We start from the raw sequence: 250,663 nt of genomic DNA, 5'->3' as shown, positions 1-250,663 counted from the left end.
AACAAAAAAACAAATAAATACATTAAAATTTTAAAAATAAAATCTTATGGGTGTTGAAGATACAGAAATTAGGCAGTACTCATAGTACAGAGGGTGTGATTTAACAGGAAGCGAGATGTATGGTACAGGCACACTACATCTGTGTAACAGGTTTTCCATAGTATAACAACAAATCACAGTCTGTGTGTGTGTGTGTATTTTGTGTTGTATATCATCTGAATTAGCATAATCATTCAAATCCACTAGTATCTAAATTTTTCAGTTTTTATTTTTTGCCCCATTTCTTGGCCCTCGGACTTGCTAGAGTCCCTAAAACACTAACTTACTTGATTTTTCCCTGCTAGAATACCTCATGAAGTTATTGACTTCAAATTGATTAAACAGCAGGAAAGAAAAGAAGGGAACTTTAAGTAGCTCACTGACCAGGTAGACAGTCCTCAGATGGTGAAAACTGGCTGCAGAGGGGACAGCGCTGGGCACGTCCTCTCACGTCTGTTCCGGGCACTGCATGACCTAGTGATAACCCCCCCCCCCCCGCCCCCGCCACATACAGGCTTTACTTAATAGCAGTAACCACACCACAAGGATAAATCACATTTTTTACCTTCATACCTATGCAGGGTACATCTTTTACATCAGTTGTCTTCCTGAAGTCATTTTGTAAGTTTTGACCTCTTTCCTGTGGTGCACAAGTAAAGTGAGTACTGGCCATAATCAAAATAGTTTCTCAGTGAAGTGAATTGGTGGCAAACAATCAATGTCACATCTAAGAACCTTAATTAACTTTGCTACCTTTTGTCATTTGGCAGTTCCTATGCATTTTGCTTCTACGCATGACCCACCCAGAAACATGGAGGGATGAGTTTTGTCAATTCATTGAACTTCTGTTGAGCACCTGGCGTGATGAGGCATGGAAAGGTGATGACGGCGTCCCTGCCCTTCAGGGGCGCGAGGACAGGGTTAGCGGAGGGTACACCTCTTACCAAGCTGTTTCATGAAAGTTAGTGGTCCTGGCATTCACACACATTAAGATGAATCCAGTACACATTTCTGGAGATTTCCATTGACGCTGGCATTTGGAAATCTTTGAAATACCTTTTTAGACTAGGCTGCAGTGTGAGCAATAGCTGATTTGCATACTAAGACATGGTGTGGATAAATACTACCCCTGTGTGATACGCGCCCGGACAGAAGAGCATCCTGATCATTAAGCTCCCTTGAGCTCAGTTAGCACTGGTATGACCACTGACTCTTGTTGGATTTGGGGGTTTGGTTTTTAGTGTTGGTTATTGTTAATGATGGATAATGGTTAACCAGTCCTTCATGTTACCTTAGGTATGATAGTCTGCAAATATTTTTGCAGGTTCAGATTTTGGAAGCTCTCAGTCATAACCCTGGAGACCAGAGTGAAAGACACTGGGGGCAGTGGTAAGTGCTGCCGCACGCGCTTCAGCAGCCAAAGCAGAGGGCGCGTCACGGGAGGAGGCTGGCCAGGAAATTGCCTAGAACTCGTGGTGTCTGAATCAAGCCTTGGTTGAGACTCTTGAGCTAAGAACAGCAGGACACTGCAGCCAAATGGCAGAGCCCTGCAGAGGTGCTGGTGGGTCTGGAAGGAGCAGGTGAAAGCCACGGGAGTTTGGGGCTGAGGTGGGAGATGTATGATGCCAGGGGCTGCAGGGAGGGCAGGAGCCAAGGGATGAAGGTGATGACTTCGCCTTGCAGCCTGCGGGAGGGCTTCAGAGCTGGTACGAGTTAGATTTCTGGTTACGAGTTGTAACCTGACAGAAGCACAGAGGCGGCTTGTGAGGACAAAGACCTGCAGAAGCTAAGGGGTGGAGGGCCTGAGCTGTGGCAGCCAGCCCGGAGGGCAAGGCTCGGACCCTCCCTTCTGGGGGGAGCTCGGACGCGGCATGGAAGATGGCCCAGCGTCCAGCTGCTTCTGGTTTGGATACCTGTGGCCTTTGGTGGGACACAGGTCAGTGTGAAATGTAGAGTCTGTGGCGTCCTTTCCCAGGGGACATGTCAGAGTACACTGCTAGCACAGGGTGAATCAAAGCCAAGGCTCATTATAAAGTAGTAGGAAAATGATTTCTTACAAGCATCGATTTTTTTTTTTTGAAAAATTGTGGTAAAATAAAGCAGTAAAGGAATATTATTTCAGCTTTGACAGAATAAGATACTTACTGAAAGTAGTTTCTTTATTATAGTAATATTAAGAATCAGTGAACAGTATAATAAATTCAGAATGCAGGGTGAAAAGACAACATTTAGCCTCCTTTGTTTATAGAGCTTTCAAAGTGGACCTGTTATGAGGTTACTGACTGGAAAACACCAATCTGAATTATTGGTGGCACATCTTTTGATATTTGCAATAAAACACTCTCGTAAGAGGTAAGAGAGTATATATAGCAAAGAACTATGTACCTACACTGAAGTTAGCTGTGTGTGGAAACCCAGTAAGTAACATTAACACTAGAAAACAGCTACTTGCTCCAAACAAATAATTTATGGCTGGTGAGGAGAGGAGAAAACAATGTTCAGGTTTTTTGTCTTTTCCATTTTACTCATAATTCTCTGGATCTTTCTAGCCTCAAATCCCACATGATGTTCCAACACAGTCCATTTCCTGGTCTTTTTGGACAGTATTCCTTCAGTTTGAAATACTTTTTCCTCTGTCTCAACTTTGAGAATCAGAACTTTTTCCTGTTCTTCAAAGCCCAGCTGAAGAGCCAACCAGGATGGCCTTTCCGGGCGGCTCTAAAGATGTATGTTAAGAATAAATGCGGCCATAAGTTTAGGCATTAAATTGTGGGATTTTATTTTTTAGAAAGCATTAAAAATATAAGTCTAAGCCACTTAAATTGATAAAGCTAGACAGAAATTTGGTTTAATCTTCTCTTTTCATTGAAACAAGGTTTAAGTGGTGCTGTTTGGGTAGGAAGAATATTCGAGCCATTGTATCCTTACGAAAAAACCCTGCTGGTGTTCCTATGTGCGTGCGGGTGTGGTGACTGCCCATATTTGCACGCTGCTCCAGGCAGGCAGTGTGCGGATCACGGGTCACCTGGCTCCACCCATCCTCTCCCTTTTTGCGCAAGTCTAGCCAGAGTGACAAACATCCTAGCAGAGGCCCTCGTTGCTGCGGTGGCCCCATGGCTGTCAGACCTGGCTGAACAGCCTCTCACACATCAGTGCAGGCCGCCCATCACCACTAGTTCTTCAGCAGTGACCACAGTGTTTACTGAGACAAGTGTTTTCTGAGTGGAAACCACAGCTCACAGTATTAACAGCTCACAGTGCTAGAAATTGGGCACATGGTTCTATGTGACCCTGGAGAGGTGCAATTTTGTTTTCTGGCTATTTCCAGCTTTTCAACTCAAAACAAAATATGCTTTTTAATACAGAGTTGTTTTTTTTTTTAATACCCATTCACTCAACTGTATTAAAAGTGAGTTTCTGTTAAGGCTTTCCCTTTGACAGGTACACTGAAGTGCCTGTTGAGAAGTGACAGTTTGGTGCCATCTTATGCTCTTAAAGAAAATATCGTAGTGCCTTGACCATTTGCTCTTTTCCATCAAGTCTGCAACTTACAAAAGCATAATGTGAACCAGCTTGTTACGTGAGTCCTACAGAATATTATCCTTGGAGCAGTATATAGCAGGCCCCCACCAAACAGGATGGCAGAAGGAACATGCTTGATAGGAGAGACACGCCAGGCTTTGCTGAAGCACAGTGAAGTCACTTTTAGGGAGTTACACACGATACGTCTTCACCTTTCTCATGTGCATCCATACGGTTGCCTAATAGGACTGCATGAGAATTTATAAGCATCTTTGTACATGGGGCAGGTCTAGGCTGCCCATGAATTGTTTAGAGGTGTTACAAGTTAGGGAAACAGTTTATTTTACTAGCTCCTTAACTTAGTCACACGGTGCTGTTGACTCAGCATCAGGGTTGACAAACCATGGCTGCAAGTTTCAGTGGACCCCAGCTACACATGCTCACTCAGACAGGGCTGACCACTCACTCAGGTGCAGCTGGAGACATGTGGCTGTGCGGAGACCACAAGGCCTATGAAACCCAAAATGCTTACCTTCTGACCCTTTAGGGGGGAGGGCTGCCTGCCCGTGTAGGTACTCAGAAAGGAGGACAGGCTCACGCACCGCTCGGTTTCCCTACCCTTCAGGCTCCCAGCAGGACACTGCCTCTGGGATGGATGCAGTTGGTACCTGACTGCCGTCAGGGACTGGGTCTCCACTGAGGCTCCTGTACAGGGGCCAGTCTCAGCCTGCGCCCAGAACACCGTCAGTAGGACAGACGTGCCGCTGTTATCTGTCCCAGCTCATCTCCCAAGACGCCTTGTTCTTGTCATGGGTGGACTGTCTGATCTATTGTCCCATCCAAGTTGTGGTCCTCAACACACACAGACATACACATCCCCCCCAAGCTTTTATTGTAGAGTCTGCCCCTCTCTGGTCCGCCTGCCTCCTCCCACCCACTGGACGTACAGGAGAAGTGGGGGCTGCCCTCTCTTCCCAACACAAACACAGAAACAGGCTTAACTTGAGCAGGCTGGAGTCTGTTCTCTTGCTTACAGAAGACGAAGTTTAGTAATAGTAGAAACCAAAGTAAACTACTATTCCAGCCTTAGAGAAAAATACACTTTAACTCATTTTCTCAGAACAGAATATTCTAAACCAAAACATTTGCATAGTATTTATATTTCTAAGGTAAAGTTATGACAGTATTTCGTAGTGAATTCCTCTTCACGTCCACCCTTGGCTGTCTGACTATCAAAATAGCTTTACAAAGTAAATTATGGTTATCATGATAGGGTCAGTTTCTTTAGTTTGTTAAAAAAAAAACCAACCAAACAAAACAAGTTGCATGACTCTGGGAGTCTGAAGGGCTCCAGGACTTCGGGCACTTGGGTCTGTGGACGTCACCACTCCCAGATTTCAACACCAAAGGCCCCTGCCCACCACCTTTACCTCTTGTTTTCCTTAGGTTTGGGGGCAAGACAAGGGAACAGCAGAAGCGTGCTCTCTCGAGGCCATGTTTCCTAGAGTCTTCAACTGTGACAAACATTTCTCTGATTATAATAGGACAGCATTCTCGTTGGAGATATTTGCAAACACAGGAATAGAAGAGGAACACATTTCGTAATTTCATCACCCAAAGACTTTAATCTCAGCTGCAGACATATATCCAGTGGCCTAGCAAGATTGTTAGCACCTGAAAGGTATGCCTAACTTACATCCACCACAGAACCACTGGTTCCCTCACTTCCCAGCCACACCCCATCCTGCACAAATGTATGGCAACTGAGTAGGGAATCTGAAAATGGGGTTTCCCTTCCAGTATTTTAATGAAAGCATAAAAATGCTGTGTTGTCACAGCAATTTTAGCAATAATCTATAGCAGTTCTCAGTATGTTTACAAACTCCATTTTTTTTCAGAGTAATTTTAGTATGTATGTACTCAGAAAAAGGTTTCCACATCAGAGTGAGTTTACCTGCTAATAGGCAGATTAACCCACATGGAACACCCTGCATCATGAAATAACAGTCATACTGTGTGTCCATGACAGCAAGCACTGAGGCCCCGTGCAGAGGGGACTGTGTCTTTCTTGTCAGCGTCCTTTGATTTGTTCCCTCCTCCCCTTGTGGAACACATGAACCAGAGGAAGACTGAGGGGAGGGGGGTGGCTGGATAGACAACACAGTTTTTCCACAAGAACCAGCCCTTCAGTTAGTCCTCCAGAAAGCACTAATTATATGTAAATTTTCTGGTTCTTGAGTGCTAGCTTAAGCGATGGTATAATTTTTTCACAAAGTCAAATGAGTCAGTCTTAGAAATTATCAAAAATCTAAAACTGATAGGTTCTGATCAATTGTTTTGTTTCAGTTTGTTTTTTTTGCAAAAAACATTCCTAGATACTCCCTGATCTTACTGACAGTGGGTTATATTGTACATAGAAATATCCAAGTGTCTTCTAAAGTGGTAATGGGAAAATTGTTTCTTAAAATATGTGTACACACACACACACACATACATACATACATACATACATACATCTAATAAATACTGAAAGATTTAGTTGTTTTAACCAAATACCTAAAATGTTGTCAATACAATTAGGGATAAAAGTGATTGCTTGTGCATTGCGGTGTGCTCATATGAAATTTGATTTCTCTCCCTGAAAACTGAATCCAGTGAAACTAGCTGGAACACTCCATGCATTACTTCATTCATCCATTTCTCCCATGTGAACAGACTGTACACTGCCTGGGGCCAGTCCCTGCTTTTGAAGTTTAAAACATTTTTCCTCAGCATGAGGTTCTTGTTTAGAATTTATATAACTGGATAGGCTTGAAGTTTGGCGTTACTCAGACCTGGAGAGGAATGCCAAAGCAACATGTCCTGTATGCTCAGAAAAGTTGTGCAGGTGGAGAGGCATCTTTTTAATATAGCTGTCCAAAATAAACAGTATTTCAGTTCAATTTGGTACAAAGGATGGAATCATTTCTAGCTGCCTTGACTGAAATTTATTACAGACAGACATGTTGAGATAAATACCGAGTGCCCCACGTGCCCCTCGTATTTGTTTGGTAAACCCCTCAGACACCCGTGGGGTGCCTGCGACCTCTGGCTTGACAGATACAGAAGATGTGTTCCAGGGAGGCGCCCTTCCTGAGTTCTCACGGAGAGGAGTTAGTGGACACGATTGGATTTTAACTCCTTTACTGCAAGACTGGGTAACTGCAAGTGAAAGGCCCTGACTGCAGTGGCTGCAGAAGGAACCTGGCTTCTCATGTCAACGGAAGGGAGCCCCTTGCTTGAAAACTTCCGTCTAATGAAGAAAAAAGTGAGCGATAGAATTTAGTGACTTTACATTCTGTAGTCCTACACGCCTTGGTCTGGTGCCTGTCAGACCAGTTATTTGCCAAAGTGGAAGCAGGAGTGAACAGGTTTTTCTTGGGAGGTTGATGGTTTTCAGAAGCAGTGCTGATGGTGAGCCAGGAAACAGGACACTCCTGTTGGTAGGATTTCCAGATTGGCCCGACTCCAGGAATTGGGGAGAGTTTTCATACTACAAAGATCTTACGTGCATACAGTCCCCATTAGATCCATTATTCGCTAGAAACACATGTATCTTCTCAAAAATTGATGCATGTGACTGCTCTTTTCTTGGTTCTGGGAATCTTTAGAAATAGAAACCACCCTCCTACAGCCCCATGCACTCTTAAACAAAAATTTCCTTTCAAGAACTCTTATTTGAAACAGAAACCAGGCTTTCGGCTTGAAAACTTTAGGAGCCTGTGAGATTGTGTTTCTGCATTTTGTTAAACGGCTCAAGCCAGACCCTTGGGAGGTGTGTGTGTGTGGCCCTGGCTTTTGCTGGCTGACCTGTTCTAAGAGTACTGTGCCTCGTGGGAAGTAGAGGGAACTCTTTCCCAGAGACTGAGAAATTATGATAGGCCTGCTCAAAAGAAAAAAAAAAAAAAAAACAGCTTAAAACCAGTTAGCTGCTGATGGAACATTCCAAGGAGAGCAGAGAAGAGGAACAGAATTGGTCTGAATACCCAGGAAGGGGAGGGCGGTCTGTACCTTCAGATTGACAGGTCTTACCCCACCTGTTCACTCCACCTGCTTTTTCATTCTCAAGTCCTTTATTTGGAACTGGCCAGGGCCCTTGCGATCCTGCTGGTGTGTGTACTCCAGCAGCCTCTCATGTGTTCCAGGCCAGTGCCTCTAAATGTCTCGACTGCAGGCCGGTACCTTAACCGTCCATATATGATGTGCATGTCCGATGTGGTCCATCTAAAATGCTGGTTACGACTCCGCCGGTTAGTTTCACATCCCGTAGTGGCTCAGCTGGCGGCGTAAGCAGCAGCCTGGCTTCCGACTCTGCTGCACACCTCTGACACCTCTGATATTTTACTGTCTTGGTCTCTGGATTTAGCGTCTCAGGATGCTGTTTCTTATTTTGTTGGGACCATTACAGTTTCAATTTCTGTTTTAAAACCTGGGCACATTTAAATCACTTATCAGCCTTGCCATGGTCTCCTTGACAAAGCATTTAAAGGTCTATCGTTTCTTGTCTGGCTCACATCTACCTTCCAATGCCTGGACCTTTTATAATAAAGGATGAAAAGGAAACAGATGTAAAAAAAAGTATTGTCTTAAATGGTAATAATCCAGCTTCAGCTTACAGGAAGTCACTGACGTAGGACTTCTTTTTGAAAACAGCTTGGCTGAGTTGCTGCAATTTGAAGGTTACAGACTATTATTAACTTAGTGAAGTGGAACATGAGACATACAAACATGTTTTCCAATGTGTTTAAGGAATACAGACGTTTACTTAAATCAGGTTGCATTTATTAAAAGTAGAATACAAAATACCTTGGAATTCACAGATTACCCACTACATGTTTATCCCCTAACAATTAATTCTGAAGAAAAGTCAGTCATTTCAAGGGCGGCAACGACAGTTTTCAGTAAGAATTCCACCTGTGGTGGCAGCCGGCATTCATGCCAGCTCAGAGGCCTCCATGCATCCCTCCAGGTTCTCGACCATTAACAGCCCAAACCGATTGCCTCCCTCGTACCAATTTCCCATGTCTGAGATGGCCCCCACTCTGTTCTTGGACCCGCTGCTGCCTTGTTTCTTTTGCCTTTTTTTTTTGGAGTTTGACTTGCTTTTTGGTAGGAAGAGTTCAGCAGGGGCACAGGACCTCGTGGCGTGGATCAGGCACTCGTAAAGCTGCTGCGCCTCGGGACACCCGCGCAGGAGCCCCTCCGCCGAGGCTGATGTCAGCAGGCGGCGGCACAGCCCGTGTGCCAGGCTCCCACTGTACACGCTGCTCAACGGGAGAGGAGAGGGCGTCGTTAATGCCAGGTCCGGTGCCGGGACGATGCTGCCCCGGCCCACCGGCCCGTCCCATACTGAGTGTGTCCCGCCTCTAACATCTCTCTGCTAAAATGACTTAAGAATAGTCTGTTTCTTGAAGGAAGGAACTGAATTGTTGTTACAAACATTATTTCTTGGCTGATATTTAGAACTTTTTGTCAACAAATTAAGTGATGGATGCTTGCTGGTTCTGCAACAAGCCCAGAGCCAAGCAGGCCTCTTAACACTTCAAAGAAAAGGAACTGAAAATGCCTTTGAAAATAGCAAACAGGCAGTCTGTTGAAATACGAGAAAACTTAATCACATCATTTGCAAGGTTACTCATTCACTTGGATTAATGAAAACCTACTTCACAAATGTAAGACGGGACTGACTGGAAGCCACAAATTTATTAGTTAACTTACTGCCAGGGTTGGGCAGTGGTGCCTTAGAAACTGGTGCAGAACCATCCTTTAATCAGCGTAAAAGCATTTAAAAAGCCTTGCTATTAACGCAACATTGTAAACCGACTATACTTCAATTTAAAAAAATTAAAACAATGGAACTGTTTAAATAAATAAAATATGAAGCCTTGGTTACGCTGAGATGCAAGGACAGTCCTGCTGACACCACTCTTAAGGGGACTGTTTGGCCTCGCTTTTGCTGTTCTGTTTTAGAGGCACCTGTGGTAACCGGAGAGGATCCAGTCAAGGATGACCCGAATTAGGAAAGGAAAGCCATAAAGAGTCCGGAGGTCAAAGGCCAGCCTGTCTTACTCGGTAGAAGGTTCTAGGGCGTGCTGACGACACTACTGCCAGGACGCTTTCACCATGAGACAGTCACAGTCACGCCTGCGTTTACTGTGCGCCTCCGGATGTCACTCATTTCTTTACTCAGCAAATATCTGAGTCCCTGCCATGTGCTGGGCCCTGGGGCTACAAGAGTAAACAGACAGCCAAGTCCCAGCCCCGCCCGACTCGTGGTCCAGGGCAGAGACGCGGCACCAGAATCTAACTCCCTCTCTAACCGTCTCCCTTTCATCTCCCTCCCCCAGCACCCCCGCCCCCAGGAGTACCCCCTGGACCAGGACACCGGCCCGCTGAGCCCGCCTGCTCCTGCCCACCCTCCTGCCGTCCTGCCTTCCCACTCAGCTCCTGGCATGCAGGCTGCCTCCCCTCATCCTCCACCCTGTGGAGCCCCCAGCAGAAACCCAGTGGCGTCTAACTGTCCTCTCACTGAGACGAGGGCTCTGTGACAGCCTTGCACATGGTGGGCATTGAGTAGATATGTGCGCGAATGTGCGGACAAGCGGCAGGAAATGTGATCACAGAAGCAGAGTAACGGGGCTGGGTGACTGGAGGCAGAGAGGACTGTGTCCGCAGGAGCATCAGAGAGAAAGAGCCTCTGTAACGGGGCGTCTCAGCGCAGGCCTGAGAGACAGGAGCCAGCGGGTCACATCCCATCACCACTGTGTCTCCTCTCACCTGTACTGAGTTTTAACAATCTGATCCAGTCATGGAAACATCCTTTGGGAATATGGAGCTCAGTATTTTTAAAATCAGTATTAAGCTCTTCAGCTTTAACAGTGATCCAGGACCAGTTATACTAAGATTCATTAAAAAAAAAAAATCTCCTTTGCTTTATGAGTAGGTGGGAGTGTTTCCCTGTTTGCATGGCACTGAGCCAGGTCCCGGGACTTACCAGGTGAGGTCGGGCTCCAGGAGAGGTGCGGCCAGCAGCTGGTTAAGGTACAGCCCCATCTGCAGACAGCACTGCCACTGGCAGAAGGTGTGGGCCGCGTCCAGGTCCAGCCCCGGGCCCGGCGGCGCCCTGGCCCCCTGCAGCTCCTCGCACAGCGCCAGGGCACCGACCCAGCGCTGGCCCGCCTCGTCTAGGGAGAAAGGGCCGAGGGCAGTGCTTCCAGAGACACCGATCACTCTGTGATTTCCCCGTATGTAAAACTTCAAATTCCACAAGAAGGACTGGTTTAAATAACCACAATGCTTTCCTCTTGGCTCTTTACTACATTAATGACACTGCAAAAGCTTTTCAACATATGAACAAATGTTTATACTGAGATGCCTTTCCAACAACAACCTAACTTTTTTCAACCCCAAATTACTGATTTTTTTCCTTAAAAAATTCTCTCTTCCACTCATCTACAACCTGACCTTAAACACATCTGTATCTGAACTCTCCAAACTGTCAATTTCTCTGTGAAAAATACTAGTTACTGTTAGAAATAACATTCTCTTTACTGTTCTCTTGTGCTAAATTTCCTTAAAGAAATAGCCACGTGTTCAGAACATTTTTTAACTTTGGTTTCATGGGAGGAAAACAAGAGTATGACCCACAAAGCATGAGGCCAGTCGCTGACCCCCATCATGGCCAAGGATGGGGACCAGGAAGATGAGCAACCCCCCAGAACATCCGCAGGGACCCCGCTCTGAGCCGGACATGCCACCTGGGGCAGCTGGGAAGGAGGGAAAAGGAGGCCCACCTGTCACCCTGAGCCTGCTGGGGTGTGGGGTCCACACCCTTAACCTGCCCCTCCTGCTGGGCTGTCCCCTCCTGACCGCCGCTCTCCCACACAGGGTGTCCTGGAGTCTCCTGTGCTGCTTCCTCCTCTTAGGAACTCATTTTAAAGAGCAAAGGCCAGAGCAGTGCTACCCAGGAGAACCCCCTGCAGTGACGGGACTGCCCCTTACCTGGGCGCCTGATATGGCGGCCTCGCACACTGGATGCGCAGCCCTTGTACCGGGAAGCTGGGTTTTAATTCACTTTAAACAGCCACGTGTGGCCAGCAGCTGTCACGTCAGCAGTGCGGTTCTGGAATGTGACCACTACTACACCCACAGGTGAGACGCAGCGCAGGGGCGCTCACAGTCCTGTAACGAGCGCTGAAGCGCCCCAGTGCACCGACACTCTGCTGAAGGCGGAACTGCCTAACATCCGTTTCCCTAATAGAGAAGTTACAATTTCTACCACCACTACTTACATACTAATTGAAACTTATAGTGGAGGAAAAAGGGAAAACAGCAAGAATGTTTACTGTGATTGTGGGTCGGGGGAAGTCTCCCCGAGGGGCAGCTGTGCAGACATTCCCATTGGTGCGGCTGCTGCTCTGGAGACGGGGACACAAAGCCACCACAGGTGGCACAGGCACACCCGGCAGACGGGAGCATGGGCACAGAGTGGGGGACGCGGCCTCACAGCCGAGCCCTCAGGGTCCAGCCCTCCGGCTCTGGCCGGCACCAGGAAGTGCTCAAGTTCCTCCTCGAGGAACGGGCGCTTACTCCGGTGCCTCCACTTGGAGGCTCTGACAGAACTGATGAAGTAGTCTGAGGCCACCTTTCTGTCTGTCTGTTTAAACTTCTGACTGTACACAAGTAGCATGAGGAAACTCACCCCTGGGATCCCCAGACACCTACCAGGGCCGTGGGCCACAGTGCGCAGGGGCCCCAGCAGCATCCCCAGCAGCAGGGCCTGGAGGTGATGCAGTCTCACCTTGGCCTCCGCCTGCTGCAACCAGTAGCAGCTGACAGCGATAGGCAACTTCAAGGAGGCGGGGACGGGGTCCAGGACAGCTGGCCTTACCTTCAGCGCTTCTAACAGGAGGGCCTGCCGGCTCGCCACTGAGAGCTGAAATTGCACACCAGACAACTGCACGTTACTTTGGGACATGAAGAGGCTTTCATGTAAATGAAACTGCTGGGTCAGTTTATCTCCCTGTGGAAGAGCATCAGCCGCACCTGGAACACTGAGAACCTAATAAGGTGCTTAATGAGCAAGGTGACAGGTCTCCTCCCTCTGCACAGCCCTGCTCGTCACAGCCCCATGAAGGCGGCTGCATCCCCAGCCTGCCGCTCCCTGGGCAGCTGGTTAAAACCAAGCCCCACCCCTGAAACTGACCCAGGAAACCTGAGGGGAGCCTGGAGTCCACACCACAACTATTAATCTGCTTTAAGAAACAAAAATCTGTACTCAGCCCCACCCTACTTGCCTGGGAGTACCTCGGCCCCACCTGCTCCACTGTCACTTCTGCTCACTGCGGAAGGCAGGCCTGGATGACAGCACCCTCTGCTGGGGTCACACGGCTTCTGTCTGTCCGGGTCCTGACTCACGCCCCCGATGAGTGTCTTACAGTCTGTTTTCTCCCACACAGGACTGTCCTGGGTGGGATGCCCACTTCTAGTGATGGGTGCATTCAAGGGAATGGGAGTGTTTAAGGACTGCCTGCACCATGCGTGTAACCCCCCTCCCCCGATCTTTACTCTGTGCTCTACAGGGTGCGCCTCGGATACAAGGAACTACACAGCGAGGAGGGCCTCAGGCTGCCTGCCAACAGAAATAATCTTACCTTAATGAATCTTAAGATTTAAGAACCATAAGGGACCTTACAGGTCTCACACTTACAGATAAGGGAACCTTACTGGGACTTCACAATCAAACTTCAAGAGGAAAAAACGTTGTATTACTAGTGTCTGCACATAGCCAGAAAAGATTTCTTCCTTGACTTTCTGGGAGGATCAGTCTGGCATCTAACACCCAGTGAGTAAAAAAGTGTGTTGACAGCTGAAAACAGAGATCTTAACATGAAATGAAACATGTCATAACTGACAAAAGAGTTTCCTCATCAATGTGTGACAGCTTTAATACAATATTTATAAGTGCTGGTTTTAAGAATTTAATATTGTGATAAAAATTTTAAAATTGGAAATATGTAGTTGCTTTCCAGTGACCCCATGGGAAGGAGCATTAAGTACTTACAGTTAAATATACTCCTTATCATCTCAACTGGTAGAAAGACATACCAAACAAAGCTAGAAAATACACGAACTCCTCTCTGACATGTAAGCTTGAATTACTGAACTCTCTAGCCAAGTTACAACCTTTATGAATCAAGCAGAGTGTGGCTTTGACCCCAGAGGCTCCCCCCCCCCCCACCACCAAGCATTTGAGCAAGTTGCTGAGCTTCTGGACAGTTGGTCTGATCGCCTGTAAAATGGGCACGGGAGTGAGTCACACCACGTGCTCAAGAGACCCGCTGGTCCTGACAAGTCTGCAGAAGAAGCTGCCAGAGGCAGAGGTGCCAGGGAGAGGCTGGTCTTGGCACTGACTTCCCCTCGGACTGACCCACACGCACCTCTCCTCACAGTTAACCTCTCCTTGTTAACTTGAGTGGTGCCCTGTCCACGGCAACCAGGAGGACCGAGTAGAGACGCTACCCTGTGCGGTCACTGCGGGAATTTACACAGGAGCTGGTGTGGCGTTTCCATGACAACAGCGGCACGCAGCAGATACAGTAGCAGTATTACCACATGGTGCTAAGAAAGCACAGTGAACAGACACTATCGCAGAGTTTCTACGCTGGTACCTGCATAGCTTTGGACTCGATTTGCACCTGATACCATTCAGAATTATCACGGGCTAATCAGAGCTAACAAGACTGAGCTAAATACAGGACCCACTGTGCTATCCCATGGACACCAGCCTCAGACCTCAGCACCTCTGAACTCAGGTGCGTGTCAGCCGCACGTGGCCAGGACAGTTGGTAGGCTACAGGTGGACTCAGCTAGACTTTCACATGAGGACAAAGTGTCCCAACCCCAGGTCACACTGTACACACAGAAAGTCACTTCTGGATAGACTGCACGTGGAAGGCAGAACATTTTCACGACCTTAGAGCAGGTAATAATTTAAGTAGGTCACAAAAATGATAACCATAAGTTCTAAAAACTTAGACCGTATTAAGAACTTCTGTTCATCAAAACACGCAGAGTGAAAGGTCACCCCACAAAATGGGAGTGGCTACTCACAACGCGAATTATTTGACAAAGATCCTGTGTAAAGAAATAAAAACAACAGAAAAGCGGGCAAAAGACATTGAACAGAAATTGAACAGACTATCCAGATGGCCAATAAACACAAGAAAAGGTGCTCAAATAAGTCATCAGAGAAATGCAAATTAATACCCACCAAATGGGCTAAAACTACACAACCATCAGGATAGCTAAAAAATTTTTTAAAGGATAGAAAATACCAAGTGTGGGCAAGGACGGAAAGTTAGAGGAACTCATCAGCTGCTGCTGGGAATAGTTATTGGTAAAACCACTTTGCAGGGCCACTGGGAACAGATCTTCCAAGCTGAACACTCGCGTACACTGTGCCCCAGCATCGCCACTGCGAGCGGTCTGTGCAGGAGGCGTGCCCACGTCCTCACGACAGCACGTGCACCGCAGTCTGCTGGCACAACTCATGACTGCCCACCTGCAAACCCACACACGCCCTGGAGAACCCGACTATGGCGAATCTCCACAAAGCAGAAACAATACTCAACCGCTCCTGGGGTGCAAATGGATCTCACCAATATCATGCTGAATCAATGAAACCAGACGAAGAACTCACGATGCATGTAAGGCGTGAAAGCAGCAGTCGGACTATTCAGCAGTCAGAGATCAGGACAGGGACCACAAGGGGCACGGGGCGGCAGGGCCTGGGACCAGACACTGAGCTACACTGGCTCTGGAGGGCTGTGACCTATGAGCAGGCTGTCACTTGTGGGGCCTCAGAAGCCATGTCTATGAAGCTGTTACAAGAAAGAAGGGCTCCTGTGTGGAAGGAGGCCAGTAAGACCTTTTCTTTCTTTGAGATCTCATTCCTGTGTCATAAGATTCACTTTTTAAGTGGCTTCAGTTTGTTTACAGCTTGTGCCCCACCACTAATCCCGAATGTTTCACCACCCCGGTTCCCACCAGTGGTCACACCCCGTGCCCAGGAGGCTTGAGGACCTGTCCCACGTGAACCATATTCCTCCTGCCTGACCATCACCAATGTGGAGGCTAGACAGGCTGGTTCCCAGTCGACTGTGCAGGCCAGGAGCTGGCTACCGACATTCTGGGCTGGGTAATTCCTTGCTATGGGGCTGTACTGCACCTGGTAAGATATTCAGGGCACACTTGCCCTCTCCCCACCAGACACCAGTAGCAACCACGCCCCTTCCCCAAATTGCCAAGTACTGCCAATCCAAAGTGTCCCTGGGGGGTAAAAACCACCCCCGTGGAGAACTGATGGTCACACTGCCGTAAGGACTCCCGTGGGGACGCTGTGCTGCGGCCCCACTTCCCTGAGCAGGCTGGCACCACCAGTAACCTGGGAGAGCCTCACGGGTCTCAATATCGAGTCAGATCCAAGAACGGGCATCCCAGCTGGTACCCTGAGTTTACCTACATTTAATTCCTAAATTTAATTGTGTTCGCAAAAGCAGCTTCATAGCTATTTGTAATTGTTAACATATTTATGTACTATTACAAAAAAAAAAAAAAAGTACACTGGGATCTGTGAGAATTTCTTTTACCCTGAAAAGGGGACTGGTCTGTTGCTCAGGTTTAAACAATACTGAGTCAGTTTAAGTCATGTTTTCAGTATCGAACTAAGCAAATCATCATGATGCCATAACCTCAAGCCTGGAAAAAAAAGGCCCTCGCCAATGAAAATAAAAAATTAGACCTAAGCATTGGTACTGATCTTGCTAATTGAAATTTGACGCAGCCTGGGATGTTAGTTATGCCTCTGATCTAAGCCTAAAAGCATGCTTTTTTCCCCCTCTGCAGCTCAGAAATTTTTCCTTTTCTTTTTTTTTAGCCACTAACCCCATTCCATTGATGGCTCGTTATCAGCAAAGGAGTAATAACTGCAGAGACAAAGCATCCTATGGAAGCACAGTGGGAAAGGCAGATTTGGAGCTACAAGCTCGAGGTCTGAGTCCAAGCACTGACAACTCCCTGGTGGAGGACTACAGTTGCCTACTTTGAGTCTTAGCTTTCTCAGCTATGAAATGGGGCAACAGAGCGACCAACCTCAGTTCGTTCTATTAGAAGAGATAGTATACAGAAAGTCGCTTTATAACCTGTGAAGTGCTCTACAAAAACTGTTGGTATTGCGAACACTTACCTCGGTCAATCTGCTTAAGTCACAATGATCCTTGGGCAGTTCTACTGCAGCAACAATTGATGTTTTGATGTTTTTATGAAACCTCTCCACCTCCCTGAAAGCCAGAGGCTGAGGAGGCGGGGCGTTCCCAGACGTGTCTTCCAGACGGGGGGAAGCATTCGCCAGAAGCCCATAGATGACCTGCCGGATGGGCAGAGAGACTCTGTGGGCGTTTGGTTGCTGCATGTTTTCCACCTGTGTGTGCAGAATGGTCCGTCTCAGCACCAAAGCATCGCTGATGAAGGGGGACAGCTGGCCTCTGGCCAAGGCCGCTAGCACCCACTGCGGGAGACCCAGACCGCAGGCGTCCGGGCAGGAGTAGGCACCATGCTGGAAGAAGTCCTGCAGCTTCACCTGGGACTGCAGGTACTCCTCCATGGAGCAGCACAGGAGCTCCCTGACATCTCCTCGACTCTTCTTGGGGAGCTGTTTCAGAACCTGGTTGAGTGCTTCGGCAGGGCCAGCAAAGTGAGACAACCAGTTCAGCAGTCCCAGCACCCGGTGGTGTCTCCTCCCCTTAGAACCGGCAGCTCCGGGGGGAAGGCGTACTTTACTGAGGAATGTCTCCACGACAGGCAGGTTAACGTGGTCATTTCCGCACAGCACTGCCAAGAGAGGTAGCAGAGCTTTATTCATGTTGCTGAAGTGACGGCAGAGTGCATCAAGTGAAAAGCACTTGGCAGGGATGTAGCGGTCTCCGGTGCCCTTAATTGTGCTCACGTTTCTCCACTGAAAGCTGTTCAATGGGCAAAACCCACCTTTCAGGTCAAAAATGCAAAAGTCACTATCCGACGACAACACGGGGCAGTTCCAGTGATTAGCCAGAGTCATAATGTCCCGGTCTGCTTCTGAAAAGCACTGGACGAAAGGCACCTGCAGCCTGTTCAGAACCTGGATGAATACTTCCCGGATGAGCAAGGGACACACATACCCACCGCTGCCCACAGAGAGTGAGTGGGCCATTTGGATCTTCTCTCTAGCACGATCCTTTAACGTTGTTAGCTTTTTATCTGAAATATCACATCCTCCATCTAACACAACATAGGGACAGATCTTACATGCAAATAGTGATTCAAAGAATTTTTGTACAACATCTGCAAAAGAATCATAGTCCCCTCCATACTGGAGATCCAAGTCTGAACTGAAACAAAGCCGGTGGAAGAGGGCATAGCCATCAATGATAATTTTTGTGTCTCGCAACTTCAAATCGGTGAAGAACTCATTACTGTGATCTTCCACAAAACTCATTAGTCCTCGGATACCCATGACTGTCTGAAAAATTGCCTGTTTTAAACAGAACACACTTTCAGTCTATGTCGGTTGCAGGGGACCACGTCAGTTTCCAGTAGCATCAAATCAACAGCCAATGTTATGAAGAGTTCTTTACACATAACATATTTGGAGTCAGAGTCTCAGTTCTTACCTAGATTCTCAGGCAACCCCAGCTGGCTGAGAGCTTTTTCATTCTCTCTTGCTTTTCCCATATGTTATAAGGCACAAACTCAGTGGTTTCGTGGAGTCCGATCTTTGGACAGGGAGGGAGGCTGCTGCTGATTCAAAAGGAAAATCAGTTAAAGCGCATTACTGACACACTAATAATAGAACATCTGCAGACTTTGATACTGAGACAGTCACCGCCCTACAACACAGCGTGTGGGGTCAAGGTAAAAGGTCCTAAGCTATAAAAGTGATATTCTCAATCTCACAAGTAATATATTGAAAAGTACTGGGCTTCAGTTAACTAAAGTGTTTAGGGTCAATAATATAGATCCAGTTTTCTATGTTGATAATCAGAGCCTAAGAGTTTCTTTCAGGCCTTGGCTTGTGGGCCCGTCTTAATTAGAATAGTTTTGAGGAAGGAAAACTACTCATGGAAACTACTGATGCAAGCCTCCAGGAACTTGACTCTCCAGTTTCACTCCAACTAGCGGCTCTTTTCATCTTCTTGCTTTGCATATTCAGCCCAGTTACGTAAATATCCTTCCCCATCTGGCTAACTTAAGTCTCAGGATCAGTATTACTAGTTTCTCCTTTGGCCTCAGGCTAACCCTGGCACTGTTATTGATCCTGTGTATAAACCTGTGAGACGGTTAAGCATGGGGGGTTTTGGCAGTAAAATTGATTTTGAGAGATATTGCATAAGTATTCATCTATCTTGATTACAGAGTGTGGGGATTCCCCGTGCACTGCCTGCCTCACTTCGCCCCAGTCTCGGCCGTATCTCAGCACCTTACCCTGGGTAGTACCCATTCCTCCGTGAGACTGTCTCGTAAAGCAAATGCGGGCAGGGACTGCGGCAACTCATCCTAAGACGACTGCAGGACCCTGCAGAGTAGATTCGGGCTAGACAGGAGAAGGGCGCACAAAAGCTTTGATCCGTGTCGTCGAGCACAGCTCTCAGACACCACCCCTCTCGGACGCGCAGCGGCAGCGCCCACCTGCTTCGTCCTTCCAGGGGACCAGCACCTCCATCACAAGACCGCAGGAGCCGGTAGAGCCCTGGAAACCCTGACACGTGAGTCCAACCCCCAAACCGGAAGCGGAAGTCTCCGCGTATGACATTATCACGGGGGAGCCCCGTTCCGGAAGCCGGCGGCGCCGCTGGCGCAGAGAGTTAGGTGCCCTCGGGCCTAGCACGACGTTGCTCAGGAAGGCTGGGAAGCACGCTCTGGAACGCCTGCTATCAGGTTGCGGCGTCTCAGCCCACCGGGCCAGCCCCCTTTCCCCGCCCACCTGGGGTCGGCGCACACTTCCGCCTTGATGAACCACTCGGGGCCACCGCCCTCGACTTCCCGGCACGCCCCGCGCCATCTCCCTGGCAACGGCGCCTGGCAGCGGCGCCCTACTTCCCTGCACACCCCGCGCCGTCTCCCTGGCAACGGCGCCCGGCAGCCGCGCGCGACTTCCCGGCACACCCCGCGCCGTCTCCCTGGCAACAGCGCACTGCAGCCGGGACGCGCGGTGGTCGCGAGTTCGGCCAGCGCTACTTCCCCGACGTGAGGCGGCTGCTCGTGCGTCCCGGGTAAGGGCGGGACCCTCCAGCCGCGAAGGTACGCGAAGGCTCTGCGGTTCCCGCCCCTCCTAGCTGCCCTGGGCTGCTCACCTGCCGGGTCTGCCTGGTCCCCGAGGGTGTGTGGCCGGTGCCTCCTCAAAGTGTTCAGCTTAAAAAAATTGAGGGAAGTTTTACCTGAGGCTCGTTTTACCTGAAGTTAAGGTTTACGTTGCTTCAGCCGAGTCGTGACAGACCCGCTGCCCTCGTCCGTGATTCCCGGGGAGACCGCGTCCGCGCGCACCTCTGGTGCCCCCGCCCCGTCTCAGGTCAGCCTACGCGTCCCTCGCCTCTCCGCTCCCACGGCGCCCGGGGTCCTCGCCGGCAGCCGCAGGCGTGCTCCCCGCGCTCCGGCCCCTCGTCAGGGGCGCTGGTCGCGCACACGGGACCCAGGGAGGGCTGGGGGGCGGCGGGGCCGCGACCGGGGTCTGGGCCCTGGAACCTGGTCCGACCTGCTCCGCCGCTCATCCGGACTCGTGTGTGGACCGGCGCCCCGGGAAACGGGGCTCCTCGGAACCGTCTGACCCTTACCTGGTCCCAGCAATAAGGGCCCTCTTCAGTGGAAAGGCTGTGAGCCCACACACTTTAATTAACAGCTAACTTTCATGCAAGCAGAGGACACCGACAGAAGATGCATGTTGGGCCCTGCTTTCCGTTTCGCTAGTATTTTCTGTGATCTTGATAATCCCACTAATTCAGGGTTTTGAGATAGGGGTCCCAGCTCCGAAGTTCCAGCCCGATGCTAGGGTTTTAGTGTTGTCACTAACACCCAGCCACTCGGGTGACATGGTTCCTCCCTCCCTCCCTCCCTCAGCTGATTACTCATTTTCTTCTCTCTGGAGGAGAGAAACTTAACTGATTAATACACTATTTCAAGAAGGGAGGGGCTGCCAATGGACATTTCCTTGTTTATGTTCTATTCTGAGGATGTTTGTAATTGCCACCACCGTGATGAAGCCCTTGGCCATGTACTCCAAACGACACAGATAACAGCTTGTTTCCCCATTTTACACAGTAGGTTTTGTCTTCTGGTTTTGGAGTTGTTGAATATGGAAACGTGAATCCAAGCCACTGGCAGTCTTCAGTTTAAAATGTTTCTTCTAGATTTGAAACAAAACCCACTTCGTGATTACTAAAAAAAAAAAATTACATTTTGATGAAATAAAAGTGACTTTACAATGAACATACTTATATGAAACAGCCTTGCTTTTCATAGTTCTGCTGTACATTTATAGCTTCTTAAGGAATTATAGACTTACCTTTAACACATGTATATTCAGCTAACATTAAAATGCAGTTTCAAATTTGAACTGTACTTGTGACACCTCTTCTTCCTAATCCAGGGAGATTACTCCAAACATAGTGTGTATAATAAAAAATTCAGAAACTGCATCAGAATTTGCTTAAGATAGGGGAGAAATTCAATTTGAATCCATATGCCTCTTCGTGCCTATTCTAATAAATGAAAATGTCATGGTTTAAAAGCCTACAGAAAAAAAAAAGAAACCAGCATTATACTAATTCCCGGTTTAATCCTAACTCAACATTTAATCAAAATAGACATAAGGTGGGAAGAAAGAATTACATAAAGGTTGATGCAAATGTATAGATTTTAGGAAATTATAAAGTTCTTATATTTGGATTTTTTTTTAAATAGGCAGGGAGTATAAATCTTCAATAGATTATTGATTGGAAAACATATATACATCTCAGAATTTAGGAGAAATTTGACTGTTAATTCAGTTCTGCTAAGTTTAGATGTATGAGGGAAGGCTCTCTTTCTGTAAGAAAGACCGCCTTCTATTGGTAGTATGTCTTATCTTTTAACATTTTTCTCAAGTTGTTAAAGTGAACCAGGACAGGGTCATTCAATCCACTAATCAAGGTACAGGTATCACTATCAAAAACTTAAACTTTTTGCTGGGAGTAGTTCAGCGTGGTTAGACCTGATCTCTGACCTTTTCATCTTTAAGGCATTGACTGTTGCTACTTGGATGAATTTGACCATCTCCCAGGAGACTTGAATGTTTAGTTTCTATAAACAAATAAACAGCTCTCTCTTGCTTGGAGCAATGCTGAAATTCCAGGAGGCTGCCAAATGTATGAGGGGATCAGTAGCTGTTTCCACGTGCCCGGAGCCCCTGATTGCGAGAAGATATGTGCTTCTACAGAAACTTGGCAGCGGAAGTTTTGGAACTGTCTTTCTGGTTTCAGACAAGAAAGCCAAACAAGGAGAGGAATTGTAAGTAAAAAACACTTCGTACGAATCTTGAGCTGGCTGCTGTGTGCGTGCAGCTCTTAGCTGATTAAAAACTTGGAGTGCCTTCACTTTGCTGTTTGCATTAAAGTAAGAATTGAGTAAGAAGTAGAGAAGCTCCTTAAATGGTGTATTCAGGTGAGGTTTCTAAAGGCATTTCGGCAGGTGAGTACCCAAATGGCCTGGAGCAGGGAAATGGGGTAGATATATATGAAAATAAGATTTTTATGCGTGCCAAAGTCTCAGTTACAGCATTGCTTCCACCTAACTTGATTGGGACTTCATGAGTGAGAACATAAGAATTGTCTGCAGTTTTAGAAGTGTCATAAAATGCAAATTAATGGTAATTTGCATTTGAGGTGAGTAAAGTGTCCTGAAGTGATTTGCTGGTGGCCCTCCCTGTACCTGAACTAGTCTGAGATACACGACTTGAGCTGAAGAAGGCAGACGAAGCCGAGGTATGTGGAATGAATCCAGTAGTGAGGATAATTGACAGATCACTTGATACCAAGGATCTAGTCTAGAATCTCTTGGACAGGAGTTGTTCATCATCAGAAGCTCTACAGCATATTACATACTGGCCTCATTCAGCTTTCAGATGTTTTCTTTCACCTGCATAGTTGTTTCTTTTTTAATCTAAATTAGTTGCCAGTATTCAAAAGTGGACAGCTCTCATAAAATTGAGCTTTTCATCTTCTCTTAAAAAAAAATCAAAAGATTGTTTACTTTGTTAACATTGCTGCCTACATAGCCAATCTGGGCTGGAGCTGGGAGGCGGTGGCTCTCTCCAGACAGACCCCGGACTCCTTTCCAGTTACCCACATTCCTGCCACTCCTGTCTCTTACAGCCAGCTGCATCATACCTTTCCACTGCCTGCCTGCCTCTGTAGATGTGTGACTTTAGAACTCTGCTAAAATCAGAAACAGTCGTGACTGTGACTGCTCACAAAGTCCTAGGATGCTACAGGAAAGGCAGTGCAAGTGTCACGGTTAAGACCACAGGCTTTGAAGGTGAACAGCTGAGTAAGTAAAGCTGGTCTTGTTCTTCACTGAGATTAAGGTTATGGAGGTTCCTAGTCTGAGCTTCAGTTTTCTTATCCGTAGACTATATTGTTTTATAACAGGGTTGAACAAGATATCTGTATATATATATATATATATATATATATATATATATATATATATATATATATATATATATATATAATCAAGAGAAATATAGTAGTAAAACATAACAAATAAATATGAGATAAATTTATTTGTAAATATGTGTATAAAATATAGATGTCACATTGTCTTACATACAATTACTACTTACTAACAGTCAAGATTCATCTTATTTATAAGTAATTCAAGTTAAAGAAATAATTAAAGGAAGCGTAATAAAACTTTTTTAGTCACCACTCAGTAACTGCAACTAGAACTGTCTACTAAATGGAAATGTTTCTTTTGCATTCCACTTTTAAGACAAAAATCTCTCAAACAAAGCAATTTGCTATTGGGTATGTGATTTTCAAAACATCTAGGATCTTTCTTGAGATTGTAACAGTTTTCATGTCATCCGTTCGTGTCTCTACGGCTGTCCAAGAGAAATTGGTCCTCAGAATGTGGACCTCTTAACTGAGTAAGACAGCAGCTTATGAGCGATCGTTATGTTTGATACACGCATGGAGGCAAGAAACCAAACTCCTGTTTTTAAGATCCTTTCCCAAGAGTGCTCTGGTCAAAGCACAGTAACTAGTACCACCCATTCTCGAAGCAATTTGGTTAGATAAGGTTTTACATTCTGCTTTACATACCAGGTCATAAACATAGGGAATTGGTTAATGTTAAGAGATACTTAGAAAGTTCATACTCTAAAAAGATTTCTGTAATGTTATGAACGCTGCTCCCTTAATAGATGAGAGTAGATCTGACTCCCTTCATTGTTTTGAAGACATACCCCTAACTTTATGAGATAATAAAGAAAGTATTGGAACTTTTGCAGTCTGCCCCTTGGTATTCCTTGTTAAAGGAGTGGCATGGATACACCGTGCGTCCTAGCTGGTTTGCAGGGCACTGATTACCAGCCCCTGTAAACTGTAGGTTCATGTGCACTTTAGATTTAATCAAATAACTTTTCCAGTAGATTGTTGCAGTTTATCACTTTGCCACTTGGGGGCACCACTCTACCATTGACGTTTGTCATATACTATCAATTTGTGGATTTTAATTACAATGAAAATACCACATTCCTTTACATTTTTATTGACTTTCTGCATTTGCTATGGGACTAAAAAATAAAAGCCACCGGCACTACACTTGATAAATGTATGCTTGGAGAGAGGGGTTGTTTTTTTTTTTGGCAAAAAAAATCTGACATTTTTTCAGTAAGCACAGTAGAATAAAATTAAGCTTAAGTAATGAATGAGGTAGAGGTTTTTACCTTATATTCTGTGTCATAAAATTCATAATACAATATTTGGAAATATTTTCTTTCATAATTATAGAAAACTCTGGTCTAATGGATAAGAAGATGTGGTAGTGTTAACTCACTTTCCTAAATATTGTTCTAATTCTAGTTCATAATTTTATACTTTTGTCAAGCTGTCAATTATTTTTAAACCACAAGATTCTGATAAGCTAAGAAGTTACTCTCGGCAAGGTAGCAGGATACACGATTAACGTACAGAAAACTGTTGCGTTTCTTTACACTAACAATGAAATAGCAGAAAGAGAAAGTAAAAATGCAATGATTTTTATTTTTTTAAACTTTTTTTATTGAGTTATAGTCATTTTACAATGTTGTGTCAAATTCCAGTGTAGAGCACAATTTTTCAGTTATACATGAACATACATATATTCATTGTCACATTTTTTTTCGCTGTGAGCTACCACATGATCTTGTGTATGTTTCCCTGTGCTATACAGTATAATCTTGTTTATCTATTCTACATATGCCTGTCAATATGTACAAATTTTGAACTCCCAGTCTATCCCTTCCCACCCCTTGCCGCCTTGGCAACCACAAGTTTGTATTCTATGTCTGTGAGTCTGTTTCTGTCTTGTATTTATGATTAATTGATTGATTGATTGATTTTAGAGTCCACATATGAGTGATCTCATACGGTATTTTTCTTTCTCTTTCTGGCTTACTTCACTTAGAATGACATTCTCCAGGAACATCCACGTTGCTGCAAGTGGCGTTATGTTGTCATTTTTATGGCTGAATAGTATTCCATTGTATAAATATACCACTTCTTCTTTATCCAGTTATCTGTTGATGGACATTTAAGCTGTTTCCATGTCTTGGCTATTGTAAATAGTGCTGCTATGAAAACTGGGGTTCAGGTGTCATTTTGGAGTAGGGTTCCTTCTGGATACATGCCCAGGAGTGGGATTCCTGGGTCATACGGTAAGTCTATTCCTAGTCTTTGGAGGAATCTCCATACTGTTTTCCACAGTGGCTGCACCAAACTGCATTCCCACCAGCAGTGTAGGAGGGTTCCCTTTTCTCCACAGCCTCTCCAGCATTTGTCATTTGTGGACTTTTGAATGATGGCCATTCTGGCTGGTGTGAGGTGAAAACTCATTGCAGTTTTGATTTGCATTTCTTTGATAATTAGTGTCACTAATATTGAGCGTTTTTTCATGTGCCTATTGATCATTTGTATGTCTTCATTTGAGAATTGCTTGTTTAGGTCTTTTGCCCATTTTTGGATTGGATTGTTTGTTTCTTATTATGTCGTATGAGCTGCTTGTATATTCTGGAGATCAAGCCTTTGTCGGTTACATTTGCATACATTTTCTCCCATTTCATAGGTTGTCATTTTGTTTTACTTATGGTTTCCTTTGCTGTGCAGAAGCTTTTAAGTTTCATTAGGTCCCATTTGTTTATTCTTGCTTTTATTTGTGTTGCTTGGGTAGACTGCCCTAGGAGAGCATTGCTGAGATGTATGTGAGATAATGTTTTGCCTATGTTTTCTTCTAGGAGGCTTATTGTGTCTTGTCTTATTTAAGTCTTTGATCCATTTTGAGTTTATTTTGCTTCCAATCCAGGAGCATGGGATATCTTTTCACTTTTTTTAAGTCTTCTTTAATTTCCTTAATCAGTGTTTTATAGTTTTCTGTGTATAAGTCTTTCACCTCCTTGGTTAGATTTATTCCTTGGTATTTTATTACTCTGGGTGCTATTTTAAAGGAGATTGGTTCTTTGCTTTCTTTTTCTGTTGATTTATCATTAATGTAAAGAAATGCAACTTATTTTTGAACGTTAATCTTGTAACCTGCTACCTTGCTGAATTCTTCAATCAGCTCTAGTAGTTTTTGTGTGGACCTTTTAGGATTTTCTATATATAGTATCATGTCATCTCCATGTAGTGACACTTTTCTCTCTTCTTTTTCAATTTGGATCCCTTTTATTTCTCTCTCTTGCCTGATCGCTGTGGCTAGGACTTCCAAGACTATGTTGAATAGGAGTGGTGATAGTGGGCAGCCTTGTCTTGTCCCAGATTTTAGTGGGAAGCTTTTGAGTTTTTCACTGTTAAGCACTATGCTGACTGTAGGTTTGTCATATATATCTTACGTGATATGCTTCCTCTATACCCACTTTGGTGAGTTTTTATCATAAATGGGTATTGGATTTTATCAAATGCTTTTTCTACATCTATTGAGATGATCATGTGGTTTTTGTCCTTTCTCTTGTTGATGTGATGTATTACATTGATTGATTTGTGTATGTTGAACCACCCTTGTGTCCCTGGGATGAAGCCCACTTGATCATGATGTATAATCTTTTTTATGTGCTGTTGGATTCTATTTGATAATATTTTGGTAAGGATTTTTGCATCTATGTTCATCAGTGATATTGGTCTGTAATTCTCTTTTTTGGTGATGTCTTTGCCTGGTTTTGGTATTATAATGCCTTTTAAAATTGCATCAAAAAATAAAATACTGATCAAGGAGGTGAAAGACTTATTTTCTGAGAACTATGAAATACTGATAAAGGAGATTGAAAATGGTTCAAAGAAATGGAAAGATACCCTGTGCTCTTGGATTGAAAGAATTAATAGTTAAAATGGCCATACTACCTAAAGCAATCTACCGATTTAATGCAATCCCTATCATATTACTCAGGACATTTTTCACAGAGCTAGACAGATAATCCCAAAATTTGTATGAAACTTTAAAACACCCAGAATTGTCAAAGCAATACTGAAGAAAAAGAACGAAGCTAGAGGAATAACCCTCCCAGACTTCAGACAATGCTACAGAGCTACAGTAATCAAGACAGCATGGTACTGGCAGAAAAACAGACACATGGATCAATGGAATAGAATAGAGAGCCCAGAAATAAACCCACACGCTTATGGTCAATTAATCTACAACAGAGGAGGCAAAAATATACATTGGAGAAAATACAGTCTCTTCAGCAAGTGATGTTGGGAAACCTGGACAGCTGCATGTAAATCAATGAAGTTAGAACACTCCCTCACATCATACACAAAAATAAACTCAAAATGGCTTAAAGACTTAAATATAATTATGACACCATAAAATTCCTAGAAGAGAACACAGGCAAAACATTTTCTGACATAAATTGTAGCAGTGTTCTCCTAGGGCAATAGAAATAAAGCAAAAATAAATAGATCTAATCAAACATAAGATTTTGCACAGCAAAGGAAACTATAAACAAAATGAAAAGACAACAGCTCATATAACTTAATAACAAAAACAACAACCACCCAATCTAAGAATGGGCAGAAGGGCTAAATAGACATTTCTCCAAAGAAGACATATAGATGGCCAACAGGCATGTGAAAAGATGCTCAACTCTCCTACATTATTGATGGAAATGTAAATTGGTGCAGCCATTATGGAAAACAGGTGGAGATTCCTTAGTAAACTAAAAATAGACTTACCATATGATCCAGCATTCCCATTCTTGGGTATATATCCGGAGGGAACTCTAATTGAAAAGACACATGCATCCCAATGTTCTTAGCACTATTTACAATAGCCAAGACATGAAAACAACCTGAATGTCCATCGACAGATGATTGGATAAATAAGTTGTGGTATATATACACAGTGGAATACTACTCAGCCATAAAAAGAATAAAATAATGCCATTTGCAGCAACATGGATGGACCTAGAGATTATCATACTAAGTGAAATAAGCCAGAAAGAGAAAGAAAAATACTGTATGATATCACATATGGAATCTTTTAAAAAATGACACACACAAATGAACTTATTTACAAAACAGAAACAGACTCACAGACATAGAAAAGAAACTTATGGCTACCAAAGGGGGAAAATGGGGGAGGGATAAATTAGGAGTTTGGGATTAACAGATACAAACTACTGTATGTAAAATAGATAAACAACACACAGGGAACTATATTCAATATCCTGTAATAAACCATAATGGAAAAGAATATGAAAAAGAATAAGTATATATATGTATATGTATAACTCAGTCACTGTTGAACACCAGAAGCTAACACAATATTATAAATCAATTCTACTTCAATTAAAGAAAAAGTAAGGGAGCAATAACAAAAATAAAAAACCCAACAGTCTGGGTCCATTATTGCAAAGCTAAATATCTTCTTACCTCGGTCACTCCTGAGAGCACCTCAGGCTTCCAGCCCAGTACCCTAGTACTGTGTTGAGATGTAATCACTAACAGGGGTGGGTCGAAGGGTCCAGGATTTGAAGGACAGAACCACAGTTAAGCCGCCACATTAGGATTCATTTCTCAGCTTTTCATCTAATACACCTGGAGTTGGTCAGTCTCGGTGAGGTCCTTAGGTTAACCAGACTAGACAAGATGAATCAACACATCATGATGCCACATCTTAATTCTGGGCCTGGGATGAATAGTATCTCCTTTCATGTGCCTTCCCACCATTTTCTGGTGTGAGTCTGGAGAAGTTGAATATCTAATCAGAAGTGAAAATATAACTAAAACAAAGTAGGTGAAATAGTTAGACGGTTCCTCAGTTAAGCCAGATAAAGGGTCTCTTCTTCTTAGCAGAGAACATCATCCCAAGGGACCGTTTTCCAGGGAGCCCTCAGAGCCAGTGTGTCTCCTGAACAGCTCCAGATGCACGTACTTAATGTTAACCCCTGGTTACCTCCTTTTCCAATATTGAAAGTAATATATTTGTTTGACAAAAAGCGCAGGCATGCATAAAGCAAGAAAATAATCTGTAACCCTGCTGTCCAACTTCTGGTCTTTTCTGTATGTGTTGACAAATATTTATTTACTCTTCTAAAGAAACATGGCATTGGTCACAGCGATTGTGTCAGAGATGGAGGACAAAGAGTGAAGGAGACTTACTTTTCACTGAACCCTTTTGGTACATTTGGAAATTGGAATTTTGTACTATGTGCAAGCTTAGAGAAATCCACAAAGTAAATTTTAAAAATGCTACATATTTATTCACCAAATCTGTTCACTGTTTTCTGGTCACCTGCTCTTCAAGGAACTTGAGTTGGGTGGTTCTGAACCATGGCTGAACAGTAAATAATATTAAAAATACACGTTTAGATGGTCGCTAGACTTTTCATGGTGATGATTTCATAATGCATGCAAATGTCAAATCTCTATGTAGTACACCTGAAACTAACATAATATTGTACATCAACTATATTTCAATTAACAAAAAGAAAGAAAAAATACACATGTTTAAGTCAGACCCCAATACATTGTGTTTTAGTTGGGCCACACCCCAGGCATCTGGATTTTTTGAGAGCTTCCAGGTGATTTGAATGTTCAGCTAGGCTTGAGAGTATCTGGTCCAATAGGAGAAACACTAATTGTATGATCATAAAAGTAAATAATTACAAACTGCTGTAACAACAATGAAAGAAAAGGCTTGGTTGCTCTAGGTACACAGACTTTGCTCAGCTGGCGGGGTCTGTCCAGCTGAGGCAAGGCTTCCCTAAGAACATGATGTTTCAGCTGAGACCTCAAGAAGATTAAGAAGTAGCCAGTGATTTGCACACTTTATTAGGCATCAAAACTGTCTGGAGGGCAGGTTGATACACAAGATTGCTGGGCTGTACTCCTAAACTTCTGTTTTAGCAAGACTGAGTGGGGCTGGAGAATTTCCGTTTCTAACGGCTATTGCTGCCAGCCTGAGTGCTACACTTTGAGGACCACTGAACTAGGTAAAAGGATGGGAGAGCAGTTCTGGTCAGTGTCTATCATTTTTCATCTTTTTTTTCTGAAGCACTGAAATATAAATATTTCCCCATCTTCTCGAATACTCTTGAAAACATTTTAAATGCCTGTATAGTAGTAGTCCACTGGGTGACTTCAGTAGCTTCTTCTTTCCGGGTGTGTAGATTCTGGTACCCTCTTTGAAGTACTAGTGAAAAACTCTCAGGCCTTTTTGCATCCTCAGAAATTTCATGTAATAACTGTCTCAGCATAGCCTTTCTGCCAGTGGTGTAAGTCTGGAAAACAAATGAAGAACCAAGCTTCAGTCCCTGAGCAGTGGTGGGCACCCGTGCTTTCCATGGAAGCATGTTGTAGAGGATGGCTGCGTTTGCTGAGCTGCTCAGTAGCAATTAGGAAAAAAGGATTTCATCCATTTTCGAGTTTATTTCTGACACATTAAGAAATGGAGAATCAGTTTTCATACTGTAAGGAATGAAAAGCCTCCCTTTCTGTGTATAAGTTCTCACTGTTTATAAAAATGAATGTTATTTTCTCTTAGAGAATTAATAAATTGATTAGAGTAGCCTTCCAGTGTCAAAAATAATTAAAAATGAGTAATAGTTCTTACTAGAATGCATAGACTTTGTAATATTTGAAACAACCTTTCAGTGACTCAGAGTGTGACAGTAATTTCTGCTATTTAATAGCAAAGAGCCTTCAGCAAAGCTACTGTGTTTATATATTGCACCTAATAACACCTATTTATGGATTTCTGTCTGATTTACTGAATTATTTTTGCGTATCCTTACTTTCAGTTTTGAGTCATTCTGAATAAAACATTGGTAGATTTAATGAGTCCACTTTTAGCCTATTCTCTGTACTCTTATTAAAGCTATTATTTCTATATTATGAGCAGGAGTTCTCTCCAGTGGGAATGTGTGACAGTAGAATCGGGTTCTTGAGTGGGCTGCATTAATGCAATAGGATTCAGTGGTTTATGCAGGGGAGAGTTATGAAAGCTATTTGGGGGAAACTAATGATTTCTTTCCATTTTGCCCTGTCAAAAGATACAGTTTTCTTCAGTTTTCCATTGTAGTGATCAGGTTTTTTTCCCCCTTAAAATCTTCAGTCTTTTAAGAGATTATAATATGAATGCATCTTGAAATCTCTTGTAAAATATTTCACGTTCTGGAGGACAGTGTGCACAGACACTCCCCACCCCCCAGGTAAATCTGGGCAGGCTACATTTGAACTTGGACTTCACTTTGGTGTTTCCAGTTCTTGGTCTGCAGTAACTCAAGCCTCTGAGCTTCTGGCTGTCTTACATTTATTTAAGGTCTGAGAGCTGGAATGGACAGAGACGGCAGGTGCACACTTTGACTTACCTCAGTCAGCATAATGAAGTCAACATTAAGGGTAAATGATTTACATTTTCCTGAGGCTGCTTTGCTGCACATATTAGCATAAAAGAAGCCATGAGCTTTTTATCTGGTTTCTAACATTTACAGATGAGAGATGACTAATAAATAAATATTTTAGGATGAGTAGGATGCAGGGAAACCCTCAGTTTCATTTTGGCTTGGGCAGGGGGCCAAAGAAGCTTACTTTGAAGACCGAATCACCAAAAGCATTTAGCAGGAAGACAACAGCACACAAGAAGCCCTTTTTTTCCAATGCTTTTTTCTTACGTTATTTGAAAGAAAATGAAAGTAATCTGTTTAAAATACCACAGATAGACTGTTGACAGGAGAAGAATGTAGAAAAATCACTGTAACGTGTTTATTAGATTTTGAGACTGGCTGTTTAAATTCTTTACTTCTGCCAACCACTCTGTTCTTCCAATGTATTGTTTTAGTGGATTTGTGAGGAGGGAAGCTAATGGTTCTGCAAACACTGAGTAATATCCCCAGGAAATAAGAAATACTAGTCTTCATTTGAATGTATGAGATGAGGGGAGGGATATCTAAGCGATTTTTGTAAATAGTAATTTTTAAATGTAATATGAAATGCTCGTCCTTTACATTATCATTGTTGACTCCCCCAGGTTTTAAAAACACAAGATTCATGGATGATGAATTTGTGCCTATGATTTCAAATGTGATTTTGCCTCATTTATTCAATAAATAAAACAAAATATTTTAAGGATGAATGCATAATATGCAAGAAACAAAACTTCATGAGTGTAGGACAGGTCAAGTTTTGTTTTCTCCCGGTAACAAAGGAAGGACTTTTTTTGTGGCAAGATGTGTTATCGCAAAGACTGAGCTGATTTTTAATAGATTCCAGAGGAACCCCAATGACCAAATCCAAGGTTTTTAATGGCTGATGTCACACTATCTTTCAGGCTAATTTTAATTTCCTGACCCCAAAGCATACCTCTAGTATGGTCTGTAGCTGGCCCTTCTTGTTCTTGTTCTGCTGGGGAGACCCTTCCCTCCAACAGTATCGGTGGGACACGCAGACTACTTCCTGGTCGGGGCGCAGCACGCAGCTCCCTGGGCTGTCACTGGCTCTGGCGTCCCAGTCCTTTCCCTTCGGAACTGATCTGGCTCCTTCTTTGACACATGCATTGACCTGGGAGTAGATGTGGGCAGCTTTGGCTAGTGCTCACTATTGGGAACTGAAAATTTGAATTGTGACACCGTTCACTTTTAAATAATTTGGAGTGAGATTTATCTATAACTTAATCAAAGGAAAAGGTGGAAAACTCAGGTTAAAATGAGTTTCTGGCTCACTTTATTACTCTTGAGCTGATTTTCCTGGGAAGTAAGTTCAGTTACCATGACACCCATGTCTAAGTAGTGAAGTCAGAGTCACGTGCCTGACATGGGAGTCAGCAAGGGAGGAAGCAGCAAGCCTTCCATTGCTCTTAGTTTCTTGGTCAATTATTCCTAAGCTTAGCTTTTAGAACTTCTGATTTGTAAATTTATGTTTATATGGGAAATAGCTATAGTTGACACCAAAGATTTCTAAAAGTATGTGTACTACACACTAATTGTGCATTGTACAATTTCTTACAGTATTGAAAATAAGCAGTCAATATGGTGACCTCGTCGCTTTGCAATACTGTGATACTCAATTTCTATTTCATAGTTTAACAAGAATGCTATCACTTCTTATTCCTCAGCTGCTTTCATAGCCCCTATTACCTGATACTCATGAGTGTGAATGAACAGTTATAAAACTTTTGACATGTTATGGGACATACTTATTAGTACAGGAGAGCTACTATTTAGTAATTATGTGAAAAAACCACCCAAGATTTTAGTTACTAAAAAAGCAAACCCTGAGCAATGAGGAAACTTTAGGAATGGTAGGCATGCTCATTACCACAATTGTGGAGATGGTTTCATGCGCCTATCCATAGTCAAACCTTATCAAATTATGTATTTTAAATATATGCAGTGTATATCACATGTCAATTATACCTAAATAAATGTGTTTAGAAAAGGCAAACCCTGGACCATGAAATATGAAACCTCTAAGGCTGTTAAACTGGTTGATTTAGCAGTTGCTAGTGATAATCATTGTGAAACTGACAGCTTAAGCTGAATGTTGCTTTTTAATCTTTGGGTTCAGACCAATCAGTCTTCTTGTTTTCAGAGAAAAATCATAGGCTTTGTTTTTCATGACCGTCATTGAGCAAGTGAGGAAGGAAGGTTAAATTCATATGTTCTAGGTTTCCAAATTTCTAAGACTAGAACCTGTGGAACATTGAAGCTTTGATTAGAATGTGGATGTCAGTTTCTTCAACTTTCCGCATGTAGTTAGCACCCAGCATTTTAATGGAAGTTTAATTGATGTTTCTACTTCCCTATTGGTTTGAGTTCGGAGAAACTCCTAAAAACCTGAACATGTAGCATACCTGCCTCCCCTCAGGGCAGATTGAGGGAGACCTTGGCCTGACAGCCCTTCATTCCCACTCTCTCCTCTCCCTGTGTCCTCCCGCTCGTGGGCCTCGCGCAGTACAGATACTGTGGGTTTGGGGCCAAGATCAGCCTATCCAGCTTCTACAATATTGGATTTACTATTTGTTGACCAGCTGATTTTAATTCATGTGCTCTCTCAAAGATATTTCAGGACAGTGATTATTGAGCTCTAATTAGTAATTTCTGTTATTTTTAGAATTGTTTGAGAAATGAAAATCCAGAGAAGGATCAATGACAAGTGCTTTTACGAGGCAGTTAAACATTACTTAGGAAGTGAAGCATTTTAGATACTTGATATGGGTGGAACTTGACACATATCTAAAGTGATTTTAAAGTAAGCCTTGCTATCTTTAAAGAAGTTGAGTTTTGGGGTAAGTGATATTCAAAAGGTTTTGAAAACATATCCATAGATAATTTCCTCCAGGAAAAGGTTATTTCAGCATTATTTTGCCAGCCCTTAATAATCATAAAAACTGTGTGTGTTTGTGTGTGTGTGTGCACCTGTGTATATATGTACATAAACATAAAATTGTGTGTATATGTGTATATACATAAGCATACAAGTGGATATTCGTATTTGTTTGTGTGTGTGTGTGTGTCTACCCACATACGTTCTTGACTTCACAGTTTTTCAGCTCAGCACTAGTTTCAGCAGCTAAGGTTGTACTCAGCTGCTAAAAGTTATCCTGGACTGATGGACAAAGTGGTCAGGGCTCAGTATTTCACACCCCTAGAGAGACACTGGAGCACCCTGTGGGGACTTCTACTTTATACTAATTCAGAAGGCATTAATATGGCCCCGCGTTGAAAAGCCCCTGCTGGGAGGCCCTAAGCACCCTGCCTCTGCCACGTGGGGTGATTGTGGGTGTCCCCTCCACAGCTGCCACTGGCTCATCTATGCCATTAGCCAGACTCACTCCAGGATTCCTCAGAAACTGTGTGCCTTCCTGAATAATTTATTACCTGGTAGTCAATTATTCATAACTCATTATTACAACTGAAATAAAACCTGAAGGTGGAATCATTCCACCCCTCATGAATATCCAGCAGATCATCAGGAAGCTGCAGTCGAGTTGAAGCCCTTGTGGTCCCCACTGCCTGTTTGTTCCTCTGAGGGATTCCAAAGAGAACAGCCTTCTGAAATGGAATCAGAGTCAATGAAAGCAGTAACAAATGACTCCCCACTGGTCATGCTGCATTGGTTCATCTCTTCACGCTGTGTGTCTTTTTAATTCTGGCCTTATTTACACCTAGAAATAATATTTCATCTTGAGAGAATTTAGGAGGCATTTATGGCACTGTTGGTTTATTAAACCACTGTTAGGAGGTAAATAAGGATACAAAACTTGTCTTAGAAAATCTTTTCTGGTCCATGAGTTTCAAATAAAAAAATCTTTCCTGCGACAAAATGTGTCAGATACCTATAGTACATTTAGTCACACTATGTTTGCTTGTTCCATCAGAGTTTTATCTGATTTCTATTTTATTTACTCATTAGATCAGATCTTTTCATATAAAGAAGTGCCATGTATTTTTCACATATATTATATGAAAAACATTTTAGTAAAAGTATTGTAAAAGCATAACCAAAAGAAGCCTAATTATTTTTTCTATTGTAGAAATACAATAGGAAATTGTTTTGGCTTAAGCTAAACTAGTTAATTCTTAAAAAGTAATCACCAAGCTTTGAAAATGTGTTGAAGATAGTTGGAGAGTTTGAAATTCCAGTTACTTTGGACTGTGAAGCAGAGGTTTGCCTTTGGGGTTTGGCTGCCCATGGACACCCTGCATTGAAGAGTGGGAAGGGTCTGTGATGCTCCACCTTCTGGGTGCCATCCCAGTGTGGTGGCACTTCCTGTTGTTCAGTTCCAAAAGTGAGTGAGTCCTGACTTTGAGCATAGGAGTTCTAAGACGCTGCGTTAACCTTGCCCCCGTTAAAACCCTGTCCTGTAGATAAACACCCCAGACTGCTGAGCAAGCATTTTTAAGTAGAGTTTCCAGATTTTTTTGTGTTGACATTGGTTCTCCAAATGGAATAAGGCTAAATGTTTAAGCAAGATTTAAATGGCCTGAACCTCAATAGAAATATAAGCAAAAATAAACAAATGGGACTGAATTGAACTTACACACTTTTGCACAGCAAAGGAAACCATAAACAAAACAAAAAGACAACCTAGGAGAAAATATTTGCAAATGATGCGACTGACAAAGGCTTAATTTCCAGAGTATGTAAATAGCTTATACAACTTAATAACAACAACAAAAAAAACAACCCAGTCCAAAAATGGTCAGAAGACCTAAACAATCAATTCTCAAATGAAGACATACAAATGGCCAATAGGCACATGAAAAAAATGCTCAATATCACTAATTATCAGAGAAATGAAAATCAAACCTACAATGAAGTATCACCTTATACCAGTCAAAATGGCTATCATTAAAAAGTCCACAAATAATAAATGCTGGAGAGGGTGTGGAGAAAAAGGAACCCTCCTACATTTTTGGTGAGAATGTAGTTTGGTGCAGCCACTATAGAAAACAGTATAGAGATTCCTTAAAAAACTAAAAATAGACTTACCATATGATCCAGCAATCCCACTCCTGGGCATATATCCAGAGGGAACTCTAATTTGAAAAGATACATGCACCCCAGTGTTCACAGCAGCACTATTTACAATAGCCAGGACATGGAAGCAACCTAAGTGTCCATCGACAGATGACTGGGTAAAGAAGCTGTGTTATATTTATACAATGGAATACTACTTAGCCATAAAAAAGAATGAAATAATGCCATTTGCAGCAACATGGATGGACCTGGAGATCTTCATTCTAAGTGATATAAACCAAAAAGAAAGAAAAATACCGTAAGATAACATTCATTTGTGGAATCAAAAAAAAAAAAAAAAAGAAGAAGAAGAAGACACAAATGAACTTGTTTACCAAACAGAAACAGACTCATAGACAGAAAACAAACTTACAGTTACCAGGTGGAGAAAGGAGTGGGGAGGGATAAATTGAGAGTTTGATATCATATTTTTTAGATTGAAGTATAGCTAGTGTACAATATTTTATGTTACAGTTATACAGTGTAGTGATTCACAATTTTTAAAGATTATATTCCATTTATAGTTATTATAAAATATTGGCTATATTCCTCATGTTTTACAGTACATCCTTGTAGCTTATTTTATACCTGATCGTTTGTACCTCTTGATCCTTCACCTCCATCTTGCCCCTCCCCTTTCCCTCTCCCCACTAGTAACCACTACATCTGTGAGTCTGTTTCTTTTCTGTTACAGTTACTAGTTTGTTTTATTTTTTAAGATTCCACATGTAAGTGATATCTTACAATATTTGTCTTTGTCTGACTTATTTCACTTAGCATAATGCCCTCCAAGTCCATTTATGCTGAACACCAGAAACTAATACAATATTTTAAATCAACTGTACTTCAATTAAAAAGGAAAAAAGCAAACAACCCATTTAAAATATGGGTGGAAGAACTGAACAAGCATTTTTCCAAAACAGGAAATGCAGATTGTCAACAGGAACATGAAAAGTTGCTCAACATCACTAACATCAGGGGAATGCAAATCAAAATCACAATGAGATACCATCTCACATCTGTCAGAATGGCCATTACCAAAACAACACAAATATCAAATATTGACAAGGATGTGGAGAAAGGGGAAACCCTTGTATACTGCTGGTCGGAATGTATACCAGCATAGCCACCATAGAAAACAATATGGAAGTTTCTCAAAAATCTAGATATATAACTACTATATGGTCCAGGAATTCCACTCCTGGGCATATACCTGAGAAAAACAAGAACATTAATTCAAAAAGATACATACATCTTACTGTTAACAGCAGCAGTAGTTATAATTGCCAAGACATGGAAGCATCCCAAGTGCATGTCAACAGATGAATGGATAAAGAAAATGTAGCCTGTATACACAAAATGGAATACAACTCACCCATGAAAAGGATATTTTGCCATTTGTGGCCCTTCACTTTTTTTTTTTTTTTTGAGCTTCAAAAACCAGAATCTTACAACTGCCGTAAACATTTCCATGGCATCAAAAACAACAAAATACCTAGAAATAAACTTAACCAAGCAGGTTACCTATACTCTGAAAACTGTATAACATTGATGAAGGAAATTGAAAATGATACAAATAAATGGAAAGATATCTTGTGCTCTTGGATTGGAAGAATCAACACTATCAAAATAGCCACACTACCCAAAGCAGTCTACAGATCCAGTGCAATCCCTGTGAAAACACCCACAACATTTTTCACAGAACTAAAAGAAACAATTTCAAAATTTATATGGAACCATAAAAGACCCTGAATTACCACAGCAATTTTTTGTAGGTTTTTTTTTTTTTCCTCTTTCTTTTTGTTCTTTTCTTGTGGTTTGATGACTGGAGAAGGTCCTTTAACATTTCTTGTAAAGCTGGTTTGGTGGTGCTGAAACCTTTTAGCTTTTGTTTATCTGTGAAGCTTTTGATTTCTCCATCAAATCTGAATGACAGCCTTGCTGGAAAGAGTATTCTTGGTTGTAAATTTTTCTCTTTCATCACTTTAAATATATCATGCCACTTACTTCTGGCTTGGAGAGTTTTTGCTGAAAAATCAGCTGATAACCTTATGGGAGTTCCCTTGCATGTTATCTGTTGCTTTTCTCTTGCTGATTTTAATATTCTATCCTTATCCTTAATTTTTGTCAATTTGGTTACTACGTGCCTTGGTGTGTTCCTCTTTGGGTTGATCCTGTGTGGAACTCTTTGCATTTCCTGGACTTGGGTGACTATTTCCTTTCCCAAGTTAGGGAGGTTTTCAATTATTATCTCTTCAAAAAATTTTCTCAAATCCTGTTTTTCTCTCCTCCTTCTGGGCCTCCTATAATGCAAATATTCATGCGCTTCATGTTGTCCCAGAGTTTTCTTGAACTATCCTCATTTCTTTTCATTCTTTTTTCTTTTTTCTGTTCTGCAGTAGTGATTTCAACTAATCTGTCTTCTAGCTCATTAATCCATTCTTCTGCCTCATTGAGTCTATTCTTGGTTCCTTCTAGTGTGTTACTCATTTCAGTGATTTTATTCTTCAACTCTGGGTATTCTTTATATTTTCCAACTCTTTGCTAAAAACTTCACTCTATGCATCTATACTCCTCTTGAGTTCTCTGAACATCTTCACCATCATTACTTTAAACTCTTTCTCAGATAAATTGCCTGTCTCCTCATCACTTATTTCTTCTTCCGGGATTTTATCTTGTGCCTTGGCCTGGAAGATATTCCTTTGCTGCCTCATATTGTCTGTCTTTCTATTTGTATTTTTAAGTAAGTCAGTTACATTTCTCAACCTTGGAGGAGTGGCCTCCTGTGGTAGACGTCCTGTGTGTCCCAGCAGTACACTCCTCTCTTGTCCCCCAAGGGCCAGGGTCCAGCTGGTCCCAGTGTAGAGTCTGGCCTGTGTTTGTGGATTGTTGTTTTCTTATTTCTGGTATCTGCTCCTGGTGGATGAGGCTGGACCAGAGGCTTATGCAGGTTTTCTGGCAGGAGGAGCCGGTGTCTACCCACTGCTGGATGAAGCTTAGTCCTGGACTTCTTGTGGGTGGGGCTGTGTCTAGAGGCCTTTGTGACTTAGGAAGTCTGCTGATGGGTGGGCCTGTGTTCCCACCCTGTATGTTGTCTGGCTTGAGGCTTCCCTACAGGCTGTTTGGTGGGGCTAGGTCTTGATGCTAATGATCCGATCAAGATGTCAGCCTCCATGAAAGCTCATGTAGATGAACAGTCCTGAAATGTCTGCCACCAGCTATTATGTTCCCTGGGTGAGCCGCAGCTGTCCCCTACGTCCTTGGGAGACCTTCCAAAACCAGCAGGCAGGTCTGGCCCAGGTTCCTATGAAATCATTGCCTCTGCCTTTGGACCTGGTGCATGTAAGTTTGTGTACACTTCCCAAGAGAATGGAGTCTCTGTTTCCCCCAGTCCTGTGGGGCTCCTGGAATTAAGCCCCACTGGCCTTTGAAACCAGGTGTCCTCAGGTCTCCTCCTCCTCCCAGTGCTGGAACCCTGGGCTGGGGAGCCTGATGTGGGGCTCAGAACTCTCACTCCCATGGGAGGGCCTCTGTGACTTAATGTTCTTTAGCTGACTGGTTCTTTTTCTTACCCAGGAGGTATGGGGCCCAATTATATCAAGAGCATACCCCTCCTACCGTCCTGCTGTGGTTCCCTCTTGATGTTTCCAGTTGAAGAAGATAGTTTTTGCTAGGTTCCAGTCTTTTTTTTTTTTTTTTTTTTTAATGCTTTTTTAGCAGTCAGTTGTGGTTTTGTTGTAGTCGCGAGGAGAGGCGAGCTCATTGTCCTACTACTCTGCCATCTTGACCGGAAAAGTCTATAGATTCTTATTTTGCCCCCTTCTGGTAAAAAATAGCCTATAACACATTTCTATTTCATGCTTTTTTCACATGCCAAAAATACCTGGATCTTTCCATGTAGTATATAGAGAATGTCCCCATTCTTTGTTTCAGTAGCTACGTAGTATATCCCATTGTATGGCTATAGTATGATTTATCTACTTTTCTACTGATGTACATTTTGGTTGTTTTTAATCTTTTGTTATTAAAACATTGATGTAGTACATAGCCCTTAACATTTTTCCTTTCACAAACCTGTCACTATTTCCTGCATGAATTTTTTTAATTAAAAATTTTTTAATTAAAAAATTAGCTTTTTAATTACAAATTTTTTAATTAAAAAATTAGCTTTTTAATTACTTTATTATTAAGATAAGGTTTCCTTTGGCTTTTAAAAAAGAGCCGTAAGGATATATAATATCAATACATACCATAAAATTTACATACTATAAAATCAAGCCATTTTAAGTGTACAATTCAGTGAGTTTTAGTAAATGTATTGTTGTGCGACCATCACCACAATCTAATTTTAGAACACATCTCTTGTCCTAAAAAAAAAAAAACTCTTTTCTATTTACAATCATTCTCCATTCCTACCCCCTGCTCTAAACAACCATTATCTACTTTTTGTCTCTATATATTTGCCATTTGGGGAGACTCAGAGATGTGTTCTGCACTTGTCAGTCCCATTCCAGGCTCTGAGTTTATCCATCTCTGCTCTTAGGGGTGTTTTTCTGAAAAGTTTGAGAAGCACTGCCACAAACTTGTTATTGAGGCCTGGTGGTGGGATGATTTTTCACTTTTTGAAATAACTTGGCTCTGAAGTGACAGTGACAACAATGTTGCCTTGCATCCTGTGTTTCTTGGAGGTGATATACAAAACTGTAAATCTGGTGGCGAGTTATTTATAAGCAAAGATCATGTTGTAAAATTGTCTAGTTTGCTGGTAGGCAGGCTTCAATACAATGAAACATTTACAGCTATGATTTTTTGGGGACAGGCTCAGTACCCTCTGATCTTAAGCCCTAGAGTACCTGAAAGTGTTAAGAGATGTTTTGTATAAAAAGGAGTTCTGTGATTAAACGAGTTTGGAAAACACTAGGTTCTGTAAAGTTTAACCAATTTGTTGGCTAAGGAACTCTTCAGAGCATGAAATCTGCTGGGACAAATAGTCACTCTTCAGGAGATTTTCCCAAATGTGTTCAACCACTGAACTCCCTTTTTTTCCCAGGCCACTCATATTAGTAGTACTGTCCTGAGGGGCCCAGCTTGGGAAGTACTACCCATGTTGGACCCTGTGGCACCACGTAGAAATGACTGCATATAATCACTTCTGCATAGAATCATAGCATATGTGACATTTAAATTTACAAGAGATTGAGTAAAAGGAATGAGTCACCATTGTAAAACTGACCGTTATGACCAGCAGGTGGTGGTAATGTAACATGCAGACCAACACAGAAGTCTCTCTACTGGCAGAATTAATTCAGGACCCATAATGTCGTCTTCATTTAGTTACAGTCTACGAATATTTTAATTTCACTGGTTAAATGAATAAAAGGCCAAAAATAGGTCATTAACATACTTCTAACGTCTTCCTAGGAAAAGCACAAGTCAGCTGAGAAATAAGATTGGGAAAATCTTTTTATCTTCACAGACCATTTGAACTGGCCTGAATAGGTTTGTTTTTTCTTGCCACCCGTGTATCAGATGGGCTTTCCCTAGTTTAGGCATACACAGAGCCGTATGCATGCTCTGTCTCGAAAGAAAAAAAACCATATGTTTAACCAGACTTCACCCTTCACATCTGTGAGAATGGCAAAGCGCTGCTTTCTTCAGCAGGCAGCTCACCGGTGGCTGCCGAGAAGATGAAGCCGCTGCGGCCGCTGCCCTCCGGGGACTGACACTGGGCTGAAAGTAGGGGTGCCAGCGCAGTCGCTCAGAGTCAACAGGGCCGTGGGGTGAGAGGATCAGGGTCTCAGAGAGGTGGGAAGAGAGCTGGGCCACTTCTACTTTTCCGAGGTCCGTTAGATATGACGCTGTAAAACAGGGCAACAAAAAATGGGATATGCTTTAAATTTAACCACAAAAAATATGTAACATGCAAAAATGCGATGCCATGTGACTATACTGCATTTTACAGCTGGGGCAGCCCAGAAATGGGAAGTATGTTTAAAATTGTGAGGGGACGTCTTTCAGAGCTGTCAGTGTGTCTCTCTAAGATGGGGTGTCATCAGGCTGGGAGCTCTGGTTGAGAGTCAGCACTTGAAGCCCTTCAGGAATCTGCAGCCCTGAGCTAAGGCCATTTTGGCCACTTTGGTGAGAGTCGCTGATGCAGAACATAAACCCAGAGAAGCTGCAGGGGAGAGACTTTTCCAGTGCTGCCCACCTGACCCACTTGGGGTGTGTTGTTGCTGAGGATGGCCAGGGGGGGTGGTGGTTTATAACTTCAGTTGATGGGTGTGTGCTGGAACCAGCTTGAAAAGACCCTTCGTAGGTGCAGTTGAGCAGCCTTTCCACCCTGTCCCTCCTTCTGGTTCCAAGGCTGAACTTTTTTGGCCTCTCTTTCCAGACATAGCTGGACAGGGCTGATGTCCTCATAAACTGGTCAGACAATATCTCCCCTAGTGATAGGAGGGCCCTGATGCCTCACGGTTCCAGGTGAGGAGGGGATCACTCTCTTGATTTGAGGGTCTCTCCACATCCTGAAGGAAAAAATAAAGAGACCCAGTTTATATCAGCCAAGTGCTTCATGCCACAGGGTCATTCAGTCGTTAGCAAGGGGGAGGTGGCATTTACAGTAAGTAACCCACAGTGCAAGTGTGTAGGTTGCTCACAGAGTCTGGCACTGTTCTAGGTCTGGGATTCAGCCAGGTCTGTTCTCAGGGAGGGGACATGCTGGTGGAACTGAGGAGAGAGAGACAATTAATAAATCAAGTTATATAATACACTGAGATGTGCTCCAGTGCTGTGGGCAGACTAAAATGAGGAAGAGGGTGGGGAGTGCTAGCTAGGTATGTACCTAGCTGGTAAGCGCTAGTCGATAGCTCATGTTGTGTTTGGTATTTATTTTTTAATGGAGGTACTGGGGATTGAACGCAGGACCTCGTGCATGCTACCCAGGCGCTCTACCCCTGAGCTCTACCATCCCACCTGTGTTTGGTATTAAAATGGTAATAGTGACTCAGACAGTGACGCCCAAGATAAAAGATAACAGAGGAGATACAACATTTTTGCATCTGTCTATGTTTCTAAGTCTGGTCAGTAGTGTGAGAGACCACATATACTGTGTATGACTCAGTTCCTTTTTCTGGAGAGTTGGATACATTTTATGGGGAGGCAGGCTGACTGTGGCGGAGGGGAAATGGCCCTAGAGTTTTCCTTTGAAGGGCTTTACCCTCGTTTCACCGCCTTGCGGTTCAGGAGAGACTACAGAATCTCTGGCTGGTTCGCACTGTCTCTGCCTTGTGTATCCTTCCCGCTCTGCTGAAGCAGTTTCACCCTGGATGAATGGGGGCTGCGGGTCTGGGTTGGGGGAGCTCTTGAAGGAGCTAGCAGTGCCATCCCTGCCCTTGGAGCCGGGCTCCCGGGTATGTTAGGAATTAGCGGTTTCCCAGGGACGTCCAGCTTCACGCAGCACCTGAAAGGACTTCGTTCCTCCGGCAGCCTGTTTCTTCCGATGGAGGCCCCCAGGAAAACCCTCCGCTGGGGCCCGAGAGCCTCCAGACACGGTTAATGGTTTCTCTTGGGGAGCACGTGGGTCTAGTGCTCAGTGACTGCTGTTTGTCATTCGTAAGTCACCGGGAGAGGTGGGTGCGTCCCTCCTTGAGGACAGGCTGCAGTGTTGGCAGCTCTGTGAGCGAAGTGGTGCTGGTCGGGAAGCGGGCCGGCGTGCGCTGTCCGTGGTGCTGACGGGAGCAAAGAGCAGCGGGTCGCCCTACGCCCAGACGTGCAGCTGCGCACTGAGGCCTGTCTCTGCCCTGCAGAAGGGGAGCCAAGGGGTCAAAGCGGACACCCTCCACAGGTGGGCACCTCCTTCTGCCCTTGGCCCCCAGCTTCAGGGATCAGGGCTATTTAGACATTGAAGAATCCCTTCCTCAGGCTGAGGGCTGAAAGCTGCTGGTGTACTATCTGGATGTTGCTTATACTGTGCTTTATATAAATGAGACACACTGACTCATCTCCGTCTCTAAATGTCTCAAGTCTCTGTCACAGTTCCCTTGAATAACTTACACCACAATATCGACAGGAAGGAGATGGAAACCACTCCTCCTCTAGATCCTAAGACAGGCCTACCTGTCAGCTCCTGGTCCTCAAAGAAGTGTCTGTCTGGGTGACAGAATTTGTCCCTGTTACTGTCATTGAGGAGAGGTGATTGGCCCAAATCTGGAGTGTGCCAGAGGATCAAGAATAAATGTAAGATTTCTTGTGTCTTACCTGAGGATTTGACCCATTACATTTTGAAAACAAAGTCTGTAGTTGGTTAAGGATTATGTGTATTTGATTTTCTTTTGTCTTAACTTTCTGTGAATATAAAATAGATAGGAGTTGATCCTAAAAATCCCAGAAATTTGTCTTTTTATTCTGTTTTCCATTAATAATAGTGTAACTTTTTCTTTTGGAAAAAAAAAATGAAGTGCTTCGGCAGTATCAGTTCACTTGATTTTTCAGTAGTTCTCTGAAGATGCTTCAAGTAAAAAGGTTTTTTAAAAAAAATTCCAGGTAAACAACAAGGTATTACTGATCTCTGCTTCAGGAGAACCCTTAACACTGAAAATGAGATTTCAGATTATTTTAAGGAGAAGCATTTTTCTTGGTTCTCATGAATACAGACTTTAGCTCATAGAAACTACTATGAACTGCTTCAGTTTTATTTTAGGGTACTTTTTCTGGGGCTGGAGATTGGAATACAACAGGAAATTTCATTATATACATTAATTTTGCTTTTTTACATACATTCTTAAAGAGTTAGGGTAAAACTATTCTATCTTAATTTCCCTGACATAAGTTAGAATTTTAGAAGTGTAACCCACAAGAAATAAAACCTGATATTGAAATGTAATAAAAACTCCATCAGAGAATCTCGACGTTCATTCTTGACATTCTGTCAGTGTGCATTTGATTCTTCATGTAGTCCCTTCAAGGATGAACCAAATTAATATATCTGTCCACAGGGTGTTAGGGATATGTGTTTAATAGCACTTGTATCAAAGTGTGCACATAACTGATTCCCGTTTGGCCTTTTTTACTGACTCTAGAGAGTTAATTTTTAAGTGACCCACTAGTGGTAGGTAGCATTGCTCTAAGTGCCTGATTTGCAGCAGCAGATAGAGGTGTTTCAGTTCCTGTAAATGTTCCTAAGGCCTCCTGACTTCCTCATCTGGCCTCACAGCCCTTCCACATTAAGAACATTCACAGCAGTGACAGACACATAGGGAATCAACAGATTTGAGCCCTGCCTTCCTTTGTCAAATGTGTAAAAGCAAAATTGATCCGGTGAGACCAAGAATGAGGTTGGTTAGTTTAGCAGGAGTCCATTATAAATAGCTTTTATGCTTGAATAATTCAGATGGGACTGGTTACAAACTTTGTGGAGCCCATACAAAATAAAAATGCAGATCCCCGTGTTAAAACATTATTAAGAATTTTAAGCCAGTGATAACAGAGCATTAAACCAAGTGTAGGGCCCTTCTAACCATTGGGCCTCGTGTGCCTGCACAGGCCATGTGCCCACAAAGCCTGCCCTGAGCCCAGGGTGGCAGAAGATTGCTGTGGGAGAGGGGCAAACAGACCTGTGGCATGGCTCAGTAGCATTCAAAATAGTTGGGCTACTTTGATTCCGAGAGTTTGGAAATAATTAGCAAGGGTGAAGTCATCTTGTTTGAACAGATGCTTATAACCTCACATGAAATCTTAGACATAAAGGCCTGGGAGGTTGTGTGTGATGAGAGGAAATGTGCTTTGTCTTGTCCTTGTTAACTGGCTTTCACTGCTGTCCGCACTGAGGCAGTGTATCCCGCCTTCTGATGATAAACTGCAGCAACATGTATCTGGTACAGTGTTCTCTGGGGTGAAGGATGGTAGACTGAATGGAGGTGGTGTTTCACATTCACTCCATCTGCTTTCCTGATTTCCCCCTTTAGGGTCACTGGCTCAGTGACCCTAAAGCCTCCCTTCTGGCTGTGATCCTTCCCCTGTTGTGCAGTCGCATGTTTCCAGGGTCTACAGGACATCTCCACTTGAATATCTAGGCAATGAAACTTAGCAAATCAAATAGAAAGTATCCTTTTTTCTGGTGGTTGTCACTTCTGATTCTGAAGACTGGTAAATAGTGTCATGTGTACTGCCTTCTCTGCCCGCCACGTCCAGACATCTGCCAATTCTTCCTCAAGAATCCTCCCAATCTACCTTGATTCTCTTATCCCCTTCCTTTGTAATTTTACATCTGTAGATGCTTCCTGGCTGTGGAAAGTGGTTACTCCACTCTTTCCTCAAGCTCAAGGCTAACCTTCCCCCCCCCCCCCAAATACTACTTTTTAAATGTCACTCTCTTGCTAAAGCTCTTATAGCTTTTGAGTCCCTCCTGTCATGAAACTTAAATTCACCTTCAAGGCACTCTGTCAACTGGACCCTCTCTCTCTCTCTCTCTGTCTCTCTGTCTCTCTCTCTCTGTCTCTCCCTGTCTCTCTCTCTGAACTGGATTAATCATTATTTCCCCACCTGACCAGTCTCCCTCCTTTCCCCACGCCCTAGGAGAGCGGGTGCAAAGGCATTTTAGCCTTTAGCCTGGGAGGTTCTCTGGTTCAGACTGCAAGGTGCTAGCATGTCTTTTTGGTGACCAGATTGCCCAGGGCTGATGGCGGGCTGCCAGGTATATTCCCTGTTACACAGTGACATACAGATTACCCCACAGCACCAGGGACAGTGCTGCACACGTGCTCCTTCACCTCCATCTGTGCCCCTCAGTCATGGGACCCTTGTCATTGTTGCCTAATGATTTTTGTGCATCACAGCTCTCCACCTGAAGTCTTAGCTCCTAGAAGATATGAATTTGGCCTTTGAGGGGTTTTTTTACATGCCCTGTGTCCCCAGTGCCCATCAAGTTCATTCATTCTGAACTCTGCAGCCTGATGCCCTGGACCTGGAACTGAATTCCAACGACATCAAGAGTCCAGGGCCCAGGAAGGCCACTGTGGTGGTTGGGGCAGTGGCAGCAAGATGGAGTGTCCGGGGCAGCAGTGTCCGAGGCCTGGGACAGTGATATGCGCAGGGAGGTTGTCCCCACTCGGGGCCTCCTGAAGTTCCTGTGACTCTGAGCCCCACCCATTGAATTTGTAATAAATTCCTTTATGGCTTCACTCAGCCAAGTCTTATTTCGTTGCTTGGAACCAAGAAGCCTGACAGACAACAGAAAGAAGAGTACACGTGTATTCTGGTCTTTAGAGGAAGAAAGCTTGAGCAGGTCTGGTGGAATCTTGTTTTCCCCTTTTCAGAGAAAAGCAAGAAGTAGAAACAACATCCAGGGGCGGAAAAACAAATTCTTCAGTAGAGACTTAAGCCATTTTAGGTGTAGCCAATACCAGGGTATGTTATCATAAGGCAGGATATTTAAAGATTCATGGAATCTACCAGGTACAGAAATAGCACACTGTCCTGCAAGGACCACATGCTGTTCTACATATCACCCAGTGCGGGACTCCCTTCTGCAACTTTCAAGGCCAGACTCAATCGATACCACGTAATGAGGTGACATCCTCCTGTGACTCTTGTCCACTGGTCCCACTTCTGCAGCTAGAACTGCGTAGGTCTCATATTTACCTCGAATATATCACAGCTCTTCAGATGTTTGCAGAATCTTCAGTTCAATTAACGTAGTAGTTCTCAAACTTCAGTTCATGGGAGAAACCTCCAGGAACTTGTTTACATGTAGATTCCTAGACCTGAAAATGGGAAGTTTCATCCAGTAGGTCTTGGCTGGGATCTAAGAGCCCTGGGTGAGTCTGCTACAGGTGGTTCATGACTTCTGTTTATTGAGTCCCTACTGTATGCCCAGTCTGGATCAGGGGCTAGAGAGTAAAAACAAATAGGAATATACATTTTTTCCAAAGAAGATACACAAGTGGCCAATAAGCACATGAGAAAAAGTTCATCATTAGCCATCAATGATCCGCAAATCAAAACCACAACAAGAGGGAGGGTATAACTGAGTGGAAGATCGTGTGCTTAGCGTGCATGAGGTCCTGGATTCAATCCCAGTATCGCCATTAAATAAATTAAATAAATAAACCTAATTACCTCCCCTAGCAAAAAAACCCCAAAACAAACAAAACCACAATGAGAGATCACTTCAGACCCACTAGGATGGACAGAATAAAAAAGATAAGGGTCAGTGAGGATGTAGAGAAACTGGAACCCTCACGCATTGCTGATGGAAATGTAAAATGGTTCGACCCCTTTGTAAAAAAAATCTACCTTTTCCTCAGAATGTTAAACATAGAATAACCATATGACCCAGCAACTCCATTCCTAAGTCTTTACCTAAAAGAAAACTTGTACACAAGTGTTTATAGAAACATTGTTCATAATAGCCAAGAAGTGGAAACAATCCAAATGTTCATCAGCTAACAAGTGGATAAACAAAATGTGGTACAGCCATACAATGGAAAATTGTTCTGTTGTAAAAAGGAATCAGATACTGATACAATATGAATCAACCTGGAAAACATTACACTAAGTGAAAGAAGCCAATCATAAAATACTGCATAGAGTATGATTCTATTTACATGAAATATCCAAAACAGGCAAACCCATAGACAGAAATCACAAGTTCATGGTGGCCAGGAGCCACAGGATTGTACACTTTATAAGAGCGACTCTTATGGCACATGAATTGTGTCTCAATAAAGCTGTTATAATATAAAAATAAAAACCGAATTGGACATGGATCTTGCCTTCAAAGAGCTTATGGAAAGTCAGGCCAACAGGGATGTAAACAGGCACTTTCAATCCCTTGCAGGGTAGGCGAGGTGGAGGTGCACTTCACCTGTCTTTACAAAGTGAAGAAGAAAGTGTAGGAGCTACCTCTTGCAAGATAATATGAGTCTGGCGGAGAAGGGTAAAGAGAGGGTGTCCCAGGCCAGTGAAAGAGCATGAAACCCTGGCCTGTATGGGGACTGTATGACAGTCACCACGTCCCTTCTCAGTCTCAGCTCTCAATATGACCACTGTTTTATCCACTGCATGAAGGTGACATCATAATGAAGTGGACAGAGCTTTGCCTTTAAGTAAGACTATCATGCATCCATATCTCAACCTCTCCACTTACTTTGGACGATTATCCAGACTCTCGGTCTCAGCTTTATCATCTGTAAAGTAGGGGAAATAAGGGATTTCCGGTGGAGTAGTAGGACCAGGAGCTCACGTCTCCTCCCGACTACAGTGAAACCACAATTGAATGCCAAACAACCATTGGAAAAAAGACTGGAACCTAGCAAAAAAGATCTTCTGCAACTGGAAACATAGAGAGGGAACCACAACAGGATGGTAGGAGAGATATGCTTGCGATGTAATTAGGCCCCATACCTCTCAGATGGGTAACCCACAAGCTGAAGAATAGTTAAGTCACAAAGGCCCTCCCACAGGAGTGAGAGCTCTAAGCCACACATCAGGCTCCCCAGCCTGGGTTCCAGCATCGGGAGGAGGAGGAGACCCCAGGACATATGGTTTTGAAGGCCAGTGGGGCTTGGCCCAGGAGCCCCATGGACTGGGGGAAACAGAGACTCCATTCTCTTGGGAAGTGTACACGGAAGCTCACGTGTGCTAGGTCCAAGGACATAGGCAGTGATTTCATGGAACCTGGGCCAAACCTGCCTGCTGGATTTGGAGTGTCTCCTGGGGACATGGGAGATGGCTGCAGCTCACCCAGGGGACATAAAAGCTGGTGGTGGACATTCCAAGAGTGTTCATCTACATGAGCTTTCCTGGAGGCTGACATCTTGATCGGATCATTAGCACCAAGACCTAGCCCCACCCAAAGCCTGTAGGGAAGCCTCAGGCCAAACAACATACAGGGTGGGAACACAGGCCCACCCATCAGCAGACTTCCTAAGCCACAAAGGCCTCTAGACACAGCCCTACCCACCAGAGATCCAGGACGAAGCTTCACCCAGGAGTGGGTAGGCACTGGCTCCTCCTGCCAGGAACCCTGCATAAGCCTCTGGTCCAGCCTCATCCACCAGGAGCAGATACCAGAAATAAGAAAACAACAATCCACAAACACAGGCCAGACTCTACACTGGGACCAGCTGGACCCTGGCCCTTGGGGGACAAGAGAGGAGTGTACTGCTGGGACACACAGGACGTCTACCACAGGAGGCCACTCCTCTAAGGCTGAGAAACGTAACTAACTTACCTAAAAATACAAATAGAAAGATAGACAATGTGAGGCAGCAAAGGAATATCTCCCAGGCCAAGGCACAAGATAAAATCCCGGAAGAAGAAATAAGTGATGAGGAGACAGGCAATTTATCTGAGAAAGAGTTTAAAGTAATGATGGTGAAGATGTTCAGAGAACTCAAGAGGAGTATAGATGCATAGAGTGAAGTTTTTAGCAAAGAGTTGGAAAATATAAAGAATACCCAGAGTTGAAAAATAAAATCACTGAAATGAGTAACACACTAGAAGGAACCAAGAATAGACTCAATGAGGCAGAAGAATGGATCAATGAGCTAGAAGACAGATTGGTAGAAATCACTACTGCGGAACTGAAAAAAAAGAATGAAAAGAAATGAGGATAGTTTAAGAGAACTCTGGGATGACATGAAGTGCATTAATATTCATATTATAGGGTCCCCAGAAAGAGAAGAGAGAGAGAAAGGACCTGAGAAAATTTTTGGAGAGATAATCACTGAAAACTTCCCCAACTCGGGAAAGGAAACAGTCACCCAAGTCCAGGAAGCACAGAGAATATCACACAGAGTTAACCCAAAGAAGAACACACCAAGGCACATAGTCATCAAATTGACAACAATTAAGGATAAAGAGAGAATATTAAAATCAGCAAGAGAAAAGCAACAAATAACATGCAAGGGAGCTCCCATAAGATTATCAGCTGATTTTTCAACAGAAACTCTCCAGGCCAGAAGGGAGTGGCAAGATACATTTAAAGTGGTGAAAGGAGAAAAGTTACAACTAAGAATACTCTATCCAATAAGGGTCTCGTTCAGACTTGATGGAGAAATCAAAAGCTTCACAGATAAACAAAAGCTAAAAGATTTCAGCACCACCAAATCAGCTTTACAAGAAATGTTAAAGGACCTTCTCTAGTCATCAAACCATAAGAAAAGAGAACAAAAAGAAGGAAGAGAAAAAAGGACCTACAAAAGATTGCTTTGGCTGTTCAAGGTCTTTGTGGTTCCTTATAAATTTTGCAATTGTTTGTTCTAGTTCTGTGAAGAATATCGTGAGTATTTGATGAGGGTTACGTTGGATCTGTGGATCGCTTTGGGTAGTCTGGCCATTTTGATAGTGTTAATTTTTCCAGTCCAAGAGGGCAAGAAAACTTTCCATTTCTTTGTGCCACTTTGGTTTTCGGAGTATAGATAACCTCCTTGGTTAAGTTTATTTCTAGGTATTTTGTTGTTTTTGATGTATTGGAAATGTTTATGCTGGTTATAAAATTCTGGCTTTTGAAGTGAAAAAAAAGTGAATGATGGGCCGCAAATGGCAAAATATCCTTCTTTCTTATGGGTGAGTTGTATTCTTGTGTGTATGTGTGTGTGTGCGCTGCATCTTCATTATCTATTCAACTATTGATATGCACTTAGGATGCTTCTGTATCTTGGCAATTATAAATAATGTTGTTAATAGCAGGGTGTATGTATCTTTTTGAATTAATTCTTATTTTGTGGTTGGCTTTATTCCTTTGATAACCATGAAGTTTAAAAAGCTAAGGCTCTAAGTGTTCTTAGAAATAATGAACAGTACATATAGGTAAATTTAAAAATACATGTGAAGTAAAAAAAAAAGATCTATCAAGCCATGAAAGGCATAAAAGACATATTACTGAATGAAAGAAACCAGTCTGAAAAGGCTACAAACTGTACGATTCCAACCAAATGACATTCTTGAAAAGACACAGCAACAGAAACAATAAAAAGATCGTGGTTTCCAGGGCTTTGGGGAGAGGGAGGAGGGAGGAATGAATAGATGGAGCACAAGGGATTTTTAGGGCAATGAAATTATTCTGTATGATACTATAGTGGTGGCTCCATGTCATTATGCATTTGTAAAAACCCATAGAATGTACAACATCAAGAGTGAACCCTAATGTAAACTATGGACTTTGGTTGATAATAATGTGCCCATGTTGGTTCATCGATTGTACCAAATATGCCACCCTGATGAGGGATGTTGAGGGCAGGGGAGTATATACGTGTGGGTGGGGAGGGTATGTGGGAACTCTCTGTATTTTCTGTTCAATTCTGCCGTGAACCTGAAACTGCTCTAAAAAAATAAAGTCTATTTAAAAAAGTGGGGGAAATAATAACTACTCTAATAAGTTATAAGTACTAAACAAATGACACAGGAAGTATTCCTAGCACATTTTAATAAGTTATTGGCCGAAGTATATTAGCTCCGTCCCTCTCCATTCTCTGTTCCTTGGATAACCTGATTTTAAGAACCCTGAACATCTTGGTTGTCATTTTTTGGTGACAATATTCTTCTTGAAATGAGGTTCCCAGGCCTGAACACAAGGACCATTTGGAGCCGAATATATTGATGCTAATACCTTTCACATGGTTCACCATCAGGGTGGAGTCTCGGGAGCTCTTGGGGTGATCACATCACCTTGTGGTCTCCTGGTGAATTTGAGGGGCAACTCCTCCCTTCCCCGCAAACCGTCAGTGTCTGTAGTTGAGCCATGCTACTCTTCAGCTGGGATTTGCTCGTCTTGGATCTGAGGATTGGGTTTTTCCACCTGTAACTGTAGAACTTCAGGTTAGCCTTGCGTAATTTGACCTGGGTGGTTCCTGGCTCACATTTCAGCTCCTTCAACCACTTTGAAAAATTGACTCTGCTCGTATCTGTTGATTATTCTGCCTGGTTTTGCATCTTCCTCAGACTTGGCAAATACATCCTTTGGGCTCTTCATTTGAGTCATTAGTAAAATGTTGGTGAAGGTGTCGTTAGGGTTGGAACCAAGGGCATTACAAGAGGGAACAGCTGCAAAGCAGATTGAGACCCAAGACTCTAGCACGTTTGGTCTGCTTGCTCAGCAGCCACGAGTCCACATGGAGATTGCATCTCTCCGTGTTGAAAGGATGTCACAGGCCTCCTCTTGCTGACATCTGTTAACATGACTTCATCAGATGGGCTGGAATCATTATCTACCACAACTACATTGCTTCTCTCCGTTCTACCAATCAAGAAACCCTCTCACAAAAAGAGATTAGGTTAATTTAGTGTGGCCATTTCTCCTTAAGTCCACGTGAGCCCCTGCTGCCCTCTGCTTCCTGCACTAAACGCTCACAAGCCATCTGTTTAATCACCAGTTCTTCAGCTTTGCCAGTGACTAATGTTGGGCTCATTGCTCTACAATTGCCAAAAGATACTTTTCATGAAAATTGGAACAGAACTTTTGTAACAGAGCAGGACCATGTGGAGCCTTCCAGGGCCACCCCCTGCCTCCCTTGCCCTCTGCCTGTCTCTTGTCTGTAGAAAAACTTTAGCCAAAGAGTAAATTTAAACAGAGAAATGAGAAAATTCAGAAACAAAGGAGAACAGTAATTCAAGACAAAATAATAGTTAAGCCATTAAAGTCAAGGACTTTTAGTTCCTCCTCAAGGACTTTAGATGATATTCCGAGCCATAGCCTTTGAGCTGTCTTGTGGGTACTGAAACCCCCACCAGGTGGAAGAAGTTAACTACATGATGACCATGACAGAAGCCATGACAGAAGCTGCTGCAGTTCTGAGAACTGACCTCAAAGAAATGAGAACAAACTGACCCTGGCACTGAAGGTTAGCTGTGCTTCAAACAGTCAAGATGTTCTCCTTGGGGACACCTCCACTGCTTTGTGACTAAAGTGACAACTGGCTTATGTCCCAAAGGATGAAGAGATTGAAACCCCCTCTGGCAACAGCCAAGAGTTACTGTGACATAGCCATCAATAACAGCGACAGCAGTAATAGTAACTATCATCATCATCCAGTCCGAGAAGTTGGGAATTAAATTTGAAGCTCAACCATAGCGGTAATTTTTGGCCAGCACATTTGTGTTCTTCTTTTCCCTGCTCTTATTTCCACCTACTCTTGCTGGTCTCAGTTTTCTGTTTTATTATATAAGTTATGTCAAATCCCCTGTGGAATGAGGCTGAGTATAAATACATTAAAGTAATAAATTATGTAGCAAGGCATGCTCAGTGTCGGTGAGCAGCTGTACTCGATCACTCCTGGGGACAGAACAAGAGGTGACCAAGGCAAATCACAGTTTTTAGGATGTGGGCCAAAGTTGTCAGGGAGATTTTCCTCATGATGTTTTAAAACTGCTGTTTTGGGGTCCCGTGGGTGTTGGCTGGGGGATGTTCTCAGGACAGCACGGAGGCAAGTCTCACAGCCTCTGCGGTCCAGCATCCTCAGCTGTGAAGTGAGGGAGCTGGACCAGCAGTGGTTCCCAGACCTTTGCTGTTCGAGAAGATCTCAGGCTTCCTGGGGTGGGAGGGGCACATGCCTCTCACTTGGGGTGCTCCTCAGAGCTGCTCCTCAGCCTCCAGGGGGCTCTGGGCTCTTTGACAGTTTCAGCCCCGGCAGCCCTCTGGACACCCCCCTGCCCAGAGCGTGCTCTCAAAGTGTGCTCCCTGGGCTGGCAGTGCAGGGCCTCCCCCAGGACCCTGTTAGAAATATGTGGTCTCAGGCCCACCCTCGGCCGTCCTGGGGCGGGTCCCCCATGCTTTGTGTGCACAGCGCAGTCTGAGAGCTGCTCCCCCATCCGGTGTCCTCCTTCGGGGCTCTCTCATATATCACACTTTGTGAGTTTAACATGAGTTCTCATGTTTTCATTGTGTGAACATGAAAACACTTCGATTTATCTTCAAATAAATTCCAGAGTCTCTAGAAACCATGCTCAAGACTCTTATGCTGTGTCCTTGGCTCAGTGTTGTGACCTGAGGAGGTGGCCTTCTGGGCCGAGTTCCTGTGGACTCCCTGAGCAGGAGGGACAAGCGTGCCCCACCCTCGTGAGATGCAGCGAGGACCTTGTTTAGCCAGGCTTCTCTCCGCCTCCTGAGCCTGAAAAATGACCCACGTGTCACCAGAGACAGGCCACGATGCTCCCCTGTCTCCTCCTCCCCCTCCACTGCCCACCGGGGCTTTTTCATGTGTTAAAATCAATGAGTAAACTCTGTCAATCAGGGAAACTGGATCCTTCCTGGTAGTAGATTCTAATTTGAGCTCTGTCAGTAGGTTAAGCCCTGGCTTTATGGTGCATAAAAACAGACATTTTTCAGTATAGGCACATCTGAGCCAAAATATAAAACCGTTACAGTCGCTCAAACGCCCTAAGGGAAGCCTCCTCATACAGAGCTTCATCTTCCTGCCTTTCCGTCTCAGATTAAATACAGTGACAGACTGCTTTATGCTGTAGTGAAAGAGAGAGTTTTAGCTCAAACCATATGTTACAATTACTGTGATGATGAAATAGAGACTGAAATTCAGAAATACAAACTTTTTGCTATTTTAGCTGTCTTCATGTTGAGGCCAGGCTGCGCCTGCTACAAATGAGATCAGGAGACTTTATTTCATTAAAATTCTAGATTATTTTTTCATTTTATTTTTAGAGCATGAACTTTTTTCTTGCCTGGATCATAATTTAATTTTACTTTAAACAGGGTTTATCCTTTGTTGGCTTTACCTAGTCAAGGAAATGGAGCTAATCAGTTTTTGTTGCTTTTTAAAACTTGGTTTCTCAATGGGCACATGAAAAAACGCTCAATATCACTAATTATCAGAGAAATGCAAATCAAAACTATGATGAGGTATCACCTCACACCAGTCAGAATGGCCATCATTCAAAAGCCCACAAATGACAAATGCTGGAGAGGCTGTGGAGAAAAGGGAACCCTCCTACACTGCTGGTGGGAATGCAGTTTGGTGCAGCCATTGTGGAAAACAGTATGGAGATTCCTCAAAAGACTTAAAATAGACTTACCATATGACCCAGCAATCCCACTCCTGGGCATATATCCAGAAGGAACCCTAATTCAAAAAGACACCTGCACCCCAATATTCACAGCAGCACAATTTACAATAGCCAAGACATGGAAACAACCTAAATGTCCATTGACAGATGACTGGATAAAGAAATGGTGGTATATTTATACAATGGAATACTACTCACCTATAAAAATGACAACATAATGCCATTTGCAGCAACATGGATGTTCCTGGAGATTGTCATTCTAAGTGAAGTAAGCCAGAAAGAGAAGGAAAAATACCATATGATATCACTCACATATGCGGAATCTAAAAAAAAAAAGAAGACAAATGAATTTAAATATGGAACAGAAACAGACTCACAGACATAGAATACAAACTTGTGGTTACCAGTGGGGAGGGGAGAGGGAAGGGATAGACTGGGAGTTCAAGATTTATAGATACTGACAGGCATATATAGAATAGATAAACAAGTTTATACTATATAGCACAGGGAAATATATTCAAGTTCTTATAGTAGCTCACAATGAAAAAGAACATGAAAATGAATATATGTATATTCATGTATGACTGAAGCATTGTGCTGTATACCAGAAATTGACACAACATTGTAAACTGACTATAACTCAATAAAAATAAATAAATAAATAAAACTCTCTTGCTGTGTCTTGATTTTGTGATAGGCTTTGCATCACATCTGATTAGCTCATTGAAATCCCCAATTCTAGTATTTTTCTGTTATGTTCAAAATAAAAACCTGACATGAATTATGCATTGGAACATTGCATTTTGAATATTAACCTAACAGTAATTGTAAATTTGGAGCATATAACTGTCATAATGAGAGGTAACCTGATTGTCAATGGTAAATTATTCTCTCTGACATTGTCATGCTCCTTAATTTCCTTGCTGACGTAAACAGCATCTTTGTTTGCTCTAAGCTCAGTATCTTTGGAAGTGATAGAGAGATTGAGTGAGTCATCGCATTGAATTTTATGCTATCAATATTTATTTTTGTTCTCAAGGCATATTACTGCATTATTCAACAATTTCCAATCAAGTTAAGTTTTGCACAATTGAGCTTTTTAAAAATTGGCCCTCACACACACATGATCACACCTGCAGTGATGTGAAACTTAGGACATCCTCAAAAATGCCATTTCACCACCTTGCTAGGAAACAGTAGTCCTGAGAAACATCGTCTTTCTCCTCTATGTGGTCTCATCCCAAATCTCCAAATCTGGGGCTCTACAATTGGCAAAAACTCAAGACTATTGGTAAGATTTTCCATAACACTCCAGTGATAATTAATAAAAACAGACATAGCCTCACTCATGCCTCATCAAGAGCTAGACCATGATTCCAGTCACTGCGGGGACATTTTTTGTTTTCATTATCCCTTCTCTAATGACAAGGAGGGGAAGAGTGGAGTAGGTGACAGGAGGTTTTGTTTTTTGAAAAATGGTTTGAACAATGAAAAAAGTTTTGGACTGTTGTAACTACTAGACATTGAAGATCTCTATTCACAAACAGGAGAAGGGAAACTTAGATTTGGAGACAAAAGTCTGTTCTTTGGAGTTGTGATCTGTTTCCTCCTTCAAGAGATCAATGTTGGCTCTGCTGTAACTTGCTTTAACATTCTATAAATACATAAAATCCAGTCCAAAGTTGGAAAAGAGGTTGAGTGAGGGGACAGGATCAGAAACTGGGCAGCATGGTACTTCTCTTGGGCCAGGTCAATGGCACAGGGTATTATCTCTGAGACACTGTGAAACATCTGAGTAAAACCATTTTCCAGGTTGAAATCTCTTTTTGCCATTTCTCTTTGTCTCTGGAGTATTACTGCCAGCTCCCATGGGTAAGTCAGCTTCCAGATAAGTCCATTCCAGCAAGTACGTTAGGAAGCAAATTGTTCTGAACTTCCATTTTTTGGTGGACACCGAGCGTGTAAGCTGAAATGTTTCATAAGGAGAAAAATCATGTGTAGGAGCTGTGTCTCCCACCACCTTGGGGCCCTGCTGATTTTGATCGTCTCACAGTCAGCAAACATTCATGGAGCATCTGCAATGTGCTAAGACTTGTGCTGAGACCCAGGGTACAGAAACGGACACAGTGAAGTTGTTGCCAGTCTCGGGGCGGGGGACCAACAATGAATATGAAAATACATGCTTGTCAGCATTACAGTTGCTGTGGTGAGGGTAATGACTGCACCACAGTTTGAAGGGTGAGGAGTGTGCAAATCTTGGCCCCGTTCAGATACATCAGACACTGCCAGGTGCTGGGAACCCCATGGTGAGTGGAGTGTGTGCTGGCCTTTGGGGGGCCTGCCATCCGGGAGGGGAGCTCCTATGTGAAGGGATGTCACAGGGTGCAGTGGGAGCGTGGAGGAGGGGCCCTGAGGGGTCAAGGGAGACTTGTGGTTGGAGGCCTCTCACAATGCTGCCTTATGAGTAAATGGCATCTCCCATTCTTGGAGCTTTGTTTTTCCTTCTTCTGAGAATTATGATGACCAGCTTTGTGCTTCTAACACCTCATGACTTCATTCTTAATTTCTTAACTTTGAGGCTTCAGACTGTGTAAAACAAAATAATTCCTAATATTAGCAATTGTTTCTATTTCCAGATAATTATAGAAACATATATTTATTATTATTTATTAAAGTATATTTTCTTAACTTTGGGGGGTAGCAGAAGAGGAGAGAGGCCAAATATCTTAGAAATTCTATTTTTCTTGGTCATTTGCATCTTAGTCCTTTTCATTTATGTATTTTATTTAATTTTTTTGATGGCTGAATTATCCATGCCCTTTTCTTCGCTCTTTTCCTCCTTGCCCCTCATTTTCGAGACCTGTTTGCTGTCATAACTCCAATATCTACACCCAAGGGAAGGAGGGAACAACAGTGGTGGAATTTTTATCATTTTGGATCCTGATACATTTTGATAACTGCTAAAATTTTTGATATATTAGAATTTTGAGTTGATGACTAAAATTGTTTTCAAATTATTTAAAGAAATAGTATGTTTATTTTAGTTTCCAGATTTACTAATAACAAATAATTCTAGTCGTTTATCCAAGTATTTTGTCTCACTAGAGATCCACTTTTGTGTAGTTCATTGTAGTTTACTTTCTCATGATTTTCTTAGATTCGTACCATCATTCAGGTAGAAAAGAGCTTTTCCAGTTTAAATTAGGAGACGCAGTGCTTTCTAAGGATGTGAACCGTGGCCCTGTCCTCAAGGAATTTGCCTTTGTTGGAGTCTTTATGATCAGCACAGCCAAACCTGACTTTCTCTCTTGGGTTTTCTCGCCCTTGACTGAGCAGGTACAGACGAGTGGAGTGTCTGCCACGTTCTCCACCTCTGCTTCCCATCCCTCTTCAAAAGTCCCCTTTCTCTCCTTGTCAGAGTATCCTTAGCTGCCAAATTGTCCTCAACAATAAAAAGGACTTCTCTCCCCAACAGAAGTCCAGCGGGAGAGCAGATCGGGGTTGACGGAGTCAGCGGCTCTGAGCATCATTAGGGGCCTCAGTGCCTTCCCGTCACCTGGCCGGTCATCTCAGGGCACTGCCTCCATGACCCCAACCGGCTGCCACAGCGTAAGGGGCCACGTGGGGGTGATATTGCAGGGGCAGAGTGAAGGAGACTTTCCTCCTGTGCTTCTTTTTCATCAGTGAGTAACATCTTTCCCAGAAAACCCTCCGGAGACATCTCCTCCCATCTCCCAGGCCAGGGTGCAACGCATGTCTAGACTGGTCACTGATGGGGGAGTAGGATTCCATGCTGGGCTTAGGTCACCTGTGATGCTCCCCAGGGTCTGGGAGGGTCCTTCCTCTTCTCCAGAGTGTGTGGTGGTGGAGGTGTGGGTAGATGGGAGACGGCCATCAGTGTCTCCTTTTTTTTTTTTCAGTTTTCCCAGTACCATTTATTGAAGAGCCTGTCTTCTCCATCGTATATTCTTGGCTTCTTTGCTGTAAATTAATTGACTACATATGATTGGGTTTATATCTGGACTCTCTCCACCCTGTTCCATTGATCTGTTGTCAGTGCTTATGTCAATGCCATTTTGTTTTGATTACTACTGCTGTGTAATATAGTTTGAAATCAGGAAGCATGATGCCTTCATCTTTTTTTTTTTTTCCCCTCAAGGCTGCTTTGGCTATTTTGGGTCTTCTGCAGTTAAATACAAATTTTGAAATTTTTTGTTCTATTTCTGTGAAAAAATGCCATTGGAATTTTGATAGGGATTGCACTGAATCTGTAGATTGACTTTGATAGTATGGATATTTTAACAATATTAATTCTCCTCATCCATGAGCATGGGATATCTTTCCATTTCTGTGTCTTCATCAATTTCTTTAATCAATGTCTTGGAGTTTTCAGTGTACAGGTCTTTCCTTTCCTTGGTTAAATCTATTCCTACAAATTTTATTCTTTTTGATGCAATTGCAATGGGGTTATTTTCTTAATTTCATTATCTGATAGTTACTGGTGTATAGAAACACAAATATTGAAATATTAAGCCATAACATTTAGTGACTTTGTTCATCCATATAAGTGAGAAAAGCAGAGCTGTCTGACCGTTTGTCTGGGGTGGAGGGGGCAGCGAGGGAGCCCTAACTGGCTTTGAGGGGAAACTAGAGTTGACTCATTCCACCCCTGGTGTAAAGAGAACTTTAAGTCTCTAGAAAGAAGATCCAGAAAGCTGCTCACCAAAAAGGGCAGCTACTCATTTTTGGCTAAAAGGAGAGGGAAGGGCAGTTTGTTCTCAGGGAACTTCTTCACGGGGCAGTCCCCGTAGCTCCTGTAGGGACTGCGATTTAGACATGGGAGGACACGGCCGCCGGGTGGTGAAGGCACAGACACAGAGGCCTCCCAGCGCTGCCAGAACAAATGCCGACCTTGCGGCCTGCCGCTTAGCTAACTACTGACTCACCCGTGGGTTTCTTGGCTTGGCTGTAGCCTCTTCTGTCAAGCCCTGGGAGCCTTTGACTGCACAACAGAGCAGTTAGACGCTTTACCTCTTTCCCACATGATCTCCAAGGAGCTCCCCGGCAGAGGGCTGGATGTGGTCCATCCTGAAGCCAGTTCCTGCATCCACACCAGATTCTCTGCAGAGAACCTCCCAGGAGCAGCAGCTCTGCGTCTAGCCTTTTCTGTGTTTTGAGTTGATACAGATGGGAAGAGCCACTGAATTCACAAGATTATTAGATATTTTTTATTCAGGCAATATTTGTCTTCAAAACTCCTACTCCTGAAATTTCTATGTACTCTTTTCTGTTCCTTAAAAATAAAAGGCAACGTGCATAATTTGTTACGGTACCAGCATTGAAACACCACATGGAAGTTGTCACCACAGATGAAAATATAACCTAGACAAGAGCCAGGAATAGCATATTTGCCAAAGGAAAGTGTTTGAGATAGTTCTACTCTTATTTGTTCTCTGTGTTTTATCTGTACTGTTATTTATTACTAATTATTTTTTGCTTACTATCTGTACATAATACTCCTATATGCCGCTAATGTGTTTATAAAGTAAATCTTGAATGGCCACAGGAAATGGAATTTATCTGTAGATTATCCTTGATCTGTAATTTTGTTATTCAGTAGGAATCACTATATCCTAGCCATCTTCAGGAGTGTAGATAAAATAGATCAGAACTGAAAATGGAGGAAATTTCCTTTATTTTCATCCCTGTGGAAGATGGTGCTGGGGCCCTACCTGTATACCCTGGGTGAGTAGTATTTCCTATACGTGGACCTTGCACGGCCAGTTCTGCCTGAGGCTTCTCTCTGGCTGTCAGGCCCTCTGTGCCCCAGGTGGGCAGAGCAGTGGGGGAGTTAATACTCTCGGGGAGCAGCCTGAGCCAGTGGGTGAAGGGAGTGGTCCTTGCCTCTCAGGCAGGGGGCCCAGAGATGTGTACTGTACCTGCCCTCAGAGCTCCTGCGCAGAGCTAAGCCCTGGTGCCCACAGTGGGGACTGGGTGGTGACATGCCCTTGAGTGGCTTCCCTCCCTTCACTGCACCCCCCTCCCCTGCCCTCCCACTGCCTGCGTTGATTACCTGCTTCAAATCCTTGTCTCAGGAGTTACTTCCTGGAGACCCCAAACTAAGCATGTCCTCTAGAGCAGAGCATGGCTCAGTGAGAGGTTTCTGCACATTTTTTTTAACTCTTGTTATATAAAGCTTAAATGCTTTTTTTGGATAAAAATTGAGATAGACAAACTGGAGGGGAGGAAGGAAGGAAGGAGTGATTTGTGAGCCACTAGTTCTATAGATCTTTTAAAAAGCACCTCTCCCTGTAGCATTTTCATCCCACATTCCATAATTGACACTGTAGTTGTGTGTGTCTCTGTGTTACTACAAAGAATGGTGTATAGATATTGAAAGTAGTTTTCGTTTCTAGAAAAGTCACATGCTTATTAACTTCCGTAGCCTATTCAAGTAATGCAAATACAGATATCTCTCTACTGGCTATTGGTTAATACAGGATAAATAGTAAAGAATGATAAATTCACTTCTTTTGCTACTTGGAGTCCCTGGTGGGGAGGCAGCTCAGTTTCCTACAGAGTGATTTCCGTGTGCACAAGTGGCTGTCCTGGGCTCTAGTCTGCACACCTTCTCTCCTCAGAGGAGGGTTAGGAACCTCCCCGCATCCCTGGCTCTGTCACTGCACTGGTCGTGAAGCTGTTCCACTGTCTGTATACTTGTTGACCTTCCCCTTGAGACCGGGCTTTCTTGGAGGGCAGGAGTTGTATCTTTTTCATCTTTGTATCCTCAGAACATGGTATGCATGTGGCATACCAAAGGCAGTCAGCAGATGGTGAAGTAAGACAAGTGTGGAATTTTCCGTGTTAAGGTATTTGACAGTGGCTGCTGGGAACCTTGTGTGGAGTCTGAAGTCAGGCTCAGCGGAAGGAATTCGCTCCTTAAGCGCTGGTGTCCGCCGTGGGAGCCTGAGACTTGCTGTCCCTGCACTCTACCGTGATGTCATTTGAGCCCCTGCTGTGTCCAGAAATGCTGCAGCATGCTTGTGGTCAGGGGTGGAGGGCAAGAGACCAGATGAGTCAGAGCTTTTGCCCCCAGGTGAGCTGGGATCAGAGATGTGATTGTTAAAAACAAGAGCAGCTCGTAGATGACGTGTATGGTGATGCTCCGTAAAATAATTTTGTCCTTTTCTCTGACCACAGACTTTAAAAATAGGTCTTTGAATTGCTGAGAGAAGGAAAAACAACTGAAATAAAATAAAATTCCATGTGTAGCATACTCTCCACCAACATCTACATTTTTTTCAGCTACTCCTTTAGATACCTTTCAGTCCTGGCTTTTCCATTTTTCATTTATGTGCCACTTTGGGGAATAAATACCACTCTCTGTCATTCTGCCATTTTTCCATGTCCCTTTACACATCAAAGTTATATGTCATCTTAAAGGGGATTAAGTAACTTTTAAAAGGATGTTTTTCTACTCTCATGATATTTCTACCCATTAATGGAGGGAAAAAAAGCTTTGGCCTTAAATCCCTTAGAAGATGCTAGGTTTTAGGATTTGAATACATAAATAAAAATTAACCCAAATGAGTCAAATTTTTGGAGGTTCTGTTTTCATCACCTCAACGTGTTTATAGTGAGCGCTTCCCGGGGACATCTGCCAGTGCTCATGTGTCATGTCACCGTGTGGGTCAGGACTCCCAGGGCACACATCAGTGGCCTGTTGCACAGGTGGCTCTCAGCAGCAGCTGGAGGGCCCAGGGCCAGCTGCAGGCTGGATGTCCAGGGGCTTCAGCCAGGACCACGCCAGGGAAGCGGCCACGCCTGCTGCCACTGTGCCAGGACCATGCTGTTTCCCATGACACCGCGCTAGTGAAAGGCCTGTGCCCACCCTGCCCCTCCGCACAGCCCGCACCAAGGCAGGGGCCGGGGTGCTGCAGTCAAATGGCAGAACCTAGGTCCCACCCTGCCCCCAGCTCAGGGAAGGTGGGGGGCTGGAGGAGTTGTTTGTTATCTGTTGCTTTTATCCATCAAGGGAAGCTCGGACCCAAACCAGGAGTCTCCTACAGCATAGGGTGGGGGGCTGCCTGAAGACACTGGGCAGCCTCGACGGCAGGGTCTGCTCTGATAATTAACATCCTGTGAAAACAGCAGCTGGCAAGACGGTGTAACTGGTGCTGGTATCAAAAAACTGAGTACAAAAGGATGGGAAAGAAATGCACAAAGTGATGGTCGGCTGATGATCTCTGTGGTGGTTTGTGGGTTATGTTTTGTTTCCAGGCTTTTTTATGACAAAGCTATATATTTCCTTGTAAATTAGAAAAAAAAATGAGAGTTTACTGCTTTAAGGACTCGTTAAAATAATTGCTCCCCTGCTAGATGGATGAAAACTCTGCCCTATAAGTCCTGAGCAGATTTAATAATCTGTTAAACAAGTGAATACTGAATTGTTTTTAAGTGAAAAAATTACTGTCTTGTGAAGCTGAGATTAAAGTCTGCCTCCTGTGGCTTTGCCCTCAGTGGGTGCAGTAGCTGCTGACCCAGTTAGAGTCGTCGCAGCTTAAATCAGGAGGGCCTCAGACATCATTTACCTAACTTCAGAGCATTTGTCTCAATTTGAAGTTTTAAAAAATACAAACATACACCTGTACACACAGTTGTGCACACTTACCTGTTTACTACTTGTCTTCCCCAGTAGACACAGGGCAGGGGTCACAAATCCTCAGAGCCTGCTACACTGGAGGCACACAGTAGGTACTTAGTATCTGCATGATTGTTAATGGTGACACCACAGGGTAAGTGACTGCACCTGGTTATCTCTTCCAGTCTCACCGGCTCACGGGCCCCCCGGAGATGGTCGGAGCCGCGTGGGACATCATTCTGCTGCTTCACTCCTCAATGGAGATTCCAGAACTGTTAGGCCCCTTGGTTTACTTGCCCTTTCGAGACCTTTTTTTCACTCCTACCCCTTGCTGGACACAAGAACATGTGCGGCTTCCGCTATTTTCCGTGGCCTGCTTTGGAAAGACAGCGGGTCTTCTGCTCCCGGGCTCCCACACCCAGCTTGGAGTTCTGCTCCTACCCCTCTGGCCCCGGCCTGGGGGGCCTGATTTTCTTGGCTCCCCTTCATCTGGTCCAGAGGGTCTCTCTCTCAGCGTGGGGCAGGAGGACACTCACCCCACTGCTCAGGATTTCCTCCAGATCTTTTCTCTCTGGCCTTGGTCCCTCCTTTGGAAAATCCAAAGCCAGGGATTCAACTCTCCTTTTCCGTAGTTTGTGATGTCATCTTTTTCCTGAGGTGGCCTATGCTACTGGTTCAATGGGGGAAATGTGAACAGATACAAGGAATTTGGGGAAAAACAACCCTTAACATCTCAAAGATATCATCTGCCCCATTTGTATGAAAGGTGGACCAGTTTTAAGGGAATGAAATCAGCTATAGTTATCCCAAATTTCCAGCCACTCTCCAGAGTTTGTCAGTTCACCACTCATTCTAGAAAGAAGCATGCCACTTGGGAAATAACAGAAAGTTTGCAAAATGAGTGAGTCTGCAGGGATACTTGTTTTTGCTGCTGACGAAAAGTTTCTCCCAAACAGCTGAAGTTCCAATGCCGGAAATTCCTGTCGTGTTATTTAGGAGTGGGTGACAGGCTGTGAGTCACTGAGCAGGGGACAAGCTGTCCTTGCCTTTGGCTGATGGGAGCTCGCGTTACGTGGCATGCAAGGAGAGTTTCCTCTGCCAGTTCCCGACACCACTTTAGGTACAGAAGGTGGAAGGTCTCCGCGTCAGCTGGAGATGGTTATGTTCGCCATCACCTGCCTTCACTGCCCGACCTCCGTCTGCGAGGCTGTGGGCAAATGAGGTTTTATGCTGTCTGTAAAATCCCACGCTCTGTTGCACAACAGTTGCTGTTTGCAAGGAAAAATAAGTATCGTGAAGCTTTTTATAGCATTTGTTCCTTCACAGCAAGAGAATATTGCAGGTTGGTGTAAGGCGTTGTGTTGCCACGCTTAATAACCACTGTGACTTTTACAGCCGCACGTCGGCTGGGGTGCAGTACGTGACCACAGAAGTGTGATGAAGGTGTCACGGAGCCCGGCCTGCTGCTTTGTCACCTTCAGAAGTTACAGAAATCGTAATTATGTTTGTCATTTCAGCCTCCTTTTACTATAGGAAACAGCCTGAGACACAACTCTCAGTAGCATGAGGTCATTTTTAACCAGTTTCTTGGTGGAACAGCCTCTCTAGAACATGTTACCAAGCAGACATTTCTCTGGAATCCACTTCATTGTCATGTAGGGGCCTGACAGGGCGTTCAAGACCTAACAAAGCCAATGTGGGAGCCTCGTTAAGGAAAGGGAGCCAAAGACTCCAACTTTCTAAATCGCAGGTGTGGTTGTCACCTGTGAGTGACAGCATGCTGGGAGGTGCGGGTGCAGGGCCCAGTGTGGCTGGCCCTGGGTGGGACCAGCAGTGCGGCTGTGGTTGTCTTCTGGCGGGGAGCGGGGCGAGTTCAGGATGGGAACCCATGAAAAACACCTAAAATGAATAAAATGTCAAAGGACTCGAGTCTTAGGAAAATTGATAACCCCAAAATGGTCATCTTAGAGTAGAAGGTTGCCCTGATGAGATTTGGGTGAATGGCAACTTAGCACAGCTGTTATGGGTCAGGAGAAGAAGCCAGATGTTACCCAAACCAAAGTAGAATAAGAGCACTTTCTGAGTTTTCCTACTTAGGATCTCAGCTTCCACGACAGATTGTCTAACCTAGAATTTTTGTGAGGTTGTGCCCCCAAGAAGTGGAGCAGGTGGAAACCACACAGCCCTGCGCTGCCCGCAGCCTCAGCGCTTCCGGCCCTGAGCTGAGAGAAGAAACAACTGTGAGTCAAGTTTTGCCCGAGGAAACGACTTTCCTTCCCCCGTGAGACAACCAGAGGGAGAGGCTCTGAATTAAGGGAAGGTGTAGCCTATGGTCACGTTTTTAAGGGTGGTGGAGCCCTTCTGTCCAGCGTGATTGGGGCTGGGCCTTGGTAAATAGAGGAAACAGGTTTAAAATGAAATGACACAACAAAAATGCTTCTGTCAACTTAAAACATATCATTGTACGTTTTCTCTGATGTTTTGATGTGCAGCCGACATCTAGTGTCCTCCAATTAGAGGCCCCTTCATTTTTCTTGCATTAACTACATCCATAGTAAGCTGATTATGTCTTCCAAATTTACCTTCTTTGAAGTGGAATGACAATTCAGCATCTCAGTTCAGAATACTAGATTTTTACATTTTTTTCAACCAATGTTTTTAGAACTGTCTTGTCAGTTATTTACTTAACAGCAATTTTTGTTTTTACAACTTGCCATTATTGAGTTTTTTGGTGAGCATTTGACTTAGTTTTCCTAGCAAAGACAACTGACACTCATTCTTCATCAGCTTGTTAGATTTAAGTCACACATTCACAGCGGTGGGTACAGCCAGTGTACACAGTTTGGGAGTAGTCGCAGTGACTTGGGTGAGCATCTCAACCGGAAGCCGGTCCAGGCGCCCAGAGGTCACGGGCACCCCCGGGGAGAGGGCGACCGGCAGCATCTGTTAGAAAGGACGGCAGGACTGACTAACCTGGCAGGTGGTTAAAGGGCCTTTAATGACAAGAGTTTCTACTATACGCACATTTTTATTAACATGCATAGGTGTGAGTATGAAACTCTTAAAGAATGTTATTACAAAATGTTTTCTAGTTTGGGTCCTGCAGAATGCATCTTAATGAACAGCTAGGCTCACTTACAATCAGCAGGATCTGTCTGCGCTAGTAATTGCTGCTCTAAAGTGCTTCTCCCTGGCAATCTGTTTACACCGTGGCACTGTAATTGGTTTGTTCATCAGACTATTGCTTTCCTTAGATGAGAGAAATAACGTTTTGGTCTACTCCTCATTGAGTTATCACAATTTTTAAATTAATAATTTAGAGATTTAATAAGCTCTTGTTCCATTTGTACATGCTTGAGATCCTAAATACCTCTGTCAACGTTTTTAGATTTTTTTTTCTTCTCCAGACTACTGGTAGCAGTAAAGTATGATATGCCAAGGACAGTTTTAAAAAGAAATAAGTAGATATTGATTCTGTAGATATTAAGTTGATAAATTTGGAAAATTTTAGAGCATGTGCATTTATACATACACAGAGGCAGAGAGAGTCAGAGAAAGACAGAGACAGAGAGACAGTGACAGATTTTATGTTTATATTACATTATATTCACACACACATGTATATATAGAGAAAGATAGACAGAGACAGAGACACCGAGATAGGAAGAGAGAGAGAGAGAGAAAAGCAGACAGAAACAGAGGAAAACAGACAAGGAGAGAGGAGACACACCGAGAGACAGCAACAAACAGACAAATCTAGAGAGACAGAGGGGTAGCCACCTCGGCTTTTTCGGCAAGATCAGCTCCACCCCTGCCCTGTTTGACCAGGACTGTGGAGCTGCAGATGTGGAGGTCACTGCCCAGGACAGAGAGGCAGGCCTGGGGGCCACCAGGAGTCACAGTGTCACGGCAGGCGATAGCAGACATATGGGTTGGGTCACAGCCTGGGCATTAATTAGGTGGCCCTGCACCACTGTTCTTATCTCTTGCATGTATTTTTTAGTTCTAAGTGTACTTTTTAATTTTTTTTTTTTTTTATGCAGAAAGGTACTGAAGGAAATCTGTGTGGGAGAACTCAATCCAAACGAGACTGTGCAGGCCAGTTTGGAGGCCCAGCTCCTCTCCAAGCTGGACCACCCAACTATTGTCAAGTTCCATGCAAGCTTTGTGGAACAGGATAACTTCTGCATTATCACAGAGTACTGTGAGGTGAGGCTCTGCTTCTCTTTCTGAAACCTTAATAGAGATCTGTTTGATAGTAAAAAGCTGTCTGTACAGAGATATCTCACAAGTTTCATGATCAAACCACAAACTCAACTGTAAGGACCTGGGATGCTGTGTCTAGCAGTGGAGCATGATCATCTCTTGGTGATTGCCAAAACTTGTTTCTGATGAAGGGCTTCTCTTTTTTGGAAAATTCAGAATGAATACATTTGAAGGAGACACTGCTGCAGAAGAATGCTCCAACAAGTGTGTGTGTCGGTGGGTGCATCCTCCAAGCTGCCTACCCTGGTCCAGTGATGAGATGGACATTTAAGTGCCATAGCAGAGGCCTAGATGGAGCAGAGCTGCACCTCCTGAGTCCTGGGTCCTAGCTCTGTGTTCTTTTCCCCTAGTGGAAACTGGCAGATGGAAATAAGGCTCATTTTCCCCAAGCAAATCCTTCACACTCAGTGAGTTGTGATTTATGGCTTCAGGTACTTGCAGTTTTCCATGGAGTATGAAGCTGCTTAGACAGGAGCTAGCGACAGCAGCTGACAGGCACGGCTGTCACATGGGTCTGTGCGTTCACACCTGAGAGGTTGGGTAGAGCACAGTCACAAGAGTTGGGCCAGAAAGAGAATACCTAAGCATGACCTTGCTCAGATAGTGTCTCCCAGAACGTTCTGAGAGCCGGCGTTGGCCGAATGCACCTCGGAGGTTCTAGTCATACCTTAGAATGTATTTAGTTCATCACCTGCGTGTTGCTGGGCCCAAAAGACATGATGCTGGAAGAGAAGATGCTCTTTAGAGTGGGAGGCGGGCCGGTTTGGGCCAGAACCTCTGGACAGCCAGAGGGTGCTTTGTGTCTGAGACGAAGGAGAGAAGAAGCAGGCGGAGGAGAAGCACCTCGGAAGGAGTGAAGAGAATGACAAAGGCCAGCCTGGCTTTGCTTTCCATGTTGGCTGGAGGGTCATCAACATGAAACCAGTGGCCAAGTTAGAATATCTGCACGTTTGGCACGGTCCAAGTCTAGGCTGTTCCCCTTTGGGACAGTCTCCCCAGCTCAGCCTTGCTGGGTGTTTCCCAGCCTGTCTTTTCCTCCTCTACTTAGAGGAAAGCGAGGGGAAAAAATAGAGCCAGGACATTTGGAGGTGTACTTCTCCATCCAGTGGACTGCTGGGAAAGTCAGTAAAGTGATGAGGTGTGCGGAGTGCTGACGGTGCGCAGCTACTCCGGCAGCTGTGTCACTGGGCCACGCAAAACGTGTACTGCCCTCTCCTCACAGCCCCGCTCAGTTGGTACACTGTCTTACCTGGGAAACCCCCAACTCCTATTGCTCCGGACTGTTAACGCTGCGTCTGCCACTGCTCTGGGCACACTGAATTTCCCAAGACTCCTGGTCTTGGAATATCTCTCACTGTGGTCAGTGCTGTCCAGGGGACTCTGTGATGATGGCAGTGTTCTGTACTTGTGCTGTCCAGTACGGCAGCTGCTGGTCACAGATGACTCTTTAGCACTTGCTGAAGTGTGGCTAGTGTGACTGAGGAGCTGGATGGTGAATTCTATTTAATTTTAATTAATTTAAATTTAAGTGACCAGTGTAGCTTGTGTCTACCAGATTGAACAGACCTAGATGCTAAGCGGTAACTTTCTTTCCTTATACTACTTTCTAATTTTTAATTTTAATGTAATTTTAATCTACCAGAAAAGTTAACACAACACAGTGAACTCCCATATACATTTTGTCCAGATTTACCAATTGTTATCATTTTTCCACATTTGCTTTACTATTCTATTTAGTCATCTTATCTATTTTTCCCTAAACCATTTGGGAGTAAGTTGCAGACATGATGCCCCTTTGTGCTAAATTTTGCTGTATTTTCTAAGGCCAAGAACATTTCCTTAACTTAACTCCAGCCCAGAGATCAAAGTCTGGGAACCAGCACTGATGGAACGCTCGTGCGTAACCCCGCGGTTCTCAGTGTGTGATCCCAGAGCGGCAGCGGCAGCAGCAGTGTTCAGGAGCTTTAGTTAGAGATGCAGAATCTCAGCCTCCACCCAGCCATGCTGAATCAGAAATCCGGGGGTGGGGTCTGGCAATCTGTGTTTTGAGACTGAAGCCCACTGAAGTTTGAGAACCACCCATCTCATCCATAGTCCACATCAAATTTAGCGCAATTGTTCCAATTATGTTTGGAGCACTTCTATAAGAACATTTTTTCTCGTGCAGGACCCCATCCAGCACCACTGCGTTATGGTTTAAGTGCCGGTGGTCTCCACAGCTGAGCTGCAACTCAGGGTGTTGCCATGGTGACCAGGGAGCAGCCGTGGGGTTTGCTGGCTCCACCTGCTGAGCGGTGGGCCCGCTTCCTTGATTCTGGAGCAGTGACATGTGCGGTTGCTCTGTTCTTGCTGCTAACAGAGATATTTCTCGTCTTCGGACCCAGATTTGCTCTTAACTCACAAAAGCCTGGCGTTACCCTCTCTTCATTGAGCTAAAATAATAACAGTGGAAATGGCAGATGGCCAGACTTGCACCTCATAGGAAAATGCTATCACCATTGATGTAGCTGGGTTTTTTAATCTTCAAGTTTCCTCTTCTGTAATTTGACCTGGAGCCTTGCAAAATTGAAATAGACACATAGGAATGCATTCATGAGGCTGCTATATCCACCACCCAACCCTGTGGACACATCACATCAGATTATGTAAAAAGCAAATAACCCAATTCCCACAACTTCTTGTCAAGATCTACCCAAATCTTGGATGGGGAGTAGTTCCCAAACTACCCAAGTGGCAGGAGATTTCAATATTGGCAACTTCAGTTTGCCTCCAGCCAGGGTAAATGGGACTGCCTGCTGTTCCCTGTCCCCCTGCCCCAGTTCCACCTCTCCGTCTGCGCCTGGGCCTTCCCTTTCAGAAGGTCCTCCCTCCTGGCCCCACATCTTCAGTCCCACCTGTCCTCCCAGGCCCAGCTGAAACACCTCCTCTTCTGCAAGACTCCATAATGCCCTAGCAGGAATCACTCCCCACCCACCCCCAATTCTCATAGCATTTTATCTCCATGACACTCCAGACATTACGCATAGTATAATCCATCTCAGACTCTCAGTGGGTGAAACTGATCTTTTTCTGATTCATTTTTATGTCACGTCATGAACCCATGTAGTGAGCCACAAAAAAGTTAGTACTCAGGAGATGTCTTTTCTTCTGACGAATTCTTTACCTCTTGCTTCCAGCTGCCTCCCACCTTATTTCTGTCAAACGCCGGTGGTAAAAGACAAAATATTGGATCCTTCTATCCATCATGTATGTCAAAGGCACTTTGTTCCCCCCCTATTTTGCTGGTGCACCTGACTATGTACTGCACTAGAGACCTGTGAGATTCTGCCTGCATGTGGATGATGCAGCCCCAGGAACCTGGGCTTTGAGCTAGGAGACACAGTAGAGAAAGGATGAGATCACAGACCTTCAGGAGAGAAGACAATCAGGGCAGAAGGCAGGAGAGGTTGGACTGGTCTGGTTCCTGTGCAGGAATGTCAACTCAGCTGAACAACGTTCCATCAGTGTAATGCTCGTGCTCGGCCCGGCTGCACCCTGGAGTCACCTGCAGGGCTCTCCCACTCCTGAGGTCTGACACCTCCTCCCGAAAGTGGGATGTAATTGATCTGGGATATGACTCAGGCATCAGGATTTCTGAAAGCTCTCCAAGTGATTCTAAGGGGCAGCCAGGGCTGAGAACCGCCCCAAAGAGAAAATGGTTAGTGTGGAAACAGAAAACAGTCTTAAAGGAATCTTACGTCAGTGTTTGCCGAGCACTGAGCCAAGATGGGGTCCAGACCCGAGAACAGGGGTCTGGCCCCGGAGGTGGGTGTGGGTTTCTACTTAGGCCACCCAGCCCCAGCTGGGTGCTGCTACGCCTGAAAGTTGCCCCACCTGTTCTTCTTGGTCCCTGAGTGACCTTCTATCCTGTTTCTCTTCAAGCGGCACACTCTGATTTTAGTGTTTTTCAGTGGCGATTGCCTGGAGCCCTTTTTACTGTGGGGTTCATCTAATGCTGATAATGTATTTCCCTCATTCTTTCTACATCTACTAATTGGGATTCTCCCGTAAGGAAGAGCTGTTCCACTGTTCCTTTTCCTCTATTTATGTATTTATTCCATTATTTATATCAGTACAGACTCATGGATATTTATTTTATTCAATGGGTTATAACCCAATGTTGTCATTATAAATTCTGTTTCTCAAAGTGGTCCAACTTTGACTATTGGGGCCCCTTCAGCTTGGCTCCTGTGTCCTCTAAACAAGCCCCCATCTTTTTTCAAGAAGTGGATTCTTACTTTTTAGTTATATTTTACTGTAGATGAGGAAACCAGACCCCAGAGAGGTGAAGTGATTTTCTGGCAATCACATGGCTGGAAAGGTGAATTTTATCCAGCACAGGACCAGGACCAGGACCAGGACCAGGGGTTTAGGGGAAGCTGCTCCTTTTGTTTCTTTCACTTGGATTGCTCCTGTGCCTCCCTTAATAGCTAATAGAGTCAGCCAAATAGTCCATGGTTCCTACCTTCCCAAACATATAATTGTCTGCTTCTACCTGGACATGAATTAGTAGATTGTTTTATTGTTCATATCAACAATGTGAACCAAATATGTTTCCAATGGTGACCCTAAACTAAACACAGATTTCAACACAGCCACACTGACAAACCTGTCTACATGAATTATGCAAATATAAAATACTTTCAGTTATAAGATGAACAAGTCTAGGGTTCTAAAATACAGCCTGGTGACCATGGATAACAGTACTGCACTGTACACCTGAAGTTTGCCAAGAGAGTAGCCTTCAGGTGCTCTTCACACACACACACACACACACACACACACACACACACACACACACACACACACACACACAGGGTAACCATGGAGATACTGGATGTGTCAATCAACTTGACTGTGGTAATCATCTCACAAACACGTGGACAGCAGATCACCACCTTGTACACGAAGGCTGCTCCTTCCCTTGGCTGACTCTCACTGTGTTCTGTCTCTGTATCTATCTCTGTCTCTATGATATGTGTACAGAAACAAATATGTAGCCATTTGGACACACAAATATGTTTTAATGTTATGATGATATAATTATTTTATTCTCTATCACCAGGAAACTAGATAGGGTTTGAAATAATGGAAAGTTTGTGGACTTTGGCATCACACTGACTTCTGTTCAAATCTTGATCCATTTCATTGAGCAAGTTATTTCATTTCTCTGACCTCTGTCCTGATTTTAAGATAGGGCCAACAACACCAGGTATATTATCAGGTTTTTATAAGGCTGTGAAATAAGTAATGTTGGAAGAAGGCCCATCAGAGCTTTGTACCTAGGAGGTGGTCAGCAGTGGAAGTTGTCCTTATACTAATTCTTTATTTCAGTGCTACCTTCCTCTCCCACCTCCAAATCGTCTTCTAGAAGGTGAGCTAGTTTTTTTCCTCTCTGAGTTTTTGGCTTGCAGCCTTTATTATGAGGGTTCATGCCAGAAGGAGGAAACATGCAAATTCTTAAACACTAATGGGTCTGATAGCAAGTTTCAGGCAAATACTTTCTAAGGATCTGTTTGTATTGTAAAAAAGAAAGTTAAAATTTTCTCCTTACATTTCTCATTTATGCAAAACTGTTTCAGTAAACTATATAAGTGGGTTGAGTTTTATAATCTTGAAACTCTAGTGAATATCCGCAGACTGTAGCCAGTGAATTCGGCAGTGGTGCACACCACTAGGCTTACTAGCTCCCAGAGGGTCCTTAGGACTTCATACAGGATGTGTTGGGTCTACCATTAGAGACAGCCCCTTTGCTGGCCTTCAGAGTCACTGCTTACAGTCCTGAAGCTCTGCCCGTGGTCACTTCCCCCCAGAATTGGTTCCTTATGGATGAGGAACCTTGATCCTTGTGATTGGTGTTGACTAAAGAGAATACTTCTTGCCTAGTCCGTTTGGGTGCTATAGAAAAATACCATAGACTTGGTGGCTGATATTTAGTGTAAATTTATTTCTCACAGTTCTGGAGGCTGGGAAGTCTAAAATCAAGGCTCTGGCAGAGTCAGTGTCTGGGGAAAGCCCACTTCCTGGTTCAGATAGCCGTCTTCTTGCTGTGTCCTCACACGGCAGAAGCTGGGAGGGAGCTCTCTGGGCTCTCTTTCATAAGGGCACTAATCCCGTTCATGGGGGCTCCACCCTCATGATCTGATTGCCTCCCAAAAGCCCCACCTCCTAATGCCATCATGCTGGGTAAGGATTTTACATTTCATTTTGCTGGGGGGATGCAGACATTGTCTATAGCATCATCTTTCCTGGTGTAAGCTGCAGGTGTCCACACAGCAGGGCTGCATTGCTGGGATTGCTGCGGATTAAGGGAACCAGAGTCACCTTCAGAGAGATGGGTCCCCTCAGGGCTCCCTGCTTTTCCCGGGCAGCTCCAGCCCAGGTGGGTGGCCCCCCTTAGCGGGTCTAGACTTCATTCAGCTAGGGTATCTTGTGTTTTTGTATGCCTAAACTCATCTGTTCATGGTTCTTGTAAGCACCAAAATTAACATCATTTGATTTGTTCCATTTACTCTCTTTGTTTAAACTATGAAGTGTTTTAACCTATTCACACAAAGAAAGTTTAAAAGCAAGGCCACTGATTTTCACTTAAAATTGTTAGTGTAAAGATTGAAAAGCAAAATTAATTTCATTTAAGAGAAATGTATGAATGCACTAATATAAAGTAATTCATAAACCTGGGAGAACTTATGGTATTTGGAGTATGGCTTTAGCTAACATATATGACTTCATATACACATGTGATAAAAAATTAGAATAATCCACTTCAAACACTTTATTTAAAAAAAAAATCCCAGTGATTTATAGATGGAAGTATTATTTCATTTTACTTGTTAAGATAAAAATCAGCTCTACCATTTTATCCTTATTCATGTACATTTACCCCAGCAGGAAGAACATTTACTCTAAAAGATTTTGAAAGAAAATTAGCAATTAAACCCAAGAGAGTTCATCTACATTATTAGACATGACGTCATGATCCTACGTGGCCCTCCTTAGTAACTATTTAGAAACCAGATCTTCTTATTTTGCTTTTAAGGCATAATGTGGCCTGACATTTCCCCCACTTTTAATGAGTTCCACTGCAGTGAACTTCCAAAATTCTAAGGAAACGTCTTCAGCTTCTACCATGTAATGACAGAGGGTCTCCTTCCCCTGCCCACTCCACCTCCATTTACTGGTGTTCTTCTAAGTAACGTCACAGGCTTTTTAAAATATGTCATTACAAAATAATTCTTATTCAACCCTGACTTTCAAATACATCTTTTGCCTTTGGAATTTTTCAGACTACTGGACAGAATGTCCCCATCACAGGTGAGACACTAAGTCTGTGGCCCACCTGTGTTGTTATCTAGCAGCATTTTCTGCAGGTGTGGTCCATGCCCTGTTGCAAAGTCACTTAGGATGCTTGCTGAAAATGCACATTCCTGGTTCCTCTGCTGATAGGGCCCAGAAAAATGCATTTTAAACAAGCAATTCAGATTATTCTGATGTGTGCAAAAATTTGAGTCCCCTGGAAGGAGCTATTAGGAACGTATTTGAAGGAGATGTGGTGTGTGAGGGAACAGCCTTTTAAGATGTCAACCCAGTGAAAAACAAGGGGCAGCCTTTTCATTTTAAAATGAAGAACTCGGGCAGAACAATTTTTCAGGCTCCTTCCAGCCCTAAAACCCTGAGATCATTTTGTCCTTGTCTATGCTCTGAACACTGCAGGCTCTTTGTGTTCAGGCTTCTGAGAAGGCGTTCCTTCCGTCTTTTAAACTGGATGTAAGCGCTTCTATTGACGACTGAAAAAAATGGATTAATTTTTTTAAACCAAACCCTTTTAGGGTTTAAAAGTTTTTAATAGCAATCAAAGATGGAGTTTTAGACACTGTATTTGAGTTGTTCTTCATTTCTTCAAGGTCTTGGGCCTTCAAGGGCACCCTGATATGGGCTAACTGGGTTGGGGGGAGAGAGGCGAGACCATCAATCCTCCAAATGGCACATTTTGGGTTAAGATTTTCTAAGTCTTAGAAATTAACATCAAAGCTTGTATTGCAACTTTCGAGGGGTGTTATTAGTGAAAGAAACCATCTTCTGTCAGAAATGCAGACGTTAGGCACCATTAATATTGGTTCAAAGTAAAGTCAATACTTTTTTCATTAGAGGTGCTTTAGCAATAAGAGTCATCATTAAATATTTCTCAAAGGCAAAGTCAAGGAGACAGAATGGGCCTGCAGATACTGTAATAAGAACTTCTTAAACCAAGGCGTGACATTTCATCCAAAACAGTTGATTTTTACTTGGAAGATGGCTTAGCAAAAAAGAAAGTAATAAATGCTTTTCATATTGCTGAGTAGAAATCAAACTACTTCACAAAAAATTATATTTCTTTTTTGGTTATATAAAAGCATAATTTATGTCAATCTGTGAGTGACTTAACTACCTTAATTAAATCCTAAGAAAGTAATCTACAGAGTGTTTATTAAAGAACAAAGGAAATATGAAACAAATCATTTTTCTTGGAGATAAAGATGCAAAATTAAAACTGTAGGGGGAGTGACTTGAGGAGAAGACCCAGCTCTCTGATGAACTTGATCTTTCGACTTTCTGTCTTGTTGACTGAACACGTCTCTTGCTTAATAGTAAGAACTAGTACATTTCTCCTTTTATGGATCCCCCTGGGGAACCGGGGAAGTTTGTGTTCCTCCTTTTGACGTTTCACTTGGAGGCGTACTATCAAAGGTCCTGTTCATTTTTTTCCCAGTAGTCTAAATATATATTCATTTAGTCACAGGAAATCATGCACATAGTTAATATCAATGCAGGAAACAGACAAGCAGCTTCTCACCACATGAGGGGAGAGCATGAGGAGGTGAGAGTCAGACTGACAACAGATGTGTCCGGGGAGTGGGCCCCTGCAGCAAGACGACCCCCAGGGAAGCAGCTCTGCTCACTCACAGAGAAAATAACACTGAGGCCGATGCAACTGTGTAGGAACTCACATTTCTTTAATGTAGTTTAAAAATGACCATAGGAAATGAAAAGCAGCATTACAGAGTGGGGACAATTCCTGAAAGGAATGTCATCGCAACACAGAGTTCTCCAGACGTCAGAATTACTGGGGCCGACAGTCACATTTACAAAGGCCATTGTCACAGGGGCGGCTGTGCTTACAGATGGCCTTCCTGAAGTAGGAAACGTTGGGTTGAAGCTGTCCCCCTCACTGAGCCTCCTCTAAGGCAAGCTTTTCCTTTTTTCTCTTCTCTTTTTCTTCCTTCCTTCCCCTCGTCTCCCTCCCTCCTTGCATGCTTGTTCTTTCTGTCACTCCTTTTCTGAGGCTATTCAGGAAGGGGATTGCGGCAGGTAGATAATTATCTTCCTGCCACAGGAGATGTTTTATCATATTCAGAGAATCTAAATGGGATGTTGAAAGGAGAGCTTGTTTTTTTTTTTCCTCTTTTTCACGTGGGAGAAAGGTTTGCCAGAGTCCTCTTGGATAGAAAGGGAAATCTAGGAGTGGAAAATATACATTTACAGCTCACCTTTCAACTGAAGGGCCGCTGTGTCCACATCACAGGATGTTGTGATGCTCTATTGTCAAAAAATGTTCTATGCAAATTCTAGAAACATTATAAAATGATAGTAGGATTCTAGGATCATTGACTGGGATTCATAGTCAACATTATGACTCTAGGATTGAAAAGAGAGGGGATATAAAGACAGGTTTGCAGAATGAGAAGGAAAGGCAGGTCTGTTTGACAAGGAGGTAAATATTCAACTCAGTTGAACAAGCTTTGATCTCTTTGGCCCAGAAAATCCAGCAGGATTTTGAGTCTGAGTGAGAGGGCAGGCTGTTTAATATGCTGCTTTCGACCTCTCATGCCCTGTGTAGGAGGAGAGAAATGTGAGGCAAGTATTTGCACATTGCCCTGAAAGGAAATAAAAATGCATTACAGGTGAGTTGGTTCGGTGACCTCACATTGTTTGATTAGAGATCATTTCTCTTTGATGTTCTCATTGCTGACCCATGCTTTTCCTTTCTGTCTCACTGTGACTGCAGGAAGGGTCTGTGGGCAGCTCAGTGTTTGACCTGAACGTGTTCGGGTTCTATAGTTACATAAAACTCTGAACATAAGGAGAGTCATTCCTAGTTTTATGTGGGTACATATAATATGTAATGTAATAAAATAAAAACAATTTCTAGGTAATATTTAGGTCATGTAATAAAAGTTAAGACCCTTTAGAAAGGTTTTGTTCTTGTGTGACACCTAAAATAAATATAGCCAGACAGTAGTTAAAGCAGTGAAAACAGAGTTTATTCAGTAACCACTGACTGGAGGGGAAGGAGCAGAGCTCCACCGCGCTGTGTGCACAAGTGACTGGTGGCTTAAAGGGACAATACTGTGGGGGGGGGAGGCAAGGGCAGGGTGCTGAGCAGAGTCAGGAGAGCAGAATAGTGCAGAGGGTGGGAAGGGGCTGGTCTGGCTTTGCTGACTGGCTCTCATGGAAGGGAGGCACCTACCTCTGTCTCCCCAGAGACTGGGGGACAGGGCCCCCTCTTGAGGTGGGGCTAGAACAAACAGTCGTTCTCTGGCAGCCCTGAGTTTTCTCAAGCAGGCACCTTAAGGGGTACTAGGGTCATCCTACGCACATGGCCTTGAGCTGTTAGAAATTTGTTAGCGTTTGTCCAGGTCTTTATAAGCCAAAGTTGAGGCCTAGTTGAGGAGAGGACTCAGGAGGCTGGCTCGAGGTGGTCAGGGAGAGTCTGCGGTGGCAGTTACCGGGTGGCAGGGTGTCCTGGCCTTCTTACGATACACGCTGACCACTGTGGGTTAGCTCTTGTTGAGGGAGGTTGATTTTAAATTCTTAACTGAAGAGAAATACGAAAAATTACGCTACTTTGTTTCAGGGCCGAGATCTGGACTGTAAAATTCAGGAATATAAAGAAGCTGGGAAAACCTTTCCAGAGACTCAGATAACAGAATGGTTTATCCAGCTGTTGCTGGGAGTTGACTACATGCACGAAAGGTACGTTCCTTTGTTACTGAGGGACCGCATTTTTTAACAGTCATGTCTGAACTCAAAAAATGAATTTTGAGGGGGGAGGTGTAGAATTGAGAGGAACTAAGTCCAAAAGGTAAATGACTGTAGTTAAATATCTACAATCTGCTTTTCCATGAGGAAACTGCTGGGTGATTATACCTAGAGGATTTACTTAATTACCTTTTGTGTTGTTGTCCTAGAAATCAAGTTGGCCTTAAAAATAAGACAGAAACTTGTATTAAACACATTCCTCTGTGTCTGCTCCTGTCCTGTGACCCACAGGCGATTCTCAGACACCTTTAGCATGCTATGATTTTGTTATATCTTGCATCAGGCTCAGGCTGTAAATGCCCTTGCAGACTGCAGGTAAATCGTGTGGTGCCTTTGGAATGGGTCAGTGCACATTTAGCTGTGTTCACTCGCAAGATGCACTGAGTGATTGAGGCAGAAGATAATCTTTGGCCTCAGAGAGATAATTATTCAGACCAAAAGTCAGTGTTGACATGAACTAGCTGATAAAGAAGGTCAAAGTATGCTCCATGAGTTCAACTGTCTATAAATTTGCATTTATAATCTCTGCCTCAAAAATGTATTTTAAAACTTTTTACTATTTTTTCTATAGGTCAAAAGTAAGAAGTTTTTCTCCCCCCCCCCCCAAAAAAAAGGAGCCAGGATGGGGGAGAGTATAGCTCAAGAGGCAGAGCATGTGCTTGGCATGCACAAGGTCCTGGGTTCAATCCCCAGTACCTCCTCTAAAAATAAATAATAAACCTAATTACCCTCCCCCCCAAAAAAAACAAACAAAAAAGTAAGACGTTTTAGATGTGAAATGTTTTATAGACCCATAAAATGACTGAATGCATTTGAAAAGATGAGCGTGCCTAGACAAGTAAAAGTAGATACCATGAGGGGTCCACGTCAGCTGTAAACTCAGGAGCAGGGGGAGCACGTGGGAACATTCTTCTTGAACAAAAGTGGAAATTTGTAGGGTACACCAAGGTCTGGCTATCCGTGGATATCAAGTAGCTTAAATGTGTCATCTGTGCTCTCTGATGGTGTAAAAGGTAATCTGATTATTCTGTGCTTTGCTGTGTATCTTCTGAAACACTTGCTTGATGAGACGGATGGTCACTGACTTCCTGACAGCTCATAACAATCTTTTGAATGGTGTCAAACTATCCTAGGAGACAATGATTAAAGAATGCCAGGTAATCTTTTAGTAAACTGCCCAGAGCTGCAGAATGTAAGACGTCTGTGTACTTACAGTTCTATTGGTATTTCTTGTATTTTCTCTACTATTTCTTGGCATATTTGTTAGCTTAGACTAAGGAAAACAACACAGATAAAGATGCCAACTTTGATGTTCAGTGTGCAGAATATAAAATTGAAATCTGGTTGATTAGGAACCCAAATACTTTTTGATACATTTGGGTCTGCTTAGTAATAGTTAAAATAAATGAGTTTAAAATAATCCTTCAAAGAGAGGATTTAAATTTGTTTTGACTCCTTCAACATTCTAAGAAAGTCATTAAATAGGGCTCAGTGGTGGGTATTTGTGGTTCTGTGGATCTGAAATACCATCCTTTGTGCTTCAGATAACAAGTGATGCTGCTTCTTATTCATTATGTGATTGTAACCGGTTGTTATAAAGTTCTTCTCTATAGACAGAGAAACTTCAACTTTAAGTTTATTCATTCCCTTATTAAATAGTGGTAAGTTTAAAATAAAGCCTAACCTGGAAGAGCTGTTAGTAAACTTGCAGAGATAAAACATGTCCCCAGATATCTGTACACCATGCAGCGTGGTTGATAACACAGGGTTCAGAGTCTCTGCTCGGCGTGCATCATGGCCTCGGACGGTCTGCTTAACCTCTCTCAGCCTTGCTCCCTCATCTCTAGAGCAGGGAAAATAATAGCACTGTCTGCTTGCTTCATGGGGCTGTAGGGAATATGGATTGAGATATTACACACTTTAAAATTTGCAAACTGTCAAGTCCTATTTAAGTGTTGTTGTTTGTGGTTATAATTCGATACAGAATGAGGAGGGCCTAGCCACCAGAAAAACTGAAAAAAATCTCTGACAGTAACAAGTCTTGGCAGGGAGGTGGCGGTACTGGAATTCTCTCACGCTGCTGTTAGCACGTGAATTGGTGTAACTACTTGGAAAACATGCTTGATAGTACCTCAAATCGCTTATGACCTGATTCTGCTCCTGAGATGAAACATGGGTACCTACGTTCAACAAAAGGCATGTTCACAAATGTCCACAGAGGCCTTATCTGTACTAGCTGAAACCCTGAAAAATGTCCATTTCCAGCAGAATGGTTAAATAAATTGCAGTATAGTCACACAGTCGGGCACTGCTCTGCAGTGAAGAATAGTGCACAACTGATAAGTGTGATCTGAGGCATCTCAGGGATCAGATTTGGGTAACAGGTGCCAGGCACAGAAGAGTGTGTGTTCTGTGACTCCATCTATATGACATTCAAAGACAGGCGAACCGGACGTGCGGTCGGTGAGTCAGAACAGAGGTTACATTTGAAAGGGAGTTTTGACTGAAGGGGAACAAAAAACCTGGGATGCTGGGGGTGTTCTGCCTCTTGATCTAGGCAGAGGGTTACAAGTGTGATGCGTTTTGTAAATGTTCACCAAGCTTCAGATTCATGCACTTTAATGTAAATTGTTCTCTAATGTAACGTGAGTGTTCAGAGTGCTCTAGGAGATCCTAAGAGGGGTGTTTTTATTTGGGAGAATCAATGACGAAGTCTTGGAAGAAGTGACATTTGACCCACGGTGGGCTTTGACCATGGTGAGAGATGGGTCAGAACTTGCCAGGCAGAGGGAACAGAGTGAGCAAAGGCGCAGGGCTGAGGAAACGTGGCTCTTTTAGGGGGAATGAAGAGTTCCATCGGAAATGCTGGTGGAGTAATGAGTGGGGCTGTGAGTAGACGTAGGTTAGATCAGGCTGCAGGGGCTTTATTTTGTAGCACAGACATTGATACCATGAAGTGGAGCTGTAATGTGACCGGAGCTGCAGGAAGATTAGCTGACAAATCACAGAGGAGAGAGAGGGCAACTTGGGCTATCCGTCTGGAACCTTTCATAATATCCACGCGTGAGTAAGACCTGAGCCAAGGTGGCCGCCATGGGCGGCACATGGATGGATGAGCGTGAACCTGACAAGTTGAAATGAACAGGCTTGAAATTGAGTGGTTATGTGTGAGGTGCGGGAGGGGCAGGTCAGAGGTGGACCTGTTTGTCACCGGAAGGTGAGCAGGGGGTTAATTGTAAATATGCTGCATCAGCGGGGATGGTGGGTGCCAGGTGGGGATGCGGGGAGAAAAGGAGGTTAGAAGTGAGGGCCTAGATCTTGGGGAGACAAAAGCTTGTCTTTGTTCAGATTCTTCCAGTGTCGGAACCTGAAACAAAGACAGGTACAAGGCATTTCTCTCAGGTGGTACCCAGAAATAGGAGTTGAGGGGGGTGGATGGGGGAAGGGGGGCATGTGGACATCTGGGTGGGGGGTGCACCGGCAGCCTTCCTTCTCCTGTGCATGTTGAGGTTTGGGTTCCTCTTTCAGGGCTTTTTCAAAAATTCTGGCCCACCCAGAACATTTGTTTTCTAACACTATCCTGAATCTCCGCTTGAAAAATTTCTCACATTCCTGGGAATCTGGGCTGGGGTCAGAGGCAGGTGTCTCCATCTTGATCCAATCTCCAGAATAGTTTTCAAGTAGAGAAATGCTCTATATTATTCCTGATCACAAATACATCACCTACTTTTCACTTCTGTTATTTTCAAGATTTAATTTCTATAGTTCTAAGATAGGTTTTTTCAGAGAATACAGTTATTTATCTTAATTATCTGTTTTTATAACAGTTTAAATCCAAAAGAATGAGTCTGTTAGCATATGGCATAGACACTTAGAAGTAATGATGTAACGAGCCAAGAGTCCTCACAGTTGACTGACAGCTACCTTGAGAATGTGACGCCAAACCTCATTCCTGCTGAGGGAAGTCGTGCTGTGTGGACAGAAGGCAGTCCCGCCTTGTGCACTGGCCGCTGCAGGTCGGCTCTCCCGTCTGCCCCGTTCCTCTGGCCACTCTGCTTTCTCACAGCCGAGGGAGGGACAAACAGAAACACCCATGGTTCTCAAAGGTTCTGCTCAGAGCTGACAGTCACCCGGTCTGTCCCCATGCCTTTGACCCGAGCAAGTCTCATGACCAAACCCAGGGTCACAGTGGGGGTGCCTGTTCCTCTCAAAGGGACTGCTCACTTCCAGGCACAAGAGGTGCGAATATCTGGGGACAAGGGCGTGTCCTTCCACAACGGTTCCTCCACTGTCAGCCTAGTCTTTCAGACTAGAGTCTGAAGTAGAAATAAAAATAGATCTAGCTGCAAAGCCCTGTCCCCGCCTTCTCCTCTTGTGGTCTATAGTACGTATGACAGTGTGTTTTTAAATGACATGGACTGTCTACAAATGAGTTAGGAAGATTACTTTGGAATGATTTACGTGAAGAGGTTAGATTTGACTCCTCTGTTGCAGATGCCTTGCAAATTCTTTTAATGCATGTGGTGGTCAGTTGTATGTGTCAGTCTGACTAGGCCATGAGGTTCCCAGTTTAAACACCGCTCCTGGGTGTGGCTGTGAGGCTGTTTCCAGGTGAGGGCAGCACTGGAGCCAGAGGCCTCTGTCAAGTGGGCGCCCTCTCCAGCCCCTGAGGGCCTGAACAGGACAAAAGGCAGAGGCCGGAGCAGGTGCCCCTCTCCTGCCTCCCTGCTGAGCTGGGACAGCTTGCCTGTCTTCTCCTACCCTTGGACTGAGAGACAGACCGCAGACCCACTGGTCTCAGGCCTTCAGACCAGGACCGAACTAGACCCCCAGCTGTCCTGGGCCTTCGGCTGCAGATGGCAGACCTGGGGACTCCTCAGCGTCCAGAACTGCGGGGGCCAGTTACTTATAATGCAGCTCATCTGCGTCTGCTTCTGCCTCTGCCTCTGCCTGTCTCTCCCTGGGTCCTGTTTCTCTGGAGAACCCTGACTCATGCAGCAGAGCAGATAAAGAAGACCCTGGAAAAGCTAAGAAAAACGAGGTCACAGAAGAAATGATTTTGTTTACACCCTTGAAGCTTTCCTGTGCTTATTTTAATTTGGTTTATTTATACATTTGTCATATTCTTAATCTATGGCATATGGCATAAACACTTATAAATTATGAGGCAAAAGCTGAGCATATTCACAGTTCACGAGCAGCTATCTTGAGAATGTGACACAGAGACCCCTCCCGCCCTGCGGGCCTGGACGTCTGGGCTGCGGGCAGATCAAGCTGTCCAAGGCACTGGTGCTGAGGCTGGTTCCCAGCCCCCGCCAGGCTGCGCACCGTGGCCGGCCGGCCCGGCCCGAGGGGCTTCTCTTTGGTCCAGGGAGAAGGCTCATCTCTGAAACATTGTCTTCTCTGGGTGCCACCGGAGAACTGGGCATAGGGAGCTGCCTGGGGACAGAGACAAGGTCTTATTCCTCCTTTCGTCCCAGTGCAGACACAGAAGCCCCAAAATAGAAAAAGTGCCCGCCCCCCATCTCATTTCTGCTGAAGGGGTTTTGCCCTGTTAGTCTAGGTTTTTAAGATAAAGCGCAGAGCAGCCTCCGCTCCTTTGTGGTCTTGAGGCCTCGCTGACTTTGGTGCTCTCACGGTGGAGGGCACTTTTTCACAGGCTGGGGCGCTTTCCCAAGGCAACTGCTTGGTCACGGAGTGGCCTGCACGTCTCCCCAGCCAGCTCGGGAGGCACTGTGTCAGATGGCTGGATGTTCCCCGAGGGATGGCGTGTGGAATTCACCTTCAGCATAATGAGGCTGCCGGGGAAAGGCCCTCGCTGGGAATCCAGGCCAGGAAACATGGTGGGTGAGCCGTTCGGCCCCAGGTCTGAAGATGGAAAAGCAGACAGAAGCTGCAGTGTCTGTGCTGTTAGGGGCCCTGCTTTCTCCTGGCTCCCACTTCTTGAGGATGTCTGCGGTCACTCTTCTCAAGGAGACCCCACTCCAGTGCCCAGTGTCTGCCATCCCTACACTGCAGCTACAACTCAGAAGGCTCAGCGTGGCCTGAGGGCCAGGACACCGAAGGGAAGCTAGGCCGGGGCCTCAGAATCCAGGATGGAGGCCACACAGTGGAGACCAGCAGCAGGCTGCTGAGGTTCAGAACGTTTTCCAATAAGGGCCTGAGGGGAAATGATGGTTAGACTGTCCTTACCGTCTCCACTGCCCTGCCTTGGGCTCAGGGCCGAGAAACACCTGCTGTGGCTGCCTCCATGGATCTTACTCTGCTCTGGTCCTGGGGGCAGAGAACAGAGCATGGCCCGATAGGATGATGAGGTCAAGGGCTGGCCCACCGCTGTCATCCGGTCTTAATCAGGCACCGGGTCCCCTGGGCTTCATGACACAAGTGAGAGGGGCGTGGAGGGAGAGCTGCATGAGCTTTTGAGAAGGAAGACTTTGTATCAGCTGTCTGTATTGCTAGTCACCTTGTTATTTCTTGGATCTGACTTTTCTTCACTTCAAAGGAGAGGATATTAACCAGGTATCAAACCAGGCTTTCTTTTGGGAGCCCTTTTAGCTTACTATAACCACAAAGTCAATCAATTATACCTTAGAAAATCTACCAAGTAGCTTGATAGCTGGTCTGTTGCATAGAATACCTTGTTCTGCTATCACAGTGCCAGCCAGTTACCCTCGTAACTGCTTTCTAACGTACTGTTTGCCTTACTCTTAAACTACCTAGTGGTGACTTACTTACATATGTACATACATGGGGCTGCTGATGTATTAGTACGCACAACTCACCTGCACTTGCCTAGGCTCAGTGTCATCAGGTAGGTTTGTCTTAAGTGTTTTGCCTGTTCCAGGTTCTGGTACCTGGCCTCTGGCAGGTTCCCTAGCTCATCACTCCAAATTCTAAACCCTTAGGCTCTCTGACTCCCAGGGTACAAGAAGCTGAAAGAGACCTGGTACCATCTCCTTGGATCTAGAATCAACAGCTCTAAGGCTCCAATGAGTCAGCCTAAGATGTTTGTAACTGCAAGTTGCAGAAGCAGCTTAAACAATAAAGAAAATTTCTTCTCTCACCTAAAAAGAGGTGTCCAAGGAAGTGGTTCTAGAGCTGGCTAACTCTAGTGGCACAGTGATACCCTCAGGGGTTCTTTCTGCCTCTTTGGCCCTCCATTCCCTGCATGTTTGGGTTTTGGAAGAGGGCTTGTCCTCTTGTGGTACAACATTACCACGATGGTGCGACATTACCATGAGTCACTCTCATACGACAGTCACCAACAGCCAGGAAAGGTCAAAGGGGCATATGTCACCCTCTTATCTTTTATACAAGTAGGGAAATAATTCCTACCCACTTGTAGCAGATTTCTCTTATGTCTTATTGGTGTTTGGGGTGGGGAGGGTATAGCTCAAGTGGTAAAGCACATGCTTAGCACGCACAAGGTACTAGGTTCAATCCCCAGTACCTCCTCTAAAATAAATAAATTAAATGTAAAGGTCTACTTTACAAAAGATAATTTAAAATGTCTCATTAGTGTTAGAAATAATTTCCAAACCTTAGAAAAGGCAAAAGAAATTACTAGGTACTCTTTCAAGTACAGCACTGGACTGAACTGTCTACTGTCTGGGCTATTTTATAACCCTGTAGAAGAAAAGGTTATCTTGAATATTTTTGTCCAGTAGAGATGCAAATAATTTCTGGTCAGTGGAACAGAGAACTCTGGTGATGTGATTTACAGCCTGTTGGACATTAACCAGTTTTGTATCAACCCAGCAGTCATATCCTTCTATAAATAATCCAGCTTCTCAAAGGCTCTTTGACTCTGTTGTAACATCTTTTTAGATCCCTCATCAATTAATGAGTTGGAAAAAATCTTCGACATGTTTATTTTGTATTTGCATGATATTCATGATTTTATTTTTTTGAAAATTATACTTTAACATTGGCTAGAATTTTGTAACACCACATTATCTAAACCACTCTCCCCAGAGGGAGAAGGAATCACCTCAATTAATTTCTAACACCCTCCTCCACATTCACTCCCTAGCCCCTGCCCACTGTGCTCACCTCCCAGGGCCGGGGAGGGCCCAGCCTCCCCAGGCTCATGCGGTTCTGGCGGCAGGGGAAGAACGGGACGATTGCTGGGCGGGTGCTCGACACTTCCTGCCACAACAGGGCCCAGCGTGGACGTGGAGGAGGCCACATTTCATTTAACCCTCTTTGTGGAATGTAACTGTTTCTTCTCAAACCACCAAGTAGTCAAAACATACTCACGCTTAGCCCAGCTCTAGATACTGTGGGAATACAAAAAGGCGGGAGAGAAAATGTATTAAGCGTGAAGTTTCTGTAGTTAGACGTGTGGGAATAGTGGTTTGTAGAGTCAGGCAGACCTCAGTCTGTGCTCATCATCTCGCCTTTCTGAGCCTGACTTCCTCCCCCAACAGCGGGCACAGTGGCGTACACAGTGGCGCTGGGGTGACCTGCCTGGTGAGGGGCCTAGACTGTGCTGTCCTCTCCTCTTCACACGTGACAGCACACCACCTCCCTTCACCCCCCACCCCCGAGGGCTTAAGGTGGAGAGGGAAGCCCCACCGCCCTCCCAGGCTTTCCCTGTGCTGCGGCTCTCACTCCACAGGCCCGGTGTGGGTGTGTGTCCGCCTGTCCCCTGTGGACGTTGTGAGGGCTTCTCCCTGGCCCTCCTCCTTAAAGGCTGCAGCTGCAGCTTTGCGCTGGATAACTTATTTTTAAAACTGGTATTTCTGGTGATACCTAATTTTGTGGATATGTGCCCGAGAGTCATCACTTGTCAGGAATGAAGTTTCCTTTTGACCTGGTGCGTGTCTGTATTGGTAACCATTTATAATCATGGATAATTCTTTAAACAGAGGTGCTGGCTGGGTTCCCTTCTGCCTATATTATAATTACCTGTGTGCTTTTCTCTTCTCCCTCCACCCCAATTGTAAGCATTTTTGGATACGTGGCCCTGTCTTAGGAATCTTTATATAGCTCACATTTTGTAGCACAGCACATAGTGTGTCATTGGCACTCCACTGTTTTTCTGGACTCATGAATGCATCTGACTAGACGGTGTTCATCTTTGTGCCAAGGATAGTGTTTTTCAAATCAACAGACATGTACTGAGTATCTACCATGATTAAAGAAGTGATGGATGAAGGGTGTTACAGACTTGGCCTGCGTTTTTGCTGAGGCTGCTGGGGGCGTTGATAGGGTAATATCTTGCAGCCTCCAGTAGACTGTATGTAGGATTTTAGAGCCTATTCCGGAAGCAGTGCAGGACCGTGGAAGTTGTAAGTTGAGAATTCAAGAGCAGATTTTCATTTTATAAAACCTCATCCCTGTTGCCAGCCTAAGTCTCCAGAGGGGGCTCTCCTGTTCAGGCCTGGCGATTAGATACACCATAGTAATCTCTGCCTGGTATGAGTTGTTAGCAATACCTTTTGTGAAGTCAGGGAGTTATATAGACCATTTTAGAAAGATGTCAATCAAAAATAGCTTGAAAAGCTCTGGCACATGAAAACCCAAGGATTCAATCAAGTTCAACCTGCCAGTTTTATTAAATGTTTATAGTGCTACAGGGACACTGCAGACAAGTAAGATGTGAACCGTGTAGAGCTTATAACTTAGCACTAATGTGGTGACTGGGCATCTGGGGAACATGGTGTCAAGAGAATGGAAGGGTGGGCGGCATATCTACCTTGCTGGAGGTGGTAGGGTGGGTAGGAATTAGGAGATGGTGATAGAGAGGGTCCTTTTCTAAGCGAGGGTCCTTTTCTAAGCGAGGGTCCTTTTCCTAGAAGCGTGAGCTCCTAGGAAACAGGCTGGGGCAAGGATTCCCTGGGGTGTAGACGCAGGGTGATGAAGCACCATGAAGTGTGTCATCATCACAGAGAGCCGGGGAGAGACACAGCATGTGGCTTGGCCCATAGGCACATGGCAGCAGGCCATGGAGGGAGAGGAGGGGACTTATCTGCCTCTTGTCTCTCACTGCTTCACCCCAAGGACCTAACTCCCCTGCAGCTTCAGGATGTGCAAGCGGTCACTTGGACTGCTAGATTCCACGTCTTCTAGTGTGGTGTCTCATCCTAGACCAGATGTGGCAAGACCCAGAGGGCCTGGCGTTCCCAGGCGGGTGACTGATTGCTCTCCAGGGTCAGAGCGGGACAGAGTTTTGGAAGGAGGGAGATAGTCAGGGACTCCATGGAGGTCCATGAGGTTTGTATCCAGTGAAGTCCTGAGGGACAGATAGGACTCTGAGAGGCAGGGACACTGAGGAAGGAATAGTCATGCTGCATTTAAGTTAACATGAGCGCCACATTGGCTACCACAGAGGTGTGACAATTTCTTGGCCCAGATTTTCTTGGCTTGTAATTATTCTCGAGATCTTTTCCTTTTAAAAGGTATTCCAAATATATAACTGTTTATGCCTTTGTTAGGTTTTTTCACATGAATACATTAACCAACTGGGAAAAAAATTCTTCCATCAGGTCATTTCTTACAGATGTGTGAATAGGTGGAAGAGGAGGCTGGCCAGAGAGGAGTCCAAGTGCTGGGCTGTCCGTGGTTCAGCCAGCAGTAGGGGCAAGAGGGGGTCTAGATCGGGGGGCGGGGGTGGAAGAGTGAGGGGCAGGACCGTGGGGGTTAAACCACTCCCAGTAGTTCGGGCCTGTTCCCTGGGAGGTCGTCTGTATAACTCAGAAGCTCTCGTGTTCATTTTTCCTCATTCCTCTTTGCTTGGTAGCCTGGCACAGCCTTTCCTTCCTGATGTATCGGTGGTGACAGTAGCAATAGCAGCGTGAGCAGTAACAGTCACCACTTGGTGTTGTTACAACCATGGCGCAGTCACACCCCTGCTCTAATGTCACTTTCCCCAAGGCTTTCGCTGACCCCCGTAGCATCTCCCACCCTGGGTGTCTCTCGCCTCTTGTCTGCTTTCTTGTTTTGATGGTGTTCACTGTGAGCTGACGTCATATCTCATATCTCATTTAGTTATTTTCTGCCCATTTACCTTATCAGAACCAAGTATCATGAGCACAGAGAGTTTACCTGTCTTGATCAGTCATTGCCGGGACCTGGTACTGCTCTAAGCACCTCATTGGACTCTCATTTCACTGAGGCCAGAGTATATGTGGGCTGCACTGTGCTGACCCTTTGAAATCTGCTGAAACTTGGCTGTTTGAATTTGTTCATGTTCAGTTTTTGAAAGCGTTCCACGTGTGCCTAAAAGAGCATGCATTTTTATGCAATATTTAAGTTTATGTGCATTAGCCCATGTTAATTATATTTTTCAAATTTATAATTGTGTTCCCAAAATCCATGTACTTATTATTTTTCTTTTACTGAATCTATCAATTACTGAGAGAGATGTTAAATTTCTCACTATGATTATGGATTTGTAAATTTCTCCTTTCATTTCTATTTACATTAATTTTTGCTATATATTGAAGCCTATATCATAAGTTGCACAAAACTACAGAATGTTTAAATCTTTCCAATAAATTACTGATTTATTCATTTATGTAGCAAAACTGTTTTGGCGGGGGCAGGTAATTAGGTTTACTTATTTATTTTTTAATGGCAGTACTGGGGATTGAACCTAGGACCTCACACATGCTAGGCACACCCCTTACCACTGAATTATACCCTCCCCTGCAGTAAAACTCTATTCTTAATGTACCTAATATTCTTTTTTGCCAGCTTTCTCTTCCCTGGAATATTTTTTCTATCCTCTTACTTTCAACTTTTCTATGTCCTATTATTTTACACATGTTCCTTGTAACATTTTTTAAAATAATAGTTCAGTCCTGTTTCTCTGTGTTTTAATTGATGATGTTAGTCCTTTGTAATTAACAACATACAGAATGTACTCCTACCATTTTATTTTCTTCCACTTCTACTTTCTTTGGACGGTCATGTTTTTGTTATGTCCCTTTTCTTCTGCTAGTTTGAAAATTGTACATCTTATTCGTATTATTTGAGTGTTTACACTTCAATTATTAAATGCATACTTGAATAAATGAAGTTCGAAGCAATCAACATATCCACCCTTTTCTTGAACATTACGAAGACTTTAACTCCAATTACATTCTTCTTTTCCTTTATATTATTGCTATTCAGGATTTCAGCTCTGTTTTCTCTTAATCCTCACTAACTAGTGATTCCATTATCATTAGTACTGGTCTCTGAGCCAACAGTGTTTAGATTTCCTCACATTCATCAATTCTCCATTCACGCGCCCTCTGCTGCCCCAGACCTTCCTTCTGTGGGCATTTCATTCTCCCCAAAATAAACCCTTAAGTCTTATGGACGGTAAACATCATCAGGTTTTTGTTTGTTTGCTTGAAAATGTCTTTATTTTTCACTTGTTCTTTCATACTTTTCAATCTAGCTATTATTTCAGCTAAATATTTTATATTTACCTAATTTAAGCTGTTGTTTATGAGACATAAAATCCCAGGTTAACACATAATTCTGACACTTTGAAAATATTATTCCTTGTTCTTCTGGATACTTTTACTGATGTTGAGAAGTCACTTTCCATCGATTGTCATTCTTATTAAGGTGATCTCTTTTCTTTTAGCTAGCTCTCAGTATATTCTTTGTCACTGGTGTTCTCCAGTATTTGAGGGTTTTATCTGGTTCTGGATTTCTCTCTTTCTTTTCTTTTTATTCTGCTTGAGATTTGTTTTGTATCCAAACTTGTGAATTCATGTCTTTCTAAATTCTGAAAATTTCCATCTCTCATATCTCTGTGGATTTTTCCTCTTCTTGCTTCTTCCTTTGAGTGTCCGTTAGATGTATGTTGGATTTTCATGTCTCATCTTCACTCTGTGAACTCTTTCTGTAACCTAGAAAGGGATCTGTTTACACATACGTTACAACTTTTAACCATATTTAAGATATCTCCTACACTCTTTGCTATGTTTTTCACCATTTTATCATGTGTATACCTCAACCTGAATATTTTTCACTAACCGTTATTCCAGTTTCTAAATCTTCCCTTCTACCGTGTCTTATCTGCTTTCAAACATACCTACTGAATTCTTAATTTTAGTCATTTGTTTCAATTCTAGAATTCCTATTAAATTATTTTTAAAATTGTTTATAGAATCTAGTTGTCTCATTGTGTAATTTATTTCCTTGAACATATTAATCACAGTTACTTTTAAATCCTTGTCTAGTAATTCCAGCTGGTGGCTCACATATGAATTTGTCTCTATATCTTTTTTTCCTTTGGTTTTTATTCATTTGGTCTTATCTCTTGGCAAGCCTGGTAGTTTCTGAGTGAATGTTGCACAATGTATGTAAAATGGTGTAGATGTTGGATGATACTATCTTCCTCTGGAGAGGATTTGATTTTTTTTTTTTTTTTTTTTTTCCCGACTGGTAGTTATAGTAGGTGCAGGTCAGCTTGATCCAGTCAGGAGCTGAAAGGGTTTAAGGCTAGTTCAGACTTTGGGAGGGTTTTCCAGTTTGCCTTTATTTTTCATTCATCCTTCAGGGTTTCCAGCTGAAGGCTTTAGTTATTTACCAAGACTCCTCTCCAGCTTTGTGAGTCTACTGAAAGCTCTGTTTAGTTTTTTAGCTTTGTAACAGCTGCTTTTTCCTTAATGTCTTGCCCCAGAGCAGTTTAGGACTCAGCAGATGCCTCAAAGATAAAATCTATTCAGAATGTCAGACCTCTCTTCTGTTCCCTTTTCTCTGGGAAATTTGCCCCTCAAGTCCTGGCTGCCTTTGTAGCCCAGAACTACAGTTTTTGTCCTCCAAGCTCAGTGAAAATTGTCTCATGTCTAGGCCACAGCTCATGCTTCTTCCAAGTGCCAGAGAGATAACACAGTGGGAGACATCAGGCTCACCTCAGTGCATCTCCTTCTTCCCAGGTCTGCCCCCCGAGTGCTCACTGCCTTCATTTGGCTTGACTGGCCTCTGACAGCATCAAAGAGCTATTTAAAAATTTTTTACCCAGATTTTATATTGTTTAAATTTTTCAGTGTTCTCTGTGCAGCTGTGGATGGTGGGAGATTTAGTGTGATAACAGCTTACTCCATCATAGTTGGAAGCTGAGGTCTTAATTTGGAGGGTTTTGTTTATTCCAATAATCACATTTTCCCCCTAGATATTCTGTTTGGTTGTTTCTCATACCAGCATCATCTCTCTCTCTTTTTTTTTTTTTTTTTTGAGAGTATTCTGTTTCTATCTTATGTTTTCTATTCTCCATTATTTTAATCATTTGAAATATACTTATTTTTTAGTTTTTATCCTATTAGATTATCTGAAATTCCCTCAGGCTTAATTTTATTATATATTATCTGCTGACTTTTATTTTGCATTTGCTTCTGCCAGATTCCCCAAGAGGATATTAAACAGCTGAGAGCCAATTTTTATGTTAATTTCCTTGTTTAGGCTTTCTTAAGCTGTGCAGCTATTGCATATTTGAATTTCAAATGTGAATGGGCAGAGAGATTTGGTTACAAAATATGAAGGGAGTTTTTTTTTTTCCCCACTCAGAGTTCAGATAAGCTTTATTTTCATTTTGTTTACTTGTGAGTGAATGTTTCTTAGGTCATATTTTCACTTAAGAAGTGGACCATATAAAGAATTCTGACCTTATGTAGTGATATTAGTTCCCACTTTCCATGTTTCAGGGACTCAAGGTCTTGGCTCTTATGGATTCTGAGCTCCTTAGAGCTGCTGAGAAATCAGCACCTACTGCTCCCTCTGATTTTCAGTTTGCTTTTTGTATAACCCCCAGGCATTTGTCTCATTTTCTTGTGGGCTCAGCTGTATATATGTGAAGATACTCATATACTTTATTCAATATTTTTAGTTTTTTTCTTTTTAGGCAGAGATTTTCAAGTTGTCTAGTTCTTCATAATTTCAGAAATGCAAGTCTTAACTGACATAATTTACATTGCTGGTTTATAGTAAGAATTAATGTTATAATTAATTAATAATAAATTTTGCCCATAAATAAATACCATCATCAACATAATTTCCACATGTATATAAAGCCTGAACAATTGGATTATAATATACATACTATGTCCTAGATTATATATAGTCTGTAATAGGTGATAAAGCTCTGTGATAATTGCTCTGTGAGCTGGGTGTATGGGCACTGCATACAGTACTACGTAGGTCACGCTACAGAAACACAGTAGAGTCTGTCCTACTGAAATAGTTGGAAGTACATCATGCTTCTCCCAACTACACGTTCCCCTCCTTTTAAAGCCTTTGGTTTGAAACGCCTGTTTTCTCAGGGAAATTAGAAAATGTGGTGGTGTCTTTGAAGATTTTAAACATTGAAAGATGTATCTCTAGGATTATATGTTTACATGTGAATCACTTCACCATCACTCATATGTATTATTTATATTTGGGTTTTAAATTTTTATATTTTGCATGAAATTTTGTATTCTTTTTTGCCTTTTGTAGGAGGATACTCCATCGAGACTTGAAATCAAAGAATATATTTCTGAAAAATAATCTACTTAAAATTGGTAAGATTTTTAAAATATGTATTCCTTGGGAGAATATACTCTAGATGTTATTAATGTATCAAATTAAAGTATCTAAAAGTGTTAGAATAATCATTGGTTGATTAAAACTTCTTAAATTTTTGTTCTTACTTGGTTGTTTCTGATTATCTGATGTAAATTGAGATATGAAACATTTGCTCTATACTTGGTAGATTCAGCAAATATTTTTTGAGTTTCTATTCCATGCCAGACACTAACTACTAACAAGTGGTTAGACATTGTTTTACTAGTTCAATTACTACAGGTGCCCACCCTACCCATTGATTTTATCATAAGCAATTAGCAGTTATCACAGATAATTAAAATGTTGATAGTTAGTTGTCCTTCAGAACTATACCTCCACCCGTGATAGTTACTGGATTGTTTGTCTTCATGTGATACGTTCTTAGAGGGAAAGGCATAAAAGCATGCAACTAATTAGGCAACTGTACGGAAGCTGATAGAGTCAAAATTTTATAGTCATGTTCTTGAAAAGTCTCAGGTTTCTTATTTAAAATTTCTTCTTTATTGTAAATGAAGAGCAACTCACCCCACCACCAGATAAAATTGCAAATCATTACATTCAGTGCTACCAGAATCATTCTGTTTGTTGTTATTCAGACTTGAAGTAGCTTTTTGTTTCAAGTTACTGGTTTTCCGTAATTCCAGAAATAAAAAGTTTTAGCTTACGTAATTCACTTTCCTGGCTTTAAAGTCTTCTTTCTCCTGTAAGGCTTTTATTTTTAAAGCTATTCACCAGTATTGTGTAATTTAAAATGTGTAACTTTTCTTCCCTTTAAAATGGTATGAATCATTGCATATTAGAATTGTCAAATTAGACACTCTTGTTAATTTCCAGTGCTGATTTATATTTCAAAGTATTCACAAAAATTAATTACTATTTCAAGGGGATTTTGGAGTTTCCCGACTCCTAGTGGGCTCCTGCGATCTCGCCACCACTTTAGCTGGAACTCCCCATTATATGAGTCCAGAGGCTCTGAAACACCAGGGCTACGACACAAAGTCTGACATCTGGTGAGTGGGCCTGGGCCGGTCTGGGTGATGTACGTATCTGCTGCCCTGAGAAAACAGTGCATTTTGTTTTGAGGCTCTTTTACTTACTACATCTACTCACTTTATTGCTTTCAGTATGAGTTATTCTGTGACCAGTATGAAAGAAGGTCTTTTGGATTTAGAACTTGATATATTCCATTAAACTGATTTCAAAAATTCTCTTTATTCATAGATTAACTGGTTGGTTTGGATTTTTTCTTCTTGAACCACAAGGGAAAGTACTTAATGTATCATAAACATTAAATTTTGATATGTTTCTGCTAGCCTATTACATAAAGCATTTATAATTCTAAACACTGTGCTTTATTTCATTTTAAGGTTAACTTCCACCTCTGAAGTTTTCCTTTATTTTTTTGTCTTCTTGTTGCTTTTAAGAATTTTTACCAAAGATATTAGCCTTAAGGATAAATGTTTAAAATTCTGGGTTTTCAGTGATAGAGGCATCTGAGATTTCTCAGCTTCTCTGAGCTCTGTCCCAAAGGAATTTCTTCTTCATCATCATGGAACCAGTTTAAATCTCAGTGCAAAAGCCTTGTGGAAAATTGTAGTCTGTTGTTAGCACTAGATCCTATTTGGGGACAATTTCCTTTCCTTTGAAGAGGAATCTTATGTAATTTTCAACTTGTTAAGGGTTGAAAGGACAATTTAGCTGAGAGCTTGTTAATTAAGTAAATAATTTTTGTATGCAAATCAACTTAAGTAGTTCTGAGCTTTCAAAGATGAGCGTGCGAAAGATTGTGCCCACTTGGCTCTTCAAAAGAGGATCAAGTGGAAAGCTACCTTGTCTCTGGTTAGGGGAAATAAGCAGAACAGGGCTGGTGCCTTGCTATTTCACAGAAGTCATCACTCCTGTTCTTGTGCTGGTCCCTCCCTGGGAGAGAGCACTGTCAGGACTGGGGCTGGCTGGGGCGTCTCTTGTCCATCCTGTCCCTTCAGTTCACTCTTCGTTCTCCAGAGGCTTTTTCACTGTTAACTAGTTTCCATCCTCGTGGTCTCGTGCACTTTGCCTCTCATCTGTCCTCTATCACAGCCGTCCTGATTCCCTCCAAAAACATAAACAAAACCAGACAAAAGCCACAAAGGTGTGTCCAGATGAATGTTGCTGTAAATTTTCTTCATTGACCACCTACTGTTTGCCCGTGACTGTGCAACAGCCCTTAGAGTGTAAAATCCAAAGTGACAGGATTCCTGCCCCTCAGGGGAAACCTTCTTGCTCTTTTTGGGGTAACTTTCTCCAGGTAGGGAAAATCAGTCTTGAGCTTTGGATTGAATTTGAGTTACATACCTGTATCTCTCTTCACACTTTTTGTTATTATTAGGGACATTTAAAAATAGATTTAAACATAAAATTTCATGATTAAGGTTATATGGTATCTCAGGAAGATGTTACATCATGTCACTTGAATTAAGAGTAAATTAATTTGTGAAGTTTATCATTTAAGTCTTTGGAGTTACATATAGCAAGAAAGCTGGCTTCTTTTGACAGGTAGCTACATCTGCTTACCAAATCAGTTGGCTGTCTCCCAGAACACGGAGGCAGCAGAACCCACAGAGTGGGGAGGAAGCATAGACTCCTTCACCTCAGCTGTGTCTGGCTTACCTCTTTTTGAAAAAACTGCTCCTAGTATTGCATAAAGAACCATAGGCATATCAGACAGTATCACTATAACATTTTAGGCTTACAAAAATCATATCTGATGCAGGCAAAACTTGAAAAAGTTAACACCTCCAAGATATAAAAATGTGGGAGAATTTTAGTGTATTTTTGCAAGCATTAGGTTAGTTCTCCTTGCAGAGGTTACAAACTATTCATGAAGCGAGTACAAGCTAAGGATTTATCATCATCCTGACCCCAAATAACTACTTTTTTTTAATGAATTTAGTAATTACCTTGGTTGTATCTGAATTAAAACAGGCTTATCTGGTAGTGAAATTTCTATTGCTGAACCTAAAGTGGAAAAAATAACAGAGAACTATAAATTATAGTGGCAGATATATAGGTGTGATGAGTAAGCTTTGGGAGACACTCTTAGAGAATTTAGGTTGAATGGAGTTGAGAACCTTTCCTCTGAATCTCAGTGTGTTGCATCTGTTTACTGTGGAATATTTTTGTAGGACTGTAAACACTTCTGAATAATTGACAGATGTTTTGCTTTAGCATTAATAACTGTACATATTTATTTATAATGCTCAAAGAAGAAGAACTGGCATGATACTAATTCTATTTTCATCTGTTACTGGTTGCCCATATGTAACCTTATCCTCCTGCAATCTGCTTAAACCTTTTGGGATTCATTTATTTATAGCAATCAAGTACAGGAAGTCCCTTTCTTAAAAGTGAGTTAGATTCTAAAGGTTTATAATTAGTTCTTTTTGGAAAGATAAGATAATTAGGTTCACTGAGGACAATACTTTGAACACTGCTGATTTGTATAAGGAATTACTGAAACTTTTTTCCCCCACAGGAAAAATATATGAATTGAGTTCCTAGGCCAGCTTTTAAATTGATTTATTGAAGTTCAATAGTTAGAATTTATTATTTTCGTAGGACAAAGAAAGGACAATACTATTGGAATAGTGGTGCTGTAATTAAACAGAAAGGAAACAGACTGTTCCACTGTTGGCTTTATTTGTCTTATTGTGAGAGGTCAACCAGATGGCCCTACATTCTTTGGCTGACTTAAGTGGAGGCAATGGTGTGGGAACAGTATGGGTGTCAGAGTGTACTGAGAAGCTCTCTGGGTTTTGCTCAGGGACCTGATATGGCAGTTGGCTGGACAGGGGAACTGGAGGAGTCTAGTTCACACCCAGCATTGGAGTCAGGCTGTAGTGAGCTTGGACGGAAATGTAAGATGAGGCTTAGCCACAGGGAGAAGACAGGGAGGAACCAGCACCTCACAGAGGAGCATTCCCAGGGTGGACAGGGGAAGAGGGTGGGGAGGGAAGCAAGCCTGTCTTCCGGTGAAGGATTTAGGAAGGGAAGAAATACAGGCCAGCCTGGCAGTGGTTCCTGTGCTGATGGGGGGCCTGCAAGTGGCTGGCAGCCAGCAGCCCCGTCAGCTGCTCTCGTGAAGGAAGCTCTGGGGCAAGGAAGCCCGTTCCACTCACCTGCGCAGGGTCTGGGCGGTTCCGAGCGGATTCAGAAGCAAGTGTTGGGCAGCTTCAGCTTCCTGGGGGTGAGCACAGGTGTCACTGTTTTCACTCAGCAGAAGCTGAGGGTGGAAAAGCTTTCAGCTGAAGGTGGAAAACCTGCAGTCAGTTGGAGTATTAATACATTTTTTCAGTGATGAGCATGAAGTGACTGCTACAAACCCTGTGGAGAACGTCGGTCTGGCGTGGCAGATTTTAGAAATGGCGCGATGCAGCAGCAGCAGCAGAACCAGGAGGAGCTACCTCTGCGGGGCGCTCACTCTGTGCTAGACAGCCAATGTGCTAAGTGCCTTATATACCCTTCTAGGTGTATTTGTTATGGCAAAGATAATAATACTATAAAGAAGTTTACAACCTGCTTTTTTTTTCACTTAGCAAAAGAGAGCATTGCTCTGTATCAACACAGTATATCTACATCTCATCTAAATGTTTGCACAATATTCTGTACCTGGACACAGTCATTTGTTCAACCAAGACCTTAATGTTTTCTCTCAAGACTTTCTCTTTGTCTTTGTCTCTCAGCATTTTTACCATGATGCATCTAGGTGTGGATTTGCATTTATCCTACTTGGATTTAGTTGGGATTTTTGGACATGTAAATTAACATCTTTCATCAAACTTGATCAGATTTGGAAAGTTTTCAGCCCTTCTTTTTTTGAGTGTTTTTTTATCCTCCTTCTCTCTATCTCATCTTTCTGGCCTCCCATTATGTGTATATTGGTGTGCTATCTGGTTTCCCACATGCTCTGAGGCAATAATCATTTGTTTTCATTTTTCTCTCTGTTCTTCAGATTGCATAATCTCTGACAGTCTGTCTTCAAGTTCACTGATTCTTTCCTCTGGTGGTTAAAATCTACTGTTGAGCCCCTCTGGGGAATTTTTTGTTTTAGTTACTGTTCTTTTCGGCTCCAGAATTTCTATTTGGTGTTTGTTTGTTTTTTTTAATATATATAATTTCTATCTGTTTACTGATACTCTCCAATTGATGTGACATTTTATCATACTTTACTTCTTTAAACATGGTTTCCTTTAGTTCATTGAATCTATTTTTAATGGCTGCTTAGATGTCTGTATCTGTTGAATCTGACTTCTGGGCTCTCTTGGACAGTTTCTGTTGCCTGTTTTCTTTTCCTGTATATGAATTGTTCTTTCCTGTTTCTTTGCATGTCACTAAATTGGTGAAAACTGGACATTTTAGTGATATATTGTAGTAACTCTGGACACTTACTCTCCTCACCTCTCTGGGGCTTGTTGTTTGCTTGTTTTTTCATTTAGAGAGTAAACCCCTTTAATTTGGGTAAGACTGTGATTACGGCAAAATTGATACCATGTAACTTCTGAGTCTAGGTCATAAAAGGTGACACAGCTTCTGTCTGAGTGCCTTGAGATCCACGCTCTTGGACTCCAGCTACTATGTGGTAAGGAAGCCTGAGAAGCACATTGGGAGGCCAGTGTGGAAGGAGCCTTTACCTCTGGTCTTTAGCCCTGACTGGGCTTCCAGACGATGCCAACACCTGTCAGCCAGCTTGGAAACGGATCTTCCAGTCTCCGCTGAGCTCGCCCAGCAGGTGCCGTGGGGAGCAGATTCACGCCTTCCCTGTCAGTTTCTGAAAGCATAGATTCATGAGCAAAATTCCTGATTATTGTTGTCTCCAGGCACTAAGTTTTGAGGTGATTTATTATGCAGCAGTGGTGACTAGAATGGGGCTTTATCAGGAGGACAGCAAGCCAGGAGTTGAGACACAGCTTCTAGTCTGGGTGTCCATTATGACCAGCTGGCACTGTTCATTTTTTCTATTTTAAAAAGTTCAAAGAATGGCTTAAGAGAAGTGGCTTGTGCCAGGAGAGCTGTCCGGTACTCTGCGTGTAGGTGCATTTGATGGATGGAGCCCACAAACCTGGGCCTCAGCCGAGAGCCCTGGACCAGCAGCCTTTCCGTGTGCCTCAGACTCGCTCTTCACTCCCCTTGACTCCCCTTTCTCCCTCTGGTCCCAGCCTTGGACCACCTTCTGACTCCAGCACCATCGCTCCATCTTTCCCATAGCTCAGTGGTGTGCTCAGACCAGCTCACAGGACTCCACCATCCACATCTCTTCTCAGCCCCACAGAAATCAGTAAACGCTACAGATCAGGGCTTCCCTTCCCACCCAGAAAGCCAGTTTCCAGGATGTCTGGCTCCCTTGGCCTTACTCCCTGTTGCCCGTGGGTGTTCACAGAAAGAAAGAAACATCAAGACGTGTTAAGTTCTGATCTTTGTCCTCAAAAGACTGACAGACACACAACTTGCCGTATGTTGTTATAGAGGAAAACAAGGAGGCCCTGATGTACGGGAGTGAGATTCACTCAGGGTGAGGGGGCAGAGCATCCGCTATAGTCTCAGAGAGTAGATGATGCCTGCTCAGGATGTGGAGGGATGGAGGAAAGTCTGACAAAATGCCTTAGAAGGACCCAGTGCCCATGACTGGAGGTGAGGGGGTGTCCACTGGGGAAGGGGCTATGAAGGGTGGGGAGAAGGCTGCCCAGAAGAGTCACTCAGTCTTGTCACTCACAGTGGGCCTCAAATGTGTGTATCTGAAGTTATCTTCAAATGAGTTCATATATGTTAAAGGTGTTAGTGTATTAAATGTAAAATTTTCAAGTATTTTAGAAAATATAATGAGAATTTTAAAATAGTTGCAAGTGACCTGGGCTTTCTCTGCCTCCAGAAAGACCCTGGAGCACTGCGAGGACACGGAAGCTTAGTGATTCTCGGCGCCTTCTGACCACTGAGGACAAAGTGTGTGTGTGTTGGAGAGGGTGGGGCAATAAATTCCTGAGACTGAAGAGGTGGAGTTCACATGGTGCATGGCCCGTGGAGTCGTGCTAAGGAGCCTGAACTTTATGTTCTGGGGCAGCGGAGCTGCTGAAGGCTGTTAAACAAGGCGATGGTATATTAGTCAGCTTTGCTGCAATAACAAAGAGCTCCAGGATCTCAGGTCCTTATGAAGTGTGCTCCTCCTCAAGTTACAGAGGACTGCACATAACAGTGCCCTGCTCCAGGTTTCCCAGGTCCAGGACTCAGGCTGTGCCCTGACCCGAATGAGCCTGTCTAGTGCTGAGGGAAGGAGCGAGGGCTGCGCCATACCAGGAGACCGCAGGCAGAGCTTCCACCTGGTGTCCCGTGCCAGTGACCAGGAAGGCCATGTGGCCAGTCCCCATGTCAGCAAGGAAGGAAGTGCACTCCCCTCCCCTGGAGAAGGATGGGAGGGGTGAGCAGTCTGCCAGGAGAGTTGGTGTTACGGTGACACCGGACTCAGGGATGGAGGACAGATGGCAGTGGGGAGAAGTGGTGTGGAGACAGAGGCAGAGGAGCAGGCCTTCGGGTGAGTCGGCGTATTCTGCTACTTCTGGCACTCTGTCCATGTTACAAGAGCCTCCAGAGGCAGTGAGAGATGATGGACACAGTTGGAGCAGTCATTCACAAGAGGGTGAAGTCTTATGCCACAGGGGCAGTGCGTGCTGTTCCCACGTCCAGCCCTTGTGGGGTGGGGGCCGAAAGAGGAGTGGCAGCAGTGGAAGGGCCCTCCTTGCCTCTAGCCCCCTGTCTACCTGCTCTGAGCACTGCCCACACTCACATCCCACACGTTATGGTTGGCGTGGAGTCTGTGACCATGACCCCAGGAACAGCTAAAGATGCAAAAAGTCTCTCTCCTCTGCCCCCTGTGATCGCCCTGCCCTCCCCTCTTCCCCCTGGTGTTGATCGTGTCCTCAGTTCTTCCGTTGGCCGGATTCTTCGGGTGTGGAGGGCTTGGGAACACCATGGTGGAGGGAGATGAGACAATCCTCCTTCACACATTGTGATGATCAGTTGTGGAAGAAGGTAATTAGAAAGAGCTGGTCTGAGCAGCATGTGAAATCCATCCAAACTTTGTCTCTAAAATTATATGAATTTTCCCCAAAACACGATTCTATACTGGGATGATATCGTAGCAGGAATGCATTCACTTTTCATTACTCTTTTTAAAAACTCAGATCCTCAGACACTCTAGCCGTGTTTTGAGTGCTCAGTAGCCACCCATGGCTTGTGGTTATGACGGACAGAAATGGAGACCATTTCCAACATCGCAGAAATTTCCCCTGGACAGTCCTGAGCGATCGTGCTCCAGCCCCTTCAGGCCTCACCCTGGGGCTCTCTTGCATTCGCCCTGCCTTTGGATTGGGTAGAACCCCTGAGGTTTTAGCCTCAGATTGGTCCCTGTGCTCTGCAGTGAGTACCTGTTGACTGTTCTGGGGGTCCTTCAGTCACTGCCTTGATTCTCTCTGCTTCTTCTTAGTACTGTGCAGGGCACATGGCAGTTGTGGTCTGTCTTCATGCTCTCAGACTTTGAGGTTCAGGGAGACATCTTGTCACCTGACTTTGTTGAAAATGTTGGCCCTGGTTTTTGGTTTGCTATTTAGCTGCTGTTTTATATGGGGATTCAAGGAAGATCCAGAAACTGTGGTCCCACTGTGGCCACCATTTTCCCCCAAATACTCAGAATCAGCATTCTCACAAAATCCTTGGGTGATTTGTATGCATCTTAAAGCTGATAGAGGTTCTGAGACATGATGAGTCCTTAATAAACAGGTGCTGTATAATATAGCTTCTTAAGTGTTTTTTCAAGCAGCCCAATGTCTTTCATTATATCCACACTGAGTATATGCTGATATTCAACTGCACCTAGGTGTAAAGACTTTTGTTTAGTAACACACTGAAGCAAAACCTACTACTCTCGTATTAAATTTCTATTACTCTATTTATTCACTGCTTAAATTGCGTATACTCTTTTCTAGATGCATGTGTTAGGGTGGTCCTTGATTACATCAGATAAAAAATATTATCTAGAAGGTCAGTAAAACTTCCCCAACCAGAGTCATGAACCGCTGTGGGGTAGGCTTCCCTTTGCAAAGTCAGGGCAGATTTCAAAGGGTAAATTTAGTTACCTCGTGAGAAGGGGAAGTCTAAGTTACATTTGCAATTCATTATCAATCTGTGCTTCAGAAATCCTCTGGGCAGTTCTGGTTGACTTGGACAGATGGCAGGTTTATGGAATTCAGGCATAATTTACTTCACGGGCACCTGATCCCAGCCTTTCCCGTTTTCTGCCACATTCACCCCCTCAGGGATTTATTTGCTAATTTCTTCACAATTGGCCATATTTCAGGAAAACAAAGGAACGCAGATCACAGACTGCGAAGTAATAGGTCCCTCTTGTTTTTCAGCTCATCTCCTGGTCGCACACCCTTCCTTGCTCTTGCATTGCCATATTTAAGATTCTCGTTCTCAAATAAGGGAAAAGTCTTTGAAAAGGATAGAAGTGATGCATTTGCAATGATGTAATTATCTCCAGATAATAATGCCTGGTTGGCACTGGAGAAAATAAAAACATAGACATATAGGTACTCAGACAAAGAGTTACTAGGATAACAAATATACATAGCGGATAGATTGTAAAACTGGTACAGGATAATTACAACATCCTTCACCCAAGTGTCGCGGTCGTTTCTACAGTCAGAATGTCTCCTATTTCAGTTACCGGCTCCCATCCCAGGCAGGCGGGCGGGGACCAGGGCAGGTCCCTCTCCACATGATACTGGTTGATAAATGAAGTCTCCCCACGTGCTCAAGCCCAAGCAGATGTCAGCAGATCAGAGTAAGGTGGGTAAATGGAAAGCAGCATGCCTCCAGTGTAGCTGAGAGGCTTTCCATAAAAGAGAATCGTTTTGTACCCAGGTTGATTACTGAGTTATCCTCTAGATCTAATTGTTCATAGTCTGTTTAGCCAGATCTTTTTATAACCTTAATGCATTCATCAAATGTGGCTAAGATGGAATTATGTCTCCATAGAACCAGGGTTTGACTTTTTGATCAACTCACTGTGCTTAATAAACCACTAACCCCCTTTCCCTGCCAAGCAACAGAAAAGCAAAGGCCAGACTTGCCTGCCTTCCTCTTCTTTTGCCCTGGAAGGCCTCACTGTCTGTGTGCCCTATATTTGCCACGGTCCAATGCCCTGTGAGGCTTGTCTCAAGCCCCAGGGACTTGTGAAGGTGGGTTATGGTTCCAGATAGGACCTGATGTAATCTTGGAAAGTCAGCCCCTGCCTGAAAGGCTTCTGTCAGGGCTAGACAGGATTGCCAACTCAAGAGAGTCCTTACAGTCGGAAGTGCTCTGTGAGTGCAGCACAGAGAGGTGGGCTCGCACAGAGTTTGTGTCTCTCGAGCCAGACAGCCTGTGTTGCATCTCTGGCTCCACCACCCACTGAATACGGGGCCTCGAACAATTTACCTAATTTTAGGGTTTCCTCATCTGAAAAATGGGAATGATAATAATAGTTTCTGCTTCAGTGGGACTGTTGTGAGGATGATTAAATAAGCTTCGATATGTGAGGAACATAGAACAGGGCCTGGCTTGTAGTGAACACCATCATTAAAGTGTCAGCTGTCATTTTCATCATTATTGCCATTGTGATTGCTGCCACTTGTGTTAAGTGAAGACAGTAGAACAGTCAGCTCCCAGGATGCTCAGAGGTTCCTGGCTCAGGGATTGCTGCTCTCGTCCAGCCCTTCAGACCTGTGGGAGCCACTAGAGGTTGTCTGGCTGTGCTCTGCTTCTCACCGGAGTCCTGGAGACTCTGAGCCCACAGGGCCTGAATGACATCCTCTTCCTCTCAGACCTGTGAGTTTGATTTGCTTTGTTCAGTGTTCAAATTATTCCATGTACATTAGGTTACACAGCAGGGTGTCGTCAGTGTAAATTGTTTAGACAACATTTCTAAGAATGATTGAATAAGAACCGATACCAGTAGCAAACAGGCTCATCTAGCACGTGCCTATCTGGGCAGATTCTTCCTCTCTCCCAGCTTAGGTTTTCTCATCTATACCAGTGGGAGTTTGGAGTGAGCGAATCTCCGAAGGCCCTTGTGGCCCCACTGCTGTGTCAGTGCGAGAAAACTTCTGGAGGTTTGAGTCAGGCTGTCCTCTATGGAGAGGCAGTGCATAGCACACGGGTATCTTACACATACCCACACGTGTGAAAGTGTTTGGTTCAGTCTGATGATTATAGTAGTGTATAGCCCTCCTCTCTCTTCTTTTAAGAAAACTTTTTTAAAAAATAGTATAACAAGTGCTGACTTGATAACTGCCTTTTTCATTTCAGCCATTCTGATGAGCGTGTCGTGTTACTGCGCTGTGGTTTTAATTTGCATTTCTCTGATGGCTGATAATATTAAACACCTTCTCATGATCTGGGGCCAGTTAGTGCTTCTCAAGTCTTTTGCCTGTTTTATTACTGGATTCTCCTTTTTCTTATTGATTTGTAGGAGTTTTAATTAATTTTTAACACCTTTTCGGATACCAGTCTTTGATAGATCCTTGAATTGCAAGTATCTTTTCTCATTCTGTATCTTCATTTTTACCTTCCAAATGGTGTCTTTTCATGAATAGAAGTTTATGATTTTATTGCAGTCCATTTTGTCAGTCCTTAACTTTATTGTTAGTACTTGTTGCCTTTTGTATAAGAAATCTTCACTTACTCCAAGAGCAGGAAGATATTTTCACCTGCTTTCTCTTAAAAGCTTTATCATTGTATCTGTAATTGATTTTTGTGCATGTGTGTGCTGTGAGACGGGCCCATATACCTGATTTTCCATATGGATGCTCCACTGGACTAGCATACTTTATTAAGAGGGTCTTCTTTTCCTCGACCACAGTGCAGTTCATCTTGCATCAGCCAAGCGATTGAATATGTGCAGACCTGTTTTTGAGCCCTGTGTTTTGTTCCACTTGTCTGCTTTTTTTCTTCTTTGCCAATATCACACTTTCATAAGAAATACAACCTCATAATAAATCTTGCTATTTGGTAATACAAGACTTCCAGATTCCATCTTCTTCAGTTTCCTTGGCTGCCCTTTGCATTTCCATTTAAATGTTAGAATCAGCTTCTCAGTTCCCACAAAACAGTCTGCTAGGATTCGGATCTATATTGCATTAGACCTCCAGGTCACTCTGGGGAAAATGGACATCTTCATATTATTGAATCTTCCAGTCCAGGAGTGTGGCTCTACCCCTCCCTGGTTTTTTAGGTCTTCTCTAATTCCTCTCAGCAATGTATTCAGGTTTACAGGGCAGGATCCTGCACATCTTACATTAGATTTATTCCTAGGTATTTAACATTTTGTGATGTTAACATAATTGACACTTTTAATTTCATTTTTAAGTGTGTCTGTACAGGCTTATAGAAATTACCTTTGTATCCAACAACTTTGATAAATTTAATTGTTAATTCTAATAGTTAGTAGTGTCTTTTGACCTTTATAAATGTGCTCAATCATGTTCAAATACTTAATGACGCTCTGTCTTTTTTAATCTTCATGGCTATGTTTTACTGTTTCTGGCCTATTGTTTGGGTGGCACCCTCACTTCAGTGTTGAATAGCAATGATGACAGTAGGATTTCTTATCTTTTTTCTTGATCTCAAAAGTAAAGCATAAACTTTCAGTATTTTACTAGTAAGTATAATAGTTACTATATATTTTATAACTTTAAAATCAGATTAAGGAAGTTCTCTTCCATTCCCAGTGTGCTCAGTTTTCCTCTTTTTTAAATCACAGATTTTTTTTTTAATTGAAGTACAGTTGATTTACAATGTCGTGTTAGTTTCAGGTGTACAGCAAAGTGATTCAATTATACATATATATGTTCTTTTTCATATTCTTTTCCTTTATAGATTATTACAAGATATTGAATATAGTCCCCTGTGCTATACAGTAGGACCTGTTGTTTATCTATTTTACATATAGTAGTGTGTATCTGTTAATCCCAAACTCCTAATTTATGCCTCCCCTCGACTCCTTATCCCTTTGTTAACCATAGTTTGTTTTGAGTGTCTGTGAGTCTGTTTCTGGTTTGTAAATAAGTTCATTTGTATCTTTTATTTTTAGATTCCACATATAAGTGATATATGATATTTGTCTTTGTCTGACTTACTTCATTTAATATGATAATCTCTAGGTCCAGCCATGTTGCTGCAAATCCACGTTGCTGGTATTATTTCATTCTTGTTTATGGCTGAGTAGTATTCCATTGTACATATATTGTATCTTCTTTATCCAGTCATCTTGATGGACATTTAGTTTGCTTCCATGTCTTGGTTATTGAAAAAAAAAAGTGCTGCTATGAACTTGGGGTGCATGTGTCTTTTTGAATTAGAGTTTCCTCTGGATATATGCCCAGAAGTGGGATTGCTGGATCCTATGGTAACTCTATTTTTAGTTTTTTAAGGAATCTCCATACTGTTTTCCATAGAGGCTGCACCAATTTACAGTCCCACCAACAGTGTGGAAGGGTTCCTTTTTCTCCACACCACAATGGGTTTTGACTTTCATCGAATGTTTTTTCTGCATCAAGATAATGATGTAATTTTAATTTTCTCTTTTCTTCTATAAAAAGGTATATATTCCATTGATTGATTTTTAAATGTTAAGTCAACTCTGTATTCCTGAAATAAAATCTATTTGGTCATGATATATTATCTTTTTACTGTATCATAGTATCCTATTTGAAATGCACACACTTGTGTGTGTGTTTGGATTTGTTGACTGTGTGTTGATGAAAAAATTCACCTATAATTTTCCTTTTTCTATATTTTTCCTTTCTTATCTTTTCCTCATTATATGTTTATAAAAGGAGACATTGAATAAGATTGGTGTTATTTATTCCTTAAATATTTGGAAGAATTTGCCAGTACAGTAAAGCCATCTGGCTATGGAAGTTTCCCTTGTTAAATTTTTTTTTCAGTTACTATATTAAACAGTTACTTTTCTCTGTTTAGTAGATTTTCTATCTCTTCTCATATGAGTTTGCTAAGTTACATTTTTAAAGACTATTGTTTCATCTGGTTTGTCAGATTTCTTGGAGAAAACTATGTTTATGACGTCACCCTGACACTTCTAACACCTGTGCAGCCTCAGTGATGCCTGCTTTCCCGCCCTGGCCTTCTTCACCTCTGTGATGTTTCCACTTTCCTTGATCAGCCTTGCTAGAGGTCTATTACATTTTTAGTGTTTATTGATTTTATTTTTATTGTATGTTTGTTTCTAGCTCATTAATTTTCACTGTTTTAAAATTTTTTTCCTTCTTTAAATTTTCTTTCTTGACTTGCTGCTCTTTTTCTAGCTTCTCAAGTTGACTTGAACCATAGATGTTAAGACTTTTTCTTTGTTAATATATGCATTTGATACTTTCAATTTTGTTAAAAGCTTTTACTTTAGCTGCATTTAATTAGTGTTGATATTTTGTGCCTTTATTAGCATTCATTTAAAAATATTTTCTAATTTCTGTTGTGATTTCTTGTTTGACCCAGGGACTATTAAGATGTGTATTCCTTAATTTTCAAGCAGTTGGAGATCTTGTAGCTTAATGTTGTTAATGTCTAGCTTAATTTCACTGTTGTCAGGAAATACTCCCTGAAGATTTCAATTGTCTGTAAGGCCAATTTTGGTAAATGTTTCATGTGCCCTTGAAAAGAACCTGAATTCTGTCATTGTTCAGTGCATTTATGTTAATTTGCCGATTTTGGTAATTGTGTTTAGATTTTCTCTATCCTTACTGACTTTTTTCTGTTTGCTTGTTCTATCAGTTATTGGAAATGTGTTAAAGTCTTTCACACTGATTGTGAATTTGTCTATTTTTCTTTTTCTTTCTGTTGATTTTTTTTAACATTTTTTATTGATTTATAATCATTTTACAATGTGTCAAATTCCAGTGTTCAGCTCAATTTTTCAGTCATTTGTGGACATATACACACTCATTGTCACATTTTTTTCTCTGTGAGTTATCATAACATTTTGTGTATATTTCCCTGTGCTATACAGTGTAATCTTGTTTATCTATTCTACAATTTTGAAATCCCAGTCTATCCCTTCCCACCCTCCACCCCCCTGGTAACCACAAGTCTGTATTCTCTGTCTGTGAGTCTATTTCTGTCCTGTATTTATGCTTTGTTTTTGTTTGTTTGTTTCTTTTTGGTTTTGTTTTTTAGATTCCACATATGAGCGATCTCATATGGTATTTTTCTTTCTCTTTCTGGCTTACTTCACTTAGAATGACATTCTCCAGGAGCATCCATGTTGCTGCAAATGGCATTATGTTGTCTGTTTTTATGGCTGAGTAGTATTCCATTGTATAAATATACCACATCTTCTTTATCCAATCACCTGTTGATGGACATTTAGGCTGTTTCCATGTTTTGGCTATTGTAAATATTCTGTTGATTTTTGCTTCACGTACACACGCATGTGCTCACACTTACACACACAGTGTTGCTGGGTGTATGTGGTTTTAGAACTCTTGTATGTTCTTAGAGGTTTGCTTTCTTTACCAGTCTACCATCTTAACCCTAGTAGTGGTTCTTGCCCTAAAGTCTGCTTTGTCTGGTGTTAGTATAGCTACACCAGCAATATTCTGATAAGTATTTGCATGGTATATCTCTTTCTGTCAACTGCTCTGTGTTCTTATATTTAAGATTTGTTTCATGAAGAGTTATAATTTTTTACCCAGTCTGGTAATCTTTTTATTGGAGTACTGTCTATTTATGTTAAATGTAATTACTCCATATTTATAATTTTCTTTGCTGTCTTGTTGTTTGCTTTCTATACATCTCACTTGTTTAATGTTCCTTTTTCTGTCCTTCTTGCTTGCTTCTTTTATTTCTTTTAATGGAGGTACTGGGAATTGAACCTTGGACCTCATGCATGCTAAGCATATGCTCTACCACTGAGCTATACCCTCCCGCTTTCTTGCTTTCTTCTAATTTGAATTTTTATTATTTGAGTTTTTCCCTCCAGTAACTTGTAGTATGCACGTGTCAGTTACACATTATTTCACTATTCTTTCAGTGGCAACTCTAGCAATTCTAACGTGCATCCTGACGTATTACAGTCTAGTAAAAATGATTACTTCACTTTCTCAGTAATATTAGGACCTTGTGATACTTTACCATCTTATGTCTTTTGCATTATTTTTGTCATGAAGTGTTATCCTACATATTTAAGTCCCACAAGAGAGTTGGTATTGTTTTATGGAGTTAGTATTGACTTACACATACCCACACACCACCTCCTCCAGGGCTCTACACTCCTTTCATCCCTTGTTCCTGCCTGGGATTCTCTTTCTTCTGTTGGAGGAACTCCCCTTCAGAATTTTAGTGCTTTCCTGCTGGCAATGAATTTTCTCAGTTTTTGTGGATCTAAAAATGTCTTTCTTTCACCTTTATTTGAATGAAATTATTTTTATGGATATAGAAATCAAGACGTATGCTACTACTCCAAATACCAGTTAGTAGTCTTGCAGATGGATGCAAATTTATTGAGCTTCAAATAATTTTCATAATTTATAAGGTTTACATGGATCTTGGAATTATAGTCAATATCATGTGATTTCTCCTAACATCCCTCTCTTTCTAGTATTCCATCTGGAAATAGTTTAGGGTTTGGAAGGAAAAAGACTTAATTCAGGAGTCAGTCAAGGTCACTTGTGTGACCTTGGCCAAGTCATTTAATTTCTCTGAGCTGGTTTCCTTATGTATAAAATGGGGAAAATACAATATTGGCTCTATTTCACTAGGAAGTTATGAGGCTCTGTTGAGATATATATGGAACTGCTTTGTAATATGTAAAGTGTCAATCAGTTTGAAAATTTTAGTATGATTATTGTTTACTGGAACAGAAACATTTTCAGTATGTCTATCCAGAATTTTCTTGCAAATGCACATTTTCTTGAACACCCACAAAATGGTTAAAATTATAGTATTCATGTATGTATATATTTATATATGCCTTGCCTTTTATGAGAAAGCAGAACAGTGTTTTACATAAAATACAGCTTACACAAGGTCAACTGCAAATTTATTTCTAATCTTTCAAGCAACTAATAAGAAGAGGGAGATCTGGACAGTTACAGAATTCAAAATACCATTAAGATAAAAATAATCCATTATCAAGAAGAACTACAGTTCTTTCTTAACACTAAGTTCAGGCAGGAATTTCCCCTTAGTTTTCTTAATGATGTAGATTATTTAAATTTTTTTTCTGCTGATTTAGAGATTGCTGATTTGCATGGTTAATCCAAATTAGTGTTGGACTCATCTAGGGGTTTAATACCCTGCTTCATGCTCCCAGAGGGAGAATCACACACTTTAATGTGAGCTGCAGGCAGTGCTCTTCCAGCCAGCTGGCAACTGGGGTCTGTTTAGAAAACTAATAAAGAATGCCGGTTTCCTTGCAAAACACTTGGACACACACTAGAGGGAAAGTTGGGCTAAAACATTTAAATTGTATTTCATGTACACGACATCGACTGAACTGCCTGAGGAAGACAGTATTCGCCTGCACTTTATCTTCCCTTCACAGAGGTCAATGCGCCAGTTCCTCACCACACTGATCACATGTTTATTGAGTCCCTGCTACATGTAGACATACTCCTCTCTCTCTTCGATGAAAAGTACTCATTCAGACTCACATTTTGTGCTTTCTCCTTTCACTTTTTCCTTTTTTTTTTTTTTTTTTTTTTTTAGTAAGCCTGCATAATGGAAAACAAAGTGTGGAACTGAAGCTTTTAAACAAACAGCTGAGGGGTTTGTTTGTGCTCACACCCAGTGCCCTGACACACCTGAGAATTTGCGTGACAATCAAGTTTAAAGTAGGACGTTTATTCCTCATTTAAATTCTTTGCCTGTGTCTTCAGGTCTCTAGCGTGCATTTTGTATGAGATGTGCTGCCTGAACCACGCATTCGCAGGCTCCAATTTCTTGTCCGTGGTTTTAAAGATCGTGGAAGGCAGCACACCGTCCCTCCCCGCAACGTACCCCAGAGAGCTGAACGCCATCATGGAAAGGTATGGAGAGGCTCGCATTGCCGCAGGAGGGATCAGTTGCACTTGTATTTTAGCGCATTTGGACAATCATTTTCTTTTTAAACATTACAGCATGTTGAATAAGAGTCCTTCGTTGAGACCATCCGCTATAGAAATTTTAAAACTTCCTTACATCGATGCACAACTACAGGTATTTAAATGAGCGGGAGTCCAGGAAGCACGCATTAGCATTTATGTACATTCTAGGACTTGAAGATATGCTGTGGGAATAAGGTGCCTTAAGAATCAGTCAGGAAGAAGCAATAAGATTTTCCTGAAAATCTGGGAGTAATTATCAGTAGGCAACCTTTTTGCAAAAGAAGGGGTGTAACCTCCAGTTCCCTGGGGTCCCAGGTGCAAGAAGTTAGGATTGTGACTTTCTGCCTAAACTCAACGTCCACCCTTAGAGCGCCTGGTTGACAAGTCTTCCCTCCACATTCTGTGAGCGCGTGCCTGCTGGTGCAAGGGTGCTGCTATGCTGCAGGCTCGGTCACGTGGGGCCTTGGTTTACCCCCCCCCCCCAGAAGAGATCTTAGGGATACTTTTTATTGACTCGGTGAGTTTATTTTGTTTTCCTGTAGGTTAGAAATTTCGATGTAGAGAATCTGCCTCCGGTGATAAGGAAAAAGCAAATGGTACCCTCTGGGGAGGTTTTTCTTTTTTTTTTTTCAAACTTCATAGGCTTTTACAATACAAATCCCCCAGGCAGATTCCCTTTAATTGTAGGAATAGTTTTAAGTGGGCTCACAGAGCAGCCATTCACCTTCACAAATGGGCACATGTCTTCTTCATCAGCGTCCCGTTCTCCATCCACGGGAAACAAGGATGCTGACTTGAGGGGTGTTCGTCAGTTGAGCGCCAGGCACTGTACTGACACTGGAGGTGACAGGTTGGAAGGAACAGATGTGTCTCCTGCTCTTTTGAAGCTTGACTGTTAGTAAGAGGACCCAATAACTAAGAAGGAGTCAGCAAATAAAGAAAATAATTGTAAATGTTAGAAGTGCTAGGAAGTGCTAAGAAAGCAAACAGGATGCTGTAAAATAAGGGAAGGGAAGGGCTTGGGTGCTCGGAGGAGGAGCTGGTGACATTGTGACACCATCAAGGTGTGGGAAGCAGCCAGCCCTGCAGGGAGCCTGAGGAAGGGGGTTGGAGTCACAGGGCACATCCCTGACTTAGGGAGGGGGATGTTCCCAGAGGGACCTGGGTGGGGGGCGCTCCAATGCCAGCATGTGCTGGGGTGGGTGGTGAGGACGAGGAGGAACAGCACAGGAGAAGGGAGGTGCAGCAAGTTCTCAGTGCAAAGCGGGCTCCACTTGCCCAAGGGCAGGCCTTCGGAAAACAGGCAAAAGTTGGTTGAGATCAAAACCACACTGGAGGGTCTGTGAGTAAACAAACAAAAAAAGAGTCGAAAGGCATCCAATAGATCCCCTGGGACTAGGGTGAGGCAGGTGAGGCATTTGTCCTGGGACAAAATTAAAGAGGACACCAAAAACTCAGTAATCAAGATGAGTAATATTGTAATGTGGTGTTTAAAAATCCAAAGTAATGTAAAAATTCAAGGTAACAAAATATCATAAGCTCAAGGACAGGATCCAAGAGGGCTAGGATTAAGGTGAAGCTGAAACTGGGCAGGACCCTGTGGGGCCTTCCGGGCATGAAAGCCTCGTGTGTCCCCCACTTCCCGTTTCTAGGGAAAAGGGCTTCAGTCTTCAAAGAGCGGACTTAAGCAGTTATTAACTAGGGAAGGGAGGGAAAGCAGGAACAAAAGCATTCAAGCAAGAAAAATAATGATAGCTTTAACAACAGTTCAGGGATAAAATGGAGTCCCAGTTCTTCCTCCATGGAGACTCAGAACGATCTGACACAGATCTTAGAGCTGTTCTGCAGAAACTAAGACCTCACCAAGTGGATACTGGGGACTACGTCCTGACCACAAGCACATGGACCCCAGACTGGTGAAGCAGCAGGTTGAGGTTTAAGATTCCCAAAACATCACCCTGTTACCTCACCACCAACCAATCAGAAGAAAGTGCACGAACTACAAACTTCACCCCAAATGTTACCTTTAAAAACCCTCCCTGGAGAGCCATGGGGAGTTGGAGTCTTTTGAACATTAGGCGCCCATTCTCCTTGCTTGGCATCTGAGGAACACGCTGGGCTTTCCTTCACTACGGCCTGCGGTCAGTAGACTGGCTTTGCTGCGCGGGGGCGAGCAGACCCAAGCTCAGATGGGAACAAAGCAAGTTCAGGACTGGATCCTGGCAATATTTAAACTTTTGATGTCGTATTCTCCACAGCTTTTATCATTAGTATTGATCTGTTTTAATATTGCATTAAAATATTATTTATCCAGGTTACTGAGTTTCTTGTGCCCCTTAAATTTTGCACCTGAGGTGAGTGCCTCCCTTGTCTCAGCCTGGTCCCGGCCCTGGGCGTGGAGGCTTGTCCACTGCAGGCCTGGATGGGGAGCCGAGGGCAGGCCTGCCTGTGGCTGGAACAAGAGAGCAGGCTGTCAAGATGAAGGTGGCCAGGTGGGCAGGAGCCTGACCCCACAGATTCTGTTTGCATAAGTTACTGTGTTATTTTTTTAACCCTTTATAGAAGGACAAATGGCTACCAGTGGGTTTGTTTCCAAGCCCCCAGATATGGGTAGTCGTTCTACAGATCAGAAGGGCACCCTGGGGTTTTATGCCTTCTCATCCTTGAAGAGGAGTCTTTAAGGTGCATCGGGGGTTTTCTTTTTTTCAGCATCTGATGTGTCGCTATTCGGAAATCACGCTGGAAGACAAGAATTTGAATTGTCAGAAGGAGGCTGCTTATATAATTAATGCCGTGTAAGTAATTGCTCTGTTTTTTTAAAAACCCATTGAGTGTAAGTGTTAAATGCGTTTGTCTTAAAAAGTCTATTAGCATTAAGCTGACTGCATGGAGTCTCCTAGGATTCACTTAAGTCTTGCCAAGAAATTAAGGAGCTTCAGTAACTTGGCGTTCCAAAGCCCTTCACCCTAGGTGGTAGCAAATTGAAATCATAAAAGTTTAAACCTCTGCACAGCTTACAGATCTGCAGGGTAGCTCTGCAGTTGTCTTCTAAGTATAGAAGGAAATTCATATCTCAAACATTTAGTGATATTTATGCTAATGAACATTGAGATTAAGCATAAATAGCTTCCGCACATTGTTTGCTTAACAGGAACTGGCAGAGTAGCTATTGAAAATATAACATTGAACTTCTAGGACAATTGAAAATAAGCCAAAATCCACTTTCTGGAGATAGACATGAGAACCAGAGAATGTGTGCTTCACAAAGAACCATAATTATTTCCTCATCTAACTTCTCTCTCCTACCTCACTCAAAATTTCTGTCATAACTTAAAAGAGCCCCAAATTCTAGGTTACTTCAGAACAGCCCTGGGCAGCTGTTCAAGCTGTGTACTGCAGAATTCCACAGGGGCACCCCTGATAAGATAAGACCAAACCTATAATTTTGCTGAAAGAACTCTCTACCTAATTTTGTAAGGACCCGATGAGGACAGTCCCTCCCAGAGCTGTACAAGGCAGCGGGTGAGAACAGGAGCCCTCACTGGCTGATCTTCAAGGCCAAATAACACAAATATGCTTTTCTAATCCTCAGTCCAGTGGTTTCTCAACGGCACTGTGTTGGTTTTCCGTCTTCACATTCAAACTGAGAAAACTGGACCATCAAAGCTGTCAGTGTTCATTTACTGCATGAGCTCCAGCGAACATGCCCTAACTTCAGGAGGCAAGTCCTCAGACATCCTCCCATACCCTCGTTTTCTTGGATTTCTATCTATTTTTTCAGGAATGCTGGAACTTCTCATTCTATTTTATTAACAAGATACGTGAGAGTGGAAGAAATCTCATTTTAAAACTATTGGACTAATTTTAGCTCTCATTTTGCCCTGCGGTGGTGACACAGTCTTCCTGACAGTGCTCACAGTTAAAGTGTGCTGGCAGCCACTTGTTTGGGTGGTCTTCCACATTATGAAGTACTGATTTCACATTGTCACTATTATTTTCTAGATCTATGACTATGTGTTAAGGAGCTCTGTTTGGTCTTACAAAATAAGGCATGTGTATTCCTGAAAACTGCGTGTCCCCTGGACTCTCTTATCTGAACTGTGTTCCAGAGGGATGAGAACTGCCTATAATGAGCGGTCATTATAATTTCCTCATAGTGTTTCTTAAGGATGGAGTTGAATGCAAAAGGTATTCTGCTGTTGGTCCTAACCAGGCCAGGCGCAGAAACAGTACCATTGAGAAGTGGTCGCACACCTTTCCGTACATGATTCATGGGGGCACGTGTCCTTAACTGTAGAAAGAGGTTCTTTCATAACACTGGCTAACACTTTGGGGATGACAACTGTACACTTGGCTCTGTTATAAGCACTTCGAATGAATTAACTCATTTTACTCACAACCACCGTGTGAAGTAAGTACCATTATCATTATCATCTAAATGATCAGAGACGTTCTGTAATTTGCCCAAGGGCATATGGCACGTAGCGCACTGCAGACCATGCACTCGATCACCAGCCATGCCGCCATGAAAGTACCTACGGTGTGAAGCCTGGAGTGTAAGACATTCAAGAGCACCCAGCTAGAATAATACCGCCGTTTGGGGGTACTTTTATGTGTCACACCCTCTACATACATTGTCTCACGTGATACTCACGACAGCCCATTCTTTATGGACGAGAAAACTGAGGTTCAGGGAGATCAGTAACATGCCCAGCGCCACAGAGCTAGTGAGCGGTAGGGATGGGATTCAAACCCTGCCTGCCTGATTCCAAAGCTGTGTCCTATCCGCGTGGCTGAGTTAGTCTGCTGGTCTGTTCCTCCCTCACGGCCCATTGGTCCTCATTGGTCTTCTATTATGAAAACTAGTCACAGGCAATGACATGAGCAGAAGTGTGGAAAGTACGTAACTTGCTTTTAAACGAAAATGTAATTTGAAAAATATTGCCAATTAACCACAGTCCTGCTTGGCTCATTACCTACCCAGTGTTTATTAGTTTTTGCCCGGTGTGCCTCGAGACACTTTTTCCCTCCTCGGTGGTATAATGGTACCTGCTGTAAAAGGCTTGTTCCGTTTTTCTGAGTGTGATCCGGTGGGCTGCATGGGGGCTCTCTGTTACCTGCAGGCAGAGAAAGCTCCACCTGCAGACTCTGCGGGCACTGTCGGAAGTGCAGAAGATGAGCCCGAGGGAGCGGATGCGGCTGAGGAAGGTCCAGGCGGCTGACGAGGAGGCCGGGAAGCTGAAGTAAGCGGCCTTCCCAAGGGGCCCCCAGGGCTCTGGGGGCGATTGTTGGAAGAGCGGAAACCACAGCAAGAAATCAAACTGCACACTCTCATTAGATATTTATCAGTTTATCCCTTCCCTCCTTCCCTCAGAAGATGGTAATTGAGCCATAGATGGTTCTGAGGTGCCAGGCACTGTTATTATGAGCCTTCATTCTTGTGTGGAAGGGAGGACTGAACATCAGGGAGGCTATCAGGGACGAAAATGTAGAGCCAGCCTCCAGACGGAGCCCCTTGCTGCTGACGCCTTGCATGCATGCCCTGGGGAGCGGGTGAAAGGGGGCTGCTGAACCCCTCTGCCCGGAGCCTCCTCGCCCCTGGAGGGAGGAGAGTGTTCCCGCAGGGCTCTCGTGATGGCTTTAGGAAGGTTGGAAGCAGCACTGTTGTGCCGCGGGTGCCTTTGCCAAGCCTGTGCTCAGGGCAGAGCTGCAGGCGTGGGACACCATGGTGATTCGAGTCCACATGGGAAAAGGGACTTGCTTCCAGAGAGCTCTGCACTCCCAGTTTCTGAGACACTGGTTTTTCAGTTGCTAAGTGACCCAGTTTCCTAATTTTTCTTTTTCTTTCTTCCTCTGCCATCTTTCTGGTGGCTTAGAAGCCTCAGCCGAGAACTAGAGAGACCAAAAAAGGCCTGAAACTCAAATTAGTCCATCGTGTGACCTTGTTAATGTGTCTGAAAAGTGATTCAAGGTGTCCTTGTACTTACTTACAGTGAATATCACGAGGAACTGACTAAGACCCCAAAGATGGTTTTCCCTTAATACGTGTTTTCTTTAATAAACATGAAGAGTTCCGTCAAAGTGCTTCATGGGCAGCAGGGTGCTGGTGGCTGTGTCACAGCCACGCCGGGGGTGCAGGGCCCGGGGAGTGGCTGCTGCTCTGTTTGCTGATTCCGTGGTGTAAATACTCCCACGATGGAGTTTCATGGTACCAGTGTGGTGTCACTGAATGTTCAGTTGGACAATGTATATAAACCAGTGAATCACCGAGTGTAGATTCTGCTGAGAAAATACATTCATGAAAGTTGTTTGAATCATTGCATCAACTCCCAGTCCCAAATCTATTTCACATACCCTGGGAATGGTTCCTAGGATTCATGTCACTGGTTGAGGGTAGAAGGAAAGTTAAATCTCCAACAGGAACAGATTTAAAAGGCAATGTAATAACTTACATGCACAGTACAAATTATTTTTCAGATTAAAACTTTTAATACACAAAAGTCATAGATCTTCCTCATGACATTTAATATTTTTGTTATTTAAGGGAAATTTTTAAAACAGTTTGTTCTTGATATTATGAATGAATTGTATTACAGCTGTTTTGATGATTGTTTCTAGGACTCGAGAGAGCTCACATGTTTTAGCTAGAAAACGACTCTGTTGTCATGAGGGTTATCACATACCTGCTTTATAGACAAGGAAATCTGACTACAGGGATGTTCAGTGAATTTGCCAAAAATCAAAGTATAAATTAGCACACAAGGAATCACAGGAACTCAAATGTTTCTTAATAGGTCTATTAAACTCAACTCTCCTGTTGTAGAGGAAACAGAAAACGTCTGGAAAAAATTCCCCTTCACAGCGACTCTCATACTCTTTTCCATTAATTCCATGGAATGCCATCTCTGTTGCCCCTGTCTGTGGGCTTGTTACCCGGTGCACGTAGTGGGCGTCAGGGACACACGCCCCTGCCGGCACAGGCTGGGAGCGCACGGGGTGGGGACCGCCCTCTGCTGCGTTTGGGGGACTCTGAGGTGACCGAGGGGCCAGGCATCCTGTGTGCACTCACCCAGTGGGGCTGCACCGCACTCACCCCGATGAGGGAGAGACCCGCGGGCCTGGCATCCCGACCGACAGCCCAGTTTGCCTATTGAAACAGGGATCACGCTCAGCTGTGTAACATAGATGTGGTTTTGTTAATGTATGTAAAGTACCCTTTACAGCTCCTTTTCTACGTTCACATTATGCAGAAAGCTTGCGGAAGAAAAGTATGAAGAAAACAACAAACGAATGCAGGAGCTGAGACGTGGGAACTTTCAGCAGCTAACTGCTGACGTGCTCCATGTAAGTGCCCTTCAGTCTTAAATCTCACCTAAGACCTCTCCTTGCCTCAGATGCTTGGGTAGGAAGAGAGACAAGGTGGGGGAAAGCACCCAGACCGACTGCGCAGGTCCCGGGAGGAAGTCCTGGGGGCGTTTGGTGACGTGGGCGGGCAGTGAGCACGCGGACTCAGAGCAGCTGTGCCGGGCGCTGGCGGGGAAGGACGACCAGAGCTCAGACCAGGACCCTGCCGGGCAGACGTGGGTCTGTGTGGTTCTGAGTCTCAGCCATGCTGTCGTTTTCTTTACCTAGCTAGTCCATTGTTCTTTTTCTGACTTATTTTTCATTCTTCCCCTTTTACTTTCTGTCTCTCAACCATGTGATTGTGCATTGTGTTAATAACCCCTTTCAAACTTTGAAGGATTATCACAGATGGCCGATAATACACGGGGTTGCAGACTCACATGAAATGTCCCCAAATGCGTGTCCTCTGCACCCCAAGCTCCTGAACAGCAAACACCATCCCCCTAAGGGTTAAAAACATCTTCATAGGCCTTGGTGTGGGTGTTGAAACTTGAGGTGGTCTTTCTTCAGGGTCGTATTTGGATAGTAGGCATGGACACCAGCCTCCTCGCTAGGTAGGTAACAGCAGCTTGGGAAGGAGTCATTTCTGTGGAGGACTTAACTCTCTCAAATTCTGGTTATTTGTTCGTTGGAGATCCCTCCATCTGAGGGAGATTCTTTCCTTTAGCAGGAGGAGCCGAGCCCCCCATGGCTGTGGGGGTGATCCCTGAGGTCAGGGGAGGCTGGTTTTGCTGCAGCCCAGTAATCAGAGGGCCCCACGCCCTGGGCTGTGCAAGCCCCAGCAGAGCTCACTCTCAGACAGGCCAGAGCCTCAAACATTGTCTTATGCCTCCCCTCAGTTACTGAGGGGTTGCGAGCCCTTTTGAGTTCTGAAAACACAAAGCTGGACCAGCCAGGGCCAGCCCTTTCTGACCTTATGAGTCTTCCTCCATTGGACCCTTTAGCAGATGGTGTGGGGACGCTGATGAGGCACCCCCCCCCCATCTCCACCCACCCTCCTCAGTGAAGCCAGCCCAGAGACATGGGAGGGGGATGGTTCCTGCTCTCAGACAGAACCTGGTGAGGGGAGGAATGGCTGGATCCAGGGGTGAGGGGTCAGCAGCTGTGTCTGTCAAACCCCGGCCACTTCCGGGAAGGGTCTAGATGCCACCAAGCCCCCTCCAAACACAGAGCGCCCTCCTTCAGCTCCCCAGCACTTTCTTGGCCCTGAAATGCTGACTTGTGGGGGCAGATCTTCTTCCCCTCAGGACTGAGAGCTGCAGGTCCACAGACCCTCACAGGGAGTCTGGAAGGTGTTAAGAAGTCTGCCTTTGTTAATGTATGTAAAGTACCCTATTTAATCAGCTGATAGAAACCAGGACTTTTTTTCAGGAATGCTCAGGGTCCCCTGTTTCCAAGGTACTTTGCCCCCAGAGGTTGGAAATTGAGAATTACAGGCCTGGTCACATTTTGTTTCATAAAACCTAAATAACTGTATTCTTGGAGTTACCACATGGCAAATAAAAATGTAGTTTCCAGATTGAGCTTACATTTTAGTGTCTGATAACTTACTTAACTTTTTTACTTTTCTTCTATGACTTTTCCAAATAATCATTTTGGGAAGAAAAGATAGTCTCTTCAATAAGTGTTGCTGGGGAAAGTGGACAGCTCCCTGTAAAAGACTGAAACCAGAACATTCCCTAACACTATATACAAAAATAAACTCAAGTGGATTAAACACCTAAATGTAAGACAAGACACTATAAAACTCATAGAAGAAAACATAGGCAAAACACTCTTTGACATGCATTGCCCCTGTATTTTTTGGATCCATCTCCTACTGTAATAGAAATAAAAACAAAAATAAACAAATGGGACCTAATTAAACTTAAAAGCTTTTGCACAGCAAAGGAAACCATACATAAAACAAAAAGACAACCTATGGAATGGGAGAAGATATTTGCAAATGCTGCAACTAACAAGGGATTAATTTCCAAAATATACAAGCAGTTCACACAGCTTGATATCAAAAAGAACAAACAACCCAATCAAAAAATGGGCAGAAGACCTAAATAGACACTTCTGTGAGGAAGACATGCAGATGGACCACAGGCACGAGAAAATAAGCTCAACATCACTACTTATCAGAGAAACACAAATCACGCCTGCAATGAGGTGTCACCTCACACCAGTCAGAATGGCCACCATCAAAAAGTCTACAAATAATAAATGCTGAAGGGGCTGTGGAGAAAAGGGAACCCTCCTACACTGCTGGTGGGAAGGTAGTTTGGTGCAGCCATTATGGAAAACAGTATGGAGATTCTTAAAAAACTAAAAATAGACTTACAATATGATCCAGCAATCCCACTCCTGGGCATGTTTCCAGAGAAAACCCCAATTCGAAAAGATACATGCACCCCAATGTTCACAGCAGCACTATATACAATAGCCAAGACATGGAAACAACCTAAAAGTCCATTGACAGATGGCTGGATAAAGAAGCTGTGGTATATTTATACAATGGGATACTACTCAGCCATAAAAAAAAATAAAATAATGCCACTTGCAGTGACATGGATGGACCTGGAGATTGTCATTCTAAGTGAAGTAAGCCAGAAAGAGAAAGAAAAATACCATATGATATCACATTTATGTGGAATCTAAAGAAAAAAAAAAGACAAATTTATTTACAAAACAGAAACAAAAATGGGCTTCTTAAAAATATTTTGTGACTGTATTTTCACAAATGACTCACCACAGTGTGGCACGGCTTTGTTTTACTCATTCATTTAAGATTAATTTGAACTTTCTGCTTTTGATAAGAAGACTGTCTTGGAGTAGTTCTCCATGAAAGCCGTTTATCAAGTAAAATTGGTCAGTTCAGCATTAGCTCTGGGTTGCAAACACACACACACACAATGATTACTTGAAATCCCTACTGATACATTTGAGAAGTTTACCTTTTGCTTTTTTGAAGTGTAAATCCTTTCATGTCACCTGTCAGAGCTCTTTCTTTTAGAAAATTGAAATTCATAGACTCATGGAACTTTTAAAGCCAGAAGAAACTTGGATGTCCTCCAGGCCAGCATGTCCAGTTTTGAGATGCTGAGAACAGGCCTGGACAAGGGTCGGGTCAGTGAGAGGCCCCAGGTGGGCGGCTGAAGGAGCTCCTGGCTCTCAGATGCCAATCAAGTGAATCTCTCCTTCGATTGTGCCCTGGGGCGTCCACCTGCCTCACCCTGAAACTAAGGTCATGGGGGGTTAAATGCTTTGCCCAAGGTCACACCTGTCCATTGATTCAAGACTGTTTCTCTTATTCCAAGCTGCCTTGCTGAGATTGGAAAATGTTTTCATGTTTGAGGAAGAGGATTAGGTAGGCTTTTGTTTCCAAATCGTCTTCTAAACAAGCATCTTGTTTCATTTGCGGCAATGCTGTTTCCTCCTGCCGGCTTCTCATGAATTGTTAATTATTTTCCACAAGGAATTTGATGCCCCAGCTGCAGAGGACCTGCCTGCATCTCAGCCCGTTCCTTCCCCGGACCTTGGCGCACGGGAGTCAAGTGTGGAGGACACCATAGCTGACCTTGGAGATCATGGTATGAGTTTGCACCAATTTTCAGAAGGCTGCCCTTGATGACACGTGGGTTGGTGTGGCTGACCCATCAGTAGGTCTGGATGTCTATGACCGTCTTCCATCAGTTTCCCGGATCTTGGCTGGGGTCAGAGTGAAAAGCAGAGAAGCCAGGGGTTTGTCTGTCCTCTCCTGTCTTCTTTGTCGCAGGGAAAATGAGTTGGAAACTCGCACCAGGCGAGGGACCTCCTCTTCTGCATGAGTTACGCAGCATCATTAACATGGCTCTGAGTCATCATTAACGTGGCTCTGGAGCAGTGTGGGACTGGGAACGTGCTCAAGTCCTGTTTCCCTCTGTACGTGGTTCCCTGGCCCTCATAAACCAGAAAGAAAAGTGCTCAGAGCTCTGACCCAAACTGGGGAGATACGTCATGGCCTGATGGTTAAAAACATAAGTTTTGGAGTAAGACAGCTGGCCCTATCAGGGAAGCCCCTGGCAACAGTCTCTCAAGGTCCCAGCTTCCTCATCCGTGAAACGAGAATGGAGTAAATGAGGTCAGACCCGTGGCACCTCTCAGCTCCGCACCCAGCACAGGGTAAGAGCCAGAGAGTGGAGCAGTTCATGGCCCTGAGGGGGACGGTTGTGAACGGAGGCCTCACAGTCTTTCCCCCCATCTCCCCAGGGCCTTAGACAAAGTGCCAGGAGCATCACAGGCCCTCAATCAATATTTCTTGAGTGAATGAATGAGTGGGTGAGTAAGTGAATGGATGACATATTGTCTGGACCTCTGAGAAGCAGATGCCAAGATGGGACTAAAAGTGCAAGGATGTTATTCGGGGAAGTGTCTGTGTGAAAGGAATTAGGAAAGGGGCTGGGAGAGGCTGAGAGGACCATCAGACCACCAATGGAGTCTCGTTCCGCGTCTTGTTCCGCGACGTGTACTAGCCTGCGAGGCAGAAAGGAGGCAGCAAAGACACCAGGAAGTCCCTCGGGAGAGCCTGCCCTCAGAGGCCTTAGTGTCCCTGACGCACTTGAGCAGTGGCCTGGGGGGACTTGGTGGCCTCCGGCAGGATGCAGGCTCAGGTCTTAGGACCCAGCCGCAGGGGCCCTCGGCTAGTTATGCTCCTTGTGGTTGGCGGTCTTGGAGGTGCCTCCTCGTGGCTGCACAGGAGTGTGACTGCTCTCCTTAGCAGTAGGTGAGCTCTCTTTTCAAAGAATGGAGTTAGTGAAACTTGGATTGGCTGGTCCTCTCAGCCCGAGTCTGCATTGGTGACCCCCCCACCCCCTCTAGAGCTGTGAGCGCTGGAGTCACCTCCTCCAGCCATAAGGGGCCAGCACCCGAAGCTCTTCAGATTGGCGTTTGCCAGTGTTGAAAATGATGCCATGGAGGCCACCTGGTAACATGGTTATGGGTGCCAGATGGATTTGCATCTAGATTCTTTTCAGGTAATTCTTTAGTACATTGCTATTTTCCAAGGATAAAATTTGGAAGCATAGAAATGTCCCATGGGCCTTTCTTTCCAAGACTGTAAAATTGAGAGGCCATTGAGTAGCCCCTGATGTGGACGGCGTGTGCCCTGCTGGCAGAGGAGGCCCCAGACGGGATGTGGAGTGGGTGGCCTTGGATCAGGCTGGGCCCAGCCTCCAGATTTCAAATAGGAAAGGTGCTTATTACTCCCTTCACAATCGAGAAACCAAAGACAGTAAGTAATTTGCTCAAGGGCTCCCAAGTTCCTGCTTTCTAGCACAAATTACTCTAAGCTGGCTCTGACCACAGGGCTGCCAGGACACTCGGGCTGGCGTCCTCCTCACCTCTCTGTCTGTCTTCCGTCGGGAGGTTAGTGTGGCAGCCCGTGTGGTGAGTCACCAGCCAGACGGGAAACGGCGGGTCCGCTCCTTCCACCGCCTCGTGCAGTAAGGAGACTCTACTTAGAGCCCATGGTGAGCTGTGAGATCCAAAAAACACGTGGTAGTTTGAGCTGGGCCAAATGCCCTGCAGGATACTTTAAGCATTTTCCTTACTTTTTCCTCTCTGTAGTTCATACTTTACAATTTCTTAAATATTAAGTTGAAAAGGGAGACTTAGAAGTGTGAAAATGTCACCTTTGGGTTGGTGATGGACTGGAATGGTGAGCAACTAAATGATTAGTGATCACAGAGCTTGAAATTCTGAGACATGAGACTAATTTGTTGGTGAGCCCTGAAGTGATTATTTACCCTATTCTCTTTGCTTTTGAAGAAGATTTGACTCCAGACTTTCAGCACCCAAAGGAAGTTTTTATTTATCTTTTTATCTGACTTGTATATGTAAAATAAAATTACACATTCTTTTTAAGCTCCTACACCAGATGTTTCATCAGCCTTTGATGTTGAATCGGGACTTTCTCTCTGGGGTTGAGGCATTAGCTGTGGAGAAGGAAGACAGGGGCGGCATTATTTACATCTGATATGCATTCAGTTGATTGCAGCTGATTTAATCTAGCCAAAGTTGTGGATAACTATTATAATCAAATGAGAATGCACAACTGGAACGTTGAATGAATTATCCTCTTTTAACTCCTTATGTGAAATGCTGCTGCTTTCTTGCACAGGAATTTTTGCCAGGAACTTAGTCACACTCTAGCCTTGTTTTCAGGAATTCACAGCTGAGCTTCAGAATTGCATTTCTTGCAAAGCTGGGAGAGCCTGAGACTCAGGGCCCCCAGACCCACCTAGAGCATAGGCCTCATGACACAGAGGCTGCAGTGGTGTAGGCCTTGGCTGCCCGCCCACTCCCTGGCCAGCTGTCCCCTCCTAACCTACCTCCTGTTGAGCCGCTCCTCGAGCACATCCTGAGCCTCTTCCCTGTGCTCAGAGAAAGCTTTGACCTCGAGGGAGTCGTACTTGGCTTGCCTCTGGGAAGTCCACGTGCCCTTTACGGCCGTGCGCCAGCGATGCCTTCTCTTCCCTTAAAATGTCGAAGTGGAAACGAGGTGATTTGAACTCTGTCAGACAATGATATATTTTTATTGTTTTAATTTTAAGAGAGAAAATGTTTACTCACTGCAGTCCCACTTTTAGACAGTTACTGGGGAAGTGAAAGCACGTCTACAGAACATCTGAACACAAATGTATTTATAGTATCAAAAATTAGAGACAAGTCAAGTGTCATTCCACAGGCCAGTGGGCAAATAAACCTGTAGCTTCTCCGTCCCAGGCAACACTACTCAGCAATGGAAAGGAGCAAACTTTGTGCCACACGCTGCAGGTGGCCATCAGAGCTCTGGGCGGAGCGGAAGGAGCCACACACAGAAGCACTGCTAGTGAGTGGTTCTGTGTCTATGAGTCCTCTGACCAGGAGCGCTTGTCTCTGGTGACAGGCGTGAGGCCAGTGGCTGCCTGGTGTCGTGGTGTGGGAACGGACCCCAGACATGCACAAGGAACCTACCTCCTGTGGTGATGGAGTTCGCTATCTTGACAGTGGTGACGGTTACCCAGATGTATATACTTGTCATAACTTACTAAACTCTATTTTTTTTTAATTTTTAATGGAGGCACTGGTGATTGAACCCAGGACCTCGTACATGCTAAGCATACGCTCTACCACTGAGCTACACCCTCCCCCTTTGAACTCTGTACTTTAAATGAGCGCATTTTATTGTCTATAAATTACACCTCAATAAAGTCAATAAATTTTAAAAATGATAAAATACCCAGAAAAGAAGAAAACAGGAGTAATACCTGTTAGTCTGCATTTTAGCTGCTGAGTGTCTGGGAGAGACTCGTGTGGCACTGTGGACACAAACAGCAGCTGGGACGATGTCTGGGCACCACTTTGGTTACAAAGTCCTTAGTCCAGAAGACAACCCTGGGTTTTCTTCTAATGTCACTGTTGTCCTCCGCAGGGAGTGCTGACAGAGTGTGGGGGTCTTCTCTCGGGAGGAGCGGAGGCTGGGGGCTGGGATCCCTTAGCTCCCCTCTCAGCCCTTGGTTGGAGGGCTGACGGCGGCGTGGTTGGGGACCCAGGCCGGCAGGTCTAAGGTGACCTTGGAGCCACTAAAGAAGCTGGAGCCTAACAGGACAAAACCTGACAGCCCAGCCTGCAGAACCCCCAGGACAGAGACACTGGTGGAGCCACCTGGCTTAGCAGCTCTCAGAAGGGAGGGCCCCGTGCTGGCGGCCATCCCCCTGGTCCCAGATGTCCCGTCACTCCAGGGCTGTAGCCGTCTTGGAGACGTGAGTGATACATATACACTGATGGCGGTTTTGTTCCATGATGTCACACGCTCCACTGAGTTGCACTTGTGTTTCCACCTGACTGTCTCATTGACTCCCAGGAATACAGGCCCCTGCAGGCACTCCCTCACGTGCTGAGCTCTGGAGGATAAGTAGGACGAAGCTAGGACTAACTGAAGACACACGGACCCCACCCTGAGGCACACTTAATGAATCAGAGAGCTCCTGCATGCTGAGCTGATGGGCGCCTCTAATGGAAATTTAAAAGATTGTATCCAAGTTGCAAAGCAGAAGTGGAGGCAGGGTCACCCCTGCCACGGCAGCCACTGCACCGCTGTGTCCTAAGCAGGCATCCTAGAAATGAGGAAAACCAGTCTCCAGAACCTCAGCTCTCGTCATAAAGAAAATCAGTGACGTGGGCCTCTCACTTGGGAAAGATGTCTGTGGTCCCATGGTCCCCCCACCGTGGCTAATATAAATCACACAGTGCTTATGAACCGAGGGCTCTACTGGGGGCGGAGAGCATCCTGAAGTGGCTGCGCCTGGCCTATCATGGCTAAACTTTGGAACGAATCAATTAAGCAGAAAATCAAATAAGCATCAGTCATGGCTTTAAGGTAGGACAGAACACAAAATGTAATAGATTGAGACCTCATATAATGTGTGCCTCAGATGGCGTTTGGGACACACCATGCATGGTTTTCCCTTAGTCGATGAAATTGTTTTCCACGCGTGCAGTTTCACAGTCACACTCAGGGCTCCTGCACCCCTCACCTGGAGATCATCCTTACGATGCCCAAAGCAGGCTGACCTGCTGGAGAAAATTAACACAGCCAGGTTGGCAGCGTCCAGTCCAGTCCATGAGCATCTTTGACTCATATGCTAGTATTTTGGTTGAAGTGACTGAAATATTTTGCTTTGGTCTTAGGCCAGACCTTAATCTAGGCATTTGTAATAGGCATTTAAATTTGTCCTCCCTGATCTTTGTAAAGGGCTTTCTGTTCTGTTTCGTGGCACTGAGAGCCTGCTCAGTGTCAGCCAGCTCCCATATCACTTGTCAGACTCATTTCTTCAAGTGAAATAACATGTCTCCAGAAAAAAAAAAATCAACAAAACCTTTCTGGCCAGGAAAGACGGCAGCAGTATGTAATTCCTTTTGTCACTCAGGACTAACAGCATTTTCTGCCAGCTCTTCTTCTCTTGCTTCTAAAAAAATTCAAAATAGAAAAATAGGAAACCTGCAAAAATGTCCAAGATGATTGTCATGTTTTGTAATAGTATGTCCATGTGTGAGCAGTGATATGAATTTGACTTATTCTAGAAAAGTCCATTTTTCCGTGCATGCCTGCCAAGAAGTGTTTGAGGCACGGCCAGCATTTACAGCTCCCCAGCTGGACCTGCCTCTGAGGTTGCAGGAGGGGGTCTTCCTGGATTCACCTTGCTGTTCTGTGCACTGGCATCCATGTGTCAGAACACACGTCACACAAATCACGAGTGTGTGGTGTGACTGCACACCCGGCTTCACAGCTCACCTTGACCATCCTTTCCTGTGAACCCCTGACTTGTTTGGTCTCTTTTTGTGGCCATGGCTCCTTTAAATTGTTAATGGGCGTCTCTTCTTACAGGTAAAGATTAGCAGGCAAGTACAGAGTTGAAGATGCGTTGAAGGTGCCACGATCTTCCACTGCGTTTTGCGCTGGACGTGTGCGGTTGTGGGGCTCAAAGGGGGTGTACTCTTTTGATGTCTCAGATTCATTTTCTCTTTTGAATCTAGGACAAATGAACAACCCCAACTCCTCTCCCCAGCTTGACTCTACGTGACCTGTTTTCCTGGCTTCAAAAAGCTTACAGTTAAATTAATCCCCTCCCCCCTCTGTCCTCCGCCCCCCACAACCCCATTTTAAGGCACCTGATAGTTTGCGTGAGCAGCTGATCAGGAATCCGCGGCCTCCTCTTATTTGTGAGGTTACACATTTGAACAGGACTAACCTTTGTGCGTTTATGGTCCCCTGGAGGAGAAATTTCAGTGGGACAGTCACTCGAGAGGGCCAGAAAGTGACCACTAGTCAAGAAAAAGCAGGCTTGGGAAAAATTCTAAATGTTCCGGCCCCGTTAGCTGTGTGTCGCTGGTGGGGAGGGCTCAGTGCCCTGCTCATGCGAGCGTGTTCACGGCCACGTTCCCACCTGCTCCTGGGGACGCCCTCGCTCTTGGGAGCCGTCCTGACGTCATTCCACACCTCACCTCTCACTTTTTACTCCATGAGTCATACTTCTGCATTCTTTGATCCCCAACCCAGTAGGCACCCCGGTAAGAGTGTATGTTTCCCATTACGTTGACAGAATTCATGGATTCACATTTGATGGCATCCTCGAGAGGTGCTCGCGGCCCCGCAGCTGAGAGCCAGGGAGCCGGCCCCTCACCACTCAAAGCATGGTCCGAGGGCCGGCGTCACTACACCTGAGGACTTGTTAGAAATGCAGGCTCTCGGACCCCAGCCCAGGCTCCTGGGTCAGAAGATGCAAAAGCCCAGTTATCTGTCTGCACGTGAAAGTGTGAGAAGTGCTGGGTGGGGTCTATCTCGCTGAGGACATGGTCCTGGGTTCTGTTTCATCTTTTCCTTCTCACCTGCTGACACAGTGACTGGCTCTGAGTTGATCACTGGTAAATATTTGCTGAGTGAGTGACTAAACCTAGGGGGAAGTCCTGTGAGAACACTAATGCTTTTTGTCACAAGCAGCATGCCTTTCTTGCCCAGATAAAATCAGTTGAGCAAACAGGAGAATAGCAAGTTGCCATAGGAGGCAATTTGTGTGCGCTGGTGTTCACCTGTAATTTTTGACTCTTGAGGGAGGTTGTAATCTAATGTTGCCAGGTGGACACCAGAAAGATGAAAATTAAAGGAGGAATTTCAGAGAGCTGGGGATAGAAATCCTCCAGGCATGCTGAGTGGCCTAGCCTTTGCCTCACTCTTTACAGATACTCCCACATTTAAACAGTCTCTTATGTAAGCCACCAGCACTGCAAAAATGTGGTTTCTTCTTCTGCAGTAACAATAGGTGAGTATTTCATTTAATAAATACTCATCTAAGTATCACCCTAAGCTAATCCTCAGGCTCTTTCCATGACCGCTGAGTGTGCCCCACAGTGGGAACGAGGGGCTTTGTGAAGGGGAGCCTGTGTTCCAGGTGCATGGTCTCCTTCGTGTCTCCCCCATGGAGCCCATGGCAGCACCTCACGTGTGACAGCATGAGCAAGTGCTGATTGGTGGGTTTTCTTGGTTCTTTTGGCTGGGTCCCCTGGAAGCGGACACTGACGCGGAGTTTGAAGTACAGAAGACATATCGAGGGCAAGGTCTGTTGAAAGGAAAGTGGGCATGGGGTCAGGAGCAGGCAGAGAGGGTCTCCGGACTGTGACGTGTGTCTGACACTGTGAAAGGTGTCAGGAAGGAGCAGGAAGGAAGCAGAGTGTAGGGAGAGCCTCAGGCTTCACTGAACTTCTCCGCCGGCTCCAGGTGGTTTCTAGATGAGAGGTTTCCCACAGAGGAATCTTCCGTCGGGCAGAATGGTTGCGCCCTACTGCCCCTGACAGCTCCAGTGCTCAGCAGGTCCAGGATGCCGCAGTCTCCTCGGCAGGTTTTGGGCAGGAGGTCTGAGAGGCGCCCTCCACAGGCGCCGCAGTAGGTCACCTGAGTCATCCATGTGCCCAAAATGAAAAAATAGTGTGCACAAACTGGCCTAGAATTGAATACTTTTCTCTAACTTTGAGTAACCTTATCTGCAGTATCAAAGTAAGAATGGCTGAAACTGCTGGAATAACTATAGACATGTCACAAAAATCTGCTAGACTAGAAACCACTGGTGTACATGAGAGAGGTTTGGAGCCAGACTATCTCTTCCCCACTTCTGCCACTGTGTGACAGCCGTGTGAACTTGGGCAGAAAAAAATTAACATTCCCAAGCCTCAGTTTTCTCATCTGCATAATGGGGATAATAATAATAATACCCACTCTTCAGGGGCTAAGTGAGGAGTAAATTAGATGGTACACAAAAAGTTCATGAAACATAGAAAGCACATATCAATCTCTTACTGAAAAAATATGTCAAAGCCAGTTGCAATATTTTCTCAAGTTCCACTTAAAACCTTTGAAATTGGGGGTGAGATAATATTTCAGTTTTTAACCACTCCAGAGACCTGATTATAGTTTACAAGCACCTTCACTGTATGAATTAAATATGATTTGGAATACAGTACTTTTATTTGCTGTAGTTTTTGTATTTGTGGGAAATACAAAATCACTCAGGCTGGTTAGTTCCCCCTGTCAAATCATGGTCTTAATTACGTCCATCTGGGCCAGTTAGTTTAGCACCAAGGAAAATCATCTTTGTCAAGACTCCCAGAACCAAAGCCAAGTCTCTGCAGACCTGTGTTCGTTCCTGTTCATGGGTCGGAGGTGCCATGGTTATTCCCAGAAGCAGAACCTGGGACTAAGTTCTTGCTTCAAAAGATGCTCTTTTGCCAGCCATCCTGAGCCTAAAATGTCCAGCTCTTTTCTCTAAATACATTATAAATGTAAATGTATTTTGTGCCAAGGAGATAATAAGGCAGAAATATACATTAGTGTTTCCACTCTAGTCTCACCTGGGATTTGGGCCAAACTCTGTAGATTAAACCAAAGAGCTTGGTAGGCATGACTATGAGTTTTGCAGTGGAAACATTCAGGTGGTGCATGTAGTTACTTTAATAGAACTCTGCTCTGGGTTTGTAATGAAATCAGGGAGTTTTTCTAAATCACAGGGATTGATTCTGTACTCTACCCTGCAGGCTGTATGTGCAGTGACTGCCTGGTTTTGGACAAGTTGCTCTGAATTCTTCCTGTTATTTTCTCCTTTAGTCCGAATATGAACGCATTTCAGCAGGCTGCTGTGCCACAGCAGAGATTCCCGGGATAGGGGAGAGTCTGCTCATCTCACATCAGTGAACGAGCCCGCCTCCCTCAGGCTGTGCCTGGAGTTAGAATATCCAGATACGACTCTCTGCATGGCCAAGTCATTTGATTCTTACTACAAATCTGCTGAGCCAAGCAGGCCATATTTATCTTCAAGGAGGGCGTGTGTGTCCTAGAAGTGACACAGTGGCTTATTCAAAACAGTGGTTTTGACTATTGTATGTTGTAAACAACTATAAGGTGTCTTCAGAAATTTTCCGAAATGTTCTTAAAATAAAAATTCTGGGTCGTCCTGATAACAGTATAACCCTCAGCCCTCTCCCTGAGTGGGTGAGCGCAGCAGGGGTTGTGGTTAGAGGGCCAGGGAGGCTTGCCGCTCGGGTCTGTGACGAGGTTCACCTGGTCAGAGGGTGGGCGGTTGGGAGGGGCCCCCGCAAGGGAAGGGGGGGCAGATATGACCCTGCATCTGAGGGCCCGAGGCCCAGGCCTGTCCACACTGGAGGCAGCGGTTCTCACAGTGTGAGTCGGGCTCCCTCGCACACAGGAGGCCGAGAGGCACCAGGCTCCTCGCAGACACCTTGCTTCTGTGTGTTTTGAGTCCAGGTTTTCCTGGTGGGCAGCTCAGCAAAACCCCTCATGGCAAGTTTAGAATGCAAGCACCGCGATCTCTGGTGTAGAAGGCCTCCCCCAGGGGTTCCCAGACCGTGCTGGACAGCTGAGCCCCCACGGAGCCGGCTCACACGCAGATTGCTGGCCTCCCCTGCCAATCTCGGGTTCAGTGACAGCTTGGACTCAGCCGTGGTGGGGGCTTACACCAGGGGAGCCGGCAGGTGCTGCTAGTCAGCACGTCCCTCTGGCCAGGAGCCAGGCGTTAGACCCTCAGCGGCCCGCGCAGATGGAGCCGCACCCCAAGCTTCCAAGTCAGGGGTCTGGGATGGGCCCCAGAGTCTGCATTTCTAGCGAGTTCCCTGCTGGCCCTGCGGCTGCTGGTTTGAGGAGCACATGCTGAGAAGAATATGCCCAGAACTGTGCTGTCCACTTTGACAACCACCAGCCCATGCAGTTATTTAAATTTTAATTTTAATTAATTAAAATTAAATTAAAATTTTCAGTCTTTTCCTCAGTCACATTAGTCACATTTTAAATGCTTAAACTCATATATTCTGTCTATTGTATCTCAATAAAACTAGAGGGGAGGGAATGGGGTGCTTGAAGAGTCACATGAGGTTAGCGGTTACCATGTTGGACAGTGCACTTCTAGAACATTCCATCATCGCAGAAAGTCCCATTGGGCAGCACTGCCATAGGGTAGAATCTGTGCACCTAATTTTTTTTTAAGTGCCACAGGTAATTCTGGTGAGAAGCCTGTTTCAGTAATCACTACAAATATTAAATGTTGATCTTATATTTCAAGTCTCTAAAAATCAAGCTCACAAAAAAATCCTATTTTCCACATTTTCTAGTTCTTACTTGGGAAGAGGGATGAGTATGCTGAATTTCTCAAACACTGACAACACATATGAACGAATTTTTTGTAGGTAAGGACCTTGAGGTGCAGAGAGGTAAAGATGGAAGGGGTCTCGTTGAACTGGGACCCAGCCCCAATTCCGTAACTCTTCACCCCAGAGTTTGTCCTCTGTGCTGTGACAGCTTTCCAGTAAATAGAAGTTACCACAGGTGTTTGGTGACAGTCCTCCCTCCAGATCGTATCAGGGCCCAGGGCTGAGGGCCCATTACACCGCCTCAGGCCAAACGCACGGCACATGAAGGCCCCAGAAAGAAGCCTTTCAGACTTTATCTAATAACAGTTCCCCCAGCCAGTGGAGGGCACAGACTGCGCTTACTGGAAACCAGTGGGTCATACTAATGAGTCAGGAGTGTTCTAAGCAGCAGGTTACCCGAGACTAAAGAAAAATAGAATGAATGAGAGCTGAAGGGTCGGGTGAAGTAGTTAAGTCAATAGTGACATCTGCGGAGCAAGGCACCCAAACCTGGGTTCACGAGGCCTTGATGGGCAGAGAGAGGCCGGACAGTGGGACCGGGAGACAGCCGGCCGGGGGTGCCAGTGCGCGTGGGAGCCGCTGCTTCTGGGCTAGTGGGTGGCGGTCTGCTTATCCCATAGTCTGGAGCCTCATGAGTCGCCGTGTCCAGGACGCTTGTGTGGCCTACGCAGTATCCATGTGACTGAAATTTATGTTTCTTACAGTGGTCACAAAATAGCCAGCAGAGCACTGTGCTGTACACCAGAAACTGACAAAACATTGTGAACTGACTACACTTCAATTTTTTAAAAAAAGGGAAAAAATAGCCAGCAGTGCTTCTTTTCCTCTGAAAGATTTATTATAAAAGACTTTGTCTTCTCAAGTGGCATTTTGCCTCTCTGAGCTTTAAAAGCTGGTGCCTTGTCTGGTTCTGTAGAAATCTCTTCAAAACGACTTTCCCCCATCTTTCTGGGCTTCCTCTCAGGAACCCTGGAATCCCTCCCGTTGCTGTTGGGACCCCCACGCCGGCACCTTTGTGCCTCATGGGTGCCGTTGATGCTGTTGCCTCTTGGGGGCCGGTATTCAACAGAGGGGATGGGCAGTAAATCAGATAAACGTGTAAAACCAACAGCATGTGGGAGCCTGATAAGTGCTCGAGAGAACAAACAGCGCACGAAGTGGGAGCTGACGCTTCAGGGAAGGGTGGAAATTTTAGATGGGACAAAATGTTGAGTTTTGAACAAAGACTAGAAGAAAGCAAATGAGTGAGCCATTTGGTGTCTTGGGCGTGAGTGTTCCAGGTGGGGGCATCGAGTGCCACGTCTTCAGATAGGAGTGTGCCCGGCAAGTTCAGGGAGCTGCGGGCGGGGGGCTGGAGGGAGGTGGGGGAGGAGGACAGAGGGGCTGAAGTCCGGCTGCAGGGGGCGTGATCGTGCAGGACCTTGGAGGAGGTGGAGGAAATCCTTGACTCTTACCTGAGTCACGGGGCCGGGCATTGAGGGGTTGTTCGCAGAGCAGTGGCAGGAACTCTCACATGTTTTAATGGGATTCTTTTTTAAAAAATGTTTAAATTCTTATTTTTTATTGAAGTGAAGTTGATTTACAGTGTTAGTTTCAAGTGTACAGCAAAGTGATTCAGTTATACATATACATACATATATGTATATATTTTTTCCAATTCTTTTCCATTACAGCTTATTTCAAGAAATTGAACATTTCCCTGTGGCTCTATAGTAGGTGTTTTTTTTATCTATTTTATATATAGTAATGTTAACAGATTTCTTCTAACTGCTGTGTTGAGAGTGCGCCGAGGTTGGGAGACCAGGAGAGAAACAGGGTAACTTGGGCCAGGGTTGGGGGGGTGCTGGTTAGAATTGGGTGAGTTCTGGACATCATTTTGCAGCTGTTGCAGACAGGATTTCCAACACAAGTGGAGGTGGAATGAGAGTAAGAGTGGGGTGGGGGGTGACACCAAGGTTTCCGGCCTGAGCTCTTGGAAGAATGGACTCGCTGCTCGTTGAGACAGAGGACGGTTGCAGAGGGTGGTGTCTCCCTTGGAGACATACCATTTTTTTTTCCTTTTGTAATTGACAAGTATCTTGGGGAAAACAGTTTGAGAGTATCACCCCCATTTGAGATGAGACCACTAAGGTTCAGAGAGGTTAAATGGCTCACATGAAGTCACACAGCCAGTAGTAGCAAAAGCAGAATTTGACCTTAGCTGTGACTGACTCAGCGCCCGTGTTCTTCCCACCCCATTTGGGAGTTTGTTCTCAATGATGACGTACACAAGGGCAGACACAGCCCGGAGCCAGCTACTGAATGAACCCCAGGCTAGCAGCTTTCAGACCTTTTGTCTTAAAACACCTTTACACTCTTAAAAAGTATTCAGGACACCAGAGAGCTTTTGTTTATGTGGTTATAATGACAGATACATAGTGTATCACAGGGTAAAACTGAGCATTTAAACAATAGCCATTTAAAAATAATAGTAATAAACCTGTTGCATGTTAACAGAAATAGCATATTTATTCTTAAAATTATTTTTTGGTTTCATAAGTGATTATTTCTTCACATATAATGGAAATATACACCAGTTTTGTACATCAAATTCCTGTTTGTGTATTTACATTATGACTGGGCTTGATTTCCTCACTAAAAAATTGTTATGATTCTCACAATGTGTTTATTTGGTAGGACACATACTCCCTCCTTGATTTTATTTATTGATTTGTTTGTTTATTAGTGTTTCTGCCATTTAATTTTTATTCTTTAAATTTTATCTTATTGTGGGAAGAACTCTTCCCAGGAGATCCACGCTCTTAGGACATCTTCAGTGTGCAGTGTGGTGTTGTTGATTACGGGTAATGTTACGCGGCAGGTCTCCAGAACTTACTGGTCCTGCTGAACTGAAACTTGGTGCCCACTAATGCTCCCCAGTTCCTCCTCCCCCAGCTCTTGGCGACCACCATTCCATTCTTGGATTCTGTGAACTTAAGTAGTTTATTTTATTTTTTTATTTTATTTAAATTTTTTTCATTGAAGTATGGTTAGTTTACAATGTTGTTTCAGTGTCTGGTGTACAGCATAATAGTTCAGCCATCCATGTACATACATATATTCCTTTTCATATTCTTTTTCATTATAGGCTACTACAAGATAGTGAATATAGTTCCCTTTGCTGTACAGTAGGACCTTGTTGTTTATCTATTTTATATATAGTAGGTAGTATCTTCTAATCTTGAACTTCCAGTTTATCCTTTCCCACCTCTTCCCCCCCGCCCCCAGTAACCATGAGTTTGTTTTCTATGTGAGTCTGTTTCTATTTTGTAAATAAGTTCATTTGTCTTTTTTTAGATTCCATATGTAAGTGATATCATATGGTATTTGTAACTTGAGTGTTTTAGAAACCTCAGATAAATGGAATCACACAAGGCTTGTCCTCCTGGGACTGGCTTGTCTCACTTAGCATAATGTCCTCAAGGTTTATCGATACTGTCACGTATTATGAAAATTAACTGTATTTCCCAAAATTAAAAAAAATTTATTGAGAAGGGAGAAATTGCTTTACATTATTTACAGTTTTTAAAAGGTAATTGGCTTGGTAGATGGCAGCTGGGTTCTCACCTCTGCTTTGCATTTAGACCACTGTGATGCTGCATGTTATCTTGTGTCTGGAAAGCGCCACACAGCTTCATGAGCATCCAGATGAGAGTGGAAAAGGGACATAACATCTTGGTATTGTTAAGACATTAGTTTACATCTTGGAGTCCCTTGAAAAGGTCTCAGGGACTCCCAGGGTCCCTGGACCACTCTGCGAGGACTGAACTCATCTAGGCATCAAGGGAGACACTGAAAAAGCCAGCATTAAATATTCCTAGATATCATGAATAATTTCTCCATTTGTACTGCCCTGTTAAATAAATTTTTAATAAACTAGAAAAAAAGATAATGAAGCAGCAGGAGCCCCTTTCCTGAACAGGGTGCTCTAAGGTAAAAGCCCTACTCTATTTGAATTGCATGGGTGTGAAGTCATTAATAAGCAGAAATAATGTTGCAGTGTTATTGTAATGGTCCTACTGAGGGGGTGCACTTTTATGCTTCAGTGGGCATCCCTCCGTGTGTGAGTGGATGCAGGATCTTGCCGCTGTCCTGAGGGCCCCCTTGGGGCCAGCTGTGTGCTGCAGGCGCTTGCTCTGTTGCCTCCTTCCTGCAGAGAGGCTGTGGGTCTCTAACCCAGGCACCCAGCCCCCTAGGCAAGCAGTTTTCCATCACTGAGGAATCCCAAATATGATGCAAATTGTCTGATTAATTATTTTGTGTTACTCTTCAACTTTTCAGAAAAATAGCCCTTTGAGAGCCATAGCATCAGCAAATGCAGTCAGTGCTTTAGAGCAGGTTGGGTCCAGCTTTCACAGTCCTGGAGATAAAACCTCCAACACTGGGAGGCGTGGTGACAGTGAAATGTGCCCTTTCCCTGGTGACATGGGATTTCAGAGCAGACCTTCTGATGGATTTTTCTATGTCAGCACTGATAAATTACTCATATAGCTGTCTCTGTTTTAGTTTATCTGGTTATATTCTTAAATGAATAAAATCCTATTTTGTTTTATTTTCTCTTGGGAAGATATAAAATTAATTTTACTTGAATGGCCTGTGAAAACTTAGGTGCATTTGACAAAGGTACTTAATGTACTGACAGGATGAACACAGTTCTAGTTTTCTAGTTGAATATACAGCAGAAGCACTGCTGGGCCCAGATTTGTATTTCTACATATTCACCTCATCCATTGTCAAGATTTATTAGGTCCTATAGGTTTTCTTGGGGCTTTTCAATAGGATCCTATTAATTCAGAATCTAAGTCAGAAATGCATAGTATTTTCTCAGTGTAACACTGATCATTTCCTCCTCCTCATGTTTAAAATAATCATTTTCATTTTATTGAGTGAAACAATACAATACTTAGGCTATTTACATTGTAAAACTTGTAATAAATTATCTTTTCTAGTTAAATATTTTGGTAATAATTGTCACACCATTTTAACTGTGAATTTTGCTTGTGTGTGTGTGTGTGTGTTTTTTAAAGGAAGGTACTGAGGATTGAACCCAGGAGCTCATGCATGCTAAGCACGCTCTGTTCCACTGAGCTTGCTGGTGTTTTAAGTTGAGCTGTATAATTGATTACATAGGAGAGGCCACAATGATTTATAAAATGCAGAATATATCTTCCTTTTTTATTTCTCTAAGAAATTTTCATCCTACCTAGGATCATGCAAATGGATGCATCCTCTCAACTTTGTTTTTACATGATAAACATAGATCAGGGAGGGTGCATAGTAGGGTGAGAAATTGGGAGATACAGAGTAAGAAGACCTGAGGTTGAGTCCAGCCTTCCCCCGCCAGCTGGGTGACAGGAGACGAGTCGCTAGCTTTACCAAGTCTCAGCACTGTCGTCTGTAACATGGGGCACGGGGCTCCATTACCGGCAGCCCTGCAGCTGCCAGGTGTTCGCAGCCGCACCTCACCGGAAGTGCCATGCTTCCTCCCGTGCGGCTTCCGCTACTGAAGCGCGTTCTGCGTGGCTGCCCAGATGCTCTTCTGAAAGTGTCTGTCAGTTTGTCATGGCTTGCTTAAACCCTCCTACGGCTTCCTATTGTGTTTCTGTACAAAATAGGAATCTTTCGCATGGCCTAGGGGCCCCTGCTTACTTCTTTCCCGCTTCCCCCAGCCTCACCAGGGTCACACCCCATCTCACTCCTGTTAGGGTGACCCACCATCCCAGGTGGCCTGGGCCTCTCTCGACCTTAGCCCTGAACGCGGGATGGTCAGCCACCCTGTTGCTAGTCCAGCTGCCCTGGCCATCTTCTTGGTTTCTGGGTGCGCCCACATCATTCTCACCTCAGAGCCTTTGCACTTGATGTTTCTCCTGGAAGCCACGAAGTGTTTTCTCATGGTGTACTTGGCTCTTGCCTATTCTTCCATCAGGCCTTTATTTAAATGTCATATTCTCAGAGAATCCTCCCCTGAGCCACAGGTGTAAATTAGCTCCTGTGAGAGAATAGAATATGTACGCTGACCTCTGCCCACGGTTCCTGGCACAGCACTCCTGACAGCCTTGGAACTTCCTGAGTGATACAAGCGCTAACAGCATCTTTCATTCTAATATTTGCTCTAATATTTGCCTGGTTCCGGACACTGAGCTCCCAAATCCCTGGGTATTCCCTGGGGGACAGAAATGTCTTTTGTTCTAATGAGGTGACTCTGGGTGGGCTCCTGGGTGGAGATGGTCACCAGGAAGAACAAGCCTTGGTTAGAAGCTCAGAGCTTTCAGCCCTGCCACCATTCTCCAGAGAGGGAAGTGGGGCTGGAAATAGAGCTAATGAGATCAGTTATGCTTATGTGTTGAAGCCTCCATAGAAATCCCAAAAGTATGGGGTTTGGAGATGTTCCAAGTTGGTGCTGGGAGATTTGGGCATCCAGAGAGGTATGGAAGTTCTACCCGCTTCCCACATTCCTTGCCCTACAATCTCTTCCATCTGGTTGTTCATCTGTGCCCTTTATCACATCCTTTTATAATAAACTGGTACATGTAAGTAAATGTTTCCCTAAGTTCTGAGAACCAATTTAGCGAATTATTGAACCTAAGGAGGGAGTCAAGGGAACTCAGATTTATAACTGCTTGGTCAGATGTACAGGTGATGACATGCACTTATGCTTGGCATCTGAAGTGAGTGGGGATGGGATCAAGCAATCCTGTGGGACTGAACCCTTAACCTGTGAGATCTGATGTTGTTTCCAGGTAAATAGTATCAGAATTGAGTTAAAGTGTAGGATGCCCAACTGGTGTCACAGAATTGCTTGGTGGGAAAAAACCTGCCATACATTTGGTGACCAGAAGTCTCAGAAGTGTTCTGTGTGAGTAGTAAAGGAGAAACACAAGGGAAGTGAGTTTTTCCTATGCAATCCCATGTGTTATTCTCACTTATATTAGCACCCAAAGACTGCTACATACAGCTGTGCCTCTGTGCAAGGCATAACATCAGGGATCCCCAAAGACTATGATGTGCATGGTGCTCTCTGGAGTTGTATAGTGAGCTGATCTGGAATCCTGTTCTTTTCATGTATAGCACCTTTAACAGTTGTAATATGTATAATATCTACAAGTGTAAATAAATATGAAGTTTATATGAAATATGAGTATATAGGAAATTTAGATGCATACACATATATACAGATATAAATATATATATTTTTATCCACTCTTTTGGCTTCTAAGCTTCATGAGAGTAGGGGCACTGTCAGTTTTGCTAATTTTTATACCCAGTAACTACCACAGTTAGTGACTTGTAAAATATGCTTAGTAAATACTAGCTTAATGAATGAATGGGAACACATTTCATATGAATGTGGTGGTTATTACATGAAGTAATATTTTGAAAGCTCTTTGTAAGTTGAAATGATTATTTCTTTATAATAAATAGTAAGTAGAATATTTCCATAAAAATATTTAGTTTTTACTGTGATGTAAAACTCTTCAGTGTTTTTGCAAAAACCTTATAGGCAGTCCTTTAGACTTCCCAGAGAGATGCAACAATAACAGGATGGATCAATAGAGCAAAAGAATCCAGAAACTTGCCTAAATATGTGAGTTTAGTACATGAAAATGGCATTGGTCTATTTAGTGAAGAAAGAAAATATATTTAAATAAGTGGTCATGAAACAATTGTATATGAGTTTGAAAAAAATTAGATTCCTACCTTATACAACCCACAAAAGTAAGTTATAGTGGATTAAAGTTTTAAATGTATAAAACATTAAACAAAGAAGAAAATATTAGAGAATAATTTCATAATCTTGGAGTAAGAAATTTCTGATAATTATGAAATAAACCAGAAAGCATAAAAGACATACAGATTTGCCTATATAAAAACACAAAAACTTCTATATAGTGAAAGATGTAATAAATAAAATTAAAAGACAAATGAGAAATAAATTAAGAAGATTTTTCTAGTTCTTATTATGTATATGATCTATAGTATATAAAAATACATGATATATGTCTATTTCTGTTTCAATTTATAAATCAATAAGAAAAGGAAAAATAACCCAGTAGAAAAATGAGCAAGGGAGGAGCACCTAAATAAATGAAACAAATACTAACAGACATAAAGGGAGAAATTGTCAGGAATACAATACTATTAGGAGACTTTAACATTGCACTGACAATAATGGACAGATCTTCCAGACTGAAAATCAATAAGGCAACAGAGATCCAAACTGACACAGTAGAACAGTTGGACTTAATTGATATCTGCAGGACACTACATCCAAAAAAACCAGAATACACATTCTTTTCAAGCACTCATGGAACATTCTCTAGGATAGACAACACAGTAGGGTACAAAACATCCTCACCAAATTTATTATTTCAAGCATCTTTTTTGACCTCAGTGTCATGAAACTAGAAATCAACCACAGGAAGAAAAATGGGGGAAAAAATCACAGAGACTAAACAACATGCTACTAAAAAACCACTGGTTCAACCATGAAATCAAAGAGGAAATCAGAAAATACCTTGAGACAAACAACAATGAAAACATAACCTTACAAAATCTGGAGGATGCAGCAAAAAGCAGTTCTAAGAGGGAATTTTATAGCAATACAGTCCTTCCTCAGAAAAAAGAAAAATCTCAAATAAGCAACCTAACCCACCACCTAAGAAAATGAGAAAAAGAACAAATAAAATCCAAAGTCAGCAGAAGGAAGGACATACTTAAGATCACAGAGGAAATAAATAAAATAGAGGTCAAAAAACATAGAAAAAAATCAGTTAAATCAGACCGAGTTTTTTGAAAGGATAAGCAAGATTGACAAACCTCTAGCCAGGCTCACCAAGAAGAAACGAGAGAGGACTCAAAAGAAAAAAAAAATGAAAGAGGAGAAATAACTAGCAATACTGCAGAAATTTAAAAAAATCATAAGAACATACTATGAACAGTTATATAACAACAAATTGGACAAACTAGAAGAAATGGACAAATTTCTAGAAACATACAGCCTGCCAAAACTGAGTTAAGAAGAAACAGATAATTTGAACAAGCTAATCACTAGAAGTGAAATAGAATCTATAGTAAAAACAAAACAAAACTCCCTGCAAATGAAGGTCCAGGATAACCTAGAGGAGATGGACAAGTTTCTGGAAATATACAGTCCACCAAGACTGAATCAAGAAGAAACTGACCACTTGAACAAACCAATCACTAGAAATGAAACCGAAATAGCAATAAAAAAATCTCCCTACAAATGAAAGTACAGGACCAGAAGGCTTCACCGGGGAATTCTGCGAAACATACAAAGAACTTATACCAGTCCTTCTCAAACTATTCCAAAAGATCGAACAGGAGGGAACACTCCCAAACTCATTCTGTGAAGCCACCATCACCCTGATAACCAAAATCAGAAAAAGACATTATAGAAAAAGAAAATTATAGACCAATATCTTTGATGAATATAGATGCAAAAATCCTCAACGAAGTATTAGCAAATTGACTCCAACAGTACATAGAAAGGATCATATCCTATGATCACATTGGATTTTTTTCCAGGACCTCAAGAATGGTTCAACATACGAAAATCAACCAATGCAATACATTACATCAACAAAAGAAAAGACAAAAACCGCATGATCACCTCAGTATACGCAGGAAAAGCATTTGATAAAATTCAACATCCATTCTTGATAAAAACTAGCACCTAAGTGGGTATGGAGGGAATATATCCCAACATAATAAAAGCCATTTATGACAAACCCACAGCCAGTATTATTCTTAACAGTGAAAAGCTGAAAGCCATCCTGCTAAATTCTGGGACAAGACAAGAATGCCCACTTTCACCACGTCTATTCAGTGTAGTCTTGGAAGTCCTGGCCACCTCAGTCAGACAAGGAGAAGAAATAAAAGATCCAAATCAGGAGGGAAGAAGTAAAATTGTCATTACATGCAAATGACCTGATATTCTATATAGAAAACCCTACAGACTCCACACAAAAACAACTAGAACTAATGAATTCAGCAAAGTAGCAGGATACAAGATTAATATGCAGAAATCTCTTGCATTTCTTCACACCAACAATGAAATATCAGAAAGAGAAAGTTAAAAAAAAATCCCTTTTAAAATCACATCCAAAAAAAATGCCTAGGAATAAACCTAATCAAGAAAATGAAGGACCTATATGGTTAAAACTATAAAACATTGATAAAAGAAATTAAACATGATGCAATGAAATGGAAAGATATCCCATGATCTTGGATTGAAAAAATTAATATTGTTAAAATGGCCATATTACCCCCAAGCAATCTACAGATTTAATGTGTTCCCTATCAAATTACCCAGGACATTTTTCACAGAACTAGAACAAATAATCCTAAAATTTCTATGGAATCACAAAAGACCCAGAATTGCCAAAGCAATACTGGAGAAAAAGAATGAAGCTGGAGGAATAACCCTCCCAGACTTCCAACAACACTGCAGAGCCACAGTAATCAAAACAGTGTGGTATTAGCACAAAAACAGACATATGGATCAACAGAACAGAATGGAGAGCCCAGAAATAAACCCATACACTTATGGGCAATTAATCTTTGACAAAGGAAGCAAGAATATACAATGGAGAAAAGATACTCTCTTCAGCAAGTAGTGTTGTGAAAGTTGGACAGCTGCATGTAAATCAGTGAAATTAGAACACTCCCTCACACCCTCCACAAAAATAAACTGAAATGGCTTAAAGACTTAAACATAAAACAGGATACCATAAATCTCCTAGAATAGAACATAGGCAAAACATTCTGTGATATAAATTGTATCAATGTTCTCCTAGGTCAGTCTCCCAAGGCAACAGAAATAAAGCAAAAATAAACAAATGGTACCTAATTAAACTTAAAAGATTTTGCACAGCAAAGAAAACCATAAACAAAATAAAAAGATGGGAGAGGGTGGGTATAGCTCAGTGTGCTTAGCATGTATGAGGTCCTGGATTCAATCCCCAGAACTTCCACTAAGAAGAAAGAAAGAGAGAAAGAGAGAAAGAGAGAAAGAGAGAAAGAGAGAGAGAAAGAGAGAAAAGAAAGAAAGAAAGAAAGAAAGAAAGAAAGAAAGAAAGAAAGAAAGAAAGAAAGAAAGAAAGAAAGAAAGAAAGAAAGAAAGAAAGAAAGAAAGAAAGAAAGAAAGGAAGAAAGAAAGAAAGAAAGAAAGAAAAGAAAGAAAAGAAAGAAAGCTTACTGAATAGGAGAACATATTTGCAAGCAATGCAATCAATAAGGAGTTAATTTCCAAAATATACAAACAGCTCGTACAACTCAATATTAAAAAACAAAAACAAAAACAAGACAACCCAATCCAAAACATGGGCAGAAGACCTAAATAGACATTTTTCCAAAGAAGACATATAGATGGCCAATAGGCACATGAAAAATGCTCAAAATTGCTAATTATTAGAGAAATGCAAATCAAAACCATAATGAGGTATCACCTCAGGCCAGTCAGAATGGCTATCATTAGAGTCTACAAATAATATTGGGGTGCAGGTGTCATTTTGGAGTAGGGTTCCTTCTGGATACATGCCCAGGAGTGGGATTCCTGGGTCATATGGTAAGTCTATTCCTAGTCTTTGGAGGAATCTCCATACTGTTTTCCACAGTGGCTGCACCAAACTACATTCCCACCAGCAGTGTAGGAGGGTTCCCCTTTTCTCCACAGCCTCTCCAGCATTTGTCATTTGTGGATTTTTGAATGATGTCCATTCTGACTGGTGTGAGGTGATACCTCATTGTAGTTTTGATTTGCATTTCTCTGATAATCAGTGATATGGAGCATTTTTTGATGTGCCTATTGATCATTTGTATGTCTTCCTTGGAGAATTGCTTGTTTAGTTCTTCTGCCCATTTTTGGATTGGGTTGTTTGTTTGTTTCTTATTAAGTCGTATGAGCTGCTTATATATTCTAGAGATCAAGCCTTTGTTGGTTTCATTTGCAAAAATTTTCTCCCATTCCTTAGGTTGTCATTTCGTTTTACTTATGGTTTCCTTTGCTGTGCAGAAGCTTGTAAGTTTCATTAGGTCCCATTTGTTTATTCTTGCTTTTATTTCTATTGCTTGAGTAGACTGTTCTAGATGTTCATAGCAGCATTATTTATAATAGCCAAGGCATGGAAACAGCCTAAATGTCCATCAACAGATGACTGAGAAAGAAGATGTGGTATGTTTGTACAATGGAATACTATTCAGCCATAAAACCCGACAACATAACGCCATTTGTAGCAACTTAGATGCTCCTGGAAAATGTCATTCTAAGTGAAGTAAGCCAGAAAGGGAAAGAAAAATACCATATGAGATCGCTCATATGTGGCATCTAAAATTAAAAACAAAAAAGCAAACAAACAAAACATAAATCCAAAACAGAAATAGACTCATAGACATAGAATACAAACTTGTGCTTGCCAAGGGGGCAGGGAGTGGGAAAGGATAGACTGGGATTTCAAAATGTAGAATACATAAACAAGATTATGCTGTATAGCATAGGGAAATATATACAAGATCTCATGGTAGCTCACAGAGAAAAAAATGTGACAACGAATATATATATGTTCATGTATAACCGAAAAATTGTGTTCTACACTGGAATTTGACATAACATTGTAAAATTATTATAAATCAATAAAAAATGTTTTTAAAAAGTCTACAAATAATAAATGCCAGAGAGGGTGTGGAGAAAAAGGAACCTTCCCACATTGTTGGTGAGAATGTAAATTGGTGCTACTGTGGAAAACAGTGCAGAGGTTCCTTTAAAAAGTAAAAATGGGGATACCATTTGATCCAGCAATCCTGCTATTAGGCATATATCCAGAAAAGACAAAAACTCTAATTTTAGAAGATACATGCGCCCCAGTGTTCATAGAAGCACTATTTACAATAGCTAAGACATGGAAATAACCTAAATTCCATTAACAGATGACTTCACAAAGAAGTTGTGCTATATTTATACAATGGATACTACTCACCCATGAAAAAGAATCAAATAATGCCATTTGCAGCAACATGGATGGAGTGGAGATTGTCATTCTAAGTGAAGTAAGCCAGAAAGAGAAAGAAAGATACCATATGATATCACTGATCTGTGGAATCCAAAAAAAGAAAACAAAAGACACTAATGAACTTATCTGCAAAAAAGAAACAGACTTGCAGACATAGTAAACAATCTCATGGTTACCAGGGGAAAGGAGGTGGGGAGGGATAAATTTAGAAGTTCAAGATTTGCAAATATTAACTACTGTATATAAAAATAGGTAAAAAACAGATTTCTTCTGTATAGCACAGGGAACTATATTCAATATATTGTAACAACCTTTAATGAAAAAAAAACATGAAAATGAATATATGTATGTATATGTATGACTGGGACATTATGCTGTACACCAGAAATTGACACATTAAACCTGACTATACTTCAATAAAAAAATTAAATTTAAAAAGGAAGATGTAGTGTATATATACAATGGAATACTACTCAGAAATAAAAAACAGTAAAATATTGCAGCAACATGGATGGACCTAGAGAATATTGTTCAAAGTGAAGTAAGTCAGACAGCAAAAGACAAATGTTATAAGATATCACTTATATGTGGAATCTAAAAAATAATACAAATGAATCTATATATAAAACAGAAAGAGACTCAGACATAGAAAACAAACTTATGATTACCAAAGGAGAAAATGGGGGTGAGGGATGAATTAGGAGTATGGATTAACAGACACAAACTACTCTACCTAAAATAGATAAGCAACAAGGATTTACTTTATAACACAGGGAACAATATTCAATATCTTGTAATAACCTGTAATGGAAAGTAATCTCAAAATTATATATATAATTGAATCATTTTGCTGTATGTTTAAAACTAACACAATATTGTAAATCAATTATAGTTCAATTTAAAAAAAGAAAATGAGCAAGCAAAATTACCAAACAATTTCATGAAGACCTGCCACAAATGGCTAATAAGAAGGATTCCACTTAAATAATTATTAAATAAATAAAAATTAAAACTATAATGTCACTTCATAAAACAGGCAAAGATTTACAAGATTGAGAATATGCAATGTTAACAAAGGTGTGGGGGGAGAAAAGGATTTTTTGATACATTGTTCATAACATGTCATGATAGTTTTGAAGAAATACTTTATAACATCTTCAAAAGAATTAATATTTTTATTCAACAATTTAGAAAATTGTGTGTGAAGTACTGTTCTAGATGTTGAGGATACATCTAGATGTTTAAAAAATGTACATCATAGAATGTAAATAGAACTCTAGAAGTTAGAAAATAAATTTTTTTAATAGAAATGAGATATAGTTATAAAACACAATGGAGTTCTACTTCTGATAATGCAGGCTGGGTAATACCAACAGGTGTTCACTAGACTAGACATACATGTACTCCCAGAGACTTGACATACTGGAGTTATCTGACATAGACTATAAAATAATGATTCTTCCTATGTTTAAATAAATAAGCAACAACTAAAAGCTTGAATATATTTACAGTAAATAAGAAATTATAATATATACTGTATTTCCATATAGCCTATTGGAAAAAAGAACCAAATAGAATTTATAGAAGTGAAAAATACTATACATTGAGATTAAGAACTCATTGAATGGATTTAATAGCAGGTCAGACACAGTTGAAGCAGAAATTACTGAATGGAAAGAAAGATCAGAGACATTACAGGATTAACTCAGGAAATGAAAATTAAATCCTCTGGGATACCACTACATACCACTCAGATGGACAAAAATTTTAAAGTTTGACAATACAAAGTGTTGTCAGGGATATGAAACTGCAAGGACAAGTTACATTTCTATGATTGGGAGTGTAGATTGGTGCTTCGTCTTTGAAAACTAGCTCTTGCATCATCTAATAAAAATGAGAATATGCACAGCCTGTGGCTCAGCAGTTTCATTCCTGGGTGTGTTCCTTCTAAACATACATGCGTGTGTACAACAGGAGACATACACAAGAATGCTGTAACAAACAGCCCCAAACTAGAAAGTGTGAATGTTTAATAATAGTATAACAAATTGTTGTATATTTATACGATGGGATGCTATAAGGCAATGAAAATAAACAGATTCAGCTGTTTGTAACAATACAGATAAATCTTGTAAATATAATATAACTAAAAGGAACAAAACCCCAAAGAATCCCTGAAGTATAATTATTTTTACATAACCATCAAAACCAGATAAATCAAACTGTATCATTTAGGAATTACATAAAGTTTAGAAACTGTAAAGAAAGCAAGGCAGTTATTACCATAAACATTCTTTTTTAAAAAAGAAGGTTATTTCTAGGGTGAAGAGCAGTGTTTTAACCAGGAAGGGATATGGAATATATGAATGTGGGTGGTATTTCTGGGGTACTGGTTAATTCTAAATTTCATGACCTAGATAGTAGTTCACAAGTCTTTGCTTTATATTTATTCGCTATATTGCATGTTTATGGTTTGGTTCAGGAAGTAACATCTTAGTAGGGACTTGAATGAAATGAGAGAGCAAACCAGGCACGGATCTGGGAGAAGTGGTCTCCCTGATTGGAATGCTCATATCCTTGACCCGGAATTTTACTTGTAGTTGTTTATCCTCCAGAAATACCCCTACGGGTTTGCAAAGTCATATGCTTGTTGTAACATTGTTTAGAGTGTGCAAGTAATTTTGGATTGAGAGCTTATCTTCAGCGGGGATTTTTCCCAGAGCAAACGCTGAATGTCAGGTTGTAGAAGTGTCCCTCCAGAGTCGTTTCTATTTTTTCTGGCCGGCATCTTGTATAATTGTGGCACACCAACGTCATGTTAATGGCTCAGGAAATCCTACAACACATGAGTATAAATTTCACTCTTAAACACGATTTATGCTTGAGGTTTTAATTTCTCCAGTCTGTTTGTCTTCCCCAAAGCCCTGGATGGGGCAGAGCTTTCTGGCAGCTCCCCGAGCCTATACCTGAGGAGAGCTGGAAGTGCCTAGGGATACACACCTGGAGGCAGCCTTTTTACGACTACTGTGTGCAAGAGTGTGCACACTCCAGTGTCTCTGCCAGTTGTCTCTAGCTCCGGGGGGTTGAGCCAAGGTTACCCCTTAAGGGACTCTGCTCACTGCTGCCCCCTCACAGGGCTCCTGCCCCTCCGTGACCCACCTCCCACCCTGCCAGGCTCTCCTGGGAGCCCTTCCTAACAAATAACCTTGTCAGAAATCCTCGTCTCAGAGTCTGTTTCTCAGGAAACCACCTGGTTTTTTAAAAAGTTGGAAGTAATTCCTGACTATTGTAAGAGATCTGCTGGAGTTTTTCTCATCAGTTTTTGCTGAATTAAGCTTTTCTAAAAATTCATTCCTGTGATTTTTATTGGTCTTCTGTGTTTGTCACACGATGACCATTCGACTCACTGCACCAGTAACTGATAAGGAAACTGGTTTTAAGGAATCCCTTAAAAGTGCCTTTTGTGTGGGCACCTACTTTCTGTGCGATCCTGGTACAGCAGAGAGGACCACACCCCCGGGAGGGCGCCTTGCACAGGCCTCACTCTGCAGGGAGGCCCGTTCCCCTGGGGCCGTTCATGGTGGGCATCGGTGTTCTAACCCAGTCAGTCAGGCTCACTAGAGAGCTTTGAAAACTCCAAACGAAGTGACGATGACAGGATTTTCTGCAAATGACAGCAGAGAGAAGTCCACCAGAGGGCTGTAGACTGCTCACCATGAACACTGAGAGACCAAGGTGGCAGGAGATTCTGGTTTCTCTCTAAGTAACTGGTCCGCAAGTCAACCTTTAAGTGCTGAGGTGTCCCTCAGTACTGGAAGTGGCCTGGAGTTCTACTGTTTGGGACTTCTGTAACCTGAGGGGAAGATCTGAGTTCTCTTTGTCAACTTCAGTCACCCTCTGTCAGAATCCAGGTTGGAAAAGAGCCCTCCTGTTAGATCCTGTGATGGTTAATTTTATGTGTCAACTTGGCAAGGCTGTGTGCCCAGGTGTTTGGTCCGACACCAGTCTAGATATTGGCTGAGGTGTTTTTTAGATGTGATTAACATCAAATCAGTGGGCTTTGAGGAAAGCAGATTACCCTCCACAATGCGGGTGAGTGTCATGCAGTCAGCTGAAGGCCTTAGGAGAGCAGACTGAAGTCTCCTGAGGAAGATGGAACCGTCTCTAGACAGCCTTACACTCAAGACTGCAGTATTAACTCTCTCCTACATCTCCAGCCTGAGAGCCTGTCCTGCAGGTTTTGGATTTGCCATGCCATAACTGTGAGAGCCAATTACTTAAAATGAATCTGCCTCTCTGTCTCTCTCTGTCTCTGTCTCTTTCTCTCTGTGTATGTGTCTGCGTGTGTGTGTGTAGTTACTGATACGCGTGTGTGTGCACACACACACACATCCTATTGGTTCTATTTCCCTGGAAAAGTCTGACTAAGACAGATTTCATTCAATGTCCCTGATCAGAGACCCTCATTCTGGACATTTCTTTGTTTAGTCGGTTCTTGCTCACTTTCGTGTAAGTTACAGCGCATGTTAGTTTTGTGGTATTTTTCTCCCCATAAGTTATGTGAATTCCTTAGAATTCTAGCAACATGCTGTGATGCTGAAAATAATTACATACTTTCTCCCCTAGATATGATTTCAACCATTTGGAGGACAGTTTGAAATTTCAGTAGGATCTGACTATTTAAGTCCATATTTGTCCTAATGATGAGCCAAATCTTGTTACATGTGTGTTTTTCTATTTAGTCTTTTAAAGGTACAGGTATCACCAACTTGGATATTAGGAGAATGTTGCGGTGTAAAGCCTGTCACTGATTAAGTCTGTAACCTCAATAGGACAACCCAGCTATTTATACATGAAGATAAGAATGAATATTTTCCTCAAAAAACGAAAGAAAGGCTAAACTTCTAGGTAATTTTTCATGGCCAGCCTCCAAGACAAGATTCTTGCTTCCTGGTTATCATGCCCCCGTATGGTCCCCTCCCTCATGGAATAGGACCAACCTGTGTTGCCTAGACAATGGTGTGCAAATTGGAGAGTGTGTCATCCACAGCCAGGTAGCAAAAGATAGAAGATAGTGCAGCTCTGCCTTGCTCTTTGGGCTGTGCCCTCTGGGGGAAGCCAGCTGCCATGTTGTGGGGACACCCAGGCTGCCCTGGGGAGAGGTCCGTGTGCAGGGATGGGGTCTCCTGCCAGGAGCCACGTGGGAGCTTAGGGTTAGATATTCCCGTCTCCATTAAGCCTGCCTATGACTATCGCCCCAGATGACTTTTTTTTTTTCAATTGAAATAGAGTTGATTGACAATGTTGTGTTAGTTTCTGGTGTACAGCATAGTGATTCAGTTATGTATATTCTTTTTCAGGTTCGTTTTCATTGCAGGTTATTATAAGATATTGAGGATAGTTCCCTGTGCTGTATAGAAGGACTTTGTTGTTTATTTTATATATAGTAGTGTGTATCCATTAATCCCAAACTCCTATTTATCCCTCCCTCATTTCCTCGTTGGTAACCATAAGTTTGTTTTTTATGTCTGTGAGTCTCTTTCTGTTTTGTAAATAAGTTTATATCTTTTTTAGATTCCATACTTAAATGATTGTATAATATTTGTCTTTCTCTGTCTGACTTATTTCACAGAGTATAATACCATCCAGGTCCATCTATCTTGCTGCAAATGGCATTATTTTATTTTTTTCTTTAGCTGAGTAGTATCCCATTGTATAAATATACCACAGCTTCTTTATCCAGTCATCTGTCGATGGACATTTAGGCTGCTTCCATGTCTTGGCTGTTGTAAATAGTACTGCTGTGAACATTGGGGTATATGTATCTTTTTGAATTAGAGTTTTCTCCAGATATAGCCCAGGATTGGCAGTTTCCTGACTGCCTCCAGCTGGACAGTTAACAGAGGGTGCTGCCAATGGGAAACAAATATTTTCCAAGAGAAAGGAGGTAGAAAAGAGAAATTACAACTCCAGGATTTCATTGGAGAGGAAATCATGTTTGACTCACATGGTGTCCTCTCTGTCAACAAGCAAATTGCTAGATGCGTTCAGAAGGGCCCCAGCCTCTGTTAAGGAGGAAATACAGCCAAGGGAAAATTGGAGAAAAGGCAGAGGCTTCGTTTTGACAGCATCTTAAAATCTTCAGCTTGGTAAAGTCTTAGCTATAATCTTCTGGACAAACACTTGGTGGCCCTCAGCACACAGACCCACCAATTAGAGTCCAGGCTTCATCAGGTTCCTGCGTGAGTCACTCCAGACCCACCAATCGGAGTCCACGCGTCATCAGGTGCCCTGCACAATTCCTGTACACACTGGTCTAGTCTGTTACTCCATGTCATACATTTGTAACCCTTAGAGCAGGAAAACAACCTGAAATCAGCTAGTTCAGGCTCCTGCTTTGAGTTATTAGTATCTGCATTTTACAGATGAGACACCTAAGACCCAGGGAACTTAAGCCCGTTGCCTAAGGTTACAGAACTCAATGCTTTCTGCCACAAACGGCATCCAGCCATAGGAACCAGCCTTTCCTGGGCCTCTGTTCAGTCTCCCTATCTTTCCCCTTGGAGACAGTGGATTTCCTGGCCTCTATTCATTTCTCTGAATCTGGTGGGAAAAAGACAAACTTTACCTAGTTATTTTGGCTTTTGCACTTCAAACCAGAAAATAAAGTTTCTGAGAAATGTTATAGTTTTGCCGAAGGGAGAAACAGCTTGACACCCAGAATAAAAACATAGACTTCGGAGCTTGAGGGAGACCTACTTCCAAGTGGATCATAGAGCTTATTTCTTTTGTGTGTGTGTGTGTGTGTGTGTGTGCGCGTGTGTGTGCGCGTGTGTGAAGCGGGGAGCCCTTTTGGTGCACTTGATCAAATTGAGTGATGTCACTCGAAAAAAAATGTACAGCAGAACCTGCTGTCCTATATACATACACAAATATAAAGGCACTGTGCTGTACTTAATTTAGTCCTCCATACAGAAAGGGTCATGAATATGCATTTTGCCTAAGAAAATTACTTCTTTTCACAGCCTCATGTGTGATGCTGGAGGCACAGCTAATCAACATGCTAATTTTAGTCTTAGTTTTGAGAATTTATTTTCGAAAAGGTCACAGTATTGGTACTAACCTATAGCTTATCGTGTGGGAGAAGAAAGAATTAAAAAGATATAGAATCAAGTAATTGCTGCACTCCTGCCCCAAGAATATAAACGTGCTGTTTGTGTTTGAGGTTTAGTTCCACTTACAGCAAGTGATACGGTTAATAAGGCAAATGTAATCCCTGCTCTGTGGGGAAAGAAATGCCTGTCATGGGGGTCTGGGGGTCCACGAGCTGCCCTTCTCTGGGCGAATGGTGGGGGCTATTTAAGCTCCACTTGGGGACACTGTGTATAATAAGGTGGAAAGAGGCATCTTCCAGATGAGACGGTTTGGTTTGATAGGTCCTTTAATGTGGCTCTGGGGGTCGTGCAGATGAGGTCAAGGTTACAGTGGGATGGAGTCACTGCCCCTCCCTGCCGAGTCCAGGACTGTGAGTGGAGGGCCTCTGGGGCAGGTGGTTCCTCCTTCCTTTTCACAGGGTGGGGGTGTGTGGCCAGGGGAGGGGCAGAGTGGTGAAGGGACCCACATCCCAGAGCTTCAAAGAGATCTGGCCAAATTCAAACTGGAGGCTGCAGCCCAGCATGGCTGGGTATACAGAGGGAGGGCCCTCTAGAACAGTGCTGCCTGGGGGGCTTTCTGCAAGGATGGAAATGTTCCATAATCCTGTCACAGGAGGCTTTCAAGCACTTGAGATATGGCCAATGTGACTGAGTGACAGAACTGGTCATTTTAATTAATTTTAATTTTAATAGCCGCACGTATGTAATGGCTACCATACCGGGCAAGGCAGTTTTAGGAGGAAGACTCTCTAAAGCACAGAAGTTGGACAGCAAGAGCAGGCTCAGGGGGAAGTGTAGAGCCAGGTTGCAGAAGCCCTGGTCCTGATGTAAAGGTGCACGTGGGAACCATCTGGGAAGCATCAGAAAAGTAACGCTGCCTGGACCCAGCCCAGGCACGCAGTCAGAGCCCCTGTCGGTGCACACCTGTGACTGAGAGCCATCAGCTCATCTGCAGGAGAGGGCAGGTCTGGGGAAGTGGGTTGTAGCCAGATGACCAAAGGCCTGGGGTGCCAAGCTGACGGTGCCATACTCAGTTTTATCGGCAGTGGGGGAGCCGTTAATGGGGGAGACTGACATGGGGAGGGTCTACCACTGAGCTCTACCCTCCCGACCCCGTTCCCCTAAAATTTATATGTTGAAGTGCCAACCCTCAGTGCCTCAAAATGGGACTATATTTGAAGATAGGGTCTTTAAGGAGATGATGAAGTTAAATTGGGGCTGTTAGGGTGGGGCCCTAACCCAGTACGACGGGTGTCCTTATAAGAAGAGGAGATCAGGACACAGAGAGACACCAGTGCACAGAGGGCCAACCACTTACAAGCCAAGGAGAGGCCAGACCTGCCAGCACCTTGATCTTGGACGTCTAGCCTCAAGGACTGTGAGAAAATAAATTTCTGTTGTTTAAGCACCCCGGGCTGTGGCATTCCGTTGTGGCAAACCTTGCAGACCAGCACCCCCAGCAGCTGGGAGATGAGTGTGCCAGTTATATTTTGGGCTGTGTTTGGTAAGGAGCTTTGGGTGGGATGTCAATAGCTTTCACTACACCCACTAACAAATTGGAAACCTGTGACCAGAGAGGTGAAGTGGCCTGCCCAAGGTCACACAGGCAAGAAGCAATAGAGGCCAGATTTGAACCTTTGGCAGACTCTGCAGCTGATCCTCTTAGTCACTATGGATCGCCCTGCTGGAGGGAGGCAGGCTCTCTCAGAAGCAGCGGACGTCACCAGTTAACTTGGGCTTCTGTCTTTTAACCTGTTTGTCTCTGCCTTACACAAGGTGGGGCTCCCTGGGGAAACTGAGGCAGCTCAGCCTGGACACTGCACTTCACGGCGTTGTCTTTTACCCTGTTGTTCGGAGAGTGCTGTAGCACATTAATCACAGGTTTGCCCTACATATGAGAAGATGTCTTTATTTTAAATGTTTCTTATTTTAAAAAAAATTAGGCAACATTTTTCACACGCACAAATGCCGTTTTTAGGAAAATAAGGAATTCTGACACCTGCCTTGGCAGTGTGGTGACAACTGTTGTTATTCTGAGTGCTGCCACCCCCAGCTTGCACTGGGGGACCGTGGACTCGGGAGAGGCCACATCAAAGCCTAACGATGAAGTGGCTTGTTTGTTATGGCCTTTGGTGCTTTATGGCTCAGCGTAAGAAAGCCATTGCCCCCTTCAGAAACCCAGGACAGAGGAAATAAAAGAGGCTTTTCTGGGCAGCTGCCTGCTGGAGGTCCCACCTTATCCCTGCCCGCCCCACCGCAGCCACAATGAAGCGTACCCTGTCTTCGTGAAGAGTCTTTCTCCCATAGGGTGGATGGAGCGAGAGCCATTTAAAAAAGTATCTTGTGGATATTGCTGACTCCTTGGAGAAGAGGCAGAAAAGTGTGAGTGAGTCCGTTGGATTTCTCAAGTCACAGGTCATATGGTCTCCAAACCTGGGTCCTTTCGGACACTTTATTAGATATGCAGAGGGCGGCAGGGTGGTCTTGCCACTGGAGCAGAGTCTGGGCACCTGGACAAGGCCACAGTCACACTGGGTAATCTGAACCGAGTCCTTGAACTTGGCAGGCCTGTGGGATGTAGCTGGAGACAGCAGTGTGAGGAAGGCAAATGTTTCTGTTCGAAGTTATGACTCTATCTGAGATTTAAGTTCAAAGCATATGTTGGGGGGAAAGGGGGTTCTCAGGGAAAAAGATCCTCATCTCCCCCTCTTCCCCCACCCCTCCCAGAAATAAAGACGAGGAGGTTCTTGGCATGATGTGCCTGTGGTAGTTTGCGAGTCCTGATCTCTTAGAGATGTGGGCATTCATTTATTCAACAGGGAGTTGAGTGCCTGCTCCAAACAGCTTGGGGATACCATGGTGAACAGGACAGGCATGGCTCCTGCCCTCCAGGAACTTCCTGTCCACACTGGGCTAAGGTAGTGGTTCTCAGACTTAACATACATCAGGACCCCACCCCCAGAGGGCTTGTTAAATGTGCATTGCTGGACCCTCACCCCAGTTTCTGATTCAGTAGGTCTGTGAGCCCTGAGAATTTGCATTTTTAATAAGATCCCAAGTGACACTGTGACTGCTTTTCTGGGAACTACCCTTTGAAAACTGTTCTGCTCAGCTCCTTCCATGCATTTGCTCAAGGCAGATGGATGGTTCGAACCATTTAGGGTGATAGTGGGTGCATTGGCTGAGAAATTCCTTCCACATAACTGAATTCCTTTAAGGGAAATTTGGTTTTGCCTTTAGGCAAAGTTCTTATTTTATTGGCTCTTTTAAAAAAATTCAGTGCACTTCCTGATTCTTTTAAAAGTTTAATCTAAAGTTGAATCTGCAATGGTGGGCTCGGGGGCCACGGGAGTCAGTTTTAACAAGGCCTCCAGGTAATGCTGGTGCTACCTCCAGCTTGAGCACATCAGAGACAGGCTAGAGACAGCTGGGCTGAGTGTGAGGGCCCCGGCATTCAGTATTCCCAGCTCCCCTCAGATACTTTACCAGGATGACTAAGCTTCAAGTTTTCTATCTTAATCAGTCAAAAGTATGTCCCTTTTGCCTATCTCTCAGAGTGATGGAGAAGATAATCACAATTTTTATCTATGACATGGTTTGACCAGCAAAGATGAAAATTGCTAGCTAACCTTAAAAGAGCACAAATTCAGTGGGAAAAAGATAGAATAATTTACATTCTAGGCTGGTGTCTGCCTGCCATGCATACAGCTGTGTGCCTGTGGCTGGTTGTTAGCCTGTCTGAGTCTCGCTTTCATCATCTAGAAAATAAGATTTAAAAAATTGTCCTGGTCTAACTTGAACAATTGTTGCAATGATCAAATGGAATAATGGATACGAATGTGCTTTTGCAAACTGTGAAGTGCGGTGACCTTGGCCTGCTGACTCAGGGTTTTGATCTTCCCCGTCAGTAAAATGGAAACAGTCCCCTGTAACTCCACAGAGATTGTCAGTAGTTGAAGCAATGCCTGGCACAACAGTTTGAGCTCTTCTAAAGTTTATGTCTTCATTTTTTTGTCTGTAACATAGAAATGTTGTCATATATGTTTTATTTCAGTGCTTCTGTGTGGTAAGTATATGATGGTACTTTTATTCGAACTAGTCACATCCTGAAGCAGTGATGTTCAAATTGTGGCCGCAGCCAAGCAGCACCAGCATCCCCTGGGAACGTGTTAGAAATGCACTCTCGGGCTTCACCCCAGACCTGCTGGGTGAGCAGCTCTGGGTGGGCCCAGCCATCTGTGTTTTAACAAGCCCTGCAGGTGACCCTGATGCTCACTGGAGTCTTAGAGGAAGGGCCTTATCAGGATCCCAGCTGACGGGTCTGACCGAGAGCATCCTTTTCCTGGGACAGTGTAATTGCTTCTCTTTTTCCCCAATGTGGATTTGCAACAGCTGTGTCCGAGCTCAGGCAGCCACTGCTGGGTTCCTGCATGATCACGCTCTGTCACTGCCGCCCAGCAAGGGGGGATCTGGCGTGCCGCTTCGGGGCGTCTGCTGCACGGCCGGCTTCAGGGTGTGAGGAAATTAAAGCTATTTGTCACAGACCATTTCTCTTCCATGACAGGAGAAAGGAGCCGTAGCCTAACAAGGCCTCAAATTGGGCCAGGCTCCAAAAACCGCAGGGTTTGACAAACACAGCTTGAGCAGACTTACATTTCTTTAGACTTTGCCCTCTGACTATGCGCCCATCTCTGAGCTGCACCAAGTCCGTGGTGCTGGCTTAGGAAACACTGGGAAGGGGTTCGCCCAGCCTGTCTCCTGACTTAGGCACGTGGGGCAGGATGGCGCTTTCCTGGCCACTTCGCTCCTTCCCAGGAGGGGTCCTTGGTAAAGAGACCAAGGCTGGGCACAGAGAGCATGTTACGGGAGGTGGGACTCAATATTTAGCAAGAGAAAAGCTTGTGGGGTAGAGCGTTGGTGTGATCTGGCCCCCTGCCTGCTTTTGTAAATGAAGTTTTATCGGAACACAGCCACACTTCTTTGTTTATATATCATCTGTGTCTGCTTTAAGACTACAGAGTTGGGTAGTTGTGATGGGGACTGTAGAACCTCCAGACCCACCGTTTTTCTCTCCAGCCCTTTGCACAACAAGTGTGTTAACCCCTAGTGTCAAGGGTCCCTCAGGGCTGCTGGAGAGGGCCTGGGTGGAGCCAGTGGACTGCAAGGTGGGTGGGCAGAGAAGAGGGTGGGAGGTGCCCATGGTCCCTCAGGAGCCTGGCAGCAGGGGAGCAGAGGGAGGAGCCATTCCTCATCACCCATTTGAGTTGGGTACTACGTGGATTTTGAGAAGCAATTCTATTTAAAATACCATTAGAAATGTTAACCTGGTGTCTATTTGTGATTGTCTAATATTTATTATCTTCCTGATGTTGAGCATTACAGACAGGCAAAACTACACTATGTTAAATGTCAGTAACTCACATTTGTTGGGTACATACCACGTGCACAGCACTCAGCATCCTTTGTACTCTGTAATGGTCACAGCAGTCCTGTGGGATTGGTACTGTCATCCCCATTTTATAGATGAGAAAACTGACATGCAGAAAGTTTAAATAACACCTCATGTTTTGAAGCTGATGTTAAGAGTCTTGATTTAAATGCAGGTCTTTTTGATGCCAAAGCCAGCATTCTAAACCAGTGTTTTTCTTATTGGGAGCTAAGAAATCAGTATAGCAAGTGGCAACTCGGTTTTAAAAAAAATAGAATGCAAAATACCAGAGCGTGTCATACATAGGATGGGCAAATCTCGATGCATGAAACTTTTGTTTCAACTACAAAGATACTTATATATGTACACAAATGCAAGCACATTTCTGTGGACTGGGCAACAGTGGAAATGATATTTCTTACTCTGTCATAGTCAAATTTGAAAGCAGATATTCTTGCCTGAAGGTGGGGTGTAGAGAGAAAGAGGGAGGAAATACGAGAGAGTCAATGAATGACTGACTGTCAAGAACCTGGAGAGACTCAGGGAGAGTCGCAGGGGAGGCAGGAGAGGCAGGAAGGCAGGTGGCTCCATCCACCCAGCACTCAGCAAGCACGCGCCCCTACTTGAGGGCAAAACTGAAGACCTGAGTGTCCTCTGGGCAGACTTCGGCTTTTACATGCTTCTCTTGCCGCGATCCTTTTGTCACACTGAGTGGGAGTCAAATAAAGATTTTCATAAAACATGGCCCCCGTATACAAGTAATATATTCTATCTGGTGCTCAACTGAAATTAGCTGATCTGAAGGGAAAGCAGGCTGGATTGGAGTCACCAGGAGAAACTGCGAGATCCCCAGTGAGCCCCTCTCAAGGGATTGGCAAGGGCAGGTGTGAGTATGTGTGATTGTGTCTTTTGAACTGACCAGTTTTGATGCCATGGCACTTCCTCTTGTGTTACAGATAGCAGGGGATTTCTACATCCACTAAATATCTTATTTTTCAAGGGATTCTGGATTCCTTGAATGAAAAGTCCATTTTTACAGATGTGGAAACTGAGTGAACATTTGTATAAAGTTTCCCTGCATACGGATGCTTTTGTAAGAATCACACGATTGAATCTCCTTGGCTACCCTGTTAGGCTCCCCTTAGGTCAGCTTCACTGGAGAAGTTAGAGCTCAGCAAGTTCAAAGCCCTCACCTGAGTTTCTCATCGAACAAGTGGCAGAGCTAGATTCAGACTTCCCTTCTCTGACCCCAAATTCCGTATTTTCCCCACTAGACATAAAGTAGCAACAATGGGATGAACAACAGTGCTCTGTGTTATAATTTAGAAGAATAATTTTGTTTATAAGTCAGAGTATGGTGCAAAGCCTAAAATGTCCACGGTTTTAAGGAGGTGGGCGTCATTATGTAATTTCCTCCCCTCCTCCAGAAGCTTTCTCTGCTTCGAGGCCCCCGTCTGCAAACTGGAAGTGATATCACTGCGCTTTTTTGTGATCCATCCTTGGCCTTTGTTGGTTGAAGACAATTACAAGCACCAGTTATATTTTTCGTTACTAATAATATTGCATCAGGTAACTTAGGTAGCCACTTCTTGGCATCAGCTTAACTTGGTGGCCTTTTCCTTTTGTTTGTTGGTTTCTTTAAATAAATGCTGTGTATTGATGTGAGTAAAGAGGGCCCCAGAGTGAACTACATCTCCAAAGCCTCCGTAGCCTGTTAGAGAATGACAGCGTTTTCCTCAGTTTGCCAAAATGCTGTTACTATGTATTTGCCTGTTCTCCCCAGTAATATTTTCTTTAAAAAAAAAAAAAAAAAAACCCGGGAATAGTGCTGACATAACTGTGTCTGCAAAAACTTCATGTGGGTATGAAAGAGGGTCCTGCAGCCAAGGCATCCTACCCTGCTTGTGCTCCCAAACCCCCTCATTTGTAATGAGGATTCATGCCTTTGAGTGTAAAGACTTTGAAAGAAGACATTTCTTCTTGTTTAATGGTTTAATTCTTCCACTTTCAAAATGTGGTTTCAAATAGAGTCATCCCCCCTTTCCTCCACTGGTTTACTGAGTTTGCTGAGTCTTTATTCCATTCAACTAGATGCGTTCAGAAACCCGAGATCCAGCTCCACACTCCATGAGACCTTTGTCAGTGCAAACAAGACACACATCTCTGGGAGAACATGGAGGACTTCTAGACTCATGATAGTTTTCATGACTGGTGGGACCTGGTTCTTGTTTATTCTTTATTTCAGAGATCCCAGAAGACCCACTTGTGGCCGAAGAGTATTACGCTGATGCCTTTGACTCCTGTTCTGAAGAAAGTGAGGAAGAGGAAGAAAATACAGTGTTCTCGGCAGGGGAGGAAGAGGTCAAGGATGAGGAACCCCAGCCTGTGTACAGGACAAACCAACAGGTACGTGCCACTCCCGGCAGAAGTGGTGGTGCTGTCTGAGGTGTGGATCAGCCTGTGCCTTCCCAGAGGGTCGGGAAGTCTTAGAACCCAGGTAGGGCATGGGGAAAAGGGTTGTTATCCAGGCTCCACATGATGAGTCTGGATTTCCAAGGCCCAGGGGCAGGCAGGGTCCTCTGGAATTCTGAGATTCTGGTCTGGACCATGTTGATTAACGAAGGGCTGGAGCACCCAGTACTTATTAGGTAAGAGGATGACACATATTACACTGTCTGCACACTGAGGAGCACCCCACGTACAGCTGCCAAATAATCATTGCAAATGTCTCTTTAGAAGAGAAGAGGAGATTTTTAAAATATTCTTTCTGCCTGGTAATCAGATATGTGAGTCATGTCCCAATGCACAAATTAACATGGGGGGTGAGGCCCAAAGATCCTGGGCTTAGGAGACAGTCTTTCTGGCTCCTCCAAGCCTCTGAGGCCCCCCCTTACATACAGTGCTGCAGCCGTGGATTCTGTAATCCTGGACCACAGGCTGAGAAGAAGCCCTGCACGTGATTTCACTGTTGGGCATCTGCAGAAGAGGGAACAGCAAGAGTTACGTGAGGATGAAGCAGATGGCTTTGGACAACTTATGTTCAGGTATCTGATTTCCTTCTTAGGCCATAACCTGATCATCTTCCCAGTCCTAAACTTCCGTAAGGCACAGTAGCATTTTACTAACTGGGAACCATTATGCTTGTAAGATAAAAGTCAATCAAGGGGTGCTTATGTCAATGGAGGCTTAATTCAGGAGGATTCACTGAAGGTTGTACACAATCCACTCAGTCATCTTTAATGAAGACTAAGTAGTGCATCATAATATTCAGTGAATAAAACAGATAAGAAATGTTCTCAAGTTCTCCATAAGAAAAGGAGAGAGAGGCAGGGAGAAAGGAATAGCTGGGTGTGGATATGGGGCTGAGCAGAAAGGGATGAAAGAAAGAGAAAGCATGAGAGAGAGAAACCAAGAGAGAAGCACATGAAGAGAGCAACAAACAAATATTGAGACAAATGCAGAGTCAAGGCAGGGGTGACTGAGCATGCCAAAATAAAGCCCTTTCCTTACACCATTTCCTCGTTTCTCCAGTGGGCTCTGGTGAACGGCAACACCTCCCACCACACACTGAAAATACCACTTCCATTTGCTTCTGTGCTGCTGTCCTAGCCAACTGAGACAAATATTACTGCAATATTACAGAGCCTTCATTCTCTGCCTACGGTTGCAAAACACACAATATACAAAATGCATACTCCACTTTTGTCCAAAACATGGACATTATTACTTTAAAATTTTTTAAATAAAATAAACCTGACTTCAGAAAACCAAATGAGTAAAATATATGGCAAACACCTCCCAGGTCTTAAAATAGAACTTTGCTGGCCACTCCAGAAGTTCTGTCTTTGTGGTACTTGTTAAAACATAGGTTTGGATGCAACTGACAGGGGCTTAATTTCTGGATATATCAATAGCTCATACAGCTCAGTAACAAAAAACCAAATAGCCCAAGAATGGGCAGAAGACCTAAACAAGCATTTCTCCAATAAAGATATACAGATGGCAAATTGGCACATGAAAAAATGCTTGCTATCACTAATTATCAGAGAAATGCAAATCAAAACTACAATGAGGTATCACCTCACACCCGTCAGAATGGCCATCATTCAGAAGTCCACAAATGACAAATGCTGGAGAGGGTGTGGAGAAAAGGGAACCCTCCTACACTGCTGGTGGGAATGTAGTTTGGTGCAGCCATTGTGGAAAACAGTACGGAGATTCCTTGAAAAACTAACAATAGGCTTACTATATGACCCAGCAATCCCACTACTGGGCATATATCTGGAGGGAACTCTAATTCAAAGAGATTCATGCACCCCAATGTTCATAGCAACACTACTAACAACAGCCAAGACATGGAAACAACCTAAATGTCCATCAGCAGATGACTAGATAAAGAAGTTGTGGTATATTTATACAGTGAAATACTACTCAGCCATAAAAAAGAATGAAATAATGCCATTTGCAGCAACATGGATAGACCTGGAGATCATCACTCTAAGTGAAGTAAGCCAGAAAGAGAAAGACAAATACCATATGATATCACCCATATGTGGAATCTTTAAAAAAAAAAAAAAGACACAAATGAACTTATGCACAAAACAGAAAAAGAACCACAGACATAGAACACAAACTTATGGTTACCAGGCCGGGAAGGGGGTAGGAAGGGATAAATTGGGAGTTGGGATTTGCAGATACTAACTACTATATATAAAATAGATAACAAGAGCCTACTGTATAGCACAGGGAACTATATCCAATATCTTATAGTAACCTATAATGAAAAAGAATATGAAAAGTTATATGCATATATATATATAAATGAATCATTGTGCTGTACACCAGAAGTTAACACAACATTGTAAGTCAACTATACTTCAATTTAAAAAAGAACTTTCACAAATATCAACAAAAAGACAACCTAGTTTTTCAAATGGAGAGGGACTTGAACAGCCCCCTCTCCAGACAAGACATACAAATGGTCAACAAGCACATAGGAAGATGTGTACCAAGAAGAAAGAAACCCACAAGATGGAATTTCGTCAGAGGAAAGCACAGCCACCCACGGAAAGAGCTGTCAATGGCCAAAGCAGGACTGAACTGAGCAACCAAAGCCTGTACTGATGGATTATAACCAAAGCTTAAAGTCACTGTCCAGGTGGGGTGTCCACACTGGTAAAAATCAGTGATTACATAATACAGAGGAATGAGTAAGTGACCTAGAAAACAGGACAACAGAAAGCACCCAATCAGAACAGCTGAGAGAAAAACAAATAAAAAACAATGAAAACAATATAAGGGACCTAAGGGATAATATAAAGCATGCCAATCTATGCATAATAGGGGTTCCAGAAGGGGAAGAAAGAGCAAAGATGATTGAAAAAGTATTGGAAGAAATCATGACTGAAAACTTCCCAAAACTAAAGGAATCAGATATCGAAGTACAGGAGGCTCAGAGGGTCCCAAAAAGGAAGAACCCAAACAGACCCACACTAAGACATATCACAATCAAGATGACCAGAGTCAAGGATAAAGAAATAATCCTAAAGGCAGCAAGAGAAAAACAAAGAGTGAGTTACAAGGGGACCCCCCATAAGGCTCTCAGCTGATTTCTCTACACAAACACTACAGGCCAGAAGGGAGTAGCAAGATATATTCAAAGTCCTGAATGAAAAAAAGATGCAGCCTAGGATACTCTATCCAGCAAGGCTATCCTTTAGAATAGGAGGAGAGATAAAGAACTTCACAGACAAGCAAAAACTAAAAGAGTTTAGCCACACTAAACCCATGCTAAAAGAAATATTGACAGGTCTACTCTAAATAGAAAAGAAGCAGGATGCTACAAAAATGAGAAACTCATAACTGGAAAGGAGATAACTGCCATGAATTACGAAAAGAATAAACACAAAATTGTAAAAGAAGACATCTAAATCATTAAGAGTGGGAGAGGGAAGCAAGGAAAACCACTGTGGAAAACAGTATGGAGATTCCTCAAAAGACTAGGAATAGACTTACCATATGACCCAGCAATCCCTTTCCTGGGCATATATCCAGAAGGAACCCTACTTCAGGATGACACCTGCACCCCAATGTTCATAGCAGCACTATTTACAATAGCCAAGACATGGAAGCAGCCTAGATGTCCATCAACAGATGACTGAATAAAGAAGAAGTGGTATATTTATACGATGGAATACTATTCAGCCACAAAAACTGACAACGTAACGCCATTTGCAGCAACATGTATGTTCCTGGAGAATGTCATTCCAAGTGAAGTAAGCCAGAAAGAGAAAGAAAAATACCATATGAGATTGTTTATATGAGAAATCTGAAAGCAAAACAAAACAAAACAAAACAAAACATAAATACAAAACAGAAACAGACTCACAGACATAGAATACAAACTTGTGGTTGCCAAGGGGGCGGGGGGTGGGAAGGGACAGACTGAGATTTTAAAATGCAGAATAGATAAACAAGATTATACTGTATAGCACAGGGAAATATATACAAGATCTTGTGGTAGCTCATAGAGGAAAAAAAATGTGACAATGAATATATGTATGTTCATGTATGACTGAAAAATTGTGCTCTACACTAGAATTTGACACAACATTGTAAAATAACTATTACTCAATAAAAAAAATGTAAAATAAAAAAATATTTGATAAAGGAAAAACTCTAACAGTATCAATTTCTCCCTAGTAGGCAGCCATTCTCTGGAATATATTGGCGTCACAACTCAGTTGATCCTTAATTTTAGATAATCTCATAAATTATTTTTTGTGATTTTGCTACTATATTACCCATCCCCAGCAGTGTATTTCAAAGGATCTTACTTTGATGAAAAGAAAAAAAAGATTTGTAAGGCATAAGTTAGTACTTCTGTCAAGTTTTTTGAGTTATATATCATCTTGAAGATCTTAAAAATCTGTACCCTCTAAATGTTCCATGACCATGTTTATCTTGCCTGGGCTCTGTCTGACTGAAGATACTTTGGCTGAATAGCCAAGCTATAAACCACATTTCATTAAATTTAAGATACTAAAAAAAAAAAATCAGTGATTACACAGTGTGAAAACAAAACAGCAACAAAGTTTAAAAGGTTCACCAGAGAGCAAGAGGAAATAGGGATGTGAGCCAAGTAGTGATTTTCCTCCGAGCTGGTAAATGTGACTGGGACCTATGGACGTTTCAGGTTCTCTCTCTAGGCCTACTCCATGTTTTTTGTGTGGTTTATTTTTCCTTCCTGGTTTACTTTTCCCCCCTTTGAATTGTGTTAAATTTAGAGTTTCTTTAGGATTAAAATAAGCCACATGAAAGTTCTCGGTGTGGGGAAGGAAAAAAAAAAAAGAACATAGGGTTGGAAATCAAGCCACCTGCATGAGTCTAGCCCTTGTCCCTGGCAGGCTGTGGGACCTTGTGCAAGCTACTAAATCCCACTGTGCCTCAGTTTTCTAAACTGTAAAATAGGAGGATAATGGTTCCTACCTCACAGAATACTTTTGGGGATTGAATGAAGTAATCAATATAAAGTCCTGAGAATAGTGCCCAGTATTTAATAAAGTAATTAGTAATGAGATATTAGCTGTTATTATGGTAAAGCTATATAGCCATCCTTTGGCCTTCTTATAATACTTTCAAAACCCTTCGGTGCTGAAGTGAGATTTTACCACTGCAGCATAAGGAACATCCCTTCTTACTCACTAGGGCAACTATGAACATTGGCAGCAGTTTTGCTCTCCGGACTGTGCCTTGCAGCCTGTGATGTGATGGATCGTGATTGATTTTGAGTCACTGTGAGGGCAAGGTGCTGAGGCCTCTCACATACGTGTTGGTGTTTTGTCTCACAAAACCCTGTTGAGCAGTTATCCCCATCACTGTTTTCCAGATGAGGAAGCCGAGTTTCCGAGAGAGAAGTAGCCTGCCCACAGCCGTGCACTGGGGAAGGGCCAGAACCCTGCCTCAGGCCCAGTCGCTCACATTTCCAAGCCCAGTTTCTTCGAGTGCGGAAGGTGCCTCCCCCCAGAAGGGACCTAGCGTAACAGAGTCAGGAGGGGAGTGTCGAGACAGGTAGTTCCAGCCCCCTTTGTCTTCCTAGTAAATCGATACAATCTCCCCCTCCCCAAAGGTGGAGGTGTGGGGTTGTGATGGGTGCTTCCCCTTCTCTTTGTAGACTATTTTGTTAGCACGGCACAGATTACAGTTACAGAGCCCGTGTGGAGGCCCAGCCCCTGCTGGCTTTGTGAACTGGGTGACAGCTGCACTCACCTCTGGGCTTCACCTCTTCTCCCCTGCCCCCAGTCCTGCCCTTGACCTGAGCGCCCAAGGCCTACTTAGCGACCGTCATACCCACGGCTGTTCCGTGGGTCATCGGGGCAGAGCTGATTCCCTCTTCCTTCAGGTGGTGCAAAAGTCACATGGTTTCTATTTCAATGGAAGGAGAGCTTACAAACAAACCCAGCCGTGGGCTTCCCTGGCATTGATTGCGGAGTCCCGCCTGTGACGGTCTTGCCAGCAGCAGCCTCTCCTCTCCACCGCCCTTCTGTGAATCACCTGCTTGTTTCTCCGCTTCGATAGGCAGAGTGTGCCTGCCCCTTTGTCTCCAGCCCTTGTCACACTGCTGATCGCTCCTCTATGAGGGCTGTGGTCACTGAATTGGAACCAGCCTCTCAGGTCTCAGGAGAATGGGCTTCATAGCTGTCATCACAACAGGGTTCTCAACAGTATCTGGGGCCCTGTCACTGAAAAGCGTTCGTGTACTCTGGTGGACACGTTTTAGGGTCGTGGACTGATGGGTGTTTTTGTAGACCCTTATATCTGTCCCTTGCTGCCTTGACCATCATTTCCCTCTCCCCGACTAATCAGTGTCTGTGGGCACCAGTGTCGCACATACCAGGCATGTACCATTAAGACAGGACACCTCAGGAGAGGCTCTGCCATGTGGTGAATGCGTCTTTCATTGACACTTGTTTAGAGAAGGCTCATAGGTCTGTGGGGTTTGTCCTTGTTAAGATGAAGAGCTGTAGAGAACTGTTTCCCCAGCAAATTCTGAAGTTTTCAATACATTTTCACCAAATCCTCCAATGATTATGAAATTTTCTCTGCACAGGAAAGTATTAGAAAAAAGCAATAATGATCTTGGAATGGTGCCACAGGGGCAGAGAAATAATTTCAGGGGAGGCCAGGCCTAAGACTCCCCTGAGGACTCTTGAATCAGATTCTCTTGGGAATAGGTGCCTCTGGGAGTGTCTTCTGTTAGTGGAGCCATTCATTTAATCAAATCATAATTATTATAACAACAGCAGATGACATTTCCACACCTTTGTTCTGTGCCCAGTATTTTCTAAGCTGTGTCAGTTTAGGTCCTCTGGGAAGCAGATGACAAGATGGAATCAGGAATGAAAGAGAAATGCCTATGACATAGGCAGGGAGAGCCTCCAACTGTTGCCAAAACTCAGTGTCCGTGCCCTGACTACCAAATTGAGACTCAAGGATAGAGTTTTGGATGAAGTAGAAAAGGCAGCTGTATTTCTTTGCCAGGCAAAGGAGGTCACAGTGGGGTACTGCCTCCAAGACTGTGAGCCTGCTGGGGAGAGAAGGCCGGGGGCTTTATAGTAAAAGGTCAGGGGTTCAGGGGTGGAGCTGGCTGACATAGAGATCGCATACAGGGTGACAGATTGTTGCAGTTGTTTCTGTAGGAGCAGCAGCCCCCTTCCTTCTGCTGGGTATGAAGTTCACCTCTCGCTTTGGAACTCATTCTAATATTCTTGTGCCTGGAATAAATGTGTTTAGGAAGGGGATCTGTGGAAAAGTGCTCTAGAAAAACTTGCACAGTTTAAAGTCAGGTTGGTAAATGCTTCTAACTGTTTAGGCACAATGAGGCCTAGGACCTCTTGCTGCAGTGGGACCTGCACCTCAAACAACAGAATACAAAGAAACAAGGGACTAAAAATAACTGCCTGCGTGTATATTTGGGGCGAGTTATGAACAACAAGATATAGAAAACAGAAGCCCAACTGCCATTTCTAAGGTGCTGGGGGCAAAGGCAGGGCACTGGGCATGATCCCCGCACACAGCACCATGTGGGGGTTGGGTGGACCCCCCGAACTCCCTCCCCTCCAGCCCAACCCTGATCACCAAGAGCAGGAGAAAAGCCATTTAAACTATTATACAGTTAAGCAGTTAGAAATACTGTATGGTCACGGATGACAGTAGGGTCTTCCGGGGTTACACAGTTGTGATGCTGGCCTGCATCTTTGAGGGGATGGGTGGGAGGGAAGAAAGGAGGGTTAGGTGAGGGAATCAGCCTGCAGGGCTTTGTGGGAAAGCCTTGGCTGCACCAGGGGGAGCCCCGGGCAAAGACTGCCCATTAGAGGAGCCCCAGTGGGGTGGAGATGGCCTGGTTCTGGTACACCCACCATGTTTGCAGCATGGGGAGCTGCCCAGGAGGGGCGTGGCCTTGGCGTGACGCTGCAGTGACTCAGAAGGGGCTGCGAGGGGGGCAACCAGCTCCCTGTACAACCTGCAGCAGCCCCGTGGGTGGGGGGACTGTCACATCAAGGTCAGGCCTCCCAGCCACTCACACCGGGCTTGTGGAAGGACTGATACATCACGCTGAGCACAGCTACACTTCACCGAGGTGGGCGGCTGTCCAGCCCAGGACGCGGGTGGCTGCCCAGCCTGGGACGCGGGCTGGGATGTGGTTGGGGGAATGATTCACCTGCAGGGCTGCTGCTGCTGAAAACTGATGGCTCAAGGCAGAAAGCGTTTCTGCCCACGCACAGAGTCAAATTAATTAGGTCTGATGATGCAACATAGGTAAATCAGTCCTGCTATTTGGACTCAGGAGTTCTGGCACCTTCTAAAAATTTTTTTAAAAACTGGGAGGAGGAGAGAAATGTGTACCCATAACAGATGTGGGAGGCAGGCTCTTTTTAATTTTAGTCTTCATAACGCAGCACTTTTCCTAGAACTGGTGCAGGCCTTGCCTTGTACACAGCTCAGGAATTCTGTTCAGTAGAACAGGTCTCACCAGAGGACCGGATAATGCGGTGGCCCCTCTGCTGTCCCCTTGGACAACTGAGTACAGTGCGTTTTTCCGGTCATCACAGAGAAGGGGGGTTATAACTGCTGTGCAGAAGACTGTAAGGCAGTGGCTACAAATGGACTCAGACTGTCCAGCCCGGCTGCGGACGAGCTGTGTGAACTTGGAGAAGTTGCTGCACCTCACTGAGCCCCAGGCTCCTCCTGTGCAGTTAGGATATAACAGTGTCATCTTTCAAGGGCCCTGAGTTTTAAAGTCCATGCTTCATACAGTAGTCACTTACAGACAAAACGAGCTGCTGCTTTTCTGAGCATCAAATGAAACGTTTCGCTTGCTTGGGAAGTGGGCTGTATGGGAAACACGTAATTTTGAACCTTATCAGTTTGGGGCAATCAGTCAAAGCACCAAGAGGCTCACAATCTAAGAGGCACACACAGGAGCTGAGGTGCAGCTCTCAGTCCGGGGCGTTCGCTTTTTGACTCAGCTGTGGGACAGAACTGCCTGGGACCCCTGACTCCACCCCCTTCCTTCCCCCACCCTCACCTTCTCCCTTGTTTGAATTCCAGCCAGTTAAAGTCTAGTTTGACTGACTTCAACCGGGATACACACCACCACATACACTTGCATCGAAGGGTCCTTGCAAGCATTAAGTGAAGCAGTGGGTCTGCGGCAGCCACGGGGCTGCAGGAAGGTTGTGCAGGGAGCTGGTTGCCCCCCTCTTGGCCCCTTCTGAGTCACTGCAGCATCAGGCCAAGGCCACGCCCCTCCTGAGTCAGCCCCTACTCCACATCCTTTCACTCCAGTCCTACATCCAGTCTGTAAGCAAAGCCTACTGGCTTGACCTTTGAAGCATGTTTGGAGTAAGATCACCACTTAGCACTTCTCCTACTGCCAGAGCCACTGTCACCTCCCCAGTGGATTACTGCAGTCATTTCTCACTGGCCTCCAGTGCCTTTCCCCAGCCCAGCTCACCCAGAATAAAAGGCCCCCTACCACCAATGGACACGCCCCTCCCTCCTCCACAATGAGACCTGCCCTTGCCCGCCCTACTCCATCCGGCCAGCCTTCTTCCTGCTCCTGGGACACACCAGGCGTGTTCCTGCCTGTGGGAGCCTGGAATCCCCATCTCCAGACACACCAGTGACTGGCTTCTTCTGAACCTTTGAGTCTCTGCTCCTGTCACTTTACTGGGGAGGAATCTGACTCATTCATAGAAGACAGCACCTGCTGGTCCAAGCATTCTCAGTCCCCTGCCCACTTTGTTTTTCTCCGCAGTCCCGTCACCATGTGACTTGCCACTGCTCATCTGCTCCTTCATCTACGGTCTGTCTCCCCTACTAGAATGCAGCTACTAGGGCAGAGAGTCTGATTGTATTTTTTTTTTTTTCACTGCTGCATTCCCAGCACCTTGACTAGTGTTTCCCATAGAGCAGACGCTGAGTAGGATTTGTGGAATAAATGAATGAATGAATGGATGGATGGATGGGTGGATGGATGGCTTCAACAATCCAGTACACAAACAGATGAGAGTGAGTAGAAAAGGAAGAAACTGAGGTGATTGAGGAGGTGGGGGCCTGGGGAGACCTAGGGGGAGGGGGTCAGGGAGGGTTTCTGGAAGAGGACATTTCAGCTGTGATCTGAAGGGTGGGGAAAGGGGGCTGGGAGAGGAACTCCGCTCCTGAAAGGTGTCATCCTTGACCTGAGCGCAAACGTGGTGCCGAGCCAGGAAACATCTTCAGAAAGGTGTGGAGTTCATTTCCGTTTCCTCCGCTTTTCTCACGGGGTGAGTGTGTATCTGTTGAGGGCATTTATGTTCATTACATGCCTATTTCTGGGACACTAGGAGTGAGCTGGGTGCTGGGTTAAGTTGTAATGCAGTAAAACAAGCTCTTTAGCTCCGTTCCCGAATTGTTACCTAATGCAGAACCTGATCTTTGTTATAAGTGGTCTCTTCGTCAAAACAGACAGAATTTCATTTAAATGTTAAAAGGTACAGTTGGCATCTTGTTGTATGCTATGGCTCATAACCCATTAGTATCACTTATTTTGATCCTCACAGTACCCTAGATTTGATCAGCAGAGGAAATGTGGACATAGAGACAGAGACGTTTGTGCATCAGCGGGTCCCAGCCAGGGGAGGCTTGGCCCCTCATGGACCTTTGACAGTGTCTGGTGACACGTCTGGCTTTCAGATTTCAGGGTCAAAGGAAGGGGTGATGGGTGGTCTGCTGGCATCCAGGGGGCTGAGGCCAGAGATGCTGCTCAGCGTCTTCCCACACCCGGCCCAGACGTCAGCAGTGCCGGGGCTGAGAGACTCAGGTGTATGTGGGGGTGGATGGGGGAGGTCATAAACTTGACATCAGGGCGAAAGGCATATGGGAACTTTCATACTATTTTTGCAACTCTACTGTAAGTCTGAAATTATTTCAGAATCTTACAAGGTTTTCAATGGGCCTAGTTGGCAGTTTTACTTTTGCTGCCCTGATCTGCAGCCTGGAGGTAGAAGGTGACTCGTCCCCTGTTGGGGGTGAAGGCTCAGCTCAGTCACTGCCTGTGACCTCTGGGGTCACGGTCTTCAGGGGCAGGCAGGGACGTTGGCAAAGGACCCAAGTGCCCACCAGGATGACGACTGGGGTTGCTTGCTTCTGTGAGAGAGTGCACCAACACCCCCTCCCACCCCGTGCCGAGGCCACATGTAGACAGGAGTCTCCGATCTGCTGGACCTGCTCTTCCAGCCGGGGCTGGGAGCTGATGATGAAGTGCCCGCCCCGCCCCCTCCGTAGCTGCATCTTGTTTCTGGATTGCTTATATTTTATACACATCTCCCAAGGAACTGCTCTTAGGTCTCCTCGAGGTTACACCCCAGTTCCTCCAACAGCATGGTGAGCTGCTCTGGGCCGGGCTCCCTGACTTCTCTCCGTCTCTGTGATGCAGAGGCTCTGGAGATGCGCTGCCTGCAGCTCCTCTTCCTAGCTGCGTGAACTTGGTTGTATTAGGGAACCTGTTTGTGCCTCAGTTTTGTCAGCTGTTAAATGGGGAGAAAAATCGCATCCCTGGCAGAGTTTAAGCGAATTAATACACGTGAGCTGGCACAACAGGGGCATGAATTAAGACCTTAATCAAAGTTAGTATTCATTCAGTCATTCTAGAGCATTAGAGTTATTCCTGCCCCAACCCCCCCACCCCCACCCCAACACACCCCTGGACAGAGCTCCTAACGTCTGTGTTAGGAAGATGTGATCGATGTGTCCCAGCCGTCCAGGGGCCTTCTGCAGCCCTGTCTCTGGCTCTTGCTGTTTCTGTTGCATTGTCTCAACTCAGATGGTTATGGAGACTCTCCCTGCCGTGGGGCGGTGCAGTGGGTAAACCTCTCAGTCTTTCATGTCTGTCATCTTCCCGCCCTAGCATGCCTGTTGGGGGACACATAGAGGGCCAGTACTGCAGGTGGTAAAAGAATCTACCAAAGGCAAAGGATGAAATAGGAAAGGAGTTTATTAGGTTCACCGCTACAGGCAACAGTGGGCCACACAGACGAGAGGGGCCTGCGTGAGCCGCGAGGGTGAGTGTGCAGGGCCTGTTACTGGGGAAGGGCTGTGAGCACAAAGGGGCAGGGGACAGATTTCTGACTGGCTGTAAACGGGCTGGGGGGCTTTGGTTCATGGGAGGAGAGCGGATTTACGACTTCAGTAAGATGGAGACGTGGGCTGACACAAGTAGGGTGGTGGAATTTATGATCCCAATTAGGAGCAGATGTGGGCACCATGAGACTAGCCATTTCCCAGGGCTGTTAATTCTGCTGAGGCAAACGCCCGTCAGGAGTTTATCTCCCAAAGAGGAGCAGGCGGACGCCTAAGGGCTGGAAGTTTGGGGCCTGCAGGGCCTCAGCAGGCACCAGTTGGCACCGCTGTTGCACCCTTTCACTAGGTACTTCCGCTGAGCCAGACCCTGTCGTCAAGGCTTTTTATTATTCCATTTGCTTCTCATAAGAGCCCCATGTGAGGTGGAGACCATTACCCTCATCACATTACAATGAGGAAAACTGCAGCTGGGAGATGTTAACCGCTCGACCGGGCTGCAGAGTTAAGAAGTCACCTGCTTTTTCCTCCAGTCTCCCAGGAGCGATGCACTTTGATTTGGGGAGAACCCAGAGTTCATGCCATCCTTCTGTTTTCCCTCCTTGCAAATCACAGAAGCTGGAGGAGACACGCACAGATAAGATTTAGTGTTTGTCGCCTGCCAGGGTCTGTGCTGGGTGCCAGGATGTAAAAGCAGATATGTGGTCAGTGACCTTGGTTTGTTTAGTGTCTCAGTTACCTTTTGCTGTGTAACAAAACACCCCCAAGTTAGTGGATTAAAACCATGATGTATTTATTGTTCCTCCTGATTCTGTGAGTTGCCGGGGCTGAGGGGACAGTTCTGCTCCATGTAATACTGCATGAAGTCACTCCTTTGGCTGTGTTTAGCCAAGAGCTTGGCTTGGCCTCGCTCCCGTGTCTGCCAGTGCTGCTGGCTAGGGGCCAGGGGCCCTGGTTTTCCTCCCGTGGCCTCTCCTGCTCCAGGGACAACCCCAACGGACCTCTCCAGCAGAACGGCCTGGGCTTCTTATGTAGTTGCTGGCTTCCAAGAGTGAAAATGGAAGCTACACGACCTCTCAGGCCCAGCTGGAGAAGGCACACAGTGCTGCTCCTGGGCACCCCGCGGCCACAGCAAGCTGCAGGTGCCTCGGGTCAGGGAAGACCTCTGCATCATGGTGGAGGGATGGCCCCGGAGCACGAGGGCAGGAGTGATTGTCATAGCCACTTTGAAAGCAGTTAACCACACTCCCTGTTCATCTGGCTCTTTGGCCAGGAGAATAGGGTTTTAGAGTTGGAAGTCTCCTTAACCATCATCTGATTCACAGACGCAGAAACTAAGACCTGGGAAGAAGCCAAGCCACATGGCCCGGACAAGCACAGTCAGCGGAGGGTCTGGGCTGGGATCCAGGCTGGCCTGGCTGGTGTCGCCCCTGCATCACGGTTGTGAGCCCTGCCTTCCTTCCTGCAGAGGGCATCTGTGCGCGTTCCTCTCTGACTCAAGGCTCCCCCTTTGCTAAGCGTGGAGACCACAAGGCTGTAGGAGAAGGCAGGGCCTGCCTTTCCTCTGCTGTTTCTGTGCTTGGTACCTGCCTCCCTACCCCTGGGCTGGGCGTGGGGGTCTTCCTCTGGTGCTTTGGCCTCACGAACCAGCACTGACCAGGGATCCCCTTCTGTGCACTGGAAAATGAAATGAAAATCAAATGGGTTTTACCACATGCACAAAACCTGGCTGCCCAAACCCCACCAGGTGTTATAAAGTGGAGACCAACAGTTACGTAACATTTTAGGGGCGTTTGTTACACTGCAGTGCATGTTTCCCAAATCCATGATTACTGCAACGTGAAACGCGCTGCTTGCTGTGAAATGGGGCAGGTGAGCCACAAGGTATTACTGCCTCTCAGAGAACCCCAAGCCTGAAGATGAAAAGAGCTTCTGTTTTCCCTCCATCATTATGATGCTTTTTTGGATATTTCTAGCCTCCTGGGTAGAGGACAGATATTTATTTTGTATTAAAGATAATATTTTGTTATCAAATACAGTTCTGGGATTCTCCCCCACCCCGACCTCCACCCCCATGGGGGTGCCGACTCTTACTGAGGGTTAAAGTAAAGAAACAGAGCATTTCCTAGGGTTACGGCCCCTTGAAGACCATACATATCCAAAGAACGGCAGAGATGCTCTCTTGGAAAAAATGTTGACTTGATTCTGACTGTACTGAATACAGATTGAATAGAGCCCTTTCTTCATTCTAAGAGTAGCTAGCATTTTAATAGATTAATTAAGGAATATTTGTGGAAAAGAATATACATGTATAACTGCTCCACTATAACACACCAGAAACTAACAAAGCATTGTAAATCAACTATACTTCAATTTAAAAAGTCATAATTAAAAAATAAAAAATAAAACGTAATCCGCCAAAAAAAAAAAGTACTTTTAAAAAATTCTGTGTGTCTAGTAGGATGTAGATCACTAATTAAAAGCTGTGAAAGAAATACCTTCTTAAGTCCGGTCCCAGGGGAGGGTTAGGCTGTCTGTTCATTGGTAGACACAGAAACCTGAAAGGAAAGTATAATCTTGAAAGTATCAATTACTATTTTAATGAAAATAATGATAACATTTTTATGAGGAAAAAGCACTATTTATTATAGAAATTCATAAGCAACTTAAGCACACAAAGGGGAAGATAAAGGCCCCCCCGTAATCCCACCTTGTAGTCACACTGCTGTTCACATTTTCACGTGTGCTCTTCCCAGCAGAGACAGAGCAACAGATACATACACATGCACATGCAGACGGACGTACAGATAGAGCTGTTTTTCGTTTAAAAATGGGATCCTACTGTACAATAATTTTGCAGCTGGATTCTTTCAGGTTTCGTTCTGCCTAAGCATGGCGAGAGCGTTTTTCCATGTCATTAAATATCCTTCTACTTTCCGAGGAAGTAAACCTCTCTCGTTCCGACAGGACAGTGACACTGAAGCCCTGGTCAGGTGTCTGGAACACATCCTGGGCCACTCCTCTCTCGGTGAGTAAGTCTCTTCAGATTCCGAAATCTACCTGCCGATTCTAACGGGACAGCCAAGGAGGAAAGAGCGTGGAAGGGTCTTAGAGATGTTTTAGTCCAAACTCCTCCTTTGACAGATGATGAGGCTGAGACCAACAGAGGCTGAACATCTGGCCCGCGGGCCCAGAAACACAGAGAAGGATTGGTGGTGGTTGTTGTCACGTGACCCTCCAAAGATGGATAATTAAATTCCGCAGTCCCCTGGGGTCACATGTGCCCAGCAGGGCGCAGTGACAGGGTTTCACGGGCTTCCTGGAAGAGGACTCTCGCTAGTCCTTTGGAAACATCGCACTCATTCAAGCTGAAGGTCAGTCAGTTCCTGGAGGAGATTTGGCCTAGAAAACAAAGCTGAAATTTCTTTCGTGTTGTCGGGCTCCATAAATGGGATCGCTGTGCTTCAAAGATAAAACCCTATTTCTAAGTTTCTTTCTTGTTTCAATCTGACAAGCCCCAGGTTAGAAAGCCAAACATCTAGTATGGACGGTAATTTGCCACCTGACACGGACGGGGTAGTGGAGGACCCAGCCTGCTCTCTGCGGGCTTCACTCTCTGCGGGTTGAGCCCGGATGGAGGCCCCTCTGTTCACCACTGCCCGCTGCCTCGGAGGGACTTCAGCTCCGCAGGGTTTGGTGTCCACGGGGGCTCCTGGAACCAACCCCCACGGGTACCGCGGGACGACTGCATTCTTCTAGGTCCTGGGTGAAAAGGGGTGAGGTTTTTTTTTGTTTGATATTTGATTGTGAATTTTTATTTTAAATTTTTTAATTGTGTGTCCCAAAGCAGTCCCTTCCAAGGGCCTGGCAGGAGTAAAGATTAAGTGTTGGGGCGTGCCAGTGTTCACCACTGTTGTGTTAGCTTTATGCACAGTACATAGCCTTTTTCTGGCTTAGTCCACATCTCTGTGTGAGAAGGCACACTCATGACACAGCTCTCTGATTTTTCCTCCCCACTATCACCCTGTGATCTGTTTAACTGCACATCAGTAACACTGAGGGGTATATTTATCCCAAGTTCAAACTGGCAGGCCAGGAGGGCTGTCCTTTGGGCAAGCACTTCTCTCTCTGGACCTTAGTTAGACTAGCTCAGTGATTTTCAAACAGGGTTCCATGGGGAGCTCCGGGAGCTGGCGAGGGAGCAGGGGTGCCCTGAGCAGCACAGGGACAGAAGCCCTGTCTACACCCTCATCTCTGCCTCTCCAGAGTGTCTAACATGGTGTCTGGCGCAGAAGAGGCCCTTCACATGTATTTTTAAATATTTTAAAGAGAAATCAGATGTAGACTCTGCTCCTTTCCCAGCTTCAGACAAAATAGTTTCACTCTTACCTGTTTTAGAAATTAGACTTCTACATAAGATTGTCTCTTAAAAACGATTCCACTGCAAAAAAAAAATTAATGCTGGATTAGATAGATGATATCTAGATTCGCTTCTAGACTGTATGATTTTATAAAAATGAGCATTAGGAACAGAGGACAAAAATACACATTCATCTCTGCCTGGAGCACCATCAAAGTGACAGGACGGGAATACAGCTGATACAAACATGCAGAAGACACAGGGAGCGGGGCGGGAGGCGGGGCGGTGAGAGCCGTGAGTGAGGCTGAGAAGCAGCAGGTGAGTGGTGAGGATTTAGGGATGAGCTGGGGAAAGTGCGGAGCCTAAGATGCTGTGGGAGGGCAGAGGGTTGGGCACCGGCGGACACTGACATCAGGGGCCTTGCTTCTGAAACACCTGTTCGGGGAGGTCCTCGCAGCAGGACCCTTACTGCAGAAGAGAATATTATTACTTTGAGGGCTCCCGGTGCTTCTCTGTCATTCCTAGAAGCCATGAAGAAATCCCCTCGGGTGGTCTGGGGGAAGAGATGGCTCAGGGAGACAGCGTCTGCTTTGCTCTAGCTACATTTTGGGGAGATTCACCAGCTGTCATAATGGTTACTGCTTATTAGTCATGGTGGTTGTTGATTTATGTCAGAACGTTAACAGGGTCCAAGGGACATTGTAAACCTAATTATGTCAGCGTCTAAGTCTTGTGCCTTAAACGTGAAGCCTCTGATGCAGCTGCGTACGCTCCGTTCACAGTCATCATCGGCACGTGCATCTCGGAAATCTGTTACCCTGTTGCCCACTAGATTGTCAGTTATCTTCCACAAATGTTTTCAAGAGCTTCTCCCAACCCTCAACAAGAGACGAAAGAACAGCAGATGCAAATGCCCTTTCTGGTTATTTGGACCAAGAAAGCAGTAACTCTGTAGGCCTGGGATGTGCTGGCAGTGGTTCGCCCTAGACTTCGTCTACTTTGTGACAAACGGGCAGTGATCCCCACTTCCTGTGTCCCAGGGGAGTGGAGAGGGTGGAGCGTGGAGAGACCCCAAGTTAGAAGGTGGCTTTCTGAAGTACAAGTTCAGTGCATGAGTGTCCTCTGTGCATCAAGGTCAGGTTAAAGCCTTGGCCAGTGGTTCTCACGCTCGAGGGCCCATGAGGACGCAGGTGCGCATTTCTGACAAGTCCCGAGTGACGCTGCTGCTGCTGCAGGTCAAGTCCCTCCGGGACAGCCGCTCACCGCGCTCACCCACCAGCTCAGAGCTCACGCTTTACTAAAGTATAAAATTACATTCTCTTTCTTACAGTGAGAGACAACTTGCCTGTGAGCTAAAATGCACATAGCCTCTTATAGCCACTTTTTTGTCTTTTTGTGGTGATGTCAGTGTGTGGAGGGCCACCTGGCCCTGTCCTGTGCTTCCCTGGAACCAGCATTGTATTTCTGCCTCACCCTCAGCCTCTGTACTGGACATTTAGGTGGGTTCAGGAACCTCGTGAAGACTCAGACGTGGAGATCTATCTGGAACATGGTCCCAGCCACCAGTGGGGTCCTGGACAAACCAGTGCAAAGCTTTGTAACAATAGCAGAGAGCACCCCCAGGTGCTTCCTTTGCACATGGGGGACACATCACTCCAAGTGGAGGCACTTCCTTTATGAAGCCCGAGATCCCCCCCAAATTTCCCAGTCTTGAATAGATGCTGAGGGATCCTAGGAAGAATTAATAGAGGAAAGGAGAACAAAATTTAAGGGAGCAGGAAAGGCCAGAAATGAGGGCTGGGGGCCAGCTCAGAGTGTCGGCAGTGGCCATTTCCCCAGGGCAGGTGCTTCAGAACCTGAAACATCCATGGTTGACACGTGCAGCCTTTCTCTCCACTCCATTCTTCCCGACACACATTCACAAGCACATCTGGTGAGCCAGTGTCACAGCGGTAAAGAAAACAGGGTCCACTCCCGCCCAGCTCCCGGGTTAGTGCGGGAGGCAGATGATGCGGGTACAGTGGGGAGGACCACGTGGCCTGGGAACATGGTCAGTGGAGGAGAAGGGCTGTGCTCTCCTGGGGCCCTGGGGCAGGACGAGACCTTCTTCTCAGTTAAGTTCTCAGACTCTTAACACGTAGCCAGGCACACAGTAATTTCCAGCAGTCGTTGGATGAATGAAAGGAAAGATATGCAGCGCTGCCCAGTGGTCGAGGAGAGGACGGGGCAGCATGGCAGCGCACAAGTGGGCACTGCCTGGGCGTCTCCATGGGCCTGTCGGGCGGTCAGTGCTGTGGGATGTGCGGGGTGCAGGAGAGTCGGCACGTCTGGACCCACGGGCCACGGCCGCGGAGGGCCTTGGCGCTGGGCTAAAGGGTTTGACTTTATCCTGTGGCCCAGGGATACCACTGGTTTTTAAGCATGATCAGAAAAGATCTCCTTTACCAAACAATGAGGAGGGCTCTTAGGGAGAAGTGACTTGAGATGGGGAACCGGTTACAGGCTCTTGTTACAGAGGCAACAGATGGTGTAACTGTTGAGGCCCCTCGCTACCGAGAAGATGACCTCTGTTTTCCCTTACATGGGACTTAGAAAGGAAAACTCTGTCTCTGTTTCTTAGGAAATGGATTGTGAACCAGGGCAACGTAAGAAGTTCAGCACTTTTTAATGTTTGGGAAATTAGCTGTACTTCTAGAGGGCCGTCATCTGCAGACCGATGCTGTATTTACAACAAGGCTTGCTCCATAGATCCAAGCTGGGGGTTATCATAGGAGTCATTAGAATACAAGAGATGCGGAAATATACACAAAATGTTATGATAACTCACAGAGAAAAAAATGTGACAATGAGTGTGTATATGTCCATGAATGACTGAAAAATTGTGCTGAACACTGGAATTTGACACAACATTGTAAAATGATTATAAGTCAATAAAAAATGTAAAAAAAAAAAAAAAAAGAATACAAGAGATGCTTCAGAACCTCTCTGTCCACTAGGGTCCCTTAGCGTGCTGGCACGTCTCACCTATTTGGCTTTTTGACAACTGTTTCCATTCAGTTCTCCCACTGAGCCTTGGTAATTACTGTTCAATCCCCACTAAACAATGGGACTGCTTTAGACCAGAGAGGACGTCGGGGCTTCTGAATCCCTTCGAAGCCTCCTTTGCTGAAGCGCTTCAAACCCTGAGCCGTTCAGCGCGGGGATGACTGGCAGCCACTTAATCTTGCACTGCTGTGCCTTCCACCTCGACAGAAAAGAAGTTCTCCTCATCATTGCAGCGACTTCCGCAGAGTGTTTTACCTTTGGTCACTGACACGTAGAAACCACTGTATTTGGAGGAGAGGAGGGACATTGTGGATCCAAAAGCACTGGGATCATTTTGATGTGAATGCACAAAAGCTCTTTGCCACTATCCCTTCTGTTCATGTCTTACAGAAATTTAATAAGTTCCTTAACACTTGAAAGGATGCCATAAATTCAGAATTGGTGGCAGTGCACAGAGAACCTGCTGTGTGTCTGCTACTGGCCATGAGTGTGGTGATGGGAAGGCAGTGGGGGAGAGGCTTGGTCACATACATAGATTCCTAAAACAGTATTACTGATTGTTCTTAGCAGTATACTCCTAGCAAAGAACGTTCAGTGTGTTCCTATTACCTAGAAGAACGTTCCAGGCATGAAGTTGAGCCTGCTAAGGGAGAAACTCCACAACCACACGTTCCTCTATCACACGTCGTGATCTCATCCAGCTTGATGGACTTTGTCGAGGAAGGTGCTGGAGCACGGCAACGTGTTAGGTCTGGGTCCTGCCATTGAAGGCCTGTAACTTCAGAGCAGGACCAGGACAAGGGCCTAAATAACTGAACAGAAGGAGAAAAGGGTTCAGAGAGTGTGGGGGTCACTTTTAGCTGGGGGATAGACGTCATCAAGGGCCAGGAGAAGGCAGCATGTGACACAGTCCTTAGTACCAGGGGAGCTCTGGCGTGAGAGGCGGGGGCCCTGCAGGGGCGGGATGGGCGGAGGCACAGAGGCAGGAGCCGGGGCCGGGGCAGGCTGGCTGGTGGGGTGGTGGGCGCTTCCACTGGCGTCGGTAGGACGTGACCTGTCTTGGTAGCTTCCTGTCATTATTTTTCCTAAACAAATGAAGTCTTTTCCCGATAAAGGGCGTTCACTGGGCTCTTTAATATCCTTTTTGTGTGGGGAAAAAGAAGCACACTCGATTTAATGTTCAATGGATTAAACTGAATTATTAGAAAGATATTACCACCTCCTTTTCCATCATATGTGTAGCAGATTTTTTCCAGTCTATTTTATGTCATTAATTTTGTTTATTGTTTCTTTGGGATTTTTGGAGGGGGAAATTTCTTACTTTTTTTATGCAGGCAAATGTGACAACTTTAATAGACTCTAGCTTTTCTGTTTGTTTGTTTTTTTAAGAGTGTTTTATATATAGCCTCCTTAGTTTTCTTCTAGACTTTTTGTCTTATTTTTCACACTTGAGGTGTTTACACCAGCAAAATTTATTCTTTTCCACTTAATTTAAATTCTTTTGCTCCATATTATGACTCCTGAATATTACTTGTTTATGACTCCTCCTTCAGCCTGCTGAGCTAGCTTCTGAATCCTCGGTCAGTGCCAGAGGGTTCTCATTCCACTGCCTTTATGCAATGCTTTAATGTCTGATCAGACAGATGTCTTCAAATTTTCTTATTTTTTCAGATATTCTCCTCTTCTGACATGCATTTCCCCACATGACTTTTAGGATTCTTCATCCATCCCCAAAGGACACGCCCTTCTTCCTATTACTCAGGTCTTTATGAGAACTTAGTAACACAGCATTTATACAGGCACCTTGCAGCAACACGACAACGATCTCACACCTGGTCAGTGCAGAAACATTGTTCCACGTTTGTTCCACGTTCTGACCCCTGCAGGAGCTTGGGGCCTAAACTGTGGCTGCACTGCCCAGAGCCTGCTCCGCGATGTGCAGGCTGAGAACAGTGTTCGTCCCTCTACCCCTCGTGGTTGCTGTGGGGCCCAAGGCCAGGGGCGGCTCGGCTTGGGTGCCAGCCCATGGTCTCTGGGAAGGTTGGAGTCAGATGTTGCTAAGACCGAGGTCATCGGAGATCTGGACGGGCGCTGGAGGATGCCTTTCCCGGCGACTCGCTCGCTCACACAGCAGCAGGTTGGCAGGGGCCTCGGTTCCCCTGCACACCAGCTCCTCACGGGCTGGCAGAGCATCCCCGAGGCCACTATTGATGGGTGTGGGGGCCCCGGTGGCCCTAACCCTAACCCCTAACCCTAATGCTGATATACTTGAGGGCCTTAGTCAGTTCTGAAGCCAGCCCAGTCTGTTGTTACAGAAAAGCAGGTTTTGTTTCTAAAGCTAAGCTTCTCCATGCTGGCAGCCCAGAGTAATTAAACTCCCAGTCTCTGGCTACTGTCTCTCTCAGGTAAGCACAACTGAAAATGTTAGGGCCCGGCCTCCACAGGCCGCTTACCCTCTGTGCACATTTGATGGCGGCAGTCAGCCCTAAAATAGACACACCCTCTTTTTTTTTTTTAATTGATAGGTGCTATTCTTAGAGGAGCTTCTGGTGTACACAAAAGGAAATGAACACTTGCAAACCCCTGAACTCCTGTTGTTTTTCATCTTCCATGAAATTTGGTTGCATATTTGCTGTGTGAAATAATAACCATGTAATAAAAATAGAAAGTTTATTTATTTCCTATCTTCTGGTATTTATCATCTCCCCTATGAGTAGCAGTTTTCCTTTTCCAAGCTGACCCACTTTTCTTTTTCCAACTATTTAATTTTGATAACGGCAGTGAGTGCGTCTTCTGTACTGAGAAGCTGCCCTGTGCAGAGCAGTGGGGTGGGTGCCCTGGGCACAGGGCAGGCCACGAGAACGCACCTGGGGCCTTTCCCAGCAACCACGCACCTTTATGTAGATCATTGCAGTGAAGCTTCACTATAGCCCCAAAAGGCAGGGTTTTGGTCCAGGTGAGGAAACTGAATCACGGAAGTTTTGTAACTGACGGAACATAGCAGAGTCAGAACCCACAGCCCATCCTCTGAGGCAGCTGGCGCCCTTGTCCTGCTGGACGTACGTGGAGGTGGTTCTCCTGGACCATCTTCTTCCCTATCCTCCTGCCTGCTTCCTCCCCCGCCTCCTCCTGGGCTGTGGCTGGGACACAGCCTCAGGGAGGGTGGGCAACTACTTCCTTAGGTGGAGGCTTCTGCCCTGTTCTTACGGAAACAGCTCTTCAAAAGAGCTGGGAGTGGAGTGGGGGGTGGAGCGGGGCAGGGGGGTGGGGCCGGGCAGGGCCAGGGGCAGGGGGGCAGATAGGAATTACACTGTCATTTTTACCATCACTCTTACCACATACTCAGCTTGTTAAAGGCTCTCAGACAACACCCCCCACCCCTCCCACCGGTACTCATGTGGTCAGGGCTTGGGTTCTTTGAGAAGCAGCCCTGGACAGGGAGCTGCGTGGGCAAGACACCTGTTCGGGAGAGCCCTTAGTTTTGGCCCCTGTGGCCAGGAGGGAAGGGGGCAGGATGGGGCAGAGGGCCTGACGAGCCTCGCCCGACCCCGTGGGGGGTCTGGACTCCTCGGGACTGTTTGCCATGGCCACAGTGACCAGGCTTTCTCCCTCGGCCGTGATTGCTCACCAAGTGGGGGCCACGCGGGAGGCAGCTATGCAGGGACCGCAGCTGGAGGCTGCCTGTGACCAGCACTCCCGGCAGCTGGGCAGCAAGTCCTGTCTGGCAGGGAGATCGGGTGGTGTGGCTCCGCCTCTGGGTGTTGGGGTAACACTGTGAAGACAGAGACCAGCCTGCTTTGTAGATTCTTAGCCAGTTTTATGGGCACCCTGAGGTCCAGAGTCATCACCGGAGAAGCTCAAGGAAGAATCCTCCCAAAGATGTGGGTCAGCTCAGCCTCAGTCAGTGGGACAGCTCTCACCCCCCTCCTGGGGTTCATGGCTGGCCTTGTAACTGGGGCCCCAAGGAGCATCCTCTGGAGGGGCGGAGACGCAACCAGCATGTGTCCTGTTCGCCCCAAACCTCTGCCTTCGGAGGAGGAGTTTTGTCTGCCTATCTCCTGCATTTTCACAGCCAGCCCGTGACGATCCTTGTGTGGACGTGGCACTTCCGTGGGGGGGGTCAGAAAGAGCACTCATCTGGGAGTCAGGACGCCACAGTCCTCGTGCTGTCTGTGCCCTTCCCTTTTGGCTCGGTGATGCGGGCCACACCAGGCAGCCCCTCGTGGCCTCGGTCTCCCCACCCCCAGGCCGAGGGACTCTGGCAGAAGGGGTCTGTGGGCCAGCTTACAATGCTGATGGTTCTGCACCACCGAGAGCAGGGGCGGTAAACCACGGCTCACAGGCCAAGTCTGGCCCACTGCCAGTTTTCGTAAATACAGTTTTTACTGGAACGTAGTCTTGCTCATTTATCTACCGACTGCCGGCGGCTGTTGTCAGTTGAATTGTTGCCAGCAGAGATTCTTTGGCTTGCAAAGTGTGAAATGTTTACTAGTCGACCCTCTACAGAAAAAGTTTGCCAACCCCTGGGCAAAATCTTTGATCGTGTGCCACCCTAACAGCTAGAGGGAGAGAGAAATGGGGCGCTGGAGATGTGCCTTTGCAGTGATTTGGGCAAAGAGGACGCCTGTCAGGGAGCTGATTCCCGAGTATTCTGCAGGAAATGGAGGGAAAGCGGAGGGTGCACAGCGGAGACCGCGCACCAGGGACAGTGTCCGCAGGGATTCCTGGCTCAGCAGTGTCCAGGAGCTGAGGGGACGTCTCTGCCAGAGTACCCGTCCCGCAGGGCCTGCGTCAGCACCTTCTTCCCCGCGCGGCGGGCGGTTTAGCAGGGAGGGCGTTTGCCCAGCAGCTGAAAAGAGTGAAGGGAAATTTTGGGAGACGTGAGAGAAGAATCTCGCTCTGCTGCTGAAATGTCAGGCTCATGGAGCTGCCACTCCGTCAGGGCAAAGGGCCTGCTGGCCGGGACCACAGAAGCAGACCGGATCCTGGCCGTATCGCTGTGAGGAGCGTAAGGATACATGTGTAACATCTCTTCACATCCTGTTGTTTCCATCTCGTTGTCAAAACACTCCCGTGGGGAGCTAGTGAGTGTTAGCGCCTCAGCAGCCTGTTCTTCACAGGTGGGAGGGACTTCGGGAAGATTGTGCCGGTGTCCAGTGATGCCCGGAACGTTTATTGTTGCTCTTTGTCTTCGTTAGCGTAAGTGCTACCTTCTCAAGTAGGCAGATATGTAACATACCAGACCCTAGAGTGTTTGAATTGGAGAAGACACTGAGGTATAAACTGAGGAACTCGGCCCAGGGAGGTGTCCTGAGGGCCCCGCAGCGGGTCAGAATAGAGCCAGTACGATAACGCAGGTCCCCGGCCTCGAAGGCTGGAGCTTTCCCACAGACCGCCATGACACCCCTCTGTGGTCCGCGTACCTGTGTGTGTGTGTCCTCAGCAGTCCTGGGGATCAGCCCCACAGACGTCCCACCTTCCCCGGCTGAGCGCAAGCCCTCCACAGGTGAAGGACCACAGCTACTATTCATACGACCTCGGAGTTTTAATTTTTTTTCTGATACCTAAAATATTTACTTAAATAATAACTCTATTTTTAAATGTTTTTAAAATTTTGTTTTTTATTGAAGTGCAGTTGATTTACAACGTTGGCTCCAGGTGTGCAGCAAAGTGATTCAGTTATACATACACATACTTCTTTTTTCAGATTCTTTTCCATTATATGTTATTACAAGAAATTGAATATAGCTCCCTGTGCTAGACAGTAGGACCCTGTTTATCTATTTTATATATAGTAGTGTGCATCTATTCATCCCAAACTCCTAATCTGTCCCTTACCTCCCTTTCCCCTCTTGGTAACCATAGTTTGTTTTCTATGTCTGTGAGTCTATTTTTGGTTTGTAAATAAGATTTGTATTTTTTTTTCAGATTCTACATGTGAGTGATATCATATGCTATTTATCTTTCTCTGAATTACTTCACTTAATGTAATAATTTTTTAGTCTATCCATGTTGCTGCAAATGGCATTATTTCATTCTTTTTTGTGGCTGGGTAGTATTCCATTGTGTATATATACCACATTTTCTTTATCCAGATATGACCTTTGATTTTAATATCCACCTATTGGACATCGAAAAATACATGCTTTACCTTAAGAAACTTGAAAACTTAAGCAACTTAAACCCAAAGCAAGCTTAAGGGAGAAAATAATAAAGACTGGAGTGGAAATAAATGAAATAAAGAATAGAAAAACAATACAGGACATCAGTGAGACCAAAAATTGTTCCTTTGAAAAGATTTTTATAAGTTGATTAGTTATACTGATCAAGAAAATAGGAAAGAAGATTAAGAAATCAGGGTTGAAAGGGGAGACATTGCTACCAACTTTAAAAGGATTATAAGGGTTTACCATGAACAGAGGTATGCCAACAAATTAGATAATTTAGATGAAAGAACAAATTTCTATAAAGATGAAGCTGACTCAAGAAGAAAAAGAAAATCTGAAGAGGCCTATATAACAAGTAGGGCAAATTAGTCATTTAAAAGCTTCCAACAAAGAAAAGACCAGGCCCATATTGCTTCACTGGTGAATTCCACTGAACAGTCAAAGAAGAATTAATACCAATTCTTCACATACTCTTCCAAAAACCAGAATACGAGAGAACATTTCCTAACTCATTCTGTGAAGTCATTCTTTGATAATAAAACCAAAGACATCACAAGAAAAAAAATAATAAATTATGGACCAATATTCATTATGGATACATGTGCAAAAATCATCAAGGAAATACTAGTATGCCAAACATAGCAATATTTAAAAAAGGATTATACACAATGACCAAGTGAGATTTATCCCAGAAATGCAAGGGTAGTTTTACTTCAGAAAAGCAGTTACGTAACACACCATATTCACAGACTAAAGGACAGAAACTATACGATCATCCCAATAGATGCAGAAAAGCAAATGGCAAAATCCAACACCATTTCTTGATTAAAAAAAAAAAAGAAAAAAACAAACACTAAAAACAACTGGGAATACAAAGGACCTTCCTAAACCTGACCAAGGGGCTCTGTGAGAATACCCCCAGCAGCGTCACTCAGAACAGTCGTTTTGTCCTTCCGTTCATCTGTCGTTGGGGAAGCAACCCAAATGTCCATCAGCAGACGAATGGGTAAACAAAAAGTGACACATATGCACAATGGAATAGCATTCATTCATAAAAGGAGGTCCTGACACGTGCCACAACATGGGTGAGCTTGGACGCTCAGTGAAGTAAGCCAGCCCCAAAATACTGTCTGATGCCACGTGTATGAATTACCTAAAACAGTAAAACCCACAGGCACAGGAAGTGTACTAGATGTCACCGGGGGTGGGGGGAGCAACGGGGAGTCACTGTGTAATACAGAGTTCCTGTTTGGAGTGGTGAGAAAGTTCTGGGCACAGATAACGGTAATAGCTGCCCATCATGCATGTACTAACGCCACTGAGTTGTACACTTAAAAATGGATTAAAAAGTTCAGGAAAAAAGGTAAACAGGACATAGCCTCTGTGGTCAGGAGTTGCTAACTAGTTGAAAAGGGTGGAGGCGCGGAGGGGGAGTATCAGAAGACCTGGCGGGTAGCACCTTGGCCGGGACCCCTCACGGAGGTCGACGTGGGGCAGGTGTTCGCTCTGGGACGTCTGAGCCGGGGCGGCCAGCACCGAGCCCAGGTTCAGTGCCAGCTGTGTTAGGTCCAGTCGTGCAGACTGCCTCGGACCTCTCCTTCCCCACTGGAATGGACCTGCTACCAGGACTCTGATGTGAGGTGATGCTGGTAAGAGGCTTAGCACAGGGCCTGGCTCTTATTTACCAAACACGGTTCAGCCGTTGCTGTGGCTGCTGTTGCTAGTGATGAACTGGGGTGAATGTGTGCAAAAGGAAGTTTCACAAAGGTGACAGACCCCAGACCTGAAATAAAAGTCACAGCCCTGGGCCAGGAAGGTGGGAGGGGCCAGGATGAAGGTGGGGGGACAGTTGACAGACGGGATGGAGGAAGGGGCAGAACAGAGGGAGCAGAATTTAGGGGGACAGACGTGGGGTGAGCGACACAGCAGAGAAGAGTGTGCTGCTGCTTTCAGAGGAAACAACAGAAACTCCAAGTCGTGACATCCGTTTCCAGTTGTCTCCAGGGCGCCTGTTCTGTGTGCAAATGGCATGATGGAGAGGGAGGGCAAATGCGCAGATTGTTGCTCAAGACTTTGTCAGTCACCGCCTCCTTTTCAAAACGTCTGGTCCTCAGTTCTGACACCGATGTGGGGGTGGAGCTGTGACAGGTGGCCCCTCCTCCGCTCAGGCCACTGGATGGCAGTCGCCCTGCCTGTGTTTTAAAGGGGCACAGTCCCTCCTCAGGACCACACAGCCCAGGCAGCGGGTGCGTGGGAGCAGGACGTGGCTGCGGGTGACCCTCTGCTCCCTCTGACATACCGCAGGGCTGTCCACAGAGGGGCCGCGTGTCTCAGGACTTCCCAGGAGCAGGACAGAGTGGTCAGACGTTTTCTAAAACCTGCCCCCGCCGTGCACATGTCCACCACCGTGGGTGCCAGCGGGAACCGAAGGGTGAGGAGTGTGTCGGAGCTGGGCTCCCAGTCAGGGTCTGCCATTCTTCAGAAAGGTTCTGGAGGGGGCAGACTGAGGGCCAAAGGTCCAAGGTCAGGAGGGACAGACCTGGTGGCTGGGAGAGCCTGGGAGGAGACGGTATGGAGCTCCCTGCTGGAAGCCCTCGGTGCGCCTGGCCTGCGGCGGGTGTCTCTCACGTGCCTACTATTCCAAATGCCTGCAAATGCTGTTGAAATTAATAAAGAGAAAGTTAACATTGAAAAATCGACATAGAGCTGGAGGATTCATTGATTTTCTAAGACATTTGAGATGGGAGAGCGTTGGCACCAGCGCCCCAGGGGCCAGGCCCGCCGTGCAGCCTCCCAGGGCCCCGGGCTCAGGGGAGCCAGCTCTTGGGGTTTAATAGAATTCCTTATAATTTGCATCTGTGTTTTGTGAGTGACATCTGAGGGGACAGTGGACCACGTGGCAGGGGCTAGAAGCCTGGCTCAGCTGCCTCCCTGCTGTCCTTGGACCACCACCCACTCCCCAACACCCCCCTCCCCCACTGCTGCTGCCTTTCCTCCCAGCGGGGGCCTGGCCATGACTCCTGCAGGCTGGGGCCCTGGGAGGGTCTCCAGTCTCCTCCAGAGTTTCTAGCCCAGTCTGAAGGGAGGATGACATGGAAAAACACCCAACAAGAAACACGGGGACAGGCCCCAAGAGATGCAGAAAAACACACCAGCTCTTCTCTTGCTTTTGAACGAGGGGCCCTGCGTTATCACTTAGCACTGGACCCACAAGTCACAGAGCTGGCCTGCACATTTCTGTGTCACCCGGAAGCGGAGGAGAAATGCAGACTCCAGGCCTAGCCCACACCCACTTGTCAGAGTCTGCATTTTGCCGGGATCCCTGGCTGGATGGTGTCACAGTCGAGTTTGAGAATCAGTGGGGACGCAGGGACCCTCTGGATGAAGGCTGTGACTCTAGCCCAGGTGGTATTAATCGTGGTGGCTGAGTGTGTTATCTTTTTCTTTGACACAAGCAACCTCTATTTGTGTTGGAAGGTGGGCGGCAGGGAGAAGGCCGGTCAGTAAGAAACACGGGAAGAGGAACCACTCTGAGCATCGCAATTTGCCAGCCCTGTTGCTGGAAACTCTGTGCCCCATCCTCTGCCCTGGGCTGAGGCTTAGCGTCTTGCCAGTGATGCTGAGAGCCTTGCTGAGGGGAGTCGTAGGCGGATTAAAATAAACTGCAGCTCAGGAGAAATTGTTCTGACCTTTATTTGCAGAAGCCCTCAGGGTGGCCAGCTCTCTCTGGGAGAGATGGGGAAACAGTGCCTTCCTTTCACTCTTAGCAGAGCTGATTTTCCAGCTTGCATGTTGCTTGGCATCATGTGGTTGTTACTTCAGTACTTTTCAGGTTCTAGGAAAGATGTTTATAAAAAGCAGCCGACACAAATCTGAAATGAACCTCAGAGGCGGGAGGATGCTGACATGGAGCCGCCAGCTGGTGACAGCGAGGCTGAGGGTGTGTGACCTCCCACCAGAGGGGTGACCTCCCGAGTGAGAGCAAGGGGGCTGTCGGGACCCAGCACCTACCGGGGTCTGCATGTGGGGCAGGACTGGGAGGAGTATGCCATTTACTTAGCTCAGTGTCACATGCCCTTTACAAAGTTCGTATCAGTGACTCTGCGTCTAGGGATGGAGCCTGGGGACAGACCAGAGAGCATGACAAAGAGGACAGTATTCGTCAAGATGGTGTCTGTAGGAACCAGAAGTCCAAAGGGGATGCGTGCCCCCGAGGGGTGTACACAGGAAGGGCTGGTCTAAGAAATAAGGGAATTTGCATTTCACCTTTTTAATTAAAAAATATAGGGAAAAGGCTGAACTGAGATGTAAAATGGGGTTGGCGATCACTTCCTCATTTGGTGCTGAAATCAGATGGTCACGTGTTACAGGAGATGCTGGGCAAAGCAGGAGTTCATGGCGTGGGCAACTCCCCTGACAGAGCAGCTCCGTGGGCATCATTTGTAAACAGATCTCAGGGCTCTGAGCCTTTTCCTGGCAGGATGATGCACCGTGTGGGGGTCTGAGGATGAAGGCACAGGGGGACGCTGCCCCTCCCACAGCCCACATGCAAACCCAGCTCCAACGACCCACCCCTCCCCCAGGGGCGTATTGCTTTCCCGTCAGCTCCAGTGTGTTCATGAGAGCCTCCAGGGTATCGTGGTAAAAATTATGATGCTCTCAGCAGATTTCATCACCCTGCAGCTTTCGTTAATGGCTCTTTACCTCCTGACCCCAGCCTTGGCCTTCAGCTCTGTTCTGCTAAAGTTCAAGGCTGCATATTACCCCCTGGTCAGCATCTAGCTTCCCACTGCAAAAAAGCTAGTGCTCAGGTGTGAGGTCAAGATAAAGGGGAAGCTAAGCTTATTAGAAAAAGAACCCTTGGTTATCTAAGCAATTGCCACCCCTGCTGAAAGACCCTAGCCGGAGCTCTCCGAGAGGGTTTGCTTTTCCCCTGAGTGGAAAAAGCCCATCTTGTCACTAGTGGTGTTTGTTTAAATCATCCTTTTTGAGAGAGGCTTTGTCCTGAAATTCCTCACGCAAATTAAAGCCATAAATAACCTTGTCATTTGGAATAAATCTCTTTAATAAGCATGTCATAATTGAATTTATCTCGAATTACTGTGGCATTACCTTGTAGCAAAGGTGGCTCGCTGCTGCTTTCCGACTGCCCTTGAATGTCGCCTTGACGTTGCTGCAGTGCTGATGGCCTCAGTTAAGGGCTGTGCATTGATTTTCAGACACAAGGACCTTCGCCAGCTCAGCTCCAGACCTACCCACAGGACCAACAATTTTCAACAGCGCGGTGGCCAGGACCAAGATGGAACGCATGCGGGAGTGAGTAGCCCAGGGCCTGACCGCGGGAGAATGCAGCGTGAGAGGGTGCGGGCAGAGGGTGATCAGTCATGTGATGCCATCCTTTGGTCCCCATGAAAATTGCATTTCTGCTTTCCTAGGAGCAGCAGGGAGTGGGGTGGACACAGCCCCAGTGGAGAGGCCTGAATCCCTGTGATCTGAAGGTGTTCCCCCAAATTCATGTGTTGAAACCCAAACCCCCAAAGGAGATGGTATTAGTAGGCAGGGCCTTGGGGAAGTGCTTAAACTGTGAGGGTGGGGCCCTCCAGAGTGGGATTAGTGTCTCAGAAAAGAGGCTTCTGACTGCTCCCGAGCCCCTTCTCTCGGGTGAGAGGGCCCCGGCTGTGACCCAGGAAGAGGGCCTCACTGGAGAGGGACCACACTGGCATCTTGATCTCAGAATTCCCAGGCTCCAAAACTGCGAGCCAAAAAGTCTGTTGTTTACAAGGCCCCCAGTCTGTGCCGCTTTGTTATAGCAGCACGGACGCACTGAGACGGCACCTGCTACAAACTGCTGGTCAAGGAAGAGACGCAGCCTCCGAGCCTAAGGCCTTCCCTATGACTCCCGTCTCCAGTTGGGGAAACTCCCTGTAAAGGGCTGCTGGTGACTGTTTCGGGTTCTGTGGGCCATACAGTGTCTGTCCCTGTTACTCAGCTCTGCTCTGGGAACATAAAAGCTGCCGTGGACAGTGTGAGTTAGTGAGCATGGCTAGGCTTTAATGTTATTTTCAAACTGCAGGTTGAATTTCATGTAATTTTCAGGTATCACAAAATATTATGCTTTTTTTTTTTTTTTTGGTCAACCATTTAAAAAGGTTCAAAGAATTCTTATCTCACAAGATATACAGAAATAAATAGCAGGTCAGATCGGGCCTATAGCCTGTATAGTGTGTGGACCCTCCTACAGATATTCCAACTCAGAAACTTCTCTCCAAAATCGACTTCCTCTGTTGGTGCTGGTGGAGTAGTTAGGAAGTCTAGGAAAAATGATTTTCACTTGATTGGCATTTATGTTCTTGCATCATCATCTAGGCTACTGTTTGGAAACAAGAGAAAAAAAAGTGCTGAAAATTATTTCCAGACCTCGAGCCGATAATGTGTTTAAATGCCTGTTGTTTTCAAGTCCTGCCTGTTTCTGAGTGGTCACCTAGTAACACAGTTCCCATGGCAACCAGAGCGTCCCCAGAACTGGAAGCGAAGGCGTTTGGACTTAACTCCCCCCCCCCCCAAACCTGTCCTGGCTGGGAGGACGTTGCTTTGCAACCTCCCTGCCAAGAATCTTCCAAGAGAAGAAAAGCAACTCACTTATTTCGCCCTTAAAACTTAACAATGTGCTGTTGTCAGATTTTTGATTGAAGGCTTCATTTCTTTTGCAAAGTACGCAACACCTCATTTCCTAGCACATGATGACATGCTTTAAATAATTCAAATGAAAGTAATTTTGCCAAAATAAGTGACCAAGATGCGTCCCAGCGATCTTATTCCTGGTGTGCGGTTTTCCTCCTTGCTGTCTGGCCGAATTTGACCAAGTGTTTTCTGACTCATCTTTTGATGTGGATCAAAACAGTTTGGCCCACTCCCCCGTGGGTGGTATTGCTCCTCTGGCAGAATAACCCGCCATCCCTGTGGTCCTTGTCGCGAAGCCCTGTGCACTCTGGAAAAGACAGAAAGGAAGCGGAGGCTACAGGGCTGCGTCTCTCTTGAGGATGTGTGTTTCCTCGGTGTCTAAGACTTAGCGCATAGCCGGAGAGAGGGAATCTGGCCGTTCCCTCACCGTGTGAGGGTGCACTGGCCACATCCTCAGCATGCGGACAGCAGAGAACTACGAATGACATTCGTCCCCAGGGAGGTTAGGGAAAGTTCTAACTGAGAAGCTAAACGGCAACACAGTGGCTATGTAATCTGAGGTGATGGCTAAGAAAAGTCCCCAGATAGGACTTGTGAGAGCTTCAGGGTCAGGAAAGGGAGTCGGGGATGTCTCCAGGGGGAGTGGGAACTAGGTCTTGGCTTCATGGAGAGGTGGGATTTGAAGGGGTAAAGAGAAGGGGGAAGCTGGAGGCCAGCAGATTTGCAGTCTGAGTCAGTTGCACCAGATTTCTGAGCTCAGGCAAGTGAGTTCATTCTAAGGTTCCGTTTTCTCATCTGCAAAATGATCATAATGTTATTGCCAGCACCAGTCTCTGGGGAGCAGACTCAGGGACGGGGATCACCATGCAGGAGGTCCGTGAGTGAGTGTTCTTAGGCCAACATCACAGAAAGGAGGGCAGAGGAAGCAGACTGGGCACAGGGACTGTCCAGCTGTGGCACGGCCTCAGTGGAGGCCTCAGTGGAGCTCTGCAGAGAGCTCTGAGGCTGGGGTGATCTGAAGAGCTCCCCCGGGTCGCGGTGAGAGGGCCAGGCCTGTACCACCCCAGGTCGACCAAGCCCCAGATGCGGGCCACCCCAGAAAGGGACTCTGACACAGTGTTATTCAGCCAAGGCAATCCCCGCAGGCGCTGGCGGCCGAGGGCAGACCCTTAGCGTCACCTCCGGCAGCTGGGGAGGCCTGCAGGGCCTAAACATCTTGGGTGTAAAACTGGTCCGTCTGAGAGGCATTCTCGCAGAAACATCAAGTGTTTGGTGCCCAGCTCTAAGGAGTAAAGAAGGTAACTTTTTATTCAAAGAGCTGTAGGGAAGGGAACGCAAGGGGTGTGCTATAGGGATTCTAATTACATCAGGTTAATCATGTTAAATTTTTTTTAATTTATTTTGAAAAATGTCAAGCCTGTAGAAAAGTTGCAGGGATCACACAATAAACACCTATGTCTCCTTCACCCCGATTCACCAGGTGTTGACATTTCGCCACATTTGCATAATCTCTCTACATCTATCTATATGTAAATTATTATAATTATTATTACCATGGTATAATTTGAGAATAAATTTCATTCACCATGACTGTTCACGTCTGAATATTTAAATGTGCAGCTCCGAAGAACAAGGACATTCCTTTATATAATCACAGTAAATGATTCAATTTAAGAAATTTCACACTGATGTACTATTTAATATAGCAATCCACATTCAGATTTTACCAGTTGCCCCAATAATGGCCTTCACAGGATGCAGACCCGGATCACACACTGTGTTCAGTTGTTGTACCTCTTTGGTGCCATTTATTCTGGAACATACCCTCAGTTCCGTGCCATCGTTCGTGATACTGACATTTTTGAAGGCCAGTTGTTGTGTAGAATGTCCCTCAGTTTGGATTTTTCTGGCTATTTCCTCATGAGTAGATCCAAGTTATGTATTTTTTATCCTATATAAGAGATGCTGTGTCCCTCTGAATTTTTAAAAACATAATTTTCAGAACTTGCAGACATACACAGAATTAGCCAGAAGAGCACTGTTAATGCCAGTGGACTCATCAGCCAGCTCAACAGGCAGCAGCTCGTGGCAAACCGTGTTTTGTCCCTAGTGCCGTCCATTCTCCCACACTGCTTTTAGGAGCAGACCCCTCCTCATATCTCTTCATCCATCAGTCTTTCAGTAACACGTGAACTGCAGCTTGCTCTTCAACACCTTCCCGTGGGTGTTCATGAGGCATTTCAAACTCAGGATGTTCAAAACTGAACTCCTGGTTTCCCCACCGAATTCGCTTCCTCCGTGGCTTTTACTCCACCTTTACATAAGGACCTGGCTCAGAACCAGCCTTCCAGCCTGGCTGTCGGTGCCTCTCAAGGCTTCGTGTGGAGGGTTACAGGTACCAGGCAACCCGCTTCATCTCCTCCCTCGAGAGCGAGGCTCTGCGAGGAAGTTGGGAGGATCATGCAATGGTTGTAGGGCAGGGTTTCTCCACGTGCCCTCAGCTAGGAGACCCTGGGGTTCCGTGAGCCTGCAGGGTCCGGAAAGGGTGGACCCAGTACAGCAGTCAGGAGGGAGGGCACCAGGCCAGGGACAGCGACTGCTGGGGTCTATGTCCTCGCCTCTCATTGCTAGCATGTGTCCTCGGACAAGTTACCCGACCTGCTTTGGCCTGAGACTTCTCCTCTGTAAAAGGTAATGGTTCCTACCTCATGGGGTTTTCTGAGGGTTAGCTGGGATTACGAATAGATGAAATGCACTTAGGGTATTTCACGGCACAGAGTAAATGCTCAATAAATGTTAATGACTTAAAATAGCCTCTCAGTATACAGGTGGTTGCTTCCTTTTGAGAGCCCTAAGCCAAATATCCGGAGGTGTTGGCACACTCTAGCCTGTTAAGTGATGTTTTATACCTGAGGGCATCTGTGGGCAAAGAAGCTGTGCGTGAGGACGTTTGTCGAGCATTGTTTTAGCATGCAAACAGAGGGACCAGTTCTCTGGGACAGGGTCATGAAGTTGTTGAATGTGAAAGCCAACCATGTACTGTCCTCCAGCACTTGGCTTGCTGTCAGGGCCACTGCTTACTCCTGCTGGAGACCAGCCACAAATGGAACTCCCTACAGGGGCCCAGGCAGCAGTCTCCTGAGCAGTTGTTAGGTGGCGCCACTCAGAGTCATTGGAATGTCTGCAGAATCACAAGAAATCGGTGTGGACCTCCTTACTGGCTGAGGAATTTCCACGTACATTTGATGAGATGTTGCTATTCGTATATAGATGGGTGGATGGATGGATGGATGAGTGGATGGGCCTTTGTGCCTCCATGGGCCTCCGGAAGCCTCTACCTTCAGGGCGGGGGTTTCTGGTTTTCTGTTAAGAAGAGCTTTCTTTACCGCCATCAACTGGTTTCAATTCCAGGCCTGGCTCCACGCTCGCTGGAGGCCCTATGGAATGACGGCAGGTCAGCCTGCAGCAGTGAGGATGTAGGTGGCACACTGTCCCCAAGGGACCACGCCTGTCACTCACCCAGGCCAAGGCCGTGAGTCAGGCCATGAAGGCCTGCTCTGTCTGAATGAATGGTTAGCAGTTGGCACTGGAGAACAACTGTGGTTATGAATGTAGACCTGTGAATAGTTACATGCTAGGCCCTGCCATTCTGAGTCCCTTTATTTCCCAGAGAATTGTCATGAGGAGAGCCAGGTTTGGGATTAAGTCTCAGGCACCTCAGAGCAGTTGTTCCTAAGGTTTTTGGACCCACGAAGTCTGTCATTAGAGAGATTTGCTACTGAGGAAATTCCGAGGCTGAACTTCTGGCTTCCCTGTGAGGGACTTGTCAGATTCTTGCCTTAGTGCCTGGGGACAGTGGGGATAGGAATGGCCTCCACTGTCTTGGTCAGTTGGACCAAGTTCTTGGGATGGGATCCACATCACTGAGACTCAGCCTGAGAGTGAGAAGCCATAGAGAAGGCCTGAGGGTCTGAGGGAGCACCCGAGCCCATTTCTCCAGTTGGAGTTTGATTCCCTGAAGTGCATCTGGGCCCTAGAGGGGTGGCATCTCTTTGTGGTGACCACAGCTCTGAATCACCTCTGCATTGCCAATTCATGCAGAGGGCACAGGAAAAACAAAATATTGTCTGCATGGATGTGTGTCCCTGCTTTTGGGACACATATATCAGGCTTCTTGATGTTGTCCCACAGCTCACTGCTGCTCTGGTCATTTTTTTAAGCCTTCCCCCCACCACCCCCGCCATCTGTTTCATTTTGCATAGTTTCCATTGCTATGGCTTCCATTTAGCAAATCCTTTCTTCTGCAGTGTCTAATCCCATCCAGCGTATTTTTCATCTCAGACATCGTATTGTTCATCTCTGCCCTCGTCTGCTAGCTTTGACATGGGTGTGGTTTCTGGGTTAGTCTGGATGGACTGACTTCTCTCCTTGTTGTGGGTCATATTTTCCTGCTTTTAGTGTGCCTGGTGATCTTTTACTGAATGTCAGGCATTGTGAATTTTGCCTTGTAGGGCACTGAGTATTTTTGTATTCCAGTAAACAGTCTTGAGCTTTGTTTTTAGATGCAGCTGAGCTACTCAGAAATAACTTTATACAGCTGTGCTACGTGGGACCAGAGCAGCAGTGAAACTATGCCTGCTTATTGCCCATGACCACAGCAAGACCCTCGTGTGTGTTCTGCTCTGTGGCCAGCGAAGTCTACAGTGTGGTACTGAACGCGGATCTGGCAGGTGGGGGGAGGCACTGTCCCGGCCCTGCGGGAGCTCCGAGCTCTGCTGCCTCTAACTCTCTCACGGGGTTCCCCTCAGGGATTTCCTCCCAACCACACACTGACCTGCACTGAGCTGTGTCGTGAGTCTCTGTGTGCGTACACAGATGCTTCTTTGTTTTAAATTTTTAGAAACTGCCTTTGTTTTATTACTTTTGTTTCTTGATTATTTGAAGTGTTTCCATGTGTCCAAAGTCAAATTCATAAAAGGGCATATTTTGGGTGGTGGGAAAAGTAACTAGGTTTTATTTATTTTAATGGAGGTACTGGGGATTGAACCCAGGACCTTGTCCATGCTAAGCACACGCTCCACCACTGAGTTATACCTCCCCCCCCCACAACAAAAGGGCATATTTAAGGAAGACTAGCATCTATCCATGACGCCTTACCCTAAGGTCTCCCCTTCCCAGAAGGGAATCATTTTTTAATTTTTTATGGCTTGTTCTTTCATTTTTAAAATATATTCAAATATTTTTTAAGAAATTGATATATTCTTAAGAAATTGATAGCACATTATGCAACTTTTACTGCCTTCACTTGGGAACATACCCTGGAGATCACGTCACAATAGCATGTAGCAGTACACTTCATTCTGCACATAGCTTTCAGCATTTCCTTCGTGTGGATGGACTGCCGTCTGTTCACCTGTCCCCTAGGTGGTCATATGGGGTTCCCAGTCCTTAGCTATTACAAATAGTTCTATACTGAATGACATTGTGCACTCAGCTTTTTTGTTTTGTTGCCAGTTTACCTTTTGAGAGAGATTTCTGTAAGTGGAATTTCTTGGTCAAAGGACAAATGCACAATATTATTTTGGTTATTATATATTATATTTGGTTATAAAAACACAATATTATTTCCAAACATCATTTTGCATTCCCAGCAGCAGTGTACGAGAATGCCTTCTCCTCCTTTTCCACACAGAGTACATTATCAACCTTTTGTATTATATTATCTTCCTAGTTCTATTTATCCTTTTTGTAAATGTAGTCTTTCACTGTGGTGTCTATTTTACTTGCTTTGGGTATATTTTTTGCAATTTAGGTTGCTGTATTTTCATCTCTCTCAGCAAACACACTTGAGAGTCGAGTTCTCAAAATGTCTCAAAGTCTAGATTTGGAGTGGAAGGGAAGAAGCCACTTTTGGCCTCAGGTTTCAGCTCAGGTTTCCAACACAGTTTACCAGAAACATTGCTTATTGGGAGTCAAATGGTGTTGCTCACACATGTGAATAAAAAGCAATACTTTTTTTTCAACTAGCCAGTTAGTAGGAGATTTTTGTGTGAGCTGTGTAATGTAGTGAAGAGGTTCATAGGTGCTGAGATACCTAACATGTAGGAGGACTGCCTCTCCGGGGCTCTGATTTGGTGTCAGAAGTGGGATGACTCACGTCAGGGTGGTGATGCGCAGGGTCACGTCCACATGGGCACTGCTTCTGCTCTGGGGAGGCACTTGGCGCACAGTCCTTACTGAGGAACAGGGAAGAAGGCTGGCCCTTAGGAGCTGCTCCGGCCCAGGGTGTTTAGTGGACCGCACTCACGACTTGTCTGTGCAAGCACGCCCAGCACAGCGCACACCCTTCCGGTGCTCAAAACTGGCTGATGTATTTATGTGCACATCGCAGACACAGCCTGCCCAGGTGGCACTCGACAGTGTTGTCAGCTGCTCTGCGGGCAGAGCCTTCCCTGAGCGCCGCAGGGCTGCCCAGAGTTTCCCGGCAGTTTCATCGTGGAACTCTCATGTCAGCTGTTTGGAAAGGTCTCACCAAGGTCAGAGCACAGCCCTGGTGGAGTGCTGTGACAAGGGCTGAAGTCAGCTCTTTAGGGGCTGTAGAAGGCACCAGGAGATTCTATACGTAACACTGAGGTCACACGTGGTCATTGGCTCACTCTTGAATGGATGGCTCCATCCAAGTTCTTGAAATGATACTTTCAACTACAGGAAGGCCTTGACTGAGGAAGGTCACACTGAAGATGAGAAGTCCACGGCCTTTACTGTCCTGTCCTTCTCGTTAACCTGATACGGAGCTCATGGCACAGCAGCAACCACTTGTAAAAATGGCGGTAGAGCAGGAAGCGTGTGAGAAATGTTCCCCAGACAGAGTAGCACGAGGCTGGCAATACTGTCAGCTCAGGTTCTGAACCAGACCAAAGCCGTGGCAGTGTTCCTGCGGAGGGAAGCTTGCTTCCTCCGTGCCGGGGAGCGTGCCCAGCCGGACACCCCACCCTGGGCAGCGCTCACCGCGTCCCCACGGGGTGGGCAGCGCTCTCTGCTCTAAAGGAGGAGGCGGAGAAACGGCCCCACTGTCGCACAGCTGGCAAGTGGCAGAGCTACATTTCAAATGGAAACCTGGTTACTTCTAAAACCACCGCTGGGAACCACCACTGAGGTGGGTGGTGACAGTGCCAGCAAGTGACACAAGGCTTGGGTCCCTCAGGAACTCTAAGGGGCCCTTCGAGTACCACAAGCCTGGCAGCAGGCAGCAGCACTCGTTCTCATCGGTGGTCACAGGACGTGCCAGCCCGTTGAGGATGAAGACTCTGTGACAGAAGAGCTAAGGAGACGCCGGGCCACAGCCAGTGCGCGGGCTCGGGCTGCTGCCGCCGGCCTCCGCCCCGCCACGTGCTATCGGGGTCAGTGGGGACTGCCTCTGTACTTCAACAGCTCGGGCTTCTCCTTGGTCAAATGTAGACATTTAATACAAAGAACTTGCTGCCTGAGGTTTCCAAGTGCTTTATGAGCAAAGCTCATTGGGTCTTGCTGATTGAAATAACCCTTCAGTGGAGAAACAGATGCAGCGGTGGTGGTTTTCTCCTCTGCTTTTCAGATCTCACTGAAGAGGTGTTCGTTGTGTCTCAAGTGTTCCCTCTCGTTAATAAAAGGTCGGGGTTGGGTAGCACTTCTGAAGGAGCCGCTGATTGAAAGCAGCATTTCAATTTCAAAACAACAAACAACAGCTTGTATGTAAGGAGGGCTTGGGGACCAGCAAACGAGGGCTCCTTCCCCACAGAGCAGCAGCCGTTCCAAATCTACACGTCAGCTTCAAGAGAGGGTCTACGATCAATTATCGTGCTTTCCTTGAGAGCCTGTCAGACGGGAGGGGCTGTGTTGTTCGTGCGTCAGGGAGAAGCCTTGCACCTGGCGAGGGAGGCTGGCCACCAGGAGTGTGGTTCACAAGGCTGGGGTGAGCACCAAGCACCACCCCGTGTGGTCACACCCAGGAAGTTCTGAGGCGGCCCCTTCCTGCTCAGGGATGGACAGGTCCTCGCACTGCTCAGCTGACGCCCCTCCCTCGGATGGGGCCATTCTGTCTGATTCCTGCCCTAGGAACGACTCCCCTCTTCCTGTGAAGGTAGGTTCAGCCTCGCAGCTGTCACCCACGTGCCGGCCGGCCTGTCCTGCCCCTCCACAGCTGGGGACCTTTGGGTCACATCCTAAGTGTGGTGCTTGGGTGGCTCACAGCCCTCCCTGGGACATCTGCAAACCCCCGGGTACCCTGAGCATCTCCTTCTCTGTCTCTGTTGCCTCTATCCCACGCCATATTGGCTGAGACTGAAAATGTAGCCTCCTTACTCATTTTGCTTAACATCCCTGCTCCCTCCATCACCTCTATGGGCACTGGACTTTTTTGTAGATTTGGAAGCTGGTGGTAAAGGCTTCATGTCCCTAGGACTTAAGCAGCTTCAAATGATCATTAGGCTTCCCTGTTCTTAAAAATGCTATTACCTGTCACAGGTAGACTCACTGGAAGGCAGGCTCTGAGATGATTTCCATGCAGGAAGTTTTCCGGCAGGGGCCGGCTGTCTGGGTCCACGATGTGGAGGAGGAAAGGAAGCTGGACGGGGCCAAGGGTGAGCTGGGCTGCAGTACCGTCTCAGGGGGCCTTGCCAACTGCATGGGTGCACTGAAGCTGGGGTGACCCTGCCTGCAAAGTTGTCCCATGTTGGCTAGAGGGGATGGGGCTTGAGAGCCCTGGACCCACCAGTCACCAGCTGCAGGAATGCAGGAGGCAGTGCTCCCGCCTGGGGAAGGAGGCTTTAGTCCTGATGAGGACTCCCGAGGTGCAGCCCATTGTCCGCTGCCACCCCCCAACCCACACAGTGCCCTCCATTCCCAAGTGCATTCCGTTCTCTGTCGTCTCAGGAGAAAATCAGTGTCCTCGGGCCAGCGCCTCAGGCCCTCCTTCTCTATGGCTTTTGCTCACATCTGTGTCCTCAGGACATCAACTTTCCCCGAAAAGGTCTTCTGTACATACTTTTTCTAAACACGTGTGTGTGTGCACACACCAGCTGAAGTGTAACACACTCGTACCCGAGTTCCATTTGTTCCATTTCAGTGACAGTGGGAGGTATCAGAGGTAAATCACTGAAATGAGCGGCACGCAGACTGTAGAATCTGAACAATCGGGGTTTGCAGCTGGGCTCCTCCTCTTTCTCCGTGGTCTCAGACGAGCCCGTTTGCCTCCACGTCTCTGTTTGTTCGCATGTGACATGGAAGCGTGTTAGCGCAGGCGTCCACGGACACCCGGCCGATGCCTCCCTGCTCACACCTCTTTCCTGACCCTCCAGTTGCCGCTTTACATCCCTGACTCTGGGAGCTGGTGTGTCACTGACTATGAAGATGCTTGTTCTGTTAGGTTTTTTCACAAAACTTTCCCACAGATTTGAAATGCTGCTTCCAAGAAAACAACCCTAAAGAGGCCCTTCGGTTGTCAATTGCAAACCGGTGTCCCGGGTTGGGGGGGAGGGGTCACAGGGTCCAGGACTTCTCAGTGACGTCCATGTTCTCGGACCAAGGCTTGCCCAAGGTTTGCTTCTTCAGTCTTCCTGGTGTCTCCTGGTTACACTCCCTAGTTCGAGTTTTTTTTTTTTTTTTTTTTTTTTTTTTCCCTAAAGCCATAAATCGAATATGTTCTATGTCTTTGATTCCGGTTAAGACCACGCCTGCGTTGTAGCAAACTTGTGCTTCTCCCAGCGGGAGGCAATAGGCATTGTTTTGAAACAATGAAGCATGTTTATGATAAAATTAGAATAAATTAGCACAGCTGTTCCTATATTACTTTGAAATATCTATCGTCCGTTCAGTGCTGAAAACCCTAACCACCACCAGGAGCCACAGGTTAAGCAGAAAGTCTCACGTTTATTGCTGAGTTTGTTGAGTTTTGACTCTACCCTTTTTTCCTCCTTTCAAAAGAACCGGTTTATTTTAATTGGCTAAATATCAATGTAAAACATTTAAATAGATAATATATTACTGGCTGCATTCTTGAATGCCTTCAAAATCTGCACAGTTATATATCAAATGCTTTTCAAAAATATTTTTTCTTCCAGTTTTATTGAGATGTAACTGACGTATAACACTGTATAGGTTTAGGGTGCACAGCATGACAACTGGACTTACATCACGAAGTGACTTACATGTCATAACACATCATGCAATGATTATCACAGTAAGTTTAGTGGACATCCTTCATCTCATAGATACAAAATAAAACAAAAAGAAAATTTTTTTCCTTGTGATGAGAACTCTTAGGATTTACTCCTAAGCTGTTAAAACTTTCGTCTATAATGTATGGCAGTGTTAATTATATTAATCATGTTGTACATTCCTAGTACTTAATTATCTTATAACTGGAACTTTGTGCCTTTTAAGTGCCTTCATCTAGTTCCCCCTCCCCACAGCCCCCACCTCAGATAACCACAAACTGGATCTTTTTCTATGTGTTTGTTGAGCTATAATTGACCTGTGACACTGTTAGTTTTAGGTGCACAACATAGTGATTCGATATTTCTGTATGTTACAAAATGTTCCCCATGATAAGTCTGGTTAAGATCTGTCACCATACAGAGATGTTACAGTGTTACTGACTGTGCTCCCAGTGCTGTGCATTTCATCTCCTGTGACTCATTTATTTTGTAACTAGAAGTTTGTGCCTCTTCATCTCCCTCACCTGTCTGTGCATCTGTTTCTGTTTTGTTATGCTTGTTTTTTCACTTATTTTGTTTTTTAGATTCCACACCTAAGTGAAATCATATGGTATTTGTCTTTCTCCTCTGATTTATTTCACTTAGTGTAATCACCATGTGGTCACAGACGACAAGATTTCATTCTTGTTACGGCTGAGTAATATTCCATTGTGTTTATACACCTTATCTTCTTTATCCAGTCATCCGGGGGTGAACACTTAGGTTGCTTCCATATGTTGGCTGTTGTAAATAATGCTGCAGTGAACATGGGGTGCATATGTCTTTTCAAATTAGTGTTTTGTTTTCTTCAGGTAAATACCCAAAAGTGAAACTGCTGGATCATGTGGTAGTTCTACTTTTAGTTTTTTGAGGAACCTCCGTGCTGTTTTCCATAGTGGCTGCAGCAATTTACATCCCGACTAACAGAGCACAAGGGTCCTCTTTTCTCCACATCTTCACCAACACTTGTTATTTCTTGCCTTTTTTGATAATAGCCATTCTGACAGGTGTGAGGCACTATCTCACTGTGGTTTTGATCTGCATTTCCCTGACGATGAGCAATGCTGAGCGTTTATTCATGTGTCTGTGTACTATCTGTGTGCCTTCTTTGGAAAAATGCCTATTCAGATTCTTTGCCCGTTTCTTAATTGGGTTGCTTGTTTTTCTGATGTTGAGTTGTATGAATTCTTTATATATTTTAGATATTAACCCCTGATCAGACATATCATTTGCAAGTATCTTCTCCCAGTCAGTAGATGTGGCCTCTTCATTTTGTTGATAGTTTCCTTCACTGTGCAAAAACTTTTTAGTTTGATGTAGTCCCATTTATTTATTTTTGCTTTTGATTCCCTTGCCTGAGAAGACAGATCCAAAAAAAAAAAAAAAAACTACTGCTAAAATCAACATCAAAGAAAAACTGCTTATATTCTCTTCTAGAAGTTTCATGATTTGGGGTCTTACATTTAAGTCTTTAATCCATTTTGAGTTTGTTTTTGTATATGGTGTGAGACAGTAGTCTAATTTGATTCTTTTTCATGTAGCTGCTCCATTTTCCCAAATACCATTTACTGAAGAGACTGTCTTTTCTCCAGTGTGTATTCTTGCCTCCTTTGCTGTAGATTAATTGACTGTATAAGTGTGAGTTCATTTCTGGGCTCTGTATTCTGTCTCATTGATCAGTGTGTCTGTATCTGCGCCAGTACCACACTGTTTAGATTACTGTAGCTCTGTAGTCAGAAATCAGAGTGTGAGAAACTCCCAGCTTTGCTCTTTTTTCTCAAGATGATTTTGAGTACTTGGGATCTTTTGGATTTCCATACAAATTTTTAAATTATTTGTTCTAGTTCTATGAAAAATGCCATTGCTATTATACAAGGGATTGCATCGAATCTGTAGACTGCCTTGGGTAAGATGATTATTTTAACAGTATTAATTCTTCTAATCCGTGAGCATGGGATATCTTTCCAACCCATCATCTAGGTCTCTCCACAGACTGATCATGCCCGAGGCAGGAATGGGTCCTCTTGGCCCCTGTGCTGCGCCGTGCGGGCCGTGCCAGGGCTGCAGAGCCCTGCTCTAGTGCTCGGTCACAGGCCCAGCCTTGACAGCAGCACCAGCAGGAAGCTGAGCACATGTGGTCCTGTCTCACCAGCATCCAGGTGGAAATGAGACGGGCAAAGGAACTCCCTCTGCTCCTGCATCCTCTCACAAGAGGACAGAAGAAAGGATTGTTTTCCAGTGTATTTCTTCTAACCCACGGTGTTCCTGTCCCAGGAAATGATAATGTTCATCATGGATAAAAGCCGAGAACTGGCTGAGCCTGGAGAGAAGCAGGGCAGGAGGGAGCACGCAGCTGACAGGCGCAGGCGGCTGCACCGGCCAAGGGCTCTGCCTCCTGTGTCTCTTGTTCAGGCCATTGTTCCTGGACGAGTGTCCACTAGGCTCTGGGCCCAGCGTTGTCCCTGCTGAGGCGACGCTGCCACACTCCCTGGAACCCCACCAGGCACTTGATGTGGGAGCCTCTGGACAGCTTGTGGTCAGGCACCCGGATTTCTACACATCTGCTCGACTCCCCAAGATGAGAAATCTGCTCACTGGAGACATAAGATCTTCTCCAATTACCTTCCAACACTGCTCCACCTACTTTGGAATCACGTTCCAGTCCCAGTTTACACCAAATGCCAAGAAATATGGCCCCAAGCCTCAATAAGCAGTGTTAGTCCTCATTGCCTTCAGTACCATTTCTTGAGCCCCTGCTGTTTGCAGAGGATGGTGGAGTGAAGAGAGAAACAGAAGACATAGTCTTTGCCTTCGGAAGACTGAAATTCTACTGTGCTGAAAAATGTATTTATTTTCTAACTCTTTGTCAAAAGGACATGAAAATCAAAAAACCAGTTGACATGTATGAAGAGCATGCTTTGTGGATCAGAGCTTGCCTCTAACACCTGAGAGAAGTGTATTTAATCCATTTTCACATCAAATGCAGTGCACAATAAGGCTAATAAAATAATATGTATAGAAAATGAAGATCACGGAAATCTCCTAGAAGAAAACATAGGCAAAACATTATCTCACATACATCTCAGCAATGCTCTCCTAGGGCAGTCTACCCAGGCAATAGAAATAAAAGCAAAAATAAACAAATAGGGCCTAATGAAACTTACAAGCTTTTGCACAGCAAAGGAAGCCATAAGAAAAACAAAATGACAACCTATGGAATGGGAGAATATATTTGCAAACGATGAGACTGACAAAGGCTTGATCTCCAGAATATATAAGCAGCTCATACGACTTATATAAGAACAAAGCAAACAACCCAATCCAAAAATGGGCAGAAGAACTGAACAAGCAATTCTTCAATGAATAGCCAATAGGCACATAGGCACATGAAAAAATGCTCAATATCACTAATTATCAGAGAAATGCAAATCGAAACTACAATGAGGTATCACCTCACACCAGTCAGAATGGCCATCATTCAAAAGTCCACAAATGACAAATGCTGGAGAGGCTGTGGAGAAAAGGGAACCCTCCTACACTGTTAGTGGGAAGGTAGTTTGGTGCAGCCATTGTGGAAAACAGCATGGAGATTCCTCAAAAAAGTAAAAACAGACTTACCATAGGACCCAACAATCCCACTTTTGGGCATATATCCAGAGGAAACCTTAATTCAAAAAGACACCTGCACCCCAGTGTTCATAGAAGCACTATTTACAATAGCCAAGACATTGAAACAACCATCAACAGATGACTGGATAAAGTAGAAGTGGTATATTTATACAATGGAATACTGCTCAGCCATAAAAAAGAATCAAATAATGCCATTAGCAGCAACATGGATGTCCCTGGAGATTGTCATTCTAAGTGAAATAAGCCAGAAAGAGAAAGAAAAATACCATATGATATCACTCATATGTGGAATCTAAAAAAAAGGAAAAAGAAGACACTAATGAACTTATCTGCAAAACAGAAACAGACTCACAGACATGGAAAACAAACTTATGGTTATCAGAGGGGAAGGGGGTGGGAAGGGATAAATTGAGAGTTTGAGATTTGCAGATACTGACTGGTATATATAAAATAGATAAACGAGTTTATACTGTATAGCACAGGGAACTATATTTGATATCTTAAAGTAGCTTACGGTGAAAAGAATATGAAAATGAATATATGTATATTCATGAATGACTGAAGCATTGTGCTGTGCACCAGAAGTTGACACAACATTGTAAACTGACTATACTTCAATTAATAAAAAAATGAAAATGAAGTTCAGGGAGAAAGTCAGGTCATCAAGCTGTGACCACAGCTGCTGTGTTGAGTGTACAGTATGGCTCTGAGCTTCCAGGAAGCCAAGTCAAAAAGAGAAACATGATGCAGTCCCTAGTTCTCATTATCGAGAATGTGACTGTGTTACTGGTTGCTCAGGGAAGACAGAGCTTCTGTCTTTTATATAGTTTATAGAGAACACATGGAGCGAAGTCACATCCTCAACAATACTTCTGCAGGAGATGCAGATGTGAAGCTCATCATGGTGGCTTCCTTGGTGATGAAAATCTGTCCTGTAATGGACTCCACCACGTGGTCTTCCAGGGTCTAACTGAACTCAGAAGGAAGACTGGGAGTACCTAGAGAATTTACAGTCTGTTGATTTTAATTAGAATTAAATGTTTGCCTCTCCCTTATTTTTATTAAAAATATGTGACCCTTGAAGAAGGGATAAGAGCGAAACTGAAGGCAGATTTTGATTTGAATTCTCTGAGGAATAAATGACAGGGTTGCCCTTGGCTGATTTGATGGGTATGTTTCCCTACTGCCAGGCATTAATTATGTTCTGACTTTCTGTTTTTCTGGCCAACTCCTAATCAAGGGGTGTTAAAGTACCAGCACTATAATAGATGTCCTAAGAAAAGCAGGATGCAGAAAACATCCACTAGCAACTGGACGTGGAGCCTCACCAGCCTCCAGTGAGGGTTCTGCTGGGGCGGCTGCCTGTGTTCAGGAGGTGGCCTCTGATCCAGTGTAGCCCGGAAAATCTTGATATTTTAAATCATGGAGGGGTTTCTTAACTCAGAACTGCCTAAAAACTTCTCACATATCTGCTGAATGTGATCAGCCTTACCCTTTTGCATGTGAACAATTTATGAATGTAGAATTCTGATGGCTAACTGATGGCTAAATGAAAGGGTGCAGCAGACAAGATGGACTGAGCACGGTCCATCTCCACCTCCTTCCCCAAGACTTGGTGTTACCTTTTTGCAGTGTGACTGCAGTATGTCCAGGTCAGTCTAGATTTTCTCCTCTTTATACAGAACATACCTGCTGGTGGTCTTCTGCATGCCCCACTCTATTCTGGACAGAGGTGATCTATTCTTTATTTCAGGGCCCTTTATAACTTATAAAACTTATTTATATTTGCACCTAAGGATTCTCGAGATTCAATTTAAGTGCAGTCACTATTGGTTGGTTTTTGTAACTCATGCAGCGTCCAATGCACTTATAAAATGCTAAGTGCTACTTAATTCCTCCGAATGCTTGCTGCTATTTGCTTGGCATTTAGTTCACTGTAATATCAGGACTCTTGGTCTCTGTGTGAATATTTTGCCTGTCATGGTAGTGGGGAAAACATTACAATTCACTGGTGTACATTCTTTCCTAATCAGTCTTTGGGAAAAACCAAAGCAACACAAGTTGTCTCTGAAGCTGTTACTTGGATTACTTTAGAAAGTCATAAAAAGAGTCATTTCCTGGTTGAGATCCAGGCTGAAATTGGTCTTCCACAATCAGAAGCGTGAACACCATGACATCGGCTGAGACACCATCAAACAACGTCCCCTCCCCCTGCTACAATAGCCCAGGAAAGTATTGTCATGAAACACAACTCCCAGACAGTGAGGTATTGTTAGCCCCCAATCATGCCAGGGGTCTTCACAGACTAGCTTATTTGCATATAAGACAAATGCTCTGTAATTTGCATGTGTGTGTGTGACAGTGTTATCTGCCTCAGTGGAGGGACGGGTGGTGAGTAAATTAACTGAGGGGGTGCATCTCTGCCAGACAGACTAAAGCACATCACAGAGAAAACTCCCCTCAGGTTCAGAAATGTGAGTGTGAAGGCAGCTATGATGGTATGATTTCCTTATTGCATTTTGTCCACAGGGAAAAGGTACTGAGATGATTTAGAAAGGATTCTTTGGCTGGCTCACTGCTGAGTTCTCCGTACAAAGATTAAGTTCTCAGTAAGTAACTAAAGGATGAGTGAATGGATGAATGAATGATTACTTGGGCATTAAACAAATGGGTTTCTTCCTTATGGCATCCTCCAGTTTCTAAAAGATTGCTCACTAATCTGAATAATCCCCTATATAAATTGTGATTAGACTTAAGGAAAATGGGCTTACGGGAAGTTTGGGAAGAACTGTAAGTTTGTCTTCTCTGGATAACATGTGGGGCTGCAGAAGGTTTTCATGGGAGGCTTGAGGCAAGATGTTTATAAGGGACAGCAGGGCCCAGAGGTGACTTCTCAGGACTCAGTGCGGGGGGCCTCACTTATGAGCAGTTTAGCTATTGCCTACTAAAGATTGTATTGTTTTTCTAAAAGTAGACTTACCATGTGATCCAGCAATCCCACTCCTGGGCATATATCCAGAGGGAACTCTAATTTGAAAAGATACATGCACCCCAATGTTCACAGCAGCACTATTTACAATACCTAAGACATGGAAACAACCTAAATGTCCATCGACAGATGACTGGATAAAGAAGTTGTGGTATATTTATACAATGGAATACTACTCGGCCATAAAAAAAAATCAAATAATGCCATTTGCAGCAACATGGATGGACCTGGAGATCGTCATTCCAAGTGAAGTAACCTAGAAAGAGAAAGAAAAATACCATATGATCTCCATACTGTTTTCCATAACAGCTGCACCAATTTACATTCCCACCAGCAGTGTAGGAGGGTTCCCTTTTCTCCACACCCTCTCCAGCATTTATCTTTTGTAGAGTTTTTAATGACAGCCATTCTGACTGGTGTGAGGTGATACCTCATTGTAGTTTCGGTTTGCATTTCTCTGATAATTAGCAAAGTTGAACATCTTTTCATGTGCCTATGTTGCCCATAAAATTTTAATCACCCAAGAGAAGGCACTGAAAGCCAAAATGGGGAGGGGCCCTGAGGGAGTTGGATGAGGATGTGTGATTGCCCTGAAAAGGACACCCAGGTACAAACTCTGACTTTTTGCCACTAAACAGCTCTAAGATCTTGAGCAATTGCTTTACCTCTTTAAATCTTATTTACTTATTTATTTATCTACAGATTTAATCTGATCATCTGTATAAAGTGGATAACAATGCTTGTTTCCCAGAGTGGCGATAGTTAGATAACATAGGTGAAGTGATGCACGTGGTGCCTGGGATGGGGGCGGGGGGGGCAATCACAGGCTTTTCTTACCCCAGCCTCCAGCCGCCGCCTCCCCAACCCCCCACCTTAGCCGCACTGCTTGCCACACTGAGGGCTGTCCAGCTGCTGTTCCTGTGCTAGACGTGACCGGAACTGGCTGACTGAGAACGCACAGCGTCCAAACTGTGAGAGATGGTGGAGCCGCTTCCTCGCCTGGGTCGGGCGGTGCAGCTGTGAGAGCTCCTTCCGTGCGCGCAGGGAGAATCCTCTAGGCCTCGGCCTGTGGGCAGAGCAGCCCCCGCGTCCAAGCGTCCTGAGCGCTGGTCCGGCGGCCTGCGGTGCCGCGGGGTCGGGCTGAGCGCAGCGGCAGGGACCCTTCCTCTGACGAATCTGCTCTTGGCTGCGGCTGTTTCTTAAGGAGACACTGGATGTTTGTAAAATGAACGTTCAGCCGCTCAGCTCCGTAACTGCAGCGTCTACGTCTTTCACAAGCACCGCGAGCTCCAGTTGGTCCCTTCGTCCCCAGAGTGGGGGCGGGTGATTCAGCCCACAGTCTCAGAAGCCCTAAGGGGCTCCCGAGTGTCCCTTTCACAGTGGCTTAAATAGGAAGACGAAAAATTAGAGGCAAGCGCAGTAGACAAGAGGCAAGACACGGGAAGTTTCTACAGTCCTCACTGAGTCACAAACAGCCCATCGGACGTCTTCCATTCCCTGCGTTTCCACGTGTGCAGTCCTGCTGTTTAAACCAGCACCAGCGAAGGGCCCCAGTAGCCTGCCCAGCCGGGACGGGTGCAGCACATGCTCGCTTGTCTCCCAGGACAACAGGGGCGTCTTCGTGTGAAGTTCAGCTAAGGGTTTTGCCCTCTGGGTTGACGTCTGAACCAAGCAGCCCTTCAACGTTGTACTTTTCCTAAAAATAAATGAACTGGATTTTTTCCCCCACTTATTTAAAAGTATTTCCAGTCAAGGCGCCTTTATGTTTTAGTCCACTGTACAGGGAAGTAAGTGTCAGCTGCCCACCCAGCCCTGCTGGCGTTAATTCTGGTAATGACAGGATTAACTTCACCTCCCCACGCCCGGGTTCTGGTTGTGGGTCCAGATTCAGCTCCAGAAATCTCTCATGGCTTTCCTCCAGTTTCTCTGTGGAGGACAAGTGCGGTGTGTGTGTGTTGTGTTAAGGAGTTCGGCTGTAGATCCTGTACACACCACCCCCACCCTGTAATCGTCTTTGTTGGAGGGTGGGTAGCGGAAGCTGGAGGTGGGCGCCCATGAAACACCCATCAAGAGACTGTCCAGTGCTCGCCTCTGGTTTCCAGTAAGGACCATGTCGTCCGACCTATCACCGAGTTAACATCAAATTACACAACAGGCCTTATCAGAACATCTTCTGTGCTCAGAGCTCATCCTGGAAAGGAACCCCACTGGATTTTGTACCAGTCAGGGCCCCGTTAGGAGAAAGAAGCCACACCAACTTTTTTTTTTTTTAACAAGAGGACAAATCCACACTTTTTATTTATTTACTTTTCAGTTAGTTTAAATCCTTAAGGGGTACAGCATCACACGGATTCTGCGTCCAGTGGCCTTAGCGGGAAGGTTGCTTCAGAAGTTGGCACAAACCACGCCACTGCTTCCGTGAGCACAAGTTACCTTTCCCCAGATTACTCTGGTTTTGTTCGGTTTTCCTCCAGGAGTTACTGTGTTGTTCTTTGCTTTGTACACATAAGCACATCTCTTGCCTAGGGAGAATTCAGTTTCATCTCAAGCATAAACACCTTCAATTTTAAGAAGAGCTGCGTGGTCCCTCTGGCTCTGGAGACCCCACTTATAGCCAGCAAAAGTGGCCTTGGACCACAGCCTTCCAGACGTATTTGTCGTTTTAGAAGTCCTGTTCCCAGCAGGCCTCCACAGTTTCCAAGAAGGCTGAAAGAGGGCACACCAACTATTTCATGGAGGGAATTTAATTCTGACTTGTTACCCAGGTTGTAGGGACTAAAAAGTCAGAGGGGGACACTGGAATATCACGCAGTAGCAAGTGCAGGAAACAGCTTCTCCCTCTGAGGTCGGGACTAACGGACGAAGAGGCTGGGACTGAAAACTCAGCTGCGGGGACGAGGGGCCTGGAGAGCCGAGACTCGGGCCTCCAGGGAGGAGACACTGCTGGGCTCGTGCTGGTGGCTCTGAGCTCGTGGGGAGCTCCGTGGGGTGGTGTCAAGGTTTCAGAAAAAGAAGATGCCAGCCCCCCATGCTGGGGTCTGTGAGGGGTCGCAGTGAGGTTGGAGGTGGAGGAGAAACCAGACATGGTTCACCTGCTGCTGCGGGGCCCGGGGTCAGTCCTCCAGCTCACCTGCCTCCCTCCCACCTCCCCGTTGGCCGAGCCGTCAGGGGCCGAAGCTGCAGTGGGGCCAGGCTCCCAAGGCCAAGTACGGAAGAGAGGGTTTGGGGCTGAGGCAATGGCTTAATAACCAGCCCAGCTTGCCAGGCCACCCACATCAACGGCGTCCTCGGAGCAGATGCAGTGATGTGCTTCTTGCTTCTCCAGGTACTTGAGCGGTTCCTTCAGCATCCTTGGTGGAAAAGAGCCTTGGCATCTGTTCAGTGGGCCCAGGATAGGCCTGACTCTAAGCTCACACGTTCCCATTTCCCTGAATTTTTCCATACGGAGGCATAAAGCTCTGTGTGGCTTTCTGTGAGCGTGCGTGTAAACATAACTCTGCAGGAGCGGTTGGTTTTCTCTCATACACCAGGTCGACGGCCGCTGTGCAGCTAATATAAACACACTGGGCCAACAGCCTAATTTCTCAAAAAAAGGAAAGAAACATCAGGCCTCTTTGATTTTTCTCCACAAATAGAACTTCTTAATGCAAATGAAAGCATGAATCAAGCATAAAAACAACCGAATTGCTAATCATCACATGCTTTAATGATCCCTAATTAGAGCAAAATTTAAAGTGAATATAAGCAAATTAAGACATTTTTCTTGTTAATCCTTAATTTGTATCTATCGGTCCGAAAGTTGACACTGCATGTCCCGGGGCTTTAGAGGAACCAGTGTTACCAAGTCCAAACTCATTCTGCTCGCCGCACAACAGGCCAATAAATCGGGAGATGAGGTGTGGGGGCAGGGAATAGTGACTTTATTCTGAAAGTATGCAGACCGAGAAGATGGCAGACTCACGTCTTGGAGAACCATCTTACTTAAGACACAATTCAGGCTCCTTTTATACTAAAACGGGGAGGGGGTGTGGTTGGTTGTTGCAAACTTCCTGGTGTAGGAATCTTTGTTCTTGCAGCCGTCCACGTGGGTCAGGTCATGGTGCCCCTGTAAAACCTCCAACAAAACAAATGTTATTCTCTTTTCTGCAGCTTGTTATCTTTATGTAAGTGCAAAAGTGGTAATATCGTTAAAGGTCAGAGCCCAGAGAACAGGCTCTCCTGTAGATTGCAGGCTACAGGCAACGTTGTTTCACAAAAGGTGCAGAGCTAGTGAGGCAAAGCCTGGAAAACAGGGCACAGGGTTAGGGCCAAAGAAACAGATCTGTTACGGAGTCAGATTTGTTCTTTTCTGTCACCCCAGCCTTCACTCACGTGGAACCCGTGTTTAAATGCAAACACCTTTCTGGGTATAAATGCAGGGGGGACCTCGGGAGACGAAGTTCTTAAGACTGTGCTGGTCTGTCTTGTCCTCTCGGTTATGTTTTGAAAGGGAGAAGCATTAAGTAGCTTTCCTAAGGCTCCAAGCCCAGGCTCTTGCTCGAAATGGGTTGCGTTTATGTGTGTGCGCGCGCGCGTGTCAGGGCACCGTCAGGGACCGTACCCTTCCTTAGGCAGGAGCTGAGAGAGGGAATGTCTAGCTCTGCCAGCATCAGGCACTGTCTGGCTTGGACCAGAGAGGCAGGAAATATTCCTATCAAGTGCAGCTGGTGAATGTTTGCAGTTAGCATTTGAACTTTTCCTGATTTGCAAGGACCACTGGCAAAGACGTTAACACGCCGGAAGAATCAAATATAAAAGCGTGCTGGTTCCTGAAACACACATTAACAATCTAAGCTTGGCCAGAATGTAACACTTAAGGAAACATCTTGGGGGAACAGGGGAGCTTGCGGAGGAGCTTTCAGCTGGTTTAATCCCGAAGAAAGTTGTGATGCTGTAAATCCAGGCTGAAGCTACACACTTTAATGCTGAGCCTTTGGGCAAGATTTCCACTTTGTTCTTCTTGAACCATAAAGAGAACGAGGGGGCAGGGCCTCCTTCCCTCCAGCTGGGGGGCTGTGGGAGCCCTCGGGACTGAACCAAAGGCAGGTCATTGTCCCTTAAACCTAGGACAGTATCAGCAACCCCAGGTATCACGAGAATCAAGGAAACAGAAGGACTCTGTGCGACAGAAGTTATTACTGACTTTTGGACGTGAAGCAAACAAACTGTGATCTGACTTGAAGTTAAGGGTTCCTGTAAGGCTGGAGAGAGTCAGTACGGGTTTAATGCCGCATTTGTTTGTCCTCGTGCTGGCGTGGGCCAGGCCCCATCTGGTGGATTAAGCAGTCGGGACAGACTGAGCCAGCCATTACTGTATCACCTTGTGGCATTTGCAGGGGGCGCTCCCAGCTCTGAACAGTGGTGCTCACCGTCCTCCACACAGATTGCTCATGCTCCTGCCTGTTGTTTCTGGCTGGCGGCTTTGTCAACAAAGTCCCACTCATCAAAGTGTGGCCCCAGGTCAGCAGCACCGCCTCACCCAGAAGCCCACCAGGAGTGCAGGCTCTCAGGCCCGCCCTGGACCTGCGGAAGCAGAATCTGCCTCTTCAACGAGGAGTACCCAATGAATCCTGTGCCCATGAACATTAGAGACACACATCCAAACTGTCCTCCTCTGTGTCCGACTGTCCCCACTGCGGATTTCTGGGCCTTCCCTACAACGTCCTGCTCCTGGCTTTAGTTCTGGCTTTCTTGAGACATATTTGACAGATAACACTGTGTACAGTTAACACATGTGGAAGTTCACTAAATAGCAGGTTGTTAGTCTGATGTGGCTCCAATGCTGTTACCACCTACATAAGCAAACCAAAAATAGCCTCCTGTAAGCACCCTAAGATCATGAAATTGAAGCCTAAGGACCATGGATCGCAATCCTGCCCCCCTTTTTGCCGCCACCTCCCTGGTACAGTCTGTCCCTGAGCCCCCATCACTGGAGGCCCCTCACCACTTCTCATCAAGTCAAATCCATTTTTGCTCAGTAAATGCTTACATTTGTGAACATGCCCCACTTAATCTTTAACACGCCCAGCGTGGTGACTTGATGCTTGTATATCTTGAGAAGTGATGACCACAATAAGGTTGGTGACCACATCCATCCCCTCACAGTGTCCATGAGAGCAAGGACCCGCAGGTTTGCGTGTGGTCCATGGGTGGCAACCATGCCCGTCCCCTCTGTGTGGGTCTGGTTTGGGCGTCATCCTGCCCAAGGGAGCTCTCTGCTCCCAGGGAAGCCCATTTCCTGCCTTCTTCTAATTCTCTGAGCACGACATGAATTCTTCACTGGCCTTCACTCTCATTTGCCCCATCTCTCCTCCCATTAGATAAAATAATGAGGCAGAACGGAATGGCAGAAGGGAGGAAGCATGGAGGAAGGAAAGAAGAAGAAAGGAAAAAGTCAGGAAGGTGGGAAGGAAGACAGAGGGGAGGGAGGGGGGCCTGGTTCACATCATGCCATGGTGTTGCTGGGGGTCATGAGCTCTGTTCCAGATACACGCAAACACACCCCCTCCACTGTTTCCACTCTAACACAAAGCCGTACCTTCATGCAGTGCTCAGGACAGTGTGAACTGGTCTAACAATTTGGAGGGCAATTTGCCAATGTCTATTCAACCTTTAAAAATGAACAGTCTCTTTTATCCAGCAATTTCAGTATTTATCCCACAGACATACCTGCATCAATGCACAAAATGTAGGTCAAGGTATCTATTGCGGGATTGTTTAATAGCCAAAAGCTATAAATAGCTGGAAGTGTCAATAAAAGTTGTCCTGAAAAATCAACCCCCGTATCTCGGCAGAGGAACCGAGTCACGGCAGGGAAAAGCCCGGAGGGGGCTCTGCGTGTGCTAGTGTGGGGGGCTCTCTAGCTTGTGTTGTGAACTGAGGAAGGCCGGTGCCCATGTTACCCCAGCTGTGTGGGGTTTCGGGCGTGTGTACATGTGTATATTTATAAAACACAGTGAATAACTTCCCTGATGTATAGCCAATACAACAGTCTACAGCCATTACACTACTTTGGCAGAGTTTTGAAAAACTTGGGACATTTTTGTGATGTAATGCTAAGATTTTTGTTTTATAGGCAGATCATTAGTGTTATGGTTTTTCTCCCCCACCTTGAGCATTTCCCAATGTTACTGAATATTCCCCAAAGTATCATTAATTTCTCTAAAATATCATAGTTTACTCTTGAGTATTTAAGTTGTTTTCATTTTTCCAACTCATGTGTAATGTTGATGTAAACATTTCTTTACCTCATGTGGTTTTCAAATTTCAGTCTCTTTTCTGAGATGATGTCTTGTAATTACAGGTTCACAGGGTGTGAGCTTTTATTACAATTGCTGGTTCATAGGATGTGACCCTTGATATTTATTGCCAAGTTGGTTTTCATAATCCACAAAGATTTGTAACGTAATGTCTTCAATTTTTGTTCATGTGATTGGATTTTAAAAGTCATTTGTTCAACAAATTTTAAAATTTGACGTAAAACGGTTATTGATGCCGACTGTGTGCCAAGCTGCCTTAAAGGCGCTCAACACATCCTCACGAGGAGGAAGACGTGGTTCCTCCCTTCAGCTCAAAGTGTGGCCCCGGGTCAGCACACTGAAGCACGTGGTTACACCGTGATGCCATCCGGCCGTCGTAGAATTATGCCCAGAGTGTCACTGGGACAGTTCCCCAAAAAGGGGACAAGACTCTGACACTTCCCTAGGCTGCAGGATGGTGCTGCCGTGGGGAGGCAGGACGTTTCCTCTTCTCACTCCCATCGGGGTTCAGGTACCAACGGCACCTGGCTGCAGCAAGGAAGGAGGAGGGAAACTTACCGTGGCTTGTGTCGCCGCTGGTAGGTTTCACAGATTCTGACGGTTATAAGCCTCCTTCAAGGACACATACATTCACCCTGAATCTATAACCAGACTTGACCTCCCCGCAGCCCGTCCCTCCCTGCCCGCTCACAGTGTGAAGGTGGGAGCCTCCCCTTCAAAGTGTTTGCCCCAACTTCAAAAAGCTTTCTCCAAAGAAAGAGACAACCCAGCCTCCGCCAAGCACTTTCAACTCCCTTAATATTTCTCAGGTCAAGAAATTCTTAACTGAAACTTTCTAACTAGTTTGACTAAATGCAGTTGTCAATATGTGGCTTCTTTTAACCTTGTAAAAGTGGCAATTTCATACAGTTCAACTAAAACCTGCAATTTAATTCTTCCTGTTTCTTCCCGACCCATGTAATAGAACTAATCGAAACTTCCTTTCACACGAATGATTTCTGCAGCACCTACCCCAGATACAAAGAAAAGGGGAAAATTATTAACATGGGTTTATGCTTGGATGTCACTTCCTAGATCGTCAGTAAGATAAAATTAGAATACGGTATTTCCCAGATTGAAGGGGAAGAGCTTTCTTGCTTATTTGAGCAGAGAGACTTCTATCTGATGCAGAATTAGGAGTTGGGCAGACATGGACAGACCCAGCAAACTGCCAGACACACTGTAATTCGTAATCTCCAACCCACACAAGGCCAGTGTCCTCCCCTCAGACAAACATGCTGCTGAGAGTGTGTTATGAATCCAAGACTATTATTAACGCAATGCTGTGTGTCAGAGACTTAGGGAGAAGGAAAGAGAAGAGGAGGGAGGGAGAGAGAGACAGTCAGCCTGAAATTGATGGCGGTCCCTTTCTTATTCCTCTGATCAGATTTAAACTCGAGTAAGTTGAGTAATTCTGTAGAGGGTGCTGGGGTGGGAGGTGATGCCTCAGAACTTGGGAAGCCGGCCTGATCCCATAAAAGCATCAGAATTTTCTTCAAAAGAGAGCCTGTAGCTTGAAACGCTTTCTGGAGTCCTGCTATTCCGGGTGTGGTTCACAGCTACAGCCAGTGTTTCTCCGCAGTGCATTCACATCACCTGGAGTCTGGTTAGACGCAGACTGTGATTCGGCAGGCCTGGGGTGCGTCAGAGCTTGTGCCTTTCTGCCCAGCTCCTGTGAGATGCGAGGCTGCGGGTGGGATGGCGCTTTGAGTGGCAGGGATGGCGCATCCTTCTGATGCCTGTTCCTTTTTTCCCAAACTGGCCATCCTACCCTGCAGACCCCATCCTGAGGGCTCAAGTCAGAAGGCCCCACTCCCCTCAGTGACCTTGCTCTCCCCTCATCCCAACCTTCCTGCCTGTAAAATGGGATGAACAAACTGAGCAGAGGGCGGAATCTTAGACCTTCTCCGGCAGAGGAAATTCGGAGGTGACTCTAATCCAACCCTTTCCCCACCTGCCCTCCCCGCAGCCCTTCTGTGTGTGAAGCCCGAGCGTGAGATTTGCCCGCTAACTTTGCAGCTCCCAGCCCTGCCTTTTGGACCCGGGAAAGCTCTGTAGGGCAAGGGCTTCTTGAAGATATTTTCGAATAAGTTGAAGAAACTAAAAAAGCCACTGCCCCAAACCACTGGGCAAACCTCCCCTTAGCGCAGGGCCTCCTGCTCTGGCGTTAGGACGGAAGACATCTGAGAAACCCAGCGTTCCCCGGTGGGAGGCTGTAGGGGAGGCCCCCTGCCCTGGGCTTTTCCCGCAGCAGATTTCAGTCCTTCAATGGGATGCAGCAGAGAACGATGTAGTGATTCCCTGATCTCAGCTGTTTTCCCGAGGCCTGTGCACGCTGGCCTCGCCGGCCTCTCTCTCCTCCCTCCCACTCTGGCCCCAGAATGCACATCACATTGCTGGGAAATGTGCTTGTTGAACCATCTGCAGTCACCAAGGGAGAGATTTAATAAAGGCCACGGGCGAACGGGATGGAGAGACGAAGTGATGAAAATCGCCATTTTTTTATTTATGGAGAAACATTTTAATTTGGGACATAAAATGGCACAAATCCAATGTAACTCTGACTTCGGGGGTCAGGACCAAAGAGGAGTGTTCTCATGGAAGGAGTCTGTCCCTTCTGTCCGCTGTAATTGCTGTAAACCAGCTGTAAGTCCAGCAGGTCCTCTGATCATTGAGGGCCTCGATGACAATGCAGCCAGTAAGTTCCACATCACATGTGGGTGACCATGTAACTCAGTGTCCAAACCGGGACTCTGTGACCGTGGAACAGGGCACCATTGGGGTTATGTTCCTGTTGGGCGGTGCAGAGACCAGGGTAACCAGCACACAGCTGTTCTGACTGTAGGCAGCTTGTAACATGGGGACCGGGGACGTTCTGGCGTTGAGAGGTGAAGCTGCCCAAGAAAAACTGCGCTGGACAGAACCACAAGACTTTCCTCAAGACCGTTGCAACGGGGAGACAGATTGAACTCAGCTCTGAATACGACGGGGGCAGCTGGGGGTGAGGGGTCAGTGGATGAAAAACTCCCGGGGGCACTTGGTTAGGTGCCAAGGGTGTGGGAGTCTTGCTGAGCTGGGCTCAGTGGGACATAGTGGCCTGGGAGGAGGCCTGGTGGAGAAGAGGACGGACTGGACTTTAGGCAAGGAGGGATCCTTGCAGAATCTCGTCAAAGGAAAGGCCGCTTCTGAAATTCACTCTTCTCCAAGGAAACCCTAGCTCCCCAATTATATGACCTCACCCTCACTCTGAGAAATTCTCCCAAACATATTTCTGTTCTGATTTCTTTCTCTTTGGGAGTTCTTTTCATTTTCCTCTGCAAATCCAATTATTCTTATGTTTGATTAGAAGATCTGTTTTATCCTCCGATCTTTGCTTCTGCTTCAGCAAAGCTGGGGTGAAAGCACCTTTTGAGAAATGAAACTGCGGTTTGAGTCGCCCAAGGGACGCATGCTGGCAAGCCGGCCAGGAGGGCTTCACAAGTGGTCCGGGTTTCACAGTGCGCTGTTCGGTGGGGTTCAGTGAACAGAAGGAGAGGCAAGGGACTTACTTATTTTATATTTACTTCACATGTATGCCCATCACAGCGGAGGCCCAGTTAGGACCCACTCTCTGAAGTCCAGTGCTCACCACTGGGGGCCCCTCCCCATCCTGGAATCGCTGTCCCCGTCTGTAAAAGGAAGATGTTCCTTTAGATGATTCCTTGGTACCTTACAGGGCTTTTCAAAGCGTCCATAATACTTTTTTTTGTTTATTATATTTTTCTTTTTTTATTGATGTATGGTCAGCTTACAATGCTGTGTCAGTTTCTGGTGCACAGCATCATGTTTCAGTCATACATGTACATACAGATGTTCCTTTTCATATTCTTTTTCATTATAGGTTACTACAAGATACTGAACATAGTTCCCTGTGCTCTCCAGTAGGACCTTGTTGTTCATCTATTTTATATATAGTAGTGTGTATCTGCAAATCTCAAACTCCCAATTTATCCCTCCCCACCCCCTTTCCCCCCTGGTAACCATAAATTTGTTTTCTATGTCTGTGAGTCTGTTTCTATTTTGTAAATAAGTTCATTTGTGTCTTTTTTTTTTTTTTGGATTCCACATATAAGTGATATAATATGGTATTTTTCTTTCTTTCTCTGGCTTACTTCACTTAGAATGCCAGTCTCAAGGTCCATCCATGTTGCCGAAAATGGCATTGTTTTATTCTTTTTTATAGCTGAGTAGTATTCCATTGTGTAAATGTACCACAGCTTCTTTATCCAGTCCTCTGTCTATGGATGTTTAGGTTGTTTCCATGTCTTGGCTATTGTAAATAGTGCAGGATGCAAATATTTTCAAATAAAATTGTATAACATCACCATATTCCTTTCTTATCTGGCTTTCAAGGTATCTGTTCATTCATCTTAATGAGCACTTATTGTGTACTTGCTTAGTGCCCGCCACAGTTCCGAGCAGTGGGATCAGTGAACAAAAAAAGGTGAAAATAACCCCTGCCCCAAGGACCTTATTTTTCAGTGGGCTGCTTGACAAATCATAAAGCTGAGGATGCCCCACAGTAACAAATGCTAAGAAGAAAGTACCAAGCACGGGAGGCGGACAGGCAGTGTGGGACGGGGGTAAAGTTTACAGTTTTAAGGAGGGTGGTCTGGATGACGCGAGGGCAGAGACACGGAGGGGATGAGGAGGAGAGACGTGGCTTTCTGGGGAAAGAGACTTCTCGTCTGAGGGACCAGCAAGCGCAAAGGCCCTGGCAATGGGCGTGCTCAGTGAGTTCAGGGAGATGGAGGAAGTTCAGGATACTGCTGACCACCAGGTGGACCCTGACGTCACCCTGAGGGGGCTGGGGAGCCCGTGGGAGGGCTGAGCAGAGGAGGGAGGGGTCTGCACTGACAACGGGCTGCAGGGAGTGAGGGTAGAGCCAGGAGACCAGGTGAGAGGCTGTGGAAGCAGTCGGGCGAGAGAGCAGGGCAGCTGGACGGCGGTGGCAGTGGTGGAGGTGGTGAGGAGTGGGGGTCCTGGATACAGCTTCAAAATAAAGCCAATAGGATTCTATAACTGGTCTGATTATGAGAGACACCAGGCTACTGGAGTGTGGTGGAGACAAATCAAGGATGATTCAAAGGCTTTTGGCCTAAGAAATTGGAAGGCTGGGACTGGCATGAGCAGATACAGGCAGGGCTGCGGCATGAGGATGTTCTTGGGGGGAGATGAGAAGTTGAGTCAGGCGCGGTAACTGGAAGATGCCTGCCAGACCTTCCAGTGGAGACATGAAGCCGATAGAATGTTCAGGGCATCCTTTCCTGAACTTCCGGAGACTGACTTCACAAGCAGCTTCCTTTCCCTAAGAGGGCCCCTTATTTCTCACAGGACACTAGGGGCAAAGCCATAGGGAAGAATCATGAGCTTGGCGCTGAAAGCAACAAGATACTATTACCACCAGAGCACTTTTTTGGACTTGAGAGAAGGAAGAAGCTTCGTGAGCAGGAGAAGGTGGAGCTCTCTAAGAACGCCCTGACGGCGGGCGTGGCTCAGTGGTAGAGTGCCTGCTTAGCACGCATGAGGTCCTGGGTTCCATCCCCAGTGCCTCCATCAGTGTAAATAAATAAATAAACCTAATTCCCTCTCCCCAGTACTAGTACTACTAACAGTAAAAGAATACTTTGAACAAGAGGATAAAATAGATCAAGGCTATGGAGCATAGGACAAAATAGCTGGAAAAGAATTAAAATGTACATTTCTTTCATTTGAAAATGTAAGCTCTTTCTATTTGAGATACCCACCTAACTAAAAGGGTGGTTCCTCCCTCCCTCCCTTTGGAAAAACAAACCTAGAGCCCTTTCCCACATAAGCAGCACAAGGAGCACCCCCTCTGTGTTCACATCCTAGACAACAGCAAGAGAGTCCCCTTACGCAGAATTTTCTGTTTCATGATTCCTAAGATACCAGAACGCATCACTGCAGAAATCCTACAGCACGTTTTCCGAGTGTCAGTAAATTTCCGCCGCACTCTTACAAGGCTGGGGCACCTGTCACTTTTCTTTGGGCTTAAAATGAGATTGCTCATGGCCTGCCTGATTTCTTCAGCGACCCACAGTTTAGGTAGAATAAACACATTTGCAAACACGGAAATGTTTACCCCGTATCTTTGTCACGGATTTCTAACAGTTGCATCCTGGCCTCATAACTAGATCTTGTGTAAAGTCAGTTATGTGACGTGTGTCGAGACTTGAATTGTTGTCTGGTACGTGGTCAGTTTTTGTAGCTGTTACGTGAGAGTCTGGGAGGAATGCGGATTCTCTAATCATCAGGGAGGGAGAGGGTCCCACATTTGTCTATTAAGTTAGCTTATTAAGCGTATCCAGATTTTCTACATCATTACTATTTTTTCAGATGCTTTCCCATCAACAACTGAACAAGATGTATTGAAATCCTACATTTAAATGACAGAGCTGACGATCGCTCCCTGCTTAGGTATTTTGAGTCTCCTTCATTAAATGCAGGCTGGCTTAGAATTTCTATTTCTTCCTGGTGAATTGAGCTGTTTTCATTATCTAGTGGCATTCTTTATTCTAATAATGCTTTTTTTCTTAAAATCTATTTTGTCTCATACTAATATAGATACCCCAGGTTTCTTTCGGTTATTACTTGCCTGGCACATCTTTTTAAAAAATTTGTTTACTCTCAAATTTTCAGTGCCCTGTGTTTTAGGTGTGTCTCTTAAAAGCATGTACCTAGATGAATTTTGCATTTTAGACAGTGAGTTTATCCATCTACCTTTGCTGTGATTATGAACACAGGAGGATGTTTAGATCACAAATAAAGTAACCCTTGCAGGAATGGTTAGCTTTTGCAGGGCACCCCACAAACAAGATTCTGTTGCCCAGGGCACTGAGCAGAAGGCAAGCACCGTCTTCAGCAAGGGGTCTGAAAATCACATGTCCCACTGGGGGTGCCGCATGTCACCCAAGCACAGGAAGTGCAGCTGTCTGTCTCTGTGAAGAGCCAGTCCTATCTCTGCCCACCAGACCCAGAGACAGCCATCTGAAATGCTACATATGGGGAGTAGGGGTACAGAATCCATCTCTAATGAAGGCTCCTCGTGCTTGTTAGCGCCCGCAATCATTACGACAGCGGTATTAAAGGGGAAACTCACGCACCGTTCTGTTCCCACAGTGCCGCACACATATTTCATTTGCAGGGATTTCTTACATTCTGTAAAATCATTTTCAAGGTTTCCTTAAAACTGTGCCTGAAGAATAATCTATGTTCTCTTAATGCTTTCTGCTAAATTAGGTTTTCATGATTATTTCTACAAAATTATTTTTTCATGATTATTTCTACAACATTACTTTTTTTTTTAACTCCCACTGTGCCACCAGCCTTCTTGTGTCATTGTTTTTTCAAATTCAGCTAGAAAAGATTAAAATATTTAAAATAGTACCTTAACTGGTGGTAGAACTACAAAATTGTTTAAAGCTTCCAGTTAAACTGAAGTAGGATCACTGTACAATTCCCTAGGAAAGTAATTAATGTCCACAATGGTAAAGCAGTGTTGAGTGACTCACTGTCACGGTTAAGTTGCTTCCATTAGTTTGGGGTTGCTATTTATATTTATGGTTGAGCATCTTTTAAAAAAAAATAATGCTATTTTTAGTTTCTTTAATTTAATTTAATTTTCACTTTATTTTTTTAATGGAGGTACCAGGCAGTGAACCCAGGACCTCGTGCGTGCTAAGCATATGCTCTACCACTGAGCTATACCCTCCCCCTCAGAGTAAAACAATGGCTCTCAAGTACGTGACAGGTAACTCTGCTAAGATGTGTGTGTGTGTGTGTGTGTGTAACTGCCACTTAAATATGAAAAACCCAAGGCTCAGAGAGGTGAATTAAGTGGCCCAGAGTCACACAGCCAGGGAAAGGGAGAACCAAGATTCCACTCTGGTCTCTCTGAATCCAAAGTCCATATCATAGTGATGAAAAGAATGAGCCCTGGAATGAAAGTACAGGAACGCATATTCCAGCTCCGCCGCTTGACAGCTCTGTGGCAGTGGGCAAGTAGCTTAATACCGTCCTCGATCTCAGTTTACTCCTCTGTCAAATGGGAATAACTGTCATTTCTGTCCCTACAGTTGCTCTGAGGACTGAGTGGGCTGAGCCGGCACAGCGAAGGCACAGGAACTGTTCGCTGCAGGTTCTGGTGACTTTGGGGGCCTCTTTACCATCAGTGGCTGATATTGTGAATCGAATTCTCAGGCTTCTGTCACATTATGTTCGTGTGGTTCTCACCCTCTCCTTCACGCGTCCTCCTCACCTGCCAGGCCACCTGGCTGGTGTCCTGGTGCCACCACGGTTGGCTCCCACCTGGCTTCCCTCCTGTTGTTACAGCCCAAGTTAGATGGTGCTGCCTCCCCTCCTCCATCGGGCGTTCCCTGGTTTTCCCTGCTGGAAACGTTCACGAGACACTGACGGTGCTAATGGCTGCCTGGGTCATTCTTTCCCTGCACAAGTATTTCCTGGACACCTCCTGTGGGCCTGTCCTGTTCTAGGCCCTGGGTCCTCCTGTATGGAATCTGTCTGCTGACTCAGGGAGTAGGGAGAGGCCAACAGGAAACATACACACAAAAAGAGAGAAGAAAAATACCAGTGAGTGACACATGCTGTGCAGACAGTTCAGGTGGTGTGACCCTATGGACGGTGACGGGGTGGCTACTTTAGACTGGGGAGGCAAGTTTGGTTTCTCCAAGAAGGTGGTATGGAAGCTGAGATCTGTAGGGCAAGACAGAGGCGGCCACATAAAGATCAAAGGGAGAAGCATTCCAGGGAAGAGGGTACAGCTCGTGCAAAGGCCTGGAGGTAGGAATAAGCTTGTATTTAAGGAACAGAAAGGAGATGGGTGTGATTGGAGCCTAGAGGCTAAGACAGATGGTGGACAAGACAGAAGAGGCTGGTGGAGGAAGGCAGGAGACTGATAAGTGAGGGTACAGGAGGGACCAGACCCCAGTGTTATAATATAGGAGTCTGTTTTAGGCAGGAAGGTGACCAGACTGATTTATATTTGTCAGAGTTGACACTGGCCTCGCATGTGGAAAGTGAATTGTTGAGTGACGGATGGAGCCTTGCAGAGGACCAGCGGAGAGATGGCAGGGGCTGGAATGTGTGCTGGCAGGGGAGGCAGACAGAAAGAAGCAAGTGAGTAGGATTTGGTTTGGTGGGGGCGTCTCCAGCATGTTCTCAAGGGTACTGTCAGGATGTCCCAGTCCCCAGACCACTTGCCACCCATCCACACGGGATGAGGACAGAACGTGGGGGGGGGGGTTAGAGACTGTCACAGCAGATGACACTGCCCCCACATCCCCACGTGTGGTGAGTGGGCCCGTCTCACTGAGTGGGCTGTGGACCCGGGGGGCTGTCGTCCAGGCCCCTTGGGAAGCCACACGTGGCAGGCGCCGTGTGAGGCACAGGCTACGCGTTAGTTACAGGCAGTCACTCCATGTGTGAGTCCAGGATGGACTGGAAATTACAAGAGAACACGCTGATTTGCATCACACGTAGTTTAAAGAGCACTGCAAGCATTTCTGGTGCTGATAGAATTAATGAGAGAGAGAGAGCAAGGCCTCAAGAATCCCTCGGCTTGAAAACGTGACTGGGTCCTAGAAAGCATGGTGAAAGGTATTTTTAGGGGGTGGGAGGTAGTAATTAAAAGTTCTTTTTTGGCTTCATTGACATTGAGTGAGCCACCCCTTGGACATCCAGGAGGAGGTGTCCAGTGGACAGTTGATTCTCTAGCGTGGAGTTCTGGGTGAAGGGCAGAGGGGATACAGGAAGCCTTCAGCCATCGAGGGTGTTGAAGACCTGGGGCTGCCTGGGCTCACAGAGGCAAGAGTGAAGATGGAGAAAAGACAGGGGGTCTGGGACTTAGCCTCAGTGTAGAGGCCAAGACGAGGAGGAAAAAGCATCAGCAGAGGAGGCTACAAGGAAGCAGGTGGTGTGGAGGCCATATCCCCACAGGCAACCACAGAGGGTTTTAAGAAGAGAGAAGAACTCAGCTCTGTTGAACATGCTGAAACCTCAAGTAAGGTGTGTACGGAAAGTGACCAGGGAACGTGGCCATCTGAAGGTCATCGCAAGAAGTGAGGGCCAAGGCCAAGGCAGTGAGAAAGTAGAAAAGCAACCGTGCATAACTCTGCCAAGGGTCTTTGCCAGCAGCGGAGGTGGGAGTGAGGCTGGGGGCGGGGTGGGCTGAGGGCTCCTGTTTGAGAGAGGGTGTATTAGCACCTGCTCTCTGGTGGCGATGCTCCCGTGGCGGGGGCGGGGCGGACTGGTGACGAGGAAAGAGGAAGGAAGTCCCTGAGATGGTGCCGAGGCAGGATCCAGAGCACTCGGGGAGAGTCTGATCTTCACTGGAGGGGTGGCCCCTTCGTCAGGGACAAGGCGGGGCCAAGCGAGGCCACCGACACAGGCAGGGATATCGGTTCAGCACCGGGAAGAGGAGGGAAGTTTCAGAGTTTGTTTCTATTTTCTCAAGGAGATATCAGGTGAAGTCAGCAGCTGAGAATGCGGGGTCTTAGCAAGTTAGAGGATAAAGAAGAAAGGGTGAAACAGCGGTTTTGATCAGTGGGAGGTAAGAACACCAGGGAAGTGAGCAGGGCCCCTGGGCAGAGCTGAGTGCCATTCTGAATTATGACCATCAGTGATTTAATTGAGACCCGTTGGCATAATTGGGGGTTTTTCTCCAGGAAGGTTTTGTTGTTTAGATGTAAGCATAAAGCAGATGGATGTCTGGGTTTAACCATTACGGCTTTGCCAAAGGAGCCTGACACAGAGAGGAGGGGAGACTGCGTATGAAAGAGTCCAGGGCGTTTGCAAGGTGGTGGTTATAATCAAGGACCCTGAAATGTAACTGAGGAAAGGGGAAGTGCAGACATGAGGACACAAAGGGGGTGACTGTCATCATGATGGTAGAGCCAAAGGACTGGAAGGACCGGGAATTAGAGGAGTTGCTGGTGTAAGTATGGTGGAGGAGGATAGAGAAGGGTTATGGAGTCAAGGACGTGGAGTCAATTCCAGAGGCAGCGCAGTGCTGGTGAGGTCACAGGCATGGTCATGGGAACTGGCAACTGAGGGGCGTAAAGAAAATGACCATTGGAAATGAGACAGTCCAAAATGTGAGTGACCAGGGATACTGAAGTCACGAGGATAGGAGGATGCCTGGGACGTGGGACCTGGAGGAAGGAGGGCAGGCAGCTTGCTGAAGTCGGCAGCGACTCGGGGAGCGACCGGGTTTGGGAAACATCAGCCAAGGAAAGCTTGGGCTTCTGGGAGTGGCCGAGGTGACTGGGGATGTGAGTGAGGATCCTGGGATCAGACCTGCTAATCTCCTGCCAGACGTGGGAAACCTACACAGGCTGGAGCTGTGGGGCCCCTGGGCCGCCAGTCACTTGAGGTTCCAAGACCTGTGTTTGAGTTCAGGTTCCATCAAACACAGGCTGTGTGAGTCTGTGAAAGTCAGCCTCCTTATTCTCGTCTGTGAAATGGAGGTGAATGTTCAATGTCTTACCTAGTTCACAAGGGTCCTTTGAGATAATGAATGTAAAAGCATTTTGCAAGCTCTAGACTAATAGAAGAATGCTCGTTCAAATTTAAAATGCACGTGTCTTACATGATAATTACAAGCCTCTAAACGAATGCAGGATCAATTACTTTTTTTTTATCTGCCGCAATACCTAACCCAGGCCCCTGTTCTAGGGATTCAGGGTTGAATAGCGCTGAACAACAAAAGCTTATAAAATGAATGGGAGTCCACGATTAGTGCCTTCAGTGTTATTGTCAGCATTACATGCTTTAAAAATTCTGGGGAGAAAAAAAAAAAACGAACCTCTGATTTTTCTTTTCACCAGATCTGTTGAAATGAAGACTAAAGAAGCATTTCTTCAATGTTAAAGTTATAAAACTATTTACACTCTGCCTTTGGTATCCCTGGGTTCTGCATCCGTGAATTCAATTAAGCAGGGATCTCTTCAATGTTAAAGTTATAAAACTATTTACACTCTGCCTTTGGTATCCCTGGGTTCTGCATCCGTGAATTCAATTAAGCAGGGATCAAAATATTTGGAAAAAAAAAATTCCAGAAAGTTCCAAAAAGCAAAACTTGAATTTGCTGCAAACCAGCAACAGCTTATGTACCATTTACATTGTATTTACAACAATTTACATAGTATTTACACTGTATTAGGTATTATAAGTAACCTCTCTGAGAAGGTTATGTGCAGACACTGTGCCATTTTACAGCAGGGACTTGAGCATCCTTGGGTTTTGGTATCTGTGGCTCCTGGAACCAACCCCCTGCAGTTACCGAGGGACGATTATATACACACTGACCTAGTCCATTCTCACAAAATATTTTATTTTCTGATCAATATGTAAACAGAAAAGTTCGTGAATCATAAGGACGTATAAGGGATTTCACAGGGTGGACACACCCTGTAATTAGCCCCATTTGTAGAAGTTTGATGCCAGAAAATATTCCTTGAAATGAAAAAGCTATGTTGCAAAAGTCCATACAGTGTTATTGTGAAAAAAGCGAAGTATCTGATGGAGGAATGATCAGGTCAGTGTGGGCATGTGGGTTCTGTGGACAGTGTGGAGCTGTTAGCAGTTTTGAACTGGGGAACAAAACTCAGAGACCTCAAATGCCCTTGTGTCAGGCAGGTGGACAAAATATGAGAAGCCACCTGGTGTGAAATGATGGGGTCGGGGTGAGCGAAGGGGAGGAAAGATTGGAGGGTGCAGAGCGTAGGCCCGGCCCGAAGACTTCCACATTCAAGTGTTAAAAATACCAGTAAAACCAGGGGGAGGGCACTGCTCAGGGGTCGAGGGCTGCTCAGCATGCACGAGGTCCTGGGTTCAATCCCCAGCACCTCCTTGAAAAATAAACTAAGCCTAATTACCTAGCCCCCAAAAAAGTTTAATTTAAATAAAAACCAATAAAATGGTAGAAAATGGAATATGGTGCTGATCCAACAAAGCGTGTCCTGGGCCAGTTTTCACCCATCAGCCTTCAGTTTGTGGCCCTGACTGAGATCGGGGGAAACAGGCAAAATCAACCTGCCAGGTGTGTCCATATGACTGTAACACTCCCAGATGTGACCACACACGGACCAGGACTGGGGGAGCTCAGAAACGAGCGCTGGCCTTGGGGGAACCCGGCCAGGTTACGCTACCCTCCTAAGCCTCAGCTTCTGCCTCCCTCTGTGAAACAGGGGATTTAAAACACGCCTCCCCCCACCCCCAGCCCGCTCCCAGCACTGCTGTGAAGGTCAGGTGGGTGTGCGTCACAGACGTCTCCCTCTCCCCACCTCAGCCTCTCCCTCCTCATTGTCGCTTCACTGTTCTCATTATTGTGCCTTCTGATTTCACATCCCAACCATTCTCTTCCCTGTTTACCCGACTCCAGCCACACTAGCCTTCTGGATGCTTCTCCCACGTGTTTGAGCCTCAAGGTCCCCTCTCCTCCATCCCCCCCCCCATACTGGCCTCACTTCCTGTGCGTCTCTGCTCCAAGACACCTCCTTGGAGAATGTGGCCTGGCCCCTCACCTGCCTCTCTCCCACCCTAGGTCACTGTCCTTCTTCACACTCAGCACCACCTGTGTTCTTCTGTGTGCATTTTGTTACGTATCTGTTTATTGTCCACTCCAGGAGGCACCGAGCTCCGTGAAGGCGGGAATCTGCCTGGCTTGTTTAATGCTGTGATCACAGTTCCCAGAAGGATAACTGGCATGTAACAAACATTCAAGAAGTATTGGTAGAATATAGCTGAGTGTCCAAGCTCTTGTTTTTTCCCTAAACCCCAGGGTTACAGTACTACTTGTGTAATAATTTCAAAGAGCAGTTGTCCCTCCGTATCTGCAGTTTCCTGGACCCCAGACTCAAGCATCTGCAGACCCGGAGGCCAGTGGTACACCTTCTCGCAGGTGATGGCGGTCTGTAACTGTCCTTGGTCTTTGTCGGGCAGGTCGGCGGTGCAGAAGCTGGGGGCAGACGCGTTTGAGGAGGTCTACAGCTACCTCAAGAGCGCCAGGCAGCAGAAAGCCAGCGAGGCAGAGGTCCGGGCAGCTCTGGAAAAAGTGGTGCCCCGCGCCAGCGACTGTTTCGAGGTTGACCAGCTCCTCTACTTTGAGAAGCTGATCGCGATGGGAGAAGGGGCCCATCACTAAGCAACCGTCAGAAACACGCAGCTTCAAGTGGACAGATGCCCCTGGAAACCCATCCGCCCGTAAGCTGGGCTCTGTTCTGGAAAGTGGGTGCAGAGCTGCCCTCGCTGCCTCCCATCCTTGTCAAGAGGAGTGTCTGCATCCGTCTGGGAGCAGGGAGCGCGCCCCCTGCACTGGGAGGGTGGGCCAGTTCGCGCTGCCTGGTCTACCCTCTGAGAGAAGCCTACAGACAGAGTCTCCCTGAGAAGCACTCCCACACGCGTGCCCTTGGGCTTCCGGGGGGGTGGACACCCTGACCTGGGCCTGGGAGAAGCCTCCTGCTCTGCACCATTTCCACATGGAGGACAGAGCAGCTGTTTCTTAATTACTTTCAGCTCAAAATAATCCTTATGCCACTGTGGCAGGTTTGGGGGTGGCATATTCCAGCCCCTGCAAGACAGGTGCAGAGTGCAGACCTCTCGTCCTTCTGGATTTGTGCTGTCCACCGTCCCAGGATTCACAGAAAAGAAAGTTAGGAAGAAATACCATCTTGGATCACATATCCGTCTTATAAAAGACACCCATTCCTGTTTACTTTCCAGTCAGTTCCCTGGGAGCAGCCACGAGGGATTTAAAATGAGATGGATGAGAAGGAACTTCCTTTTTGATTTATCATTTTACTACTGGGAGAATGCCTTCTCCCTCAGCCACACTCAGTGTGGGTGCTGATCACCAATCAGACTGCCAGGCGGTGAGTGGAAATCAACTGAGGACTTGGAGCCAGGAAGGGGGGCTTGTGGTGAATCAGTCACAGGTGTGAGGGGATAAGAACCCTGCTACCTGGCTGCTTTGTCAAAAATAGAGCTATTTCACGAATGCTGACTGACCTTTCTGCTCTCTATTATGCAGAGGAGGTGCCGCCAGCCACTGTGGGTGGCGCAGAGATAAGGCACACAGAGTTAATTACTTACTGCATCTGGGGCTGAGGCTGGAGCTCCAGGTCTGTTCTAGAGGCTGGGGGTGAAGGAGGCAGACGGGGTCCAGAGGAGCTGGGGGGTTGGGGGCAGCCCGTCCTCTTTCACGGTGACAGGGTAACTCATGTGCGCTAAGTGCCGTGTCACAGGGGAGTGCAGCCAGGAGCGAAATGAAAAAGGAGGCGGAGAAGGGGTGTGTGAGAGAGAGGGACAGAGACAGAGACAGAGGGACAGAGACAGACAGAGGGACAGAGAGAGACAGACAGACAGAGGGACAGAACAGAAGGACAGAGAGAGATAGACAGACAGGACGGGGAGAGGGGTGGGGTGGACACACAGGAGAGAGTATTTCAAACGTTCCACCACAACCTGTGTAAGAAAGCAGGCTGAACTCACCTCCAGCTGGCTTGGATTCCAGAGCCACTCTGGCCGTTTACCGAGTGACCCAGGGCCAGGTGTCTCCTCCAAGTCCTGGTTTCCTGCCTGTGTCTGAGGACAGTTGTAAAGGACAAGCAAGGTCATGCTATATGTTGAATCACAAGAAACTGCCAGTGAGGTTCAGCGTCACACGCGGACGTGCTATAACGATGTAGGACGCTCTCAACTTTGGAAGAAAAAGAGTAACTTTATCACCCCATTGGCAGAGGCTCCCTCTGAAGGCTTCCTTCTTTCTGCTGCTGAGATTCTACCGCAGAGCCGCTCCAGGCAACACGCAGACTCCTGGCCAGAAGCAAACTTTGGTTTGTGGTTGTTTATTATGCAGATTAGTGTGGTGGTAAACCGCCCAATACACCTTCCTCCTCCTGCCGTCCCTCCCTTAACACCTCATCAAATCCTTAGGCTTCAGTCTTTTAGCATTGACTTTTACAAATTTGGGGGTAAAGTTTACATCTGATTAAATGACTCTGTGGCTTCTCAAAAACAAACAAACAAACAAACAAACCCAAAACCAAAAACCTTTTTCCAAAATGGCTCAGATGAGCCGTGAACCCCATCTTACTTGGCTGTCAGCACACCTCCAGCAGTGCTTCACAGAAGCACAGAGCCTACTAACACCACCCCTTCTCAGACACCACCTAATTCTTCTGTAGATTTTAGTTCACCATGTATGGAGGCCCCGTCCAGGACCAAGTAGAAAGCTTAGGCACAAAGTTTTGAATGATAAGAATTCACCAGGTAATGGAAACCACCTAAGTGTCGACAGGTGAACGTGTAAAGGAAATGTGATGTGTTTACATTCACATGCAGTGGAATATTATTCAGCCTGAAAAAAGGACACCCTGCCATTTGCAACAACATGGATCAACCTGGAGGACACTATGCTAAGTGAAATAAGTCAGACACAGAAAGACAAATCCTGCCTGATCACATGCATGAAATCTAAAACAGTTGAACTCAAAAGCATAGAGTAGAGTGGTGGTTGCAGCAGCCAGGGGGGCAGTGGGAGGGCTGGGGAGATGGTGGTCAAAGAGACAATGTTTCAGTTACACAGAATGAGTAGGTTCTGGTGAACTCGTGCAACATAGTAACTATAGTTAATAAATCTGTATCAATGTACACTTGAAATTTGCTAAGAAAGTAAATCTTAAGTGTTCTCAACACACATACACAAAATAGGAATTCTGTGGGGTGATGAATACATTCACTAGCTTGATTGCCATAATCACTTCACTATGTATATGTTGTACCCCTGAAACAGCTACGGTTTTTTCACTTGTCAATTACAGCTCAGTAAAGCAGGCAGGGGGGAAATTCAGGCACAGGAGAGGGGACAGAGATCTCGCAGGCATGAAGAACACAAAGATGGGAGGAGACCCAGCCTTGTGGGTTCTGGGGATGTGACATCTTTGTGGGCTGGTGGTTCATAAAGTGTGAGGGCACCCTTGTCAGGTTTGAGAGGGAGGCGTGGGCCCGGCCTCCACAATGGCCCCAGGGTCCTCACCTCTGATAGGTGCCCCACTCAGTCGCACGGCAGTGGGTGGCCTGTGTGATCAGGACGTTACATACGTGCACGTGGTGTATGACTTCTGACACCAGGTCACAAAGACATGGATCCGCCTTGCTCTGTCTTGGCTCCCTCACTCTGAGGGAGGCCGGCCCCTGGGTCATGAGGATGCCAGGCCACCATGCGGAGAGATCTCTGGGGCAGAAACAGGCTTCTGCCAACGGCCGTGACCGTGAGCCGCCCGGGAAGCACAGTGTCCAGCCCTCGTCCAGCCTCATTTGACCGCAGCTCTGGCTGATACCTGGACTGAAACCTCCAGAGCCAGAAACACCCAGGAAGCCATTCCTTAATCCCTGACCCTCAGACATGGGGAAAGATGGTGTTTGTTGTTGTTAAGTCACTGCATTTTACAGTATGTTTCAGCAACAGGTCACCAGCACAGCAGGCCAGGTTCAGACTGAGCTGTGGAGTCTTCTCTGCTGAATCCCCTAGAAGTGGCCCCGTGAAGGCAGCATGACTTTGAGCTGTCACAGGAGACTGTGTGGAGGGCACGTTTAAAGAGGCTGAGATGAGGCCAGGCAGGGGGCAGTCAGGAGGTTAGTCTGGGGAGCAGTGGTGGAACCGGACCAGCACCTGATGAGCGAGGAGACCACGAGAGGGAGCTGACCGGTGGGCGCAGGCGGGGTGCCTGGGAGGCTCCTGGTGGCTGGGAAAGGGGGGTGGGCAGCAGGCATCCGCAAAGCCAGTCTCAGCACAGGAGATGCAGGTGTCGGGGGCGGGGTGGGCTGGGAGAGGAGCATGGAGCTCAGTCCTCGGTGTGCTGGTTCGAGGCATCTGTGGGGCACCCCGGGGAGAAGCCCAGGGGTGCGGCTGGGGGTGTCTGAACAGTTCTGTCCTCCTAGTGACGTGGACCCACCCACTGAGCTCCAGACCACAGAGCCCAGACCTGCAAACCACCAAGAAGACGGCTGGCTTCTGTAGGAAGCCACCTCCTTCAAGGCTGTGGATGTGACTTCAGGTATGTGACTGCCTGACAAATAATAATAAAACAGCAGCATGTAGCCCTTCCCTACTTCTTTTTGGATCCACCCCGGGGGCTCTCTCAGGCAGCGCTCCCTCTTCTGGTGGTGCCCCTGCCCCACATCAATACTCTTCAAAATCAGCGGTCCTTAACCCTGGCTCTGCATTTGAAACACCTGGGAAACTTCCTGAGGATCAAGTGGAAGGATTTAAATTCCCTGGCAGATGGGAGATGCTGGTGGCAGTCTTCCTTCTGCCTAAAAAGTGAGCCCAGACCCTCGTCTCTCTCTCCCTCTCCTGGACCAGAAGGGATCCTGTCTATGAAAGGGTTTTGTGAAATGCAAAGCTTGATTCAAATGTAAATTATAACCTTTACCTTTACCTTCGTGAGAAGTCAAAGATCTTTTTATTTTTAACTTTTTTACTATGAAAGACATCAAACTGTATTAAAGTAAAGAGAATAATACAATAAGCTCTCGTTAGGGAACCATCACTTAGCTTCAGAAATGTTAAGTTTGCAGCGAATCTTGTTTTATTTATACTCTCACCCATTGCCCCTCACTGGATTATTTTTATATCACTCATAAATATTTCAGCATGCATCTCTAAAAGATAAAGAATCTTTTTTTTTAAAAAAGCCACAGTACTATTATCACACTTTAAAATGATCAATAATTTCTATATATCAAATATCTGATCAATATTCACATTTCCCCGACTGTCTTAATTTTTCTTTGTTTCATCAGATTAGGATCCAAATAAAGCCCAGTCGCATCACTAGATGTCTCCTCAATCTCTTAGTGTAGATTCTGCCTCCTTTTTCCCCTTGTAATGCATTTATTGAAGAAACCAGGTCATTCGTCCTTGAAAGTTTCTTTCACTCTAGATTTTATTGATTGCACCATCCTGATATATATTTTTTAAAATAAACTATCTTTTAGAAGTTTTAGATTTACAGAAAGTTTGTGAAGGTAGCACTGAGATCCCAGACAGCTCACCCAGTCTTCATCAAGGGTGCGCATGCCACCATCAGGACTTAGCACCTCGATGCCGACGGGGTCACCTGGCTAAGGCCATGCTGGTCAGGTTCCTCCGTAGTTAAGAAGTCCTCCGCCCCCCGCACCAGCTTCTTTGGAAGGACATCCCTGTTCCCAGCCCACACGGAAGAAGTGCAGTTGCACTTTACCCCTTGAGGGCAGAGTAGCTACATCAGGTCTTTTGAGCACTTCTGCAAGGGAAATCTGCCTTCTCCACACTCCGAGTGCTTGCCTGTGATTTACGTCAGGACAGACAAAGATATTATTTCATACTTTGGGTTGTAATCCAGTGCTGCTCCATTTCCTTGCTCGGTTGTCCCAGCTGTGGCCGCAAGGAGCTCTTTTAGTTGGCCGCTGTGTCCCTGTCCCTTCAACGTCGAATTACTCCCATTCACATGTTGTTGTTGTTGTTGTTGTTGTCCTTTTCATCACTGATTGATTGATTGATTTCTGGCACACTTCCTTATTCTCTGGCATCACAAGATGCCCCAGCCTCACCACGTGTCCACCATGTCTGTCCCCAGGGCTGGAATCAGCCATTCTTTCAAGGTTCCTCTTGGTTCCTTTTATTGGGAAACGGTAACAGAAATCGAGATCTGGGCCCTGGGCGTGCTTGCTGCTTCTGGAGAGTCATTGCTTCCAGGCCCGCCCAGCTGACAGAGCAAGGAAATGTGTATGTACACTAACTGTTGAATAGACACGTGTCCAAATTGTGTCTACACGTAACCATCTGTATCTAAGCTAAACACACATTCTTACCGACATCTCCAGCTCTAATCGACTACCACACGGATCCTTCTCACTTCTTCCTGATGTTTGAAAAAGATGTTCTTTTGGATCCTCATAATATGGTGGTTAGATCCAGATTCAGATTCAACTTTTTGGCAAGAATATTTCATAGGAGGTGGTATGTCCTTCCATCATTTTGTGATGTGAGCAGCTATTGATGATCATTTCCAAGGATCTATTACTTCTTTAAAGTTTAAAAGAGTAAATTTTTGATTGGCTCCATCTTTCTTCTCTAAATAACTGGATTCCTCTACATAAAGAGAAACCTCACCTCATCAACTATTTCTACCCTGAGGTAGAGCCAATATAAGCGGGATAAGTGCTTAATTCTTTTCCTCAGTATCTTATAAACAATGAATATGTTCTCGCATCCCCTGAGGCTGACCCCTGAGCTATTTTTGGCTTTGAGCTTGGGTGGCTCTGGAGGCACCTGGCCCTCTCTACCTCTGTACTATCAGCCCTTGACTCCTCCGCCGTCTGCCTCCGGAGGGTGAGGCAGGGGAGGTGAGGGGGAGAGGCTGGCTCCCCTGGCAGAAGCAGAGAGCAATTTGGAAAGGGAGGCAAGGTTGGGGGAGTCTCGGGGACTTCATTCATTCATCCTGAAAAAGCTCTGGTCTCCAAAATCATCTTCTTGTGGAGCTGTTGCCATGGTTGCATAGTGTTTCATGGTGCCTTAGAAATCACTGAGTCCATCTTTTAAGAGCCTCCTCTAGCTCACAGCGAAAAAAAATGTGACAATGAATATATGTGTATTCATGTATAACTGAAAAATTGTGCTCTACACTGGAATTTGACACAACATTGTAAAATGACTATAACTCAATAAAAAAAATGCTTAAAAAAAAAAAAAAAGAGCCTCCTCAAGCAACCTTAGAAGAAAAATACGACACCTGAAGTTCTGGAAAGGGCTCGCTTGACCCTAAATCCTTCAAGGAAGCCCATCCAGGAGAGAAACCAAGTCACCGTTGGAGGGTTAGGGGTGAGGGTCAGGGCACCGGTTCTCAGCCCTGGTTCCTTGTTAGTGTCACCTGAAACACGTTTTAAACCACCTGCACGTCAGCGTCACCTCGGAGACGCTGATTTGAGTGGTCTGGGGTGGAACCCTTCTGGAATCGGCAGGTCTTTCTTTCACTTATTTATTCATTTTTATTGAGGTATAGTGGATGAGGTATAGTTAATATTACATAAATTACAGGTGTACATATAGTGATTCACAATTTTTAAAAGTGATACTCCATTTATAGTTACTATAAAATATTGGCTATTTCCCGTGTTGTACAATACATCCTTGTAGCTCATTTTATACCTAATATTTTATACCTCTTAATCCCCTACTCCTATGTTGCCCCCGCCTCAACTGGTAACCACTAGTTTGTTGCCTGTATCTGAGTCTGCTTCGTTTCTGTTATATTCACTAGCTTGTTGTGTATTTTAGATTCCACATATAGGTGATATCATATGGTATTTTTTTTATTTCTGTCTTACTTCACTTAAAATGATAATATCCAGGTCCATCCATGTTGCAGCAAAAGGCAAAATTTCATTCATTTTTATGGCTGAGTAGTATCCTAGTGTGTGTGTGTGTGTGTGTGTGTGTGTGTGTGTGTGTGTGTGTGTGTGTTTGTGTGTGTGTGTGTTTACCCAATATATACCACACCAATATATACCACATCTTCTTTATCCAGTCATCTGTGGATGGACACTTAAGTTGCTTCCATATCTTGGCTATTGTAAATAGTGCTGCTGTGAACATTGGGGTGCATGCATCTTTTCAAATTAGTGTTTTTATTTTTTTTTCGGATATATACCTAGGAGTAGAACTCCTGGGTCATATGGTAGTTCCATTTTAGGTTTTTGAGAAATCTCCATACTGTATTCCACAGTGGCTGCACCAATTTACATTCTGGAATTGGCAGTTTTTATGAGCTTTTTGCAAGGTGATTCTAATGTTTAACTAGGGCCATTTCCAAGCCCCCTAGAACTCAAAGAGGGTGATGAGTTGTGTGACACCTACAGTCTTACCACCTCAGTCCAGTTGCCTGACCTTAGTAGCTGCCTTCTCTGCCACGTTATTCAGAAGACTTAGCCAGGAAGGATGAGGCCGGGGATGTCTCACACTCCCCTCAGGATGCTGGCCTGGTGAATGTGGCTCAGGTCCAACCAGCGGGTCTTTAACATAAGACACAACACTCTGCCCCACCCTGGGCTCCAAGGACCTCTGCCTGGCACTGTCCTAAGAGCTTTCAACCTCTTACTGTCACAGCTTGGGGCACTGTCCACTTAATAGGTCTGAGAGTAGACATGAGCCTGTATGCGGGCAGGTTCTTGGGCTCTTTCTCACTCAGAGGCTGGGACTCTAAGCCCAACCCCTCTCAAGGAGCTGCCGCCGCCTCCTTTCCGTGTGTGTAAATAATATTGACCCTTGATGCAGAGCCAGCCTGCGCAGAGTGCAGGCCTGCGAAGAGGTGGGGAGGCCTGGGATGAGGGTTCCCCATCCCTGTTCCTCAGCTCCAGGCCCTGTGAAGACCAGTCCTCCCCACCTTCCTCCACGGCTCACTGGTCTGAGTGCGTGCGGGTAAGGTCTAGGAAGCGTTGGGCCTTCCACCTCCGACCTTTCCACAGTCTCCGTTCTGTGCGCGCAGGGTTTCACCCACCGCTCTTTCCCTGCATCCTGGCCATCGTGTCCGCCGCCCACCACATCACCACCCCAATTCCTAGCTAGAACTAACTTACCACGAACCCCTCCTATAACCCTCGTCCCCAAAAGAGACAAGCCGCTCACCCCGCCCGGAAACTCTGGCCTCATCCGGGCTCGAGTCTCCCCGGGGGCTCGGGTCCACCCAGGCCAACCGGACAGCGCTCCCAGGACGCCCCACACTCCCTGGCCCTCCGGGCTCCCAGGAGTCGTCCCTATTACATAGTTAAATTCGGCCTCCGTCACAGTCCCCAAGCCGCCTGGGAGGTCCTGCTGGAGCCAGGCTGTGACGTCAGCACTATCACCCGCCTCCCTCCGCGTCCAGGACGCCGGCCCCGCCCCTGGCCCGAGGCCCAGCAGCGGAGAGTGTCCTGTTTCCCGGGTGCCCCGCCGCCCTCGACTGCCCCGCCGCAGGCCCCGCCCTGATTGGCTGCCGCGAGCCCCGCCCCTCCCCAACTCGCCTCGGTTCCGCCCCCGGCCCTGCAAGGATTGGTCCTGGCCGTCCAGCCCCCCCCCGGGCCCTGCAGGGATTGGTCCAGCTCGGATTGGTCCAGGGTGAGGCCGGTCCGTCCTTTCCACCTGGGCCTCCGAGACGGTGGAGTGTCGGGCATGGCCGGGGTCCGCAGGCTGGAGCTGGCGGAAGCCCTGCAGCTGGGGCCGGGCTGGCGGCACGCGTGCCACGCGCTGCTCTACGCGCCGGACCCCGGGCTGCTCTTCGGCCGCATCCCGCTGCGCTACGCCGTGCTGGTGAGCAGGGGGCGCGCCCGGCTCCCGCAGGCCCTAGCCCTGCGGCCGCCCCGGGGTGCACCGCCTCGGGCGCCCCCGGCATCCCCGCTTCCCTCTCCCGCAGATGCAGATGCGCTTTGACGGGCGTTTGGGCTTCCCCGGCGGCTTCGTGAACTTGCAGGACGGCAGCCTGGAGGACGGGCTGAACCGCGAGCTGGACGAGGAGCTGGGCGAGGCCGCGGCCGCCTTCCGCGTGGAGCGCGCTGACTACCGCAGCTCGCACGCCGGGTCCCGGCCGCGCATCGTGGCGCATTTCTACGCCAAGCGCCTGACCCTGGAGCAGCTGACCGCTGTGGAGATGGCCGCGCCGCGGGCCCGGGACCATGGGCTGGAGGTGGGGCCAGCCCGGGACCACGCCCCTACATCCTCCCTCAATTTCCTGGTGTAGTTGAGGTCCTGATCTTTCATTTGAGTGACTCATGACAGCCTACCTGGTCTCCCTGCAAAGACCTCAATCCTCTGCCCTGTTTACAGGCCTCTACAGCTTCTTTCTAGAGCACATCTCTCCAAGTCACTCTTTCTTCTCTGTCCTCCTTGATAATGGCAGGCCCCTGTTTTTCTTGGGTAGGAGATGTGGCCTGATACTTTGTGGGAAAGCCTTGGCACTTAGGCTAGGAGAGTAGGGGACAGATTGTGTGTGGCAGTCGTTCTCAAACTTTGGCCGTTCCAAGAAGTATCTGGGAGACTTATCAAAACGGTGATTACTGGCCCCAGTCCCAGAATTGTTGGCTTAGTAGTGGAGAGAGAGAAGGACCTGAGAATTAGCATTTTTCAGAAGTTTCTAAATGGTGTTGATATGGCTAGTCTGGGTATCACATTTTGAGAACTACTGGTGCATCCCAGAGGCGGGAACCACCAAAGATTTAGTGATGTAGGAGGGTCAGCGTTCATGGAGCTGGATAGCATGACCTGGGTCACTTGTCTGCAAAGACCTGGGCCCAGTAGGCTCCACAGAGGTGTGCGTCCTCAGGCCTGGTTCTGCTGGACCATAAGTGGTGAGGCCTCTGGTCGAGAAGGATCTGGTTGGGACGAGCTCCCTGAGTTCCCAGAGCCTCCTGCCTCCTTCCTTTCCCAGGTGCTGGGCCTGGTGCGGGTGCCCCTGTATACCCTGCGGGATGGCGTGGGAGGCCTGCCTGCCTTCCTGGAGAATACCTTCATTGGAAACGCACGGGAGCAGCTGCTGGAAGCCCTTCAGAATCTGGGACTGCTGGAACCTGGCTCTGTCGCAGGCCTTAAGATCTCAGCTCCTCCCTAGCGGCAGCTCCCGGTGGACCCGTGGATACCGAGATCAGGGCCTTTCTCCTGGGGAGGGAGGGAGGGAGGAGAAAGGGAATGTTTTCTTTCCTGGGCCTGATAGATCCTAACAGATTAAATGAGAAGTATGTGCAATATGTTCTGAACACAGGGCCCCGCGGCGACTTCAGGCACCGGGGGCAAAACTCCACAGCGCATCCCAGGCAGGGCCCTAGCGGGTTCTCAGAGCCTACCTCCTCCATGAACATTGGCGCACACACAGCTGGTGGCCTCCAGCCATGCAGCGATCTGGGCCCACACACAAGCTGATGCCCCACCTTCCATGTTCAGTTCAGCTGGGAAGTCGCATGTGTGGGGCGTAGCTTGTCCCTGCACCCACCATACCTGTCTTCACGGGGGAGAGCTTCTGAATCAGGGAGGGTCTCTGCCCACATGGCTGGTCCCAGGGTGTAGCCCAGCTTGTGCTTGTTGGGGAGGACAGAGGAGCAAGGGGCCTCTCTCCCCCCTGAAAGTGGTCCATCCTTGCCTGGGGGTTGGCCAAAGCAGTATAGCCCAGAAAGTTCCTGACCAACCCCCGTCCTCTCCCGAAACTGAGCAGAGGGGCGAGAAGATGGCTTGGTCTCCTTGGGCTGACCTTGGATTTGATAATTCTGAGTCCTGGTGCGTCTCCTCCAGGGCTTCCTAAGCCTCTGGGGACATCAGAAAGGAGGCAATGGTGCCCTGTCTAGTCCAGCCCTGACAAAAGAGCCAGTAAAGAAGGACTTGTAGCTGGGCCTTAGAGCCTTTCTGTTCCTTCAACAAATAACCTGGAGGGGGCGAGGGTGGCTGAAGGGGCACAGCCTTCACTAAGGGGCCCTCCCGGGGGAGGGCCAGTCCTGCGGCGGAGCAGGCTCGGGAAGAGGACAGGGCCGTGCAGAGGAGGAGGGGGCTCCGTTAGCAGTGGGGTGAAGGGGCTGGAATCTCCTCTTGGTGACATGAAGCAAGACCGTCTGCTGGATGTGGGTGGCGGTGTCCTCAGAAGGTACGAGGCAGGCATTGGTCTTGACGTGGCAGGCAAGTCAATGAAAGAAATGCAGAAGGACGCGACTGAGCTTGGAGACGGCCCGCGTACAGTGGGACTGTAGGTCCTCAGGCTGGGGGTGCACACACACGTCTCCCCCACACCCGTGTTCAGCAGGGCTGAGGATACGATGCAGAGAGAAGTGCGAGGAAGGAGAGAGGCAAGGCAGTGGGTTACAGGAGACATGATGGACTGTGGGTGTAGGGTTTGGTCTGAGTGAGATGGGAAAGGAAGACAGGAGGGTCGGCAAACGCGGTCTCAGGGAGTCTGGACCCCAAAACGGGGTGCAGGGGGGTGTGTTTGAGCCAAAGAGGGTGTCTTTGAAACTGAGAGGTGGAGCCATCGGAGGAGAATCCAGATCCATGTGATGAAGCAAGAAACCAACAGCTGTTGGAGGTGGTAGGCACCAGGAGCCGGTGAGGCAGCCGGGAGAGGGGCGCAGGCGCAGAGGGCAGGAGCCTCGGAGTAGAGGGACTTCAACATAGGGATAGGTAGGTGGGCCCCTGGGGCAGCCCTTGTATTTTTCAGCTTTCTTAAATTGTAATTTGTTGTGATTTTACATCGTGTATCAATATGCCCTCTGGTTTTTCTCTAATTCTATTTTCTTTTTTCCCTAAAGAACATTCCCCAAGTTGTAAAAGATTCAGGCCCCACGAAGCCTAGTCCTGTCACATGTTGAGACCTGGCAGCCCCCGCTGTCTGGAGTGGAGCAGGGTGACCTCCCCACTGCCATCCCCTGACACCCCCCATGTCAGGACTGAGACCCAGAGCAGACGGCCAGAGTGGAAGTAAATAAGGACTTAAATGTCATCTGACCCTTTTTCAGCTTCTAGAGCCAACTCAAAGTAGTCCTTATCTGTGCAACAGATGGTGAGTTACCTAAATTTTCTATCCGGGAACTTAGAGGTGATGCAGAGATGATGGGGAGAGAGTCACAGTAGGGCTGTGAGCAGGAGGGGCTGGGAGACCATTCTCGAACCTTCAGACCTTTCCCTGGGGGCGGTGCCCTCGGCGGTCACAGGGATGATTTCAGGACCCAGGCCAGTCATCCTCCATGGGAATGACATCCCATCCCCAAATGTAGCGGCTCCGAATAGCCACAGTTGTTCTCTCTTCCGTGGCGGGGGTGAGATCAAGTGAGGCCGGCCGTGAGCAGCTAGGGGCAGGTCAGGCTGGGCTTTCCCACAGCACGGCTGTCTCTGGGTGCTCAGACCGCTCACCTGCAGTCACGGTGGGCGGGGCACAGTGAGCCTCGGCTCAGCTTCACTGCTGTCATGTCCCGTGGGCGACAAACAAGACAGAGTCACGCAGATTCCGGGGGCGGGGGGGGGGGGGGGCTAGACGCCATCTCGTGGTAAGGGAGTGAGAAAGTTGTAGAAGATCAGGTGGGGCGGATATCTTTGCAGCCATCTTTGGTGTCTAGAAGTATTTATTATTAAAAAAAAAAAAGGGGGGGGGGAATGGGTCTGCAAACCCTCGGTACAGAGCCACCCTAACTCAGCACACAGCTCCAGGGGACTCTTGAGACAGATCCAGGCGTGAATTTGACAGGATGAAAATTGTATTGTCCTTGACAGCAGGTCCTGCTGTGGTCTGGCTTTGAAGCCGTCCTCCTCCCATTGGGGTGGACCTGACAGCAACGAGGCTGCTGGGAAGAGTCAGATCACAGCTTGGACGTCTCGGGAGACGGACACAGGGTGGTGTCATGCCTAAAGGCCGCAGGAGACACGTTCAGGGTCCCGGACTTCCAGGGTCCCGGACTTTCCCGTGGTGAGTTTTGCAGCAGTGATGGAGTGCAGAGAAACCAGGTCTGACCTCTCCTTTATTCGAAGACGCACATCAAAGTCCCTGAAGTCAGGATGGGTCTTAATTGATGATAGGTGCAGGTCCTGACACAGTTGTCATCTGCTGCATGTGGCCTGAAACCTGTGTCATGAATGTCAGCCACCTGGCAGGAGACCCCGAGGCCAAGGTGGAAAACTCTTAAGAAATGTCACAGCACCATGACTCTTTTTTTTTTAAACATTTTTTAATTGAGTTATAGTCATTTTACAATTTGTGTCAAATTCCAGTGTAGAGCACAATTTTGCAGTTCTACATGAACATACATATATTCATTGTCACATTTTTTTTTTGCTGTGATCTACCACAAGATCTTGTATGTATTTCCCTGTGCTACACAGTATAATCTTGTTTATCTATTCTGCTTATGCCTGTCAGTATCTACAAATTTTGAAATCCCAGTCTGTCCTTCCCACCCCCGCCCCCCTTGGCAACCACAAGTTAGTATTCTATGTCTATGAGTCTGTTTCTGTTTTGTATTTATGTTCTTTTTTTTTTCTTCAGACAGTCTCTTCAGCAAATGGTGTTGGGAAAACTGGACAGCAGCATGTAAATCAAGCGAGAACACTCCCTTACACCATACACAAAAATAAACTCAAAATGGATCAAAGACTTAAACATAAGACAAGATACAATAAACCTCCTAGAAGAAAATATAGGCAAAACATTATCTGACATACATCTTAAAAATGTTCTCCTAGGGCAGTCTACCCAAGCAATAGAAATAAAGGCAAGAATAAACAAATGGGACCTAATGAAACTTACAAGCTTCTGCACAGCAAAGGAAACCATAAGTAAAACAAAATGACAACCTATGTAATGGGAGAAAATATTTGCAAACAATGAAACCGACAAAGGCTTGATCTCCAGAATATATAAGCAGCTCATACAACGTAATAAGAAACAAACAACCCAACCCAAAATAAAAGACCTAAACAAGCAATTCTCCAAGGAAGACATACAAATGATCAATAGGCACATGAAAAAATGCTCCATATCACTAATTATCAAAGAAATGCAAATCAAAACTACAATGAGGTATCACCTCACACCAGTCAGAATGGCCATCATTCTAAAGTCCACAAATGATAAATGCTGGAGAGGGTGTGGAGAAAAGGGAACCCTCCTACACTGCTGGTGGGAATGCAGTTTGGTGCAGCCACTGTGGAAAACAGTATGGAGATTTCTCGAAAGACTAGGAATAGATTTACCACATGACCCAGGAATCCCACTCCTGGTCATATATCCAGAAGAAACCCTACTTCAAAAAGACACCTGCACCCCAATGTTCACAGCAGCACTATTTACAATAGCCAAGACATGGAGACAGCCTAAATGTCCATCAACAGATGACTGGTTAAAGAAGATGTAGTATATTTGTACAATGGAATACTATTCAGCCATAAAAACTGCCATTTACAGCAACATGGATGTTCCTAGAGAATGTCATTCTAAGTGAAGTAAGCCAGAAGGAGAAAGAAAAACACCATAGGAGATTGCAGCACCATGACTCTGATGGTGCAGGGATCAGTGGTTTGTAGAAAAACATGAATACCTATGACCTCAAGTTGGAAAATGACTTAAATGAGTCAGACGTGGTGCAGAAGTTTAGGGGTATCTCAATCACTTTATTTTCATTCATTCATTCATTCATTTGTATTTCATTTCCGTGTATGCACAGGAGTGATTTTTGATAAAAACCCATGTCTAACAAAGTCAAAAAATCTTTAATAGAAGATAAAAAAAAGATTTAATAGGATAAAAAATTTTTATAAATAAAGTGATTAAAAAACATTGGGTTATGGCTTAATGGCAGGGTTGTTTTTCTTTCTTAGAAGTACCCAGAATCGTAATGCACAGAGCACTCAGGGATGTCTCACAGTGGGTGAAATGCGGGAGGGGTGGAGCCTCGTGTTTCACCCCGGAGGCATCTGAGGTCATAAGTGACTTCCATGCAATAGCCCATAGGATGCAGCGAGGTCAGAGAGACGGGAGTCAGAGAGGCCCATGTCGAGGCTGGTCTGGCTCACTGGCTGCCTGAGGCCCCAGGCAGCGACCAGGACAGGGCAGCAGAAGCGGGAGGTTGTGGAGGCAAAACCATGTGG

General features: G+C 45.2%; 3 protein-coding genes and 1 pseudogene across 18 annotated transcripts; 2 read left to right on the top strand and 2 right to left on the bottom strand.

Annotated features, from left to right (window-relative positions):
* Positions 1 to 8,360: 8,360 nt before the first annotated feature.
* Positions 8,361 to 19,666, bottom strand: ASTE1 (asteroid homolog 1). 8 transcript variants are annotated; one of them, XM_064490729.1, is made up of 6 exons: positions 19,619 to 19,666; positions 18,309 to 18,432; positions 16,847 to 17,490; positions 12,325 to 12,535; positions 10,595 to 10,784; positions 8,361 to 8,864 (listed from the first exon to the last, which is right to left on the bottom strand). In XM_064490729.1, exons 2-6 carry the CDS (start codon positions 18,367 to 18,369, stop codon positions 8,534 to 8,536), a joined length of 1,437 nt encoding a protein of 478 aa, XP_064346799.1. In that variant the 5' UTR covers positions 18,370 to 18,432; positions 19,619 to 19,666; the 3' UTR covers positions 8,361 to 8,533. The 8 variants fall into 8 exon arrangements, 7 of the variants coding, with proteins under 7 accessions (XP_064346799.1, XP_064346790.1, XP_064346783.1 ...); XM_064490720.1 differs by lacking the exon at positions 19,619 to 19,666 and adding an exon at positions 19,324 to 19,456; XM_064490713.1 differs by lacking the exon at positions 19,619 to 19,666 and adding an exon at positions 19,120 to 19,411 and having other exon boundaries at positions 18,309 to 18,435.
* On the top strand, positions 19,602 to 238,750 carry NEK11 (NIMA related kinase 11). Of its 6 annotated transcripts, none has more exons than XM_031465352.2 (16): positions 19,602 to 19,907; positions 21,908 to 22,176; positions 69,579 to 69,744; positions 80,735 to 80,853; positions 96,358 to 96,422; positions 97,349 to 97,475; positions 114,426 to 114,575; positions 114,666 to 114,744; positions 117,342 to 117,427; positions 119,756 to 119,875; positions 121,883 to 121,976; positions 125,497 to 125,611; positions 164,145 to 164,305; positions 179,486 to 179,546; positions 195,310 to 195,406; positions 234,979 to 238,750. In XM_031465352.2, the coding sequence occupies exons 2-16, from the start codon at positions 21,959 to 21,961 to the stop codon at positions 235,178 to 235,180; spliced, it is 1,860 nt and encodes a 619-aa protein (XP_031321212.2). In that variant the 5' UTR covers positions 19,602 to 19,907; positions 21,908 to 21,958; the 3' UTR covers positions 235,181 to 238,750. The 6 variants fall into 6 exon arrangements, with proteins under 6 accessions (XP_031321212.2, XP_010977991.3, XP_064346826.1 ...); XM_010979689.3 differs by having other exon boundaries at positions 19,602 to 19,935; XM_031465290.2 differs by lacking the exon at positions 19,602 to 19,907 and adding an exon at positions 19,952 to 20,203.
* On the bottom strand, positions 215,942 to 216,971 carry LOC116152995 (large ribosomal subunit protein eL33-like; annotated as a pseudogene).
* A 5,423-nt stretch (positions 238,751 to 244,173) lies between the features above and the next one.
* On the top strand, positions 244,174 to 250,352 carry NUDT16 (nudix hydrolase 16). 4 transcript variants are annotated; one of them, XM_064490686.1, is made up of 6 exons: positions 244,174 to 244,363; positions 244,467 to 244,736; positions 245,478 to 247,207; positions 247,336 to 247,586; positions 248,294 to 248,486; positions 249,063 to 250,352. In XM_064490686.1, exons 1-3 carry the CDS (start codon positions 244,226 to 244,228, stop codon positions 245,655 to 245,657), a joined length of 588 nt encoding a protein of 195 aa, XP_064346756.1. In that variant the 5' UTR covers positions 244,174 to 244,225; the 3' UTR covers positions 245,658 to 247,207; positions 247,336 to 247,586; positions 248,294 to 248,486; positions 249,063 to 250,352. The 4 variants fall into 4 exon arrangements, with proteins under 4 accessions (XP_064346756.1, XP_031320582.1, XP_064346765.1 ...); XM_031464722.2 differs by having other exon boundaries at positions 245,478 to 247,586; positions 248,297 to 248,486; XM_064490695.1 differs by having other exon boundaries at positions 245,478 to 247,586; positions 249,067 to 250,352.
* The last annotated feature ends 311 nt before the right edge of the window (positions 250,353 to 250,663 follow it).

This window comes from Camelus dromedarius, chromosome 2, assembly GCF_036321535.1.
Source record: "Camelus dromedarius isolate mCamDro1 chromosome 2, mCamDro1.pat, whole genome shotgun sequence".
Classification (NCBI taxonomy): Eukaryota; Metazoa; Chordata; class Mammalia; order Artiodactyla; family Camelidae; genus Camelus; species Camelus dromedarius.
The sequence above is the reverse complement of the archived record's forward strand: the minus strand, read 5'-3'. Positions and strand labels throughout refer to the sequence as shown.

Bases quoted from the DNA above. Each gene is read 5' to 3' on its own strand.
- ASTE1 (XM_031464886.2), bottom strand. From the start codon at position 18,151: ATGGGTATCCGAGGACTAATGAGTTTTGTGGAAGATCACAGTAATGAG. The intron at 12,536-16,846 runs GTAAGTGTTCGC...GTGCAATTTCAG, and splicing joins ACTTAAGCAGATTGACCGAG to CTCTCAGTGGCGAGCCGGCA. The intron at 8,865-10,594 runs GTAAGTCCCGGG...CCCGTTGAGCAG, and splicing joins CTGGAGCCCGACCTCACCTG to CGTGTACAGTGGGAGCCTGG.
- NEK11 (XM_031465352.2), top strand. From the start codon at position 21,959: ATGTTTAGTTTCTATAAACAAATAAACAGCTCTCTCTTGCTTGGAGCA. The intron at 80,854-96,357 runs GTACGTTCCTTT...TGCCTTTTGTAG, and splicing joins GTTGACTACATGCACGAAAG to GAGGATACTCCATCGAGACT. The intron at 117,428-119,755 runs GTAAGTAATTGC...TGTTACCTGCAG, and splicing joins GCTTATATAATTAATGCCGT to GCAGAGAAAGCTCCACCTGC.
- NUDT16 (XM_064490686.1), top strand. From the start codon at position 244,226: ATGGCCGGGGTCCGCAGGCTGGAGCTGGCGGAAGCCCTGCAGCTGGGG. The intron at 244,364-244,466 runs GTGAGCAGGGGG...CCTCTCCCGCAG, and splicing joins CGCTGCGCTACGCCGTGCTG to ATGCAGATGCGCTTTGACGG. The intron at 244,737-245,477 runs GTGGGGCCAGCC...TTCCTTTCCCAG, and splicing joins CCCGGGACCATGGGCTGGAG to GTGCTGGGCCTGGTGCGGGT.